Here is a 288358-nt window from a genome sequence, read left to right as displayed (position 1 = left end):
CACACGGGCCTACGACATTTCTGCCTCCATCGGAAATGCAGCCGCCGCAGCCGGGATTCGAACCCGCGCCCTGCGGGTCAGCAGCCGAGTACCTTAGCCACTAGACCACCGCGGCGGGGTGTGGCAATAAAATGTGAAAAGAAGTTTAAGAACATCTTAATTTCATATGAATCATTGACAACGGTGCCAAACTCTCAGTGCGTCATTGATGTAGCAGGGTCGGCATCGAGGAACACGGATTGTGGGCACGAAGGTCAAGTTCGCTATTTCGTCTATCGGTAAGCGTAATTCCTTTGTGAACCTTGGAGCCTCAGATCTCTGCCTTAAAATATGTGGTTATAACAAATGAGAAACGAGTCAGAGTTAGTGTTCACAGTAAACTGTCGTCGCTCTGGAGCACTCTACGCACTCTGCTATGAGAGAGCCATACACTGTTCCGATTATGGACGAAAACCAATAGTTGGCATATAACAAGGTTTAAAAAAACTCCGCAACGATTTAGACTACTAGGTATTCTAGTATGACAGCGCATGAAGGCGTCCCATGAGACGCTTAGGCCCCGTCTGTTCAAGTGAACGAGTATAAAAAAGTATATAACGATATAGAGGGCTTTGTACTCTACCATGGCAGAGTATAAAACTGTCCCCGTAACGAAGCTGCATCTGATATGTTTGAAGAAATTTATTCTCACGAACAGTGAACATCAATTACAATCCAACAAAACGTCGCGACAGAACACAATATCCACAGACACACCAAAAGTTGTTACAACAAGATGTGTTTACATATGTACACGCAACACAACATGCATAGATACACAAGAATTATTACAAAAAGATATGTCTACATATGCACAATACATGGTAAACGAAGAACACACAAATGAAATGTAAAGATCCATGTGTTAGTTATTTACATATTATTTACAAGTTATTTGTGCGAGCACTAAACAAAGATTAACCTACCAAAACCAGGCAGGCCTGAAAACAAGCTTTGCACGTCTCTAGCAGACGAACACAAAATGGCAGGACCAGTGTCCAAGGAATCCTCTTCACCGAGAAAGAAGAGTTCTTCTGACAAAACAGATAGTATTTCTTTGTACAGTCGCTCCAAAGCAGGAAAGAGAGCATGGCGGCGACGACCTGCTGCAACAGCCTCACAGCGATTACGTCAAAGACAGTATAGCACCAGCAACAATGAGAAGGTAGGCGAAGCGGCCTCGCAAACAACCTTCAAAAGAAACAAAGCGGTTTACTCCGAAGCCACGAAATCCTGCATGCACAGCCCTCCAGAAAACACGAGCAACGACGCATTGTCTTAAAACATGCTGATTTGTTTCTCGTAGGGAGCAGTTCGGACATGTTGCTGACTGGACTATTCTCCACCTTTCGACGTGGTCAAGGGTAGGAAGAGTGACTGGACTATTCTTCCCACCCCAGCCGCCACAGGAAGTCCCGGTGGTGGCCAGGCAGAAATGATGCTATCAGCATGCTCCAAGACGCACGACTAGAGCGGGTGTGGTTTGCCGGAGGAATTAATGGGGGCAACAAAGCGGCTGTTGTGTCAACGATAGGATTGTGTAACACATCTGCCTCAGGGCAAGTCGATTCGAAATGACGAAAAAACGCAACAGCTGTTGCATAAAATGAAGGAAGTACTACTGATTGTGGGCCCCGATTAAGGTGCACACTAGGCATTAAATACCGAAGGTGAGTGTCTAGAAAATAGTATGCCAGGGTTCGCGCGAGGCATTCCTGTCGTTGTGCGAGGCGCAACAGGAAGCGCAGGGCCAATAGCCGGCAGCGTATTTACACCGAAGGGAAAGCAAAACCTCCCTGGGAACGCTGCTGTCCTAACGCCACACGAGAAACCTACTCAGGGCCACCAGATCAAAAGAAAGAACACAAGGCAGATTGCAAGGAACTCACGATGCGTAAAGGCGGCTGCTCTACGTGAGAAAAAGGTACCGAATGCGACCGCAGAACACAGTCTGCGCAAGCTACCTCCGCTCAAGAAGCGGGAATTCGAAATCCCGGGCGTTCTCAATTTTTTCTTTTACTTCATCGAGGGCGTTTGACCAAACGGAGTTACAAACGCCGTAGTGGTTGTATAAAATTCCTCATATGCAAAGAGATGCAGCAGCTGAACAAAAGACGTGGAGCTAAGTCTGTAGTTTGGACAGCCGATGAACAAATACCGGGATTTAGAGAGGTTTAGTGCAGCACCTGAAATGTCACCATACTGAAAGAATAAACGCAGGCTATGTGAAAGACTATGTTCATCTGGAAGGTACAGGGTTATGTCGTCAGCAAAAGCTGTGACTTTCACTGCACTGCTGCCCAGAAGCGCAAAACCCCGGACATGCGAATCCGCTTCTAGAGCAAAAAAATGCATCTTCTCAACAAATGTCATCATCGTGTCAATTGATGGGAAATCATTACGGTCTGAAATGCACTAATTACCCTCTAAGCAAACCAATCTGTTCACATGAGGCTTTGGAAATTTCGTGCAGTGATGATATAAGTTGCTTCCAAAAGTATAGTGGACTCTGAAGGCTTTTCGTTAATGATAGTTTTTTCCTAATGTAAATACCAACCAGGTGACTAAAAGTGCTGTAACGGTGACAAAGTAAGGCGCGAAAGTTGATCACGGAGTCTAAAATCACGGAGTCATGTCTGGCACGCCAATGAATAGAAAAAAAATTCAGTACACTTCGCAAATCCCAACTGTGTTGCAAAGTAATGTTGAGTACTTGTGAATTGCCCATATGAACACGTACAGATAAAATCACGCTTGTCTAGAGCACTCAGCGGGCCGTTCCAGCTGCCGTTTTTTGCAGAAATATGCAAATACTGACTCTGTATTGGTACCTAACAAGATCATACTTTGTGCTAGGCCCTTGTGCTCCAATTTGAGCCTGATTGAATGCTTGTTTCTGACGTGAAGTATCAGGGGATCCTCTCCTTTCTAAGCTGTTGTACGAACGTACAAAAGCTGACGTCACAGCTTTGGCTCTGCATATTTGTATGGTCACGCATGTTAGCAAACACCCAGAGGGGCCTGTGGCGGCGCCTAAGCACCCTTTAGTGAAAAGGTCTATAAAAGCTGCTGTGAACAATAGCGTCGACATCAAGGCGGACACGTGCCCCGCTGCTCTAGACAAGTGTGACTCTATCTTTACATTTCGCCCCCGCGAGCAAAGTGAAAATGCTATGCAAGCTCGTTATCCTTAGCAGAATGACCACCGGAGTATTCAGACGGCTTTCTAGCGCTGGCTGTATCTTTACTACTCCCGTTACTAAGAGCGAATCTCTTAAAGCTCGAGGTGAAGCATTCGGCGTTCGCAAGAAAACCATCCGCGGCGTCGCATACCACTGACCAAGCCACAGCTGCACACTGCCTCCGTTTACCCTCGCTCAACCGCGAATGCGCCGAGGAGCAATAACCGCGAAGCCACGCCCATAGTAGGCCGTCTTGACTCGAGCCGAGTACCAGCGAAGAAAGGTCCGCTGCTCCTCCGAACTTCTACTGTATACGGTTTGCACGTAAGTTGGTTGCGCTGCAGTTCGGATGTGCTTAAAAGGTCTGCGACAGGCTGCAATCAGACTGTATTATTTCAACGCAAGGAAAAACCTAGCATAAGTCGAGAAGGCAACGTCAAGCCACTGAGATTGGCCTGCTTCAATGTTTCGTAAACTGTACACGGAGTGAAAACTTTTTCCTTTTTTTTTATCTTGAAAATGTTGCCAATCTAAAATTTCGCTATTGGAACCATATGCTAAGAGCTTGCACTTTGGAAAGTGAAAGCGAAATCACCACATTCCTAGCACTGGCGCTTTTGACGAAACGGCGGAGGACCAGCAACTATGCATTATACATGACGCTTTCAGCACTTCTGACAACCTGCTATTGTAGCGGGTGGGTTTTCAGATGTCACCGCTCATACCTCAGAATAAGAATCTTAGAAGATACGGATCGTATCTGTCAAGCCTACTTTCATTGCTTCAATTACGGTAGGAGATACACCACGAAAACAGAATACGCAAGCTACCCGTGCAACTATCACCAAATTCATCTGTTATCTAGGTATATGGATTGTCTGTTCAGATCTGTCATTCAACAGTGTTGTTTGCGGTGCTTCGCTTCATACACGCTGTGAGGCTCAACTGTGGTGGCCTTTGGCAATACACATGACCCTCACATGGGTTTATTTTTTCTTGTCAATATGCCTTCATTTCTGTGGCTTAGTGTGCAGTGCTCGCTGCTTCGATTACAATCGAGCTCATTTCCTTTGTAGAACAGAAAAGGTACTATAAAAAGGACAAAACAAACTTGTGTCTATGCGCGGATTACTTTCAGGATTTGAAGTTGCTCGGTGCGTTTGAAGTGGATTTGTTGAAAAAAGAAATTTGGCACCAACCAGTGGGGGAACAATATCAGCGCTATCGGTTTTTTTTTACATGCCAGAACACATTGAGTTTTAAACAGACTTAAGCATATGACAGTGGTTTGTACAGTTCTTGGTACAGTGTTTCTTGCTAGTTCCGGCATCACTCTCGTTCATCGTATTCGTCATGAGATGTCACTTTTTTCTTTCAGTGCAGGAGTGCCCTTTAAAAACACGCCAAAGAATTCCGTGCCTTACCGAAGTGTTATGTTTAATACTTCTTCGATCAACACAGCAGATCTTCTTGATTTACTACCTTAACAAAGTAGAAGTCAGCGCGTTTCATGATAAATAGTGTCTTCCCGCTTGGCGTCGATGTCACTGATACATTGAGGCTATAAAGCTCCCGAGTTCTCTCTGATCGCTCTGCGAATCACCAGTGCTTTTTTTTTCGCTTCATATCTTGCTGAAAACATTCAAAGCATTCAAATCACCAACTTGGTCGAGCAGAGAGAAAAAATTACAGTAGAACAATGACCTCGATTCATCGGACGCAGAGCGGTGATAGTGCGTTCGTTAGTTATAAAGTTTTCACCGTCACATTGTCACTGGTATATAAGTTTCTTCCTGCCGTGACAAATAAGTACGAATGAATGGCCGTATACCTCTTCGAAGTGGCGATTTACGAGAACAAGACCGACTGCACTTAAGGCCTCGGACCGTTGGTGTGTCTCAAGCAGAGGTTTAAGGAGGAGTTCCAATTCGGGCTCAAGCAACGGTGCGTAGTTGAAGCAGAGAGAAAACACGCCAGCCGGTTACGTAGAACAAAGAATCATGACTTGGTGGAAGGGGAGAAGGGACTACGTCTCTCGGGAAGTAACTGCGAACTTTTATGAAATAGGGTTGCCGCCTCACACGAGCTTTATCGCCAAGCGTCAGTTGATAGATCATACTCTTATACGCGCTGTGGTCCCAACACTGAATTTGAGTTGAAGCGATATACAGCATATGAAAACATATTCGATCTAGTGGCAGTGCTTCATTACGCCAAACCAGATCTAAAAGGAGCCAGTAGCTAGTTTTCTTTCGCATAGGTTTCTGGTTTGTTGTTATTGCACTAACTGATCTGCTCTTGCGGAGAAATTGTCTTTTTGCTGCACGAAATGGGCTGCCTTACCTGTCGTAAGATAAGGCAGCGCTCGTGCAAGGCAGTGGTAAGGCAGCGCTTGTGTCTTTCGTGTCCTTCTTGTTTCTGTGTCGTCGTTTTGTTCTCGCGCAATACCTGTCGTCATGTCGTAAGGTGTTGACTATTGAGAGATACTGTTATTGCGCGTAATGACACTAAAATGAACAAAAGATGTTATTTTAACAGTGGCATCACCTAGTAGATGACTTCTGCAGCTTGGTGGGCACTGTAGACTTCATTCTCACTTGAATGAACGAATGGATGAAAACCTTTTATGGATTCCTGCAGACTTCCAGCCACGTTGATGCTTGGGGAAAAAAAATGAGGGGACCCTAAATATTCGCTTTTAGGTGATATTCTGCTGCTAGTGCGTACTTCGGTCGTTTAGTAAATGGAACAACTTGCTTTGCGCCCATTACATGGCCTTAAGCAAATAGGGGCAGTAGCCTGTGTGCCTTTTGTAGAGAGTGACCACCTTTAAAGCACGAAGCCATTATGATAATCACAAGTTCTGACCCAAGGCCGCGTGGTAGAACGTACGCTTGCCACGCAAATGACCCGGGTTAGACCCCGACTTGGACCCAAACGACTCTGGTTCGGAGCCCGCTCTAATCCAGGATTTTTTATGATGTATTTTAATTGCATCGTTCTCGATTTTTTTTTCACGCATAAGATGATGATATTTCGCTCGCAACCAATACGCCGACACTGACGTCGGAATTTCTGCGAAACTAGCTTTTTAACGATATCGCGTTAAACGTAAGCAAAAATATATCGCACGCAGCAACACAGTGTGACGTGATGTGTAAAGAGATAAAGCAATCACCCCATGGCGCCAAGTTTTGTTCTAGACTTCACTAAGAAAAAGAAAGAAGTGGGTAAGCTAATTAATTGAACCAAATGTGTGTTGAATGTCCTGTCATGCAAAAAAAAAAAAACAAGCATGAAACACGCTGTCTTGATGAACATGACGTTTTTATCTTCCGCAAGAATTTTCTATAGCGGAGTAACAACAGCAGCAGGCGCAATAATTCTCGAATACCAATACAGCGTCTTCATGAGCTTACTAAGGCACCATTTTATATATATTGGCTCAAATAAGTACCATTTTCAGTAGAGACGTGGAATGCCAGTGAGAAGGTGCTGTAGTCATAGTATACCAGGTTTTGTGTGAAAGCCTTCTCGGAGGTATTTTTTAATAAAGCCGTAAATAATGATATATCACTTCATAAGAATGATTGTGTTGATAGACGGAAGCACGACGTGTGGACAAGATGTGCCACCACTGAAGTTGTTGTTATTATTTGATTTGAATAAACAGAGAACATGAAGAGGCAAAGGAAAAATACTGAAATCAAGAAAAATGCAGGAAGGCTACTGAGATGAAATATCCGATTGATTACCTTTGTTATGGTATACATGGTAAATGAAGCGTGAATGATAATGCAAACAAACCAAAGAAGGTATGAATTATTGTTACAAGATTCTATGGCCTTAGTCAGAGTCTATACATGTTTTTAAATACACGCATACACACATCACACGCACGCACACACAAAATTACTTTGTATACTTCTTCAGCTTTCTTAGATAGAGCGCACGATATATTGCGCATCCTTTTCTTGCCCTCTTTACACTCTGCCATTCAGCATGTCTCATAGTGTAAGGGAATCCTGTTCATTGCGAACTACATTTACGGGGTAATTTGCGAACGGACGTTGGTTTATGTAACCTATATTTTTCTATTATTTCTTTCTATTACGGTCATGTAAAATGCAAGAGTCATTATGGTTTAAAAGCTACTCGATATCTCTTTCCCGTTTCGGGTAAGTACAATTAAATAACCCAACACAAACGCTTCGTATCCGTACTTGTCTTCACCTATACGTATTTCACATGAAGCAGTGATCCACGAACTCGCTCAGCAGCAGGGGCCGTCCTTTAGGGCCACCCGGGCAGTATATCGGAAAGCTAATTTAGCGCCATAAAATACGGCTTGCGACGGAAAGCGTCTAATCTCGGTAGCGCTGCAGTGAGCCGAACGTGTTACGGCTCAAACACGACCAAGATGAGAACCGAACTGCAGTTGATAAGGGCTTCGGAACGAAACAAGAAAAAAAAGGGGGGGGGGGATATAAACCACGCCGTAGAGAGCCGCTGAGAGAACCACACGTATACGATGATCACTACTCGCAGTGCTACGCACTCCGGTTAAAACATGCCTCTCACTTTATTACGAACAATATATGCAGAGTAAAATCATTCCCGATAGTCGAGACTTAGTAAACCAGAATCGAACACGGCTATAAAAACAAGAGCGTAGGGAAGTGCACGTAAAGCGAAAACCTATACCACCAGGCAGTTCTGTGGAGACGAAGACGCGTAAAAGCAGCAGCGTGGCTCTCGATAACTAGCATATAAACGCAAGACCTTACGGAGCAGTGCCACAGCCATCAGCTTAATGGTGCGTACGCGACCGTCGTTTGGAAGCGCCGACACGAAGCTACCACAAAGCAATCTCTCTTCGAGAAAGTTGTCGCCTTTTTTATTATTTTATTACGTGCGTCCGCTTGTGGTACGTGTTTTAAATGTGAAGTATTTCTTAGTAGACTTCGGCGACTTTGAGCGTATCTATCTATCTATCTATCTATCTATCTATCTATCTATCTATCTATCTATCTATCTATCTATCTATCTATCTATCTATCTATCTATCTATCTATCTATCTATCTATCTATCTATCTATCTATCTATCTATCTATCTATCTATCTAGTAGCCTACCACATTTAGCTCTCCAGGCCGTTTCAATATTCGTATCAATACCAATCTTGGTATGGCATAACATGAATGTATGACGAGCATAAGTGACTAGACATAACGTGAACAGCATGAGATGTATTTCATGAATGTGATGATTTACATTTCAAGGTCTTGCTGCTCTTGCGGTGGTTTCGTTCACATGAGATGTTGCAAAACTGATATGGTGTGAAATGACTGCATGGTGAACACAAGTGACAGATCCTAACATGAAAATCATAACATGCGTGTCATGTAACAACATGACTACATGCCACACTTATGATACGCTCACGGCCGTTTCGCTAGCTTTGAATATACCAAATTTGGTATTGCGGGACGTGAATGGATGAAGAAGGTATGTGACTGATGCAAACATGATAAGCATAAGATGCATGTCAAGTAAAAACATGACTACATGCCACACTCATGATGAGCTCTTGGCCGTTTTGCTAGTTTCACATATACCAAGTTTGGTATTATGGGGCATGAATAGAGGGCAAAGGTATGTAGCTGATGCATACATAATAATTATGAGATGCGTTTCATGTAAGAACATGACTACATGCTACGCTCATAGCACGCTGGCGGCCGTTTTGCTAGCTCCACATAAACCAAATTTGCTATCAGGATACGTGAATAGATGGCGAAGGTAAATGACACGTCCGAACATGATAATCATGACACGGAAGTCATATACGGCATAATTAACCTCCGACTTGTAACGTTGTGCTGAATTTCAAGTGACATATCAACCTTCCTCATTCTCGCTTCGCATATCATCGATTCCCACCTTACGAGAGATCTGCCTTTTTTTTGGTAAGGGGGGGGGGGGTTGAAGCTCTCTATACCATGGCTCGTGCGTCCTCGATATATGTAGTAGTAGTAGTATACGTGGCCACTTCTACGGCCGGACTACAATCCTAATCTTGTTGCACAGAGGTTACAGATAAAGCAGTCGTTAACCGTAACAGACAGTGCTCTTATGTGTATCAGAGTGGTCTGGCAAGAGTTATCTGGAACAGCAGCGTTTTTTTTTGTAGTTCTTGTTTACCTAAGTGGAACCCCATATATGTCATCGAGCCGGGCGAATTTTTCCAGTTACCAAGTGGCGTGATTTTATAGTTGTTCCGGTTACGGTGGCAAAGCGACGCCGTATCTGCATCGCATATTCCAGATAGCCTAAAGAACCAGTTTTTACAGATTAGGCACGTCGGGGAGGAAGTCCCTCCCATGAATTCCTTCTTTATTTTAAAAATGTGCAAACAAAGAACGCACGCTAAAGGCGGGGCTAGCATTCTTGAACTAACGAGTGCAGAACCTCCGCGTCTATCGGCAGTGGATTTTCCTGGAAGCAGAAGAAAGCCCGTCCGTGCACTCGCACCAACACTCTCTTCATTGGCGAGCGTTGCTGTGGTTACGAAGTTGACAAGTGCTACATAAGCTTACAAGCAGCGTGCGCCATTTTGTTCACTCGTGAACGTGTGTGCTTTTCCGAGATTTTGTTCTGCATTTCCGATGGAGGCGGGAATGTTGTAGGCCCATGTGCTCAGATTTGGGTGCGCGTTAAAGAACTCCAGGTGGTCGAAATTTCCGGAGCCCTCCACTACGGCGTCTCTTATAATGATATGGTGGCTTTGGGACGTTAAATCCCACATATCAATCCGAAGCTTTGTTTATGTTTTCAGGTAATTCTGGACGCTCTGGTACCATCGTTCACGAGTTTGCTTTTGAAGCCTCAGACAATTGATTCTGCCTTCACTTCCCAGAGGTGAGTGACGAGCGTTTATACTGCTTATGAATTAGCGGTATGGTGGAGGCAGTTTCTGCGCAATTTTTATCGCTTGCTTTGAGTTCTTAGTTGTGTAGCTTGAACATTTATGCGACCACAACCGAACGAAGAGAGTTTGGGCGTGCATGAACTAACAAGATGAATGCGTAAGCGTCTGTCAGCAGCACAGTTAGTGTGCTTAATACTGCTGTTATGTAAATTCTACCAAGAAATCCTAGACGTCATGAAATGCTCGCAACGAAAATGGCACTGTACCAATTTGATGTGTTTAACTAAGGGTTGGTTCACTGAGGGTTTTGGGTAAATCACAGACTTTTATAGAAATATTAAGGCTCACTTACTCGAATTGCCCCCGTGAGTGTGTTGGAACAATTCACGATAACGTTTCAAAAGCGTTGTTTGCATGACTGGCTCGCTTCGACAGCCTTTCCAGTTTACGACGAACTAGTTTTCAGATAGCACCACGCGAAGTCACCTTATAATTCCGTATTTTAACGCCTGTGACAACAGGGTAGTGTTCAAAGTGGTGTTTGGTGCATTGTGGGGTATCTGTGTTGTGCGCAGTGCCGTGTGGTGTAATGTAAATTCTCCGAAAGACAATCGCACTAATTTATCTTATCACTTTAATATTGTGCCGTTTTCGAAACATTTAAATTTTATATGTCAAGCACTGAGCGTTCTTATGCGAATATGTGCTGCGTTTGAACTGTTAACGTAATAGTGAACAAGCAGTGATGGTACCGACTAGAGTTCTCAACTTTTTTTTTCGGTGATTGGCTTCGCTATTGACGACAAGCTTGTTATTGGACACCTCAATAATGGCCCGCATGCAGCGTGATCTTACCATAGAAAAAAAAAGGCCCTTTACCCTCCGTTTCTCCACGCACGTTGAAAAAGTCCCTCATTGATTTTTGAGAGGTTGATGATATGTGGGGTTTAACGTCCCAAAACCACCATAGGATTATGAGTGACGCCTTAGTGGAGGGCTCCGGAAATTTCGACCACCTATGGTTCTTTAACGTGCACCCAAGTTTGAGCACACGGGCCTACAACATTTCCGCCTCCATCGGAAATGCAGCCGCCGCAGCCGGGATTCGATCCCGCGACCTGCGGGTCAGCAGCCAAGTACCTTAGCCTCTAGACCACCGCGGCTGGGCAATTTTTGAAAGTAAGGGGAACGGTGTGGTTCCATTTATTTTCTACTTCAAAAATATTGTATAGCTTTACGTCAATTTAAGCGCGTGTGTCCGCATGTGCGTGCATGTGTGTATGTGGCTGGGTGGGGTGGGGCGCTTGTGGGTGGTGTGTGTGTGTGTGTGCCCATGTGTGTAGGTGGGGGTGTGGAATGTTTTATTCTGCATGCGTATTTAAACATATATTATGGGTTCTATTACGTTCCAGTTAATTCGAGCTGCAAAGGCACCAAAACTGCCACAACGGTATTTCAATTTATTGCTTTAAACACTCACTTACAAGCATGCATAAGTAAGCGCATTTTAGAATGAAATTACATTATATGAAGTTAAGGTCATTCTCGTTATCCTGTTTTAACACCTAATTGTTGAAACGTTTCTTTTTCAATTTTTGAGGATAAGTACAGAATCACCAGATATTGATGTCACCCATGCAAACAAGCCTTCCACCGTCAAAAGACTGTGGCGAATGCTCCTTAAACGGCCAAGTGAGCCCCATAGGCACACAGTTCTCGACCTAAGCTACGGCAACAGAACGAACTACTACTACAATGAGCTCCACAGGTCAGATAGCTATGCAAGCACTGACTTTTCGCAATATTAATTCCGTAGTTTTGCTAAGTATGTCAAAGGATAGCATACAGGTGGTATAATAGTACAACTGTACCAGTAGTATCATCTTGACGAACAGCTTACGTCAAGCGACAATTCCTCTTTCTTGCACATGTTTTTCTGAGTTAACAAATTACACTTCGCACGTGTGCGATATTTATACCTGATCGAACTCAATACTGCGTGTGAATACCTGTTTTACTTGTTACTTATTCGGTATGTTCAGTCTATTCCTAATGCATACATGTTGTCCATACGCAAATTTTATTCCGTATTGCTATGCACTATGGCTTATTCTTTCTGTGTTGTTTGGGATTGCCGTATATTATCTATATACACTGTACTTGTTTTCACCTAACCATGTGCGAGAAAGTGTTCTGTGAAATGAATTGTTGAAAATATATTTCTTATTTGTTTTACTGCTAGCTGAAATAGCAGGCGGCTATCTGAGCATTATTGCTTTTCTGGCATTTAGCCTTCAGATTATGCACACCATAAGCAATAGCAACAGCTGTAGCAGTTTTATCTTCACACTTGCATTGTAGGGTTAAGGTTTTGTATGATGTAGGATAATTTGGGTATGCACCTAAACCAAATTATAAGCACGAACAGGCAAATGCAAATGCTGTAACTTTACTGCGGCCATTTTAACAATTTTGTAGGTTATCGATTGGTGCTATTTTGCACTGCCTGAAAGCATGGTTGTTTGCAGATTCACCTAAAGAATCTAAATTGCCATTTAAAGTTCAATGAATATATCAATGGCTTACTTTTTTGTTATCTCGACGCATGCTTGTATACCTACATTTGTTACCGTAACCGATATCTGGCATACCTAAGCCGATATGACACTTAAAGAGGACAACTGAACATAAAATTTCTTATATATTTTGTCGTATACCTGAAATGACAACTGAGTTATTATTCAGTATAATATCATAAAAGCATTGGGAGACATGTTTTGATGCAGCATAAGTACCGGCGTGTTCGACGATCACATACCTGCGCAGCAATTCAGTAAAACAATTGTTTTCAATGTTATCATACTATACTGAGAAATGGCTCCCATTTCGTTCAATCAGGTATTTAGCAATTATATAAGAAAATTGTATGCTTACTTACCTCATTTAAGTATCAAACCTGTTTACTTATGCCAGAAATAATGGCGATGCTATTTTGGTGTGCATGAATTTCCTAGGATGCATGAATGCCCTAGGTACCGAATAAGTGCAACGCTGCAACATTCATGACCAAGGAACGAACGACTGGAACTGTTCCTCATACTCAAAGCGTTATCAGGGACGCATCTCCACTTAACTAAATGGAACGTTTTTGCAAAAATGTTCCGCTTACTAGCTGGAACATATGGGGAACCATATTAGGAGTGATATAGTGGAGCGGTATGTGCGCACTCTTTTCAACTGAGGAGGAAACGCGCGCATGTTAATCCTCAATATAAAAAGATAGTTGTTTCCGACGAAATACCTTACAGAGACGAGTTTCGGTGACTTAATCTACAATACAATTTGCCTTGGATTTGATGCTTACTAAAACACTAGTATCAGAAGGACGCACTTTGAGCACTATCTGACCAGAAAATGTTGCCATGTTAAACTCTCTGGGCGTAACCTCCTTGATTTTAGCAAGGTTAAGTTAGCAACTAGTATATACCCATGAACTAGAGGTGGTGAAAGGTTGGAAGTAGACAGAAAGCGCAGGCCATAATAATGTGCGTGAGTGCCACCTCTCGTTTAGTCCTTGGAAAGTCCGCTGGGTGGAGGAACTTCTATATGCTGAGTATATGATGAAAAGATGCGAGATGCCGGTTGTTGGAGTGTTAACTAGATGAACGGATGTATGAACGGACGGACAGACAGACATACATGCACGAACAGACGCACGGATGGACGCATGGATGGATGCATGGACGAAAGGGCGAACGCACGGACGTGTTCACATACGGATCTACTTTAGTTGGAAGTGCCGCTTGTGCTTGTCATTGTCTGTTCTTTTACATTGTGTTATTTACGGCCAAAGCGTATCTTTAAGCAAGTACCAACTAGGCCAACAATCAGTATTGTTACAAAGCCAAACACAAGACGCGCGTAGTGACACACTTTGCTGACTGAACTTCTTGCATAGCCTCCAAAGCGTTGCACCTGATGTATAAAACTGAGTGCTAAAGTCTTAGCACACACGCCTCTAGCGTTTCACCTCCATCGAAATGTAGCCACAGCGGCCGGTATTCGATCCCGCGACCTCATGGTCGGCAGTCGAGTACCAGAAACAGTAGCTAACCGCGACGGGTATAGTGCACGGATCGTTTATACAGGGTGTCCCACATAACTTGAGCCAAGAATTTGAAGATAAAAGACACTTCAGTGGTAAATTAAACCAAATGTGTACTACTCACACTAGCCTATAGGTACTCAGGCTATCATTTTTTTTATTTTTCCCCCATACTAAATATTCATTAGGTTCATTAAATTTTTTGTATGGGCTGGTAACTCAAAATATGAACACTGAGATGTAGAGCACTTTCAGAAACCACGGACTAAATTGTTTCCGGTACGATACGTCTAGCGCTGTTATTTCTTCCGCGTTGTAAAAAAAAGCCTATAGCAGTACTATATCAGTGCGCCGGCGGTCAGTCACCCGGCTTCTTTTCACATTTCGCGGGCTTTCTTTACAATGTGGAAAAATAGCAGCGCCAGACGTATCATACAGGAAACAGTTTATTCTGTGGTTTCAGAAAGTGCTATACATCTCAGTGTTCATATTTTAGATTTCCAGCCCATGTTTAAAAAAGGTATTTAAAAATTTCTAATTGATTAGTATGGGGAAAAATAAAAGTAGCCTGACTACCTACAGGCTAGTGCGAGTAGTATGCGTTTGGTTTGATTGGCCTCCTAAGTGCCTTTCACTTTCAAATTTTTTGCTCAAGTTACGTGGGACACCCTGAAAATTCTCGAAGACATGAACTGTTATAGTACAACCTCACTACGTCCTTAATCCAACGTCTCAGAATGAGAGTGCAGGCACTCACTCAGGACATTGTATTGGCAATTGGTATTATAGATCGGGGTGCATAACTGCCATCAGCATACCCATTAAGCGTCTAGAGATACAGCTTCGAACGGCGAACAAGACCTGGATAGCTCATCTCATAGTTGCAAAAGAAAAAAAAAACAAAGACATAAAGAGCATTCAGCTGGAGATACGAGGCACCATAAAAGTAAACGAAGGGCAGCAACAACGACATCGAGGTGCAGTGACTTCGCTCGAGTCTCATCTGGCGCGGATGTCTCCGTGGTTGGCGAGTGCCGCGCTCCAAGCCGTTTGTCGGGGGCAGCGATTGTAGTCTGTCACCATCTATCCTTGCTGTCAACCCCGAATCGTCAGGCCACTTATACGCCCCAGGCCAAATTACTACGGTCGCGTTCCCGCCCGTTTTCGTCTGCCGACCCTCTGTCTCCTGCACGTGGCCTCTTCGTCCAACTTGTCACCAAGTGAACGGTTCTAGGTCAACGCGTGATAAGAGATATACCACGTCACGCCGCTTCCAGAGCCATCCGTTTAGGCTGTCTCAGTTCTTTGTTGTTCCTTCACGTTCTTCTTACGACAAAACCGTGAGAGCTAATCAGGCAAGCTTGTAGCGTTACTTGCACTCTTAAAAAAGAGGAATAGCTGTGTTATCATTTAGTCAATACTACTTTAGCATGTATTCGTTCTTTCAAAGACAATGATTAACTCTCTTTCAACTCTCGCGGCTCTCCAAAGAGACTATAATGATCGCAAAGGGCGTAAACATGCCTCCATAAAGATGAGTCATGTGCGTTGCAAGATAGGACTCGCGAAATAGGAGTGGGAGAGGTCTGAATTTTTTAGAGTGTTTGAATAAAGTTTGCTTTTTTGTATTAGCACAATTATGATCGTGTGGACTCAGGCCTGTCACACCCAAGTATGCGTGAACAGAAACATAGAGGCTTTATTGTGCAGTGCCAATTCAATTATCATGAAAGAAAACACGGCAACGCCTGGCCTGCGTGCTCCGGCGGCTGCTGGCAGCGTGTTCAATCGGGAGCGAGAGCAACCACAGCATCGTTCACGTTATCTCGCGGCGAGCAAGACAACTAACCATTCGTTGCTGATATAGAACGGCAAGCTTCTGACCCCTCCTTCTTCAAGCCGATTACCAGCTCTTGCGTAATTTCCATGAAGGGGAGGGGGTCACAATCTTGCCGCTGGTTCCATATCAGCAACAAATGGTTGTTTTGCTCGCCGCGAGATGACGCGAAACAATACTGTGGTTGCTCTCGCACTCGATTCAACGCACTGCCAGCAGCCGCCGGAGCGCGCAGTCCACGCGTTGCCGTGTTTTCTTTCATGATAATTGACATTGTGCACTAACGTCACATGGCGGGATTGTACGTGACTTACAACATCCAAAGGTATACAGCACATGGAAGACGAGACAAGTGAAAGTGTATGTGGGTCATGTGATTGTCGGTTTGTCCCTCCTTGATGCACTATACCTTTGAATGCTATGAATTCCCAAGCCCGCCGCGAAACCTGGTGGACACGGGCGGAAATGACGAACACGTTACTCAAGCTGACACAAATGAAACGTGCTTTATGTATGTCGTTTAGTCCTGAGCGTCCATCGGCACATGAAGAGTACACTCATGGCACGTGAGGCCACACGACAATGCTCTATAGCGTTCGCTGCAGGTAGTAGTCGGGTGGAAGGCAAGGCATTAGTAGGGCAGGGGGTGTTTGCCAGCACAGGATATCCCAAGGACGCAGCTTGGCCACACTGGCAGTAGTGGTCACCAGGTCGACACTTGACCCAGGAACACGAGCATTTAGTAACCACACTGCAGGCGATCGGGAACTCTGGTCTTGCCAAAGCCGCTCAGGCTTGCAACAAGGCCAAATGGTTGGTTTGTTGGTTGTTCTTCAAAATCCTCGGGCAACCCACCACGTGGAATAATGATGGTGATGAGCCTTTAGATTTTCTGGCACTCGCCCACAAAGGGGTATTGGCCAAGAACCGGGCGGCAGGATCATCAAGTGAGTTAGTTATGAGTCAGGCATTCAGGTTGTCTCGTAGCCGGAAATAATAATAACAATAGACTAACAAGGTAATCTTTTTGTTGCCATTATGTACGCATACATGGCAGAGTAATCCTCCCTGTGGCTATAACCTAATGTAATCCCTCCGAAAGATAAAATTACTGCCACGTTTATTTTCAAATCTAGCTTCTCAATTGGTTCGACCAAGTATCTTTTCCTTTGATAAGAATATCGTTGACAGGATAAAAAGAAATGATCTATTGATTCTGATTCCTTGCAAAAAAGACATAACAGAGATGCTGTGAGTCCAGCTTTATGTAGGTACTAATTCAGGTGCGGAATTTCGCATCGTAATCTGGTGATTGTAATTTCTAACTGCCGTGAAACACACCACTGTTTGTTCCAGCAAAATCTTAGATGTACGAAGTCTCTGACTTTATGCAATATTAGTTTTTCTATTTCCTTGTGCAAACAAGCACTTCTTGAACTTATATCTGAGTGCTGTTACATAGGCGAAATCAGGTAAAATAGGCAAGAGTGGTCCGCTTAAATATGCTTTGGCTAATGAGTCTGCCATCTCATTTGGATAAATCCCGCGGAGGTCAGGTACCCATAGCAAGTGAAACTTTTTTCAGGTTTGCTGGTAACAAACTGCTAATCATACTCAATAATGTTAAATTTTCGCTGTAGATAGTGCAGCGTATACTGAGAGAGGATCAGTAAGTATGACTGCTTCTGATTCGCTTGCAGGAAGTTTACGAAGTGCTAGAATAATAGCAAATAATTCAGCGATAAATATAGGCGTGTAATTTGGTAGTCGAACTGAAAAAGACCAGTCGAGAGAAGTACAGAAGATACCTGCTCCAGCCTTTTCGTTTAATACGGATGCATCCGTCGCAATAATGTTGTTTATGGACAAGTGAGTCAAGTAATCTTGTAACTGATTATTTAAACATTGAAGGGGCAGTGGTTTCGCATTAGAGGGGAAATTATCATCAAATTTAATTTCAAGTTTTGAATTAGGTGTCTTCGTTATGCAAATCTGATAAATATTTACATTGAGAGGCTCTAGCAACGCTTGGACGAACCTAATCTGAGGGGAGTGTAGTCTAGACCATTGTGTTCCAAAGAATGCGGTTGGTTCTTGAATAAAAACCTAAGACGCTTGTCTCCGAGGCGAATTGTATAGTTTTAAGAAAGTTTGAACTGTAAGTATTCCAAACCGAGTTAACGAAGGCGTAAGACACGCTTCCACATACAGAACATTATTTGCCACAAATTTGGGGAGTCCAAGACACAAGCGCAAAGCTTCTTTTTTTAATAATATTAACTGTCTCATATTGTATGCCACGCTGCCAGAACGTAATACGCACCCGATTTCCATAATAGGCCGCAAATACATCTTGTAAATCATTATCAATGAAGTCCTTCGCAATCCTGTTTGTCTGTTTCCCAATTTTCGTAACCACCCCAAGGCACGTGACGCTTTACAGCCAACCTCGTATATATATGGCTTTTCCAATTCAGCATCCTATTATATATGATACCGAGGTATTTCAGGAAATCGACCAGGGGAATGAGCTTGTTACGATACATTAGGGAAATGTTGACACAATATTTAAAAGAGAACGGCAGAAGCGCACTTTTTTTGACGTCCAATGACATATGGATATTGCCAAGCCATGCTTCTAGTATGTTCATGTAAATCTGTAATGCCTTATACAATGAGTGCAGATCACAGTTTGTTGCAAAGAAAGCAAAATCATCTGCATACACGTAAATTTGGATATCCCGATGAGTTGGAATTGAACTTAGTAATATGTTGAATAAAACAGGGGATAATACTGAGCCCTGAGGTACACGTCGTGTCTGCTTATATCTTTTAGAAGAGCATCCACCCAAGAAGCAATAAAATTCTCTGTCTTTCACAAACTCTGTAATCCATGATGTTATATATTTTGGAAAGCGATAGTCCTGCATCTGCTGGATTAGTATAGAATACTCCACTTTATCGTACGCTTTAGGTAAGTCTAGAGTGACTAGTGCACAGTATTCGCACCGATGCTGAGCCAACTGTATGCGACTTTCCAAATCCACATGTGCACACCAAATGGAGCGTCCCGATCTAAAGCCAATTTGTCTGGGGTTTAATATTGTATGTTCATTGATATAGATCATTATACGGGCATTCAACACTCTCTCTACAAGCTTGACCAGGTTAGACGTAAATGAAATTGGCTTTATGTTGTCCGGAGTGAACACCATTCTCTGTTTCTTAAGTATCGGAATTATTTTGGAAAGTTTCCAATCTGCCGGAATCCAAGAATTTTTCAGTGAATAATTACCTATAATACGGATTTCATGTGGGGATATTTCGTATAGCACTTTTATCATTGTAAAGGTCACCCCATCAGGTACAGGAGCAGCGGGTGGTAAGCTCTTTATCACATCCGCCAGTTCAGCTAAAGATACCTCCTGAAAATCAAAATCCACCCTTAATTTCACCATGGGCTTTAACCTAATTGTCACAAACCTGGTTTGCAAGCCTTTAGCAAAAGTTTTCAAGGAATTAGAGAGTTCGCGACGAGACATAATGGCGGAATGAATGCTTTCTACCTGTGGAATCATTTTTCTCGCACGCAAAAACCTAAAAAGCACTTTCTTATTTTTTGACTTAGACAGAAAGTTAAATTTATTCACATCATAGTCTTTTTTTGCTTTGCGCACTATACGCTTAAAGTGAGCAGCCATGAATTTATAATCACTCTAATTTTTGGGGACATTGGTTAATTAACAGATTTTTCCAAGCCACTTTTCGCTTTCTATACCCCCTGATACATGTAGAGTTCACCACGGGCTAAAAGATACCACTGTGTTCGAGTTTCTAGTAAACATTGAATTTTTAATGATTGCTTTAATACCGCACATAAACTCATAGCCCTAAGGTCTTCCTGCATTTCGTCGCGAAAAGTGAACGTAGATTTTATGTCTTTTTTAATTTAGCATAATTTATGAATGAGCCAACTTTCCTGGCCAAACTAAACTTCGGCAACTTAATTTCCACACTAATGGGAAGGCGTCGCTGTTTGTAGCACAACCTAAGATATTCTACGAAAATATGCTTAAAGTGGAGCTGGATAATGTTAAATTAATAGTCGATTTAGAGTTACCTCTTACAAATGTAGCAACGTGTGAGTTCAGGCAGGAAAAGTTAATATCAAGCGTCCATTCCCACAAACGTCTTCCACATACATTACATCTGAAGCCCCAAGACACATGGTGTGAATTGAAATCATCGCACAGTAATATTTCTTTTCTGCATGAAGCTAACATAATATCAAGGCATCTCGTGTCCTGAACTCCTGCAGGAAAGTACACATTTGCAAAAGAAAAAAAGGCGACCAGTCTGGTAGTGTTATGTCTAACACATGAATTTCGTAATTCCTATCCATACACTGATACGATATTTTGGCTCTGTGAATAAATTTCGTTGATATTAGGAAAGCCAGACCACCACCTCTACTCGAACGGTCAAGCTGGATTAATCGATAATTGTTCATGTATATTTTTTTACCATTAGCAAGCCAGGTTTACTGAATGGCAATTATGTCTGGAGAAATTTGCGAAGAAATATATTGTAAATCTGCAGTTGCCGACCAAATAGACCGGCAATTCCACCACAGAGTTTTTAGTGAACCTATTTTGCTGCTATACCAGCAGTAAAAGCTGTCTGATCCAGAATATCTTTTTTCAAGAAATCATGTTTTGAAAGGTTCTCAAAGAAGTCCTTCTTTGACAGGTATTTCTTGGATTTTGGGTGCTGAGGAGACTTTTTAGAAGGGGGAGACCTGTTCCGTTTCGAAGTCTTTTGAAATTCTGTGTCCATATTTGTAAAGTCTCCTGAATCATCTGTCACAGGTTCTTACTCAGCCTGAACTATATTTTTAGAAGGTCTTGCTTTCGGAGAGATAGATCTATGACTAACTGTCAGATTTTCCTTCTCTGTACCCCTTGAAATCAACAGAGCCTGCGAGTCCCGATTTTGCACAGAATGTGTACCAATAATTTGTGTCAGCTGCTGTGTTAACATATCAGCCAAGGCTTGAAAAAAAAGTAGCTGCCAGACGCTGCATTGCCTTTTCAGTAGACTTTTCAATAGCCTCAGTTATCGACTTTGCGAGCGATGCATCCATTGCAGCTGTGTGCCGGGATGTTATGCCTGTGTATCCTTTTGATCTTTCATGCATTTCTGCTACCGCCTTCTTCCTAGAGCAACGCCTGCGTTCTATTGTTTCTAGAACACCCATTTCTCTTTCTTTTGCGCCACATTCTGCAGAGTCTGCAGGGTGCGCTCCATTACACAAGCAGCACTCCTGGTCATCAGATTTGCAATCTCTCTGCGCAGACGACATCTAGCCTGTGATCTGCATCATTTCATGCTGTGGCCAAATTGCCAACATTTCGAGCACTGCAAAGGTTTCGGGAACGTGGCTCTACTTTTTAGATTAGTGGTCATGCCTTAATTTATGTTGCTCTGACTTCCTGCAAAAGTTACTATAACCGATTCTGTAGGCGATTTTGTGTTATCAGTCATTCGGGTGCATCGATAAACTGAAAGTGCAACAGCTACAGCAAGTAAGTCCAGAATTTCTTGAGGTGCCAGACTCGTATTCACCCCACGGACTATGACCTTCGTACATGCAAGATGAGCTGGAATAAACGGGCTCACCGGCTGCGCAGCAAATTCACAGCAATTCAGAAGCAATCGGACGCAATCCTGGTCTGCAGAGCAGCGCAGGATACCCCCTCGGCCGAACTGGCGGACCTCAGTGATCTTCTGGAAAAGCGACGAGCATCTCCGAAGCTCCACTTGTATCACCTTCGCATACTTCATTGGAATGGAACTCCCATTTTTAGAAACCAGAGCCACAGCGACGTAGTTATCTCCACTGCGTAGCAAGGTATCAAGCGGCCAATCCTTGACCGGTAGCGAGGCCAGCCAAGGGGAGTGCCCTTTACCAGGTGATGAGAAAGACATCTGCATATTCTGACTTGCCTGACCTCCAAACGGCTGCAACAACGTTTCAGTTGAGAGAAACTAACAAGGAACACGAGGAATCAAAAGCAAACCAAATCTTAGCTCAAAGGGTCCTGCCGCTCGACCTTGAGCAAACCCGCTCGTGCCTTTCTGGTGCTCGAGAGCGGCTCATCGGCATCTTCTTTTTTCGTAAACCAACATTATACATGCGCTACAGGCCACTGATTTCAAATAGGCTAAACTCATAGCACAGACGATATTTGTTTGCACTTATTCCACTGAACAAGCGTGTCATTGTAGGCGTGTTCATATTCCATTGCAAGGTGTGAGTGTAGCACCACGTACAAAAAGGTCAAGAAAGATAGGCGACAGCAATGATGCACACTCGTAAATAATGCGTCGATTTCAAATGGAGAGCCACGAAAACGCCACGTGTTACCAATGCCAGATGACACAGCGGCACACTGCACCAATCGTCGAGACAGCCTATCTCACATGAGAATAGGTCAGGAGATGGCTTGCTGGTACATTTGCCCTCCAACTCTTTCCTAACCTTTTCGTACGATTCACTACACCCCCAACTTCTTCCACTTACATGTTGTATTCTGGAGTTGTTGTCTGACAACGCAGAGTTCCATCATGTCCACAAGTTTTGCATCATGCCGATTCAGATTGGTCCGTATGACTGCCTCAGTGGCCTAAAAAGCCGCCAGTGGGAAATTTGGTTGATATGGTCGAATATTACAGTGTCCAGAATAGCGTAATGAATATATTCTTTGGTGGAACATATAACACGATAACAAACGCGATGTATACCTTAACAACTCACCTTAGATAAACTCAGCACTCGTTTAGCATTCAGTAAAGTATTAGCCGTGCTGGTGTAATAATTACTGATGTCTGCTAATATTGGTTAGTTGTCCTGTTACAACAGTCGCATTACATTCGTTCATACTGAATTGAATGATTGTGTTGTCTGTGAACACTTATTTTGTGAGCTGGAAACAAAGCGGCATATTTCGACAACACAGGAAATTACGCATGCTTCGACTCTACGAGGCATCGAAAATGTTCAAAGGTCCCAATGCCGTTTTACTTTAATAAATTACAATCTTTTAAAGCAACAATGAAGCCAGCTGGTGTGAACTGCAGTACAAGTGATTTAAAAGGCGCATCATTTTCGAACCACACGTGCGTGAATAATCCTAATTTTCAGCAGCTGTATCAACGAAGCAAACAGCTGCGTGGATGAACCGACTTGCCTTGCCGACACGTAGTGGGCGTTTCTACGACTCGCAAAGTAAAGAATTGTGGCATTGCGGGGCTTTCGCAAGTGAACTTGCACAGGCATTTCTATAGGATAGTTCGAAATGGTCAATGTTACACGCATAGGCGTTCTTTCCCACGTGACATGGTGCTCACCGAGATACGAAACGAGACCATATCTAATGAGAAGGCGATGTGAACGGGACCTGATTATGCCATCGCGTCGTACATTTAAAGGCGAAGCTCTAGCTTCCTCCAAGTCTTTGCATAGCCTCCAGGACTGAAGGCTTGCAAGATTTCAGCAGCTCGCCTGGTTTCGCACTGCCTCTAAAATGTAACGCAATCCCACGACGATGTTTTGCGAAGACTTTATTATGTCAACTCACGTTATGCGATGTCACAGTGAATTTATGGCGATGATGTCACAGGTTTGAGTGATCTGTGATGTGATCGCGTGATGATCACTCTCACTTACTAATGATGGGAAGTCATCGATGTAACATTCATCTCGCGATGACGATGTGGCTTCACCGCGTAATGGTGGCCGTACATCAACCGTGTTCATGCCATGGACGATCAATTTGCACTTTTGATGAAGGCCTGAAGGGTTTAGCCTACAAAAAGAAGAACGCAGCTTTTCCATATTAGCTCATATTCGGTTATAGGAAAACACCTCAGAAATTACTTGTTTTATGGAAGATATTACACACCTTGTAGTATTTTAACACATACGAGAACACTATCAGACAATGCCACCTTACTGCATATTTAGCGCGAAAGGACACCACAGGAAAAAAAAAAAACAGGACAAGTGCTTTGTCCGGTCTTCTTCCTTGTAGTGTCATTTTGCACTAAAACTCCACGATAGATTCCCACCAACTAGTCTGCCAACGCATTTTGTGGAAATTATATCTTCCCGTACAGTTTGAAATGTATTCACCTGCCCTCGCAAGGCTTATACTCTAATACGCGAAACGTTGTTCAAAAGTTTGCTATCGTGTGACCCCGTACCTATTAATTAGGTGGTGCAGGGTAATCGTTGTAGCGTAGTGTGAAAGTGAATTTTTTTTCTGTTCGTCAGCCATTAAACTACGTACGTACGTATGTCGCGAACTTTTTTGATACCGCCCCTTCGACAATCCTATATCAAGGCTGTTGAAACAATAATGTACGAAACTGGAGGAAGTGCACCAAAAGCGTGAAAAAAGTTGGGAGGAACATGACGTACAGGAGAATGATTGATTGCTCTCCTTCAGGCAATGTGCCCGCCCACGGACGCAGACAAGTTTCCTGTAAAGTTTCTAATGAAGCAAAACACTTTTTTTTCTAAACTAGTGCCAGATACAAAGCCGTTTCTGAGAGTAATAATAAATATACCACACCTTTATAACTCTGTTCTGCTAAAGTATGCAATTTTTCGCATATTATATCTGTTTTGCTAGATTTGATGATCACACAAAGCTCTTATTCGCAGCAGGCTTGGAAATTTTTAAAGGGAACGCCCGGGAATCTGACGACGTTTCTCCTGTTTACTATTTGAGGTCCTCAGATTGGAACTTGCAGTGAAATGCTTCGAAACAATAATTATCTGCATGACTCGCGGTGGGTGTATAAAATCGTTCACCCAACTTCCGATTTACCTGCAATAATGACAGCCGACCGTTCGATATTTACCGTCTTTAATCACGTGGTGTCAAGCGACTTACCTGAATTTTCGTACCATACAAGTTTACTTGCAGACACGATTAGGATGTGCGCACTTTATATAGCGAAAATCTGGGTCACTAGGAGCATTATAATATTATTTGGCGTAAACATAGACTATATTTGGCGCAGGAATAAAATTGAGCTAGTTTTCGCGAGTATGGAGTAATAAGCACCATCGTCGCCGAGTTGAAAACCTAGTATTTTTCTATACAGGGTGTTATAACGACAACGTCTTTTGTCATTATGCGTAAGCAGCAACGCTGTAGGGGTAGGCAAGCGGGAAGATAATATTGCTACGTAGTGTAGGCACTCTTCAGCTGTCAATGTACACTTACCCCCTATCAACTGAATTACGAATGCTTGTACCATATTGTTACTACGTGTAGAACGAAAGCAATGATAATGTGATAACTCTTGGAAGGCATCTTATGTAAGTTGATTATGATTGAGTGAAGAGAACGTGGTATATTAACATTATTTTTGGTGTATTTGAATCCGCTATTATTTTCTCTTTCCTATTTTTATACTAGCTAAAATTTTTATCTTTTTATAAGAAATTATTTTTGTTATTCTGATTTTGGGAAACCTCATCTATTGTTTTTCATAATTTTTGCTGTTGTTGACGATTATTAAGGTTGAAAATAGAGCATTGCTCACGATTGCACCCCGTCACATCATGTTCTGTTAAGTGGCCTATGAGGACATCATCTGCACAAAGCCATCGAGGCGACCGGAAAATGGGAATTTATTGGCAACAATATAAAGAATGATGGGCCAGTGAATAAGCACATCAAGATATCATGCATACATGCCAGACAACAAACAAGGCAATAAATGGCGTATTATACTACCGTTTTTGCTTTCAGGGAAAGAAAGCGAAAGGCTGTAATGAAAAAAAAAGCTCCACCATATCCATGAAGAGAATGATGTCAGAGGAGCTTTCTCGGAGGTGCACCAGCCGTTTCTTGGCGAGACCATTTCTTTAGGAAGGCTTCTTAACGAGCTGGCACATGATGTGTAGATACTCCGAAAGCAGCGTTGTTGGTCATGTTCCGTGGTCGGCACGATACAGTGTTAGCCACATTGATCAGCACGTTAACTACCTGCCCCTTTGTGCCATACTGGCCGATGCCATGAGCTAAATGCATAACGCTCATAAATGTCAACCCCGAAGCTATCAGGCGTTCTTCGACTGGGTGGAGAGCTGGCAGGTGAGGTGGCTCGGGGGGATATCGGTACCCGTGCGTAACGCTCATCATAAGAACTTGTCACGTGCTGCCGTGCCTACGAAGCAACGAGAACGAAGTGAAAAGAGACGCAAGGAGGCGAGTGTGTGAGCCATCGAAAACCGACACCTTGCAGCAAGCCTTCATGGGCACGCCTCGCCGGCCTGAGTAGCGGCGCGCCATCTAGTGAGCATTGTTCTGCGGCTGGTGCATACGCCGGCTGCCTAGGCCATCTAACAAGGCGCTTGCCATTAGAAGCTTGCCGACCAAGCTCCTCATTCTGGAGACGTTAACCTGCCTATTCGCTTGACATGTTGCTCCATTGTTTGGGTAATGATTACAATTTATGCACTAATAAACAAGTAACAGCACATACAGCCACGTACACACGTACGCAGAATCACACTCTCAAAACGCACAAACGTTTGCACATACACACACGCGTACACATACCCGCCCACACATATTAAACACACTCGCAAACACATATACGCACGCACACATGTAGAAAGAACACTCACAAACACACACACCCACAAGCATGGCCACATACACTCATGTACTTACACACACGTACGCATATAGGTACACTCACGCACATCCACACGCGCACACAAGACATAACACAAACAAACGCACACACACATAGATTTCACTGTCTACCAAGTTTTCTTAAGCCTCATGGTCCGCAAGAAATTCAAGAGCGCTACGCTTGGGGCCGCGTCAGTAAAGTTATGGTGGGAAACTTTTACGACGTGGTGAGAACAACAGCGCAAGCTCAAGACAAAGGGATTGACAAGGACTGTTTCTGCAATACCTTTCGAATTTTCACTACTGTTCCTATATAATATGTAACCAGATAGCCCGCCAGCAGCTTTATTTTGAATCGCGATTGGCCATTGTGGTTATGTACACGTGACTGTACACAACCACACCTATAGCCCTCTCCGTTGGTTTGGCTATCTCATGGCTACGCCTTCCTGCTTTCTGTGCGTGCATACCTGCTTCACTTCCACAGCGGTGTCGTTTCGCACGCCATGGCCACCCCGCCCTCGTCGCGTGTGAACGGGAAATACCACGATTCTGTATCCCTTCGTTCTGACTCTGATTGAGGTGTTCTGAAATAGCCTCCCGCCAACCGGAGTCCATCGAAACACCATAAGCCCATACGCGTGCCATGAAACCCCGTGAACCTCGTTCTCGCTTGCCATCTGTTTTCATCATTGTCTCTGTGTCCCCTGTCTTCGTCGGCCCCGCCGCGGTGGTCTAGTGGCTAAGTTACTCGACTGCTGACCCGCTGGTCGTGGGATCGAATCCAGGCAGCGGCGGCTGCATTTCCGACGGAGGCGGAAATGTTGTAGGCCCGTGCGCTTAGATTTCGGTGCACGTTAAAGAACCCCAAGGTGATCAAAATTTCCGTAGCCCCCCTCCCCCCCCCACGGTGTTTTGGAACGTTAAACCCGACATATCAATCAAATCAATCAACCCTGTCTTCGTGTAAGCTGTGCTGAATCTCTCCAAGTAAAGCGTGACTAGCCCAGGTCGAAGTAGTATTGCTATGTGAGTACGAAAGCAAGAATCAGATGAGTATTATATCAATTCTGCCACGTATATTGGTATAGTAAATTAAGAATAATACAAGACGTAACAAGGGGTGACAATAGTTATCTAGATATGTATTTGCTAGAAGGTGTGTGTGTGTGTGTGTGTGTGTGTGTGTGTGTGTGTGTGTGTGTGTGTGTGTGTGTGTGTGTGTGTGTGTGTGTGTGTGTGTGTGTGTGTGTGTGTGTGTGTGTGTTTGGCACCTGAGCATGGGTCTCCGTTATTTGTGTTAAGCTGTTGAGTCCATGTAGTATAAATTCACGTACACAAACTAGGCAAGCAGTAAATGTATACGCCTACACAATATGGCCTACATTTTGTTGTATAGCGTACGAGCAAAAAAAACACATGATACGCCCATGTACGTCTATTTTGGTACCCCCCAGCACGCCATGGTGGGCTTCTTATATGCGGCGCATGTATTTTCTTTTAATCAGCAAAACCTAATATAAATGAATAAGGAGAGAGAGAAACGCTTTATGTCGTGAAGTTCGATACTTCACGGGGAGGTGACCTTCATCCTGGATTAGACAGCCACTTCTACAACTCCTTCTACTGTCCGTATATAGTTGGGCTTCCAGGCTGGCAGATCAGTGTATCTCGTTTTCCTAGGTGTCACGTGAGGGTGCGTTCAATAGATCGTTGTACGCGGGGAGCCATGATAAACTGGGGGCTGGCGACGGCGGCGTTCGTCTGATTACGTAATACGCACCCGGACTGAAATAATTGCACTGGATTGTGGTGTAAGATGTGCTATTTTTGAACGGCAACTACACTCAGAGCAACATGTTGCAGAATCATGGTACAAGGAGCGCCCATGTGATTTATACGAAGATCTAGAAGGCAAACAAGCGTGACAAGCTGCAGCCATGAGACTGAAGGAAGAACCGAGACAATTGGACATGTGGGTGCCCGGATATTGCTCTCGTGAAAGCTCACTTGTGCTCAAAGTCCAGTGAATAAAGGTTTCGCGTTGTTTGCTTGTATAAGGCTTGCTTTTACTTTAACGGAGTTTCGCTGTATTTTGTGCTTTCTTGGAGGGGCTAATAAATCTTCAAATATTGCATCAGATTCACTACGAAATAATTTGTTCGCTAAACTACTGATATAGTTTATTTTTCACCGGTTGTCGAGCATTTTCTCTTGAACGCGAAAGTATTTCATGCCGTGTTTCAGCAAGACATCACTAAAGACCTTTCCGGGACGGAAATGATGTCGGTAAAGTGCCCAGCCACAGCGAACAAAACGAAACGTGATAAGGGGATATTTTCTGGACACTGATGACAGTGATATCGAACGCACAACATCTCGATTCACGATGACAGGTGCCGGACGCTCTACTTACTGGCCTATCGATACACGTGATCAAGTGCTCAGAAACACACCTCACATCACTCACTCTCTCATGCCTTTCTCGTCTGGTGAATGAGTGCCGCCTTGTCTCCACCGTGGTGAAGCTTTCCCATGCGCTAACGGTATCTGTCCGCCATCAACTGCTTTGAGTGGGATCGATCCGACAAATAAAATTGCTGCAATACCCGCCGCATACAGGCAATGTCGTCAACGAGTGAATCTCATGCACCTAATGAGCGCCAACGAGAAGTGGAACGCCCATGAACCCTCTTTGTGATGCCCAGGGATGGCGACCTTAGTCGAAGCTCCGCGTCCGATCAGTGACGTTCTTCTGTCTGCCTCACCGCTCTCTAGCTCTCGCAGTTAACTACTACAGTTACTACAAAGGTTTCTTTACTTATTTATCATGGACGAGATAGTTGTCGAGACGCCGATGTGCTACCAAGCATAAATGTGGTTTCATTCATGTTAAACAGTGTTATTGTTGCCAAACATCATTAGCCATTGAAGCTATCCTATAATATTGCAGTAAGCATTCATCTGTTTCTCTAAGATTACGTGTTATTTTCGTATAGTACCGTTGATATAATAGCAGTAAACGTGCAGCTGTTTCATTAAGGTCATGTTTTATTTTCGTGTTATACTGATTCCTACGACGCAGGGATACACCATGTTTTTTTTTTCAATGTGCAGGGTATGACTTCGCAAGTCGAAACCCGAACGGAGCTTCCTCCTATGTGTTGAGCTGATACCTTCCAAATTCCTGTCGCACTTTAGCGATAAATGCCTCCTCAAGACACACGTACGTTTAGGAGCGTCCTAAAGCTCGCGTAAAAGGGTCGACATCTCTTGATCTTTTTCTGATCGAAATGCTCTTCCCAAGAGCTTTCACTCCCCGGATCTTTGCCTTGCTGGGAAAATAAACAGATATCCGACATGCTGTTCGCCTGAAAAGAGGTGACAGGAACTAGAAAACCTGTTTTCTTTCTTTCGTGACAAACCATTCGACTGGTTTTATTACTCCGCGAAGACGGCTGTGTCACCCGCACATCTACACTAGCGTACACATTAAGCGAACACGCATGACTCACTCATTTTCTTTTGCAGCTTTTTGATGCTTTTAAGGCACGGTTTGTTTACCCTGCACACTCGGTTTCATGGTTTCTTATTGGTGTGTGTCTATATGCCACGCTTATATTTGTTCTTTTCATTCCTGATCCCGCTGCCGAGCGATTCGCCATCGAGCCTTAAGACCAATGGGAGATACGGAAGTGTTACGATAAGACCCCGCGATGCTGGCTGAGAAAACAACTCTACTGCGCCGAAGGCAACGAAAGAGAGAGCGCTCCTTATCGAGTATGCCTCGCGAATGTCGTCCATTGGAATGCCGGTGTGCACCCATTAGGACGTGTCTAGACTGTCGTCACCCAACATCCAGAGATCAGCAAACTCTGTGAAGTGCGAGTGTTATTTTTGCTTACTTTTCGCGTTGGTTAGCCGCTGCTTCTTGGTCGGCACTGGACGTGTTTATATTCACTGTGGTTGTCCTTTGCTTCTAGCTTAGTACTGGAAGCATTTACATTTATCGCTGCTCTTCTGGTGGTTCGGCGAAAGACATCGTCCTGGCTTACTTTCCTTTTTCATCGCCTTGCAGGTTTGCAATAAGACGGCCTTGTTGCTTCAATTTATCTCGAAGTATTTATTAGTTTTCGATGCAGGTAATCTTCGCGGTTAAATTGGGAGTGTCTGCCGCAGTGTCTGCTGCAGTGTCTAAGAAACTGAATGCTCTTTCGGGAGCTTTCCGGCTGGATTCCCACTGTGGAGCTTCAAGGCGGGGTCTGTGGTATGACCAACTGGGAAGATAGCAGCCAATGGAAAACTTCAAAAATTATTTTTTCTGAAAACGAAAAATTGTAATAACCCAACTTGCCATATAAAAAGAACTGCTTATACGATTTTGATTTAGTGTGTAAAGGTGATCTTTATTTCGTCCGTCACATGGTGCAAACTGCGTCTCACTATGGACAATTCTCCACTTAGTGAAATTTATAAATTTTTCTCGTACAGCTTAATAGCTTGAGAGGTCTACAAATATGTTTTCCGCAAAATATACCGTCTCTGTAGTAACTATTCGTTACTTGGGTATTCATATAAAGTGCAGCATTGAAAAAATTGCGAACATAACACATTTTGGCTGAATTCCTGGGGGCATATGTGACAGAAAATTTTTACTAGTATTACTGAGCCTCAAACACATTACACAAGCACCTTTACTTACCATGTAGACCAAATGTAGTAGAGAGAAGAGAAGTCGTACTTTTGAAATGAAATTTTTCACAAAAAAATACAGACGACATTCTGGGAAGTTCAGAAGGCAGCCAATGACCAAAAGCCTTTCCTCTGAGAAAGATTTTCTCAGTTCACTGTTTCCAATCAGCAAAAGTTTTTATGAGTACATTTGAAACGGATGCCAAAATTAATCAGACGTGTTTGGCGTGAAATGTCCCTTCTCATATTCACACTAGGCAATGGAGCGGCACACCTCGAAAAGGTTTGGTATTGGCAGTAAGACTTCGCCAGGTCTTTTGTAGCGTGCGAAAATTCAGCACCTTTGCGTGTTGCTTTAACTTTCCAACCTGCAAATATGTAAATACAGTTGTGTAGTTATACGTAGAAATAAAGCGCATTTTTCCGCTGCTTCCTTTCCTAACACACTATATATTTATTTAAACGCTTCCTTTGTTGTGCCGATGCGTGGTGCTCTGGCCCTTATCTCTACTGTGGCCACTGCATTCATCTGCTCCTGCCGCAGGGACTATGTGCATGTGTAGAACTGTTCTAGTACGCCTTTAAGGTGAAAATTTTGGTGTCTGTGGTTACGAACGCACTCGATATGTAAGAGAGGTTATCAAAAGGACACAAGGCATGATGCGCTGCTGTGTGACAAGACAACTTATGAGGGAAAACCTCGGGGAAGTTTTCGATGCTTCCCAGCGGGCGGCAGGTAAGCACAGTTATCCAGTCATTACGAAAAATCAAGCGCTATTCTTAACAACAAAGCTATAGGGCAAACCAGGAAATTTTCCACTTGCGCTTTACAGTGATTCTTTTTTAAATGCGAAACATTTCTTAGTCACATGCTGTCACCCTGTCACCCTCCAACTGCGCATGCTTGCGTCTCACGTCTCGTGCCTCTTGCTTGCGTCTCGTGCCAGCCCAGGAAGACACCCGCAACACTTCCGCTCCAGAAGCTATAAATAATAAGACATCACTGCCTGTTCAGCAAGCCGAGCATGCGCAGTGGGGTGCAGACCTCACTTTCCCCGTATTTGTCTCCCTCGAAGGTGGGTGGCGTGTATTAAGTTAGTCGGACGCCTCCTAAACATATACAGTCGAAATCATTTTTTTTTTCTTGATGTGTGGCTTGAGATGTAGGGATGGCTATAATAATTGTTCGACCCAGTCCCCTTATATTGCTTCATTCCAAAGTAGAGGGTAGTGGCGGTCGACGTACTCCACTCTAGAGGGCATCACGTAAGCTCGCTTCAATGTAGCATGGTTTCCTTTCCATGTAACTTAACTGTGCTTATGGCTGTTGGTGGCAACACACATCTCTGTTCAGCTGCTCCTCGCTCCTCGGTAATAAAATACCGTGCGGAGAAAGCCAACGCAAGAAAAAAACATAGAAAAACACGCCATTCCATTCAAGCGGCTTTTCTGAATGACAGAAGGAAGCGAGAAAAAATTTCCTCCGGCCTTCAGGTAGCTGCGGCCCACCTTCCAGCAAGAGCGAAGAAATCAAGCGCGTCGGAATACTATAGTGAGATGGGAGATAGCGTAGCGACGCATCAGTGCTCGAAAACAAAGAGGCAAGCAAGGGTTGCACATTAAAGCCCCTTAAGGCTGGGCTTTGTCCATCCACGGTGTCCATCCCGGGAAGGTTCCTCGATTTGTAGATATGCTTACAGGCCCCAACGTAATAGCGAATGCGACTAAACTGTCTAGGCTTTAAACCAGCTTACTTTATTAAGGGTCAAGTTCATCGGCTGTGAAAGCAGCTTTGTAGAGCGCCGCAGTTACCACTGATAAAAAAACTGCGACTCATCACGTCACAAAGTGTCGCACTCTAACTCGCAGCGCCGTGAAGGAGCGAAGGAACCAATGCCCGTTGATTTATTGCTGAATACCTGGCGCGGCAGTTTCAGCGTCGAAAGTTCATGTTCGTTTATATTTTCGGATGTATGGTCAGCTTTAAAAAAAAAGCATTCTCATAATATATAAGTTTATTCTTTCGCAATGGCAGTTTGCATGCATTCTTTAGAGGCAGCTGCAGAAGATGGCTCTTTTATGTCACTGGCAAGTGAGAACTAAATAGATCAAAGCCAAAAAAGCAAAGCCAGTAAAAGGAAAAGAAAAAAAGAATGTTCACCGCCAGAACTAAGTTTGCGGTGTGGCAATGGCATCACTGAGCACCTGGGAATAACAAGTTGGCGTGGACAAATGGGGCTGATCGAGTAAGATGCTTTTTTTTTTATAGCCAAGCAAGCCTACTTTTTCTTACTTCTTTTTGTACTTCAGCTCTCTTTGTTGTTTTGAAATTTTCGCCCTTCCCGCACTTATTACCATTGTGGGTTGCGGAAAGTTTCGTAAAATACGCTAGGCATTACAGCGATGATATGCAACTCTAAATATTGTTACTGAAATTATGTTGTGTTATACAGTTATCATTATAGTAGCCCCTGCTCAAACCTAAAATGTTAGTTGAGAAATTCTAGGGTTTCTAGTGGTGTGGCCTGTTGCGAAGTCTTCCTAACGACAGCGGGCTAGCACGCATCGAGGTACCTAACGAGCTGAGCAAGTGAACACCCGCAGTCAAGAGTGCATTAAAGAAATGTTCGGCTGCAGCACACAGCTGACGCCAGGTTCTAGTGTTGAAGCATAGAGCATGAAAGATATATCGGCAACTAAACGAAGCTCGATTGTTCGTCTTAGATAGGATTTCACTGCTCGAAGCGGAAATATTATTGTCCTATGCCTGTACCACTTTCATTTTACGTATTCAAGGGAAAACAGAAAAAAAAGTTTAATGGTCTTACTGAAATGTTGACCAAAAATTAATTTGATAATTATATCTGCTGGAGATGACATGCATTGAGCGATGCTGAAAACTTAATAGTCTATTCTTTTATAGTGTACTTACTTGTGGCGTGGACACCAGTAACGAATGAAAAATATTATTCTTGTCATTCTCTGTTCCCGCTTATGCAATCTGATTCATTGTAAAATAAGAATTTATTCATGTTAGAATGCTTTTCTATAGGTTTTTTTGCAACAAGCTTGGCGCTAAATTTTTACTACATGGCTTAATTGGCTACTTTTTGCAAAATTCGACTCTTTTTTATTGCTACCCAGCGATGATACTGTAGAAGTATGTTTTATTTATTTTAATAATTTGTACATTTTCGGTGCTGTTGACTTAAATTTAGGAATCGTTTCAAAGGGCATATTACACACGATATGCTTTCGTAAAAAAGAAACAACATTGCTATTAACATACAAATTCACTTACACAATTTGTAAATAACAACTAAATACAAAAAAAAGAATGAATCAGTGAATTCAGTGACATATTGAGCGCTAAGAGACAGGGACATCAGAGAGAGGGCAACACAATGCGCTGTCATTGCACAGTGTGCAGTCCCTGTCTCTTAGCGCTCAACATGTCATCAAGTTTCTTTTACCAACACGCCCAAAAATGCCAATTAACTTATTTTACAATAAAAAACAGTAAGAAAATATTCGTATAAAAATTTGTTACAGGCAGTTACGAAAAAATTGAAGGTGGGGAGAACCCTAATCTTTGGCTTTTAAGAGTTGAATGTGATTGTGACATCCAGTCCGTATGGTGCGTACTTCAACCACCATGAACATACTTTCTATGGTATGATGTTACTCAGCAAGCTTCAATTAGGGATTACTGCAATGTAATCCATGAAGTATAAAGTGTCTTGTGTGAGTGAAGCTTTTGTATATGTCTGTATTCCTTTCAATAAATAGCATGCTTTGGGCCACAACTATGGCAGTTATGCGCATTACATGCTTCGGAACTTGCTATGCACCCATTACGTGGTTTTAAGGAATACAGCAATAACGTGTGTGCCTTTTGTAATGAGTGGCCGGAGTTGAACGATGCACTCATTGGGACAAACAAATGGTCTTACGCCCGAAAGCTTGTTCAACGCATTACTACTGCGATATTTCATGTTGTATTGTGAAACATGTATACACGACGAGTGTGTTTGTAGAGCATGAAAGTTACTTTCATTGCGTTTCAAAGCAGAGAAAGTTATTTTCTCTGTAATAATAGGCAGACGCATGGCTGTGTGGTAAAACTGCTTGCCAAGTGAATGACCTCGGTTCTATCCTCAATCGAACCAGGGTATTATTATTTTAGTTTTCTCGATTTTCGGTCACAGAAAATAGAGCGCTTCCAGCTCACAACCAACGACACCGACGCCTATACCAACGCCGACGCCGGCACCGGAATCACTTCGAGACGCATCTTCACAATCCGCACGGCCATAATTACAAACTGGTACGTCTTCCCGACTATCCCACCTTGTATTTGTGCAAGTGAAGCAAACTGAAACTGAACCAAAAATATTAACTCGAAAATATTTTTTGCACTCGTGAAATTGTGGATTCAAAGCCAAAACGATGGTAGCCAAACGAAAAAGAAAATGTTTGCAGTCTTGAGCCAGCGCCAATTACCGGTGTTTTATATTGTATATTGTTAGTGATCTTTAGCGTGACTATGCAAATGTATACATTTTTAATTTTAATGCCACAAAAGGCTGAACTATCAAGCTTATCTGGGGAGACCCCCGCCTAGGAGCCTCAGTCGCTCGTGGTGCTTTGAGTCCAGAAGCACTCAGTTCAGGACGCGTTCACTTGAAGAGAATTTTCACAGTCTATCTCACATCTGTACAACGTCTTTCACTGGCCGCTTTTCTGCGGAGCTCACCTTGCAGTTTGTTGGAAATACCCGCACATTTTTTCTACTTCACAATTTGATTTAATGTGTTGAAAAACAAAATGAACAGTGTCTACTGCGGGATCCTGCAAAATGTGCTTGCCACCAATTGTTTTCTTGTAATTTGGCGTGGTAAAAACTACTAGCTAGAAGCTATTTTGAATGTTAATCATAACGCAAGTAAAACACTCCTTCTATAAATACACTACATGTTTAGAAATCCAGGTAAGCAATATATATATATATATATATATATATATATATATATATATATATATATATATATATATATATATATATATATATATATGGATTTGTTTTAAAATGGCACGATTCAAGCATAATATGTTTTAGAGAATTACATCCCCAGACAAGCATATGAATATGAGAAACGGCGTAGTCGGGGGCTCTAGCACTTCGCCTTCATCGAAGAGCGGCCGCGATACATTCTCGCGAGTTCCAGCTCAGCAGTCGATCCCCATAATCTATAGACCACCACGGCGGCTTCACGAAGTAAGCAAAAACGTTATTAAAATTGACAATGGTTGATGGTGAGAGAAAACTATGGGGAATATGTGTTTTCGTTGAGAAACGCTATTCTTATGTTTGTCTCACCTATTGTTGAGCTAAAAGGGAAAGAAAAATGAAGGACTAATAAGGACACCCCAGCATAATTCCTGTTTTTCTAGAGTTTGTGATGACCGACACTATTTCTACATCTGCGATGTGTCTAGCGAAACAACGCCATTGATAAGCTTGACGTATGGTTATGACGATGACGAAACTGCGAACAAAGCGCCACTGTTGCAACGAACCCATTCAAGTTGCCTCGTTTCTGTCATTTTCGGGCCACAGCTGGGTGCATCTCTTACTCATGTGTGAGCCTCATTGATCTTTGATGAGGTACTGGGAGAGAAATAAATACCCGAACGCAATACGCGCTTGTAGAGTGTGCGTGAGCAACGAAGCTGCTATGCCAGCGAGAACCGGCGAACACTCGTAAAATTATGTCATCCTCTATTGTTGCAGCCGGTGCTTAAACAATCAAAGCTTACCGATAGACTCTGTCGTGACGGCAGGACTTGTCAGTGAACCCAATAAAACACGTAGCAATCTTCTTATTCTTGCTCGTCCTTCTTCATTGGCTTTTCTTGCAGTATCATTAATGAATACGTGTGGTTGTGTTCATTCATGGCCACCAGAAAACGAAGTTATAGTTGCACAATATACATTTATTGCTGCAACTTTCAGACTTTCTGGAAACCTTTTATGTAATTTGCAACTCGACTGAAGCAATGAAGGTTAGTGCTTCATTTGAAATAGGGGTGCCTGAGAAAATTTGAAAGACTTCAGACAGCGATAAGCGGGCACGTGGGTTAGCGTCGTATCTTTCAGGGTAGGTCATGGTACGGTACAATCTAAAAAAAGCCCTTTGGGTCTATTTTGTTTGTCCCGCCTTGGTACGTACATGACTGTCTTTAAAAACACATGTGAATGGCTTTATTTTGTTTGTACACATACGACTGTTTTAAAAACACATGCGAACTCTATATGTGCTATAACGGGGAAGTCGTGGGACCAATAGCGCGTTAACATGTCTCTTTATTAAAAGTAATATGGGGCTTTCTGAAAAGAGCAGCACCTACTGATTCTTTCATCTCAAGATTTCTATGAGTTAAAAATTCCGGTAGCAGTGGCTGCATAGTACATGAAAACCTCAGCGAACACACAGAAACGCTGCCCTTGAAAGTGTGCTGGTCACACGGAGATTTCTTTGCGCAGTTTGCCAATAATTTTCGCGCTCTTGTGAATGACCAGCTGTTTCTGATACGGCAATATTATCTTTTATTCAGGTGATCGAAGTAGCTCTTCAATTCACGTTGCCACGTTTCACAATTGTCTGTACATGAGGGCTTGAACATTGTCGTCGTATGGGGCAACTGAAGTATGGCGCTTCTAAGAGCGTGGGTTGCGATTCAATAGGTAGATAGCAAACACTGGCTCTCGCAAAGAACTCTGGGCTACGCCGCCCATCCCCATTGACATCCTATTGGAGTCGTCGTGCCATTGTACGGACATTCTTGCTTGCTGTCACTTTCTGCGTGTTATACCTAGCAGTCGCTGTCCCTTTATTTCACTAATTATGCCACATTACTTTGCAGTGTTGTGCAGCTTAATTGAAAAGCAAATGCAGTACGTGCGAGATACTTATTAAGGAGCGAAGGGTTTTTTTTTAATCAAGGGGCATGCACTTTGGTACAAATGAGTGTTTTTTTAAAGAAAAGGGTGTTTGTGCGCGCGTTTAGTGATATATGAATATTGGTTGCCCTTCATAGTGTCAATAAATATCCGTACAATTTGTTATTGTTGTTTTTTTGCAGCGAAAGCGTATAATTAATAAATTTCCATCTTTACTGCCAAAAGTTCACTTAGAGTTCGATATAGCGACTACTAGAGTGAAATATTTCTTACTAGATAATTGAAGAACATTCGCTATTTTCTGGTTTTTTATTTAGGCCTCTGAATCCCGCTTTACCTGAGACGTCACCCCACCGCGGTAATTTATAGTGGCTAACGCACTCGGCTGCTGAGCTGCAGGTCGCGGGATTGAATCCAGGCTGCCGCGGCTGCGTTTTCAATTGAGGAGAAAATGCTGTAGGCCCATGTGCTCCGATATGGTTGCACGTTGAAGAACCCCGGGTGGTCGAAATTTCCGGAGTCCACCACTACGGCGTCTCTCATAATCATGTGGTGGTTTTGGGACGTTAAACTCCACATATCATCTTTAACATTACCTGAAACGTCATCCTCTCGCATACTCGATTGTTGTATTTCAGTGCATGCGAAGTTCTGCACACTCGAGATACATTTTTTTTAAGATTTAATAAAAGGTATTGGCACTTCACGCGTGCAAGCCCCTGAAATACTAGAGGCTATTCCATACAATACATTGCATTTCAAAGCAACATCGATTGTTTTGCGTCCTACAATACGTATTCTGAGTGGCCGTTTGGATCCGATGACTGTTTACGCGCTCAGCATTTCTTTTTAATTTACCAGAATGTAGGCAACGCAATATATGCAATGGAAGTATGGCGTATCGATGTATTTCATCGGCCTAAATACACGTACTTTTGGCGGACCCTTAAGTGATGGGGGAGCATACGTAACTTGGCACTTTGGCACCATGGGCTCACATATGTGAGCTTCACAGATAGCCATCGTTTGTACTGACGAATACTAAAGCAAGCTAAATCAGTGAAATATTACTGCGTTATTTTTAAAGCATAGCTGTATATCTACATTCGCCTGCTGTGCTCAAGACCCACCTCTCACCGTTCTGTGTGTTGGCCCTTTTCGACTTCTCACTTCGTTATGTAGAACGCGATACATACTGTATCCAGAACACAATCCCTGAGCAACCGGCAGCAAGCGCGTCCCAGAAGAGCACACATTCCCTCATCTATTAACATGAACAGCACACACCTTCAAGCAGAAATGTGCTAGCCTTCTAACAGGAAATACCCTGTGCGAGATCACGTGCCGTTTTGCTGTTCACATATTCCCAGCGTGAAGGAAGCAACAAGTTTGGAGGTAGCACTGCGCAGGGCAAAATGAAAGAAAGAAGGAAAAGAAGAAGAACTGATGGAAGGAAGAAAAAATCAGAAAAAGAAGGAAGGAAAGAGAGAAGGAAAAGAAGGAAGAAAACCAGGAAGACAAGAAAAAAAGGAAAAAGGAAGAAAAGAAGAAAGAAGTAAAAAGAAGGCAGAAAGAAGAGAATACGTAGGGCCGAAAAGAAGAAATAAAGAAGGAAAAGGAAGAAAATAAGGAAGGAATCAAGGAAGAAAGAAGAAAGGAAGAATAAAGTGAAGATGGAAGTAAAGAAAAGAAAGAAAAAAAGGAAGGAGAGAAGAAAGAAAGAAAAGAAAGAAAGAAAAGAAAAGAAAAAGATGAGTTTCGCACGCGCAGGCATAGCTGCGCTAGCCCCTATAGATTCACGATGAGGAAAGGGCCGCTGAGTTTTTTGTCAGAGTGTATACGTCCACTAGATATAGTAAAAGGCCGCCATAATGGCTGTTCTGCAGAATTTCATTGGAGAGATGTGCTCCAGGAAACAGGCGACCCTCACAACAAAGTAGTAAAGAAAGAGAAAAACAAGAGGCGTGAAACCGGGCTCCGAACTGCCAGAAAAAAGGCTTCAAGGGTCTGACGTATTGCAGTTCTTAAAGAGGATGTATCGCTCGCGAATTCCCAAGCTGTGTCTTCGCCACAAAAACTGCGTCCCCTGCTCTACAGTGTGGTTGTGTATCGCAATTTTTTTTGTAATTTCTTCCTCTCTTCGCAACATTTCTTTTTAACATCTTTCATTCCCCTCACCCCTTTCCCCAGCACAGGTTAGCCAGCCGGTCTAAGAACTGGCTAACCTCTCTGTCTTTCCGCTTAAACTCTCTTCCTTCCTTCTTCCTTGTGTAAAGGCACCGATAAAGTACGCGCGGCAATATATTGCAAGCATTTCACATTCTTAGACTTTGGTGGCCGCTGCTACTAGGTTTCGATGTTGTCAGTCTTCATAAAAAAAGAAAGAAGAACGTATGGTTCGCCGATAAACCGAGCACCTAAGCGGGAATCTCAAAACGCGGTCAGTGTGTTGAAATCAGTAGTGCTTTGCGTTGCTTTGTTTGCTTGGTGGTTGGTTTATTCTAAAAAGTTCTATAGCACATATGTTGCTTGATGTGACGAAGGTTTTAAAATACGCGACATAAATTAAGGTATCTTGCTTGTATTGCAGCGCTTACCAGAAAACCCCTAGCAGCATTTTCTTTTCCACAAATGCATCGTTTCATAAAAAGGCGCCCAAATAGCGCATGAAGTGATTCACGGGTGATTCCACGACAGATCGACACGGGTCCAAAAGTTGATATTTGAGATTTCATTGAGTATTTTAAATTTCGTGCACCTCTCACCAGGTAGTCCGAAAGCTAACTTCGTTTTATGATTAACGGCATAACTTACGAGAAAAAAAAATATCAAACTTCACCAACACGCAGGCACCAATTCCATCACCTCTCATTTTCGAAAATCGCAGATGCTATAAAAAGACAAATATTTTTGTTTCAAGGAAGATATTTTTTTACCTGAAATGCATGTCTAATGACGAATGAATTCATATGGTTTCAAGTTTGTATACTAAGAAAATAGCTTTTAAAGATGTCTAATTTTTTGACAGTTTAAAATAAGTTACGTATTCCCCATTTTTTTTTCTCTGAAAGCACTGCAAGCAGCGTTTTCAAACTTGACACGTTTCAAGCATATAATGTGTTCATTAGGTACATAAATTATTGTTGCCGTAGGGCAAATGTAAATTTTTATATATTGCCTCAAATTCTCATATTGGCAAAAGTGTACTCCACTGAAATTTGAATAATAAAAAAACCCCATCTTCGATTTTTCTTAAAATCTCCTAAATAGACAACCGAAGGTCATCATACAGTAATATAGAAAAACATGTTGCATTATTTTGTTTTTAGTGACAATATTCGTAGTACAAATCAGAGCTTTTCGAGAATGCGCTGATAAGTTGAGAAATCTAGACATCAAAACGGAAAAGCGGCAATAAGCTTCAAACGCGAGTAAACGTGACCGCTTTTGGTGAAGAAAGGCTGTTTTAGCAGATAGGAGTAACTATTTTGAACACGGTATTCTACAGTATCGGAATTCACTCTTATACGTAGAGCACTGAGACTTCTAATATGTGGTGCCTCTCCATTACTGACACACAGATGGAGCTCCTGTGACGGCCATGTGTTTGCAACTCGTTCGGTAAGAGAATTGAATGTTGAATGAGTTCATAAACAATTCATAACAAATTTTTATCATTTGGGGCACGAAGACTGCCGCATTAGACTGAAGAACACGCTTTAGGGCAGGTTGTCATCCGTCGTCTGCTCTACAAATGAATTGCTGTGCGCCGCATCTCGGAGGCATTGCTTTAGATCATAAGGTTCAAAGTAGGGACAAAGATTACGTCTCCCGTAATTTTATCGACAAAAACATCGTGAAATTCATTTTAACGCACTATACTTTAGTTTTGCATTCGCACTGTGGATACTTGCGCACAAGGCAAATTATCAATCCTGGATGAATTCATACCTGCTTTACCCGTTTCATTATGTTCAATTGCGCCTCATTCGGTGAGCATCTGAACTCACATAAAATAACTTGATTTTTCGTTTATTAGATGGAGCTACCACCAAAAAAAACGCCTGTGAGATTTATGATTCATTGAAAATATTTAATTTGAAGCACTAGGCGGTCAAGTTAGTGAGCAAATATCGATACAAAACACAACATACATCTACTAATGTGCAATACTCGTTGGTAGTTAGCGTCTACAAGAAAAAAAAGCAAGTTTCTACGGAACTGGCCAGCAGAATACTGAGCTATATTCAATGTTGTCTTGTAGGTTTCCTAATAAAGATAAAATATATTCTCTTCATAGAATCACAGAAAGGGACCTGCTGCTTCATTATATAAGAGTTCCGAGTTTGAGCTTGTATAGTTTTGTCGCTTCATCGGTAATGCATGGCCTAGTGCAGCCATAAACTGCCCCATTGACACAATAATAATTAATCAAGTTTTCGTCAGAGCACTAAGCCAATTCACATGGAAAACAAGTCTAATGTAGTCTGCATAGCCAATAAAGAATATGGTTCTGCTATGTGAAGAAAAAAAAAGATATTCTTACACAAATCTTCATTGTTTTGCCCATTTTTATTGGAACGTAAATAAACTACTAGTTACTTTATGTCTAATATCTTTTCACAGAAACCTTGAATGGCACTTCGTCTAAAAACACAGTAAATTCTGCTTTGTTACGTTGAATAGTTTCGCCGTACTCGCGGTACAACGAAGGCTATAGTACAGCGAAAATGCTTTTGTTGCTCACACTATTTGTACTGCTACTAGGTGATTCTTCCGACTAGGCAATAAAATGAAATGCCATTTAAAAGAAGGAATAATGAGCTTTCTGAAGTAGCCCAATTCGGTCTTCTTTGTGAAGCGAAGCAAGCACAGTGCATCCGCAAACAATGCGGTGGAGTGGCTGCGGCCGGAGTGGGACCACCACCTTAAATTCAGTTTATGACTCATCGCTGTATCCTGTTTACGGCGTACTTCGAGTTGCTTCTACGACTCACCCCTTCCCCTCCTCCACTATCCCTTCAGTGACCTTATGTCATCCCTTGCCCTAATAAAAGAATTTATCAATCTATCTTCTACAATTGATCAGTTCCAGCAACACGCTCGCATCAGGGCATAACTTTCGGCCATGAACGCTGTCTACTTTTTTTATGCATTATGCAAGCCAGTTTTATGTTATGGCTGGGCTGGAGATTCATGGACGTATCCTTGTGTCTCTCCTGTTTCGTCCCTGGTCTGGTTTGTTTATGTGCAATCGAGTGGGTTGGAAGAGCAGTAGGTTTGTGCTGTATGACGAAATCGCTGCCTGCCCCGTGACGCTTGCAGCCATTTAACAGACGGCAGGACAATTAGGAGTGGCGGTTGAAAACAAATGGCGCAACCAGTTCTTTACGGTGTCAATTGCGTCAATACCTCAAATATGTAGCATCCCTTGTAGGTAAAAACCTCTCCATGCAAGTATCAGAATTCTTGAAATGTTATCTCAAATATTATGATTAAAGCGTATCAATTTTAAGATAAAAACAAGATGAAAGCGTGCGAAAGAAAAACAAATCAACTTACCACCGACCAGTTGATTTTTTACGCTAGGAATTAAAAAATGAAGTTTAATATGAATGGGTAATTGTACCAGTTGGAACAAGTTCACACTGCATGTGTAACTGCGTGAAGAGCAGATGGAGGTTTTGTTGATCTGGACCCTTCTCGCCATTTTGTTATCGATCCGTTCTCCGGTCTTGTATTTTTCTTGTCCTGTATCTTTACCTTGCTTTCCGTAATAAAGCTTTCGTTGATAGTGCATGCCTGTTTTTCATACCGTCATCTTTTGTGTACCGTCCAGTTTTTTTTCTTTGTTACGCAGTCAGACATACAAAAATGAGCGTTGCCTTTTACTAGATTTTACGCATGCTTACTTTACACATTTTCAAGTCTAATTAGATAGACAGTAACTCTCTTTGTATATGACACTATTTTCGGAGAGTCGTAGAAATCATCACACAGGAGGAGGGTTAATTTGTAGAATATAGATGGTGCAAAATGACACACGGGACAAAACGCAACATTTCAACTTTGACGGCCTTTGTAGCTAGTACAAAACTACCTTTCCTTGTTTCTCTTTTACATAAATAGGTGGGGGTCCTTTTATATCTTATAATGTATCTAAGTTGATCATTGCTCATAACGTTCGTGTGAGAAAAAATACGGGGTGGGGCGGGACCTGTCAGAAAGTAGCGAAATTCTGCTCAGCCAAATTTTCGGATCCGTGTATGAGGCTGCTCCTGCGCCAGTATACAGCAACGTAGATATCTGTTTTGTTACTTTAGACTACGGGCTACATAACACCAAAAGTTTAGTTCGTTTAGTGACAGGAAACAAACCGGGAATGATTTAGAATTCTGACTTGTGATAAGGGCAAAACGCGAGAAAAAGGCACCTATTTGACTTAGCGAGTATCTTATTAATTGAATCATGATTGCGTGCTAATTATATATTATATTTCCATGTATAGGAAGGGTCTAGCATACAGAAGATTATCATGAAAGGCTTCCTAGGAGAAAAACAGCATGAAAAAAAGCGCTGAACGCCGTTCAGGGCATGACTCTCCATTCGCGCTGCATTGAGGTTTTTCCGTGTTCCTAGGGATGTTGTCAAGAGATGAATAAAAAATGATGGATAATCCAAGTCAAATTGTTAGTAAACGCGACTTATAATTCCGTTTTAACAACGTTTATTCAATATTTTTTAAAAGGAGAAAACAAGAGCTAGCGCTAAAAAATAAAAGTCCGAGACACTTTTAAATTCATTGTCCGACATATCCCGGCACACGGAAATGAAAGCCATGAAGCGCCTGCGCAGTTCTGTTCAAAACAGCAAAAATATTATTAAGATACGTCTTAACATATCTATAGCCTCCAATTGTTGAAAGATTCAATGAGGTGCAAGCGTACAACAAAAGACAATAGCACAAATAAAAACTGGAGGTGTTTGATCTGCAAGAATTTTCGGTGTAAGACATGCGTTCTGTTCAGATTCCAGGCGTGGAGTCCACGAACTGGGCTCCTTAAGACTGCGCAAGAACCCACAAAGTGAATTTCATGTCTTTATGCTGCAAAAACAAAAGGAGTTATTTTTTTTCACAATGTCTCGTTTTGTCCTACTGGTTGGGAGAAGTGAGGCATCTGAAGCATTTTTTATTATTTCTAAAATATCTTTTTCAATGATTGCAACATGACAATATTTATGTAGCACACCCCTTCTACCGAAAGGAAAGTTCCTGCATTAATGTTTATTTTAAGTGGTATGGCACGAAGGACGTTATTTCAAAATTCTAAGGAGTGAAACCGAATGAATGTTTACTATATATGTTAAAATGCTTGCCGCATTTCTCACCACCATACCATATACTTTTAAAGGTGGTACAAGACAGTAGCAATATTATGGTCTCGACGCCGTTTATTCAACAGATCCGCCTGACTATAGTTGTTCTTATGAAAAAGATGCTCACAGTGACGACCATTATATGCTGGTGAAGAGGATGATAGATAAACGCAGTGAATATTGTGCTCATAGATTCTATATGATGTAAGTACGTGCTCATCCAAAAAACAGCTACAAAGATGTTTTGTTTTTGTTCTTTCATAGCACGTTGCCGTAGCACAAGTTCAGTGAAACCCCACGCGTTGTGCTAATATAATTGGGTTTGTTCCCCACCGAAGAAAGGGCTTATTAAAATTCAATTTCATTTCACCGTTATTTCAGGGACTACACTTCAGCAAATATATATAAGGTCAGTTATGCTTCCCTTGACTCCATTACTTGTTCATTATCTTTATTAACAATTCATTGACTGTGTGTGTCATGTGAAGCCACATGCCGCTGAAAGCTAAATATATTGTTGTGAACGTTTCCTTTCAATAATACTTGGCCATTTAATGTAAAGAAGTTAACTAGATTATCAAAATCGGCAACCGCTTCTTCGCACTAACAAGCTATAGCCTCTAAAAAGTTTCAACTGATCTTTTATGGAGCAAACTTTCTGAAATAACTGTCAAGCGCAAGATGGTCTGAGAAGGGGCATATCAGGCCAGGCTCAGAACTCAACGCAGGCCGGTATTTGTGCGAGCTAAGAAAATTCGGTTACAGTATTTGCACTGCGGTTCGCGAACAGAACTTCGTTTAATCACTCTAAGCATTAGAAGATTATGTGCAATTTCAAAGTGTATCGCACCGTGACTTTGTCCAAAAGACAGTATTTTCGCGCACGTGTACTTGTATTTTCTGTCAAGCAGCGCTCACAAGATTGAGGTTGCGGTAGCTGTTTAAAATGTGAGATACTTACTTGTCTGGGCCTCATTAGCCAATTCTCGTAGCAGACGCTATTATCGCTCAAGCAGCAATTATGCTTTGATTATGGTGTGTGCCCAAAGCGAGCGAGAAACTAATTACCACTATTCTATTTTTTGTCGATGTCGAATGAGTAAACTCAAAAGAATTTCAAATAATGTTGAGCAAAAAGATTTCTTTTGTCCGATGTTCATTATCGTACGCAGAAATCGCAACTTCTTCTTCTTTTCTTAGTAAGAGCTTTCCGGTTTTTGCATTTCATGGTGGCCGTGCATGGAAATGTCAGTATTCTATTGGTATTTGTTTCATGTGCAGCTGCGAAAGACAAATGTTGCAGTCTGCTAAGAACAGAACAAGAGAAGGAAATATGGAAAAAATTGGCAGATCCCAACTACTGTGGGAATTGATAATATGCGAAGCATGAAAGAGCAAGGCTGATGTATCACTTTAAAATTAGTGGAACGTTATGAGGCGGAATTAAATATTGCCACGCATGACTTCCATCTCATGATGATCATATTTCGAAGTGTCATTAACCTTAGTCGTATATTCATGTCACGTAATACCAAAATTGGTATACGTTGAGCTAGCAAAAAGGCCGCGAGCACACTATGAGCGTAGCATGTATTCATGCTTTACATAATACGCATATAATGATTATCATGTTTTGATGTGTCATATACATTCGTTATCTATTCACGTTCCGTAAGAGAAATTCGGTATGAGTGAAACTAGCGAAACGGCCGCGAGCGCATCATGAGTGTGGCATGTAGTAATGTTACATGACAGGCTTGTCATAATTTTCATGTTAGGTTCTGTCGCTGGTGTTCGCCATGCAGTTATGTTATACCATACCAGTTTTGCAATATGTCATGTGAAGAAAACCACCGAAAGAGCAGCAAGACCATGAAATGTAACTCTTGAGATTGATGACATCCATGTTATCATTTTCATGATATGACTAGTCACTTATGCACGTTATACGGTCATGTTATGTCATACATAATTTGGTATCGATACCATTATTGAAACGGCCAGGAGAGCTCAAATTCGTAGGCGGATAGATAGATAGACAGACAGATAGATAGATAGATAGATAGATAGATAGATAGATAGATAGATAGATAGATAGATAGATAGATAGATAGATAGATAGATAGATAGATAGATAGATGGATAGATAGATAGATAGATAGATAGATAGATAGATAGATAGATAGATAGATAGATAGATAGATAGATAGATAGATAGATAGATAGATAGATAGATAGATAGATAGATAGATAGATAGATAGATAGATAGATAGATAGATAGATAGATAGATAGATAGATAGATAGATAGATAGATAGATAGATAGATAGATAGATAGATAGATAGATAGATAGATAGATAGATAGATAGATAGATACCCTCGAAGTCATCGAAGTTCGCTAAGAAATGCTTCCCATTAAAAAAAAATGCTGTTGAGGGTTGTAGGCAGATCAGCCTTACAGGCAGTTGCCCCGCCTGCCTTTCTCTTTCGAGGTTGTCTTCCTTGAAAACATTTCCACTTTGTAAAAACAAATCACTGTCACATTATCAAGAAAGCAACAATGTACACGCCGATAGCGTAAGAACTATCCCTCGTACGGTGAATTGCCGGGCTCCCATATCACCTCACCAAACCGCAGTACAAATTCCACTCAGATAAGTGGTGCGTTTGGTGTCGGGATGAGCAGCTGTGCTGTAACCACAGCCAAGAAAACGTGCATTACGCGACTTGTACTCATGGATCATTATCACTGCTGGAGATAAAATTATAGCCAACTTTCACTAAGTCGCCCAAGCCAGAGTCAGAACAGAGCTACTGAGCACCTAGTTGTTCCCGCCTTAGTTGGACGTCACGCTATCACCCGTTTTATCATTTATAAGGGTATAGCGTACCACGACAAGTACACAAAAAAGAGAGACGCGCACACACACAGCGTGTGTGTGTGCGCGTCTCTCTTTTTTGTGTCCTTCTGGTGGTGCGCTATACCCTCATAAATGATGAACCCAAACCACCTAGCCCGACAACGTGTCCCAGCAAATCACCCGTTTCTTTCCTATCCCTTGCTATACCATATTATGCATGACTAAGCACTCTCTCTCCCATGACACGCATGTTCTACGGAAATCGGGTGAATCCCACTGCTTACCTCAAGGGACAACTGAAAAGTCACCGAAGTTCTCAATAGACCTCTGAAAAGTCACCAATACTGCCTCACGGGAATTCTGACTGCAGCTGTTAGGTCTTTTTATATTTTGGTAGGTTGAGGCAGGCGCTTCTGCTTCGGCGTTGCGCACTTTTGGATTCTCGCACCTCTGGCGGGTGGCGTAGAGCCTCTGCGCGATTAAGTCGTTTAGCGACGCTGGCAGACGACGCACTTGCACCGTTTCCTTAGCTCAGTGTTTAGAAAGATCTGGTCGGGACTATTTCGTATATACCATACGGTTTCGATCACGGAAGAAGAAGAAAGAGGAGCATCGACTCCACCCTTCTAGAAGGGACCCATTTTGCGATGTCGATTCAAGGTCCGCGGTGTGCTTGCCAGATGGCACTACGAATGGAGAAAAGCGGCGGAGGAGAGACGCTGTCTTCAAGTAGAGCCGTGGGCAGGGGTTCCGCTTGTCGTGACTATAGCAACGGCACGCACGCATGCTTGGTTGCATATGCTGGTCTGCTCGCCTATCTGTTTTGCCATCTGCTCAGCCAACACCTCCTCTATTTTATAAAATAGAGGAGAAGTTGGCTCAGCTCATGCTTTACGTCTGCTACCAATTCTTTTTTGTAGAGAGCGTAACTACTGCAGTTTGCGAATTGACTTTACGGTAAGAAATAGCCCAACGTGTCGTTTTACTTCATTTATACAAAACAGGCCAAACGCCTGAAATGTTTAACGTGAACCACACAAAAGTATGCAACGCTACTCAACGTACATAAACATATACATAAACTTAGTACAGTAATGACGGATTGAAACAGACCATCGGAGTGTGTGGCCGACGATACACGTGCCGCCGCTCGTGGGTGCACGTAGAACCAATCTGTTGCATTGTGATATGGAAGTGAGGGAAAGAACACCTATGGAGCAGAATTACTCCTTCCCGTAGCCAAAGTGTCGGTGTATTTCACCATGTGTACACTGCCAGCGTGGCGCTGCAAGGCTCACGCCTATTCGAATGTCGACCACACTAGTACGCCGCTGCTCACCACTTTATTGCGGTGCCAGCAGGTGACCCTCTCATTCTGCGTGCTTAGGGGATGCGGTACGCATTCTGTGCAAGTAAGACAAAAGTTTCAGTAAGGAGATTGCGTTTTGCGTGCGTTCGTATGCTTTTTAAACATCTGCATAAAAAATTGAAAGTTTTTTTTCATGCTTTCTGCCTTGACAAGAACAAAAGAAACTAGGAGGAAAAGAATGGAAGGGAGGTTAACGAGCCTATAGGCAGCCGGTTTACTACCCTGCGCATGGGAGGGTGTTGGGGGAGAAAATATAGAGAACAGAGAGGGAAGATAGATAAACACAGCTCATCCTGCAGCACACGCGCGCACACTCAGTCATAGTACATTCTTGTCTTCAGCGGTGTATGACATTGCTGTTACAGCCGCTTGTTCAAGTCCGTGTCACGTAAGAATTTCAACAGAGCTCTTGTCGCCTTCTGTTGCAATGTCTTCTCTCGGGCACTTCAAAGAATAGTGTCCACGGACATTTGGCTGTTGTCGATGCGCTCAAAAACGGACGCCAGTGACTGTCTCTAAATGTCATACAACGGACAGTCGCACAGAATGTGGTGTAGCGTCTCTTCGCAATGACAGACATAGCAGAGAGCGTTGTCAGCCATTCCTACGACAAAGGATTAAGATTTTGTAAATGCCACTCCTAGCCATAAACGATGAAGAAGGGTGGCTTCTATTCTGTCGAGCCCAGTGGGAATGCAGAGAGCTATCAAAGAGGACAGGCGGTGTTGACGATTCGTCTCGTTGCTTGGTAGCAACCATAATGAAACGTGACTTCACGCGCAAGTCGTCGAAGATTACTGGCTGCATCGGTCCACAAAAGTGGTATGGCTTCTTCTCGTGCTCCTTCAAGATCTGCCCGCGCGGCAGTATCGGCCTCTTCGTTTCCTATGACGCCGCAGTGACTTGGTAGCCACTGAAACGTCGCATGATGCCCTTTCTAATGTGAAGTGTGTAGAAGGCATCGAATTTAGAAAACAAGCTGTTCGTACGGCCCGCGACGCAGTGCTGAGGGCATAGATTGTAGGCCAGCCCTTGAGTCGCTGCAAATTGACCATTGTTGTGGTGGTTCCCGATTGACCACACAAAGTGCAGCGCGAAGCAGCTAGTTCCGCTGCTGCAGATGTTTTGGAGTCATCATCATCATCAGCCTGACTACGTCCACTGCAGGACAAAGGCCTCTCTCATGTTCCGCCAGTTAACCCTGTCCTGTGCTTGCTGCTTCCAATTTATACCCGCAAACTTCTTAATCTCATCTGCCCACCTAACCTTCTGTCTCCCCCTAACCCGCTTGCCTTCTCTTGGAATCCAGTTAGTTACCCTTAACGACCAGCGGTTATCTTGTCTACGCGCTACATGCCCGGCCCATGTCCATTTCTTTTTCTTGATTTCAGCTATGATATCCTTAACCCCCGTTTGTTCCCTAATCCACTCTGTTCTCTTCTTGTCTCTTAAGGTTACGCCTACCATTTTTCTTTCCATTGCTCGCTGCGTCGTCCTCAATTTAAGCTGAACCCTCTTTGTAAGTCTCTAGGTTTCTGGGGTCTCCAGAAACCTGGAGATGTTTTGGAGTGGTCAGTCCTAAAGCTGATGGTAACACCTTCTGCTAGGACAACTACTGCACCTGACGAACTCTGGCGGTTCGTGGAGCCATCAGTATATATATATATATATATATATATATATATATATATATATATATATATATATATATATATATATATATATATGTGTGTGTGTGTGTGTGTGTGTGTGTGTGTGTGTGTGTGTGTGTGTGTGTGTGTGTGTGTGTACACTGTCTGAATATTTCTCGTGCGAAAGAAGAAGAGACAGTTGTTTCAGCACGGGCGAAGAAAGCTCAGATTTCCTCCGGATCCCTGGTACACAAAGATGCAATGTGGGTCGAATAAGACACCCAGGGGGCATTGATGGTTTAGATGCAGGAGTGAAGCCAGAGGGAAGTTTCTCGTTGTACTTCACAATCACTTTAGCGAACGATGCTTGGCGCCTCTATGAAGGCAACAGTGCAAGGTGATGACAGGGAGCACGTGCGAAGCGTCTGACGTGCGTTCACAGGACTTCTACAACAATGTGAGTTTGTATCGAATAGTCATCAGCAATTGCAATTGTCGCCTCTGTTGACGTATAGTGGTGAGCACTGTTAGGGTGAACTCGCGAGCGCGTGGCCGACGGCACTATCAGCGCCACTTAACAGCCATCGTTATAAACATTGCACATGCGCAGCATGTGCTTTGCGAAACACTCGTTCCACCATGCGCATCACGTCATCGATACACTTGTTCGTCGTCTGCTAGCCGCATTTTTTGTTCGCTGAGCTGATACCTTCTGCATTTCAAGGTCCATCTGGATTGAAGATTGGCAGGTGAAGGAAAAGGGAGTGTAAAAGTAATAAATTATAAACTTTTTATTCAAGATAATTGCACTTTTGCAATTCAAGTTCAACAAGACCATGAGAACAAGTATAAAAACATGAGAAAATCTAATTGCGAGTCATGTGACCACTTACAGCCACGACTGCAGCTGTTCTGGACGGTAACGAGTCGTAAAGTGATCGAACATATTCCCGCTTGGCTTTCAGCCTTTCCTACTCGTTGCTGACTTGCGCCCACAACTGGTCCGAAGTCGCGGAATAAAGGGGCTTCCTTGCCAAAGAAGCTTTCAGATGGCCCCACACGTTTTCTGTCACATTCAGGTCTACTCCTTTCGGAGGCCATTCCAGTAGCTGCATCTGCTTTGGCTGGAACTCCTTGACAGCCCATGCCGCGTGTGACAGTGACTGGTCCTGTTGGAACAGGTAATCACCGTCTGCGAATAAACTGCTTGCATATGGCAACAGCACATTGTTCAAAATGTTGCAGTATTGTTCCGACAATAAGTGTTCACGTATACGTTGCAGGGGCCCTAAACCATATCTTGAAACAGCACCCCACACGCTCACACTCGATCTCCCACTGGCAGAAACACCTTGCACGTTGTGTGGGTTGTTGCTGCGTGGCGTTTTGACGTTAACTAAAACAATTGCTTTTCAAAGCAGGAAGTTTGCCTCACCGTGTGCCTGGTTGTCTACAAACACGCAATCTTTAGTCTTGTCCCGTCGAAAACGTCGACTCAGCTGAAAAGACGACGCGACCCCACTCTTCTGATGTCCATGCTTCGTGCAACTCAGCGAAATGCCGTCGTGCGTCCTTGTGTGCCGCCGTTAGTAGTGGCTTCTGCGCAGCGACGCGACTGCGAAGGCCCGCAGTACGCAGGCGACGTTGAACAGTGGTGTCCGAAACATCCAAATCCAAGTCCTCGCGTATTTCTGGGGCTGGCAAGAAAGGGTTACAAACAGCATCTGCAACTATGAGGGCGTCTTCATCGTCTGTGGTAGCTTTAGGGTGGGGCGCGCGGGGTACATCCTAAATGCGACCTTCATACTTGTAGGTTTGAAATATCCTGTTCACAGTCTTCAAGAACTATTAACTAAAGCGCCAATATACCGCTGGTAATAACCATTCAGGGAAACATTGACAATTGAGCGCTGTTCATCATCAGGAACCCTAGCCATAATACGATCTGGCGACAGAATGAACGGCTGCAAAACATGTTTGGTCGTTTTATAAATGGCGTTGCATGCACAACAACTTTGAAGAGAACGAATAGACACGCCCCCATAGATATACAAGTTTTTTTGTCTTGTTCTGTTCAAACACAGTTGTTTAAAGAAGTCTCAAAATGCAGGATGCATGGCCTTAGAAAACAAAAATGCGGCTAGCACACGACGAACAAGTGCATTCATGATGTCATGCGCATGGTGGAACAATTATTTCGCGGAAGGCGTCATGCGCATGCGCAATGTTTCCAGTGATGACCGTAACGGGGCGCTGACAGTGCCGTCAGCCACGCACTCGCATGTTCATCCTCACAGTGCTCACCGCTGTACATCTGGGCAGACCAAGGCACACTCTCAGTGCTTGGGCATGTACTGCCTGTAGTACACGAACATTGGTCTTGCAGGTATTGCTAAGCACTGGCAAGCTATATCTCAGAAAACCGAGAAACAGGGCTCTGTAGAGTTCCATCATAGCGTCTACTGATATCCCCTACGTATTTCCTGCCAGAAACTTGAACAATTGGGAAATATCGGTCAGGCGCTTCTTCATATAGGCCACATGCGGACTGTAACAGAGTTCCCTATCAATAATGATGCCCAGAAACCGTTGGGATCTGGTGTAAGAAGTTTGTCGCCCACAGACTGAGATAACATAAGGGGTCATTGCTTTGCGAGTGAAGGCCTCCAGCGCGCATTTTTCTGGTGATATGCTGAAACCTTGTTTTAACAAGTAGTTGGCAATCATAGTTGCTGTTCTTTGAAGCCGGGAACGTATCTGAGGACGTGTGACTGCCGAAGTTCAGACACAAATGTCGTCTGCGTATATTGAGATTTAATGGTACTTGGCAAGTGTTCAGTACGGCCAATCAGTGCAAGATTCAATAGCGTCGGGCTAAGAACTCCACCTTGAGGAACACCCCTAGAAGTATAGCGTCACGTAGTAGGGCCATCTTCTGTTAACACAAAGAACGATCTTGCAGCCAGGTAACTCGAAATCCACCGAAAGACTCGACCACCAAGGCTAACCACAGCAAGAACACCCAAAATGGCTTCATGTAGTACATTATCATACGCGCCTTTCACATCCAGAAACAAAGCTGTAGATAGTCGCTGAGGGGATCTTTCGTGCTGAACGTGCGAAACTAGATTGACATTGTCATTGGAAGAGCGGTCGCGTCGAAAACCAGCCGTGGAATTCAAATAAATCTTGTAGTATTCAAGATACCCCTCCAGGCGGCATAGTACCATTCGTTCCATTATCTTCCCTACGCAGCTGGCCAGTGCTATTGGGTGGTATGAGGCGAGTTCAAGTGGGGATTTGCCGTGCTTCAAGATGAGTAACAAGCGGCTTACTTTCCAGTCATCAGGAACATTGCCATCCTGCTGCGAGATGCTGTAAAGGCTCAACAATTCTCTCCTTGCACCTTTTCCAAGGTTGCACAAGGCTCGGTACGGAATACCATCTGGGCCCGGAAAAGTTGAACGCCTGCAGAGAGCTAGTGCCGCCTCGAGCTTTTCCGTTGTTAAAGAGAGATCCATGTGGTAGTCACGGAAACGGGGGACGTCACCTTTCACTGGAGAATCTCGACGAGTGGCTTGGCTGGCGATCTGCGCACAGAAATGTTCTGCGACATCGATGTCTTGCCTCCTTTGAAATAGCGCGAGCGCTTTGAATGGAAACCGCAAGTTCGTAGGGTGAGACAGACCTTGCACCGTTATCCAAATGTGTGAGAGTGACTTGCAAGTGTCTACTGACTGGTAAAACGTTGTCCATCGTTCCGACACTAATATCTCCATGCGACGCCGAATCTTCTTTTGCATTCTCTCGGCTGCCCTAAGATCGTGAATTGATTTTGAACGCCGTTACCGACGCTCCACCCGGCGTCGAAGTTCTCGGAGTCAATCCAACTCTATGTCAAAGTCATTTCGCGTGGAAGATATTGTCACCGTGCGAGTGGCGTTTTGCATTGTGCTCCTAATTGTTTGCTCTAACCCTGATCATAGGCCATCGCTGCAAGCATCTTCCGTGTCAAATTTTAAGTTGGTCCATTAGACTGCTTGAATGGTCGTCCATGGACCACAACTAGACGAGCCTTTGATGTTAAGGTAGATTGGAATGGGATCACTTCCTCGTGTCTTAACATCTGGATACCACTTGACGTATCTCGCGAGGAAGTTAGAGGTAAAATGACGGTCGAGACAGCTGCCGTATTTCACCCTCGAAGGAAAGTGGTGCTATCATCGTTGAGGAGAGTAATGCCATAGTTGTAGGTGGTGTTTGCTAACCTGCGTCCTCTTGCATTTGTCCGCGTACTTTTCCATGCATGATGGTGCGCATTAAAATCACCTATGATGAAACATGGGGCAGAACACACTCTCAAGATATCCACTAATCTCCTGAAATCGAGATTATCCGACGGCGATATATAAACGTCTATGAGAGTAAACATGAGTTTGTTCTTTTTCACCGTGATGCAGACATGCTGATTGTCATCGTGAGGCGCAATTGGTTGCACAACATACGTCAGTTCACGACGAACAGACACGATGATTTTGCTGCATGCACTGTTTGTTTAAGACTTGACAGCTTCATACCCCGAAAGTCTTATTGGTTTTGACAAATTGGGTCACAAATCACGATGAGTGGAAACACGTTGGTTTACACAAACTGACGAAAATCAGAAAGGCGTGATTTTAGTACTCTGGCGTTCCTTTGGATGACGGATTCAGAATATACTTTACAAAATGATGAGGTGTGAGTAGCCATCTTCCTAGTTGAGATATTCGAGCACTGGGCTTAGGCCATTCAATACTCCAAGTTCGCTTCGAGCAGATGCTGTCTTCATGTCGACTAATATCGCTCGGGTGGCTTCCATGAGGAAATGCCGCACCGAGATCACTTAGCGATCTGTTTTAGGCATATATTCTACGGCTGGAGACGGCTCTGGTGTGGCCGCAACCTGCTGAGATTCCTTGACAAAAGAGCAGGTCGGGAGCGTGGGCCATTCCTCCAGAAAATAAACTTATCCGCTTCCTTCGAAGAAGCGGTCGCTCCTTTCGCGGCACTACTGAGTGAAACCGCTAAAGAGTGAGAACTAGCATTTCGGGAATGTGCCTTCTTTGAAGACTTTCGATGATGCCAACGTCGACGCCGACGCCGGACGATTTCGGCTGCCTCCCTGTCTCTCGAGTTGTCTCGGGCCTGTTGTTTGATAACCGCGCGCTCTTTTTGGATTCGAGGACACTCTTTCGACGAGGCAGCGTGAGGACCACTGCAGTTGGCGCACTTCAGTGTAGTCGCCCGACAGGTGTCTTCGGCATGAGCTTCAGCGCAACGGGGACTCAGTCGTGAGTCGGGGCATACGCCCTTCACGTGCCTGAAGCACTGATGACATTCAAGTGGCTTTTGGATGAATGGTCAAACCGGATGTCGAAAATGTCCACCTTGAACCTGGGACGGTATGCGATCTCCCTTGAAAAACACTTTTACGCAGCGCGTATTTTCATGGCACCGCACTTGCGTAATGACAGTTCCCTTGTTTGCAGGCTTGATGAGGGTAGGTGAAATAACGTTCGGAATGACAATGTCGATGTCATAAATTACACCGGCAATTGATTTATCATCTATCGGGATAAAGGGGTGCATTTTAAGGCCGCCTAGCTCAGTCATTTGCTGCAGCTGTCCTAGCGTAATTACATCGTACATGTCTAAGGCGAGAATATTCTTCCTTGGGCTTACTCTTACGTCCTTAATTTTATCTGGCACCACACATTTCAGAGCAACGGAAAGGGCTTGCCTGTTCAGAAGTCGTAGGTTGCTTGAAGGATCTCCCGGCATGAAGATGACGCGCGGCCAGCACGCAGGCCTTGACTGTACAGTCGCTGTACTTGCAGGAGCTGATGCTGATGTATTCACAGTCCTTCTCTTCACCTTCTCACCCCGGACAGGTGTAGAGCTGTCATCAGATGTGTCGTCTTCCGACATCGAATACAAATCAGTCTCTTCAGTTTGACTGGGGGAGCCAGCTCGCTTCCTTGTGGTTGGCGGGTGTGAGGACCTCTGACCAGGCGGGCCTCTGGCATGCTCCGTAGCCATCAACGCAAGACGGGGAGGCGAGGCACCTCGAAAAACCGATGGTTTCACTAAAAAGTACAAAGCGCAGAAATAAGCGTTTTTCTAAAGAGACACTTCTTTCAAAAAGAAAGAAAATGAGTGGCAGGCTTGCCTTCATGTAACATGGAAATATTATCATGTATTAGTGTCTCTAAGGCAAACTGTGGCCTATATTGTTGAATAGAAATGCGAGAAGCTCGCTCATTCTTCCATTGCCGACAGCTCTACAAATACTTGCCACGCAGAATAGCCGCTCTATTGACTGCTCGGGGCGAAACAACAAAATACTAAGTCGTTGTTTCCATGCTGCACGGAAACAGGCTTGTCGCTGCAGCTTCTCTTCTTAGTCCTGACAAAAAGTTTGAGAATTTTTATATGCTTTTGTGCAGCTATTTATCATCTCTACAAGCGCATTTCAGGCGCGACATCTCAGCGGTGTCCAATTTCTTACATGCGCAGCCTACGTGCCCCATCGTCGAAGGTCGCCGATCGAGAGCGTCGTCTGCTTGCGCCCCAATATAAATGCTTCGCACCATCCGCTCAATTCACGCTGCATCCATGAAAAAGCGCGCAAGCCTTGCAGCGTCACGCTGCAAGTGTGCACTTTGTGAACTAAATGCCAACTCTTTGGCGACCGGAAAGAGTAAGCCTGCACCGTAGCTGTTCTCGCCCTCACTCTATACCACAATGCAACAACTGGTTCCGCGAGTACCCACGAGCAGCGGCACATGCACCGGCAGCCACGCGCTACGAGTGTCCTGTTTAAATCCGTGAGTACTGTACATGAGATAACACGGCAAAAACATTCTACGTAAAGCAACGGAATGAAATTTTTGAACGTTGACAAACATTGGTTGTTAGTACACAAGTTAATATGGCAAGAAAAACTAAGAAAGCAGACTGTTATATAATACAAAAAAAATAATGACAGCATATCCACAGGGCGAATGATGGAAAGTGGGGCGTAGCATCCGTACGTCCAATCGTTCTTGCTTCCGTCCGTCCATGCATCTGTCTGTGTCACCGTCCGTGCGTCCATCCGCCCGTCCATGCGTGCGTCCATCCACCCGTCCGTGCGTGCGTCTGTTCATGCGTCCGCACGTCCATCCGTGCGTCCGTCCCGGCTTTCGTTCATGCATCCGCCCCTGCGTCCGTCCATGCGTCCGTCTGTCCGTGCAGTCATCTGTGCGTCCGTCCATGAATGTCTGTGTGTCCGTTCGTCCATCTAGTCAACACTACAAGTACCACCATCTCGCATCTTTTCATCATATATTCCGCATGTAGAAGCACCGCCATCCAGCGGACATTTCAAGGACTAAACGAGAAGTGGCACACGCACACTTTCTTACGGCTTGCGCTTCGGGTCTACTTTCCACCTTTACCCACCTCGAGTTCATGGTATATACTAGTTCGCTATATTCATTGCACTGCGACCCAATGCTCCCTAAACCTTTCTAAAACTAAGGAGGTTACACCCAGCGAGTATAACATAGCAACCCTTTCTTGTCAGATAGCGCTCGATGTACATGCCAATGGCTGCTAATGGAGAATAAGAGAGAGGAGAGTTCGGATTTTAGTAAACGCGCACTCAGCAAATTTTTTACTGTTGAACAACGCACAGGAGAAATCTTCCACTGGAACCACCTTGCAGATCAAAGCGTATGACATGTTACGTACTACGACGAGGGACGAACGTGTGCTGCTTTAAGGAGCTTCACCCTTAAAAAAAACAAGCTTGTAATGAAGAGGTGGTGTTTGTCACTTCTTTCTTTAGCGTTCATCAAGTGCGAAGATGCTTCGCTTACTTCTGTTCATTATGGCGGCATCATCCTTAGTCTGGGGTAAAATATTTTCACATTCACAAAGCGAACGAAGCGTGTTGGAGGGCTAGTTATTTGGACAAATTTTGAAACCTGCTCTAGGGGTGAGACACACATCAAATATAAGGTTCATCTCGAATTGTCGAGCACATATTAGTTGTTCTTGGACTTCAGGGGTCACTTACTCACGTGTACTTTTCGAGGCCACTGATCCAGTAGCTGTGGATGAGATGGGGCTGCGATGAGCGGAATCTTCTCCCACGCTTAGCTATAAGCGGATTTGCAGCCGGGAACATGACACTTCATTGCACCCTGTCCAGTTGCCTCACGTCATCACACACAAGTGCCAAGATACCTTGGCCGTTCGTGAGTAAATAAGTGCACTGTAGACACATTAAACTAGAATTGTAACACGAAAATGTCCGACCAACATTGCCGCACAGGTGTCTAGGCGTGGAAAACAAGTTCACGTTGGCTCTGCAGTTATTTTTGATTATAGTTTTTCGTCTGCTTTCTCTAAAGTTATGTGAGAGTGTCTCGCATATGTTTAAATAAAGTCTTCCGACGTTTTTATTTTTTATTTCATTATCAGTATGCGTATATGCGTTTTGTTTACTTGTCATAGTGAGAAGCCGAGCAAACGCTTTTCTAGCAGACGACACGTTCCGCGCACGTAAATGTCTGCTGCCACCACCACCGCCGCCACCATCTACCGCCAGTTGGCTCATGCGCTCATGAGTGCAGACATTGAGTGGTTTCTGTGTGCCTCGACAGATAGCGCTTCGCGTTATGATACACGCCGAGAGAGGAGGAAGCATTTGCGAAAACGGGAATGGCAGCGGAGGAGCAGAGCAAAGGAATGAGTTGTGCACGCAACCATGCACAAACCGTGCAACGTGTCCGCGTTGCACAGTTTATGCCGTGTAATAGCGTAGGGCCGCGGCAGAGTCAGCGCCCCACGCATTTCCCATCAACCTCTGCAGACGGAGAGTAGCACGACTCCCTAACCGGGAGATTGCGGAAGGCAGCGCGTGGATACGTTCCACAACAGTCGACGCACGACGGCCGCTACTACTAAGTGGTTCTAAGAGAGAGAAAGGAAAAGAAAAGTAAGCCCCGGAACTGTCTGCTTCAGGGAGGGACACCTCAACAGTAGCTCACAAGGGATGGTGGTGAGGAGGGATTAAAAAGATAGAATTAAAGGTGTAGAGAGAGAAAGAGGAACAGTATGCCAGAGAGAGCGACGACATATCGAGGGGATAGGAGAGATAGAAAAGATGGAAACATAGTCGCAGGAGCCCGGGGACGGGGAACCACTTGCGAAAGCTCTTGTCGGCGTCAGTAGATGGCGTAGAGCAAGTCCAGTTGGTCAGAGCTACACTGTCGTCGAAGGTCGTCGGCGTGAGGAGATGACGTCGGGCGAGCCCATGGTGTGATTCGGCATCCGATGCGGCGCGCGACGCCGCACGCCGCGCACGACGATTCATGGCATATGGGGCGAATAGCCATCGGCGCTCAGGCTCCGCCCACATACGGCCCCTCAGCTTGCACGCTTGGAAGCTATCGTATCCTCTTTATTAAGCGCAAAATAAAGACATTCACGCAGCCATGCTTTGTTGTCTAATAACATCGCCAGCAAAGTTACGCCTTCGCAAGCGACGAGCATCGACACAGCCACTCGCATTCATTATCGACTCCGAGCGTCGGCCTAGCAAGGCTGGCGTTCTCGGTAGCGCCGTTCATTTTCCAACGTGAGCTCATTGTCAAGCGCTTCTTTTTACCAACACGATAAAAACTTGTTCACTTATATGACGCTTTCACAAGTGCAACTGGTTTATTCGACGGTCTCGATGTAAAAAGCAAAGGTGGGAATAGAGCAGGCCGGTTCACCGAGACCACCGGTCCACTGTTTGTTTACCTGTGAAATGGGTGGTCATCATGGATCTACACGGCGTCGTTTGTTCGAAAACAGGCGTTTCCTTGCAGAAATAGCACACACACTTCAAGCATTACTTTATTCAATCACGAGTTATTTCACGTCAGAAATTGTTTATGCAATGTTTTTGATGTCACGGGCAACGGCGATATCCAAAACTACAAGGGCGATTGGGGCTATCTGAGCGGCGAGGCAGAAACTTGCGTCGGCACTCACCTGTGGCACTCCTTGTCGCACTCCCGTGCTGACATTGGCTGTGTCCACCAGACCGGCGCGGTTTCCGTGCGGATACATTCAGCAAGTTGGATGCACGCGCGGCGTGCGGATCGTTGCCGCACGCTGGTGGATTCTGTTGGATGTCTATCATATGCAGATGCTGGCACGAACAGCCGTACGGCAAACCACATCCGAATTTGCACCATGTGTCTCCCGCTTTACTCCGACGATCATGCGGTGGCGCGTGATCTAATCTTCCACGTGTACTTTCCTCCCTTAGAGTTGAGGCAGGGACGCTCATTCGCGCACCCTTATTTCCCGGTGGGGAGGAGGGGAGGATCGTACATCTTGGCCCGGCTTCGGGCTTTACCTGGAACGATTCTGCTGTATATTCCGGGCGCACAAAGGTGACTACAGTAATGACCCTTTAAATTTGTGACAAGCGCGCGCTTTTCAGACACAGCGAAGTAACAACTTAGACGCTTATTCGCGTGCATCTGTACCTGTGAGTATGTTTCGTGCGTCATTCGTGCGTGAGAAAGGCGGGGCACGTTTCGATCTGCTTTCCATTCTGCGCGAGACTTTTCAATTTGTTGCTATAACGTTCATTGCTTCGCCTTTGCGGCAATTGAAGCTGCGACTTTTTTTCCCGGTTCAAGTACCATTGTTTAGTATGCCTCCCATGAGCCGCAAAGTAATGGCGTTCTTCGCTGCACAGCCTCGGGGTTCGATGCTAACAAATTCCAGACAAATACCTTTTTTATGCGCACTTTTTTTTCGTAACATACGAGTGGTTGCTCTCGGGAAATTCCCGTGTGTTGTGCAATCCCCGCAAACTTCTGCCGCTGTAGACAACTAAGGCCTTTATAACGCCCGCGGCGGTTAGTAAAAGAGCTCCCTGTCTATGCACTCTCGGTACACATCGTTTAATGCAGCAACGCAACAACGTGTGCACGCTTGCGAAAACTGAGTGCTTGCTCTGAGAGCTTTTCGTAAATGCGGGTGAAGTTTCGTTGGAACTTTATCCAGCTCCGCTCGTTCTTTTTCTTTTTTTCTTTGCTAGCAGCATGCTAGCGATGAAGTGAAAAGTTTTCGATGCGTCGGTTGCCTAAGCTCGAAGACTGGTGTAATATGCCCTGTTACATTTTTACCGCTTGTAAGTGTTACGGCAGAGGACCCAACTCTTCAGCTCTTTCATTAGAGAGATGAGCATGTTCAGCTCGTTACGATGTTCTGGCAGATAAGGCGCTAAACTTCTGACCCCAAAGTGGTAGGTTCGAATCCCTGTCATGGCGGCCACAATCCAAGTGAGGTGAAATTCTTGAGGCCCGTGCATCTATATTTAGCCAGATGTTAATAAGCTTCAGAAGTGAAAAAGTCAGGAACTCCCTACTACGGTGTCCCTCATATTCATATCTTGTTTATGGGGCATAAAATTCTGACTGTTATTGCTAAGAAAAGCCTACCTGAATCTGCAAAGAGTGAAAAGTATTACGAAAATCAGCATTAATAGGAGGCATTAGTGCTGACTTTCGTAAAAATATTCGCCTCCTGCGCATCTTTTAGGATTTTTCATTTCAAAGAGCGAAGCGTAATGTGCTGTTCTAATGCTAAGATGAAAGTAAACGATATCAATGACACATGCGTCAAAGGCCTGTGTAGCAGAGCGAATCATATTTATGTGGTTAGTGTCGAAAAACAAGACTGAAGTAAACTTTGTAGCATAATATAAATGGTTAAATGCAAAAAGAAACAGCATCTATGAATAAGTAACTATTGCAACCAATAAAAAAATGACGCCTTAGTTGGGAAACAAGCGTGATGCGCTTTAGACGGAGCTGAAATTTTGTATATGTCGTAACGACTACTGCTAGCTGCAGACAAGGTGATATGGACGGGTACAGTGGCGAGCGTAGTGTTAGAGATTTCATACAGAATGGGCGAGCCTCAACCAGAATCCGGGTGCTGCATTTTTGAGGCCATTGAACAATGTCGGATATTACGCATGCCATCTGAAAAACAGTGGCAGGAAGCCCAAAAGATAGACGATTCATGCACAGTAGCGAATGTTCAAATGCTGCAAAATTATACCGTTTTAAGGCTCGTCAAAAGGATTGTAAGACTGGCTCGTAAAACGTGTTAATAAAAAAGTGCTGTTACCAATAAAGGACTCCAAAAACATATGGTGCCATTCTATAAGCAATATTAATGCAATATGTCAACATAATGTAGTATAGTTGGGGCTACCCTGCATGAACTTTATATAAAACCTAACTTCAGACAAAACTAACTAGCAAAAAAAACTACTGACAAGTTGAAGGCAACGGGCAGGATAGAGCACATTACGGTACGGACTCAGGCGTAGAGAATATGGTGCCGTCTGTTGTCTTCGCCTTGTCCGTTGTTTTCATGAACGCTAATTGTTTATCTCTGCAGTTAATACGCACCAAAAAGCCCAAACCACTTCTCTATATTAAAAAAAAACTAAAATGGAAGGAGCCTGAGATTGCATTCGAGGACATACGTTATGTCTTGTTGTAGGAGGGTACACACATGCGCATTTACGGTGGTCGCACACCGGACTGACCTCAGCCATGACCTGCTTCGCATCTAAAACAACAATTAAAAGACGCCGCGCGCGCACCTCCTCTCCCCCCTCGAAACGGCCGCCGCTAGCCGACAAAAGTGTCGGTTCAAACGCCGAGCGAATTCTAGAACTCTAGAATTCTGGTAGGAAAGTGTGAATCACTGCCGAGTTTCGTCATGGGGCGCGCAAACTACGAGAATGATCCACCCTTTCGCCAACTTTGGCTGTCCAGCACGCCGTGAGAAAGCCAGGAAGCTTTGAGAACCCAGTGGCGGGCGGATATAAGGAATAATCGGAGGGAGTAAGAGCTAGTGTGTGATTTCGCCAGTGTGCGAAGGTGTGTCTTACAGTGAAAGTGCGTGAGCAGCCTGTCCTGATGTCATCGAAGCTTTGTTGTTGAAGAGTGGTCAGTCGATCTGAAAGGATAGAGTAGTGACGCCGGGAGGGGCCATGAGAGCTGCGAAAGTTTTGAAGAGCGTTTCCTGGAAGAGAAACCTTGAAAGAAACGGGACGACAACAAGCACTGGACTTTTTGTGAGTGTTTCCTGGAAGGGAAGCATTCAAGATTAGTTCCACTACTATGGAACTCAATACGTTTGATGAACAGTTTGGTCTCTATGTGTTCTTGGGTAGTTATTGCATGAGATTCAATTTAACGAGAGAGTTGTTGTTTGTGCCCGTTGTTTTGAATGTATCGAAGTAACTTGTGAGTTGTGTGGCGTCAGGTATTGATATCTGCTGAGTGTACACGTTTGGTTGTTGTTTGTACTGCCCGAGCTCTGACACGATCTTCGGACCACGATCGGTGCTTGCTGACGCGCCAAAGGGACCGACATTAAATTGTCCATGATTTCGTGGTTCTTTTCGGGAGGCCGATATGTCATCCCTTGGAATCCTCCCGGTGACTGTCTGAAAGTGAGCCGTAACGGTAGGGTTGCGCTATGAATGACGGCAAAAAACCATCATCTTCATGAACAGGTATACGTGGCAAAAAAAAGGGAGGGGGGGGGCAAACCACCCTACTAATCACTAGAGTATTAAATAATGAACAAGGTAACAGTAACAGTGAGCGCAAAAAATCATTGCGAAGCAACGGCGATGAGCTGAAAACTTTGACTATGTACGAGAGAATACTAGGAAACGGGACATGCAACTACGGCTGCGAAAAGACCCCGTAGCGATGTGTACAATGTGACGATGTTGACGTGCGAGTAGATTTCTTAGGAGTGCGAACTCTTGGTTTAAGCGCCAGTTTCCTGCTCTGAAAATTTGACGTGCGTGTCGTGTCTGTGGCTATCTGTGGCTTAACTAGAAACTCTATGCGCTGAGAATTAGCTTTAAAAAACTTGGCTACCCTATCTAAAGCATAAAAACTTCGAAGCAGCCTACAAGAACCTGTAATCGCATATCTAAAACATATAGCAACAACCTAGAAGGAACGAGGTTATTCTTCAGAATCGTTCAAATTCAGATTTGGTGCCTTGCGTGACCTCATTAAAGCGTCACTGTTTTCTTGATAGGACAGAATGTTATCACACAGTATTGCTGGGCGTGTAGATCGAAAATCGAGATCAGTAGTCAGACATCCGTCTGATTGTCAGATGTGCTCTAACAAAATATCGCCATGACGTCAGATATATATACGGTGCGGTGTGCTTCAGGACATGAACGGCATAATCGATGAAGAAAAGAGAAAAACGTCAGGTGGTTGAGGAAAAAGTATTTTCATCGAGACAATATCGATGGAAATGCTCGGTCGAAAGCGGGCCAATCGAAATAAAGTGGCCGAAAAGACTCTTCCGCTAAATAATCAAGGTTGCTTACTTTCTTATGGCAAAAGAAAAGGGGACAAGGGGGTCGCTATGAAGACATTACCTTAATATTGCATAGGGAGCTCTTCCGACTGAATGACAGTGACCGAGGCCTATACCCCATCGGGCTTTCTTTCGATTGCCTCATAGATGGGAACACAACTCGTGGAGTTGCGCTGGCGAAACATTGATTGGAAAACATTACGTGACTTTCATGGAATAAAGCTAATCATTACTGAGAGTCCGGCTACCAAAACGACATGAAATGAATTATGCCCAGAATCTCCGCCAAACCAAAAATTTTCAACTTGCAGCTGTACAAACGAGCAGCCACAGAGGGATGCAGAAATGAGAATGTATGCTTTGTTGAGCCATGCAGGTATATAAGAAGTCTTACAGGGTTTCGTATGAATCCGCCTAAGACGACTCGAAGGCAGGCACCATCTTCATTTTATCCTCAGTCAATGTACTGATTCTCGACCGCCTCCCCCCAAAAGCTCTCGGGGAATAGTGTGTTACACTGCTTCCTTCAGTGTCGGAGGCATTGAGAGCTTTCGGCTCTTCACCTGGTTTCTCACTGCCTGCGTGGCTGTGGTGAGTGGGCTTACGAGCGGTCAACAACTATATGTAAACCGTTATTCGACGCGAGGTGCGGCTGAGATGCGTGCTCAAGACGCACGCCCACGCGCGGTCTAGAAGCGTGCGTGTGGTGCGGCCTTTACGTGCGACCCAAGAAGAATAGGTTCAAAAATAGCGTACGCAAAGTTTCGCACTCGCGTTTGTCGTCACGCGTGCGTCTCGTATACTATCCTCTTGCGAACTTCCGTTAAGTAATGGATATAGCGGGTCGTATCTATGAACGCTATCCTTGCGTACGCTGTTATAAAATCACCTGATGAATAAATATGCTCCGTGTTAAGAAAAACGCCTCCATTGACCAATCGTCATGAAAAAAAAAATATTTCGACCAGTATTTCCGGCCGCTTTACAATTGCCTACGCAAAGCTTTGTGATTGTATTTGTGAGAACTTAGTGACGGAGATAGGGAATTTTAGTTTAGTGTACGTGAAGCTGTACGTGTGCAACCAGCAGCAAGCTGCGCACGCCACGTTTGAGGCTACCTCCTACAGCTTTAGCTTACCGTGCGCTGCTTGCGGAACGTGGACTCTACTTGAGCATCAAGAGCCTTGCCTTTGAGTGTTGCTTCAAGTCATTTAGTGGCGAAGCAATGCCCTGTAATAAATAATAACTGATATCGGTTGGCGCAACAAGCAAGTCAAGGCACCAGACAACCCGAGCTTTTCCGACGATCTGTTGAGGGTTTGGGTGTCTGAAATGAAATCAAATCAAATCTTTATTTCCAGAATGTACAATATTCCTGAAGGATGAAAACTAAAAAAAAAAGAGCTGATGAAAGGCGGCTTGACTAGTGCGTAGCCCAAGGTAATCTTTGGCGTGTGGACAACAGCAAGTAAAAACAGTTAGCACACGAAAACAATGATAATGCAGAATAAAAGAGTATATAATAGCCTGCAAAAAAGGCGTACAAGAATACATTAGGAGGATCAATAAAATTAGTTTTCTTATACAAACATAGATCTAAGTGTAGCTGAGGAACAGCTAAACAAATCAAAATCAATGAGCTGAATATGGCTCAACAATGATCGTAACGAATTACACAAATGTCCCATGCAAGTATTCAAATGGGGTGTGACTGATTTCTAAAACTCTTTATGCCTCGTTTTATAGTAGTGGTCATTTATTTCCAAATGAGATAGGGTGTCTAACTGATTAATGTTATGTCGTACTTCATATTTATATCGAGAAATCAGACGCTGATAGTGTAATTTGTGCGCAGTTATAATACCAATTTTAAGAAAGAAGCCCATGGTTATCGCATATTATACCCAGCATGGTAAACATTGCGTAGATATCATTTCTGCATAACGTAAACTTTTGTAGATTAGAGAATGAAGTCGTATTCCAGACAAGTTCACAATAATTAAGATTTGAATAGAAAAGAAAATGGTAAACTAGTATTTTAAGTTTTGGACAGAGAATGTATTTTAACCGACGAACTGTTTCAGTTATTTCAGCTAATTTTGTTGGCACTAAGTTCATGTGACATTTCCAGGACACGTGAGCGCTAAACACAACACCACGGCACTTATAGTCATCGATAATATCAACTGGGCGGGAATTTAAAAAGATGTCTGCACAAGGAGGGATTTGTGTTATTTCATTATTCTTCATTGAGTTGAATGAAGACCATTAGTGCAGTTTAACTAAGGCATCATTGCAATTTGAGATAAGGTAGTTGATTGTGTTTACAGAGAATAATATGGTTGTGTCATCTACATAAATATAAACATGGAAATTATAATGTGAGCGATGTTATTATAGTAAAGGTTGACGAGCGAAGGACCCAGAATGCTGCCCTGTGGAGCACCACAAAGCAGTGGCAGAATTTGGGATCGCAAGTTATTTATTTGAAAGACTTAAGATGTGCCTCGAACTATGTGTCCCTGGCAGCCTAGCCCCGGGCACAGCAACAACCGTTGGGCAAATAAAGTTTATTCAGCTCAACTTAACTCCCCGATAAGACAGGTATGACAGCCTTAAACTTAACCCACAACCACGAATACCGTAAGTATCTAATTTACTTGACAAGACCTTACGATTCACCAAGCCAAGAGCCTTGATAAAATCAACAAAGAAACCAATAACTCATTTCACGCTTTCAAAATCCTTCGAAATATGTTCTTTCTGGCGAACCAACGCTATATAATTCTGTTAGTCTGCTCTTCCGGAACCCAAATTGATGTGGTGTCAATATATTCGAGCTTTCAAAAATTGGTGAGCCTACAACGGATGAGTTTCTCAAGAATTTTGGATAAATAAATGGGTAGTAGAGACAGAGGGAGATAATTTTCTAATTATTTCCGATTTCCCCTTTTGAAGAGCACTGTTACTTTGGCCATTTGCATCTTTACTGGGAAAGCTGATGTAGTTAGACGGGTATTCAATATGTGTGCAAGAACTGGCGTTAATATGTCTACAAACATTTCACGGGTTTTATTTTGATTTCATATCTATCTCTACTCTTGTGTTTTTTTATTTGTAATTGTGGAAATCACTTGCTGCACTGTTAGTGGTGGCATAAATAAAGCTTTATCAATTTTCATATTCATGTATAGCGCACACAACAACAAAAAAAAGGGAGCAAGACTGCGCAAGCAGTCTCGCTCTCTCTCCCCTGTTGCATGCGCTAGCCCGTTGCCCACACAAAACAAAGTTGTCTGACAGCGTGCTTACGCAACCAACACTATGTTTGCGTGCAGTACTCTAAAAGAGCCTAATTTTGATGCGGAAAGTACGATTACCGAAAACGTAGAGCGAATGGCGAAAACAGATATGCATGAGAAGTTCGCTTAGTTGGACGCCGACAATAAACTGAATGAGAGCACTTCTTATAAATCATGGATTACATCAGCATGAAAGTGCAGCCGTCGCTCAAGAGGGAAAAAAACAAGATATCAAGCCAATGCAGTGAAAAGTAGTGCTGCTTCAGAAAAGCAATGCTAATAAAAAACAAACGTATTGTTGCGCGAAAGGGTTGTTGCATATAACAAAGCAAAATATGTTATCGAGAAGCGTTTCTCTTTAGCTCTGACAGGTAAAAAAAATGAAAGAAATGAAAGCTGATCGAGTTTTAGACACAAACAAAAGCAGAGGCAAAGTGAAGGGAAAGTAGGCGGACAAAGCAGAAAAGAAAACTGCTCCAGCGAATAGCTTTGAGGAAGCGAAGACCTGTGGCCCTGACCAATGGTCTGACCGTGTGCAGCTAGCGTACATAATGGCTCGAAAAGATTGAAGCGCCCTCCGTTCCTTCCTTCTTTCCTGTGTGGCTGCTGAGCGAGAAATTCAACAGGATCCTTTGGAAAAGAGCTTTGCGTGCAATTGACTCCGCATCCTGTGGCACCGTCCTGTACGCTTCCATCGCAAACATATATACTTGGTCAACTGGGCAGATTATGGGCAGATTAAGAAATACCGCAAGGAGCGCTGTAACCTGCATAGTCGCTCAGAAACTTGTCATCAAGTTTTCGTAATGAGCAGCATATGCCATCGCATTAATATATTGTGAGAACAGTTATTTCGGTTGTGATCCGAAAGAGAGCACAGGAAATGTCCAGTTTTATTTTGCGCTGAAACTTCTTTAGCTTTCCTCGAAAACTAGTGCTGTTGATGCCAGATGCAAGAACAGTTTTTTGGCTGGGTAGTGTGACATTGACGTTAATACCGGTGCCTGGAATAGACGAGTCAGCTTACGTGACTCCGACTGTCGCAGTGGTTGCTTCTAAATTTGCCTCCGTGAACTTTCTGTCAAATGCACTGGCATTGCGCTTCACTGGTCGTCTATATTAGGAAATGATTTTGCTATGTCGGTATGCTCATATATTAGTCTCAGGCTTTCTTCCCAAATTTCTGTATTATAATTCTTCATTTATTAATAGATTGTTTCACCTTCCACTGCAGTGACCAATCGAAGGTTGTTTTTCTGTCATTAAGGTAAGAAAGTACGTAAATTTATGAGGAATAATAAGTGACAGAAGATAGTTCGTGCAGATCCTTAGTTTTTCTTTATATGGAAGCATGCAACATGACTGAGAAGGGAGGTGACAGCGAACTGGGATATTCATATTCACATTTACAGGTGAAGGAAATATCCACAGACAGTGACATAAGGGATGTCATGTCCATTACCTCTCCAGCTTGTGTCTGTTTCGTGAACTTCAACGGAAACGGACTAGCCTTGTGGCTGTTAGAGAATAAACACAATATAAGTAAGGAAAACCATGACGCATATAGCCCGCAGGCTATAAGAATTATCGAAAAGTGCTCGTGGCAGGCCTATGCCTTTAAAGGTCCAAGCTTTTTGCTGAGTGGAAAAGGCCGACCATCGGTGATGTTCAACTTATTACGCAGTCAAACGCGTTGTCTATAATATAGGGGTGTCTGATTGTTGCCCAACATAGTTTCATGCAGCGGTGAGACAACGAACCGAAGACGAAACAAAGCTGAAACGAAAAACGTTGAAAACGCTGGGTGTTCGAAGAGGACTTGTTTTTGGGCGAGTCGGTGCTTATATTGCTCACGGCTGCTACCGTATACCATGCTTTGTGCCAGTGCTGATTCTCGGCAAAAGAAGCAAACAAACCGGATGAGAGCTTTCTATATCAAGTCCCGCCGTGGCGGTCTAGTGGCTAAGAACCTCGGCTGCTGATCCGCAGGTAGCGGGATCGAATCCCGGCTGTGGCGTTTGCATTTTCCATGAAGGCGCAAATGCTATAGGCTCGTGTGCTCGGATTTAGGCGCACGTTAAACGGGCCCTCCAACACTTTTTGAGCATGGTCCGAAAACGCTGCCAATCGGTAATAGAGGTTCCTGACAACACGGGAGCCAAATATTATAGCACAGCACGCGGCCTGGAATACACAATGAAATATCAAAGTAAGCTAAAAATTGCTTTCTCTTCTCTCGATAAATCACGGAATAAGCCCAAAAATCACTCGTAGTAAGCCCATCTATCAGCCATTGGCTGATTTGAACGTGACGCGTTTTGTCTTTACAGAGATCGCCACAGGAGGCCGCTACTTGTTCACGCATGCACGCGTGATCACACTGAAAAATGCGTGCATACGACGTTTTTCGTTTGCCCTTCCCATCCCTCCCTGCTTCTCTTCCAGCACTTTCGTCGGGCGAGAGAAGAGAGATTACGATTGCAGTGTGTGACAAATTTTTGTAACTCCACTCGTACTGGACAGATTCTTCAAAATTTCGCGGCGTGTTTTTTTGGGGCAATACGCTTTTCCCGTGAAATACTTTTACGGTTGCTCAAAAAGTGTTACAGAGTCTTTTTAATAACTTTAGGTGGTCGAAATTTCCGGAGTCCTCCACTACGGCGTCTTTCATAATCACATGATGGTGTTAGGACGTAAATCCCACATATCATCATAAGCCTTCTATATCAAAAACAAAACGTCTGTTTGTGTCAGTGGCACATAGTATTTCATAGTATTCCAAAGATGTTTCCGGAGCCCTCCACTACGGCGTCTCTCATAATCATATAGTGGTTTTGGGACGTTAAACCCCACATATCAATCAATCAAGTATTCCAAAGATGTGCACTTTCTCGATAGGATATTATCTTGACCATGTCGCTACGCGTCATACGTTGGCCCTTCACGCAAGCGCAGAAAGTGTCTTTTTTTCTCTACGTTTATCAGAGAGCCATCAAACAATCGGTAGTAGGTGCGCCCCTTTTTTCTCTCTTTCGTTGCTCATTTTTTTTTTACGAAATGTATTTGGCGCCACTGTCAAGTGTACCCAAGCTGAATGTTCGGAGGCGTGTTCAGAAGTGTCAAGAACAGAGCTGATGGGTAGGCTTACACACGAGTTCGTGCTGTCGACATCGCACAGAAGCTGCCCTCTTGCGTCAAAGGCCTTCGCTTTCCCTTCGCGTGTGTTCACTGGTGCAAGGAAGGGGCGTGCCCTTTACTGAGTGCAATTCGTTCGGCTGAATTAAGCGCTGCAGGTTGCGCAACCATTCTGTGTGCTTTGTCTGCATTCAAGTTTATCAATGACCGCAGTATATGCCATCTCGCCTGACCCCGGATCGTCTGCAGAACTGTGCAACGAATGCACAGGGCCCAGCAACAGGACCCATTATAGGGTATTTACCAAAAAAATAATACTTCATTGCTTTCTTCTATAATTTAGGGATCTTAATTTTCTGTCATCCAACTTCTCGCCATGCCAGTTTCATGTAAGAGCGTGCCGTAGGCTAGTTGGTGATGCGTGATTAGGAATAGTGATTGTAATAACACACGAGATCATTTTCTGTTCTGATTTTTTCTGTCCTAGGTATTTAGCGGTTGCTTTTTCTACGCAATGCATGAATGGACAAAAATTCGTCATAATTATTTTCCACAGGCATTTCGATTTCATGCTATAAAATATAAAACAATGAAATTAGTGGAACACACGTTTTTCGCAAGTTATGCAAGGTATCGCATGATCATCGCCCAATTAGTTCGTTTTTCGAATCTCAGTTAAGGCAGTAAATGCATGTAACCTTTCATCTGTTTGCAAGGCATTCTTCCGCGGAAAAGGAAACGCTTCGTGAACGCAGCAGCACATATGGAAGGCGTGTTTGCTGTTGATATATATTTTTCTGAATACAAATAGGAAGTGCAATATGTGGCCTACGCTTGATTTGCCATTTGCATTGCAACCTATAGCTTGCGAGTGGCGTGTATTTTATTAGCGTAAAGGCAGCTTAACAATACAGTTTGGCACATCGTGTTTATCAGGGAAAGACCAGCCTTACATTACACGTTGTAAATAGGATGAAAAAAAATAATGGCATATCCCACGTAAAGTGGGAATCGATGATATGCGAAGCACGAATGAGAAAGGTTGACATGTCACTTGAAAATCAGCCCAACGTTGATTGATCTGTGCGGTTTAACGTCCAAAAACCACCATATGATTATGAGAGACGCCGTAATGGAGGGCTCCGGAAATTTCGACCACCTGGGGTTCTTTAACGTGCACCTAAATCTGAGCACACGGGCCTACAACATTTCCGCCTCCATCGGAAATGCAGCCGGGCGCCGCGGCCGGGATTCAATCCCGCGACCGGCGCGTCAGCAGCCGAGTACCTTAGCCACTAGACCACCACAGCGGGGCAATCAGCAAAACGTTACGAGGTGGACGTAAATTAGGCCGTACATGGCTTCCATCTCATAATTAATATGTCGAGCCTGGCATTGGTGCTCGTGGTCAATTGGCGTCAAGTAATACAAAGTTCGGGTATATGTGAAGCGACCGCAACGGCCGTGAGCGCACTATGAGCGTGGCATGTATTCATTATTTACATGACACGCATGTCGTGATTATTATGTCTGGACGAGTCATTCACCTTCGTAGTCTATTCACGCCACGTAATACCGGATTCGGTATATGTTAAGCTACTGAAACTCCCGCGAGCACATCATGAGCGTGGCATGTAGTCATGTTCTCACATGACACGCATGTCATCATTATCATGTTTGGACGTGTCATCTACCTTCTCCGTTCACTCACGTCACGAAATAGCAAATTTAGTACATGTATTGCTAGCAAAACGCATTCTCACACCCAGATTTTTTTATAGAGAACCACTCTTATAGATAGTAGAGGGTCTGACAAATTGTCGCTCGACAGGGAACGAACACTCGAAGAACTCCATAATAAAGCTCCTAACTTTGGCGATCTCCTAATATTTTTACAACTACTGTCGATGTGCAACAGGTCCAAACGTTCATTGCACCGTTGCTTCAAGGGAACTCCATAGGGTGAGTTACAGCGCTAACATAGGGACTGTGCGAGGGGATTTATATTCTCTGCCAGCTACACTGTAAGATAATATATATATATATATATATATATATATATATATATATATATATATATATATATATATATATATATATATATATATATATATATATATATATATATATATATATATATATATATATTCTGCAGCAGCTTGTAGGGGGTGAGAAAAGGGTTACTTTATCCTATCCATGTTTTTTTTTACTTTTGCGAGTGTATATAGCCACAACTGCTTTTGTACACGCACGGAAATAAGCAACGGATGACCAGACAAAACACAAGAAAGGGTTTAAAACCATGGCCCCCCTGCCCTCGAAAAATTTTTTCACTGCACCTCTGGTATCTTCACCCCGGTTTTGTTTTTGGTTGCTCTCGACGTCACAAATAATTCTCTTTAAAAAGCCCTTGAACCACACGATATATATATATATATATATATATATATATATATATATTGTAAGATGGCGTCGAGTACACTCAAGACTCTCCTTTATTGACTCGAGTACGTGCCCCACAACCTAAACTTGACTGGTGATGATGAGTATGCACAGATGAAAAGATGGGACGCGTAAATAATGCTCACACCTATTTTCCCCGCGCACTTCCGCGGCCGGCCCGGCCGAGACTTAGGCGCGAAAGGTACGGCGAACAAAGGGTTTAAGACGTGGAACGCGGACTATCTCGGAGGCACGGTAACGACGGTCCGAGGAACCCTCGACGGGAGTGACAAGGTAACTGACAGGAAATGTTCGTTCACAAACAACGTAAGGTCCTAGAAAGCGTGACTGAAACTTTTCACACAATCCGTGTGTGCGAACAGGCGTCCAAAGTAGTACTTCATCTCTAGGACCGAAGGTGACGTCTCGACGAAAGCTGTCATAGCGTTGCTTGTGGTCTTGTTGACCGGCCTCCGTGTTGAGTTGAGCACGTTGCCGTGCCTCAACGAGCCTGGAGACGAAATGTTCTGGCGTAGTCGTCGACGTTTTTGTCATTACATTGAAGAAAGAGGCTCAATGGTAAATGTCGGCGCACGACGATAGACGAGGAAGAAAGGTGAATACCCGGTGGTTCGTTGAACAGCGGTGTTGTGTGCAAACGTCACGAGCGGCAAGATTTTGTCCCAATTATCGTGGTTCGGTCTGATGTACATGGTTATCATGTCGATTAGAGTCCGGTGGAATCGCTCTGTCAGCCCGTTTGTCTGCGGGTGGTAAACGGAAGTGGTCTTATGAACTGTGCCACAAGTCTTCAGGATTTCGTCGAGAATAGTTGACAGGAAAGCCTTGCCTTGGTCACTCAACAACGCGCGAGGTGCACCATGACGCAACACAATGGCTTCTAAAAAGAAGGCGGCAACGTCTGAGGCAGAGCTAGTGCGTAGAGGAGCGGTCTCCGGGTATCGTGTGAGGTGGTCGACGGCTGGGATGAACCAGCGGTGGCCCGCTGGCGTTACGGGAAGTGGCCCGACGAGGTCTATTCCGACAACGACAAAAGGTGTATCGGAACATGGAATGGGTTGTAATAAGCCAGCAGGAGCTGCAGTTGGTCGTTTCCGACGTTGACGAAGTGCGCAAGAAGCGACATAATTAGCCACAATGGTAGAAAGACCAGGCCAGAAGAAACGGCTCCTAACGTGGTTGTAGGTTTTTTGAAATCCTAAGTGTCCAGCTAATGGGTCGCCGTGCAATGCTTCGAGAACTTGTTTTCGCAGTGAACGGGGAAGTACTGGCACCCACCGATGCCTATCCGCATTGTAAGTATAGTGCTGCAGGACATTGTTCTCTAGCTTGAACAGCCGTAGCTGACGACGTAGTCTGGTATTAGGTGGAAAAGGCGAGCCATTCAAGTATCCGATGATGCGGTTTCAGTAGGGGTCGTCACGTCGGTACGCGGCAAACTTGGCGCTTCTGTTTAAAGATAGTGACCCAGCAACTGCCAGGGGTGATAATGTGAGTGAAAAGGAAGCCGCTTGATCACCTGAGGGGCAATGAGGATGCGTGGTTGGAGATGAAAGTGGCAGATAGCAGCGAGAAAGAGCGTCGGCATCCTGATGCTGTTAGCCAGACTTGTACACAACGTCAAAAGTGTACTCTTGCTAATGCAGTATCCAGCGACCGAGGCGACCAGACAAATTCTTCAGTGAGGACAACCAGCATAGGGCATGGTGGTCGGTAACCACAGTGAAGTGGCGTCAATACAGATAAGGTCGACATTTCTGGACGGCCCAAACGACAGCGAGACATTCCTGCTCTGTTATCGAGTAGTTCTGCCTCGCAGCTGTTAGTGGGCGGCTGTCATACGCAACTACTTTCTCACGTGAAGTGTCGTCGCGCTGGAGGAGGACAGCACCGATTCCGTGGCCGCTGGCATCTGTGTGCAGGAAAGTGGGTGCACTCTCATCGAAGTGACGGAGGACGCGGTCTGATGTCAAAGCACGCTTAAGGGCTTGGAAAGCACACTCGCACTCGTCAGTCCACACGAAATCCGTTCCTGACGTCAGAAGCTTGTGTAACGGCCCCGCAATGGCAGGAAAGTGACGGATGAAGCGGCGGAAGTAAGACGCCAGGCCCACGAAACGTCGCAATTGTTTTTGGTTGCCCGGACGTGGAAAACTAATTACGGCAGCAACCTTGTCGGGGTCGGGTCGAACGCCGTCTTTGCTGACAAGGTGACCCAATATTTTGATGCTTGTGCTGGCGAAGTGGCACTTTTTTGTATTGAGCTGTATGCCAGCGTTAGGAATGCACGTTAGGACTTCGCCCAAACGCTTAAGGTGCTGAGGAAAAGTAGAAGAATAAATGACGATGTCGTCTAAATAACATAAACAGGTTTTCCATTTGAGACAACGTAAGACAGTATCTATCATGCGCTCGAATGTTGCTGGAGCGTTGCATAAGCCAAAAGGCATGACGTTAAATTCGTAAAGCCCGTCAGGCGTCGCAAACGCTGTTTTCTTCTTGTCTGCTTCGCGCATAGGTATTTGCCCATACCCGGATCGGAGGTAGAGGCTGGAGAATTATTCTTCGCCTTGTAGGGAGTCCAGGGCATCATCTATGCGTGGCAACGGATATACGTCTTTTTTCGTGATCTTATTGAGCGCTCTGTAATCAATACAAAAACGGACAGAGCCATTTTTTTCCTGACCAACACCACAGGAGACGACCAGGAGCTGGATGAAGGTCGAATAATATCCCGTTTGAGCATGTCGGCTCAATGATTTGCCGTTCTGCCGAAGACAGACGGTATGGGCGGCGGCGTATAATGGAGCTGCCTTCGTTTTCGATGCTCTACTCTGCAATGGAGGTGCGGCCCAGAACTTTGCTATGTACATCAAACGAAAGGCTGTGCTTTTGGAGAAAGTCTCAGAGGTCTCTCTTTTGCTCGGCAGGGAGGTGAGGACTTATGATGTCATTTAAAGTAACAGTGGTAGGGTTGATGTCAGTAGCAGCAGACAAAGTCGGTGATTCTGCGTGAAGGGGAACCAGCGAAAAGGGCTCACTGTCAGCGAAGCAGCTCACAGCAGTGCCCTGGGGCAGCATCACTGGCGAAGAAGTTGGGTTCAAGGCGGTGACCAATGCTTTACCGTCATTATACCGCACATGGCCAGGTGCTATGGTAAGCCCCGCAGGTTTGGAGCGAACTGATGGAGCTATGAACACGTCACCGTTAACTATAGTATCCGAAGCGATCGTCTGAAGTTGTTCATCTCCTGGCGAAATGAAACAATCAGTGGCAGCAACGAAACGGAAGCAGTATGTATCGACATCGAATGAACTCTCAGTAGCTGACATTTGAATGACTCGCTGACGACACGATATGAAAGCTGATGCCGAAGAAAGGAAGTCCCATCCTAAAATTACTGTGTGAGTGCACAAAGGAAGTACAAGAAACTGGATGTGGTGAAGGATGCCATCTATGAAAACGCGGACTGGGCAAACACTTGAAGGCTGAATAGGGACTCCATGTGCGCAACGAAGGGGAGGATCATCGTAGGGCGTCCTAACTTTTTTCAAGCGGGCACAAAAGTCTGCACAATTTACGGAAAATGATGCGCCTGTGTCCACCAGTGCCTCTGTCTGTATACCTTCAACATACACCAATAAAACATTCGATGGGCGGTCCGGAGGAGTTTGACGCAGTTCGAAAGATGCAGCTTTCCCTCCCGAAGCTGCACTGTTTAGTTTTCCAGTTGGCGGTCGGGAATCGAAGAAGGAGGTCGGAGAGGAGAAGAGGAACGCCGCATCGGTGAAGGTCAGCGACGACGTGAGAACCGGGAACTGCCGACTGGAACAAAGTTCTGCGGAGACGGCGACCAACGTGTGCTGTTCGGATACAGCCGGCGATAGGATGGTCCAGTGGCGTAGAAGTCGTCCCGTTCAAAGTTATCGTAGCTTCGTCATTCGGCTTGCTGACGGCGTCGGCAAAGCATAAAATATGACCACAGATGCCGCAATAGAAGCAAGTCGGCCGCGAACTGTGCCAGGCGTTGTAAGGCTGGGTCACGGTGCGAGTGAGTTGAGCGAACCATGCACTTCAGGCGCTGGTAGCTACATTAGGCTTTGCTGGTGTGCAGGTGTCCTAGCAGCAACCTGAGCATACGTTGGCATGGCCACAGGATATGAGCTCGGGACAGGTGTGACAGTCATCGGGGCCAGGCTTTGGTGGGGCGTAGGTGTCGTTGCAGCAACGTGAGCATAACTTGGAATGGACATGGGATGTGAGCTCGGAACTGGTGTACCAGCCATCAAGGCCAGTTCCTCCCTCATGACGTCGCGTAAACTAGTATCGGGTGGCATCATTCGGATATCGAGGTGGCGAGGTGAAGCCTGTGCATGAAGTTCCTCGCGGGTGATAGAGCGGATCAATGCACGCAGCTCTGTTGTATCATGACTTGAGCTCAGATCAGACATTTCAGGTTGTACCCGAGTGGTCGGAAGCTCCTCAAGGCGCTGACAGGTAGCGACAACATCGGCTACGGTTTGGAGATTTTGCACCAGAAGCGCAATAAAAGCGACGGTCGCAATTCCTTTTAGCAGGTGGCCCACACGGTCGTTTTCCGCCTTATAGTCTTCAATGCGGCGGCAAAGGGCGAGAACATCTTCGATGTAAGAAGTGTAAGACTCTCCGGGGCGTTGAACACGTGCGCCATGAATCTGTTTGGCGATATCCGAGCGCACTGACGGGTTGGAAAAAATCTGGCGGAGCGGACGTGTAAAGGCGGGCCATGTCAGAAAATCTGTGACGTGGTTGAAAAACCACGTTTTTGCGACTCTGCTCAAGTAGAATGCAACGTGGTTGAGTTTCGCAGGCTCATCCCAGTTGTTGATAGCACTCACGCGGTCATACTCCTCGAGCCAGTCTTCAACGCCTTCACCCGGAAGCCCTGCGAACAGCGGAGGACCCTTTTGAGGGCTGGTGACTAGGTGAGAAGGGTTTCTTGGCGGTGGGCGCGGTGGCAAAGGTGGCACGCTGGGCTGGGCGGGTTGCGACATTACCGAACCCAGGTCGTTTAAGCGGCGGCCTGAACGGAGCTCCAGGGATGTGTTCTAGAAGACGCTGGGGTGTCCGAGAACGCGAGAGGATGCAGGAACCCGGCAGCACTCTCCACCACTTGTAAGATGGCGTCGAGTACACTCAAGACTCTCCTTTATTGACTCGAGTACGTGCCCCCCACAACCTAAACTTGACTGGTGATGATGAGTATGTACAGACGAAAAGATGGGACGCATAATTAATGCTCACAATATATATATATATATATATATATATATATATATGTATGAAAACAAGTTTATATCTAAGGCCTCGTTGTTGCGGGTTTTGACACAAAAATAATGAGATCTAACAGACAATAATGCCTGCTCACGGCAGGTTATTTTTTCACCCACTTTTCTTGTTTCTTATGTACTTTACATTGGTTTTAATAGGTTCCCCTATACATTCATTGGCATTATTGTCTGTTAGACCTCATAATATATATAATTATTATATATATATATATATATATATATATATATATATATATATATATATATATATATATATATATATATATATATATATTAAAGGGGAAAAAGGAGGTACTTTTTGTCTGGCAATGTGGCGACACGCCTGAGGTTCTTGTAGACCACCGCGGTGGGGCAAGGTCCTTGTAGATGAGTGGAGGATGGGGATAAAAAGAAGAGCAGAATAAAGCAAAAAGAGAGAACTCGCCACACGGGAGTGACAAAAGAAAGAAAAGAGATAGGAAGAATGGGTGAAATGGTCTAAGAAGTGAGAGAACTGGACACCAATCGGCGAGAGCTACAGGACACCAAAAGATGGCGGACAGCGGGATAATCGAAGAAAGTTACGCTGTCACTGGAAATCGCGTACGACATAACCATTCCATTTGAAATTCACCCAGCCAGTCGCCGAGTTCACCGGCGACACAGTAGTTTCCTTCTCGCCCTCACTAGCTTTCCCGCTAGTGCTCATTTTGTTCGGCACTTATTTCTTCGTAAAACACACAGAATATCAGCATGTCAGCAATGCGCCTTCAGACAGTTATGATTTCGCGTTCGTTGACTATTAGCTGCTATTTGCGCTTGCGCGTGCAGTCGCAAATGTAGCGAATGAAGAGAAATTGGTTTATCACAGGCGATAGTCATGCGTGACAAGGAAGAACAGGTACGTGCGTGGAAAAGCAGAACACGGCACAATTCACTACAAATATTTCTCTTATATAGACCAATCGATAGCTTAGATCATTATGCCGTCATGTGAGCAATCTGCTGACGCCAATAATTGCACCGAAAAGACAATAAACGCCATCTGCGTATAACACGCTTGTTGTTTTGTACTTTAGAGGTTCTTTAGGGGCCCTTTAAATATGCACGTTAACTTTTATTGGTGACTATTACGCTCTCATCGGAGAGTTGCGGGAGGCACGTGTCTCAAAAGAGAGTTTAAGTGTATCCTTGAAAAGAGTCGGGTATGAGACAAGTCGGGAATCACCAGAAAAAGTAGCACGTCCATTCTTTTTTTTTTAAGATTGCAAGTGAACCTGGTCGAAGAATTAAGGATATACCTACACGTTACTTCAATCGTTATTTTCTTGCTCTTGATCGTCACTTACGTATTTAGATGCCCATAAAATGTTTTGTAACGACTCTAATTTATGCAGCTTCCATTGGCTGGTGCCCTCACAAAAACACTATAATCACTCTGGACCAGCGCAATCGGCACAATGCTCTCGTATTCTTGGTGCAAAATGGCAAATTGCGTAACAACCTTGAGTCACAGTACCACCTCCCTCCCCATTATGACAATGTATCAGGCTGACTTTGCGGCGTCCCTTCTTAGAAGACTAAGAAAATGCCCCTTCCCCCCGTGCGTACGCCTGTGAACCTGACCACAGATAAAGGTAGCTGTAAATGAAATATGTTGCAGTCTAGTTTACCTACATATAACTGCTTAATAAGGGTTCAAAGCATTCATTCTACAATTTCATGGAGCGCATAGTTAATTACGTGGCCTGTAATAAAATATAAGAAAACCTACCAGGCCCAAGCAATGGCTTTTAAACACACTCCGTCAAAAAAATTTTAACACGGAAGTCTTTTTATAACTAAATGCATGTAAAGAGAGGTTGGTACCAATGCGTGGCGCCGGCTACTCCTCTTGCACAAAAGTCGTCATTGCACATTTTGTGGCAAACACAAGGCTACACATATGTACTTAGAACAACACTTACACAATGAGTTCACGTTTTTCAACACTGTGTCCGCACCATACAGAAGTGTGTCTTTAATGCCGGGGTCAACCACGGCTCCGCTAACGTATTTCTATCACATATATGACGTTTTAAATCATATACGAACAGATGAAAAAGAAGAAAAAAAAACGAGCAGGAAATATTCGGTTGAGGGGCGTTCAACAAGCAACCCCTCGATTCCGAGCGTGCGCCGCTAACCACTATGCCATGGAGCGTACGTTGTCGATGACGCTCACGGCAAGCCATTCATATACACCATAAACCCTTTGGTGGTCCTTAGAGCTCTGAAACTTGAGCGCATTTTCATTATCGGTAGCTAGATAGCGCGAAAGGCGTGCGTTGTGCGGGCTCTGAAGGTCGTTGCCTCCACGGAGCGTGGTGTCTCCTGCTGGCGCGCGCTGATCAGACTCGCGATTCGGGAGAGAATTAAGGTCACTTTACTCGCTGCCACGGCCGCGTTTACAAAAGGAGCGCGCTGCTGGTGCACGACTAAGTAAGAGTAGTGACAGTTGTTTGTGCTTGTCCTGTGTTTACTTAAGCGCTCGTTTTGTGCGCCTTTCTTTCTGTTTGAACAGCGCGCTTTTAATTGTCAAGCGGTGACACTGGTTCTGTGAGTACTAATTTCATGCTTAATTTCTGCTTGAGGTATGCGCTCCAAGTTTCGAGCTGCTTGCTGTTCTTCACGTGACTTTACAGTTTGTTGCTGTTGCTGAAATAATTCACATTCAACGCTCAACTGCCTTTTTGAAGACGTTTCACCTTCGTGTTATACCAGTTCCTAGATTTGTTTACTTTGCTTACCTGAATGCTAAACAGTTATTGTTGTTTTATGTACATAAACGTAGCAAATTAACTTACATGTTGGTTTTTCGTATATAGGTGAAATATTTACACTGTCAGTTTTCTACGGTATTAGTCGAAGGGTTCCTTTCAATCGTGGAACAGGTAAAGTTTTCATGTATTTGTAAGGGCACGTGAGACACAATGCAGTGCTGTTTCTTTGCAAGGGCCAACGCCATGGCGTGAATTCACTTCCTCCATGGAGTTTCCTATAAATATACAAGAGGGACGTCCAGCGCAAGTGTCTAAGCAAGCTAGCAACGCATGGTGCTTCAGCGAGCGTGGTAGTGGTGGGAAGTGCATGAATTTATCTAATCTTCGTACTTTCTGCTCCGCTTGGCTTCGCATGTCCTGAAGTTGCTTTTTCGTGAAACTACAATAAGCAATAAGTTACCAGTTGCGCTTCACCACAGCAATATATTAGGGGCACCAGATCGTGTCGGGTCACGAAGTTCATGACGGTTTGTTCTTTTGTTCGGAAGAAAACCAAAACACTAGAAGGAAGGAAGGAAGCCACAACTGCGTTTGAAGTCCGCAAGCACAAATATTAGGCAGTTATATGTACCATATCCACGAGTCCCATGGTCGGTGAACAATCGCAGCGCCATAGACCCCTCTTGTTAATGTTATGAAACTCTGTGGCTTCCGCTGCTTAAATTAAAATTCACGTCTTCTTATGTTTTCTTTGTCTACACGTATGATATTGTAATGATGAATAATGATGTTCCAATGCTGTATGATACGATCTTTTGTTTTTCTTGGTCTTCCCAATTTTCCTTACCTCACGGAATACTTGATGGTGTTCTTTAATTGTATGGTTGCAATTGCATGTACGAATGGTTAACTGATGTCAGGCCAGGTGACGTTATCTGTATTAGCATCAGTTTCAATTCCTCATGCACGTCTCTGCGTGCACGTCAATATTTTGAATGTAGGTGCGAAAAGAAAAAAGTATACGTCTGCATTTGCGTGGGCTAGGCTAAATCGATTCCGGTTGTCTGCTATCTGTTGGCTCTGGGCTCCAAAGCCAATCTGGCTTTGACAGGCGAATTTTTATTGCGTTGTAGCTGTCTAAAAATTTTATTAAACTAAAATATATTATTATTATTATTATTATTATTATTATTATTATTATTATTATTATTATTTCGTGATCAGCAGTCCAGCTGGGCCACATAAAGAACAACGCGGAAATAACATAATTAATGTTGCCATGTGGGAGCCTTTCAGTTTATATAGGCTTGCAAAACTGACAAGGACAACGTTTCATAAGTGAAGTGCTAAATACAGATCCATAAATGACCGTTTGATTAATGATTTACTGAAACGCTGACGATAACGACGCATGTCCCGAGGAGTATCAATATCGTCGCATGCATCGGCTTCACTATAGGACCGAAGTCTACACCTACTCTGCCCCGATTGATCTCGGTAATGCGAGTGCCTTAAATTCGCGCGTTGCCTCATTCTCGAGAACTTAGTTTATATACGAAGCCTGCGCGTCGGTGCGTTTTCGATTTCGGGAAGCGGTGCACACGCGATCCTACACGATTCTGTACACGCCACAGTTCGTTGCGTGTACCCGGACGTGACAGGCGGGCGTATTGATCGACGTCTGTTGAACGATGGCAAGGTTTTCGGGAGCAAATAAGAACGCGTTCCGAAGGCCCGTGCAAGGCACATGGTTTCTACGGTTGCCTATTTTTGAGATACCGATTGGGGTGTCGAATATAGACGATGAGAGTGTTCTACACCTGTACTTGCCGATCACGCGACGAAAAAGCTGCACTTCGTGAGACTGGTGTTTGCGAGTGCATCTTAATGTCCTCAAATGTGGGGCAATATTTTATATTGAATAAACTTGGTATTCCATTTTATTAAGCTACTGGCATTATTTTTACAACTGGACGCCTATCAATATCTGTCAAAATATCACAACTATCTGGGAGTGCACGTTTATAAGTTTTCATGTTAACTTCATGAAAAGGTGGGCTTCGTTTGCTCAGCAAACCGAAACTCCATCATGTACAAAAATGCCCCGCCGCGATGGTCTAGTGGCTAAGGTACTCGGCTGCTGACCCGCAGGTCAAGGGATTGAAAGTAGTGAAAATAGTGATAGTTGATGGTGATGTCGCAATTCACGACAGTCTGATGAATCCTTACTTACTAGGTGCTTGTGCACGTGCTGTTTGATGTGCTATCTTTCTGTCTCTCTCCTCTCTTTCCTCTCCTTCTTTCAATCTCCCCCATACTGTTTCGACGTGTCGAGTAGCAAACCCGTTACCTTCGACTGGTTTACCTGCCCACCTTTCCTTCAATATCATTCTCTCCCTAGCAGAATACCGAGCTCATGCTTCATTTTTTCAGACAGTCCTGTCCAGACACTCCAGATGCACGCCTACCAACAGGATACGCATCTCTTGCGAGTGCTTCAACATAGTGTACTCGTATGACTCATCCACCGGTCATCCACCGGTTCAAGTCACAGTTCTTAGTGTACGTCGTGAGCGCTCAAAAAGCTTTCACTTCTATTTATTTGAGAAGCACGGTGAGCCCAGTTATTGGTATACTGATGCATCAACCACTGTGGGAAGGTTGGTGTGGTCGGTAGAACAGCCACCGAAAAGATTAGGCAACCTCACCAGACGACATCGACCACTGTGGGACTTGCTGTTTTACGTAGCACTCTTACAGTAGTGCAACATCAAAATTGGGGTGTGTTCGCGTACTCTAAGGTAGCTTGATGTTCGCCTTACGCTAGTGACCTCAAGAGCACTTAGTACTAGAAGGTGAAACTCCGCTCCATCAACTCTTCATAGAAGGACATGACATTAAATTTCGGTGACTTCCAAGTCACTACGGCGTATTGGGCAATGGACAGGCTGATACAGCTGCTCGATCTTCAGATGAAGGCCATGTAAAATAATTTATTCCGTTGTCATGCACTGAATCTTGATAAGAGAACGATGAAAATGCAAGAGAATGCTAACAAAGACACAGTATCTTTGTAGAATACACCAAGGACACAGCACACACAACTGCGTAGAAGATGCCCGTCTCGTCTACTTTGGTCTCCTTCCGGACTCTCGCGACTCCAGAAAACTGTGTTCTACTGAATGGGCCTTGGCGTCGCTTTCGCTAAATCTCCTGCTTCCCGATTCAGCGTGTAATAGAGCGCTGCTTGCGATCATTGTGGTAGCGATGAAACTATGAGATCGCGTTTTTTGTCACTTCCCTTGACACAGCGCTCACAGCCAAACGTTATATTCTTTTTCGGCCCGTGCTGATGGCAGAGCCTTGAAGAAAAGTGAGAGCTCGAATGCCCAACGCAAGCTGTCTTTCCACCGCAAATTAATCATAGCTTATAGCACATTTCTTGTGGCAGTAGCCTATTGAATAGGCCCGCTCAACATTTTCCTCTTGTTAACTTGTTTGTTTTCTATCACCTACTGTTCTCTTCATTTTCCTTTCAATATTTGTTTCTTTTCCTTCCATTAGTGGAAGGAAGCGAACCAGATGCCACCAATATGGTGGACATCCCTACCTTTCTCTCATTTTATTCTCTCACTAGAACACGAAATCCTCTCGGTCATTAAACATAAGCGTAGTTATCACCTTGATACCGATAGACAAAGTGTGGGTGGAAATCACGAGTACCGATAAAAGCGTGGACGTGCACTAATTCTAAATGCAACAGCTGCACCCGGTATTGTGAGCTTAATGAATCGAAATGCAGTCAGCTTAGCAACCGCTACATTTCACCGCAGCGGTCGGAGAACCGCGTGAGCGTAGAGCGCATAAATCAATTGCGACTCGGCATCAGGGCAGATTGTTTAATTGAGGTGCCCTTATTTATTCAGCCTCTCTAGGGCGAGTGATTGCTAGAGTCATTAACAGATGTTCGTCAGAGCATAGCTTCGCGGATGTAAATAAGCAATCAAATCAGGCCGTATGTATCTACGGTCAATGCCTAAATACCAGCCGGGAGACCACCATCGAATATTGTTGTAATGTGTGAAAGGAAAATTTAATCCTCTAATATTGATAGGTCATCGCATTTACAGCCTACTAAGTCTTAGATGAAAAAAAAGCATTGTGTTTCTCTTCGACGCGTTTCCACGCTTCCGGGCTGCCGGTGCGTTGAGATGGCCTCACGTGGATGTATTTGTTTTGAACGACTACCATTACATATAGAAACTATAATTATTAAAGATTTTGTTCAGTAAACCATATTAGGCATTTTCCAGGCGGTTACACTGTTAGTTATGTAGTTCAATTGCAAAAAAACCACACCATCTCCCGCTAAAGGGAACCTTGTGTAGATTCGAAGCAGCGGGCGCTAACCTTACAGTGGCGGCGGCAATGACGCATGCACTCATATCAGCATTTTGCAGGAGAAAAAACTCCCAAGCATTTTCCCGAGGGTGAACATGGTTAAGTGCGAATACACGTGGTGATGCTATGAGGGGTATTTATTAATTCGCACTATTATATTTATTAATCACACTATGGTGCATTTATGGTGTAATGGTTCCTGGGAATCGCAAGTCGATCACACGGGGGAGATTACGTTAACTCACTGGCGAATGCCAACGGATTTTAACTTTACTCCCCCTCACGACCCGCTCTCGACGGGAGACTGAGAGAGAAGGCGGGCGCGCGAGATAGACGGGTGCGCGCGCAGCTGCAGCGAGCGAGGAGAGCGGAGGAGCGAGCGAAGGGGGAGGGGGTATAAGGCGCGTTACTGACACCGATATCAGCGTCGCGTCCGTGGCTTATTCGGTAGAGCGTCGCGCAGCGGCCCGCTAAGTCCTCTTTCTTTTAAAGATAGAGAGAAGACTGCGGATGCCGCCGACGGCAGTGGATGGTTTGGGGTCGCTTATAAAGTGTATTCACACTTAAAACCTGGGGAGGCCCAAAGTACCAGTTGTAGACCGGTGTTTCCTAATGAAACTTGCCAATGGCTGCTAATAGGCAGTGAAAGACAGAAAACTCGAATTGTACAAAAAGACCCACCGCCAGCTTTTAGTTAACGCGTATGCTGTGAATTGTTATTGTTCAACAGCACACAGGAGAAATCTCCCACCGACACTACGTAGGAAGTCAAAATCCAGTGCCTATATATGTCCAGTGAACAACCGGGCGTGCAGCGGGAGCATTCGGGTTTTAGATGTGAAGTGCTTCTTTTACTGGAATGTGTAATTCACCGGTTGCTTCTTAGTTGCGCGTTGACGCAACTCTATCTCTCACCCGCAGCAGCTGCTGGCCTCTCTGCCCGCTCGCAACACACTTCTCTTTCGCTTCACCCTCTCGACCACACGCAATACTCGACCGCACGTCAAGTGGAAACACTTTTTTCGGCTTATCTGTGATGAAACTCACAGGAAGCTAAACCCGCCATCTATGTTTTTGCGTTTCAAACAAACGTTAACTCGAGTAAATTCTACACCGAGTTTCGTTTCAAACCATTTTTTCCAGCACCCGCATCGACGCACGTTTTCACCGGGTTAACGCCGTGCGAACCACTGCTGGTTCTCATGCCATCATGGTTCCCTTCGGGGAGATGGTTCATAACATTGTTTCAATAAAATAAACTCACTAGCAGACACTGCCTGCGCAGGAGCTGGGAGGCGAGAGAGGGAAAGCGTAAGATTGTAAAGAAAGGGGACGCGCATGCGCAAGGGGGGTGTCGCCGCCAGTGTGAAGGATGCCTGGAGCAGAGAGGAGGAAGTGAGCGTGCCTAAAGCCCCTAAGACTTCGCAAAGTAGCGACGTACGAGCAAAGTAGTGACGTTTATTCACGCGCATCAACTCTTCCTTCTCTTCGACCTTTGCGAGGCCGGCCCCGCGTCGGTATTTACCACAAGCCTTACGTGGGACCGCTCGCAGTGTACGTTTGTTTACAGTCACTCGCGGCAACCATCTTTGCTCTCGAGGAGGGGCACAGGGCATCTGTTATGACGGGTACGAACTTGTCTTTCCGTGCGCGCTCTCCTGTCAAATACTTTTCACCCGAGAATGACGTCACTGCTCGTTGTCGTGAGTGTTTGTTGCGCCTTCTGATACGATGATGATGATTATTAAAACCCTATTACTCCCCAAAGAGGTGTACCGACTCAGAGGTCAGTTAGGCTGCTTTGGGGACGTCAGCGGGGATCCATTGGGGCACCGTGGCCTCCAATGTACGTGTGATTACCTTTCATCAATTAAACAGACATTCTGCAGCACTACAGACTAGGCTGTCTCCACTATCCTCCAGCTCATAATGACCTCCCTCGATGTGATGCCATCCTGTGGCGCAAGCTTCAGACGTGTGTCTTTACCAACCCCTGGTTTATAGCAAGGTACACCCACACCTTGTGACACTATACTGCAAATACTGCTCACAATCAGCCACCCTCATACACAAGGCATGAACGTGCCCACAGTACGCTGACGCTTCTCACACAGAAGATACGTGGGAGTCCCGTCTTATACGAGAACAAGTCTAGTGACGGCCGAAAGCCACCCATCAGGTGCAATGAGTTGTGACAAAAGACATAGTTGCATAGAACCAGAAGTGAGAACTTCAGGCCGACATTTTCCAATCCACTTTGCGAAGTAAGTTGTGCGTCTCTCCCTATGAGTATGGTTCGATGTTTGCTCAATTCATGGCTTGCTCTAACGTCGTAGGCAAGTCACATTTAATTGGGCTGCATGCCACGATCTCTGACTCAAGTTTTATTAATGCGTCAGGGGGGGGGGGGGGGGAGGGCTATTTTTTGTCAGAAATACATGCTTACGTGTTCAGCTTGTCGTTACACGCTGACTGGTTTGAGTTCACGGTACTGCGTTATTGGTTTGAGCGCTAGGCATGTAAGCGGTAATACGCTCGACATCGTGAGGGTGAAACTTTAGATATTTTGAGCTGCTGTTATGAGTAAAAAAAAACTAGAGTGAAGCAACTCACATTAAGATTGGTACTCACTGTTAGTTTTTGTGGCGTGCTTTTATATATTGGAGATGACATTGCTCTCTGTAGCACTTCGGCCTTCACCGTTCAGCCGGGGGACTCGCGATGCGAGGGAGCTATGCAAAGCGTGCATGGGTTCGAGTCATTGGGTGCGTGCATCGTCTAGGAACCTCACCCATACGTGCCAGTTCGCTTGGTCTTTTTTTTTTTGCTATTTCGTGTGAGGGTTCATATCAACGACTGGATTTCTCCCGAAGTAATCACGTAAGATGGCACGCTACTTCATTCATACGCTAGCTCATTCTTTCAACGATACAGTTCGTATGTGAGATACGCCCACAAGGCGCACTTCCGAAATATGATTGATGCGTGTAACCACTTCACGAAACACCCACAGCTGTTCGAATGTATCAACTCTAAATGATGTACGCCTTCTGTGACAAATTTAAGACCTTATATGCCTCCCCAAACGCTAAAGTTAACCGTCGGCGGCATCGCCGTGCCACTTCGACCACGTAAACATGAGTTGTTCTTTCCAGTACATGAGCCACCGTGGATTCTCTCTGCACATATTGTGCACCCTATATGCAGTGAAGCTTGCGCCACCTATGCGCTGTGTAAGAAAGGACAGTCACACTGTGCCTTCAGGTGCTATCGCGCCAGCTAATATAAAGGTAGGCCCCGCCGTGGTGGTCTAGTGGCTATGGTACTCGGCTGCTGACCAGCAGGTTGCGGGTTAGTATCCCGGCTGCAGCGGCTGCATTTCCAATGGAGGCGGAAATGTTGTAGGCCCATGTGCTCAGATTTGGGTGCATGTTAAAGAACACCAAAATTTCCGGAGCCCACCACTACGGCGTCTCTCATAATCATATGGTGGTTTTGAGACGTTACACCCCACATATCAATCAATCAATTTAAAGTTAGGCCGTGAGAGCTGCCCATGATAGTTTGAGCGAAATCATTTAAAGTGTGGAACTTATTTGGAGACGCGCTAAATGATGGTCTAAGAAAAACGGGCGTTCCCTACTGTTGCGAGCGGGGTTTGCAGGCGCCGGAAGTCCGGGATGAAGTTGTCGAGGCAGGAGGAAAAGAGACTTGAAGAGGGTTTATTTACATTATATACAAAGTGACCTTTCGTACATGACGAGCTCTTTCTTACACGGCGAGCTTTCGAATCTGTGTTCCTCTACATGGCACTCCTCGAATGAGCTGGGTGGCTCATTATAAAGGGTATGTTCTCCCCAGATCCCTAGATCAGGGAATACGAGCATAGGTTACTGTCCCATCACAGATCACACACAACTTGTGAGGGGGAAGAGCATGCACGGTCCACGTGAACGTCCAATATTGAGCCGTGATCACTGCAATCCAAAATGGCGCCAGTGGGGCTCTTCCTCATCGTGTGTGTGCCGCTGGTCGTGGGGTCCAAAGCTCATGACGGCATACTTCAAAGGGTCCGCCGAACTGCTCGCTTAATTAGCGGGGCGATTTGTGGTGGCCGCCGCGGTCTCTTCAAAGGAAGATGCTGTATTTGCTGTCCTCTCTCGAATGGCTTACGGCGTCGTGGCGAAACAACGTCTCACCCTCCGTCTAGGAGGGACAATGCCTGGCGGACACTGGCAGCCAGCCGGTCGGCTACTTGTTTGAAGATCCAAAAAGCGCCGCTCCCTCGTCAGCTCGGGCGCCAGTCACAACACTACTAACAATCACATTTTCATGCTTAAGAACATACATACCAAGGTTTTAACGAAGTTAACATCGGGTCACTGCGACGCCGAGTGATCCGATGTTACAATGTAGGGTTTAATCACACGTATGCCTGTCACGTGGCACAAGACAGAGCTGTCAAAGACCAACGTTACACAGTTAGAGATAATTTTATGTTGAGTTATACGGCTGGCGCGAACGCCCTCAGCGCGCTGCCTGCCGAGAAAGCGCTCTCTTCGCGAAAGGGCGTCTGCCACGCAGGAGCAATGCAGGTGGCGCCACGTTTCAAACGAGAGTGCGAAGTAGAGGACAGCGAGGAAAAACGAGAGTGGAAGAGGAGAATGTGGCTACTTTGCGAAGTTTTGGGGGTTTTAAGCGTGCCTGCGTCAGCGTTGCAAGACGAGAGAGGGGAGAATAAAAGAGGAAAAAGAGAGGGAGAGGAGGTGCATTGTCACGCCGCACTTCAGGTTTAACTTAAGTTTTTTTATAGACGATAGTCTTTCTTGGGGACCTTCGCCGAAAATATTTTGGTCTGTCTGTCTGTCTGTTTAAAAAAGTTTATTCTCTCATGGGACGCAACAAAGCTAAGGAACAAGCGTCTGTATAACAGGCACAATAACTAACAAAAGACAAAGCACAACATACATTACACATTTAAACAAAAGTGTCTAAGTCCGTAGGATGTCCATAGTTCATAGTACTAATAACTATACATACACTACATAAATGCACTAATCACAATATAGACAATGTACATGATGATATATGTGCAGAATTTACAAGACTTGGTGAAGATGTTAGAAAATATGTACAACAAGTATCAATATTCATAAAAGTTAGATAACTTACAGCATTAGAATGAAGTGCATATATAGAAGAGCTCACACCAATATGGGACATACACAAACACATAAAAATAGTAAACACATACTGATTCTGTCGGTCTGTCTGCACATTGGTGTGTTTGTCTGCCCTAACGCTACCTCAAACGGCACCAAACGGTCAACCCCATTTGCAGCGCCCTCCCAAATTGCTCGAGGTTTAGCATTTATAGTCGTGCGATTATCAATTAAAAAAGCAAATGTTGAGCATATCTGGGGCGCTATAATACCATCTCGATGTTTTGTATGTCTGCCTTTATACTAGAAGAGGCGCACAGAAGTGCGACTGTAGCGTTTATCGCGCTGTGCTGACAGTGGAACTCAATGCTCAAGAAGGTGTTTCCAACGCTTTGCTACGACGACACGGTGGTGGCACCTGCTTGTCGCTTTGCATTTTACACCCTATCACCACCGAGACTGGCGCGCATCTTTCTCCGCAGTCGCGCACGCCTTCGTTTTCGAAGATAACTGCCACATTGTGCTCATGTCTAACGTGCCTAGATGCGCTTGTTTGCCTCCGCTACACGGTCGAGGCACTCTAACGCAGCGCCTTCAGAATACCATTCACCGATTTTCCCGCGCAGAACATCAAATAAACGTTTTGTTCACTTTCTCCAGACGCAAGGCTATCGTCTTTCGACGACATTTACAGTGTAACATGTGAATTTGGGCCAATTGTTTTTCTCTCTCTCTACCCCCTCTTTCTTGCCCCTATTTCTCCCCCGTCCCAGTGCTGGGTAGCAAACCGGGAGCCAATATATGGTTAACCTCCCGGCCTTCCTTTCTCTCTCTCTCTCTCTTGGGAACTTGTACAACAAGCCATCAACGCGACTGGCGGCAAGGGAAAGGTAATGTTAACAATAATTTGGAGAGTTTTCACGCCAAAACTGCGATATGATGGTGAGGCACGTCGTAATAGATGGCTCCCGAAATTCAGGCAATCTGGTGTTCATGAACGCCCACAAACATCGCACAGCACATTGTCAATGTTGCCTTTTCCCCTCGACTTTAACGCCCTCACCGCAGTCGTGATTTAACGGACTCCTTTCGAGTCAGCGACAGAATATAATACCAACAACGGCTATCGTATTGAATGTGACAGTCTTGTATACTATGTACTATTACGAAAGTCTGCTCTTTTTGTCCAGAAGATAACATTCGTGTCGTATGCGGCAGTGTCATTCTCTGGACGTGTTATCACTTCAGTGAGGCACGAAATCAGAGAAAACGAGTATAGATCAGATCATATCAAACAAACTTGCACACAGTGACGCGAAGCGTCGATTGCGTAATCGAGGTTGTGCAGTGTTTCTCTGCAATGCTTTCAAATAACGAAAATTCCATAACAACAAGGTAAAAACTTAGCGCTGTGCTCCTTTTTGTTTCATTGTACATTTTGCTTTCAACAGGATGTTATTATTTATTTGATTGATAAGTGATGTTTAAAGTCCCAAAACCACCATATGATTAGGACAGACGCTGTAGTGAAGGGCTCCGGGAATTTCCACCACCTGGGGTTTCTTTTAACGTGCACCCAAATCTGAGCACACGGGCCTATACATACTTTCCGCCTTCATCAAAAATGCAGCCTCCGCAGGCAGGATTCAATCACGCAACCTGCGGGTCAGCAGCCGAGTACCTTAGCCACTAAACCACCACGGTGCCTTGCCATGTTAAAAAAATGTAATAGCAACTGCACGACCATTACCTTTCCAAAAATATAAGCTCTTCATACATGATATGGGGTACGCTATGCCTCAAAGTAATGTAGAACCGGGTTCGTCATACTGGGTACACATACTCTCAAAGATATGGCGAATCGTGTCGCTTTCAGACTGAGTGTGCCATGATAACATCCAAGTATATGAAGTGACATACGTTTATCCAGACAAGAGTGCAAATGCTTTGAGATGGTACCTCATTATTCAAACGGTTCAGTATATCTACAGAAGAGCACTGTCAGAGATGAAAAAAATTGCGTTTTAAAAAAAATAACAGAAGAAAAAGATGAGGAAAGCGAGAAATAGAAGAAATTTGGAAAACAACGAAAAAGTGTAGAGCGCGTGAGCATGCGGGATCGAAAGGTGAGCGCGTGCAAAAAAAAATCGCAGCATACCAACGGAGTCACTCATGATGGGTGGGGCGTAGCTTCCGTCCGTCTGTCCATGCCTCTGTCCATGCCTCTGTCCATGCGTCCATCCATCTGTGCGTGCGTCGGGATGAACATTAGGGAGTAGGCACGACTGCACGAAAGGACGGACGGAAGCACGGATGAATGGATGGACGCATGAGCTGACGGACGGACGGGCGGATAGATGGACAGACGCATGAACTCGCGGACAGACGCACGCACCCACGGATAGACGGACAGAAGTATGGACGAACAGGGGGACGGCTGGATGGCCGCCCGGGTGGACGGATGCATAGACTAACCGATGCACGAACCGACAGATGCACAGAAGCACGGATGGACTCATGGACAGAGACGTACGAACTCTCGGACGGATGTCTGATCGACGGATGCTTGCGTGGATGGAAGCATGGACAGACGGACGCTAGGACGGACTGATGGATCGACACATACATGGACTCGTGGACGGACGGACGGACGGAAGCACGAACGAACTAATGGATGGATGGACGTACGCACAGACAGACTGATGGACAGACAGAAGGATGAACGCATGAATGGACTTATGAATGAACGGATGGATGGATGGACAGAAACACGGACAGGTGGACGAAAGCACGAATGGATGGATGGATGGACCAATTTTATTTATTTATTTTCAATACTGCCAGTCTCATTCCGAGACCATAACAGATGGGCGTACAGACTGTACATGCAGGTGGTACATTAACAGCGCAGAAAACAGAAACAGGAATGTAGTGAAATGACAGTCATCACAAAGTATAAGAGCGAAAAATATACAAATTGTTTACAAAGAAACCATCACCATCCCCAAAGACAAAGAAACCATCACCAAAAAGAAGTGAAATTTTGCATGAAATGCAGTGGTACACAGGCAGACAAATAGCAAACTTCCAAACACTCCAGTTAACACTTGTACACTCCACTAATACGCTTTCACTGGTGGCGCAATGCTTCTGGTAATGCGAGTATTGCCGCATTAAGAGAACATATTTTCTAATTTTAGTGCAAAGTCGCATACCGATTTCGCACTAGTTATGAAGGAATCTAAACAATTCCATTCCCTTATAGCAAGTGGAAAAAAGGAGTGCTTGAACGTGTCATTGCGGTAAGAGTACTCTTTCAGTGTGTGTGAATGTTTGTGCCTAATAACGCGGGAGTCTGACGGACGGATGTACAATGATGGGTCAATTTTATGATGGTTGTGAAGTAGCTGAAAAAAAAATTTAAGGCGCGCTTGTTTTGCTCGAATCGCAAGTGTTTGGAGGCCAGAGCTTGCTAACACATTTGTAGGAGAATCAGTGCGCTTATATTTGTTGCAGATAAATCTTGCTGCCTTCCTCTGTACATTTTCTAGCTTTTGAATGTTAGTGACTGTATAAGGAAACCATACTGTGTTAGCATATTCTAATACCGGTCTTACGTAAGTAGTATAGGCTAAAAGCTTGGTTAAGTGAGGGGCCAACCGAAGGCATCTGCGAAGATAAAAGAGCTTGCGCAGAGCAACTGAAGTAATGTTAGAAATGTGCGCATCCCATCTGAGGCTTTACGTTATCGTGACGCCTAAATATTTGTGCGCATTCACTTTTTCAAGCCTGGTGCCATTAATGCTGTAGTCATACTGGATAGCTTCTTTTTTCAGGTTATCGTTATGCACACTGTTTTTTGGGGTTAATCGGCATTTGCCACATGTCGCACCAGTTGGAAAGATGGTGTAAAGAATCGCTTAGTGCAAGGTGATCTGAATGACTGTTAATTTCTTTGTAAATACTGCAGTCGTCGGCGAAAAGCCTAATGGTGCAAGAGATACTGTCTGTGATATCGGTAATAAAAACAAGAAATAACAAAGGCCCCAAAACGGAGCCTTGTGGTACTCCGGACGTAACAGGCAAGTTTTCTGATGGTACTTGGTCATACAGGACATATTGTGAACGATTAGTTAAGAAGTCCTTAACCCAATTTGTTAATATTCCATCTCCAATAATACTTCGAAGTTTTGCAATTAATTTGTTGTGACATACGGAATCAAACGCTTTCGCAAAGTCTAATAGTATGATATGCGTTTGCGTTCAGTTGTTAATAGATAATGCTAAATCATGAACAACTTCTGTTAGTTGCGTGGTAGTCGATAATCCGCTGCGAAACCCGTGCTGGCAAGATTACAAAACGCCATTACCTTCTAAAAAAACGGTTAAGTGTTTCAAAATTATATGTTCTAATATTTTGCATGACGTGCTGTTTAAAGATATTGGCCTAAAGTTTGAAGGATTATCGCTATTTCCTGCTTTGGGAATCGGTGCTATTTTAGCTTTTTTCCAGTCGTATGGAAGTTTTGCTACGGCGAGAAATTTGCGGAAAACCATACCAAGGTATTTGCTGCACCATTCGGCATATCGCTTAAGAAAGGGATTGGGGATGTCATCTGGTCCCGAAGATTTTTTGGGGTCTAGGTCGAGCAAAAGAGAAAATATTCCTTCATCAACTACATCTATAGGGCTGATTCCAATATTATTCATGTGTGCAAGCTCTGGAATTTTCCCGTCATCTTTTGTAAAAACAGAGTGGAAATATTTGTTGTACATATTAGATTTTGCCGTTTTTTGTTGCAACGAAAGTTCAAGACTGCTGTTTTTTCTAGGGCTGAAATGCTTCCAGAACCTTTGTGGGTTACCAGTAATGAATGACGGTAGCGTTACTTCAAAGTAATGTTGTTTTGCTTGCTTTGTTTTGGCCTTAAAGTGTGAAATAGCTGTTTTTAATTTTGATGTATTCGCACTGCAGCACTGTTTTTTTTACTGCTTTCCGAAGTCGTTTGACTTTCCGCTTTGCGTGTAGAATTTCTCTTGTGATCCAGGGGTTATGTCTTTGCGGCCGTGTACGCCGCCGTGGTATAAATTCATTCATACAGTGCAGAACAATGTGCTTGAACCTTAGCCAAAGGTCATTTACAGTTGTGGCGGGATCACAGTTCAATTCCACAAACTCGTAAAACTCATGGGCCAGATAAGTTAGTACGCTGGCGTCATCTGCTTTACTGAAGTCTGGTACATGGTTTACTGTTGATTGTTGGTGTAATCTGTTATCAAGTGTTAACCGGCAAACAGGCACTCTGTGGTCTGAAATGCCCTCTACAACATCAACTTGAGTGTCCACATGGCTAAGGTGACTACAAATAAGTATTAAATCTAGTACACTTGTGGCTGTTCCTTGAACACGAGTTGGGCATGAAACAATTTGTTGGAGGTTGAAATTTAACAATAAATCAAATAAATCCTCTGATCCCTGTGAGGTGTGGTGCATGGTACTCCAGTTTATGTCAGCAAGGTTAAAATCACCCATTATCACGACTGCAGAGCTACGGACATGCTGCTGAAGAAAATTGTGGAAGGAAACTATGCATTCCGAACCAGAGGATGGGCTACGATAAACGCAACCCGCCACTATGCTTGTGCTATTGCACAAAATTTTGCAGAAAACCGCTTCTGTGTCCGGAACGTCTGGCAGTAGTGCGTATGAAATGAAACGTCGAATTAACAACGAACGGATGTCTGGCAGTAGTGTGTATGAAATGGAACGTCGAATTAACAACGAACGGACGGATGCATGTACGGCTTGACTTGCGGAAGGACGGGCGGATACCTCGCCCCACTCATCATTATGAAATCCGTGGACATATTGGGAAAACCACTAACGCCATTTAGTTACATTATTCCAGAGGATGGATGGATGGATGGATGTGGTTGTACCCTATAGATCGGGCGGCGGCTAACGCCACCTAGCCGTAATACTTAATGAATAACCACTAGAAGGAAATAGACACACAACGCCATCTATTGAACAACTCATAAACCAGAGGTGGCTACATGCTGCTGCTACTACCGAGGAGGGAGCGACCCACGGCCTAAAGAGCTTCGCCCTTGAAATAACGTTGGCAAGGACGATAGAGAAGACGGCGGATGGTCAAGGCAGCCTGCATTCTGCCCTAGGACTGCAACGTGTTAAAAGCCGCCGGAGTCCTCACCTCCACGAGCTACCGTGTTCGTGGCTCCAGTCGTCCAGCTGGCGGACTGTGCAGCGAGAGGCCGGGATGGCTGAGCGTCATGCCGCCGACCTTGAACTAGCCCGGGCTCGTGGAGATCCGTCGACTACGTAAACGGTGCATGGGCCATAGGGACTGAGATGAGCCCGGAGTATCTGCCGGCACCATTCCAACAACGGGTGGTAGCAGCATTCGTATGCCTTGCCGCGCTTGCGGAGCATCCTTTTGCACCAGCGAGGATGCCAGGACCGATGGACGTGGTGAGTAACTAGAGATGCACGTGGAATCTGACCGTGCTAGGACGTGTTAGTTTTTTTTGTGTGTGATCAAACTGCATGTAAAGATTGTTCTTCTTTGGTATGCCCTTATTTATGTCTCCGTGTGTGTGATGAAGTGTGTTTTTATGCCACAACGTGTGCACATCATGCTTCAATCCTGCTTGCTCAAACAGGACGCGCTGGGCGATAATATCGACATCCTGACAACATTGGCGAGCCTGCTAGGACTTCGTGACAAGCACCACCTTTCTGCATTCACCGCTGCAATGCGAAAAGCTAATATATTCGTATACTTTAAAAGTATATTTTAAAGGCAGTGGCTGACTTCGGAAAAATTCTGTATTTTTCGTGCGTTACTCAAGAACGATGTTTATTTACAGTGCTATTGAGCATACTATGACAACTTATCAAAGATCTTTAGGTTGCTGCTGCATCAGCCGGATTCGTACACAACGCTACCCATCAAGCTTGATAAGTTAGAAGACCAAAATTAATATGTATCGCAACTTTCGAAGAAAGAACGATGGCGAGTGTTTACATAATAAGAAGACTACGAAGCGATGGTTAATTTTTATAAGTTCTAGCATTTTTATAATTCCGTGAAGACCGACAGTTCGGTCATAACTAAAAAAAAACAAGCAAATCAGTACTGTATTTTCTTGACAACTTGCAGTGGAGTGATAAATGCCGGTACGTTACGATGGTGGGTTCAATGATAATGCAAGTATTTCAGCACTTGGTAGAGTTTATTATTCCTCTGGAATGCCATCTACGGCTTATGTTGTCTAACCTGCAGTAAATAAATGCAAGCAAGCAAGCAATGAAAAGCAGAGCTAACGGACAAACTAACTAAACTATACTATACTAAACTAAACTAACTAACATGGTGGGTCAAGTTTTCGCGTGCTGAGTACGTACTGTAGAAGGCCATTTATATTTAACAAAATTTGAGCAGCTTTACGACACAAGTGAGAGCCATATTCTTTTTAAAAAAGTTATAGAGAAAGGAAAGAAAGAAGGCTCAGGCCACTGTGTATGACACCACCAGAATCAAAACGCCATGGTTCTCGATAGCGAACTTAGTAGCACATACAGGGCGGGAAGCTCGACTTGCTGCAGAAGAAAATGGTGCGTGTCAGCACTTTTCGTGGCTCACGAAAAAGACGCATAGATTTCTTATACACCCCTGACACAGTGAACATGAGCCACAAGACATCAACAAGAACAAGAACACCCCTGGAAGGCGCTGTCAAGTTTTTGAAAGCCGCTCCCGCGCGCATTTGTACGAGCGAGCGACGACGCCCGACGACATCTGTCGTCGATGAGAGATGTAGTCGACTGCGCTTGGTGCGATGGAATTTTCGGCAATCTCAGGAAACAGTGATGGCAGGTTTCTCTGAAGAGTTTGAAGTCAGTGAAAGCTAAACATTGAGCGTTGTTGGCATGTGACAAAAAGTTGCACCGGCTGCTTTTCCGAATAAGTGCGATGTCATCTTCCGGCTTTTCCTTAACTCTTCGTAAACTTCTCCCGACATTAAACCTATCGAGGCCACAACACCTCCTATATGAAGACACAGTACATCTGTTAGCGGTGTTTTTTTTAAGATAATGACATTATTGTGGTCGTACTTTAGCTTGTCATCCATCTTTCCAGTGTTTTTTTTTCAACAGCGAGTGCTTCTTTCGGAAAGCACTGTCAACCTGCCGTAGCAGTAGTTGCTTTGTCGCTTTCGCTGTTATGTTATCGCGCTCTTTTATAATTGTACGGTGAATCAGTGATTGAAGCCTTGCTGGCTGTTGCCAAGTAAGATTGGGGACGCGAATGCGGCAGGGACACTCTGGTCTCCTATGGCGAAAACACGTGCAGCAGATAAGTTGAAAAAAATAAAAGGAAAATTTTTTTAGTATAAATGTCACCTCATTTGGGTTTGAACGATCAAAAAAGGTCATTTTTGTTACGTATTATCACAGCTTTTATGCAGAAACAAGCAAGCGTTGTGTTCGATATGCACACGGGCACTGTACGTCCGCAAAACGCTTTGTTTTTAGGTAGAACAGGGTATATCTGTTGTAAAGAAAAAGCGGATGATCACGTTTCGGGCCGAAGCGGCCATTTATAGGGGAGAATGTAGGCATAATTTCTCGATGCAGAAACTTGACTTTCGAGCTCTAAGGAGTGCAAGTCGAAAATGTTCCGAGTTTCGTAGAAAGCCTCCGTTGGTGTTCTGTTTTGAATGGCTCAACTCTGTGTAGTGAACAAATTGCCAAGCTACTGCACGCAATAAAACTGATATAAAAAGAGTTTTTACGTATGATATTTTAATATGATAAAAATGTATCATGAGTGTTTAATTTGTCATCTCCAGCAACAACAGCATGTCTAATGCAGCACTAAGGCATCTCAAAATCTTGCTTTGGCTGATTTCATTGTTTGCCATCGTATATATTTCACCAGCCCACCTAACCTTGGGCCACCCTTTGCTCTGTTTTTCATCTGTTGGTATCTTTTCTATTGCTCAATTAACAACACACATTTACTTTTGGCTTCAGAGAAAATTTATCACATCTTATAGCGCAGAAGTTACTAAAATTGTAAGCAGTACTATAACAGTTCAAATGCGAATCAAGGTGTTCTAAAACACCTTGATTAAGCAGTCTCCTAACGCACTTTGTGAAAGCAATCATCTTAAATGCGAAGCATTGCTTTCCGTACTGCGGACACTTTGAGCATCTATCTGTCTAGCCGGTTACATCTAAGTGTTCTATAGTAATCCCGTTTAAAACTTGAGTGGGGGTACCAGAATGAATACGGAAGGGTAGAAGCGTTTGACGATTATCACTGTCCGGTCATGACATGAATAAGGGGGAAATCCCGTCAATGTGCGACGTCGAACTCTTTGTTCCAGACGCGAGTGGCTCATACTCATTCACCACGAGCGGCGGTATTCGAGTATTCGGGCCTAAGGTGTTTGGCTATTTCTACCGAGAAAAGGTGAGAACCGGCATAGCTAATTTAAATGCGAAAGCGTTAAGAGAAACCCACGTTGGCAGATCTGACCTGACGAATGCAAATAATATATGTTAGGGTTCCAGCAGGAATAGAACTTAAGAATTCAGCGTGGCCATCAAGTATTCCACCAAAGAACCATGCCAGGCCTCGGAACTGCTTTTGAGATAGCCCAGAACGCTTGTGAAATGTCGTTTGAGGTTTCAGAGCTGGCTATTCAATGTTATGAATTTTACACATGTACTCCTATGATACAGCCATCACGTGGGCTTTACGTCACTTGTATACCTAAGCGCCATCCACTAAAGCTGATTTGCGTAGTTATGGCCCAAGGCTACCATGCTTGTGCACACTAGCATTACATATCAACTTACCGTTTCTCGGGCTGCTAATAGTCGTGTTGCTAGATAGATATGTGGGGTGTAACGTCCCAAAACCACCATATTTATTTATTTATTTATTTGTGAAATACTGCAGGCCAAAAAGGCCCAAGCAGGAGGGGCACAAACACAAACACAATATCAGTACATAAGTGACACAGCTTCACTAAAATACATCTGTGTAAGAGGAGAGCGAGTAGAAGATAAACATCAAAACAAAAAAAGCACGCGATCAGTACATGAGTAACACAGCTTGACTAAAATACATCTGTGTAGGAGAAGAGCGAGTAGAAGAGAAACATCAAAAAAAATCAAGCGATATTGGGAGGGGGGGGGGGGGTCAAGATTCACAGAATTAAACATTGGGTTCATCAAGATCGAAGGTTTGGAGGAAATCAGAAGGCAAGTTATTCCATTCTGTTACAGTTCTCGGAAAAAAGGAAAACTTAAATAAATCTGTCCGCGCAAAATACGGAGTTAAAGATCGGACATGAGAATGACGAGTTTGCCTGGTCGAAACGGGGGTAACATAATGTGATGGGTCTAGCCCAAGTTTATTGTTAATTAGTGAGTCCAAGAATTTTAGACGGAGAAGCTGGCGCCGCGATTGTAGCGTCTGGAATTCGTTATCTCGCATTAGTTCCGTAACTGATGTACCACGACCATACTTTGAGTAAATAAAACGCACTGCTCGTCTTTGAATCTTTTCGAGGGAATATATGTTAGACTTAGTATGCGGATCCCATACAATACAAGCGTATTCAAGCTTTGGACGTATTAAAGTGTTATAAGCTAATAGTTTCACTTGCGACGGGGCCTCTCTGAGTTTGTGCCTTAAAAGACACAGTTTACGGAAAGCCGATGACGAAACATCGGCAATGTGTGCATTCCAGGACAACTTATTCGTTATCGTTATACCTAGGTATTTGTATTGACTGACTTCTTTTAAGGGTTGGCTTTTGGAGGAATAGGAAAACTGAAGGGGATTTTTCTTGTTAGTAATTCGAAGGCAAACAGATTTATCGAAATTGAGCACCATGCCCCATTTGTTACACCACGAAAGAATATTGTTAAGGGCAGTGTCGAGAGCAACCTGGTCATCTGGCGATTGTACATCTGTGAAAATAATGCATATGATAATGAGAGACGCCGTAGTGGATGGCTCCGGAAATTTAGACCACCTGGAGTTCTTTAACGTCCACCCAAATCTGAGCACACGGGCGTACAACATTTCCGCCTCGATCGGAAATGCAGCCGCCGCAGCCGGGAATCGATCCCGCGACCTACAGGTCAGCAGCCGAGTACCTTAGCCACTAGACCACCGCAACGGGGCTAGTTGTGTTGCTGTTGGCATCGTTGCGCAGCTGTAAACGCGTGGTTATGTGAAACATACGCCTGTACAACATTTGTAGATATCTTTAGCGTGAATGTGTAATGTTTTTCTCAATAAAAATTACAACGCAGTCAGGTTTCCTCTGAGTGGTTCGCTTAACATGAATTCTCAAGGTACGTGAAATCTGCCAATACATTTTTTTTTTTCATTTTTCATGCTCCTCCTTGTCTTCCTTGTATTCAGCTTTTGAGGCCACAAAATATTATTCATGTGCGTTCCTGTTAAGAAAGACAACCTGGATCTCATGTAGATATGTGACCTTTGACAAAATTCGGCGAGTGTTACGTGCTATACGAATCGATGTCATGCGAAGAACGCCGGGACAAAGTGACAGTGGTGTAATGTTCTTAGTGACAAAAAAAATTTGGCAGATCCCACGCACCGGAGAATCGACGTTATGCGAAACATGCGGAGGTAAGGTGACCGTGTTGCAATTTTATTGCGTGACACGTCATAAAATGACGCTAAATATATGTGCAAACGTTGCACGCACAGACATATGTTGAAGAGTCGCAGATGTTTAAATAACGAGTTATTTGCACTTGCGCAATCATGCCAACTGGAACATACGTATTAGCAACACCAGAAGCTGATATGAAACACTGATGCCCGCGAGGATGCTGGCCCTGAACACTGCCACATAAATAAACTTCAGTGCATGGCAACTAACTACAATTGACGTTAACCCGATGTGACGGATGTATGAAAGCAGCACATGTGTAATGTTTATAAAATTGGGTAGGCAGCACTGCAACCACTATTGACGTTTCACGAAGATTAACATCTATTTGCAAGTTTTCCGAGAACTGGTGAAGCTCTGTGGTAAAATGCTTCATTGCCACGTAGAATGCTTGGGTTCAATTCCAGCTGGGACCCTGACATTTATTTTTTGCATTCGTGGGGTCAACGCTACAAGTTTTAGGTATTTATTGATGCTCGCACGTTAAAATTGCCCATGTGTGTTCTCGTCGTTCCTTGGTAGATACTAAGTGTCAATCACATGTGGCACATACCCACATTCCAGCGGCGCATACCCACCCTTAAGTATGTGCCACTGTGTGGCGGGCCGTGTTCGACGACGTACGTGATGGGATTGTGATATTATTGAGGGCTTGAGCTGCGTGTCTTATTCGTCAAACCATTATACACTCTCATGCCAATTTTGGTTCACGTCAATTTAAGGGGTTGACCACGAGAGCACCTAAACGTAAGCGGCTAGATAGATAGATAGATAGATAGATAGATAGATAGATAGATAGATAGATAGATAGATCGATAGATAGATAGATAGATAGATAGATAGATAGATAGATAGATAGATAGATAGATAGATAGATAGATAGATAGATAGATAGATAGATAGATAGATAGATAGATAGATAGATCAAAGTGCTTGTAGTACGCAAAGAGAAGCGTTTTGTCATCTGATACCACGGAAAGATGGATGCAATATCACAGTAGAGCTTAAGAGTACTAACAAGTGCCTTCAGTCCGCTAAGTAATACTTCGCATTTGAGAACGCTGGCACGCTTTATGGTCTGGACACTTAAATTTAAGAGTGACGGTAGCTATACGTGTGACATTTCAATATATTCTCTCTTGTGCACTACATATTTGAGGCAGGGGGAATGCGAGAAAGTGGCAGGAACGAAAATAGGTGATTCATTAAGGCAAAATATCAAGAACAAACTGCGTTTTGTTGTATATATATCTGCTTATATTTTGTAGTCCCTTCACAAGATATAACAAGAAGCATAGAAGCACTTTCGAGGCTTTTAAATTATATAACTCCATACGAATAAGTTGAACCGAAAACTTAGCATTATGTTATTACTTGTATCATAAACGCAACTAGCCTGCCATCTCTTACTTCAGAAATATTTTAGAGCTTTCTTGTCTGTGAAAGATTCAAGTAGATATAAATAAGCTTTACCGAACAGTGATAGTTCTAATATTACAAGTTTATATAAATGCATAGAGTTTAACGTCCTATTGCATCAATGCCACGTGAAGTGTGACGCTACCGTTTGTACAGTGCGTCATTACAGATACATCGAGACACTGCATGGTACGTGGTCATTGTTTTAAGCATGTACAGTTCTCAGCTCTCATGTCTTTAATGACGAAGCGTCGTGCGCAGAACAGCATGAGCGACATCTGCATTTCCAAATACGCCACATCTGAGCACGCGCGGCGCTAGTTATGTGCCTGCTTTGCAATACTGATTCTTAGTTATCACCGCGGATGCAACAACCGCTTTGGCCTTTGAAAGCGCTTTCAACGATTTAACGAAAAAAGAAATAGCAAGCAAAAAAAACAAACGAAGCTGACTATTTTTGTTGTAATATGATATCACGAAGCGATAATACGTTCCGAGTGTAAAAAATACCTATCTGGGAAATTGCTGGTCTATTTTTTTCTTTGTTTTCAGTTTTTTATTGTTGACAGTGCTTCGACGGATAAACCATGCAGTCATCACGGCTGCAGAGATAAAGAAAGGTAAAAAAAGCTGCAAGGCAGGCACATCAATGGCGCCGCGCATGCTGAAATGTGGCGCATTCGCGACCTCAGTGGTCGTTCGTGCTGATCTGCGAGCGACGCTCCGTTGTTATAGTCATGATAGTTGGCACTGTACTTGTGATGCGTTGTTCTCTAAAGCAGACAACTTTGGGAACAGTGGTTAGGCTTTGCTGGTCCCAGTTTGCTGAGCCGTGCAGAGTGATACGGCGGCCAACTACACTGGAAGACCCCAGTATATTTGGAGCAATGAGTTCTTTCATTCGGCGGCTTGTAATTGAAGCTGATTTTATTACGCCTAACCAATCCTATGCTCTAACTGGAATGACAGCATGCAGACACAGTTTCTGGCTTGCTCTCCATCACAGTGTATGGTGTCCGAGAGTTCACAGGTGCTTCAGTTTGCCACCGTGCTGCTTAACCTCTCACCTGCAGATGTCGTTTGCTTTGTTCCCGCTGTTCTTTCACTTCACTGTTCCGCCTCTGTGTAAGGATCTGTTTTGGGAAAATCTACAACGTCTTCAATAGAGAGATGCTTCACAAGGACATACAAAGTTACTAGCAATGACTAACCCCCGTCTTCTAGAACGTCTCTTCACTCAACGCTTCACCTTCACGTGAGAAAGCCGATGGGAGCGCCGTCTCTAGGCACGGAAAGTCACTGCATATCAGCGATAATCTGCTGCAATTCTTGAGCATCGCAGCGTCATTTTGAGCAGAGCGGTGGCGCAGTGCTCAACTCTGTCAAGTGAAGGGTGAAAGTCGAACCGAGGAGCGTTTGTGAATACGGAAGTCATAGTGTGGCATGCGATGTTTTCGGCACCGAAGGAAACTTCGAACACTTGTTTTACCATTGTGCTTGATTTGCAGCGACGAGAAGAGTACAACAGCGAGAAGAGCACTGGTACCACTGAAAGATCGGCCTCTTTGCATGCAGAGGCTGCTAGGACACCGTGGTCGTTTCATCGACCCACAAATACGTTAGAGGCAACTTTTAGGTTTTTTGTGTATGACAGACTTGGGCAAACGCTTCTGTTTTGAGGTGCAGTACCTTAAATTTCAGTGAATTTACTGCTTTTTTTATTTCGTTCATATCTTTCTCTCATTTATTTTTCTGTTCTATACTTCTTCAACCTTCCCGCGTAGGGTAACCAACCACAAGATTCTCGTTACTTTACCTGCCATCTGCCTTTCTGCCTCCTTTCACCCAACACCATTGTCGTATGATCGAAAGTAATTTGTGACTCTCGGGCTTGCGAAGCTCTAAATGAACACTTCGTTTTCGCCCAGGCTGTGAAAGATCAATCATTTTCTCAACTCCAATAAAAGAGCACGGACATAAAAAGTTTTACCTTTTTCTTGTTGTTGCAAGGGGTAGTTTATAACCTTCTTGTCATGGCTGAAAACCTCGTTTGCACGAGTGCACAGCAGTTATTTATTTAGCGGCGTTTTTAAAGCGCCAAGTCGCAGTTTCGGTTTATAAAAGCACCGAACTAGGCAGAAGGATTTATGGCAGCCAGGTAAACACTGCTGCTCACGTGACAACACAAAAATGGGACGTGCGCACGTGAGCGGGTGCTGCACTCACAACCAGTACAGCCAACATACGCAAAGCCATAGACACGGAGGAAGAAATCACGTAGCGCAGGCGTAAGCAACCAGCTAACACAAACTCGTGACCTAGGTATTTTACATCACCACCGAGTTTATGCAGGCGTCACGAGGGCCTTCGTATCTCGCTCAGTCACGCGGCGGTCACTTTCGCATTGATTTTAAATATGTTCTAGAGGATATTAGGGGCGAAGCTCCTTAAAGCGGCATCCGTTCGTCCCTCGTCGTAGTACGTAACTTGTCTTACTCTTTGACCTGCAAGGTGGTGCTCGTGGAAGATTTCTCCTGTGCGTTGTTGAACAATAAAAAATTCGCATCGTGCGCGTTAATTAAAATTAAAATGTTTCCTTCTCTCATTTTCCATTAGCACCCATTGGTATGTACATTAAGCAATATCTGACAAGAGGGTTGCTACGTTATACTCGCTGGGCGTAACTTCCATGGTTTTAGAAAGGTTTAGCGAGCGTTGGGCCGCAGTGCCTTCAATACAGATAACTAGTATATACCATGAACTCGAGATGGTTAAAGGTGGGAAATAGACACGAGGCGTAAGCCGCAAGAAAGTGTGTGTGCCACCTCTCGTTTAGTCCTTGCGATGTCTGCTGGATGGTGGTGCTTCTATATGCGTAATATATGATCAAAAGATGCAAGATGGTGGTACTTGGAGTGTTGACTATATGGACGAACGGACACACAGACAAATGCATGGACAGATGCACGGATGCTTGCACGGACGAATGGACACATGTACGGACGCAAGGCGGATGCATGGACGAACGCAGGGACGGACGCATGGATGGACGTGCGGACGCATAGACAGACGCACACATGGACGGGTGGATGGACACACGAATGGTCACACAGGCGGACGCATGGACGGACGGAAGCAAGAACGAATCGACGGACGGATGCTTCGCCCCACTCTCCATCATTCATCCCGTGAATATGCTGCCATTCTGTCTCTCTCATATTTTGTGAATGTTACGTATATCTTCCAAGAAATCTATTTGACTAATTATCTCACTTTTGAAATTATGAGTCAATTCTCCTTTGAACTGGCTCGGAAGAATTTGCGTAAACCAACGTTCTTACTTAAATTGGACCATTCCCTCAAGCTTCCACGATTTACAAAGTTAATACGGTTTCTGCAGTGCGAATTCAGAAAGCATGTCGGTTCATTGTTTTCGAAGTGGCAAAGATGAAATCTTACTCTGGGATGTGCTTCCAGGAGCTCTTAGGAAGGACTGTCCGCAACCCACATGCCGTGCACGTGACATCTGTTGCCCTATAGTTAAAGTGTTGTGCTATAGGAATGCACGGCCTGTGGTTGATGCCATGATGCATAAAACGCAAGAGCTAATAATTTTCTGAACCAGCCACTTCATCAGAGTGGCCGGTGAGCAAGTCAACTTCGTGAAGACGTGAAAATTTAGAAACAGTGGTATTTTGTAATTGTGGCTTGCTTATAAGCGATGCCATTTTCGTTACCTAATAATCTCTTGAGAGAGGATTATGAAATACTTAGTGCCATTTGTGTGTTCTCGTGTCGCCATGGACTATTTTCTGGCGAGGTGAACTTCATTCATCAGGCAGACGTCATGTTCTGCATTCAAAAGCTCTGAGCATTCAATTGAAAGCATTCTGAGTTGGTAAAGCTTATAAGAGCGTAACAAATGCAACAATAAATCAATATATAGGCCTGTTATTTTTCTAAAGTAGCTTTATAAAACATAAAGCTACTTTAACAAAAGAACGTGTTTAGAGTGGGATTTTGCATTTCTAAAAGCTTTACCATTGCTGCCTCTCGCATATTTAAATATATAAACTGAAGTCTAGCGAAGTTTATTCCGATGGTGCCATTTTTAAATTTGGATTGGTAAGAGCCTGTCCTGGTGATGCTTCATTCCTGCAAGAAAAGTGAAACAGAAACAGTTTCGGGCAAAGTAGCGGAAATAAACCCCTTCGAAGTTCATTCTAGTGCAGGAAGTTTCACAGCACCACTTTTTTCGAATCGTTTCAAATCGGCACCTACTTCATTTGATTTACTGCCTCAGCAAGCTGCAGCCAGACGTCGAGTGTGTAAGGATCAACAGAGCCGATGCACTTCTACGAGCTGAATGACGGCAGCCCTTGATATCTTTTCCAGGCAGTGCTTGTGACTTTTCGGTGTTGTTTTGTAACACCACAGTTGAGAGACCCGAGAAATATATACGATTGCTGGATCCAGGACGAGAAATGTCTGCAACAGCTGCAGCAAGCAGCAGCAACAGAACAAATGCGCAGTGCAGAGTAATAAGCGATGTGCCGCTGATATTCGTACAACATAAAACAGAAGACGACGATAGCTGTTGTGCAATTTCGCGCTGATAAGTATGGGCGAAAGGGTCGCTTCTTGACAGTGAGAAAGATGTTCCAACGAGAAACTATTAATCTTGTCACCGCTGTTGTCCGTGATATCTTCCTTTCTTGTGTGTTTGGTGTTCTTCTTTCGTGTATCTTTTGTTGATTCCTCGAAGAAAATCCCGTACTTACAATGATTTCCCATTCGTCAGAGCTGTATGATTTCCATTTTGACCGCTGCTTTGTTGAAGTGTTAGAAAAAATTGAAGGAAACTAAGAAGAAAGTCCCTTTCTGGTGTTCTGCTTTTGCTGCTATGTTATATAGCAGGAGTGTAATCAAAAGCTTTAAAGTATTCTTCACTGCTTCACTCTGACAATTTATTTTTTATTTGTACATCAACGAATAAAACGATCTACAATACGGCAACGTGGACGAATAAGGTCGGAAATTTAGCTGTCGCGTGATGATATTTATTGATTAACAACTATGTATGATAAGCTCGTTCAGTTTTCTAGCTTTTTTTGCCAGTTTTCGATTCTAGTATTATAGCTCTGCTGTAGCCTTTACGGTAGTTTTAAACTAGGGCTGGCTACTCAGTATGACTGAGTAGTCAGCTCAGTCATACTGCTGACTACTCATACTGACTACTCATACTGAGTAGTCATACTGACTACTCAGTATGAGGTCTGATGAGTCAACAAAGACACAGTGCGTATTCAAAGTAATCACCATATCGAATTCTGCAATGCAAAGTTTGGGAGCATGTTTGACTAAAGGGAGTGCGTTGCAGGTGGTGTAATTGGGTCAACTTGTGATTTCAGCCCTCGAACAGAAAGTTTTATTCAAGGTGCATTTATAAGTGCTTTTCTAAAACAGATAGAACAAAAAACAACAACAAAAGAACGCCTGGTTCGCGCAGAACGCACAGCCCAGTCACAGTGAAAGCTAGAACAGCGGCCTTTCAGAGCCTTTTCTAAACAATTTTTGGGTAACTGCTACAAACACACTGCTGGGTACCCACTATGGCATAACTATTTCTAATTTTTGCGCAGTAGGCCAGCATTCACAATACTATCCTTCGTCATTGTTCGGAGAAGCTTGGTATCCGCTACACACTTGTTAGGAAGTTTGTGCAATTGTTTTATGTAGAGATTGACGACGATCAAGAATTATTACTGAAATGGGTATACGCCACAGTTTATAGGTGATCAAGAAGAGGTTTTTAATGAATTGGAGCATCGGACGACCAACTCGTTTTGTAATCCGCATTGGGTGACACCTGCCTGTTCCCTTGATGTTCTAAAACGCTTTCACACTGATATTAACGCAGTTCCTTTCCAAACATCAAGACTGTGTAAGGCCAGTTTAAAAACGAGTTCCAAGCACTGGCGTAGGTGAGTGGCAAAATACTGGGCTGGCACGCAGTGGACCTGGGTCTGTATACCACTGTGTAATTTGTGCTTTGTGCTTCCTGAGTTTTTTTTTCTTTCGATACTGGTTACGAACACTGGCGGTGGCGGACAACTACCACGCCGCGCGTGACTCATGTTTCGATCTGCTAACAGCTTTCACTGTAAAAAAAGCCTACAGCAAAAGCATGAGACGCAGAATATTTAGCATGTGTTTACGACCAATGTACGACTTATTAGAGTACGATGCACTCTACTGTGGGCGAGCAATGAAAGGTCCCAAAGCCAACTGCAGCAAGTGCAGTGTACAGGGGGGGGGGGGGGGTAGAAAAGTGGTTAAGGAATAACGATGATACTCTTCTATGGGAGATCATCAAGCCATCCCGTGGGCCTAACACTTCTTGAGGAAGAGCTGTGCGTATAGAAAAAAATACTCCCAAGCGTTTCCCCGAGGTTGAACATGGTTAGGTGCGAATGCACGGTATGACGCTATGAGGGGGAGTAAAGTTAAAATCCGTTGGCATTCGCCAGTGAGTTAACGTAAACTCCCCTGTGTGATCACATTGCAATTCCCGGGAACCATTAGACCCTCACAGGAAATCTTGGTCAGTTTACGCGTATATATGTGAGAGTAAATTCGCACTATAATGATGTTTATGTCAGCGGCCCGCTTCGCCCGCTTGCGCTCGGCATCACGGGCCCTTCGCCGCGCTTCCTTGTCTTCAACCGGCGCGACATGTTCAACTACGCGTGCAATGTTCACATTCGATTGCGTTGTACTCGTTGTTGGAGGTATCGCAGTCGCGGTCGATGCCTGCGATGGATCTATACCTATGGCGACTTGCCGATCTCGAGCAAGTCGGGGCTGCACGGGCTCGCGCAATCACGTGGTGTGTGACGCCGCTGCGCCGTTGCTACAGACACTTCTCTCCGCTCCTGGTGCCGTTGCTAGGAGAAGGCGGACCGCTACGTGGACGGCGGATTCAGGGTCGCTTGTAAAGTGCATTCGCACTTACAAGTGGTTAACGATTTTGAGTACTAGGTACTCTTCTACTATGGGAGAGCAGAACACCGTCCCTTGCGCAGAGAGAGGAGTGAACAAAAGCGCAGGCCAGGGGGCCGGGGGGGGGGGGGGGGGTGTAGAGAAAGTGGGTAACGATTTAGAGTATAGGATACTCTACTATGGGAGAGCTTAAAGCCGTCCCGTGAAGCAAAAAGTCAGACTTGCTGCATGGCTTTCCAAGAAAAGTCAAACAGTTACGTCGTATGGTGTGCACTGCTAAAAAACTCTGTCAAGATCTCGCTTTAACGAACCACTTGAATGACTCAGCTAGAGAACACCATTGGTGTTAACTTGATAGATGACTTACGGAACGTTAACCATGTTGTGTGTGGTACGCAGAAAGCGTTTATTACACTTCAAAAAACATTTATTGGATGTACACTCTTAGGCGTAAGAACAGAAGTTTAAAACAGAAAATGTAGAGTATTTTTGCGAATTGAGTTGGTATTTCAGTCAGTTCACAGTTATTAACCTAGACTGTGGCGCAGCAAAAAGGTCACATCATCTCCGGCCATTGGTTTCATATGCGAAGCATTTCTTAGCAAACTTCGGCGACCTTGAGCGTATCTATCTATCTATCTATCTATCTATCTATCTATCTATCTATCTATCTATCTATGTATCTATGTATCTATCTATCTATCTAGCCGCCTATGACATTTAGCTCTCCTGGCCGTTTCGATAATTGTATCGATACCAAACTTGTCCTGCCATAACATGACTGCATGAAGAACACATTTCACTTGTCATAACATGAAAATCATCACATATGTCATGAATAACATGGCTTACACTCCATGGACTTGCAGCTTTTGCCGTGGTTTCGTTCACACGGCAAGTTGCAAAACTGGTATGGTATGACATGATTACATGGCAAATACAAGCGATAGACCATACCATGAAAATCATGACATGCGTGTCATCTAACAACATGACTATATGCCACACTCATGATGCGCTCGCGGCCGTTTGGCTAGCTTCACTTATACCAAATTTGGTAGTACGGGACGTGATTGGATGACGAAGGTATGACACTGGTGAAAACATGTTTGATTGATATGTGGGGTTTAAACGTTCCAAAACCACCATATGATTATGAGAGACGCCGTAGTGGAGGGCTCCAGAATTTTCGACCACCTGGGGATCTTTAACGTGCACCCAAATCTGAGCACACGGGTCTACAACATTTCCGCCTCCATCAGAAATGCAGCCGCCGCAGCCGGGATTTGATCGCGCGACCTGCGGGTCAGCAGCCGAGTACCTTAGCCACTAGACCACCGCGGCGGGGCTGGTGCAAACATGATAAACATAAGATGAGTGTTATGTAACGGCATGACTACATACTACGCTCATGATGCGCTTGCAACCGTTTCGCCAGCTTAACATGTACTAAACCCGGTATTATGCGACGCAAACGGACGACATAGGTAAATGACACATTCAAACATGATAATCACGACATGCGTGTCTTGTAACAACATGACTGCATGGCACACTCATGATGCGCTCGCGGCCGTTTCGCTAGCTTCACGTATGCCAAATTTGGTACCACGTGACGCCAATGGATGCCGAAAGTATGTGACCGGTGCAAACATGATTATCATGAGATGCGTGCCATATGAGAACGTGACTACACGCCACGGCCAAGGAGTCAAAACATTTCGACGTGACGGGGTGTGCGTGCTCACCGGCGTTCATTTTGGCGTGTCACTCCGGCGTTGCCACGACATGCGCCGGTCCTGCCATATACCCGCATGCAGGCGTGCGCCGCGCTGCGTTGCTTTGACGCATGCGTGTTTCAGAACGTCCGGTGTCCCTTCGTCACGAAAAGAGGGAGATGCACTGTTGTCTTGGTAATGAATTGTCGCAAAACGCAGCATGTCGCATTTTGTGCCGCTTGCCGTCTGGCCGCGCCGACGCACGCTGGTCACGGCTGGCGTCAGACTATAGGGTGCTCGCGTTTTGCTAACGTAGCGTCGCTGTGCCCAGCGTACGCATGCGTCAACGCTACTTTAGATTATATTGGGCCCTTCATGATGCGCTCGTGGCCGTTTTGCTAGCCCCACATATACCAAATTTGGTGTTACTTGACGTTGTGTGTTTACTTGACGCGGTGTGTGTTTCCAGCTCTAGTAGCTAGCGTGCACGGTCAAAAAAAGATCAGTAGATCCCACGTACCCGGGAATCGACGTAATGCGAAGCATGCGGAGGGAAGGTGACTGTGTTGCTATGTTTTTTATGAGCGACATGACATGAAACGATGCTAAAAATATGTACAAATATTGCACGCACGGACATGTTGAAGACTTGCAGATGTTTATATAACCAGTTCTTTGCACTCGCGCAATGATGCCAACTGCAAAATGCGTATTAGCAACATCAGAAGCTGATATTAAGCGTTGATACTTGCGAGGATGCTGGCCCAATGCTACATAAGTCAACTTTAGCGCATGGCGAGTACCACAATTGCTGTCAACCCGACGTGACGGCTGTATTAAAAAAGTACATATGTAATGTTTATCGAATTGGATAGGAAGCACTGCAGCCCCTATAGACCCACTCCATGTTTGTAAACACAGGTAGGCCGATGTCGACATTATGGGTAAAATTATAGCGACGTCAAGACGTAACTTCCGCGATAAGCTCTGAGAGCTGGGATGTGCGCCAACAAACAAAACCAAGTTGTGAGGCGCGACTCACATCCAACCGTGACGCAGCTCGTCGGCATACCGTTTTTGTTTTTCTTTCGTTTCTTCACTGCATAGACTTTCATAAAATAATACCTAGAGCGGAAACTGGCGCTAGTGTCTACGCGGGCTCCTTTAGCCATAGAGTTTCCTGATATACACTAGAGGGAACTCTGGCGCTTGTGTCTACGGGAGCTGCAACGCACGGCGCTTCAGCGAGCATGGGAATGATGGGTAGTACATAACTTTGTCTAATGTTCGTACTTCTGGCCTGCTTTTGGCTCCGCGTGTGTTCGTGTGGCTTGGAGCTGTCTTCTGACGAAACAAAAAATCAGCAAATATTCAGCGGTTGTGCTTCACCACCTTATTTTTTTTAAAGCTTATCTCTTCAAATCAGGTTACGAAGTTGAAAAGGGTTCGTTCTTTTCTTTAAAACTAAACCGTAACCAGCAGGAAACAAAGCCGCAAGTACAATTCGCTGCCCGCAAGTACGAACACTAGGCAAATGTGTGCATCACCCATAATTCCCATGGTCGCTGAAGGATGGCCACGCCAGAGTCCCCTGTAGTTAATTTTAGGAAACTCTATGCTTTTAGCGGTGCTTGTACCCGCATGGGAATAATGGGAAGTACAGGCTTCGGAACTGCTTCGGATTGATCACGTTCTTGAGATTCGCGACGCTTATTTTCTGAATGTGATACAAAGTAGTATGAGGTTATATAAAATTGAAACTTGCTTCATTTTTTCGTACGCAAACTTTATTGCAAACGGTTTTTGTGACTAGGCAGTAGAAATGAAGCCTGGACAAATTTGCACGTACTGACCGTAAATTTGCACGTACTGACCATGCGATGCTTGCACGAAAAGGCAAGTGTTTCCAACGCTTTGCTAAAAGGCACGGTGGTGGCACCTACCCGTCAACTTGCGTTCTACACCTTATCACCTCCGAGACGGGCACGCAGGCCACCGCACTTCGTTTTTCAAGATAACTGCCAGATTGCGCTCATGTCTCACGTGTGACGTTACTTGATGCGCTCATTCATCTTCGCTGCACGCTCGATGCACTCTAACACAGCGCCTCCTGAATACCGCTCACCAATTTTAATTCCGAAGAACATCAAATAAACGTTTTGTTCGCTCTCTGCAGACGCAAGACTATCGTACGACATTGGCGGTGTAACATGCAGATACGGGCCCAATTTTTTTACCCTACAATGGATGAAAAAGGGTACAGTATCACAAAGGTAAAGAAAAGAAACTGACAGGGTTTATTACTCATTCGCACAATGCATCTCGAAGGTAAAAGTTGCCTTTTTTTCTCAATTAACCGGTCTATCGATCCTCCAGTACCCCTCCCCCTGCGAAAGGTTTCTGCGCCTAACCAGGTTCAGCACTGCTTACAGGATCCGAGGCATTTCAACCTTTCTCCACATCACCTAGTTTCGCACTGCCTCCATGATCGGTCTCTTTTCTGTGAAGTAATGGTATCATATGATAATGTGACTGTGCGTTAGTTGATATCATGGTGACACCATGGTGACGTCACAAATTCTGCGAATTCTGTACACCCGAAGGATGGCATGTGGAAATGTCTTCACGTGATTATTGTATGTTTTTTTTTTGCATCACTCTTGTTCACGGTGACACAACCATTCTTGGATTGGATAAACTTATATTGGGTCCTTCAAAACGACAACTGTTCTTGGCATTCACTTTTTGTACTTGATGAGGCATTTAAGGTTTCGCTTTAAAGAGAAGAAGAAAGCGGCAGTTAGGGTAAAACTTGCTGATATGTTCACTTCACGCATACAGCAAATTTCTAATATAAGTTAGTGCCGGCGTCGTTCATCACTGCACTTTTATTAAAACCTTATAGCTGTCACCGTAACAATAAATATAAAAGTGAACTAATCTTATAGTGTGCATACTTGCACAGCTGCTTTTATACAAAAATTCCCGAATATAGAAGCAGATCAAATAAAGGGTGCTGTCACGCGTGGCCGGCGCTATATTATTTCGGCCTCAAGCACGAAAAAGTATATACACTGTTGAGAAATAACTGCTTTGACATGTTTAAGAAAGAAGCACATAATGCGTTGCCTACCTTTTGTACTCTCTGCGCATTATATAGGTTGTCGGCATCTCCTAGTATCTGTGACACTTCAGGGCTATTCTATAAGCTCTTTACTCTATTTCGTGATTGTTGGCTGTTCTCGGTTGGGCGCCATAAAAGGGCGTATGGCCAGTACTAAAATGCGAACTTTTGTGCGCGCGTGCCAAAGCAACGTTCCAGAACGATGATCCATACAATAAAAAAATAGGTTATTCGATGCAGGAACTACCCTTTGACAACAGCACAAAAGCGAAGGACCGCGAGCCAGTGTTCCCTGAAAGACGGTTCATGGAGGCCATGTCGGTTTTATATTACGATGGGAACGATGGCATAAAGGTCTTCTAGGAAAAGAATGTAACATGTTGCAAATAAAATTTTTCACAATAGACTTCGCTTTTTTTTATTGGTATATGCTTTTTGCAATCTTTCTCGTTGCACTGAATCTGACGTATTTGTAGGCATCACGCTCGCAAGAAAGGTAGTTTACGTTAAGCATCGAAATTAAACGATATGATCTCATTTATCAAAAATGTAGTGAAAAGGTTTTGTCATAAAGTGAACAAAATGAAAGTAGGACGAATATTCATAAATAAAAGAAAATGAGAGTAAAGATGTCGATTTGGTGTTGGCGGCAATTAAACAAAGATTACGAAATTCAACGTTGATCTTTTGCATAAATGTAACTTTGAACAGCTCGATTGCTATTGCGTTATACAAGAACAGTACAAGTACAGGTAAATCTAACTCAGCGGTTTCATTATTGCCTTTTTCGACCTAACCAGACAGTAGTTGATGGGTTTTATTGTTTTTCTTTACATTTTTATTATGACAGTGGATGGGGCGTTTTGAGTCACTTTAAAAGGTTCATTTGTAAGTGTTACGACCACTTTGCTGTTCATATTTGCTCATTGAGTACGATTTGCACTGTGTCTCTTAATATGCACACTGCAGTTAGTGTCTGCTTTCTAAGGGAGACTGTTGGATAAACGAAGGCGAGAATTTGCAATGATCACTAAATTTCAAAGGAACCGAAAATACTAGTTAACATTTCTTGTCGATATATAGCGTATATATTATTTTTATTATCCAGCTTTGCGTTTCTTCATCACCACAACCACTGCTTGTAAGTGTGTAAATAAAACGTGCGAAAAGGGATTTGAAGCATGTATCTCACACTATGTGCTGATTATTGATTACTCATCAAGCTGAATTCACACCAATTGCTTTATAGCGCTGATTAGGGTGAACTAAAGAAATACCGTCATTTAGCAGCAATTTAACGCACATGATTCAGCGGTGTAAGCGATACTCGTCGAAGTAACTTACAACTCGATTTTAAGCCTTTAAATCAAAATCAAAGTAGTTGACATTTCATTTAAAGACGAGAACGTGGTAGAAAATTGCGAATTACACAAGGGCTGTGTACGCTGTAAAATGCTTTGGTTGCACATATTAAAACTTCATAACAGTGTTTCACTGTGGAATAAGTAGCAAAAATTCCCGAGCAAGGTTATTCTATATTTACAGTGTCACTGTCCTTTATTGTCGCCATTATGTAACGGGCATAGAGCAACATGGAACTCGGCTACTCTCGCCGAAACTTGGATACCACTAACAAGCTAACAACTAAAAATAAAGACGTGTGTTTATTTTTTGAAAAAAAAACACCGACAAATACAATACTGCCCAAGGTGAAGTCTGAACGCTGCCTCGTGTTGCAGCATGGCCAACTCTATTTGAAGTTTTTTTATCCGCAAGTAATCGGCTACGCCGTAAATTAATTTTTGTGTGAAATAGGAGAGCACCAAATATGCCATTATTGATCTTTCTGCGGATAAGTGACGTACCCGCTATATATCTGTAAGCTAATATGGGCGCTTTGTTGATGCTGCGCGTGGCTGACGATGATGAAGAATTATGGATGAGCATTTTGCAGAAGGTGGGAAGCAATAAACTACAAGCTTCATGCGCAATTATCATGCTGCGATCATTGATTGTTATTTTAGCCATTAACTCTGCTATATTGCATAAGCTAACGTTATTCCTAGCCAGAAATGACAGCTGTACGGCGTATTTTTTCTATGAGTTTCAAGTGCCAGATTCACTCGCAGCAGTCGAAGTGGTGCTTGAAACTACTTAGCATAAATGGTCTATATAAGTGACAAGTAAGGCAAATTACTTTAAATTTCTACAGCATACGTTATCTCGCCACCCAAATGCAAGCCCTGCGACGGTGGTCTAGTGGCTAAGGTACTCGGCTGCTGACCCGCAGGTCGCAGGATCGAATCCCGGTGGCGGCTGCATTTTCGATAGAAGCGGAAATGCTGTAGGTCTGTGTGCTCAGATTTTGGTGCACGTTAGATTGAAATTTCCGTAGTCCTTCACTATAAAGTTTCTCATATTCATATGATGGTTTAGGGACGTTAAACCCCACATATCAATCGAACCACCCAAGTGCAACTCAATGCCTCTGCTAGTCTTAGGGGCCTGCATCAAAATGGTGTAGAAGATTATCGACCCTTTTGCGCGAGAGTAATTTCGTTAAGCCTTTGACGCAGACTTGTTCACATGAACTGTTGTTTGTTTGATACGCTTATGCTGATCAACCTACCATCTCTTCGGTACCTGATCGCAAACTGCCGCTAAAAGAATCATTCTTTTCTACGAAATAGAGGTTAAATTCATTCATGCATGTTGACCTATTTTTATGAACGAGTATGCAGAGTTTATATAGATAAGCATGCTGAACTCATTGAACCATCGCGATTGCATTTTATACAAATGGCTGTACAGCTAAAAAACCTTCAGCAGCTCCAGGTACAGCTGGGCGGTCATCCACGGAGTGTTCGCGAAATGCACTGCTCTGATTCTCGCTTGGATGGCATTGTTATTTGAACGTTTTTTTCTGTGAAATGCTTATTGTACGCTTGTAGAGGCATTTATAAGTGTTTGTTTCGCTTCGTTGCACATTACCACATTTTCAGTAATTACCATGCGCAACAAACAGCTTGGCTCTATCGTGGAATAGTGGACTGCTATAAAGAGGGCCAAAGTTCAATTGCGTCTTTACCTTGCGCATTTCTCACTTATATAATTTTTCATGTCTATAAGTTACACCGCCGACGGTGACGCCAACAGTAATGGCGACGCTGCTTGGTGCATAAACGGGTGCCTATGTGCTGTGCTCCAAGTAGAATATTGTTTTTTGCTAATAATATACTTGCATCAATATTCATCGCTCATCAATGATTAAAACACATTCCGCACATTATCTGCGAACGTCAGAAACCGAACCACGTATCTATCGTACAGAAAGCCTACCTTGCCTTCAAAATTCCGCAGTCACACACACAAGCCTTCTTCCACTTTCAAATTTGAGTGTCTTGCTCCCACGACACCATATACAACCATCTAGATGGCGCCTTTAACGATATAAATGCGTAAACAAAAACGTCTTTTTACAAGGCCCGTATTGAAAAGCAGGAAGCATGGCTTAAAATACAACATTTAACTTACTAACCTACTAGGAGTATTCAATGTTACTCCACCGTACAAATGTAACACGCAAGTCAACGGAAATTCAATAGAGCATTTATTGCAGTCTGTAGAAACTCATCGAAAATGTTTTTAGAATATCTATGGTAACTCTTTTTTTTACGAAAGGAACGCAAGAGCACACGAAATACCATAACAATATTGTAAATTTCACCTAAATAACTTGGAATAATTTTTTATACCACCGTACTGAGAAAATCTTGTGAGGCGCAATGAAAAAGTTAACAGATGACAAGGCGTAAGCATGAAGGTCACTTCAAGGAAACGAAATATTTCGAGACTTTATTACATTCTTGTGCAAAACGAAATGACATTCCATTCCCCGTGTTTTGAAAACTGTCCTATGCACAGCATACCACATCACTCACGCAAGACGTGTGACGCGTATAGATTACCGACAGAAGGTCTTCATACACACACGCAGCAACTTCTTCACTCTGTATCTCGGATATGAAACGCCACCTGCTTCACTGAAACAGGCGGCACCCATTTAGGTATTTACATTTTAATACCAAAAATATCACACTTGTCTTCTCGACGTGTTTGAAACTAAGTGTGCAGCGTTGCTCATTCGTTTTTGAGAGTAACACCATTTATACGTGCACGCAGAAAATTCCTGTCAGAAATAATCGATATCTCCAATTGTACCTACTTATGTAGTTATATATTAAACGAGAGCATTGTGTGTTTCGAGTAATTTTTCAACGTATAAATGTAATTCAAGCATTGCCGTTTTTTTTTTCGACTGCAACGTGAGACTGCCTGCAGGAATAAAATGTGGCGCACAGGAGTAGGAGGAAGGTCAAAAGAGTGAACCCTCAATAGCTGAGAATTCTCTCCGCACGATGCTGGTAGCACTGTTTCAGCTGATATGAATTTTCATCTCTGTTTTGATGAATAAACTTTTAAGTGTAGTAAACGCGAACCGCTTTTAGGACGCACATTTCAGAAATGTGCGTGTTCACTATTATAATGTCTGTTATTGATCTCTCCTAGATATTTTACTGATTGTCGGCGTAATAGCCCTACGACTTTGTGAAGGTGTTGCGAGGTTAGCTAAATTTAATATGGAAGTTTTTTCGTTCATATACTAAAAAATTTAAATGAATATAAACCAACAAATGAATACACGTATGTATGAAATGTATGCTGAGTACCAATAAATTGCAAATGTAAACGCTTTCTTACTCGAATATTCACTTGACGAAATATGACGTGGTGCAATAATAGAAGCAGTGAACTAAACGTTAAACAGAACTTATTGAGAATGATGACACCAAAATAACTTCGTCCACGTAATAATTATAGACGTTTGCGAAACCACGGCCGGACTCGACGCTCCTTCCGCACGCTCCTAAGGGGAGCGCCGGAGAAGGAGTCGAGTCCGGCCGTGGCGAAACTTTTGGATACTTGTTTGCCTTGAAATTTCTGTGTGGTGTATTTCATCTGTAGTGTGGCAACCCAGTCGTTCTAAAGGTGTTAACCTCAATGCCTCTCCTTCTGTACTATTTCTCTTGCAGTAAATTCGCGTCGGACGAAGCTGTAATAGATACCGTACCGTAGCTCTGCATTCTAGTAGGAAAATGAAATAGAACTCGAATGCACTGTCAAAAGCGTAGCAAGAACTAAAATACACTTCGAACACACAGATATTACTTTTTCATCTTCTTTCTAGTGTGAACATGTTTACAAGAGCACTGTCACGAAATTGCCAATATAAATTAGGATCAATATTGCAGACTGTTAGTCGTTGGCGATTTCATTCAACACTGCAATTGTGTTTAGATGGTTTTGATTGTCATGTTCAAAGAATTCCAAATTTATCCAACAGTCTTAAGTAATAACATAGATAGCAACATTAACCTAATACGTATGGCTAAAATATAAATATTCTCAGTGAAACAACACCTTTTGATTCAAACGTTGACCACTAAATATATTGATGGACAAAATTTAACGTATTGGTGTTGAATGTGCCAAAAAGTGGCATATCTTTTGATTGGTTGGTTGACCCCTTTTTTTTAAACTTGACCAACCTATGGGGATAAGCTATGAAACGGAGGATGCCTCGGTATAAAATGAAATTGTTCGTAATATAGGAATGTTTAGCAATAGATCGCTTTGAAATAACACATGTTTGTCTATCATCACAGGCTGTCCGCGCATTATTTTTTCTATCGGTTGCTCAATTCGATATCAGACACCACTGTTAGAGAACAATAAAAAAAACACTACTAGAAGTCATTTTGTTCAATAAGAATTCGCTCTTTTTTGCTCAAGAAATCAGCCATTCTGCATGCCAAGAATTCGTACACAGAACACTAAGAAAATTGTCCTGTTGCTTTAGTATGGTGATGTAAAGCAATTGTTGTTAATTTAAAGGCAACGAACCAACTGACAAAATGAATAATGTTACCCTAAGAAGCACGATTGGGCTCTTTGATACACGTGAATAAATGTTAACTCAGTTAAAGGTAACATTGAATTACGAAAATTATTTGGGGTATGCAGTAGGCAGCCATAATTTAGACTTCTCAAAGAGAACACGAAGCATCACTTCTGTTCAAACTTTTCTGCTAAAACATGACAACATAAATGTACAAACTCTGTCTGGTTTAATTTCTTGCTATTCTTCATATTTAATTTAGTAATTTCATTGACGCGTTTTTACCTCCTATACTTTCTCGCCTGTATGGTATGGCAGATCAACCACTGTTTATTTTTCAAGCTCCACAACTCCCACACTTTTGTTTTGTCCGTGTGTGCTGCACGAAAAAAAAAGTGTTTTATCTAAGACGTTTTGCGGTCTCTGTGTTTACTTTAGCATAAAATATGTTTGTGTGACAAAACGGTTTGCTTCAAACCGTAAAACAGCGATCACTTCTTACACTCCCACAATAGAAACACCACACGACACATTTGGCAGTAAGAAAAGCTTCCGTACAACACAAGAATATTCCACTGCTTCATAAATGCGTTAAGAATGTCTTGGAAATCACAGTCACGTACAAAAAGAAAGAATCACTCGGCAGTTCACTTGAGGCACGCAATTGCAGACTTCGGACACTCCATGAGGCTTCCAGAAGACTGCTGGTATTCAATACATGTCCACATTGTATACACGGCACATTGTGTAGGCACGGTGATGATGGACAGCGCTATAACGTCTGCACGATTGCGCCATTTCAGCCGGCGTCCAAAGACCGCTGTGACGTCACACGCAAGTCTCTTTCATGTTCGTTTGATGGTGGGAGTGCAGTAGACCTCAGGTTATGCTGTAGCCGGGACTGACGTGAACTCCAAGTGCTTCCAAGCGTTTTGCGGCTGATCGACAAAAAAAAAAAAAGAAGTACGAATGATGATATTAGTATAAGCTTCTTATTTGACCCCACTCGTTCCAAATGGCAGAACTCAAACTTTCCAGCCTTGATGCTGTCGTATAGCAAATAGAAGTTTATGGTTAGTCGCCACTTTGCAGTGACGTGAGAGCTGGTTTAAATTCTACTGCCCAACGTAACACACCAACACAAGCAACCGAAGTAACGAGCGGGTGAAGGGTTGTCACGTGGACTTATTGGGTAAAAAAGTACTTAAGAAATATGGGTGCACAGCCTTTTTATCTGCCTCTTATTATTTTTATCATGTGAATTTCACATTTCACTAAAAGCTAATTTTCTGCATGCATGCCTACGTTTGGACTATTGCTAGTTACCTTAATGATAAGGCCAGCGCTTAGCCAGTCAGAATCGCTCCTAAGATAGCGGGCTGTGTGCCGTGTAATGAAATGTAGATAGTTTTAGTACTTCTTCGCTGGTATCTACGTATAAGTGCAGAATGCAGAGTTGCCGCTGTACTCACCTCTCGCGTGTTGTTCCCGGTCGCACTCCGCCTCCGAGATCTCCGTGTGATCTCCGTAGCTTCCTACCTTTGTTCGATGGAATGTGTACGATGCGCCTTCACTGTCGCTGTCATCAGCAGAATGACTTTAGGCATAAATAAAGAAGAAAGCAATAAATGACATGTGTATAAATAAAACCAATATGTTGATATGGCTTAGCATTAAAACGATCGAAAAGTTTTTAGGGAAGTGCAGTACAGATTTATACATACAAAGCACAACGCACACACTCCTCACCAGATTGACAACCCAATGAGCTCGCAGAGAACTGCAGGATACCACACTTAAAACTGTTGTTGCAAGCCCTCTTTAACATTATCATTTGCAGTGCAAGTCATCTAGGAGAGTGGAAGTCTATCCGTACTCTGTGACTATGCTGCTGTGCGTTGGACACATGTGCAGGACACGTGCTGCTGTGCACGCTATCCTATAGCTATGCCTTTTCTTTATTTTCTTTATATTCGTTTTTCCCATTTCCCACTAACCCCGTGTAGGGTAACAAACCGGGAGCAACCTGTTTAACCTCTTGGTCTTTTCTATGCTTTCTCTCTCTCTCTCTCTCTCTCTCTCTCTCTCTCTCTCTCTCTCTCTGTGCACACAGAAGCTACCACTTGGTAATAAGTTGCCCGTAAATGAATATCTTTTTTTTTGCTTGTCAGACTTTTGAATGATAAATTGCGGAAAAAACAAGCAAGAGGACAATATTTTGTACTTGAGATGTTAAAAATACTACCTCTCCGTCGGTGTAAAACGCCAATATCAGCCTTAACAATTCAGGCTGAGCAGTAAGTTGCTATTTAAATGGTATAATCGCTGCTCGATTAATTATAGCATTGTCTTCATCGACAAGGGCCCCCATCTTTCTTGTTCAAGTGAAGCGCTCACCCATCTGAGGCGAGACTCGATGACTTGAACGCTGTTCTGTGGCTCCTTTCTCTGTCTCTGAGTATCCTTCTTTCATCGATTGTCATATGCGCAGGGGTGCGTGAGTTCATATTTGACGTCATTGCTGTTATTTGAGAAAAGAAAAGCTTAGTGCAAGTGACATTATTTTCTCCAAGAGCAACTGATGATGATGATGATTATATGTGTGGTTTAACGTTACAAAGCCACCATATGATTATGAGAGACGCCGTAGTGGCGGGCACCAGAAATTTCGACCACCTGGAGTTTTTTAACGTGCACCCAAATCTGAGCCCACGGACCTACAGCTTGTTCGCCTCAATCGAAAATACAGCATCTGCAGACGGGAATGAAAGCCGCAACATGCGGGTCAGCAGCCGAGTGCCCCACGAGCAACTAGAAGGCAACTAGCATGCAGAACAAAAATGTAAAAAAGACATGTAACCGGTGCAACGCAATCGGCTTGAGTCTTGAAATTACATGCCTGATTTTTTAGGGGCCTGGTATATATTCGGCACGTGTTCATTTGGACCATCCGCCACGTAAGGGTAGCCCTCCTCTTCAATCTGTGAGTTTGACAGGACATACACCAAGTAAGACGTAACCAATTTTTCGCAATGATATGTAGGAAGAAATGTTGCTCGTCAAAATAATGCAACAATCATCTTGCACCGAATTAGTGTTTACAATTTATACGTCGAGAACCTGTGCGTCGTGCTATAAAATACGTCCGCGTTCGAGCACATATGACACAAAACGTTCAGTTCAGATAGTGGGGCAAATATATTTGAAGGGTTACCATTTGCTGGCACATACATTCTATTGGTGGTTCAGCCTCTGCTTTCATTTCTGAGTTGCACTATTGCTATTTATCCAAATACTTCCGATGAAGGACTTCCTTCCGCTTTTTTTTTTTTTTGAAGATTGAGAAAAAGTAGTCTAACAATAAACTTGCATGAAAGTGACGGTTCTTCAAGTTCTGATTCATTTGGACGCCTATACTATAGAACAGTAAGTTTATTGGCGATAAGGGTCAGTGAACTGTCCGGCTAACAATCAAAATTAATTCCATCAATTCATTAAAAGTGCAGAAGGTTTTCTGGCAAGCTGGTTGCATTGCGGTGGCAACTGGGGGAGCAGACTTCAGCCAGGCACTTTTCTTCATGGGCTCTTTGATCCTCTTGGGTAGCGCGATGACATACGAAATTACCTCACGAAGTACATAAGGACACCCTTACGTTGACGAGCGAGAGCACCTACCAGACACCCCAGGAAAATATTAGGGCCACCTTGAATATTTGATGTCTTATAATAATAAATTATAGATTACATTTTATAAGACACACATACGTTCATCTCGACGCTAGGCATACGGTGACACATCGGCAGATTATAAAAGTGAACAGTGTGATTGGATGTAAGTGAGAACGCACCCATTTCGGGTAAGGTACCTCGTAGATGTGCTCTCTTCTCGCCCTCTTCAGTGTTTGCACAGCTGCTGCTGCAGCGTCGGTGTCTGAGGGACCGACACCTTGCTTACTCAATGTCTGCACTCGGCCCATTGCGTAAGGGGATGGATAGTAGAGCTGCTCCTTTCCAGGGCTCGCCGTTTCCATGCGCTCTCCTGGCTTTTTCAGTATGGAAAGGCTAAGAGCCTCCATATTCTTGTCGTCAGAACATGGATCTGCACAGATACGCGAAGTGATTCCTAATATAGGGAACAAGGTCATTACTTTCAAGCATGCTGTTGGACCATACAGGGGCTTCAACTTCGGATGTTGCCCGCGTGATGCATATGACAGCGTAACAAATAAACACGAACAGTTACTCGACGTTATGTCTCCCTATGCGCAGCGTAACGAGACACATTTAGAAAAAGCATGTCTCAAGTGTATTTTCATTATCCAGCCTATTTAATGGCAAAACTGAGTCAGCGTGAGCATTGAAAAAACGTTCTAGCCGAGTGAAGAAACACAGGAGCGGCATATCTTCTGTTTCGACGTGACCCAATTGAATAATATTTTATCGGTTTACTTACCCGTCACAACAGGCTTTAGTTTGAGGAAATAATTTTAAGTATCTATAACTACCTGCATTCGCTATTATACTCCTTTGCATGATCGGGTCATTCGAGGTTCACAGTGCGGTGAAGATGTTTTGCTGTGCACCTCACCATTCTCTCAGGTGGCATAACACATCTGCCGCGTCTAAGGCACGTGCGCTGGGCCATTCGTAGTCATATTTACCTCTGTAATGATGAGGCGTCGCCTGTCTTCGTCTCCGAGGTATAATAAAAGCGAGCACGGCCACGATCAGAACGAGCATCGCCACCACGCACACTAAGGGCACCATGATGCTGACGCTTTTGTAGAACGCCGGTCTTCGGCTTTCGAGGCTGTTCAGTGGTGGAATGCTGGCTGCAGCAAAAAACAACGGTGGAAAAGAAATGTGTATGGTATTTTGCCCTTTAGTGGTACCATATAGTACGCAATATACGACGTAGAAACAGCGGCGTGACGCTAATTACTGCCAAAGCTAAGTGCCTAACGCTTCTTTTAGCTCGGGAAATTGAGAAGGTTCAAGTTCGAATGGAACTGTTAGTAATTTGCATGACAGAGCAATTTTTTTCCTAGGTCATTTGTAAGGAGGTGTGCGTTCGTACTTGTCATGTAAAATTCGCAGAGAGAACAAAACAGCCCTACACACACTACATTCCCCATTCAATGGATTGAAAGCCAATCGAGAATTGTATTGCCAAATGTTCTTACTTTGGACTTTATCAGTTGCGCCATTTCAATCAAATGCCTTTTTGTAATGACACTAGTCATGCTCGAAATGGAGGCCACTGCTAAGTGTGGTCGTATTCATATAATGGTTGTGTATTGTTGTAGAAGTGCGTTAGCGTGGCGCACATTTTCTCTTCGTAGGACTTCATGCATGCTAACCACTTTATCGTGGCCCTGAAAGTTCTGACATTCCGAAGAAGTCTGTTAAAGTGATTGTGTCATATATTAACGATGCATCGTAATTTTCAGCTGCCTCGAACCATGGGGAGCTTCAAGAGCATATTACTGAAATCTATCCTAATGTAAGGCTTCCCGTAGACGTCAGCTTTACTCTATAGCAGGGTAAGAACAAACGAGCGAGCAGTACCTCCCGTTTTCGTGAGCGTGCTGAAGGTGTATTCCTGTTCCGATGTACCGGCTTCGCTGTGACCTGCCACCCGCAGTAGGTACCACTTTCCCGGAAGTAGGCCCGAAATGACAAGCACTTTCTGCTCGGCCGGTATATCGTCGGACACTAGGACCCAGTCGTAGTCATCCTCCTCTATCCGGTAGTGAACCGTGAACGACTGGATCGGACATCCCGCACTGCTCCAGCTGCTCAGGTGCACTGTCAGCATCGTCCCGTTGACGGTTATCAAGGCGTCACGCTTTGGAGTCACTGGCGCTGAGTACCGAGGATGATTCAGTGCAAGTCATCATAAATTCATTGTAACATAGGACAGGGTGCAGTGCATATCATTGTAAAATCAGTGTGGGCATAGCCGAAATTTTTTGTTAGTCAGCTTCGTTTCGTTGACGCTTATCACGGCGTCACACTCAGAAGTCACAGGCGTTGAGAAGAGAGACAGGTGTCATGTGCATCATTGCGAATACACGACAGCATAGGACTGATGCAGTGCACATCATTATGAATTCAGTGGTGACAAAGCAGCAAATGTTCATTAGTCAGTGTCGTCCCGTTGACGCTTATCACGGCGTCACACATGGGAGTCACCAGCCCTGAGGATAAAAAAAAACGCTACACATAGTTATAAAGTCAATGCCAAAGTAGTGGTACAGGCGTCGAAAATTCATTAGCATCAATCACATCTATTTACATTCGACTGCCTTCATATCTAACTGATTTAAAAAGCAAGCACTATCATTACCGCTGGTCAAGTTAAGGTGTTTTGCAAATACAACTGGCGCCAAACCGCACGATTGAGGAAAAACTATCAATCAATTCTTTGGTGTTCAGCACAAACAAAATAAAGGTATAGACTTCTAGAGAAGATGGTCTTCGTCATCTTGTTTTTCATTTTATTTCAGCCAATGTTATTCATTGTATCTCCGAAATTATGTGAAGGGAGGAGACAAAGGAAGAAATCGCTTTCAAAAACTAGAAAACGTTTGTCCACTTTGAACTGACTAATGCTAACACACTTACAAAGAAAAGGAATGTGCGAAAAATAACGCAACTTATGGCATGCGTACTACTGTACCTGACACAGTAGTCACAAACGGCTTCCACAGTTTTTCTGCTTCTAATAAAAAATGAACAGTAAGGAAGTAATGACAATTACTTCCAGGCTGTTCAGTAATCCCAGCACGTAACCTCGATTTAGAAGCCATACGAAGAATTTGCACTCAAAACCATGAAGAGTTTTGTACATTTTGCCGCGCCTAATGCTAACATTTTTACCAAGAAACCGCAGTAGTATAGTGCATAGCTATTATTATTATTAGGATTATTATTATTATTATTATTATTATTATTATTATTATTATTATTATTATTCTTTTAACCTCGGGGTTTACCGCATCGTAGAGGGGAGAGGCAAAACAAACAGAAATGGGCAAAAGCATAACGGTCAAAAAGCAAAACATGCAGGTAACAGGCCAGCTAACGCACAAAAGGTACAAAAGCATAAATAATAAAAAGACTACAAAAGAATGTGGTATGAAATACAAGTCACGAAAAAAATAAGGTTCTATCGCGTGCGCAACATGTAATGCTTGTTACATGGAAGATGTCAATGCCTTTCGAATGAATTTACCATGTGTATTTGTGACACAATAGTCACATACTGTTTCTACTGTTTCCCTGATTCTGAATTAAAAAATAATTATAAACAATCTCCCTGGTGGGACGCGAAGCAGCAGCGGTGCGCATGGCGTTCACACGGTTGAAATGGGCGTTGACGTGGGTGCAGGAAGAACGCGGTGTAGCGTTTACTCGAGTAAACGTTTGTTTGAAACGCAGACATGGGAGGTGCGAGTGTTTGTATCTTGCACCATGGTTTCGCGTAAAGGCCTTTTCACATGACACGAAAAGTAGCAATTTTCAGACCAGGAATTTGCTCGCAGCTAAAAAAAAATGCCAGTTTGCTACCGCTGCAGCAGTCCGCGGCGAGCTTCCATCATGTTAGAAATTTTTGCTCTGGTCGCAGGAGCGGGAGCGATTTTTGGTCGGGACCCGTCTAAATAGAGCCGGGCCGGCCAAACCACCCAAATAGCATTGACATGTTTGTTTTAGTGATGGCCGATGCTGTACATTTTAGAATTATTTAGATTCGAAAGTGTTCTTAGATGATCAAAAACAATTGCTATTCGTTGCCGTTTATGGAAACTTAATATCATAACGCACAGATTGTTACACCATATTTGAAAAATTCTACAGCGTCTGCCACAATGAACTGCGGCAAGAAACATTTCTCGCCGCTGCAGTCACAGAGCGAAAATCGCGGACTGTTCGCGGTCCATGTGAAACTAATCCGCCATTAGCGGCGGTTGCGAACAGAGCAGTTGGAGCGAACAGAAAAATTTTTTTCGCTGCAATCGTGGCATATGGAACCGTCTCAAGTTTCATCGCAGATAAGCGAGCCGAAAGAGTTTTTTCGCTCGACGTGCGGTCCAGCGTTCTGGGCGATGGGGAGGGTGAAGCGAGAGAGAAGTGTGTTGCTAGTGGGCGGAGAAGGCGGCAGCTGCGGCCGCTGCAGCGAGGGGACGCGTTGCAGCCTGTTCGTACGGACACACGTACGTACGGCATTACATAGTGTTCGCTAAATATACACGAGAGAGCTTTGGCACTAGTGCCTATGGGAGCCGCAACGCACGGCACTTCAGCGAGCATGGAAATGGTGGGTAGTATATGGATTTGTCTAATCATCGAACTTCTGGCTTTGTGTGGGTTCGCGTGGCTTGAGGCTCTTCTGTCGCGCAAAAAAAAAAATTCAAGTGTTCAGCAGTTGCGCTTCACCACCTTATGTTTACGCTTACCATTTCAAATCTGGTGCCGAAGTTTGAAAAGGCTCATTCTTTTCTTCGAAACAAAACTGGAACACAGCAATAAACGAAGCCACAAATGAAATTCGCCGCTCGCAAGTACGAAGACTAGGCAAATCTGAGTACCACCCATCATTCCCATCATAATGCACATGGTCGCTGAACGATCGTGACATCAAAGTCCCCTCTTGTTAATTTTAGCAAGCTCTATGCGGCGTTACACACGTGAGTAAACCGCTGCTTCGCATCAAGAAATGACTCCGTATCTGCATGTTTCACTACAAAGGACGTCAGAAAATTGCCGCCCACATTTTCCCACGGGGGAACTCGAGGAAACGCGTCGCAGAATGGAAGGAGTATTGCTTGAATGCTACGTAATTTGGTACGATTTGGGAATGCTTAATAGCTATATTGTCTTTATCATTTCTATTTATTGAATGAAATAAATTCGTTACCTTCAAAGTCAAGCCAAAGCCAAGTTAAGTCGCCCTCGACTTAATTCCAAACGTGCGATCTAGCGCCTACATATACGGGTAGGCCAGTGCACGGTTGTGCAGCGTGAGCAGTCGTTTTTAATGCGACAGCAATCATACATACAGTCTCGGTTGCTTTTTTGCCGTCGGCGCCCCCACCGCCGTCTTGCACCGTATACGTATACACATCTATATATATGAAAACACAAGAAACAAAAAAACTTGGCCCCGTATCTGCATGTTACACTGCAAATGTCGTCGAAAGGCGATAGTGTTGCGTCTGGAGAGATTGAACAAAACGTTTATTTGATGTTCTGCGCAAGAAAATTGGTGAATGGTATTCTGGAGGCGCTGCGTTAGAGTGCCTCAAGCGTGCAGCGGAGGCGAACGAGCACATCAAGTCATGTCACACGTGAGACATGAGCGCTATCTGGCAGTTATCTTGGAAAACGAAGCGTGGTGGCGTGCGCACCCGTATCGGAGGCGATAAGGTGTAGAACGCAAGACGATGGGTAGGTGCCACCAGCGTGTCGTCTTAGCAAAGCGTTGGAAACTCTTGCTTTTTGTGCAAGCTTTGCATAGACAGCGCAGCGTGAGAAACGCTATGGTCTTTAGAATTGCTTATGTATGCCTTTTCCAGTAAAGAGAAACATACACACATACAGACTATTGACGCGTTGTTATAGTGCCTCAGATATGCGCAATAATTGCTTTTTTATTGACAAGTACAAACGCTAAATCTTGAGCAATATTGGTGGGTGCTGCGGATGGGTTCGGCACTTTGGGGTATCGTTAAGGGAGGACAAATAGACAAATGGACAGACAGACAGACAGACAGTCAGACAGACAGACAGACAGACAGACAGACAGACAGACAGACAGACAGACAGACAGACAGACCAAAATTTTTCTGTCGAAGGTCCCCAAAAAAGCCTATCATCTTTAAAAAAGCTGCCGATGCTTCGCGCCCAGTTAGGACGCGCCAATGGTGGTGGTAGTGGTTAGAATGAAGAGGAAAAAGGCACCTAATTTCTGTCTGCCTTCAGGCGACACGGCGCAGTGCCTTATAGGGGTGGGGGGGAAGGAGGGATAAAAAGAATAGAAGGAAAATAGGCGAAGAAGTAGACAGGCAAGCGACGGAAAAAAGAAGGAGATAGGAAAGTGGGGATCCGGTCGAAGCAGTCCAACGGCGGGGCGCCACAATGCGAGAGCTGCACGGCGTCAGGAGACCGCGGAGGGCGTACCAGTCGGCGGGAGCTACGCTGGCGTCGGAGATCGCGAGGGCACAACCGTCCAGCTTGAAATCCTGCGAGCGAATCGTCGCGCTTATCTCTTACGCGAACTTTGGCCCACAGATGGGGGCAGGGGGAGGTAGTTAGGTGCTTGTGCGCGTGCGCTTATCCTTCGGTGAGGAGAACCGTGCGCCTTTGCCTTTAACCGGTACGATTGCGTTAGTTTCTTGAGCCACAAAGGTCACTTCGCTCGCTGGGCAGGCACCGTTTGTGAAAAGAGCGCGCTTTTGAAACACAGCGAAGTAACAAATGGGACACTCGTTACTTCGCAGTCATATCTGTAGCCTTGATTACGTTTCGTACATCGTTTTTGTTTAAACAGCGCGTGAAGTGGCGAGCCGAAAACATTGTTAGTTAGCTCTCGTCCTGTGTGTGTTGTTTCCGTGCGTCATTCAGAAGCAGCGCATTGTATGTTTCAATTTGCTAGCTGCTCTCAGCGTTACATTCCAAGTTCTTGCTATCGCATTCATCGCTTCGCTATTGCGCCGAAACTGTGACTTTTTTTACTGCCAGACGCTACCTGCGTTGGCCTTGCCAGTAGAGAGAGGGGAGGGGAGAGGTAGTTTTGCGGGTGTCTTCCTGGGCTGGCACGAGACGCGAGATACGAGCATGCGCAGGGATGGGGGAGGGCACAGTGGGGGCGACTAAAAAATGTTCTGCAAAAAAAAAGCGGTCATTTTCTGTCGGGAGGCACTGAGCGAGATATTGACGCCACCTGTCTGTAATGTATGCAAATAAAAGTTTAGAACGTAGAGTGACTGGTAAGTAGCAGCACCATGTCGTTTTAGTGGAGCGTAGGTAACACCCGCTTTTTCGTTCATAACGTCAAATTTTCCGCGCAGCATAATAAACACTGTGGCATTTATATTTACTTATCCATGCTTCCTATAAATAAAGACACACGCTACCTAATACTAACGCATTCATGTTGCGTCTGAATATGTGCAATGTTTGCTTTTCGGTTGACAATTTTCACTAGTAGAAACACAGCCAGGTGATCGAGATAGATGGGCGTTCAGCAAGGGGTTGAGCTTCCGCTCAGATGCCTGGGCCAACGCCTCCCAAAAAAAACTGTCGCGTGTTGCGACCGTTCGCCGCGTGGGACCGCTCACCTCCGTACCACTTAGTCACACGACATTACTGTACCGTTTTGTCACATGACATCACAGCTGCTCGGAGGCAACTCTAAGAGTATTGCTGTGTTCTCAGGGGATATACGTCTTCGTACAAGAGGGGAAGGGTAAAATCCGAGCCTACGGCGGCACGTTCGCGGCTCACGTTCCAGGCATAATTTTTCTAGGAGGCATTGCCTGAACTAATTGACAGGCAGACAGACAGACGAAGGGACGGAATGACGGACAGACAGATAAACGGACAAAAGTTTGTGCGTGTAAATATCCCAAAGAATATCGTCTTTAAAACAAAAGGAAGTAGTGACAAAAGAGGTTTAAAATTTCTTGTGAAAGCTGTATGAAACAACGCAACAAGCATTGAAACAAGCAGCCCTTTACTCATGGTTCTCATTTTTTTTTTTTGCCACCACTCATCATTTGACGGAAAAATTAATCTTTTCTGATCGACAACTGGACTTTTATGTTGAAACAAGCGGTCTGACCTTCGTTGTAAGCGGATAAGAAGTATTTTTCGTCAGTAGCTGACCCACCTCTAATGAATTTGCGCTAAATGATTGATTGATTGATATGTGGGGTTTAACGTCCCCAAACCACCATATGATTATGAGAGACGCCGTAGTAGAAAGCTCTGGAAATTTAGACCACCTGGGGTTCTTTACCGTGCGCCCAAATTTGAGCACACGGCCCTACAACATTTCCGCCTCCATCGGAAATGCAACCACCGCACATTCACGCTAAATGATAACAAGCATTTACGTTTACTGCGTACGCTGTGCTACATTCTACTACCGTAAAAGGAAATTCTGCAGTGCAATGTTTAACGTTGATAGGAAGTTGTTCACTGCGTGAATGATAAAAAGAGTATGTGCCATGAGTTATCTCGAAAAATTGGTACTGTGCATCAATAAGCTATTGCTAACGTATTCTATTCCATGAACACCAGTTCACTAGCAACACTGCAAGCAACTAATTATGCTCCTTACACAATCACGCTCATGTTTTCCTTTATCTAAAACTCCAAATATTTGTTTTTGGTACACATATATCTTGATTAGGAAAAAGGCGGCTTCACGCGAGAGAAATATTTATGTTTAGCTCACGTGCTCCTTGAGTTTTTGCCGAGATCACTTCGCTGGGATCGCTTTTGCCCATCTTGTTGTAGGAGGCGACGTAGAACTGGTAGTTAGTTCCACACAGAAGGTCTTGGAAAGTGTGGGTCGTCTGGTGAGCGGAAACCTGATGCTCCTCCCAGGTTCCGTGCTCAGCCTTAACGTAGATGTAGTAACCTGAAAGTACGAAGTAACAGTTTTGGCAAAAACCATACAAGATAAATTTTAATTTCGTCCGTTCGTTCTTACTACAGATATGCCGAAAAAAGAGCTTTCGGTGTCTTCAACTTCTATTCGTAAAATCTCCAAGCAAAAAAAAAAAACTTTTTGCCTTAAGGTATGCCTTTCAAATGCCAGCTATATGCAGTGTCTTGAACAGTTTTTAGAAGAGGAAAAAAAGAAAAATAACCCTGGTGAATCAAAGACTGTGGTTGGTACAGGTGTTACATTCATGCATATTCAAAATATTAGTGAGATCTGAGATTCAGCAGATGTTTAAGCAAAGGTTCCTGCTCCCACACTCACAAAGACACACTCACGCACACACACTCTCACGCGGTCTGGCAAGCTATCTCGAAAGGATGGTATCTAGATCAATGTAATACGTAAGTACTTATGACACACCAATTATAGATGTGTCTTCGCCATCGTTTGGGCTCCACTGCAACTGAATCGACGTTGAACTCGTGCTGAAGACGCTTAACGTAGGCGGTGGTGGTGGATCTGCAAAACATCAATGGACACTCATCAATATCCATCTAGTCTCAATATGTGTAGCAATAGGTGTTTCCCTACTGGGAAAGTCCGTGACACCGGTACCGACAGAAAAAACTAATTGCGTCCCCACTGAATATTTCTTTGCGCAGAGTAGCTCCATGTAGGATTGGCTGACAACTTTATCTGTTCATTCACGTTGCTCTTGCTTTCGGTTGTCACACTGTTTCGTACGATGTGGTATGTTTGTCAGCATGCTATTCTGGTTTTTGTGGCAGTACAGATGCTATGTCCATGTATTGAAATGAGACATTTTGCGGCAGCCGTAGTCGCGCATGCTTTTCTTTTCTGCAATACTAATTCTTAGATCGTATAGTACACTCTGCGCTTCTACAACTATAATAATAATAATAATAATAATAATAATAATAATAATAATAATAATAATAATAATAATAATAATAATAATAATAATAATAATAATAATAATAATAATAATAATAATAATAATAATAATAATAATAATTTTAAAAATAATGCATTACTAAAGCAACACCTTCACAGCGGTAGCGTATCTGCCTTCGCATAACGTAAACACCGTAGTTAAATGTCATTTTACGAGATGTCTGTGGTGGTCGTTCTGAACTAAACAGTTGATTGACGTAGTTTGATTAGAGTGAGGGTATATACAGTGACAGAAGTATATGACTGATTTTCTTTTGACAGCTTCCTTATTCATACATCGCTATGTTTCACCTGTTTCAGTTTTATTTTTGCTATATCTTATACTGTTCTGTCTACAGCGTGGTCATCAAGCTTTCAGCGTGCATGAAAGCCCCTCTGTCGGATAGCGCACGTGAAGCTTTCACCCATCATAAAAAGAAAGCCCATTTTTTGAGCCTTATTTACCGTATGTATTATATCCCTGTGCAAAGGGTACGCGGGCAGAAACTGCATTTTACGGCGAATGCTGTTATGAGATCACCACTCGAGTCACGCGCGGCGCCGTAGTTGTCCGCAGCCGCCACCGCCACTGGTGTCCGTAACCACTTCGCACGAAACAAGGAAAAAAAAGCCTAGTACCAAGCACACAGTGGTGCTCGAACCCAGGTCCGCCGCATGCTATCCCCGTATTCTACCACTCAGCCACGCCGGTGCTTGTGACTTGTTCGGAAACTGCCTTAGGCAGGCTTGATGTCCGAAAAAGAATCACGTCAATATGAATAATAATGCGTTTTAGAACATCAAAAGCACAACCAGGCGTCACACAATGCGAATAGTGTAACAAGTAAGTCGTCAAGTGCTCCAACCCATTACAAAAGCTTGTTCTTAATCGCCTATTAACTGTGCCACCTACCCACTTCAGGCATAATTTCTCATCGTGGTCAGCCACTGCATGAATAATTGTCATAAAATTCTTCACGAGTGTTTAGTGGATACCACACTTCTCAGAAGAATGACGAAAGATAGCATAGCGAGTGCCGGCCTATACTACCCAGAAATGATTATTATCAATGCCGTAGTGGGTACACAGCAAGTGTGCTTGCAGAAGTTACCCAATGAGTATTCAGAAAAGGCTCTGAAAGGCCGCTCTTCTGGCTTTCGCTGTGACTGCGCTGCGCCTTCCGAATTGGCCTGGCATTTTTTTTTTCGAAGTTTAGGTTAGCTGTCCGGATGTCTTATTGGGCTGCTCAACGGTAGCCCGATGACCATGTTTAAACCCGCAGAAAGCTTCTCGCTTTTCGCTCAAGCTCGCATGAATGTCACTGATAAAGGGAACTAAAACATATTTACCTAAATAACTCTATCATAGTATCAAGTGAATGCAAGTTACCATTCTCGAAGGTTTCAAGATGAATTTCCTCGCACGGTGGACCCGTTCCTTTTTCGTTGAATGCTTGCACGAGCACGGCGTACTTCGTGGACCGCTGGAGAGAAGTAAGCACCACCTCTTCCCTGGTGCTTCCCGTTGTGTCGACTGTCTTGTAAGTATACGTGTCCGAAGTGCCGTGCTTCTTGTAACCGACGTAGTAGCCCTTCAGCAGGCCGTTCTGGTACTCCCTTTTAGGTGGCTGCAGTGCAATAGTTTCTTCCTATTTAAGGCTGATGGCTTCATTTTTATTGTTAATTGCTTCAAGCTTGCAAGTCAATTTCCAATGCTTTCGGTAGCTTCAAAACACATTCGCATATTTGTTTTTAGAAGGCCCGGAAAGAATATTTATTATACCTAGCGAGATTAAGCTCTCGGCAAAATACACAAACATATTCAGATTTACTATATCTTAAGAACAAACAGAAACAAAGAATACTAAAAGAAAAATGTGTTCTTCTGGCACTATATTACCGACACAAATTTACTTGTTAACAATGAACAAAAATTTATTCTATGTAAAATGTTTGCGATTAATGTTCCAGTGATTGCTGTGTAGGAGCTGATACAGTTTTAAGTCTCCCACCTCATGCAACTCCTCTACTATTAAACCTGAGAAAGTACGAAGCATGGGTAACGCACTGGTTTTATTGAAAACCGTGTGTCTGCCGTGGCGGTGACACCCACCCTCCCGCGGCGCGCTCGCATCAGTCGAGTGTTTGAAAAGTGTTTACTTTTCATGATTACTTCAGAATTGATATTTAATAAATATTTTTACATTTTACAGTATTTTTGACCTTGGATACTTATGCATTGGTTGTAAGTATTGTCAGCGTAATATTAAGCCTATGACTGTGTGACTGTGAAACATGCGATGGTTGGAGCGCGAGCTGTGCCTCTAAAGTACTCTATGTTAAATAAAAGTCACGTTCTATATCTTACCTGCCAGGATACCTTCAAGGATGTTGATGACGCTGCAGAAGCTTGTACATTCAGTGGTGGACCTTCGGGTGCTTAAATAATGAAACAATAAACAATTTTTGGACTCTCGTCTACGCAAGCACCGTTCGACACTTCTAAAAGAACTAATCCAGTAAGTGCTGTGAAAGCATTTCGTGCTAAATTGAGTGCTTTTTTTGTCACTGCGGATCTTGTAAATGTTTCCATAACCAAAGGTGAAGTGGAGTTTACTGCAAAACTAAATTGTTAAAAAAATGAACTATGTGCAGTTTCAACTATATAGGCTAGAAAATATCGTAAGAACCGAAAAAAAGTGAGCGTAGCCGAAATAGGATTTGCACAACGTGGACAACTTTTTTTATTATTATTTCAAAGCCTAAATATTTTGGCTACTTTGTACGACTCGTTTTTAGTGTTACAGAAAACTGTTATCGGCAACTACACCTTGTTTAATAAATGATTGTAACTGATAAAGTCTTGTAGAAACCTTGACGTCTCGTCACTAAGCAATTCTTCGAGGTGACTTTGCACATTCACATCGCAGTGTTATGACGTGACCGCCTGCTTCATGGTTGTGCACGACGCTTCTACTTTTGTTTTCCCAAAGTATATTCCAATCAAAACCATCAGTAACAAAGAACAAGTATAATGCAGAATCCAAGAAGTGATTACTAAAGCCATTCGCCGTTAAAGTATCTTTAATAAATTATTATTGAAATAAAATCACGTCGCCATGGCTGCTGAGTCTGCCGAGGGCTACATGTATTTCTATCCCTTCTTGTTTGAGATTCACTATTACCTGGCAGCGAGCAGGCAATAGTGAATACCGTCCCCTGTTAACTCACTAACAGGTAACGGTTTTGTGAGATCACTCTAACTGTACGGGTGCACTTGCAATTGAGTTGCTTGTGAAGTACGGCTTCGTATTAGTGCTATGCTGCCTTACATATTTTCGAAATTATCCTCACCTTCTTCATCGGTTGTGACTTGTATTTCTTGACTGAACTCTCCAGCACCCAAGGAGTTCTCTGCTTGAATCCTTACAAGGTACGTGGTGAGTGGACGCAGATCCCTGAGAGTAAGCGTGGTCACTCTTCCTTGAAGTTTACTTTCCATGATATCTCCACTCCATTTGGCTGAAAAAAAATGAATGTGTCGCTATTCGTAGCTTGGCGATGAGCGATGAGTGATTAGACCTTTGGAAGTTCATACTCGTTTATTGTGTGCCTAACCGATAATATCTCACATGCGATGTTCTTGCACATGAATTCTACTTTGTCATTGGTTAATTGGTGGAGCAAAAGGTTTTCGTCCTCAGGATACACCCTATCGAAAAATTGGGAGCCAATTTTATAAACTAAGGGTAAACTGTATGGTCCTGCACGTTGAACATATTTTGCGCATGCGTAATTTCTAAAAAGCTTCCAAGTTGTTCTAGAAATTTAGAAGTTTCAAAAGAACTTTTTTTAAAGAACTTCTGTAGGAAGTTCGGTGGTAATTTAGAAGTTTTTCAAGAACTTAATACGCATTTAAATGATGTTCGTCATAAGAGTGAGGGGTAATTCTGGAACACCATTAAGGAGCTGCCCGAACATTAAGTGATCAACTCGGTAAAGAGAAATGGTTTGACCGTGAAAAGCCTTTATAATAAAGGAGTCAAAGCAAAGCAAACAGCGTACTCCCTGAAGTCTTGCTCTGCACTCGATAAGCAGAGATGGGACTGTTCCCCGTGTAAGGCTGGTCCCAGGAAACTGTCATCGACCGGCTTGTGACTTCAGACGTTCCCACGTTGAACGGGGCCCCAGGAGCTTCTGCGAAATTCAGAGACGCATGTTCCTTGTTTTTTACTTTCGGTTGTCATTCGAATGCGGCCATTCCTGTCGATAATTGTCCATCCCTAAAGATATTGTTTAGTGATGGACGATTATCGACATAACAAAAAAAAAATTGCGATAGACGGGAAAGGTGAGAGCACATCATGAAACGAAGTAAAGGAACAAATGGAATGCTGCGTAAAAGGCCAGAAGCATACGTGTAGATTAACGTGAATATTCACCATTGGTTTTTAAAATAGAGACAGTGCTAATCACCAATCTTAAACTTCAACGTTGGTTACTATTGTCTTCTAGTAGTCTCTGCAATCTGTTTTCTTAGACAAACTCGGTATTTCAATAACGAAGCACAAGAGGTGAAAATTTCCGGAGTCCTCCAGTACTATGGCAATGCCACATAATCCTATCTCGGCTTTGGTGAACACCCACCTACATTTTCGAATATTCCTGCTGTGAACGTTGTTATCCTATCACAGTAAAAATTTTTACACCCAAAAGGGTGTAAAAGGGTGCTTTCACGTGAAAGCACCCTTTGCAACACCCTTTAACACCCATAAATGGTCGATTGAAAAAAAAGCACCCATTTGTTTGGGTGCTTGCCTCGATAGCACCCTAAAATAGGCTCTAAGGGTGCTTTTGTGCCTGAGAAGGGTGTAGGTGACGATTCATCAGATGGAATATGCAGCATAAGAAGAACACATAATTATAATATTTGGTATTTTACGTCTCAAAAACCTCGATATGGTTATGAGGGTCGTCGTAGTGGAAAGCTCTAGAAATTTTGACCATTTGGTGTTCTTTAATGGGCGCTGATATCGCGCAGTGCACAGGCTTCTACCTTTTCGCCTCCATCTGAATTCAACCGCCACGGCCGGCATCGAACCCGTGACCTTCGGATTGGCGGCCGAGCAGCGTAGCCACTGCACGAATATGTGGACCTTGCGTTAAATGACGGCCTAGACTTAGAATGTGTGAAGGTGCTCTCCGAAACAGCAGAATGTCAGCAGAAGCAAATCGCGTTTCATCTATAATGGCAATTAACTGCAATCCACGTTACGAAAGCTCACCTTAGCGTTGGTTATAAGCTACATGTTTGCTGTGGATTATACACAGGAACATAATGTTCGCCCGAGTATGGGTGTGTGTGCGTGAGCCTGCGCATGTGTTCGCGTGTAAGCGCGATTGTGTGTACACCCGTGCATGTGTGCGTGCGCGTGTATGTGCGAGTCCGTGCTTGTGTTAAGCTGCCTGTGCACATGTGTACGCCCATGCATGCGTGCGTTTACGGTCGCGTGTGTGTGTTGCCGTATGTGTGTATACGTGTATGTGTGTGCGCCTGTGAATAAGTATGCGTGTGCATCAGCCCGTGCGCCCTCAAATTTCGTGTGTGTGTGCGAGGGGGGGGGGCACTGCTTCTTAGTGTTTAAGGTCCCACACCTGTTCAGACTGGGAGTCTATATGGGAGGTGGCTTAAGAAATGGCGGTGGTCAAGGCACTGTACACTAACTATTCAATAGTACATGGAAAACAGCTGCACATTTTCGTACCTCATCGTTGCTTACGAACTTGCTGTGGTAACTGATTAGCTCCGTTGAGGCGCTTCTACGCTCGAAAACGTGGGTTATGACCAATTCACACGGAAAGCTATCACTGCACTTATGCACAACCATCGTTTGTATTAACAACCTTTAACAAGAACGTGCACTGCCTTTGCTACAGGTGCTTAGCTAGCTCATTGGGCAACCATATGCAATCATGTGCTGATCATGTGGTCAGAAAAAGTTTGTTATAACAACCTCGGCACGTTTCGTAGTGCATGACAAGCCTTCTAAACATCCGCTACTGTGGATTAATTTGTTCCAGCTTCGACTACGCATTCAGTGTTCGCGGCACCATACGCGGAATCGCCTGACACAGACAATGCAAAAAGAAATTTCTCTGGAAAAAGGTGTAGCGATGCTCTCCCGCTAATGCCACCGAGGACGAAATAATTATTGTTTCTGGCCATTCCGTGGTGCACTTTGTTTTGCGCAAGTTTTGCTTCACTATTTTTCGCCCACTGCAATCGCATTCCGTCAAAATACTCAAAGAACCCAAGGCTGGTAAATAACCTGCGTCGCTTTGCGACTGGCTGGAGGGAGAGTGGCCGTTTACAAGGAGTCATTCCGCGTTGAACGGCCGTCCGCCGTATGCGCCATAGCGTTTGCCTTTCGGCGCCGTCTTGGCGGGTTTGCCGCTCCTCCCCCCCCCCCCCGGCTCAACCCGGCCAGCGTTGCTCCCACAACGGCGGCGTAGATAAGCGAAGAGTTGCGTCACCGAACACCTGCGTCGACAGCTGCGGCGCCGCCACGCCGCCGCCAGTGCCTCCTCCTTCTCTCTCTCAGTGTTGCCCTCTCTGTCTCATCAGTCTTTCAAACGCGTTGCGTTGGTCGGGGGTCTTGGTCGCTGTGTGTGTTCTAGCGAACAGGCGCATATTCAATGGTGGTCACGCATGACACCGTGTTTGAAGTGACGCTCGGATTAAGGAATATTCATGGAGTGGCGGACACGGACAACGTGGGCCTGTTAACGGTGAGTGTACTGTTTTCGTAGGTAGTAATCATACAGCGCTAGCTGGGCGCCTGCAGCAGCTCTGCCGAAGTAGGCTGCCAGCCATTTACAACAGCATGCGTTCGCGGGCCTGTTGCAGATGCCCGATTAAACGTGGGACTTAACGAGTTCACACTGCTATGCGCGATGTTGTGTAAGTGCCTGCATCACTCATACAGTGAGTGACGTGATCACTTAACAAGGGCGGGATTAGTTGCTGATCGCACATTGTCTCTACACTGCACAAAGTGATTGATATTGTTTTAAGATGTGCTTTGGGCTACATCGTAATAACATTTCTATTAATACTCAAATGTGCAACGTGCTTCTGTAGGTGTAAGCGCAAAAAAAGAAAGAAAAAGCAAAAATTACGTACAGAGGCGCACTGTACGAAATGGCTTTTTTTTTTTTTTCTTAAAGACGGTATAGTTGGAGGTGCTGATATGCCGCAATGCTCCCAGCACGTGCGCCTCGGTCTTTTAAGCTATTTAGGACAAGTGCCACCAGCAACATGGAAAGATCAAGCAGACTTCCAAGGGCGCGTTGTTGTGGCCATCGCCGTGCGTTGTTTTCCCTCGTTTCTGTTTGCTGTTTTCGTGCTTCGCTTTCATCTGCGATAATGTTCGGCGTTATAACAGAATCGAGAGAGTATACGTGACTGTTGGAGCTATGTGCGGTTGCTCCAGCATAAGCCATGGCTGCTGCAACGTAGTCGACGTCCGCGCGCGTTGGTGTCGTTCGAGCGCTCTAACTTGCGTGATTGTGTTTAACTGAGTATTTAGGCAAGGGTTACGTTTGTAAATCTCGTTGTCAATAATCGCTAATAGCGTGCCCCTGATTGCCATCAGAGGATGGGCTTGGTTGTCGAAATATGCCAGACGCTTTTTCTGAAAGCAAGCTTTAAATTTTTTTTTAAAGAAGTACTTTCATACGTGCAAGGCAGTGCCTATCGCAGGCCCGCAACTCTTTAAAAACTGGACGAGCTATCACATCTTTTATCAAATTACAATGAATTAAGATGATTGAATTATAGATGACGAATTTCTGTGCTAGATTATGTGCACAAAACACATGTTCGCAGCCCTACGTCTAGAAAGCAGGCAAATAGGAAGCACAGCGTCAAATTTGGATTAGATTCCATTGTGAGAGTAGAAAGAACGAGAAAATTGTTCATTTTTGATGCCCTTATAGAGGCAGTCAGAATTGCACTGATTGGTGACTTGTAACAATTCCTCAGATTGTTAGAGGCGTGATTTAAGTAAGTAAATCTTTTAATTTTTTTTTGCAGACCTCTTCGCTAGTGCCACGCCCAAGATCATTTGTTCTCATGTAAAAGAGAAAGCAGAGATGTCTTCACTGTTTGTACATGAAGAGGTAAGTTTCTTGTGCGTTTTGATTAATGCTACATGCTCTAAACGTTGTACTTTAAGAATTGTTTTTCACACTGGCTCACTACCCTAGAAGGAATTTGATTCTTAAGTGAGTTCAGGCTTTCGTAAATGCCATTTTTGATCTGTAGTCTTACACTTCACCTCATTTCGGGAATTTGCTGTATGCTGGAAAACTCTTATCTTTATCATACGAAATTATTGGAATGTATGGGTTGTAAGCTTCGAGTTCAGTGTAATGTCACTTACACGCCATTTCAAAGGATACACACTACACGTTCTTCATATATGGTGCTGCCAGAACAGCACGAACAACCCTTTATGAGAAGTCATATTTGCTCTTATTACAGGATGAGAGGGTGCCGCTGACGTCCTGCGTAGTCTACCCTGGACCCAGCCTAGAGCAAGCCTACTTCCTGAACCTCCACATGGATAACCCAAAAATCTTCCGTGTCAGTAATGACGAAGAAGGAAGGAGCGACAGCACTGATGAGTTGATTTTTTTTTTATTTTCAACATTGTCTACGGCCGCAAGGCCTTTAACAACCACCGTGATTGAGCGGCTTTTTCTCGGCGTGAGTTCGGAGTTTATCAAAGAAGTTGTTCAGGCAGTACGACACTGAAAATTTTAGTGTCACAATGCCTGAACAACTTTTTCTAGTGTGGTCGTGGTAGATGAACAAATATTGTTATTTGTGTAAGTTATTTTGCTTAAATATAGCTGGACCATTCCATGCCAAACGTCCCAGCCACTTTGGCGACCATCTGAATTGTATTTGAAAAAAAAAATTGCTGACTTACTGCATTGAAAACAGTGAACTGCTAGAATACTTCAGCGAGAAAAAAGTTTTGTTCATGTGGCTGGCTTATAACTTCCTGGCATAATGCCGTCTGTGTGCTGTTTGTGGAAAATTTTGTTTTAAAACTACCGCTTATTTTTTCTAAAGCAAATTCGGTTTACCTGTTAAGTAAATGTGCTTCTGTAAGGTATTTGAAGCTCAATAATAATAGTGCAATTTTTTTGCCACATTCGCTTCCAAGAATAAAGCCAAAATGTGTTATGTTTGCATTTTTTATTGCAATATTGCACTTTGTATGAATATCTGAGCAGTGAATACTTACTCCACAGAAGGTATATTCTGAGGAAAAAATATCTTTATATCTCTCAAGCTGCTGAAATATACGAGAAAATATCACGAATTTCACAAAATCGTGATTTTTGTCCGTATTGAGATGCAATTTCCTCCATGTTGTGATACAATGAAAACTCATCATTATACCTAAACTGTAAGGAAATAAAATTCTTTTCTGTAATAAAAATCTTATCGCAAAAAGGACAGGAAAGAGTGCTGTCAACTGAATTTTATTGAAGGTGCTACGAGCGTTTTTATACTGAGCACAAGACCAGGGCTCATCTGCAACAGCACATGCGTGACCATGACAAAATAATTTTAACCGAGAAAAGAATACTCTTTTTCGGAAAAGATAAGTGAAGGTGTACTGACGCATTGATCCTTGGCCTTCCTGATAAAGAGTTCTAAAATCTCTCATTTTTCTGCTTGCTTTTTTTTTCAAAAACCGTGTTTTATGAAACCTAGGACTATACTTACATTCTTTACGGTGTCCGGCCATGAGACTACTATAGCCCTTCTTAACATTTGAAGCATGCTGTCTTGCTTGATCATTGAAGCATTGCCCAGTTTGTCCTATGTTTACTTTTCCACGTGTTAGCGGTATCTTATACACATTAGATTGGCATTCAGTAAACCTATTCTAGTGACGAATGGTGCAAGATTGACTATTCCTGTTGCTGTAAGTACATGCACTTTTGAAAGCTTGCAAGGGGTGGAAAACAACAATGTCATATCTGCTGGCTCTTTTCCTAAAATTGTGAGACACCTTATGTACGTAGTACCATGTGACATGCAAAGGTGATTGGTCATTCTCTTTTTCTTTTGGTCCTGTTTCCTTTAACTTTACTTTCTGCAGGAGGGTTTCGCAAACAAGTGTGATGATGCTGTTGGGGTATTGGCTGGTGCTATCAGCCCAGGAGTGCTAAGAATGTTCTGCCTTTTGATAGTGGGCATTCAAAATTAATAGAAAGAGGAATTGATACCACATGTATTCAGGCCACCCTTCAGAAGTCATGTTAGCAGAAGGGTGAGGTCAGACTTAAAAACCAGATTAAAAGACTAAAAGATGCTGGGTATCCCAACAGAATCATCACACCCGTTTGCAAAACCCTCCTGCAGAAAGTAAAGTTAAAGAAGACAGGACCAACAAAAAACAATGACCAAAACCTTTGCATGTTATACCACATGATATTAGCGTGTTGTTTTCCACCCCTTGCAAGCTTTCAAAAGTGTGTGTACTAAACAGCAACAGGAATAGTCAATCTTGCCCCATTCGTCACGAGAATAGGTTTACTTAATGCCAATTTAACGTTTGTAGAAATATTTTTTATCAGGTAAACCAATGATCAGTGCATCACTACACGCTCACTTATCCTTTCCGAGAGGGAGTATTCTTTTCACAGTTAAAATTATTTTGTAGTGCTCACACGTGTCGTCGCTCATGAACACGGTTCTTGTACTCCGTATAAAAGCACTCGTAGTACATTCATTAAATTCAGTTGACAGTCTGTGCTCTTTGCTGTCCTTTCTGTCTCTTCCTAAAGTTGTCGCGCTGTGACTAGCACACAACCACGATGAACCAACTCTCCCAAATTAAGCTCTTGTTACGTAACACGTAGACCGAGTTTCGTATGGAAAGAAGGAGCATTGCTTTTAAAATAAAATTTTTCACATACAACACCTAGACGGCATTCCAGAAAGTTCAGAAGGCAGCCACGTGACCAAATATTTTTTCTCTCCTAAATATTCCAGAAGTTCACTATTTTCAATGCAGCATGAGTTTTTCGAATACATTTGAGATGGTTGCCAATATGGCCGGGACATTTGGCATAAAGTGACCCAGCTGTGTCATTAGCCATAATTATGCATTACCTCTTTTGTTTTTTGTGTCTCCTGACTCAGTTTTGTGTTCGTTTTTAGCATATTGTGTTTCTGATCATTGTATTGGTTTCTTAAGTATTCGCTAAAGTTATATGTGCGAAATGTGCGAAAACCCGTATATGTTTGCATGTACATCATTTCTCATAACCAATTGTTATACATCCAGGAATACAAAGCTTAAACCACTTTGACTGTATACATTTGAAAACACTATCCATATATATTTTTGTGTGCATCACTTCTTGGGAACGATTGTGTACATGAAGGCGTATATAGTGAAATCATGGTGATTGTATATATTTGAAAGAATCATAAGTATATATTTGCCTGTATTTCATTCCTATTAACCGATTGTGTACACGAAGGAGTATTAAACTGGAAACCACTGGGATTGTAGATACTTGAAAGAATTATAGGGATATATTAGCGTGTATTTCATTTGTAGTCTCTACGTACTTGAAGCAGTATACTAAACTGAAACCAGTGTAATTGTATGCTGCAAAGAATTGTCAATAAAGTGAAACTGAAAAAATATAATATACATTTGAGGTGTTGCATGTGTAGTGTACGTATACATGAACGTATATCTGGTGAAAAAGTTGTGCGGCAGAAGAAAAGTTTATGTTTTATTTGCCTATTAAATAAACGCAATATGCAAGGGCAGCAAGGCTTCATTTTCTGTAACACGCATTATGCATTGTTGCGAAAGACGGCGACGCCAACACGGCACCGAAGGCGCCACTGCTTTCAACTCCGCCGGGAAGGTCACCAGCCGTTTGGTAGCGTATGTTTCTCAGCTCGCGACTGCTTCTGCGCAGAGCTGATAAGACGAGCGGACGAGACGACGGTGAGTGAAACAAGGTTTATGTACAGCATATATACAGAGGCGTTACAATTTCGGCACTGGGGCCGACAGAGACTCGAAGAGCCGAGCTCTCCTCTCTAATACATAGGTCAACTTTTCGCCTAAGACCGCCGACTCACACACATGTCGGCTCTCCGACATGGGGACTCCTCTCTCGTAGGACCGCCGATCGCGATGCGCCGCAGGGCTTCTTTTATTTACACCGGGTCCAACCAAAATGTCCAATCAGAAGCGCCGCTGGTCGTCAGGGCAGATTCCTCCAATGGGGTCGCCGCGCCATGCGTCAGACCACCAGACACGAGGACGCCGGCTCGCTGTCACGTGCGCAGCTGACTCAATGCACGTGGGCCAGAGAGGCGTCGCGCGTGTTCACGCCGTCGAGTTGATCGCGCCAGGTGGACTGCGGGCTGGCCTTGACCCAGATTGCCTTTTTCAGAGGCACGGACGTTTGACGAGGACTCGCTGGCATAACAGCACCCCCGCCGCCAGACAATGCACCGGAAAGACGAGCTGCTTCCACGGGGCTCGGATGTCAGGTGCGCTCGTTCGCCAGGTCCCTCCAGGTTCGCCTCCAGGGCCATGGGGAGACTACAGCTCCAGACTGTTCCGGGAACACATCCCATTTTTGATGACGGATCCCAGCTCCACTGGCTTGTCGCCACAACTTGCTGGCCAACTTCGCTCGTCTCTTCTGACTATCTTCGGTTTCAGCACTTGTCGATGGTTCTGCAACTTGCTAAGAACGGTTCGACAACAGACAACACACGACACAAGCAAGTGCCCTCGGTCACCCGACAGAACACCAGACAGAGTATAGTATAACATATACCTATCTACGTGTCTATCGGAATTTTGTTCCCTCTACATCAAGAGGCACATGTGGGACACAAGACTCCTAAAGTAAGAACTTGAATTTTTCACAATTACAACAACGCAACGAATTAGAATACCACATAAAGTTGGCCCCTTGAGATCACTCTGAACGAGAGCGCTCAGCCCAGGTCGTGATGAGGTCAAAATTTTGCCCCGAATCGCCAGCGAGAAACCGAAAGGTTGAGAAGTTACTAGCTGGAACGCACTGCTCAATGCACCTGCATTAGCGTTTACCTTTTCTTTTTTTCGTTAGCGAACGTCAAAGTTGCGCTGTGGAGCAACATGCTCCACTTCAATAACCGGCCACTTTTAAGCGACGATACCTATGCGGCACCAAGAGCGGCTCACACTTTCGACGTTGCACAGGGGAACAACGATACGGCTTGCTACGGATTGACTCCTCACCGCTTAGCTCGATATCGTGTTCGATCACCCTCATGTTTCCGGGGCAGTCCGAAAACACGTCTTCAAACTCGGAACCAATCTTTCTCAGGTCCTCTTTCTCAGGTCCTCCTTCACTTAAGCTAGGCACTAGGTTTATCTGCTCCCGGATTACTTTCGATCCTCCTTCGATTACCTCACTAGAACTCAAACTTTCTGCTTCCTCTTCCTCTGAAGCATTCAACAACAGATTTACGACCGCTTGATGTTGAACGTATGGTTTCATCAAGTTGTAAATTTTGTCCGGCCGCCTTCCTAATTTCACTTCATAATTTGAATCGCAAGGCTTCGATAATACTGTGGCGGGCCCTTCCCAATCCACCTCAAGCTTGTTCTTTTTGAACGGCTGCAGCAGCATTACCTGACTCCCTACTTCAAAAGCACGCTTCTTCACCGATTCCCCGTAGTGCTCCTTCGACAGCACTTTTGCCGCGTTTTTCTGGCTTTCCACTAGCGCTTCAATTTGGCTTTCCACTAGCGCTTCAATTTGGCTTTCCACTAGCGCTTCAATTTGGCTTTCCACTAGCGCTTCAATTTGGCTTTCCACTAGCGCTTCAATCGAGAGATCCTCACGCTGCTCTCGAATGAGCGTCTCTCGATCAACTCTCGGCAGCTCGCTCCAACTTTCCGCTACAGGCGAGAGCGTTGCAACCCTCTCGCTCTGACTCAATGGCGCCATGTCGTCTCCCCTTTCTACGGAAACTGCGCCGATCGGTTCGACGACGGGCCGCTCGCGTGACTGCTCACATGACTCATGCGGAAACTTTCCTTTCTGGGGTTCCGTCGACCCGCCGACAAGGTCACTTGAGAGTTCACCGCATTGAACCAGATCAAGCTGCCGCGATAGCTTCCGCGCTTGCGATCGCGTGAGAGCCATGCACGCTAAGTTGGGGAAGAACGATTTGCCCTGCTCTTTGAGAAGCTGCTCCGAGTTGTTGGAGAAAAGATAAGGAAAACGATCGTTCAGCGCGGCACAGCCGCTTCGGTGCGAAGCTTACCGAACGGGCCTTCAATGACAACGGTTGCGATTGGTAAGCGAACACTCTGCTCCTCGGCGACCTGCCTGATCCACGCGCATTCTCCTGTGAAGTCATCCGGAGACACCAATGAAGGATGGACAACGTCCATGGTTGCCGCTGAGTCTCTAAGTGTTCGGCACGTTTTCTCATTGACCCTAATTTCTTGGAGATACGGCTCCAACAACCGAATGTTTTTTTCTGATTCTCGGATCGTTGCGAAGGCAAACTTTTCCTGACAGTTTCTCGCGATGTGCCCTTCCTTTTTACAGTTGTAGCAGATTAGCGGCTTCCGTTTGTTTTCCGATTCAAATGCCTGTGTGGTAGAAGTGCGTTGTTTAGAAACCTCACTCGATTTTTCCGCTTCTGTTTTCCCTTCCTCTATAGTGTCCTTCGTAAGAGACGGGTCCTTTTTGAAATTACGGTGCGGAGCGGGTTTCCGTTGATCAGGTTTCTTTGAAAAGCCCTCTTTTCTTTCATCCTTTTCAACGCGCACTGCCCTGCTATGCAACTTTCGGCGAGTATAATACTCCTCAGCTAATTCAGCTGCCTTGTTTAACCGTACTTCCCCAAGTCTGTCCTGCAGCCAAAGTTTAACATCCTCCTCGATGCAGCGGTAGAATTGCTCCAATGCAACGCATTCCACCACTTTATCGCGGTCGTCATACACACCTTCGCCCTTGAGCCATTCAATCAAATCGGCTTTAAGACGAAACGCGAAGTCAACGTGTGACTCATTCCCCTTTTTAGCATACCAGAACCTTTGCCTGAAAGCCTCGGGTGACAACTTATAACGTCTCAAGAGCACTTCCTTAACCTCGTCATAGCTCTCAAACGCTTCCCTCGACAAGCAAGTTATCGCGTCGGACACTTCGCCGGGAAGAAGAGCTAGCAGGTTCCGCGCCCAAAGAGGCCGCTCCAAAGCGTTTCGCTCACAGACGTGTTCAAACTTGACGAGATACTTCGCCATGTCCTCGCCTACTACGAACGGTGGCAGTTGGTCACGAATTCTAAAACCGCTGACCTGAACTGTTGGAGAAGCTACGCTAGGCGCCTGCGAACACTGTAGGATTGCCAATTCTAGTCGTTTCAACTCGAGACGCTCCTGTCTCTCGGCCTCCTCGCGACGTTCGCGCCTTTCAGCTTCTTCACGTTCGCGAGCTTCGCGCCTTTCAGCTTCTTCGCGAGCTTCGCGCCTTTCAGCTTCTTCACGTTCGCGAGCTTCGCGCCTTTCAGCTTCTTCGCGAGCTTCTACTTCTCGCCTTTCAGCCTCCTCACGGCGTGCTTTAATATCTACCCAGGCCTCATCGACTTCCTCAGCCGACACTCCCTCATCCTTCATGATCTCAAGGATCGCTTGCTTTCGTTTCGCACGGCCCAAAGTAATGCCGAGTTCCTCACAAATTTCGATGAGTTCCTTCACTTTAAGGTTCTCCATCGTTCACACTAGCCTTTTGCTGTTTGCCCCTGTTAACAATTTACTTGCCGTACCCACTATAAGTCAACTAGCAAGACGCGCAAGCAATTTTCACTCCCGTGTTTACCCCCTCCGCATTAACTCTGGTTTCAAAGCACTTCGACTTTGCTTGAAACGATCAAAGCTCACTCTAATGCTTCACACAGCCCTTCTCTAAACTACTACAACCTGAGCTAGAGTAGTCTGGTGAACTGAGGGGAAAACATCAGGCACTCACCGCATCAATGTCGCTGACGCCGGCCGATCCCGCAGCTGCCAACCACTGTTGCGCACGACGGACCGATCCCACCGAAGCCACCACTGTTGCGAAAGACGGCGACGCCAACACGGCCCCGAAGGCGCCACTGCTTTCAACTCCGCCGGGAAGGTCACCAGCCGTTTGGTAGCGTATGTTTCTCAGCTCGCGACTGCTTCTGCGCAGAGCTGATAAGACGAGCGGACGAGACGACGGTGAGTTAAACAAGGTTTATGTACAGCATATATACAGAGGCGTTACAATTTCGGCACTGGGGCCGACAGAGACTCGAAGAGCCGAGCTCTCCTCTCTAATACATAGGTCAACTTTTCGCCTAAGACCGCCGACTCACACACATGTCGGCTCTCCGACATGGGGACTCCTCTCTCGTAGGACCGCCGATCGCGACGCGCCGCAGGGCTTCTTTTATTTACACCGGGTCCAACCAAAATGTCCAATCAGAAGCGCCGCTGGTCGTCAGGGCAGATTCCTCCAATGGGGTCGCCGCGCCATGCGTCAGACCACCAGACACGAGGACGCCGGCTCGCTGTCACGTGCGCAGCTGACTCAATGCACGTGGGCCAGAGAGGCGTCGCGCGTGTTCACGCCGTCGAGTTGATCGCGCCAGGCGGACTGCGGGCTGGCCTTGACCCAGATTGCCTTTTTCAGAGGCACGGACGTTTGACGAGGACTCGCTGGCATAACAGCATATACACTGAAGTATATATAGATCCAGCACAAGTTCATACACGATTGTACGCGTTTATATTTTTGCCCACACGCAATGAATGGAGCTCGACAGGTGGTGCACCATCGATAATCAGGACCACTTTCTTCAAGTAGTGTTTAATCAGTGCATGCTGATATCTATTGGTGGCAGTATTCGCCACCCCTGCCATGGGCACTCAACACCCTTGTGCACGCTTCTCGCACCCTCCTCAGAGGGTGCTAAAAAAGTGATGGACATCGAAGGCACCCTTCCTTAAGGGTGTTTTTTTAACACCCTACAGTTTTTTTACATGTACACCCTATTCTAGGGGTGCATGGTAAAGCACCCTTTTTGGAAGGTGCTGAATTAACACCCTTAGGGTGTCGTCCACGGGACAAGCTCATTTACACCCTTCTGGGAGTAAAAATTTTTACTGTGATACGGACGCTTACCTTGCACAATCAGCTGCGTCCTAGTTTCATCTTTGCCATGCTTGTTGCTGCCATGACACGCGAACAGTGCCGAATCTCTCCGGTCGACGGCATGAATCTCCAGTTGTGATTGGACGCTGTCTTCAGTCTCGCTGGTTTTTATTTCAAACCTAAAACGGCGCGATGCTGCAGTTAGAATAACTGTTTCGGTGCACTAAATGAATTATATTATTATCAATACCACTCGTGAGACGCCTATTCGGCGACATCGCTTTATTCAACAAATAAAACTAAATTCTAGGACCACAACGTACTAAATATATTCACAGACACCATGCAAGGTATACTGACGTATTTCAACAAGTGCTCGGCAGTGTGCTTCTAACTAGAGGTCATGCAGCCTGTCATTGAGCAAATGAGCTTCCTGTGAGCACTCCAGTTTTTTATACAACACTAATATATGCCGCAAGACCGCCTATATTATATTCCTAGCTTTTCGAAATTACTAACAGCGGTGTACCTTTTTTTCAGCTTGACGTTCTTCAAATCTGTTCTCGCTCTTAACCTAATTTTTTCATGAGTGTGTGAAAACCTACTACAATCTTCAAAAAAAAAACGTATGCGTATAGTCGTTCAGAAAACACGTGCTGTTATGCGCCTGTGATCATCCTGTTTTTCTAAGCAGTACTTTCGGTGCAAACCAGTTTTGTACTGTAGTGGTAATGCACTTGGGGAGATCTGCGTGAAACTCCCAACTCGGTTTCCATACGAGCATTAAGCATTCTTCGTATTAAATTAAAACAATCAGAAGTGATTTTTTTTTCCCGGCTTGCATTGGTCACTGTATAGAGCCCCATCTGCGACAACAGAAATCGCCTTTGGTGAAACTGGTTTATTTCGCTCTGCAAGTTTACCACAAACTTACCGTTGATCTTGCTTCGCCGATATCGATTGGCCGTTCTTGCTCCATGAGATGGACAATGGCTTCTCGCCGAAAACTTCACATTTGATGCGGGCAGTGTTGCCTTTGCGAAGAGTTTTCGAGTTGAATGCGTTTTTGAAGTGGGCTGACACTGCAAGTGTACAACAAAAGAAAAGAAATAGGAAAAAAAATCTTAATACAACAGGTCAGCGCTTCGCCGAGGAATATGCACCGCCGTTTCGCATGCAGTGGCACTTGGCTAACATTCTTGGAGCTAAAACTTTGGTACAGATACAATACACTAATTCTTAGGGAGTCAACATAAATGTAACATTTATTTCATTGTGCCACCTGGTGCCGTTACTCTCACATATCGAACAGGCCTGAACTGAGGTCATCGGCATTTTCGGCTTCTTTAATTGAATAACATCTTTTACGTGCAGTTATGTGATATGCTACTAATCATAATTCGCGAACTTCGCGTGAGAGATAAACTTTGTGTATACTCGTGCAATCGTTACAAGAAAATTTGGGAAGAAAAATAACCAACTCAAATCTCGCGTGTCGATATTGCTCTGCATTTATGTGTATGCTAATGATTCGAACGAAATATTTATGCTCGACACTCACCATGTACTTTCAGTTCGATGACCTTACTGATACCGGATCCAACGCCGTTGCTGGCCTGGCAGAGGTAAAAGCCGGTGTCGTTGCGTTCAGCCTCGCGTACCATGAGCGAGCCGTTTTCAAGCGTGTGTATGTGAGAGTTGCTGATGATCACTTTGTACTCGGTTGGTCTTGCGGCTGGAACCAGAAGATCACCTTTTCGGACAGCGGCATCACGCTTTTGTCGAAGGCTGCCGACACTAAACATTTTAGTTTTAGTTTCTTAGCGTGGTTCCCAATTAACAGTTTAAGCTTCTTGGGACTACCAACTATATTCTCATATTTTAATGAACTGCTTCATCTGTGCCTTTATTCCTCATTCTACAGCGTTAACTGCGAAATCACATCTTTAGGCTGATGTCGGAGCTCTTGTCATTATAAATACCCTTCTATCTATCTACCTATCTATCTATCTATCTATCTATCTATCTATCTATCTACGTTTACCGCGATATTTAGTACGTGTGGCATGCGGCATTTGTGGCACTGCCATTGATGCAGATTTCAGTTCACAGGTTCCGCTGCTTTCGGTTGCCCATCAGCTATAAAAACACGCCATGACCCACCTGATGATTTTTCCCACCATATCCTGGGCGGAGGGAAGCCTTCAGCTTGGCAGTCGATCACGACGTTTTCTCCAACCACCGCTGCCTTCTCTCTTGGAGCCACTTTCCATCTTGGAGGCACTGAAATCACCACGTCACAAAAGCAACAACAACAGCGGATTCATTTTTCAATTATTAAAGTGTCCCTTGAGCAACGTTATATCACTATTATCAGAATAGCAGAATGCAAGAATAGCAGAATGGCGAATATGCCTGTTCCTGTTTTTTGTTTCGAATGAAGAAAGAGGATATCATAAGGACTCGTTCTTTGTTTTAAACAACCTTCCTAAAACCAGCTTATATAAATGCCAAGTAAGACATAGGGCACGTTAATTGTATTGTTGAAAGTCTATTGTAGTAATTGAGATATAGATGTGAAGAAAGCAATATGGACGATGGGACGACTTGCCGTTGGCAGGGATCGAAGCAGGAAACTTCGAATTACCTGCCCGACGCTTTTACCAATTTAGCTGCCGTGATGGTCGTCTCCTCGTTCAACTATCGGGTAATTATGCGCATGAGACCAGAGAAACACTGGCACTCACCGTTTACGACCATGTTCGAAGAATAGTTCGCGGACGCCGCCAAGTTCGATGCCACGCACGTGTACTCGCCACGATGCCGGTAGCCGACCTGACCCGGAGAGACACAAACGAGGAAACCATTTTTGCTGGTTTGCTTCGGCTGAAGCATATGGAAGGCGAAATGGGCCAGATAAGTAGCTCGAGCACTTTGAAATCCACCCAAGCTGAGACTTAGCAATATATCAAACGGGACGCCAATGTTTGGTCAACTTCTCAGCCTTCCTAATCATCTCTCTTTTTTTTTTCCTCTATACCTACGACGTATGAAAAAAAAAGCAAAAGCGTCTTACACAAATACAATGCTGCTGAAATTGGGATTTTCGAACACCCAAAGAGGGCACTATACGGCAGGATGAGGCAAGGGTGTTCGGCTCCATTTGGAGTACTACGTTTTTCAATATTTTATATGAGAGCATGTACAATACAAAATAGGCAGGAAGCAGACGAAAAGGGCACAACACCGGCATAGCTGTGAAGACGGATGGACAGATGTATTGAAAAGATAACTTTGATATAGTTCGTCAGAACGTGCTGTAGCACTTTTCGCAGCACTTCTACACCAGAACACAAAGACTAAGTCACTATGCTGGGTCGCGGGTTCATTGGACTGCCCTTAACTGTTGTTCGAGTCCGGAGCAGGGAATAGCAGCCTTCCATTGGACAGCGTGATGCCTCTATCGTTGCGGAACGCGCGGCACCACCAAAATGAATTATAAGCTAAGTGCGAAGTTTATTAAAAACAGGAAGCATAATAAGAAAATATTCTCTTAAGACCCGCAAATGCTTTCTAGAATGACAACAAAACAGTTTGGCAAAATCGACAAAAATGAGAGAAAATAAGGAAAGAATAATGAAGAAAGAAAATTCGCGGAAACACACACACAAAAAAAAACTTGGGGTGGTTTTGTAAATTACTTCAATTGATTAAGAAGGCTCTCGCCTGTTTGATGAAGAGCGTGGAAGAATATTCGTTGCTCGATTCGACCTTGACGTTCCTGCCGTCCGGCGCTACGGGCGCACCATCCTTGAGCCATCGGATGCGCACTGGGCTGTCCCCTTCGAGCACGGAGCAGGTGACGATGGCCCGCATGCCTTCTTTCAAGTTCGCCGGAAACGCGAAGGGACCCACAACGGGTGCCACTGGACACGAAAGAATAAATAAAGCGAGAATGAAACCGGTGTAAAACAAGCACCACTCGACTGGTGGCACTCACCCATGACGCTAACGTAGAGTTCCCTGGAGGCAGACCTCCCGGAGGGACCTGTGGCCGTGCATCTGTAGAAACCTTCGTCGGCATTCCGCTCTACACGATGCACGGCGAGCGTGCCGTTTCGGAACATGCTCTGGCGCTTGCTCTGCGGGAGCCGGGCGTCCCCTGTAGCTCGTAAATGTAGACGCATGAAGAAATAAGAAGAGTGGGGATGCTATAGCTTATACATTAGGCCACTACTATGCTGAAGTTACAACCGGATGGAGGTTACTTGTCCGCTTCTGTGTAACAGCTCTTATATATATATATATATATATATATATATATATATATATATATATATATATATATATATATATATATATATATATATATATATATATATATATATATATGTGTGTGTGTGTGTGTGTGTGTGTGTGTGTGTGTGTGTGTGTGTGTGTGTGTGTGTGTGCGTGTGTGTGTGCGTGTGTGTGTGGTTATAACAGAAGAAAAGAAAAGTGCTGACCCGTGACTGTCTCTCCTTACAAAGACACCTCGACAGGTCAGCACAAAAATGGGGTATGAGGAATAAAAGATATAGAGAGGGTAAGATTGGAAAAGAAAAAAAAAAGAAAATGAAGGCGAATTGCTAGAGGCTCGTTCGTTGCGCGATTGATTGATATGTGGTGCTTAACGTCCCAAAACCACCATTTGATTATGAGAGATGCCGTAGTGGAGGGCTGCGGAAATTTCGACCACCTGGGGTTCTTTAACGTGCACCCAAATCTGAGCACACGGGCCTACAACATTTCCGCCTCCATCGGAAATGCAGCCGCCGCAGCCGGGATTTGAACCCGCGACCTGCGGGTCAGCAGCTGAGTACCTTAGCCACTAGACCACCGTGGCGGGGCTTGTGCGGTGTCAAACGCACGACAGATATACATTTGAGGAGTTCTTCCTCCCGGCGCGCCTCATACCAATATCGGGGTTTCATCACGTAATGCCCAAATCCTTATTGTAATTCTTAGTAAAGTAGTTGTTTTCACTCTATTACTATTCTTACTTCTTGCCCTCGTCAAATGTTGCGCTACAATCTTATGAGTAACAATGTATCACCAATTACCTCCTTGACGGCTTTTTAGCCCCTATTCTTTGTCTTCCCGTTATTAGTATTGTTAATATTACTATCAATATTGTAGTGGTAGTAGTAATAGTAGTAGTAGTAGGGGGAGGATGAGGAGGAGGAGGAGTACTAGTAGCAGTAGCAGTAGTATTTTTGTTGTTTTACACTGCTTAGTTTGGTAGAGTATTTCTGCTAAATCATTGAGTTACTGCTTTTCTTGGCACTCACCTTTGTGCCAGAATATCTGGGTGAGCGGGTATCCGGCGGCCGGACAGTGGACGATCAGCGTGCGTCCTGCCAGAACGGACACGTTGCGCATGACACGAACGAACGGATGACCCCTGACGTTCATGCGCGCTCCGTGGGACACAGTTTCCACGTCGTTGCTCGCGTGGCACTGGTATCGGCCGCCGTCCTCGGTTGTCGCAGCCGTTACGTTCACGAAGCTGTTCACCTGCGATGGTTGTACGCCAGATGTCCCCTGCTTGTTCGTGAGGGCAGCAAAGCAAAAGAAAATGCTGGAGGTGACCCTAGTCCCACAGGTCGGCAGAACTCATGGAGCTCACACAGACTTGCGGAATATTTCTCGTGCATTGAACTCACTCGAACTCACACTCGACGGTTTTTTTTTCGCAGCTGGACTTACTCGAACTCACACTCATAAAAATGTTCTTCAGCCGGACTCACTCGGACTCTATAAAATATTACGCACCCGAACTCACCTTGACTCAGGGTTACGGCTCAATCTGAGTCTGAGTGAGTCCGAGTCGACTAGCGAGTCCGTTAACCTAGAATTACGTTGTTCAACCATGATGTAAATGCTCTATAGCATCAATATCCCAAGTAATGGGTTCTCTTTTTGGCGCCTTTTGATACACTGCCTTCAAATAAAAGTTATGAACGGTCGTAAACCAATGTGAGGTCACATTTCTTGAAAAAGATGACAGCGTATGATATATTTAATAAAAACAGCCTAGGAAGAGTTTGTGGGGGGGGGGGAAGTGAAGGCTTGCCCTTACGCAATTTACGCCTCTGATCAATAAATATTGAAATGGTGTATGAAAGACTCTGCTTTCATATACGTGCAAGAATACGCGAGTAAAAACGTGAATCCAGGTAATGGTGATAGTAATCTGAAGATGAGTATTTATGACGATAATTTAAAAAAGTAAAGTGAAACTCACTCAGAGTCATTGAAGAAATATATCTCACGCTTTGGATTCAGTCGAACTCAGACTCAACAAAATTTTCCTGAGCCAACTGACTCGGACTCACACTGAAGAAAATTTTCTTCAACTGGGGTCAATGGGACTCAAACTCACAAAAATACTACTCACTTGGACTCACCCAGACTCAGACTCGCAGCTCGATCTGAGTATGAGTGAGTCCGGGTGAGTTCACCGACCTATGCCTAGTCCTCGACTTAGGTACCTGGTGGCACCACTCAAGCGTCGTCGTTCGTGTGCTCTGGTGTATTCTTGGGGATGATTTCTCGTTTACTTTACTGACGAAGCGGATTCCACAGGCCACGAAGAAAAAAACCGCGTGGTTGAGATCTCTTCCGCCAGGTGCCGCAACGATACCAGCTGCTCACGAAATTTCAAAGAACTTAATCACCTTTCATTATTATTCTGAATGTCAATGAACCTCTATCCGAAGTTACCTTAGGTTCCGATACAGCACGAATCTAATATATCTTTCAATTTGAACCGGAACCACATGTTTCTATTTTTCAAAATACGTTTAGGCTTATTCTTACAACCGGAAGTGCATGGCGGGATATCTTTGAATGAGAAACAAGAGTATCCTTCGTTAATAGCGTCTCTAAACACTGCGTCGCTGGAACCAGGAAAAAAGGAAACGGAGAGGTAGAAGACAAGTTGCTTAGCGAGCATCTAGCCGGCTACTCTGTGCTGGGAATTGAGAAAAGGAATAAAAAAAATTCGAACGCTGTGTAAGACAGGCGCATCAGCCAGGCCAGTGTTCTTCTGCCTCAAGTAATCTATGGTGAACAACGCACCTGTCCCTCGTTAGTGACGAAATCCCCAATGCGCACTCGCATGCTCTCGATGACAGGCTCTCCGTCGAGACTCCACGTGATTTGAGGCAAGGGTGCACCCGTCGCTGCGCACTTGAGTGACACCGGTGAGCCTGGTTCCACGGTCTGCTCCGAAAATCGGTGAACGAGTACAGGAGGATCGTCTGTACGAGAAGAAAAGTTGCACCGTTCAAACGACGTGCTAACATGTCCCTTGTCTTAGCATGGAATGAGAGAGAAAAACTAATTTGAACGTTTTTATGAGTTCGCATTTCCTACTTATGCGACTCTCTTTGAAGGGACGCTAAAGTCAAACAGTGAATCGGTTTAGGTTGATTAATTCTGCTATAAGAACTGTTATGTCAAAAGCTACATCAACGTAAGTTCATTATTAGAGGAGAAAATCAAGGTAGAAGTTGCATTTTAAAATTTCAGGCCATGATTTTCGCGCGTGAAGTCATGAATTTCGGGATGTATTTTTCGCGTTTTCGCAACATTGGCCTCATGAGAGTTTCTTAAACTTTGTATGTAAGGTCTATGGCTCATACAAAGGGCACCGTGCTTTATTATTGCCGATTAAGCACTACGTAAAACCTGGTAGATGCCCTCGAAATATACATCGTGGTGTGGTAATCTTTACACTTTAAAAGGTTTTCTTGGGGAACTGTGCAATTACCCAAAAAAGAGCTCTTTGCTTCTCCAAAAGGCGAAATGCGGCCAAAAGATTGCGCACGGCACGACAAGTAGGGGCACACTCCCCTTGTGGGGTAAAGCACCCATTTTCTGGAGTAACTGCAGGAATGTTCGCACCGTGTGCAAAATACCCATCGGTGCCCACACAAGCCAGTTTCCTGTTACACGGTACCGTAGCGTGGTGTGGTGTAGTGGTTAGTATACGCGCGTGCGGAACTATATGCCGCAAATAACAGAGGTTTTTAGGCTGTTCGGCACGCCGGTATACGTGAAATACTTTGCGTGCGCAGAAATACCGGTTGTGAACTGCGCATGCGCGAGCTCAGTAAACATAACCGCACCACTGAGAGCGGTTGCCTTCTCCTCGATTCTATCAAGGGGCTGTCAGGTTGTCTGTGTATACAGCTCCGTACCTTCGTATAGTTGCATTTGTTTACTTCCAACTTTTGTTGTTAAGCTTTGAAAGCAAAGTACTTGTGTGCATTCGGCACCACTTTTGAGACACTTATTCAAAGCAATGCTGTAGGCTCAGTGAGTGGCGCTCACGAAATCTCGGAGGTCATAGATTAAAAGTCTTAATTATTTGTGCTGTATTTTTCATAGATGGCGCCACTTGACGTGTTAGTAGCCAGGGCACACGCAATTCTGTAAAGCGCCGCGCTTTGCGTTACCCGAATACCGGACAGATCAAAAACCTCCATCATGCCATGGCTTTCGGTGCTCACCACCCAGCGTGATTTCGGCCGTTCCCTGCGCCCAGTCGTAATCGTTGAGCGCGAAGCACTGGTACATTCCCTTGTCGTCCCGCAGCACGTTCGGTATGTGCAGTCTCTCCCGCGTGAGCATCTTGACGCGCGAGGCAACCACGGGCTGACCGTTCTTCAGCCACACCACAGAAGACACGGGGTGACCGGAGGTGGTGCAATTCAGCGTCGCCGGAGCACCCTCGGTGGCCACTATTCGCCTCGGACGAACCGTCGCCGTCAGTGGTGCTGCGAATGCATTGTAGTGCGCACCTTAAGGTATCGCTATGTTTGCACCAAAGTCGCAAACAGTATGTAATTTATTTGTAATTAATCAGTGCGCTTGGTGAGATATATGAAGGTTCACATGGAAACGCAAGAGAGATGTGTTTCTAATGATAGTTTCAATATATATATTGTATGCACGGGTCTCTTTGAGTGCACGGTAAACTCCCGGTGTTTAGGTACTGCTCGCGCATAACAAATGTAGCAAAAGAAAAGCCATTGTACATCAGTCGTCAATTTGTCACGTGATGGGCAGCATAGAATCTGATCAGAAAGGTCGCTTCAAATTTCATATTCGTTTCTGGTAGAAGCCCCGGTGGCAGAGTCATAACCAGAAAATTTATTCATCGGAATTTTGATGTGTACAACGGCTAACTTTAGCCACCAGTGGTCGATGTGGAAGTATGTAAATAGATTAGTGTCCCCCGAAAACTTAAAGCATGAAGAAACTTTGCGGAATGTCAGAACCCCCTAAACTCTGCCCTAGTGGTACAATCACTGGCTGACGTGTTAGGTTCATTGCTATTTAATAAACGACGAAGGCAAATCACTGAAGTGGACTGTGGAATTTCAAGCTATATCTGATGTCGCCATCTGGGTGAATAGTTCGACATTAACTAACTAGCTTCACCATCATAAAAATCATATACACAGAACAAAGAATGAAAGTCGGTGGTGGTAGAACTTCATAGGGATGAAGAAACAGGCGCTAATTTATGCATCTCAATAGTAAGCACAGCTAAGCGCTGGTGGTAGTTTACCTGTGATCGTGAGTTGCGTCTCCATCCGGTCCTCACCGATAGAATTGTTGACGACGCACACGTACTTGCCACCGTCGCCAACCACGGCGCGTCGGAATAGGAGCGTTCCGTCGGCCTGAGACACTCGACCTGCCGAGTCGAGAGAGACCTTCCAGCCGCCTTCCAGTCGGTGCCAGGAGTACGTGGGAATGGGGTAACCCTGCGCCGCGCACGGTATCTTCACGTTGTCTCCTTGGCGTGCCCGCACCACGGGCCTGCGATCGGTCAGTCTCGGCGCTGTGTTCACGTGCGTGTCTGTGCAGAAAACACAAGAACGGTCCAAGTCCAACGGTCCCTTGTGCGTTTGCCCAAACACGACTCAAATGCGCAAGACATGTTCATCTTCTTTTAACAGCGAAGCAATTCTGAATCAACCCTTGACCTTATAGCTTCATTGTCTCGCTCAGCGGAGCTCGGCAGTTTCACAATTGTTCTGGAAAAGTGGAGAAACAACGTGGAGGTGCGCCGAGTGTGGATGAGAAAAAAAAAGTGTATAGGTGTGAACTGAGAGAAGGGGTGTGTGGTTTGTTCAGGAGTGAGGGTTGAGGGTGCAGCTCGGAGGAAAGACCAAGTTTATCTGAAGACCCATTGAAGGGAAAAGAGGGGATATCTAAGGGCACCGGGAGGCTTGGTAAAAAGCGCACGCCAGACATTGCCTGGTGAAGTATAGAGGAGGTTGGTGGTTGTTTCTGGGGGGGGGGGGGGGGGGGGGCATTCTTTCAGAATGGCCAAGGCTTTCCGCAGTCCCGAGAAAGAGGGCACCTGACGTAACCACCCGCGAGAAGTGAAGCTTGAAGCGGTAAACGCCATCGCCAAGCATTAATGACGAAAGATGGCGTCAGCTTTGCTGTTTCACTATCCCATGGGGCTTCACAGTTCCGGTTGGATTGGCTCACATTTGAACAAGCAACGTTATGATGTGATAACGTCACCATGAGACGTAACCTCATGTAAGATAATAGTGACTGCATGATGACGTCATGTGGTCAGATCATAACGTCATGTTGATTTTTGCATCACTTGTGTTTGCTGGGACGGCGACACATCGGGTTCAACGAGGCACCGGAAGGAGGAGATACCTTGGGAAGAGAGTTGCTGGAAGCTTTCCATATCAAAAGCAAGAACATAGAGTGTGTAAGTGACCCGTTTACTCCATTGTTTGGCAATGAGTTCAAATATTTCAGATCGATGCTTGATTAGCTCTGCTACTGCTGCGCACATGCACTTTAGGTGGTCTCTTTCGTGTTTTTCCCCTAATAAAACCAGCTGATGTTTAGCGCTTGCCCTGTGCACTGCCTTATTTTCTTCTCAGATATTTCCTTATTTTCTTCCTCTTTGAGTTAAAATATGGCGTCTGATAGGTACCTAATGCTTTCGACGTATTATACCAATTCAACCAAAGACAATGTTAGTACCACGTAGCAATGACATTCCTATGGTACAAACTTGTACAGTGAATTGTTGAAAGCGGGGAAATCAGCTCTCCTTCACGCACTGCAGTGTTAAATTCTGAAATGCTTCCACTTATCAGAGTTTATCGTATGCCGACTTTGTTGTATGAATCCCTGAAATTCTGCTTCAAGCTTGCAAATATTTTAAAAAGGTTACATTATGACTTCTGATGAACAGAACAAAGATTTGAGTCATGAATAAGCACCTAAATAAGTACTGCCATGATTTGTTCGAGCAAATACCGATTACGCGGGTACGTGGATTTATACGGATGTATGCATGTACTATCGGCGTCAAATGAAACCCGAACAGCGGAGCGCGTGTTTCAAGCATTAGAAACAGTATAGTGTTGGCCGTCCAGTCGTCACCATTGACAGGCGGGCACATTCGGTTTGGCAGCACTGCGCGATGCCCCTACAGTGCGTTATCTCCGTTTCTGCTGTAGTTTTCGTATGGTGGTATTGGTGGCCATGTCGTGGGCGTGCCTAGCGCTTTTGATGGCATCACTCGAAATTCCTTGCTTTTACTTCGACATCGCAGTGCAATCGGTGATTTGGCAGGATAAAACGAAAAGAGAAATATAATTGGTTTGCGGTTGATTTTCAAACGATCGTCGTATGTCGTTCGCCAGTGCTGCTTCACCTGCACCCTTCTTTCAGAGGCCGACCCGAAAACGCATCACTTTAACTCTAAATGCCGAGCGTTTATTCGGAAGAGAGAGCGCGAAACGTTTCGCTTTACCGGAACAAAGTGAAACAGTGTGAAATCGCAAGCATTATGAACTTACATTTGTCTAATATAAATAGAATTAGCCAGGAATTCCGTGATGATGGACTCCGTGATGACGAACCATGCTACAATACTCGCGTTCGGCTGCAATAGCTTAACCTCTGTTTTTTTTATTTTGTTTCTTTCAAATCCCATACCTGAGAACAAGCAGAAATATTGCACTATAGAGGGATTGCGCAGTGCTGCTACACCGGATGTGCACGCCTGTCTGTGCCGATGACTGGTCGACGGCACGCACTATGCATTGATAAGGCTTGTGCTACGCACTCCGCTGTTCGCGTTTCATTTGATGCCGATAGTACACGAACTTGTACTCATCTCAGCGAAAAATAAGATGAACAGGCTGAAGTAGGGAATGTTTCAAATTTGCCGGATTTACATGTTGCCCGAATAAGTTAGCCCGGGTGTGCGTTTTCAATGGAAGCACCAACGGCACCTCTTAATGCGATGCGAAAACGGGAAATGCTTCTTGCAAGGACTTGCACAAGTACTATCCCATATAATGAAGGAGTACGCAAGAGCTCAGCAAATTACAGCAATGAAAAGTTCAGTGTTTTTTATCTACACGAGGCATGTGTCAATCTACTGAGTATTGCAATCTCATGTTCTCACATGCGCACTGTATCACCAACGCCTATTTGCGGACTGAGAACCATTTAACATAAGCGTTCAGCTTCTCCGTATTCTTCTTTGTGTTACCGTGTTATTGGATACCAGGTAGAATCTGCGCGTGCACGGGTTTTCACAGAACGTAAACCTTTGCGTACCGTAAAGTACCCGCTGTATAGGCTTCACGTTTGCGGCCCTATCTCCCATATCTCATTCGTTCGTAGACCCGCAGGTCGCGGGTTCAAATCCCGGCTGCATTTCCTATAGAGGCGGAAATGTTGTAGGCCCGTGTGCTCAGATTTGGGTGCACGTTAAAGAACCCCAGGTGGTCGGAATTTCCGGAGCCCTCCACTACGGCGTCTCTCATAATGATATAGTGGTTTTGGGACGTTAAACCCCACATATCAATCAATCAATCAATAAATCATTCGTTCGTAGGAACTCTCGGTATGTGCTGTACAGAGATTCAAGTTGTCGAGTGAAAATAAGACGAAGTACCAGCGCTAATGGCGATTACATTCTTTCAGCCGCGCCATCTAGTGGGACCATACTGAACCAGGTAATCAAAGAATTGTTTTTGCAGGAGCAACATACATTGTACCTCTGGCGTAAAAACGGCGCACCGGGGTTATTACGAATGCGTTACTCTTTAAATCATTTAATCACTTTCGCCTCAAAAATATTACGCGTAAATCAACGTGTTTATGACTGTGGTTGTACGAAGTGCCATAAGATGTTAACACCATCGTTGCAGTAACATTGTATTTTCTGCATATGAGGATACTGTACACAGTAAAAAAGAAGTCTCGTGATTTTACCGCAGCCATGATTCAACTCTACCTAAGTTAAATAGCGTTTAAATGCGGCTAGCCTCACCATTATTAGTTTGCGGAAACGTAAATGTGAACGTGTTAACGTACGCACGCAGATGATTACGTATACATATATTGCAGCTAAAACATTGAAAAACATAACTTCCGGTAAGACAGCAAACGCAAATCGGTATCCGGTAACACGTTAGCGGAAGGAAGTTTATGGAGAAGCTTAAAAAAGCCTCTATTGGCTCTTTAAAGCGTCGTCTACAGTGCTTCCTAATACATTTTGATTAGTTTTCTTGAACATTACTTTTACTGGTGGCAGGTACCAAGTTACGAGAGGTCACATCTTTGTTTTCGCTCTATGGAAGCTGCATAACGCTGCCCTCATGCATTTTCACTGCTGTTAAGTATTGCCATACGTGTTTAGTGCTATCTTTTAACTTCACCAGGTTTTACCCGCAAAGAGACTGCTAGCAACGCTCAGAACCCAACGCACCACAATGTTTTAGAAGTTTTGCGATCGTCTGAGCACATTCTCTTAAAATTACTCGCAGGACACGAGTAGTCGAGTTAATGCGAGAGAGTACCAGCGATTAAGGCTTGAATGCTCGATGCCTCACGTTTAAATGCCAACGCACCTCACAGCATATCAGATTATCGACGGCCGACACGCTGTTGGCGGTTATCAGCGTACAGACGAGAGCACGTCTATCTCGCACCCAAGCGCCTTCGGCAGAATATACTCTCGCTCCCAGAGACGCCATAATTTTTTTGTTTATCGCCAGCATGGTAAGCAGTGGCTCTTGGAGTTAAAAACGCGATAAAGCACCTGTTCACGCTGCGCCCCCTTACAAGAAGTAATCCGCGTGCCACTACGCCGTCTTCGGATGCGACAACCACCAGCACAAGAGGAAGATATTGCTGAGCACTGCCTCTGAATTTCACAGCGCACCACGGGAATCGTGTTGGTGCGGGGTTTTCACCTTTCATCGATTTCCACGAGCAACAAAAAGCGCTGAGCTGCGTCGCCAGTGGTGGATATAGTCGCAATCAGCAGGAAAAACTACGAGCCCAGAAAAGTATACGAGTAAGTATACTTATCGTGTTTAATCAATTGCGACGCCAACTTTTCCGCTTCACAGCAGCGAATTGCGTGCCGCATGTCTTTAGTAAGCGGCACGAAATCATTGCCGTAGTGTTTCGCAGGCCGCATGCCAATAATAGGATATATATTGCGACCCAGGCGTGGATGCACGCCGCGCACGTTTAGTACAAGTGTAACTGCGTACTATTGCGATGCAAAGAGACGCGAACGGCGCGGAAAGCATGGCTTGCGACTCAGTCGAGCTGCGACATGCCTTGAGCTGTCACTAGGCGAATCTGCGCTTTTGGTCGACGTTATCGTAGCATTTTAAAATCTTGTTCTCGCTGGCACTTCCGCACCGCGTGTGTATTCCGAGTGCTCGACATGACTGGCAATCGATAAACACATGCAGTGCATGAGCGCAAATTGGAGCGAGATTCTAGCGCTGCTTTGAGGCCGCCTTACTGCACAAATTCTGCCTAGCCGCAGCCAAGGCACGGCGCAGTTTGACAGGGTTGAAAGCAACGCCTTCCATTGTTCGCGTTTCTTTCAATCGCGATAGTACGTACCTGATGAAGCTGCTTCCGCGCTCTGCAATGCACGTGCTGTAGACATTTCAGACTGTCGACGAAGGTCTTGTCAATGTTTCACACGAAATCAGCCCAAAATTTCAGGAGGGGAAGAGCGTGAAACAGGCTTACAGCCGGACTCGGGCTGTAAGGTTTTGCGTTTGATTGGCGGAGCGTCTGCTCGCGTGGCAGTGCAGGGGGTTGCTTCTCCGCGCTGGCAACAGATGGCGCGACGCGCTTTTCAATATGGCAACACGCACTGAGCTGGCTGTGTTCTGGTATGTAGCTTGTAGTCTGACTTTTTGTTTGGCGCGCACAGGTTCGCCCAGTTTCGTCTTGAACACGCCGACTGCTTCCTTCATGAACGTCATGATCGTGTGACAGTATTTCTATAGGGACATTCAGGAAAAAACTTCGGTGCGTGCATTTGCTTTAATTTTCAACATAAACTCGCTACTGTCACAGGAAAGACTATGAAAATGCTGATTAATACGCAGGCAGTGAGAAGAAAAATGAAAGTTATTTTGGGGCTTTCTCACAGGAATGCTTCAAAAAAAGTATTAGGTCACACTGGAGAAAACTAGATTGTGGTCCGTAGTTTTAATGTCCATGTCACTGCATAGGACTTACCATCCACCCGCGTCTGGCTGAGAGTGTATTACCGCGAATCACGGCATGCGTATAATCTGGTCGCGTTATGCTCTTCCTCTCTCTCTCTCACTTTTCCTATTAATGTGAGATCAAATTTCTCGGAAGGAGCATTAGGCTAAGCTGACCTGCTCGAAAGGATGTACTAATGCGATTACGGCGAGGAACGATAAAGAGTAAGGGAGGTAGCTAAGCAATAAGTTCAACCATGGGACGTAAGAAAGACGACAGACACAAGTATGGTTGCTGATCTGTTTGCTTCCCTTCGTTAACCCATCGAGCGACTCGTTAAGGCACTCTCGTAAGATTTTGACAATAAGATGACGTAAGATATTGAGCCACGGTAAAACCTGTCATCAAACAATGATAAAGCAGTCCACAATTATCAATCTATTCTTCGCACTTTACTTTCCAACCATATAAGATACCAATAAGAGCGTCTGCCTTATTTGAATACTAATCACGTGTACGCCGTGCTTGGCTACCATTTGTGTCGCTACAGTTGGCCCATCTGCATACCGGGTAAAAGGCGAAAATGCTCTTGAGTTATACTCTTAAGAGGATACTAAGTCAACGTTTGCAGCAGGAACATGTCTAGTTACTATAGCTGTTACGTGATGTTACGCGATTTCAGTTCAGTGATAACATGTTAAGTAATTTTACGTAATGTTCGGACACGGAACAGGCTGCCCCATCATAGCTTTTGTATTCCATGCCGGACAAATCGGCGCGCATGTTGTAGAAGCAACGCAAAAGTTGAAGATGGAGCAAGCCGGTACCAGTTCATGAATAAGATGATCACTACCCGGGACAGTAGTGGAATGCGGAAAGCACACCGCTCTTAAAATGCGAAGCTCACTCGAAAATGAAATCAAGAGGAAGTCTTTTATTGTGTGACCTACTTTCATCAAGAAAAATAGTAACAGGATATTAGAAAGCCGAAGCACACATGTTGGGCTGTTTCAAGATGCGTCAAGAACCTAACTTCGGGAGAAAAGCTGTTGCGGAACTGCCTATGATTTATGAATCCCGTATGCGCTGCTAGACGTATTTTCTTTTTTTTTCTCACCACCCCCTCGTTCATTTACGATTGCAAGCCGATAAAATTTTCTCACTCCGCAGTGTTTTTGTAAGCGAAAAATGTCCTAAAGGCTGTAACATTTGAAGAACATAAAATGAAAGACGAAAATTGTCAGAGCATGAATGACAGCAAGAAAGATTTTGTGAGAGCATAGTTAAGGAGGTCAATTTGAATAAACAGTCGCTGAAAATGCGACAGGTCGAAGCGCATGCGCATTGTATTCTTCGTGCACCAAATTGTAACAGGCAAATGCGTATATATATATATATATATATATATACGCATTTGGCTGTTACAAACATATATATATATATATATATATATATATATATGTGTGTGTGTGTGTGTGTCACTGTTCCTTTGGGCATAATGTAAGAGAGAAACCAAGGAGCACAACGTCCGAGCAAAAACAATGTGGTAATTTGCATAGTTCTGCTGCAGAAATTTGCATACATTGAACGAGGCAAATCAACAGCTACTGACAGGGGCAAGTGAACCAAAACAAAATTGTCTTGCAGTACCGGTGTCACTTTTTTTTTACAAACAATAATATGATTATTTTTTTTTCGTTGCGAATGCATGTTCCCCGAACGATCTTGCTTTTCGTATGGCCTACACACCATGTCTCCCTTTTTGGCAGCAATTTTGACAGCAGAGTGGGAACATCACCTGCACGCGATGCTCGCTGCGCTAGTTTCGAGCTACATGGCAAAATGACGTATATAAGCTAGAAGAGCTTTACACAAACCGACTAGATTAAAATAAGTTTTTAAAGCGAGATTTTGTTAGACATGCTCTCGATAACTATTTGCGTTACTAAGTGGTCAGTCACCTTCTTCACTTTCTTTTTAATTTAGCTGTGACCTCTCTCTCTCTCTTTCTCTTCTCTTTCCTCTCTCTCATCTTTATGTCCCCTTCCTATTCCCCCAGCGTAGGGTAGCAAACCGGGCATGTGTCTGGTTAACCTCCCTGCCTTCCCTCTTGTTGTTTACCCCCCCCCCCTTAGCTGTGATGATGTGGAGCGATTAACCTGGTGTGGCATGAAAACAACTGGGATACATTAAAAAATACAAAAGACAGAGATCAGGATCTTAACTGTACCGCATTGTCAAAACAAGCACTAAAGTGCTTGTTTTGAAATCATTTTTGCGTTGGTTCTAAAGCACCTGGAAGTTATTATTACTCCAGGACTAGTGTGCGCGATAATAAATGGTGGTTAAACCTGTTCCTGCGGCTAGTTTCTGCGCTGTTTGGAATAAAGATAACAAACGGGGCTCCAACTCGTCTGCACGTAAACAAGAGTGCCGCAAAGCGGCTCCGCAACGTAAAGTTTGGTGAACAACAAGAACGGCTGAGCCTGGCGCTTTGATAGCGAGTATAGCTGGCAAACAACGATCTATCGAGGCGTGGACGAGTTCGTCCTTTTTCGGTAGAAGCTCAAACGGTACACATCCAGCCCAACTTTGCGAGAACGAGTATCTTAAGCAGATTACTCGCCAACGCTAATCGAAGCTTCAGTTTGGTGTCTGCAGATTGATTTGGGGCCACTTTGCAGCGATATTCAATCCTATCATCGTAACTCATTCGTCAGTGCCAGCATCACAGATATACCACTCTATGGCCACAATTGACCATTTTGCTGCAGAAACCAACTAATCAATATCACCATCGCACTGTCGCTTTACAACATAATTACGACACAAACGACACTGCTTTCACTGCATGGTTCTGTAGCCCCAACGCGGTGTTCTAGTGGTTATGGCACTGGAGTGCCACCCTGAAGGTCGCGCGATCGAATCCCGGCGGCGGCGGCGGCGGCATTTTCGATGGAGCCGAAAATGTTTGTGGACCGTGTATTTAGATTCAAGTGCGCTATAGAGAAGACCAAGTAATCTAAACGTCCGGAGCCCACGACTATACGGCATCTCTCATAGTCGTATCGTGGCTCAAAGAGGTTAAAGCCTCCCATATTATTGTACGAAGTTGTAGTTCTCGTTCGGTTTTTCAAAGATGGTAATAAGAACACATTGAAATATACACTACCATGTGTGTTTATGTGGAGTCCCTGTTTATATAGCATTTTATGTGCTTAATAAACTAACTCTATTTTCTTCTTCAATATATACCGCGATGCAAAGCGCCAGCGCGAGGAAACTTCAGTTGTTTGATTATTTGGTTCATTATTTAGGTGATTATAATGGCACACCCTTTTATACAGCTGTTGAGCAACCAACTATCGAGCCGCGTTCAGTAAAGGAGGCGGGCTTAAAGCCCTTTCTGTTATTTTTCAATGTTGCTTGCGCGTACACATGCAAATACATACAAACGCACGCATAATATACATAAAATATGGTTTCACCCCAAACCCCTTTCCCACCTTTCTGCAAAAAACACTCTCGCTACTTCCATACGGGCAAGTATTGATATGAGTGTCATGCTGATTATGATGAGTAGCCGTTGTTCTAGAAGTCATCTAAACACTGATTACACTGTTTAGGATGTGACAAAAACGGTAGTTATACTACTAAGCACTTAAAGATGAATATTGAACATGCGGAAGTGGGGTTTGAGAGGGGGGGGGGCATTCATTTGCAATCTCGTTCCCCCAATGTCTACAGGTCGTTAGCTTGCCTAAGGACCTTGCTTTTGCGTACGTCTACATTCTTACCGCCAATTTTTGAACTGTTCGCTGCCTGAGTGCATGTAATATCCGTATATTATTTAAGCCCGTGCAACACAGACCATCGGAGGGTAAAATTAGGCGCCAGTTCGGCAGCGGAAAAATAATGGTGCACAAAAAATATTCGCTACTAAATTTCATTCGGTTAGATAGTTAGGATAAGCAGGGTTAATTTTCTCGCTTAAGAATTTCAATATTTTAGTATGAGAGTTAGGAATCCCTTTCTTGCAAGCCTTCTTATGCATATATTTGAATCACTGCCTCTTCTACGCTCTGAAACATTGATTACAGATAGTAAGACTATACTGTGAGAAAGATTGTATTCTTTTAATTTGCAGGTTTCGTTCATGTACCAGCTGGTTTGTCATACAATGAACCCCGTATTTACATGACACAAAAAAGGTCATGGTTACACATTTTTTCATCAGTTAGTGAAGCAAGAACACAAAACAGGTTACGTACCAATGATGATCAGTCTGGCAACTGTAGAGCTCCTAAAGACTTTTCCCGTGAGTCTGTGCTTGGCCTGACAATAGTACTTGCGGTGGCTGTCCATGCTCGTGTCCACTTGGCGGACGTGTAGCTCACCAGATGGAAACACAGTGTAGCGACCACCTGCGTCACCGGTTATGTACAGTACAATCTAAGAAGACCGAAAAAGTCCTTTCATTCTTTTTAGAGACTCCTGAATTGCCGTGTGTATGACTCTCTTTAAATAGACACGTCAACTCCAACTCTCTTCTGTAATCATTGCAATGTTTTCTGAGAGTCGCGCGACCCACATAAGAGCTAACGCGCCTCCTCAAAAAAAGTTATTACGAGGCGATTTAGGACTATCCGAAAGCAATTAAACATAACTTCTTTTTTTTTCGGGAACAGTGCAAGTCAAGTGAAAATATATCTCCTAGACAGTTCAGAATTATGCTCAAAACGTTCACCAAAATATTTGTGAACGCACTCACTACTCTTCGTTTGGCCGCATAATTCAGGACTTAGCAAAGAAACTTTGTAATCATTATAATGGGCTCATCAGCGTAGTTGAGAGAATCATCTCACTTGAATCTGTGTCGGCGTGTATGACGAGTCCATCGTCCCGCACCCATGACGTCACCGAGACGTATTCCTTGACGAAGCTCGGTATCTGGCAGCGTAAGACGCCCGTGTTGCCTTTGATAACGAACTCGTCGTACACTTGTACATCGAACTCCTGGTTCACTGCTGCGTGCATAAAGAGATAAAGAAAGAAACACACACGTGAATTGTAGTGAAGTCTATTTTGCGTTCATTTTGCGTTTACGCCCGACTTCGCGTTCGAGTTACAGTAGGCAAACGCATGTCTATCATTTTCATCTGAAGGGAGCGCTGGGCTGAGAAATGGTCTTTTCGCGCTATGTATGGCATCGCAAACAAAAATAGGGGGGGGGGGGATTTGTGAGTATGATTGTATTCAGATGACAATGGCTCGGTGGAAAAGGAGAAAATTGTGTTACACACCATGAGCCCTGTGTAGGAATAGTTGAGAAACAAGCAGTTCAAAAATGTTGTGAATAAACTATTGCAACATCTTCATCAGTTCTCAGTCAGCTTTGCTGTAAGCTCTGAGAGAACTGATTGAGCTTTGCTGCTGTGATAGCCAAGTAAATTCACGACCAAAGAAAAAAAAACAGGCGCCTGCTAGCATTGGATTAGTATAAAGATTATGTCTGAAAAAGTTTTTATAACAGTTTGACGAACCTGGACCAGTGTTAGCTTCGTTCAGAATAAAGAGTCCGTGTAACAGCTGCCTTATAACTTGGCTTCAGAATATCTCTCACAAGACCAAAAGACAAATTTGTCTCTCTGCATATACGACATAGACAATCTACATATGTATACACAGTATACACATGCACACACGCAATATACACACGTGCACAGGCTCTTAAGGCACTTTGTTCGGTTTGAATATACACAAAAATAAAAACGACCCTTTAGGGCGTCTTTTGCCGAGCAACAATTGTAGTGATTTCTTCTGCGTACTTGCGTTTCTTTGCTTAAAAGCTACGTGCTTGTTATCTTTCTCTCGAGAATGATACTGCCCCTTTAGCGCACGCCGTGCTCCACCTAAAGGTATCGGGTGCGAGGCAACGAAGCAAAAAAAGCCCTTCAGACAGATGACGGTTATTGCTGTTGTGTTGCAGAAACCACAGCATAGAGGCAAATTGAACCATCAAATATTGAAGGAGGAGGATTGAAAGAGAAAGGAAGCATCAAAATCGGGAATGATGTGGTGGTACCATAGCAAAAGTGTTCAAGAATTTTCATGTAAAGCCACTACTTTCGAAAATTGATCCTTTTCTCGAACAGGACGTAGAACGCGCTGGCCGATAAAGCTGCATTATCTTCAACTATCTTTTTAATTCATGAAAGTGATAGCGAATCGGCCAGCCATCGTCTGATTTATTTGTTCTTGTTATTATTGTTATTATTATTCGCACTGCATCTAATTTCTTCTGTGTGTCTGAGTTGTATTGCTTTGCTATGTTAAGCGCTAGCTCGTTTGTATAGAACTTTGTGGGCACATTTTATTCTGTTTATTGTGTCACTTTGTCACTTCGCTCTTTTTTTGCTTATTGTTTCGGTGTAGCAGTCACTCGTGCGTCTTTTTTTAGGAACAATTTGCTCATACTGTGCAAAAATGATAAAAAGTCTTATACTGACTTGTGTTTTCAATGTTTCTAAGTTACAACTCTTCTATAATTTTTCCTTGACGCAGTGTTTTTGTTATAAGTACTTTCTGTCATTTTATTGCATTGTAAAGTGTAATATTAACAAATGTGTATATATGTAACCACTCTTGCCGACGACTTGGAATAAAAATCGGCAGTGTTAGCTACATGAATAAATAAAACTTAGCCCAACGTCAAGCATGTTTTTAAAGGACGATGATTTTTCGTAAGATACTTGCAGGCAGAAATTTTTGTCTCTGTCTTTCTATCTGTCGGTCTGTCACATCATCCAGCTACCATCCATGGTTAAAAGCATCTGCTGAAAGTCCAGAAGTCCAGCATATATATATATATATATATATATATATATATATATATATATATATATATATATATATATATATATATATATATATATATATATATATATATATATATATATATATATATATATATATATATATTACCTTTTGATGTTTTTATGGATTGTCAAAGGCTTCACTTAGATCGTGCATCACACGTATACACCCATTTCCAAAATACAAAACTACATTTCCTATAGACAGAAGCTCCCTGTGATCGATGAGTGTGGCTGCGTGTCAGGGCCCAACGCAGCACTCGTCGGTAGACAGTAGCTTTCAAGCTGAAGTGTTGTTTATATAAGCTTTTGTTGTATGTCTATCACCCAGTGTGGCACTATGCATAATAGTGTAGTGGAAATATCTGTCGCAGTTGTGGATAAGTTATTTTTTCTCCTAAATTTTCTGTTTTTTTTTCTCTGGCTTCTACCACTTTACTGCTAGGGCATTCACTCCCAGCACATGTAAGAGGGCACATTTTGGCTTTTCAAACTCCGCTCCGCTGATAGGATTGTTGTCATAGCACACTTTTACAGTCTTTCCTTCAGGACACAAATGTTAAGTTTTGCAGTTAAATATAGCGCATCATCGTTAATATAATGGCACATCTGTTAATCGTAACTAGTTGCCAAATATATTTCAGTTGGTCATTTCGGCGTCATGTGTGATAATAACAGCAGTTCACAGGTCTTTTCATAAGTCCAGATCATGTACTAAGAAATATTGATAATATTGAAGTATAAACTCGGAAAAAGAAATTCAAAACAAAATGCAGTCAGATAAACCATGATCATTACCGCTTTATTATTCCCAGCTAAGTGAAGGCAGTAAAGGTGGGAGAGATAATGGAAAACGTATGAAGATAAAAAAAAGTGCTTGCTGAGTGTATTATATGGCAACAAACGCTACGCGGAGAGAATTCTCCTGTAAAGAAGGGGCGACATGCAATGTGCGTCACTGCTACAAATAAAGGAAGTCCTAAAATTATTACAACGCTTTCGGAACGTAACAACTGAGGCATTCTCGAATGAGAGAAGATGATGAAACATCTGTAAATGTCGGCGGTCTTGAAAACCGTCATTATGATACATTAACCAAAGCCTTCCGGATGCAAAACGGGCTGCGAGACTTGCATAAATTGAGGCAACGTTGAATAACGCTGCGAAAGACTGAATGCGGACTACGCGGTACGAAAAATTCAAGCAGCCGGAACGGCAACCAAACGATCTCGGCGAACCTGCCTGCACGAACTACAGGTACAGTGAACTAAAGCAATTTCCGAGAGTGTCTGTACGGAGAGGATTTGTACAGTGCGGGTCAGCGAATGCCTAATTCGTCTCGGAAACCAATTACGAGCACCATTATGGTGGCCTCGCACGACTGCCGCCTTTTTTGGATGTAAACGAGTATTCAAATGAGGTGCTCGTGAGTGTTACGCGAATGACGCAGCGAGAGTCGTCAGCCTGCGAAGTATTCTGGCGCAAGCCGTGACATTCGTTGAACAGTGATCAGCATTCAAGATGGGCTTTGTGTGCAGCACCCTGTGCTGCCACGATGAAAATAAAGCGCCTATAGATTGGCTTATGGTTAATAACTGTTAGTGTTTTAGCCTAAATACTACGCTGCGAGTTTGAGTAATGCCGTGATGGAGGCCTCCGCAAATTTTGGCCATCTGGTGTTGTTTAACTTGCTTTTAAATTATTTCACACTAACGGGTCGCTAGCATTTCTCCCCAATCGAAACGGAGTCACTGCCTCTGGTATTGATTCCCGAGTCCTTAGGGTTTGCATTCGAGCACCATAACTGGCACACCAAAGAGGCTTGGCTTTTTGTTGTCAACAGAGCTGCGTATATTATGATAGAGCCTACATGCAGTACTAGAAAAGGATTTGCACGCTGACCTCTGCATTTGTAGAAACTGTATATCAAGAGCAATAAGATGTAGAAGAGAACTAAGGGAAAATGTAGCACCAGGAAAATGACTCTGTGCTGCCGCAAAGTGTCCTTTGAGAAAAAAAGCTGGGTTGTAACAGGAGGGGCTCACAGGGATATGACACAGAGCAGTTTCCGGGAATTAAGCATGTCTTTGTTTGGGGGCATTGAAGCCCAGATCATATTATATTATTATTACATAATTTATTATTTCCTGGAATTTCGGTTTCGCTTGCTGTACTTTTAATTCACGGTTCACTTATCTTAAGAAGCCTCCCTGATCGGCTATTTGATTTTCCTTTACACTGGCTTCAAGGAAGTGAAGGAGCAGGCCCACTATTTTCAACTACATGGACGAGAGGGTCATACACCAAGACTTTAATCAAGTTTTGTTTCTAAAACCAAAGAATACACGAAAGCGCCAACAGTGCTTCGTTAATTGAAGATGTCGTATTGTCGTCCACTCGCTCACTGCACGCTTTTGGTATGGTCGCGGGGTCGGGACAGAGAAGGCGGATGCAGACTGTAGGTTCAAGACGAAACTATTTATTAGGCTAACTTGTGGCTGGTTAATGGAAAGCCAGATTACAGTGATACACACTGGCACTGATAGCGGCAGACAGAGCGTTGGTTATCAATTAAGTGACAGGTGCTAATCTGTGTCGGCATTTATAAAAGTCTCGTTGAATACTTTAGCTTTATGACTAGTCGTCGCGCAAGCCCTGACATAGTATCAAGTGTTCCGTCTTGAACCCAATTTTAACACACTGATCTACAATAATCGCGAACCTTCTAAAACAATGAAGCGCGTTGTTTTGCGCTGAGCATTTCTGACAGGGTTTAGGTGCAAAAACCGATTTAAACCAAAAGGGAAAATAAAAAAAACGTGCTTTATTAATCGGGCTCACCTAAGACGTGTAGCGAGTGCAGTCTAGTTGCCAGAGCATGCCGTTACTGCGGAACATGCGAAATGATTCTGCGTACAACGCTTTGTGAAGATCAGGGTCTCGATTCACTCCATTGTATGGAAATATATATTTTTTCTTACTTTTGTTAAATCCTCCCTTTTGCTGAAGTACGATATTCATCAACAATACGAAAGTTTTTTTTTATTTGGAGCTGCTGATCAAAAGCTCAAGTAGTGTTAATGGATAGCCGAGGATGCTCAGATGCCCAACATATGCGTTTATGACGCTGTTATAACGCAGCTGGCAGAGATACGGCAAGGTTTGGGTACACGGTAAAGAACCCCTAGGTGGTCGAAATTTCTGGAGCCCTCCACTACGGCATCTCTCATAATATTATGATGATATTGAGATATTAAACCGCACATATCAGTCAGAGATACTGAAAATTGGCTTGTACCTGCTGGATACGCAAGCCAGCCATTCTCATACCCTGCCACCGTAGCGCAGTGGCTATGATTTGCAGCTGCTGACGCGAAACAAGCGCGTTCAATTCGTACCGCCGTGGTCACGCATTGGGGAAGGCAGAGAGAGCGAAATAGGTAAAAATAAAACGCTGGGAGGTTAACCTGCTAAAAAAAAATCGTTTGCTAACAGCGTAACGGTGGGTAAATATGGGTTGTACAGAAGACATAGAGAGAGGGAATACTGGAGGCTCGTGTACTCTTCGATGTCATGACTCAATAAGGAAACCAAGGTGGTCTAAACTATGCGTAGTGGTGCACTAAAACGCCTCCGATAGCTTGCGTATACTGCTTTGGCGTTATGACCCCCGAACTAACTAAACCTGTCAATCAAGCCTGCATGGTGCCTTTCATTAAGGCACCGTCCAACTGTACGACTTCCTTTCGCTTCCTACTTTTGCGATGTTTGTGCGGTACTATGTATAAATGGCCACAGCGTGTGAACCTAAGCGTGACTACAATGGCTCGTCAGTGCCCGCCTTTAATGGAGGTCTACAATACCTTCCGCGACACTGCTAAAGGCGTCAATGAAAGCTCGCAACACCACCATTATCGCCTCTGCTACTTACCTGCCTTTTGACGCCTCTCGTAGAGGGATGAAATACTGGCCTGCTTCTTCGTACCTCTCGCAATCAGCTTGATTGATGTTTAAGATTTGAAACCTAAGCTACCTGCAGTATAGTCAGCTGGCGCAAAATCGCAAGTATTAAATGCAGCGTGGCTACAGGATCTAACACATCAAACAGACATAATCTCTGATTAACGGGTGTCATCCGCGATGGTGATGATGATGATGATGATGATGCCTTAAGTATGGCTCATACCTACTCAGGAGGACTGACCAAGAACTGATTACATTATTGTTCTCATAAATATTCAATGATGAAAACTTCTAACTCTTACAATAATCCGTCATTTTATTCAAACTTCTCCTTTACTTTCCCTTATTCCACTTCTTCTCCTTTTTTCATGCAATTAGTGAAGATTGCATTGGATAAACATTTATTTGATCCTCCAAAACACAGATCACTGCGTTGCGGCCACTCCCACGTGTTTATACTGAAAAAAACGTCTGGTCCTGCTGTGCCATTGTCCTCGATTTGCCTCAGATAGACAAGTACTTGCCAACGCAATGCAGCGACTGGATGATCGGCCTCTTTCTGTGCAGGTGCTATTACAGCAACGTCCACATGCCTCGACAGCCCACAAGGCAGTGAAAGCCCCGCTGTGTTTCCTGAGAAAGACAGGCTTGTATGAACGGCTCTGACATGCGGTAGAGTTCTACACGCTGCAGTGAAATTACTGTCAGTCTCTTCCTCACCCTTTTTTTTTCTTTTCCCTCTCTCCCCTCTTTCTCGTCTTTCTGGTGGAGTAGCCAACCGGATGTCTTTCTGGTTAACCTCCCTGCCTTCTCCCTTTTGTTGCTTCCTCCTCCTTCTAGCGAGCGTTGGGCCGCCGTGACATGAATACAGTGAACTAGTACATACCATGCACTCGAGGTGGTTGAAGGTGGGAAGTAGACACGAAGCGCAAGCCGTAAAAAAGTGTGCGTGTGCGACCTCTCGTTTAGTCCTTGGAATGTCTGCTGAATGGCGGTGCATATGCGGAATATATGATAAAAAGATGTGAAATGGTGGTACTTGGAGTGTTGAATAGATGAACGAACGGACACACAGACAGATGCATGGACGGACTCACGGATGGCTGCACCGACGGATTGACGCAGGGGCGGATGCATGGACGAACGCTGGGATGGACGCACAGATGGACGTGCGGACGCACGAACAGACGTACACACGGACGGGCGAATGGACGCACGGACGGTCACACAGACGGACGCATGGACGGACGGAAGCAAGAACGAATGGACGGACGGATGCTTCACCCCACTCTCCATCATTCACTCCGTGGATACGCTGCCATTTTTTTCTCGACTTGTGCCGGGCAAATGAAAATATTTTGTCCAACTTTCAGTTAAGAAGAAGGCGCTTGAAGCTAAACAGTAACTCTTGCGATGTTATGCGTAGCTTCAATGAAAATATCTTTTAAATATTTAGCCAGGAAGAAGAAATAAACTCCTGTAATTGAACGGGCTACTCGCTAAGGCTTTTCTTCCCCACCCATCCTAAAATCGCTACGTCAGTGCACAAAACCGGAAGCAGTCTTGTACAGTGAGAAAGCCTATATGTTGAAGTACTGTGGAAGCATAGAGTAACATAGTAAACTATGTTACTCTATGGTGGAAATCCGCCGAACGATATATGCACACGAAGCGAATAAAGATTGTTGATTAAGGAACTTTGCTCGAGTGACGTTTCGTTAAGTAGTGCTGCCTTCGTCGAGGCAGCAACGAAGACAGTGCACACGTTGAAACGATGGCTTCCAGCGGCATTCCCTGCACAACAATTTTTCCCTACCGCAGTAATATATATGCTGTGCTTTATTAAAGGATTATTTGCACAGCTTTCCACTGTTGATTGTAAATTATGAAACTTTCTCTTTATCACACATGCTCTAGGCTCACGAGGTTATTTCCTCTGCCATTTGTGCATGTATCAAGGTGCGTTTCTTCCTGTAAAAGACGAAACATGATAATATGTGACTGCATTGCGATAAAACATGCGGCAGAACTATGGTATTGTTACAGGCCATGATTAGCAATAAAAAATGCCCCAACAAGGCGATGAAGATGACGATTCAAAATAGCATTTGTGTTGTTGTTGCTGCTCTGCCATCTCGGAAGAAACCAAGAGGCGGCTGCTGCAGAGCTCCGTAATACCGCCTTTGGTACCCGCACCTCCACAGAATCCACATGAAGGGAGAATGACAAAACGTAAGAAAGAAATATATTTGCGGTATGCACACGGAGTACACAGAATGCTTCTGCTAAATTGGAACAATAGCAACAGCAGGAGTGCTATTTTGAATCGTCATCTTCATCGCCTTGATAGAGCATTCCTTGTCGTTCATCATGGCTTGTAACATGTGAAAATTTCGTAAAAAAAATAGATTTTGTTACTTTGGGAAAATAGCGAATTTCTGAGCTACACTTGACTGTTGAGCAAAATACATTTTGTGAAAAAATAAAAGAAGGGGGGGGGTATAAAACAAAAAAAAGTAAAGCGCCATTCGGCGCTCAAGAAAGTAAATGTACTTTCTTTTTTTGCCCCCGCCCCCTTTTCTTTTTCACTAAATGTTTTTTTTTTGCGTCGCAGTGAAGTGTTCCTCAGCAATGCAAGCACCGACTCGCCCAAAAAGTCATTTAGATATTTTATAACCATAGAGAATGTCCTTGTCTTTTAAAGTACTTATTGTTCTTGAGTATGCCTGTGGTTTGAAAAATATTTTCTGTGCTTTTCTCTTCGAAACGTTGACACGGAAAGTGGGTTTGAATTGGAAATATAAGACAAAAGCAAAGAGAAATTCTGACATGTGTTAATTAGTGAAATTGAGATGACTGGTTCTTGAGTGAGTAGCCTAGGTCTACTTGCATTTTAACACAAAAATGTTTTAAGCCAGGGTCGTCGAAAACTCCAGTGACGTATTTCCGCCACGCTAGTTTTTGTCGCGCACAATTCATTACGTACGATTTCCGTCGCGCACAATCGGGAGACAAGAAAAGTTCCGTCAACGGGACTCGAACCGACACATTTGGGTCCACGACTGCAGATGCAGGGTACGCTATTCATTGCGCCACGGTCACTTATTTTGTACGCTTTCCGAAATACGTCTTTTATATTTACCACTGTACTCTCACAGCGCTCTTGTCAATTTCAGTTGTGCATTAATGACCGTGGCATCTGTAATTGGTTCCCTCAACACACAGTTTTTGAGCGTCTGCCCCATTCGGCATGTTTTCAACATCAAAAGCTCAATCTTGTCAACGCCTTAACGCACCCCTCAGCACTGAGCTTACCACCAGTGTCAGCGTTGCTCATGGCATCCATCCATACCAAACATAGCTCTACAGCCTCTGGAACGTGCACCTGTTTCTTCTGGATGTAGCTATGCATTAGCCACTTATGCTCGCCCAGCGAATAATCGTGACCGGCCTAAGGGATGGCATGACACGTGTTGTGTTTCTCTATGGCAGTGGTGTTCAAGAAATCAAACATCATGCGAGCGGGTAACCTTGGCACAAGTTCGGCGTTCAATCAGTCACACTTTTCATGCTGTCACATCCCTTTCTCTGGTTCCGATCTCACCATTAACTACTACAGCTACTACAAGCATTTATGACCTCAAGTGTTTGTTCAATTATTAATTATGGACATTAGTAGTCATGATGTGGATGTATGGTTAAGCGTTAGCGTGAATGCTTCAGCGTTAAGCGGTTCTGTAGCTGTAGCTCTCTTATATCACTGTGCATTAAACTACTTCTGTAAGGAGATGTTTTCTTGTCGTGTATTTTCGATTCCTATGGTGAAGGGAGCGACCATGTTTTTTTAGCATTCTTAAATACCCACTTTTACAGCAGCCTATCACGTTAAAATGTGTCAAATCTTTCTTTATAGTGAGTTCAGACGTTTAGTTGTACTTGTGTAAAGCTACAGTTGTACAAAATCGTAATACTCCACAATCTGTAGTTTCTATCGAAAAAGTATAAATGGAGAAAAACTAGGAAAAGCAAAATAAAAACAATGAACTCTATAAAGCAATGATTTTTAGTACTAATAAAATCTTTCTACTTGGCTTGGGAATTACATCGAATTTTTTTAGCCACATCTTTTGTTACGGCAGCTATACAACTAAGTTTTGTTGAAACTGAGTTTAAAAGTCTCACGCCCTCCTAAATACTTTGTTAAGCAGGGTGTAATACTCTCTGCACTGATAGTTGAGTGGAGCCCTATAGTGAAATGATACTATCGGTGACGTGCAAGTTCTGCAGTAAAATACAGCCTGCAATTTATTTAACCGCGATTCTATCTGTCTCATTCACATCTTCTTTTGTTGTACTGGCGTACTGCTAACCCAAGCTAATGTGAGATTACTTGTTGCGAAAATACTCAAGTATCAGGTTTCGGCTGCTGCTGACAAAAAGCACAGACTTCGAAAAAGCGGTACGTGGGATTCTGTTATAAAAACCTTTCTAAATGCAGTATTGTTGAAAATTTTGAAGTGATGTCTCGATGAAAAATAATGAACAAAATACCCGCATGCTCAGGTGGTATATAGGCAGCAGTGAAAGAGGTTAGTCTCGCTCAATTATATACGCTAACCAGATTACTTTACAAGCGCCATGTGCTTCATTACGAATACCATAAGAATTGTTCTCCGAGCCATTACTACCACTGAAGAGTCTGTGCTCACACGTTTTATGTCGAAAAAACTTGCGTGTGGCGTAATATTTCAAACGAGGAAAGGTACCACGTCAAAGTCAAGGCCCCGGGACAGGGCGAAAATGTTTTCAGAATCTTCACAGACATTTAATGTTCGCGGTTACACAACAATGACCATCATTTGCACACTAGGCATGGTTAGGTCACCATGACATATATGTACTCTATATGCCTGTACTCTATATGTGGTGTAGAAAGGGAAATCGGAATGACACAGTTGATGGGACCTTGCGTCTGTTGAAGCCAGTTTAAGCGAATGTCTAAAAAAGGCGTGGCTTTTCGTCTAAACCCATTGAACGCATTCCACGTTGCCGACTCGTTGTAGCTTACAGACCCCTGAGAACACATGAAAGTCTACGTGTTCAGCTGTTCTCCCTCCTTGTTTCCATCCATCACTTTGTACGTAAAGCCTTCTGTGAAATAATGAACCTGCAACACGCCCCGCTAACCGGATAAGTGTCCGAGGCGTGGTTGCTTGACACATATCGTGATATAAAGCCGAAAGTTGCTTCTATCTGTTGGAATTGACTATAGGCAAGAAACCACCTGTGCATCCCGAAGGTGGCCATTGCTTCTGCGATGGGCAGAGCCTGATATCTTCTCTCATAAAGCCGGGGCTACGGTACTCGGCACTCGTTTCGCTGTGCATTTGTTTGAGGCATGCATCTATGAGGCGTATAAATGACCGCCATACTCTTAGCTGATGGGCCCCGTCAGTGGTCGTTCTTTCCCCATGTTCCTTGGCAGATTGTGTGCTGCGGTTATTTATCGAATAGTCGTCGTTTCGATTAAGGGAGCCTCTTTACAAACACCAAACTCTGCTCTATGTTCTCTATATGCGAAACGGGGGCCCGTTCGAGACGTATATCAAGCAATTCCCTAAATATCAGCGCGTAAATGACACCATAAAAGTGTGTAGATGCAGCAGCTGCTCATTCTTCTCGCGTTCATGCGTCAATATTCGTCACTGTTTATTCTTCGAAAAAAAAACGCTGTACGAATGTCATATATTGCAAGAAAATAAACAATAATGAAATGAACTTCTGTTCACGTGAAACTTTAACCCAGGTTGCAGTGTCTGCGTGGCAGTTCTCATCCTACCACAGAACCATGGTACTTCTTAGTTTATTTCATAGTGTATTTATTAGAAATGAGGTTTTGTTTATGCATAGCGTACGACGTAACTAAGGCCACCTTCGTAAACGCACAATAGGTGTTACAAAACAAACTTCAGACAACACTGCGTTCTAAAAGGCTATATGAGCAGTACTTCACACGAACTGGCTACACCAATTTGGCTGAAACTATAGCTGTTCATAAGTCTTTTAGCTGTACAGTCTTCGTATCAGACAATGATTACATCATTGGTTTTGCGTGCCTTTCTAACAGACGAGTTTTCCGTAACTCTGCATGTCCACTTCTCAGAGCATGAACAAGGCCTACCAATGCTTTAGGGTGGTAACAGATAATTTGCGCTGTGAGAATTAAAATCTAGGTTCTTTTGAAAAACCAGGTGCACGTTAAAGAACCCCAGGTGGTCAAAATTTCCGGAGCCCTCCACTACGGCGTCTCTCATAATCATATGGTGGTTTTGGGACGTTAAACCCCACAAATCAATCAATCAATCAATCTTTTGAAAAACCATTCATAGGACGCTCCAAAAGAGGATGGTGTCCTTACAACTAATCAAGCAATGTTCTATAGTTTCTGGTACTTCACAGAGGTGAAATTTGTGGACACCTTTGGTGCTCAACAAGGCTTTTGCAGCTAGTGTTTCTGTATACAGTTTGTATAGAAAAATGTTTTGGATGAGAACAAATGTTTTGGACGAGAACAAAATCTATACACACAGTAAACAATGCCGTCAAGTCGAATCAGTTTGAGTACGTGCCCATTATCCTACGACCCGGACGAGCAATCACGGATGAGCGCTTACCCAGACAGGGCCACGGATGTAGTGCTTACGCAGTTGTCACCAAAGTTTGAGCGTTTGTTCCACTTTTATTATCTCACGGATTAGCTGCGACATGTGCCGTGCCTACACCACACTGATGAAAAATGCCGGGTTTACCGAGTTATACGGCAATCTTGGCCACGTGCCTAAGGTGACTTCACTGTATACGTCCGGATCAGGATTGTACTGATCGTTTTCTGTAGACAAATATATTTGTCTCTTCTGCAAAATAAATAGTAGGTGGATGACAGCGCTGTGTTTGTGCTCTGATCTTTCTACTTATACGCTGAATGTGATGAAGGAAAATTAACTAGCTGAAGCTTTTATTCTTGCATAAAACAGTATTGTTTATCGGTTATTGTGCCGCACTTGCAGTGATCAACGTTTGGCGTGAGCTACAGGCATCGCCATAGCAGCCAGACGATATGTTTTGAGGTTTGTGTTTCGCAGGAAATTCGGAGTGGCCGCAGATCAATGTCTAAGCACCCGCGTAGTGGTGCCGGTAACTGAACACGCCACCCAGTAGAACGCACCAGACACTTAGTTACGGCAGATTGCGTTTCGCACCAACCCGGAGCATGTCAATTGTCGGTTCCTGTATGTCCCTGGCTAATTCTAGATCAACCGACTTACTAGACCCAAACTTACTAGACCCATACTTTCCCTTCTCAGTTTGCATTCACGTAAAAGAAACAGTCGTATACCGTGTGTGTAAACTTGCGTGAATAGCTTACTTAGGCAATCCCAACAAATATCCGTTCTTTTAGCGAAGTAATATGTTTGTGACAAGTTTTACAATTAGCTTTGGCAAAGCTGATTGAGGGGTTACCTATTTCCCAATAGGAATAAGTGAATCACCATCTAGGCAACTGAAGAATAATATCTGGGGACATACATCACAAGACCTCTTGATTATGAGCGACGCCGTAGCGGGAGGCTCCGGAAATTTCACCCACTTGTTGTTATTTAACGTGCACTGGGATCGCTCAGCGAACGAGCCTTGGCCATTTCCCCTCCATCGATATGCGACCCCCCCCCCCAACCGTGATCAAACCCGAAACCTCCAGGTCAGCAGCCGAGCACCTTAACTACTGCTCCATAACGGCGGACGGTCTGGGCAACAAAGAGCCTAAAACTGTACCGAGTGTGATATGAATGTGTGAGACGGAAAATGCGGCGCATTCTTTATTTCTGCCGGAAGCATTATATTACAAGTCACTCAGGCTGTCGCCCGGCCACGGTTGTTTAGTCGTTATGGCACTCGACTGCTAACCCGAAGGCCACTGTATCAAATTCCGGCTGCAGCGATTGTAGTTTCGATGGAAGCGAAAATGTTTGAGGCCCGTGATTTCAATTTAGGTGGACGTTATAGAGCCCAAGTGGGTATTAATTTCCGGAGTCCGCCACTATACAGCGTCTTTCATAATGATATTGAGATTTGGGAATGTTAGACGCCAGATATTATTGTTATTGAACTACGCTGCAAGCAACAGTTTTAATAAGTTTTAGAAAGTGTTGAAATCACTAGTTTTCCCAAAGCGTTGGAAATCTTCTGTAAAGTCTCCGAACTTCCTAATGCCAAACTACTTGTGCGACTGTCAATTCGAAAACGACCAGAAGGGCCAGATAGTAGTTTGCGCTGACGAAATCCGTAAACAGAGATGGTGTGTTCGAGGCGACGTTTCGACAACTAAGTTTGTCTTGCTCAAAGCTGGAACTGGTATTACTTCTACAAAGACTAGAACTGGTAGTTTAAGCCTTGAAGAAAACAAGTTCACTATCCTCTGTTTCGAGATTCTTTTATGGTGTACGTGCGAAAGCATCAACATTGGAAAACTTCTTTGTTCTTTTTCGTCTTTTTTCCTTGTAGGGTAGCAAACCGGGTAAAACCTGGTTGACCTCCCTGCCTTTCATGTGCCTATCTCTTTCTCATTCTCTCTATTTTTTTTTTGGTTCAGAAAGTGAGGTATTGTCATGCTTGTATGCATTATTAAATCTCATTTTCCGGATAGTTGCTCGTTACGATGTCATTACTGTTGTGTGCTTTTTATTATTGCATTGCATTACCTTGTTTGTATTGTTTTACACTGCTTTATTAACGTTCAAGAAGAAAGAAAAGTAGTCTGCAAATGAGTACATGAACAAAAGTACAGCCTCATATTACTGAAACCATTGGAACACGGCAGCTTTACGCGAGAGCTATAAGTCAAAGAACAAATACTACTCCTTCTTACTCAACACACGTTTTTTGCAAAGTGGTTGACAAACAGCCGTTATTAGTTTTTTAGCACAAACCACCACATCGGCAAGTGCATTATCAGAAAATAGAGAATATCTGGTGTTCACGACTCAAAACCACGATGTGATTTTGAGAGACGTCGTAGGGGAGGGCTCCGGAAACTTCGACCATGTGGCATCCACAAATGTAACACAACACAAAGGCCTTGCTTGGCTTCTGTGCTCCTCCGCGGTGTTTACTCAAGGTGCATGGAAAAAAGACGTGAACAACCCGCTCATAAACTGAGGACACGTCAGCCCGGACTCGCCAGCTGCGATATGCAGTAACTGTATCATCAGCGAAAACCTCGGGCAATTTTCCGGGATATGTGTACAATTTTTTATTTGTGGCCCTGACAGACCTCAGAGACGCTGGCATCAACCTGGTTGAGCTTTAACACCAGACTTGCGGCGCCAACTTTCTTTTCGCTTTTATGAAGCAGCAGGGCTGTCACCCAAGAAACGTGAAGTGGACCGTCTACCGCTTAAACTGACATGCATGTTAAGGAACCCAGGAGGTCACAATTTGCTTGCAGTCATCCTAATTAACCATGCTACATATTCATATTCATATATCAGTGCTTCAAACACATGCACTACGCTTTCTTTAAACAGCTCCTGTGAGCAATAGACTTGTACCTCGCAAATAATAAACGCATTTACCTGCTGCCTGAAGAGGCCACATATTATTAAAGATTTACAACTCTGTGTTGCAACGGAGTCGGATCCTTAAGCTCAGACAGTGCACGCGGATAACCTGAAACTTTGAACGGCATGGCTGAAACAGTACAGGATGCCTTATGGCACACAAATCTCGAACACGGTGTGTTAGCGTTACGGAAACAAAAAAAAGTACACAGTAGAAAGATGTGGAGGTAGAATAATTTTTTTTGAAGTTTTCACAACACAATAAATTGATAGTCCTTCGTAAAACTTACAGCAAGTAATTAGTCGTGCATTGGGAAAGCTAGCGCCTATGTAAGTAAGGAAGTACTCTTTAAAGAAAACATTTGCCTACGTTCAACTCCCTCCTCTAACTTAGAGATGCCCTTACTCAAATGTTCGTTATAATTTCGTTGTCCGTATTCTCTAAACACACAACGCTGGACAGAAAGCTCAGGTTGCTACTCCAGCGCAGCAATATCCACGAACGTTGCTGGCGGCAGGGTCAACTTCCGTGTCTGCGAAAGCAGTGTGCCGACGGCCATATTTAGCTTCCTGCTCCATATAAAAAGTTCTGATCTTCACCCTCGGAAAGCGAGCTTCGTGCACGGTGTTCATTACACTGATTGCTGGCACTGCAGCGCACTCCTAACGTAGTTTTTTGACGTTCTCGGTTGTATAAGCACTTCGTTTTCTCTTCTTCAATTCTTTTTTTCAAGGAAGGCACCTTGGATATCATGCACCGATTTAAATTAAATTGCCTCGCGCACATGGAATGGTGAGGTTAGCGGTTCCCTTGCGAGACGGGCACAAAAAGGCACGAGCGGCCATATTTACACTTAATCACCTTTTCGCGAGGACTGGGTTCTCGCCCGAGTCATGCGAAACGAATTATTGAAACCTCGCTCGAGTTTCTAATTTCAAATGAAGAGATTAAAAAAAATTGACCTGCAAATTGCAACAGAAGCTGGAGCGAGACCAACCTGATGATTATGACTTAAGTATGTCGGGTGCACGTTTGTGGTTTTTGAAGGCTTTCGCATTAGTGCTTGCTTACGGTTCATATACGACACCAGAGTAATTAAATACGCAAGACATTAACTACAATGCTGACAAAACTTCCCTCAAGCATTTGTGTCTTTAATTTTGTGTTTGAATTGGCACAAAAAAAAAACGCTGCTACGAAGAAAGGATACCGGAATGACTAAGGCACGGAACTTTTTGTGCAAAGAATAAGAACATAAACGAATGTGCAATTCAGCATATGGACGTCAGAACCACCTTGGTGTTTTTATGATACACATACTCTTTCTTTATTTTTGACAAGTAATGTAAAAGTTTGCATAGTTAGTATTCGCTGGTGTCAAATTTTTTATATTATGTCTAAACAAAGGTAGATTAGCTTGTATTGAATGTCCTTAGTTTTCATGAAATTCACTCGTGAACGGTCAATATGACTCATAAAACATTGATGTATAGAAAGAGGACAAGTTAGATGAACTGAATACTGTAAGAAAAGACTTCGCAGCACAAAAAAAAAAAAAAAGACCACACGCTGTAGGAGCCTGTCCTGTCAATCGAACATTCCTTACAAACTCCGAATGGTCGGGGGAGCGTAGTTTATTCTGAAAAGCTTGCTCCAGTTTCACCTAATATGGCATACTTGGCAATATGAACATCAAGTCTAATGATAACCGGGAACTTTCTCTGCTCCTTTTTGGTGGGAACACCATTCGCGTTGGGATTAGTAAGCTCCCCACATTGCACGATGGAGAGAGCGTGATAAGAAAAAAATATTTTTTTTCGGCTAAAACATTTCGTTCACTCATGCACACGTAACAACATTTCGTTTTGTCGAGTGCTATAGAATTGCGTGCTGTTCACATACTGAAACGCTTGCGAACGAAATGGAGTAACGGAGAGTGACATCAACACACTGGCATAAAGCTTATGGTATTGACACTCGTATTTTATTGAAGCCATGGTATTATCGTTAGCTGCAAGTGTGTCTGTAGAGTACACCATGTAGACACCTTGCAGCTTAGGTACAATGAAAAAGAAGATATTCTCAGTGCTTCCTCGACTGTAAGGAGTGGCAGTCAAAGGAAGGAAGGAAAATAGAAGACAAAAAACAGCAGGGAGGTTAATCAGCCTGTAGGCAGCCGGCTTGCTACAATGTGAGGTGCCATCCAAGGTAGAGTGATTCGCCTGCCATGTCCATAACGATCATTGCCTCTTTTGGCTCCCATAAAAGCTTGACATCGTACTTGTTGATATTTTTTTATTCATTATTGTCTTTTTTTAAATTTTACGTTGAACGAGTCATCATAGCTTCCCCGTGATCCTAAACGATTTCAGCCTTTCGTGATAAGATGGCGTTTCACCAACTTGCAGGTGTGTGCTAGGGTGGAAGACATTTACACAACCTTCAGTCTTTTCCTTTAACAATTTTTATTTTTTCTGGAATGTGAGTACACCGGTTGAGCACGAGCGAGCTCAAAGTCGAACTATACGGATTCTCTACACTCTACGTTCCAACGCAGAAGCAGTCGGTGTGAAAAAACACCTGCCACAACGTCAGTTTGAGCTGAGTGATTGCGGCATTTCGTAAATTGTCATTCAAAAAAAAAAAGGGCACACATGCCCCATGTGAGTAGAGAAGGAAATTGAAGACATTTTTTCAGCACCCCGTTTGGCACATCATCTCAGTCCGTCTTTAGGCAACGATCTTCTCCCCATAACTTAGCTTGTTGCCAGCAGTAGTTCCATTCTCTGCCTTTCCCCAACTTCTCTCTCAGCCCTGGCGTTCTGGTGTAAGCGTTTCGGAGTCTTTAGTGCTCAGCGGCACTTGGCTCCGGCTAGCGAACTATAAATCTGAGCTCTCGAGTGCGAACGACTAATCGTGGTCGTTTCGCGTAACGGCTCTCTCCTCGCTCGGCGCGGTGAAGCGAAGCGTGCTGGTTCGTGGTCTGGAGGAGCTGCATAATGCTGTTGGGAGCGCTCGGCCAGAAAAATGTGCACAACGCGAGCTCCTTTCGCTGGCGCTGTGCGTGCACATTGTTTAGAAAGCGCGGTGGTCACAATCGACTGTGTTGCGTCTGTCACAGCTTTCCAGCTTCCGCGATTCAGAGCGCGCAATGCGGAGTGGTGCAGTTAGGCCATTACGACACAAACTTGCGGAAATTCAAGTCTCGTTGACGCTTTTAGGTTAAGAATTTTTCAGCCAATATAGCGGGTGATGAAGGCGGGGTAGGGCTTTTGTAACTTTGGCAGAGCTGGGACAGTAAAGGATTAAATTAGAGTGCATGTAACATTACTCTAGGAAACATGATGAAAAGAACGGAAACGTTTAACTGTGATGATGTAGAAAAGAAATGCCCATATGCAGGTCATCTAGTGGTGGCAACAGGAAAGCCCATTGGTCTGGTTAAGGGGGGGTGGGGGGGTAGGAGTGTTTATTACTGCAGTGGTAAATACAACTGATGTTTTGGCCTCAAACCGAGTGCCTAAAGTAACAGGGTAACGATTTAATGATTTGTCGCTGATCTCTTTGTGTGCTATCAGTAAACATACTTCGCTCATTCTGTCACTAACACGGGACACATTAAAGATACTCTTGTTGTTGTTTCTGGTTGCAATCCAATGTGATTGCAACTATATGAGCTGGTAACGTGTGCATAATGCCTCGGTAATGCGACGTCTAGACAGAATTGCTGAACTTAACGTGTGGTTTCGGTCTTGTTAGCGAGATGTGTTGAACTTCATCTTTGGTTAAACGCTGAAACCAATATTTGCCTGAAGTATTTAGGGTAAATGTAACGACCAGTATTTCAATACACAGCCAAAACAAGGAGCAGGAACAACTACGTGATTATTGAAATTTGAATGTTCCACAAGTTGACCACTTGCCATCACTGCAGTGAACAAATTGTTCATTCTAGCTGCCTTCAACATAGATGGCTGGAGGTGCCCGCGACCTGTAATAGTGAAGCGCGTTTAGTGAAACCAAAACCTGCAAAGCACTAAATTTTCACACTCACTTGTGATGTCAAGTATATTTACAGTAAAACATTTCTGGCTTACTTCAAACCGCAGGATAAATATGGGCTTTGCCGAAACCCTAACTAACGAGCATAGCTATAAATGACTAAGAACAAAGAAATGAAAGAGGGAACAAAGGGGTCTTTCATATTAAGCTTGTCATTACAATGCGTTCAATGAAGATTGTCTAGATTGTTAATATGAGTCATAATGGTCTTTGTTTCATGTTTTATGATGTATCAAATCGTACCTACTTTCACCATGTTTTACAATATATATCGCCTAATCGCCCATAGTTATGAAACGGAATGTATTTACTGCTAATTACGGCTCATCAATACTTACTTCAGTAAAGTACGCAACTAAGTTCGTTTTATTTGGCACGCTATACTAATTACTTTCACAAGACAAAGGTGCGTGGTAGATTTTTACTTAGTGCATATGCTTTTAATCACATGAGTGATCATAAGTTAGGGAAAGTACATCAAGGTTCTCGAGGAGCACTGGTGTTGCTGCATAACCTGTTTAAAACACCGTTTGAGATAAGAACCAAGAACATGTTCTCTCGCGATCTCAGCCATGATGGTAGCATTTAGATGAAGGTGAAAATGCTAGAGGCTTATGTACTGTGCGATGTCAGTGCATGGTAAAGAACACCACATGGTCAAAAGTTTTAGATCCTTCCACTACAGCATCTCTCATAATTATATCGTGGTTTTGGGATGTGAAATCCCGGGTTCTAAGACTACTGCCTTGTATCTTCTTTTTGTCAGTCAACTTACGTTTTAATGCAGGTGCCAACGTCCCCGTTATTACTAATTGACGGCCAGTATCTGGCACGAACCTTAAAGCAAGCTGCTCTCCAAACAGCCGCGTTTAACGCAGCGGCGGCTTGTTTGAAAAATAACCTCGCCTTCACGGTGTAAACGGAAACATCGGGCGATAACTTATCCGCAACGAAGCGGCAAGGGGACGCGAGGCACAGAGTCCGTGCGCTCGTTTCATGCTGCTACGCAGTGTATAGTAGCTAAGTGATTAATATCCACGTACGAAGCGTTGAGTGCAAATAGATTAGGTTACATAAAAAACGCAAATGAGAAAAGAAGGGATTGATTGAAGGGTTATAAGCATAGACGTTAACGAGCATGCTGTTTTTGATTAGAGTGAAGCTCACTGAAATACAAAGCTTGTTACCAAGATGCGCCCAACGCTGCAGCGCATGGTTTAATTCCGCGCTACGCAGAGTTAGTACAACAAAGCTGTTTTACTCGAGCTTTGTCATGTGTCGCAGATTAAAAAAAACAGTCCTGGGGAAAGAACACATTCTCGGTCCCCGCCCGAGCACTATGTATAGTAGGTAACAAGAGAAGCTGGAACGGGTCCTCCTTAGCAGCCATGATTAGTAGCGAGGGGCGGGAAAGGGAGAGGCTACGGAATAAAAGATTTTCTATACTAAGACCAACTGAATTCTCGCTACGTCTGCTGCGACGCTGCTTCGTGGAACTTAGTTCAAGCTTCAAGTTGCAATTTCTCTTGTGTTATTAATTTATTGAAAACAAAAATGAAGTGTGATGCACTTTTTATTTTTTATTTTTTATTTGATTTTCATGCATGTATATACAAGGACACAGAGAAAAGAAGGAAAGAGCAAGCCAGATGACAACTGCCACTTGGAGGAGCACAACGCCTGCCTATTTCTGTGGGATGAGGTAAGAGACAAAGCAGATAAACGTAGAAGTACAGAAAGAGGAAAGAAGAGAGAAAAGTAAAGACTGAGACGAGCATGAGTAAACAAACAAAAAAACGCCTATAAACGGGTGGCCAGATCCACTCGTTGCGCAAAAGTCAGTGAAGCTCAGTTGGCCTGGTCACGTCGTGAACTACAGCGTCCAAGGAAAAGGTAACCATGTATGGTCGCGCATTTGAACCCCACGAGTTTGTATGCCATAATAAGCAAAGCGTGCTGAGTATCAATGCGGGACAGTGCACTACAACATGCTCAAGTGTTTCGCACGAGACAGAAATGCGCAGAACGGACTGTCAACACACACTGTTCTATTTATTTATTTATTTATTTATAATTTACTACAATCCTTGTTTAGGATTTCTGTAGGGTGAGAAGTTAAACAATACATAATATGGTACAATGAAATACATGACGGTATTAGCATTCGCACACCTACACAACAGCCGACTCTCAGTTTATGCAACAGTGCTCTGGAATGAGGCAAGCCATGACCATGAATAGTGTGAAAGTAATGCACTGGTATGGAGCTGATCTCACCTTGATAAGTAATAATGTGACAATCCATGAATTGCCAAGTCCACTTGGCATTGTTATAATAAGCATGCTGCTGTGGCAGTTGAACAACAGAAGTTATGACGTTGGGGCTAAAGCCCATAGGCTCGGAGAAGCTCATGTTCCGCAAGGGATCAACAAAAAATGCTGACGATATAAATAGCAAGCTGGTCTATGGTATGCGTTTAGGATTGACGGTAGTCAGCCGCACTGTTCAAATATAAAGTGGACCCACGAAGTTTCTGATTGATAAGGGAATAGCCTCCCTGTAAGTGCATGATGCTTCACAAATTACATGCCACAAACATTTTTAGAATTCGTCAAGGGTGTATAAGTGGAGTTGCAGGAACTTCTTTCACGCTTCAATTATTCTTTCTCTCCTTTCATACCGGTTATTACCGTGCTAAAAGCTACCGAGGGTGGGCGTTGACAACAGGGCAAGACCATGGATCCCTTTGTCTGTGCGCTTCAAGGTCATGCCTAATTTATTTTATGTTTTCTTTCAAATGCGAATCATTTCTTAGCGAACTTCGGCGACATTGAGCGTATCTATCTATCTATCTATCTATCTATCTATCTATCTATCTATCTATCTATCTATCTATCTATCTATCTATCTATCTATCTATCTATCTATCTATCTATCTATCTATCTAGCCGCTTACGCTTAGGTGCTCTTGTGGTTCCCTATTTACTTGGCGTGAACGAAAATCGACATGAGAGGGTAAGATGGTTTGACGAATACGACGCGTATGTCAAGACATGAATATTGTCACAATTCCGTCGCGTACGTCGTCAAACACTTCCAGTCAGACAGTGGCACATACCCACGGGTGGGTATGTGCCGTTGGTATGCGGGTATGTGCTACGGGTGATAAACACTTCGTATCTACCCAGGAACGACGAGGACACACATGGGCAATTTTAACGCGTGAGTGTTAAGAAATATGAGACGTCGGTAGCGTTGACTCGATGAGTCCCAGCTGGAATCGAACCCAAGCATTCTGGGTGTCAATGAAGCATTTTACCACAGAGCTAAGCCAGGTCTCAGAACTACTTTTCAAATACACGCTAATTTTCGTGAAACATTTATAGTGGTTCCAGTGCTGCCTATTATAAGCTACAAATATGTACTATTTTGCTATTTTGATACAGCCGTCACGTCGGGTTAACGTCAGATGTGGTTAGTTGCCATGCGCTGAAGTTCATTTATGTAGCAGTGTCCGTGGGCAGCATCTCCTCGAGCATCAACGCTTCATATCAGCCTCTTGTGTTGCTAATGCGCATGTTCCAGTTGACATCATTGTGCAAATGCAAACAACTGGTTATATAAACATCTGCAACTCTTCAACATATGTCTGCGCGTGAAACATTTGTACATATATTTAGCGTCATCACGTGTCGCTCACTAAAAAAATTGCTACATGGTCACCTTTCCTCCGCATGCTTCGCATAACTTGGATTCCCAGGAACGTGGAATCTGCCAATTTTTTTTTTCTTCGAGCGCATTCACATCATTTATAAGGAGAAAAATCGAGTGTTTTCTAGCTGAATCTGAGAGTTAGTTATAAGTTCCTGACTGTGTGCTGCGTTATGGTGTTTGGCTTGTGTGTTTTCGGGAGTCTGTGTTTCTGACTGTTCAGCTGTGTTTCCTGACCGTTCTCAAAAAGGGTTCAAAGGCGGCGTTTTTTAAACGCGGTTGTGATTGCTCCGGCCAAATGACCTATCATCTTTGAAAATATTAAGAGAGCATAATATTCAGTTTGTCAAAGCCCTATATACAAAAGATTTTGGGACTGATAACACAGGTTATAACTAAGAAGTATACTAAGTACTATGAACTGCATTTGTCAAGCAAACTTTATTCGGCATCCTAAAATGCTCACGTGTGTATGTTAATAAGACAGCCTAGTATTTTATGTCCAAGCCGAAGAAGCAATAATAGTGATTGAGTGACGTAGTAATCGCAGCGAAAACTCCAGATTGACATTTTTCGAAGCTGACGTGTCCAATCCAGAGGTCTTGATGTTACATAAGGAGGCTTGGCCAAGACAAATCATGGTGACGTATTAGTCTAGCAACTCGTCATACAATCCTAATACGTGCTTTTGGGGCATACAAAATTGACTTGTAGTTTGGTCACTCTAACAAAATCAAAATGAGCCCTATGACTTTTTTGTGAGTTCTGACTTGCTTTATTTGGGACTCTCTTTAAAGAGACAAGGGAACTCTCTTTAGGATTCGTTACACTTTTAAGATTTAACGTGCCCCGTAAAAGAAAATTGTTTACGTGGCAACACAGGATTAACCAAAATTAGAAACACACAACTCCTTAAATAGACAGAATGGCGCCTCCTACAACGCCTTCGCACCAATACAAGGTTGTGCCCAAAAGCTCCATGTCCGCATGATGATGCGGTGTTTTCTGACACCTATCACATGCCGTGGGCCTACCCCTCCAAGCCGCCTTGCCCTTCTTCACCATGCTAACTCAGGGAGAGATTGTAAGGGCGCCCTGCTCGGCTGGTACGACTTACACGTCCAAACACCCTAGTTTGGTGTACCTGGGTGGCGGTCACTATCATTTAAGTCCGAAACTATGGTCTCTACTTTGTGCTTATTCATTCTCTTTCGCGCTGGTCGCAGCATACCTGCTGACTCTCTTCAAGCGCAATACATTTTTTCCCCACCATCCCACTATATTTTGTTTTAGAGCGATAGCGCGTGGACAGCGATGCAGTTTTGCAAATAATTCCTTGTGAGTTGACCACAGAAAACTATCATTTTAAAGGGTATGGCAACAGAAATCTGGTGAATACCTAAGACTAGGAATGCCAACGCTGGTTCACTAAAAATGAAGAAAACACTTAGCACAACAAACAGCTCTGAAGTGACGGTGGTGAGCCAAAGACCACGTGTACATTCAACGAGACAATACTAGAGAACAAGAAAGGCGATTGCGGTTGTGAGAAAGCCCCGAAAGAATGGGCGGCTTGTGGTAATCACGACGTGCCTGTAAATTCAAGGGAAGTGCAAACGCTTGCTTTCAGGGCGTGTTTCTGTCTGTGGAGTTCGGACGACCGTGTCGTGTTTGTGACTGTGTTTCGTTTAACTAAGAATCAAGCAGAGACAACCGCTAAGAATCAAAGCAGAGACAACCTTGCATCACGTTGCTAAAGCCTAGGAAGGACCTATAAGCAAACTATAAACAGCCTGCATCATTTACCTAATGCCTAGGAACAACCAAGAACAAACCAGGTTAGTCTTCAAAATTCTCCAGTTTTGCTGTTTCACGCTTCCACTCGATAGTGCAAGGCACCACCGCGGTGGTCTAGTGGCTGAGGTACTCGGCTGCAGACCCGCAGGTCGCGGGTTCGAATCCCAGCTGCGGCGGCTGCATTTCCGGCGGAGGCGGAAATGCTGTAGGCCCGTGTCCTCACATTTGGGTGCACGGTAAAGAACTCCAGGTGGTCGAAATTTCCGGAGCCCTCCACTACGGCGTCTCTCATAATCATATGGTGGTTTTGTGGCGTTAAACCCCACATATCAATCAATCAATCGATAGTGCAAGCTTCTACAATATTTTTTCCCGCTGTGGGGCTAAGCCAAGTGAAGTTAGGTCCACTCACATTTTTTGTGGGTCGAATGAAGTTCACTCACTCACTCACTCGTTCCGTATACAGCCTACAACACACAAGCACATCAGACACGAATATGTCTTTTCCTTATCAACCATGGAGTACTTTGAAATCACATGGTATCGCCCGACCTCCGCGAAAGCTTTCAGCAAGTGGATACACTTACCTGCCCTTACGTGGACGTCGCCGCTGACGACGGAGCCGACGGAGTTTCGGGCGCCACAGCGGTACACTGCAGCGTGAATATCCTGTCGGAAATCCTCGGCGCGAAAGGACGAGAACACAAGAGCTCCGTCGTGCGTTCGCACGTGACGTAGACCGGGAATGTCTGGTGCGGGACCATCGGAGCCCACGCGCCACCACCACACTTCGGGACGAGGCACACCCTGGGCTTCGCACGGCACCACTGCTTGGGACGAGTTGAGGAACTCCACCCGCTCGGGAGGTGCACGCGTGAAGACCGGACCACGTCGTTCTTCCCGGGCAGCCTGCACTGCATTCACGAGGCAAAAGTACAAAAATTAGACAAAGAGTACACGCTTTTGGGTCACTTAGTTTGTTACCTTCAGTGAGGTCATGGCGTTAAGGCATAACAACACAGAAAGAGGACAAGATGTGCGCTACTAAGTAGCCAGCAGTGCAAGTCTTCTCCTCTTGCGTGGTCCCTCTGTTTTCTGTTGTATGGCATCATGAAAAAAGATGAATAGTTTATGCCTCCAGCAGCACATTTAAGAGGACGATTTCGCAGAGTGTGTTGTGTCTGGTTAACCTCTCTACCTTCTATCTTGTATTTTTTTTACTTACTGTACTGCCTTTTCCTCTGGGGCCGTTTGTCTTTTGCATAGCTTACGAGGGATTGTCGTCGAGCGTAAATATTAGGAATAAACTAGGGTCAATTCGGGAATTAATCGTAGTCTGGTGGAAGCGCTAACCTGATATATATTCAATAAAAAAACAATGCATTAGGCTTTATCTGTTCTCCACGGAACGCTATAGTTCTGTGTAATTTTACAGAAAAAGAAAAGTTTATTGCGTGAGTAGTTAGGATTGCATGAAAAGTATAAAAGAGCCCGTTACACATATCACAAAATAAAATACATCACAATCATACATCATCAAATACATCATCAAATACATCATACACATCATAAATGAACCACGGTGCTGTGCTTGCCACTTCATGTTTTGGCTTATGCGCTAAACCCTGTCTCATATTTTTTATACAAGTTTATTGGCACGAAAGACCACAAATTAAAATTATACGAGTATGAAAGTGGCAGGTTCGTGAAAAAGAAAATATTATATGGAATATTGTTCACTGAAAGTTATAAAATATATGGAACATGAGGGGAATATTCCCCACCGTCTTTGTAAATATGGCAATGTCGAATGCTGTTTTAAGTAATTGCTTTAGGATAACGTATAGCTAGCACGTATACGCTGTCGCCTTCTCGCCACGCTCCGTTTAGCAAGTTGCGCGTATCCGAAAAGTTCCGGCGTTCTGAAGGTGATTAGATCATGTGCTAAGTGCTCACTCGCAACATTAGATAATGAAGGAAAAGCAATGCACGCTGGCAGAGGTACAAACCACAGCTGGGGATGCGACGCGCTTCGTCGGTCATACATACTGCGTAGAGACCGTGGCCGCTACAAGAGCGTACACCGAAAACTTTGTTTACGCTCTGGTGCGGCGTGCGGGCTGCAGAACTCATTGCTTTAGGATGTAGCATGTCACCACGCACGCGAATAAAGACATTCGCGGGGAACAAGCGCTAAAAAAGGCAAACTGTCTGTATGTATACGAGCGTGTGGGCGTACATACTACAGTAACCTCATGCTCGGGTGCATCAAAATGAAACAAACGGATCTCGTAAATAAAGAAACGGGCCAATGTATGCTCGGTTTTGGATATGACCCTGGCATCTTTTGAGGCATGATAGAACTTGCAGGACGAGGACGCTGCTCACCCAGGGACCATTTGCGATTTTTAAAATACAATTGACGGTTAAATGTTATGTAATTTTGCTAGTAAAACGTATCGCGAGCTTGTTAATGCTTTCAAATTTGTTTCCCCGTGCTCGCACCTATTCATTTATTTTTTTAAAGTGCACTACTGCCTTTGAGTAGGGCTTGACTGTAAGCGTCTGGGGGAGCATCAAAATTATTACAATCACTCTCTACTAAGAGAAAATTATTCAAATTATATCACAAAAAATAACGACACATATTTTACAGTTTTTTTTTGCAGTCTGATAATGTCTCCGAACAAGTTATTGCTGCGTTCACTGTTACGCATACACGCAAAGAGTCACTTCCTTATGTAACTATGTAATCTAGTAGCGGCGTTGTCTTAATAAGGAGTCTCAAGGCTTTAAGCTATGTGTCTCTAGATTTGGGTGCACGTTAAAGAACCCCAGGTGGTCTAAATTTCCGGAGCCCTCCACTACGGCGTCTCTCATAATCATATAGTGGTTTTGGGACGTTAAACCCCACATATCAATCAATCAAGCTATGTGTCTCTAAAGCGACATTGTGTCAAAGCTGATCATTATAAACCCAATATAACCATTTTTATAGAGTGCGAACTAGACTACTGCATTCCCACACAAACTAACACTTTTGAAAGCAAGCAGTTTGAAACTATTTCGTATTGATTCAAAATTCTGCGCAAAGACATTTCTTCTGGGAATCCAGGTTTACAACCATCGTCAATGTCTTCGTTGTCATCGCCATTTATTGACCTTCAAGGGCACTTAACAGGGCATTGGATTTGGGAGTTAAGCATACTGTAATTATGGCAAAACAATGTCGTCCAAAAACGAAGAGCACTTACATAATCAAAAATTAAGAGACCCACTTTAGAAGTTGAACGCGATAGCAACATTTTGTTTCTAGTGCGCACTTAGTTAAGTGAGAGATCAATCCGGACACCATACAAACAGCAGGAAAATACAGTTTAATGGTGAATATAAATAAATTCAAAGTCGTTAAAAGGACTGGGAAGCCTTGTTCTCTTTTTTTGGAAGACTCTTCAAGACATCACTGTCATACTGATGTGTTTCACCGCAGTTCTTTTGTTATTAACGTGTAGATTTACTTTAAAAAGATTAATTAGGAATTAGTTTAATTTTGCGGTCCGCGAACAAAGAAATCTTTGAACAGCCCAACAAAATCAATGGACACTGAAAAGGCGATCTTGCCACCAATGCAATGTATTTTTTTTTCAGCACGTGAGCCATCGATTGATGAGAGGAACGCAGGTATATTTCTGTCAACAGTTATTTCAGGGTTATTTATATGGTGGTTTTGGGACGTTAAACCCCACATACCAATCAGTTATTTCAGAGAACTCGAAGACATTCTCGCTGCACTGCAATCAACCACGCACATGTAAGCTTCAATGGCGAGCCACCCAGCTATAAGGTGACTCGATGTGCTCCTCCGGAACAAGGTGGAGGGACTGCTTTGTGAACACCATATTAGTTCAAACGTTCGCGTTCAATGGCATTGCCTGCCATGCAGAGGGATCGCTTTCAGTCAAGTTCGCGGCAATTTGCCTTCGTTTATGGCTTCTTGTGGTAGCGCTTGCACATATAATGTTGGTAACAAATAGATTATGCACTAATTATTGCACACGAGGCATTTGATGGCGAAATAAAGGTTTTTGGAGTGAAGCTACCGGTTTATCCCACTGGCTGCATAGGTCCTCGTGCTGTCGCAGCCGATTAAGTTGACGAGTACCAAAATTGACATGAGATGACAACACCATGTGAAAAACACAAATGACTGCTCATTCCATATAAATCATGACATGCCAAAAATGCACGCCTTGTCGTAGGTGATATGATCAAGGAGATACAAGTAGCGTTTGGTATATTTATACTAAAATCGACGTAGTATGGTAAAAGCACGAGGAAAATATACATGACTGCTCATGACCTTGTCATGCATATCATATAGACCATGACATAGATGACCTGGTCATAGAGCTCTTAAGATCGCGCTATTAACTTGATATGTACGAAAACCGACGACGTAGTAGGAACGTATGGCTAGCATATATGACTGGTCATGACACGGAACCCATGTCATGCATTTCATGTGCGTCATGACACACGTGACCCAGCCTAAATGTTCTACCAGCCGTTTCATATTCCATTAATGCATATCAAAATTGACAAGACATCATAACAGCATAAGTTGGAAAATATGGCTGGTCAAGACAGCAAAAAATATGTCATGAATGTCATGCACGCAGTGACATATGTGATGCGATTGGACATAAAACTGGCTAGACAATCTAAAAAAAATCACTTGAAGTCCACTCACTCGGTACTAGCACAATTTCAAATAGCGTAGCCGGCTTAATCCATATTCTCCCATTGTGATCATACTGTACAAATGACTATGCAATTTCAACTTTAGGATAAAATACTTGTTAAAAAATACCTTAATTTGAATGAGCTTTGTCTGACCTAATCTGGACGAATCTAACAGGACCATGCTTCAGCATCAAACAGTCCAGACAATCGTACTCCAAATTGACTTGCTCGTGATTAGCTTAATGTAGATTAGCCCAATCCAGTTTAATCCACATGGCCTTATTATGGTCATACTCTATCATCCAACTGGCAATCTCAACTTACTGAAAATTAGATGGTTCAAGATTCTGCTTACCTTAGTCCAGCTTAATTGAACTCATTCACATCGGCCTAATGTGACAAGATGCAGTCACCCAAACGGCTAATCATTCTCAATTCACTCAACATTGACTGGTTCAAGATTATTTTAACCAGGATTTATTTAGTCATGCCTAATCTGAAAGAACAAAGCCTAGTGGCGTCTAATCTACCTCATGGCTATGCCATTTCATGTTAGACCAGATTAGCGAGATGCGACACTATCTCCACTAATCTTGCCTAATTCCACGTGATGGGGATGCATCAGTAGAGATTGATATCGACAAGCGTTAGATTGGCTTGCCTAACCACAACTAGGCTGCGATATACTTTATAACTAGGCTTTCCTAAGCATACCCGGATTTATCAACGCGATAGCGTTAAAGAGCTCGTTTCGCGGAAATGCCACTGTTGGTGTCGGCATCGATGGTTGTGAGCGAAAAATTATCACTTTTTGCGTAATAGAAAAATTGAGAATGATGCAAATTAAATAAATAAATAATAAAAACTCCTCGAGCAGAGTGGGGATCAAACCAGGGTTGTTTTGGTTCAAGTGAAGATAGAACCCGGGTCGGTTGTGGGGCAAGTGAATGTTCCACCACATGGCCACGCCTCTGCTTATGAAAACAGTGAAAAGAACTTTCTCTGCTTGTAAATGCAGTGAAAGTAGCTATCATGTTGCACAAACACACGTGTCCTGTATAGATGCTTCACAATGCAACAAGAAATATTGCAGTGATAATGCATGGTACAAGCGTCCATTGCCAAAGGCCGTCAGAGTATATGATTATCAAATGACTCCGTGATTAAAAGCTGGTACTCCACTGCAAAAGGCACACACGCTATGGCACCTAGGTCTTTAGGCCACGTAGTACATGCATAGCAATTTCAAAAACGTTTCATGCACTAAATGTCCTCACAGGGGATGATACTGAATCGACAGCCTGGTGCCAGCCGTATGTAATTCCGTACGCCCCGCAAGTACCCAATACCATGACCTATTTTCTGCGTTCCAACATCAGCGTTAGTGGGTAGCAGTGCGATTTCGGACAATGCACTGAAAAGCTAGTTGGTGCTTCCATGGTAAAGTTCAGGTCAACAAATTATAGTCGACAGGACACAGCGTTACTCCTGACTTATATCTCATTTAAAGGTGGCGCTGTGTCTTGTGATCTATGTTGTATTTTTTGAAATTTATTATGGAGCAATACGCTACCGTTTCAGCACTGCCATCCTCTCCTCCCTCGCCATTCGGTCCTTACAACACACGTTTCAGAACGGCCCTTTTGAATTTGCTAGCGTGCTATACTGGCGGATATTAGAGGTGGACAGTGTTGACAAGTGTTTGATATGTATTTCTGTGATATGACTAAATTAGCGCACTTTTTGCTTGCTTTGGCTAAATGGGTGGTTAATGGTTGGTACTCTCCAAGATGATAAATGTTGGCCTACTTGTATAGGCTGCCCGCGACTGCCAGATTCATCTTACCTTCAATCATAGATCGACAAAACCTGTGTAGCTCATTCAGACTCACTCATGACATGCACTTTCCGCCTTGGAATAATTCGAACTCACACTAAAAAATTTTCCTGAGCCGGACTCGCTAAGACTCACATTCACGAAAAGTTTCCTCAACAGAACTCAATCGGACTCAAAGCCACCAAAATATTATTCACCCGCACTCTCTGACACTTGACCTCATGGCTCGATCTGAGTTTGAGGGAGTCCGAGTGAGCCGAATCATAAGTCCGTTAGCCTAGGCTTTAGCCTAGGCGTTAGGCTTTCTCGGCAAAGGTATCATTACTCTTTAACACACATATTTCACGTATTCGGTGCTCTCCTTGGCGTCGGTTGATGTGACACCCTCTTATGCAGGTTATGAATACTTGCAAACTAGTTAGGTTATTTTTCTTTCAAGATTTAACTGCATAAGACATGTTTATCAACAACTTCTCTGGAAAAATTCATGGGTAGGGGGGGACTTAAGGCACCCCCTTACGTAATCCACTTCTCTGACGAATATTGAAATGTTATATGCATGACACTCCTGTGCAATACGTATAAATAGACGTGAGTATAAACGTTAATTCAGGTAAAGGTGATTGTGACGTTGGAGATAAGAAGATAGGAGCACAGGTCGGCAAGATAGAAGTAACTAACTCTAACTCTATCAAGAAATATATTTTGCGCTTTGGACTCTCACGGACTCCTACTCACCAAAACTTTCCTTGGCCGAGCTCGCTCGGGTTCACACTCACGAACATTTTCTTCAACCGGTCTCACTCAGGATCACCAAAATATCACTCAGCCGGGCTCACTCGGACTTAGACTCACGACTTCGCCTGAGTCTACGTAAGTCCGAGTGAATCGGATCATGGGTGACTTCACCGACCCATGCCTTCAATTTAAATTTTACATTATACTCGCATATGAAAAGGAATCAACCTTCTTGATTAACTTTGTATAACGTTTATTTGCCAATTTGTAGCTCCATAACTTAGCCATGACTGCGAAATTAAAATTCCGTTTTGCTTTTGTCAGTGCCTTCAATGAGTGGCTGGATGCTTGCTTATGACCTATCTATTCCTGTCCTGCATGACACTCTATTTATGCAACAATTTAACAAGTTTTCTCACTAGTGTGCATGACTATGCAACCCTTCTATGTGCACCAGTCTGCAAAATAAGTCGGGACACGCATGTGACAACCACAATCTCATAGAACTGCATCGCCGCGCCAACTGACGTGGTAGTGCGTATGCGGATTCTTTCATTTTCGCATGGCTACCTTTTTACTCGCTTCCAGTGAACTAGGTGATCACATGCAGCGTTTTGCGCCAGGCGTCACTTTCTTTCTTGAATCCCTAACGCGCTCGATACGACGGCGTTACAGTGGCGGTAATGTGTAAGCGGCTCACTACACAGACAATGCAAGTCAGCCTTTAACGTGCTAATGTTGAAAGCTTTTTCGCACAAATTTCGGTGTCGGTGTTACGAAATCGTCGTAGGTGGAGCGCCCAGAATCCGCGTTGTCCGCTAGTGAGAACACGGGTAGCCGTAAATAAATAACTTAGAAAGAATATTGGTCATTGTTTGTGGGGATCAAATCAACGTGTTTCGTGTGGCAAGAAAGTGTTCAATGTTACGTGCACAATCGTTCTTTTAAATGCGAAGCATTTCTTAGCGAGGCACTGTCTAAGCGAACTTTGGTGACTTTGAGCGCATCTATCTATCTATCTATCTATCTATCTATCTATCTATCTATCTATCTATCTATCTATCTATCTATCTATCTATCTATCTATCTATCTATCTATCTATCTATCTATCTATCTATCTATCGAGCCCGCTTACGTTTAGGTGCTCTCATAAAACCTGCCTTAACTTGACTTGAACCAAAATTAGCATGGGAGGCTGAGATGATTTGACGAATATGACGCGCTGGTCCAGACATCAATAATGTCACAATCCCATCACGTACGTTGTCAAACACTTCCCACCAGACAGTGACTTATACCCACGAGCAGTTATCGGCCGCTGGTATGCGGGTGTGTGCCACAGGTGAATGACACTTAGTATCTATCCAGGAACGACGAGAACTCACATGGACAAATTTAACGTGTGAGCGTTAAGAAATGACGGACATCGGTAGCGTCTACCTGACGAATGCAAATAATAAATGTCAAGGTCACAGCTGGCATCGAACCCAAATATTCTGCGCGGCAATGAAGCACTTTACCACAGAACTACGCCAGGTCTCGGATCTACTTTTCAAATAGATGCTAATCTTCGTGAAACGAGAAACGTGGCAGTGCTGGCAATTTTATCAATATTACATGTGTACTCTTTTGATACAGCCATTAGGCTGGGTTAACGTCAATTGTGGTTAGTTGCCATGCGCTGAAGCTTTTTTTTTTTTATCTAGCAGTGTCCAGGACCACCATCCTAGCAAGCATCAGCGCTTCATATCAGCTTTTGGTGTTTATAATACGCATGTTCCAGTTGCTATCGTTGCGCAAGTGCCAACAACTGGTTATATTAACATCTGCAACTCTTCAACCTATGTCTGTGCGTGCAACATTTGTACAAATATTTAACGTCATTCGATGGCATGTCACTCAATAAAAAAATACAACGGGGTCACCTTCGCTCCGCATGCTTCACATAACGTCGATTCTCAGGCTCCAAAATACAGCGAGAATAACGTCGACGTACCTCCATGCTCGAGGCTTCACGATTTCCACCAAAAAGTGCGCCTTAGTCCCTTTTACCCGCAAGCCCACGATCTGTTATCCTGTTTCCATCGACAACGTGAACCTTTCATATACGAGACGTCAACGATTCCTGGGCGTCATTATCGACAGAGATCTCTCGTGGAGTGCTCACATCTCGCACTTGAAGAAGAGGCTCAGCTCTATCACACACGTGATGAGATTTCTCGCTGGTAAAACATGGGGCACATCAGTGTCATCTATGCTTCAGCTGTACAGAGCGCTCTTCTTGGGATATTTGCGGTATAGCACGCCCGTGCTTTCCAACGCCGGAAAAACTTACATCAGGGTCCTGCAAAGCATTTAAGGCCAAGTCCTCCGCACATGCTTGGGGCGGCCTTGATGCGCTAATACGTTAGCAACCATTGGTATTGCTAAAGACCATCCGATCACGACATATATAACTGTCGACGCACTCCGAACACATATCCGTCATATATCCAGAGTGCCTAACCACCTTGCTAGCTTGCCGCTAGAAAGACCACAGGCAGCGTTTTCCAAAGATGTTGCGGCTAACCTGAATTCCATTTCGTGGAGATTCTCGCCCGCAGCAATACCACTATCTCCAGAGGGGTGCGTGAAAAGACCGACTGTGCACTTTGAAGTGCCGGGGATATCTAAAAAGGCAAGCCTGTCATCTGCAGCCCTCAAGCAGATCTCACTGGACCTTTTGCATTTGTCGTATGCTAACCGAATTCATTTCATTTCATTTCATTTCATTTATTTATACTGTTAGCCCAGAAGTGGGCCGTTACAGGGTGGAAGTACAAACAATTATTTGCAAAAAAGAAGTACCGTACAGGTCTCGAGATAATTTCTCGGTACTATTGTGACCAGCAACTCGAAGTTATACATAACATACATAAATGGAACACACATGCGATGCAATACATACGCGCAGAACAGCACATGACGCATTTGAGGCGGCACTTTTGCGCCGCGCTGAAGATTTGAAAGACAACTACTGCAGGATCATGCAACCAACAAAAAGTACACACACACGCAAAAAAAACATATGTCACTGTTATTCGGAAAATAAACGTTTTAGATTCTGTTCAAATGATGTAAGCGAGGAACAACCAATTATAGACTCTGGCAGCATATTCCAATCTTCAATAGCACGTGGAAAGTAACTGAACTTAAAGCAATCGTTACGTGGGACTAGGGGTGGTATATACATATTATGGCGATGTCTGGAGTGTTCTTGTGTGTTGACCTGGAAGTAATCTGAATAGTTTAGTTTAAATTGATTATGAATTAACTGGAAGAGGAATTTCAGACGCTCAATCCTCGTCCTAAGTTCAGGACTATCCAGTCCAGCTTTTTTACAGAGTTCAGTAGGAGAATGATGTCGGCTATATTTATTAAAAATAAATCTCGCACCAAGTCGCTGTATTTTTGTTATTTTATTGCAGTTTGTCTTTGTGTAAGGGTCCCAGACAATTTTAGAATATTCGATAATGGGTCTGACAAGAGTTTTGTAAGCAAGACACTTTATATCAGATGGGGCGGTATAAAGGTTACGTCTAAGGCTATACAATGCCTTGGTAGCCCTGGAGCATACATTATCAATATGAGTGTTCCACCGGAGGTCGGTGGAACACTCATATTCATGTTTACATGGACGGTTCGGTCTCGGGAAGTTCGACAGGTGCCTTTGTCATAACATCTCGATCAATCACCGTCAAATTCAAGACATCACACGTCGCGACATATACGGGATTCGAGCTCGCCGCTCTTCGAGCCGCTGTGGAGTTTGTTACGCAAGAATCCCCTGGTAGATGGGCCATTTTCTGCGACTCCAGGGCAGCCCTTCAATGCGTGCGAAGTCTACGACGTGGAAACTACCACCAGACGGTGTATCGTAATAATAAAATTTGTCATCGCGCCGCTGATCAAAGACACGATATTGTTTTACAATGGTTGCCGGGCCACTGTGGCATCAGTGGTAACCACCTCGCCGACGAGGCTGCCCGATGTGCCCACAATGGAGCGCCCACACTGTTAATACCCTTGTCAAGAGTAGACGCAGCTAGAGAACTTCGTCACATCGCGCATAATGCCAAGCTCGCGCACTGGAATTCTCCACTTAACTCCAATCATCGCCCTAAGAATCTTAAGTCATTACTCCAGAAACAACTGCCATCTAAGATTTCATGACGTGACGCTACAATGCTCTGCCGGCTGTGGACTGGGGTAGCGTTTACTAAGTCATTCAGTCATCGCGTTGGCATGGCAGATTCTTCCATGTGTGAAAGCTGTTACTGTATAGAGACTATTGAACATCTCTTGTGCCACTGTGCCCAATTTGATGAAGATCGCCGGACTCTCCAGTGTGCCTTGAATAGACTCAATGACCAGCCATTTAATGAAGAAAACATCTTAGGGGCCTGGTCACGCAGCACATCAGCACAAAAAGCCACACGAGCCCTGCTGAGATACTTGACAGCAACTTCATTGAGGAACCGCCTGTGAAACTCGGCATTGTGTGTGTGATGTGACATGTCTATTCATCTCTCTCTTCTTTACTCTCCTCTCCTCCTCCCCACGTGTTGGGTAGCGAACTGGACGCATAGTCTAGTTAACGTCTTTACCTTTCCTACCTTCCCTCTCTCTCTCTCTCAGGTACGTGGGATCTGCCAAATCCTTTCTCACTACAAGTTCAAAGACAAGAGTAATGATGTGTCGTATCGGTTCGCCAGTGAGACAGGAGATTATTTCTAAGGGCATGGCGAGTCGCATGCCCATCACCTCCACCGTGCCCCCATCGAATTGAGCGCATCACTCCGGATCCAAGAGTGAAAGCGACGCCTAGTGCGAAACGCTACATATAATCACTTGGTCCGCGTCAAGCGAGTAAGAAGATATCGATGTGAAACTCGAAAGACGCGCATGCACACTCAGCACGTCAGATGGCGTGGCGATGTAGATTTATCAGATTGTGGTTGTCGCTCGCTTGATTGATCGGTTGATTGATTGATCGATTGATTTATATGGGGGGTTTAACGTTCCAAAACCTTCATAAGAATGAAAAACGCCGTAGTGGAGGGCTCCGGAAATTTCTACCCTCTAGCGTTCTTTAACGTGCACCCAAATCTGAGCACACGGGCCTACAGCATTTCCGCCTCCATCGGAAATGCAGCCGCCGCAGTCGGGAATAGATCCCGCGACCTGCGGGTCAGCAGCCGAGTACCTTAGCCACAAGACCACAGTGGCGGGGCGTGGTTGTCGCTCGCACGTCCCGACCTCTTTTGCAGACGGGTGCATATATTCTTTATTATATTCCAGAAACGAAAATAAACTAAAACGTAAACTCAGTTATTACCTCTTACATTCGTGTATTATCAGATTGGTTGGTCTCCGGACTTTGACTGCTTCTTGGCGTCTAAGAAGACATCAAGACAGGTTATCACATCCACACACGTGGACAAAAAAAGAAAACCCACAGCACACATGGCTGATCAACAGGTAATTGTACCATTCGTGTACACAAAAAAAATATGCAAATCACATATCACCGCTCTTTCTTCGTGCTCTTTCTTCGTCCCCGTTTGGTGAGCACCATAATCTTTCATGATGCAATGTCAACTGGCCAACCGAGGCATCTTCGTAAAAAGACATCTTTTATATTTACAATAAGCGTGATTTGCAGTAGAAAGGCAGCAGCTCCACCAATTGCTTCGTGGTCGTATCGGCGAGCGTTGTTTTTTCCCACTACTCGTCCATCTGCAGCATGCCTAGAGTACACACGCACTTGGTGAGTGCCCTCGTGAGGCGGAGGAAAACCAATAATACCGCGGCCGAATGCCGCTCTTTGACCCCGTTTCCTTGGGATGCTGGGCATCGTTACTTCTCGTATACTCTCGACGTGCGTGTTTCGATCGCGAATGCCCTTCACTGCGAAAAGACGGCACTTCATCCACATAAGAAATTGTTTTTGTTTGCCTTACCTATAGTTTCGGTGAAGCCGCCCTTTATTGGCCGTCCCCTTATTTACGAACGTAAATAAGCGAGTGGTCTTTTGCGTCGGGATGCGGTTGTAAGATGGTCGGAAGGCTCAAGTGATGGAGGCCATTTCGTCTAGCTGAGATCTTTCTGTTCGTCACCCTGTATTCAGTGAAGATTAGTTGATATCAGCCACGTGGCCAGAAATTTTTCCCAGGGGAGAGGGTGGGGGGGCATCTCCTTGAATTCGGAGAGGGCGCCCCTTTAAATAGTCATTTTCTGCTGTCTGTGCCATGGCGAAAACTAATTTTGAGTGTAGGGAAAAGGGCCACGGGCCTGGTGTGTCACCCTCTGGCATCGCCCTTGGTTGATATTGCCTGCCCGCAGGTGGTGGGATCGAATTCCGGCTGTGGCGGCTGCATCTCTCTTGTAGGCGGGAATGTTGTAGGCCCGTGTGCTCTGATTTGGGCGCGCGTTAAAGAACCCCAGGTGGTCGAAATTTCCGGAGCCCTTCACTACGGCGTTTCTCATAATCACATGGTGCTTTTGGGGGCAGTTTAGCAGAAAAATCAGCTTAGGCGTAGGCGTCAGCCTCGTTTTTTCGTGTGGGGAAGGGAAGATCACCCCCATCCCCTTTTACTCTTCGGAACCCCCTCCCACTGAGGCCCTAAACGTCAAGACATTGTGCGGAGACTGGACGTCAAGAGGCGCAAGACCCCCGTCAACCTACCTTTCCCCTCCTGTTGGCGCGCCCATGCGCAGAAACAGCTTGCATCTTCCGATGTCTTATACTGGCCTGTGCCTCTTCGTGAAGCCCGTCAAATTTTACTTTCTTAGTTGAACGTAATGTTCCTGTTCAATAGATGCTTCAACGTACATGTTTAGGTTTATCAAACAGAATAGACTACAGCAAAAAAAATAGTTATATTGGGATAACGTCATGTTTTATTTGTGGTAGTTGACTGTGCCCATCCTTCGTTGCTACTTGTTTAACGTTTTTTTTTTTGCTTGTGCATGAAATACGTGCATCATATGTTGTAATGCTGCACTGAAACTTTCATAAACGGATGATGTGCACATCGTCGACTGCGCATCATTAGTGTACACTGAAAACATTCGCACTGTCTTTACAAAAAAAGGTGTTTTTATTTATCACGAGATTTTAAAAATTGCTGCAGATCCACGAAGTGAATCTTCATGTTCGAGCGAAGCTAGGTTCTTAAGTCCGTAATATCTATGTTGAAGTCGTCGACTATTATAATAGGACGAACAGATGGACGAATGAATGGATGGATGGACGTATGAAAGGAAGTACGCACCGTGCACGGGCGTGTAGATGCACGGACGGTCGGATGGATGGACAGATGCAAGGACAGAGTACGGTCTATTTTTAAACCGTATACGCCCTATGTACGCTCTGTGGACGGTATTGCTCACAGTTTTTTCGCACCTGCGCTACGGCTGTATGGACGACGGCGAGCCTCGACGACAACGGTCTGACATCGTGACGTTCCAAGAGCTTCGCTTCTAAAAATTTGCTAACTTTTGGTATCACTTCTTTAGTTTCTTTGCTGATACATCAATTCTTTCACTCAATTTCTCATTGTGTAAAAATGAAACGTTTGCGTCACTTGAACTACGTTTTTTATATATAATTTTTGACACAATCTGCACATCCTTTTGTTGAAGAGTCTTCTAATTAAAATCCTTGAGAATGGGCACTGCACGATTACAAATTCAATTATATCAGGTAACCAATCATGCACCTTTTCTTGTGCAACTGCGCCAGAACTTTACGACTATGAAATATAAAATATAAATGGCCCAAGCCTGACTACAAAGGTAAAACAGCTTGTGCTAAATCGTAAACTTTAACAAACGGCTGCGAAAATAGGCTAAACGATAAAACCTCGACAATGAAATCAATCAATTATCAGTCGTGCAATAAGCACCTGCTTTAGTGGTAGAAAATAGGCCGAATCCTCGGCAATAATGTTTTCAGAAGCTTCGGAAAAGCAATCACACTCGAATCGCAATTATAACACTCAACATTAGTAGCTGCTCCTGGCCTCTTCTATATGCAAAGAAGCTATCATTTTTGCAGAATTGGCGCCTCTATTTCATTCCGAGGAATGAGAATTTGCCTCAATTTCACCCCTTTCAATTCCTCGGAATGAAAAATCTTAGCCGACCGCCCTGGCAATGGCTGGGCAGCTCAATTCCATTAATGTAATTTCTTAATGTAGGAAAGGCATCCTGACAAATTTGTCGAGTTAAAAATGAACGCCCTGTTAAGCTGGTGTTAAACTATACATGAAAAACTGCAGAAGGACGCCTATCACGTTACAAAGGTCGAGGCTTAGTAGCTTGGTGTAATATCTCACGGAGTTCGGGGCAAAGGCACCTATCTAGGGCCAGAATTGCAGAGGGGGGGGGGGGGGGCAATCGTATAGTATGAGGTGCGACGGTGCGCAAGCTTGTATAAAAATGCTCGTCGTGAAGGCAAACATTGTGACATTGTCAATAGCCATGACAACTTAGAAAAGCGCTCTTATGCGTCCAAGACACTGACGGCGAGAGAAGCAACAGCAAATTGAGAAGTGGGGAGACCGCAGGCAGCTGGTGTTCCACTACTTGAGGAGAAAAAAAAACAAGTAGGGGCTTAGCTCAGCTACGGGAGGATATATGCAGCTTGAGCTTCGGGTGGGCGGACTGGACACTTGCACGCACGTACGGACGGGTGGACGAATGGATGGATAGATGGATGGATAGATGGATGGATGGATGGATGGATGGATGGATGGATGGATGGATGGACTAGCGAGGGTGCATGCTCATGCCAGCCCAGCGACAGCCCACTAGCGACACGTAGGAGCTTCCAGGCCTCTGGCGTGCCGGATGCGTGCCGGATGCGTGCCATATGACGTTACTGCTCCTCATACATGCACAGCACGGCTCTCGAAAATCCATACATAAATGCTAAACTTCAGTAAGCGTATCTTAAATTGCAAAAAAAATGCAAGGAGTAAAAAGGGGGCATTCCGCAGTCATAGTCATGCACGCCGGATACCAACGGCAAAGAATGGTGGTTACGCTTGGAATAGAGACAAAGTGCGGAACAGCATAGATTATTTTTCGTAGTGTACCACGCTTATATTTAGACAAGTCATTTATGAAAACTAGAAGATTTTAAAACTTCTTTTTAAGGAGTTGATCACGGTAGCGACATCCTGTTCCTAGAGCGTACTTCAAACAGTTAGTGCATGAAATTTTTTTGAATTTGCTATGCACCCAATACTTGTACTTCAGGAAATAGGCGCAGCAGCGTGTGTGCCCTTTAGTAGATGGATACCGGATTTCAACCATGGAGCTATTATGACTATCACATACTCCGGCGCCCGTTGGCAATGAACGCTTGTACCACGCATAATACATGCAGTTGTTTATGTTGCATTTTGAAACATGTATACAGGACGCATGTGTTTGAGAAGCATGAAAGCTACTTTTACTGCATTTTCAATGCAGAGGAAGTTCTTTTCACTGCTTCAAGAAGAAGAGGCATGGCCTCGCGGTAGAAGGTCCGCTTGTCATGCCAACGTCCCGGATTCGATCCCGACTTGGATCCAAAAAACTCTAGTTTGGTCCCCAATCTGCTGCAAGATTTTTTATCATTTACTTATTTTTATTTGTATTGTTCTCAGTTTTTGGTCACGCATAAGATCATTTCTCGCTCACAAGCAATGACGCCGACACCGACGTCAGATTCTGCAAAAGGAACTCTCTAACGCTATCGCGTAAAAAAAATAATGAGAAGCACTATGCACATACATACCATAGAGCATATAACGCACAAACGCAGTCTATGGACAAATAGTAAGCTGTTGTTGGACAAATAGTAAGCTGTTGTTCTGGCAGGGAACGCTTGCAAAAGGCTTGTTTATGTATATCGGCATGACGCAGTGCGCAATACTACCAACGGATGAAAACAAGAGAGAACGTAGTAAAAGTTGCGCACTAAGAGAGGGAGCGGTCAGAGATGGCGTTGGCGTGAGCTTTGTGTCCATTATTAGGCCTCCAATATCACTAAATGCCATAGCACAACAGCGTAATGTATTGAGAGGAAACCTTCACTGAAAGCGGTGGTCGTTTACTTATTCATGCAGCCATGGCATATACGCGTTCTATGCAGTCCATTACAATATTGTCGAACCACACGACAGCGCCAAGCACTGTTCCGCGAATATGTGTATGCTCTCCCTTTTGTGTATGCGCTCCTCCAGAGACGAGGTGTCATGCGGAATCGATCTGAATTTGACAGCGCCCTGTCAGTTTGTGCGAGATGTGAGCAGAAAGGTGCATCTGTCATAGTTGTCTCACCGGCATTTTCTTAAACATCATCCGCTCCTGATGTATGTGTGTTCGCAAGCCGCATGACGTGGTTACAGGCGCACATATGTGAGTTTATACACGCAAATGTCAACAAAGAGGAAACGAAACGTATCAGGCAACCCGCAGTAAAGTAGGTATTGCGATGTCACGTGCTGTAACAATTTGATGGACAGTTTGCTCAGAACAATGGCAGAAGTGAAAATTAGGCTCATTTGTGACCTATGTTATGTTCCATGTTACTGTGTGTATATATTCTGTTTCCCTCTGTGACATTTTTTGTGCCCCTTTATTTTTTTGTACTAGTTTGCACTTCACGCGCTAAGCAGGATGGAAGCCAGTGCCGCCATAACGGAACCACACTCTCCGTTCAGAAAAAAAGACCTTCAACAGCAGCTCTATAACCAGCCAAAGTTATTGCAGATATGTTTATGCAGCCTTTTCATGCAGCCTTTTCTGCATGTTTCTCTTAGGTAATTCCCAAATGCATTTTGTATAAATTTATGAATGAAAAAAATTTGGGCTTCGCACTATGCTTGGCGGTAACTAATAATTCTATAGCAAAAGTTAATTTAAATTATCTTGGGTCAACAATATCTTCCCAGCCTTTCTTGGTCGGATATTTCTTCGTAAGGAGCAATAACGAGTCAGGATAAGGCAGGTAGCTCGTGATGCCCATACTATTCATTAAACCTCAGAAAGATTCAAATAGCCTGGCCCAAAATAGGGCTGACAATCACTAAAAAAAAACATTTGAGAAATCAACTACGAAAGCAGTAATAGCAACACATGTAAAAATGGCATCAAACTTTAAACTCACTGACAGAAGCATTTCACGTTATTCATGCTGTCCTGCAAATACAGCATGAATACTTTATCTTACCTCATGCCCTCTTATGCCCATTTTGGTATATACCTAGTTAGGTAGGCGACCATGATAGCACCAAGATGCAGCCCAATAGATAGATAGATAGATAGATAGATAGATAGATAGATAGATGGATGGATGGATGGATGGATGGATGGATGGATGGATGGATGGATGGATGGATGGATGGATGGATGGATGGATGGATGGATGGATGGATGGATGGATGGATGGATGGATGGATGGATGGATGGATGGATGGATGGATGGATGGATGGATGGATGGATGGATGGATGGATGGATGGATGGATGGATGGATGGATGGATGGATGGATGGATGGATGGATGGATGGATGGATGGATGGATGGATGGATGGATGGATGGATGGATGGATGGATGGATGGATGGATGGACGGACGGACGGACGGACGGACGGACGGACGGACGGACGGACGGACGGACGGACGGACGGACGGACGGACGGACGGACGGACGGACGGACGGACGGACACACGGACGGACACACGGATAGATTGATGGTAAAGCACAGTGCCTTTGTTTCACTAAGAAAGGCTTCTTATTAAAAAAAAAGACCAGAAAGTGGTTGCAGGCAATGCTCTTCGTGCTTCGGGTTATTACGAACGCATTATGTCACGTCAGCGCCGGCTTGCGACGATCTCGAGTAATGACAGAGTGAGAATAAACACTTCAGAGTGTTGCTTTTCCCAGATTGTCTGAAACGCATGAATGCAATTAGGGAGCAATGGCCTCTTTCTTGTAGTGGGAAAACTGCCCAAGTGGCTCGCAATTTTTTTTTTATTTTTTCGTGCTATATGGACCATCAGTCGGTAACTGATCTTCATATGATTTTTAGAGTTATACACTCGCCATGATTTTATTCTTATAAGCACATTGTTTTCTCGAGCTGTGATATGTACCTTGGTATAGTTCTGGAAAACTCCCCTGTACTCAACTCATAGCATCTGGCTACCTTATTTTCGGCGTTGGCCTATGTTTACTAGCGTATTAATCTGATCTGTTCCTTCAGTGCTCACGACAACCTGAACTTTTAGCCAGTTGGCAGTTCTGTTCTTTCTGTCCCTACTAGTGTAGTTATTTTCAATAAAAGCACCACCCACAAAAAGCGGTGAACGTCCCGGAGTTCTTATGACATGGACGTCCCACTTGATTTTTCCGTTGTTCTGTGTGTCATGTCTATAAAATAGAGTAACTAATCTAACTCCCCGGCACTTTCTCTGGCCATCTCTCATATCTGCAAAGGCTCTCTCGATCAAACAACGTCGGTAATATTCTCTCTAACGGCGTGAGTATAAGCCCACCCGCTTATGGTGAGTTCCCTTTCTCCACGCGTCATAGATAACGTGTAAAAAGAAGCAGCACCGCTTTGTAAGCCCCCCTGCGCAAATAACTCCTCCACCTAGCACAAACCATCGCTGCCCAGGCGGCAAAACAAAGCTGTCTTTGGCGACGCTCTTTAAAAATAAGATGATGAAACAAAACAGACTGGGTTTCCTTCTTCTCTTGTCGAGGCAGTAATTGGCGAGTAAGCGCCAATTGGGGGATTACGAGCATTTCCTGCTTTCGCAACGAACGTCACCGACAAAGCGCCTCGAACTTGTCCTTCGGCGGGCAACAACCAAACTATTGGGGAACGGCTTTCACGGGCATCTTCCTCTCCCACTCCACCATTCGTTCGTCTTCTGCACTCTATAGAAGCCCCTCTTTCCTGCTTCCACTCGGCGTACCCAACCGTCGTAGTTCGGGGGCTTTGATCCCTTGGCAAACAACTCAATGAAGCGTCCCCTTTCTTCTCCACCTTTCCCATACCACCGGACGTGGTTGAGAGAGCCGTCTTGGTGTGGAACGAGAGTCGAGAGACCCAAAATGGCCTGACTAGACCTTGTCTCTTCTAGCTATGTTCGACCGCTCCACTCTGCCATTGCAATATTTTAGTTTTATTGTTAGCTGTTACGTTGATCATCACATCAAAATTCCGGTACCACTACACCGTTGTTTTTGCTGTTCTTTTTCATCATTTGGGAAACGTACGCGTATACCTTCCAAACTTTCATTGTGACACCAAGCCTAAGATGAAACTATCCGTTTCGTATGAAAAGAACCAAGACATCTGTATCGTTATTTTTAGAAGTATTGGGGCTCGTAACGAAGTCTTCCGACATAATATTGCTTGTCTACTGAACACTGTATCATCTCTAGCATGTATGATATTCGTGGATTTACGGAAAAAAAGAAAGACTTTCAGTTTACACCTGATAAGCAGAAAATATTATTGCCGCATCAACGTATCGACGAAGGGTCTTAGTAATACCCGTACTGCACACTGTATAATGTGCAATTTCTCATACGATAATGTCCTTCAGATCATTTGTTTAACTCAAATTTCGACACGGTGTGCATAAATGCGCTTTCCTGAATATTAAATACTCGTTGAAACATATAAAGTAAAGAATGAAAAAAATGAAAGAAAAAAAGTCACAGTGTCCTCCCAAGGGAGAAGAAATAAATGTGATTGCATGAAACTGGATTGATACGAGCGGAATATTACCAACTGAGGTTTTGCGCCTCAAAATCAAGAAATTAACATGAGAAACACCGCAATGGAGGGATCAAGAATTTTGATCATCTGGTGTCCTTTAAAATTCAGTCACGTCCTACAGTGCACGGACCTCTGACTTTTCTCCTTTATCGAAATATGATCGTCACGGCCGGGATCGGACCCATCACTTCGAGTTACGCAGAGGACGACAAGGAGCTCGAAACTTGCAGCCTGCCCTTGAAACACAAAGGACGCAGGACAAAATAAAAACAGGTTTTGGGCGAGCTCGAACGAATGCCACCACTCAACACTTTGAGTACACTTTTCAAACACAAATAAGGACGCACGAAACGAACGTGCTGATGTACAGAAGACGAGTGCAAATGAGCAACTGTCACAGCTGTTGCTTCTGTGTGTTTTAGAACGACGCTACTCTCGCCACCATGGCAACTACAGCGAGCCAAGTGACCTTCGCACGCTCGGTAACTTCACCGTACACTTTGCAGGAAAAGCACTACACTTTCAAACAACCCCCATCACGATATAAGCGCGTGTGCACTGGACACCGTGCCCTGTAGGGAAATGTACAAGTGGTAGTGTTTGGAGCCGCGCACGCATCGCAGCGATCAGGGTGATATTCAAAGCGCACCCTTCTAGTCATCACCTTGGGGAGAAAAGAACACGCTCAAGTGCTTCCCAGCTCTTTGTACATATTTTTTAGAAATATTTAACGAATCATTTCAAATCTATTCATTACTTACCATTCGGAAATTGTAATACATTTTTTATGTAGCAAGGCACCGCTCGTTGCATGGCCGATCTCGCATTGTGGGTTGCACCAGAATAAAGGGCCAATAAACCAAACACACAGCGGTGAATTATGTGTGTACATACTTCTCCATTAAACGGCTTAGAATAAATTGTGAATGATGTAGAGCATGACGCACTTTACTATGAGAGAACATTGATTTGCTACATCAAGGTATGCTCCGTGATTGAGCCGTTTATTGCCAAGCGTTGCAGATTGAGAGGTCGCGGGTTTCGAACCCCGGTCGCATGCTGCCATCTTCCCTTGATAAGCGGTTATTCTGAAAGTAGGTAATGACCATCAATACGACAAATTATTCTGGTTTAAATTAGCATACGTGTCTATGTGAACTCATGTTTAACTCAATCTGCTCCTTCCTTCATGCGCCTAAAAGAACGCGGATGCTTGTCTTAACATTACTGCACATGTAGTGGATTCAATGAAGCACTTTTTAATTAAAAAGTCACACTGTGAAGCAACATCCTATGGGCAATCCAACAAGATATCGCGGTTTCTAAAAGTGATTTGCACTGAGGAAAAAGAGGCTACTTAAATAGTCACCTTACATTGTGGTGTAAAGCATTTTTGTAAAAACATCTCGTTTACAGAGTGAATGAACGCATTGAAACGAATGTGGATGCGTCGATCAAGGAATGGTATACTTCACGCTTGATATTTTGATTTTTGGAGAAAAAGAGTCATGCTAGGAATATTGAAAATGGTGTTGCGATCATCGTGATGGTAGTTTTTTTTTTTTTTCAGTGTACCTCTTTTGCTCGCACACGTCATATGAACCTTGGTATAGAAGGGCCAAGTGTCCTATAAGGACAAACTGCAAGGCTATTCTTGGAACAGTAATGATTTTAGGGCAACATAGGAGATTTATCTCATGAGAGACCCTTGAAAGGTACCAAACAGCATGTCTGAAATACTGTCCCAATATTTTTATTGGAATTAGAGGTACTAGGGATTATTATCGAGGATTGTCCTCTCGATTACTAGTACTTGCCGGTGTTCATGAAAGAAAGAACAGATACAATATAATATCGTGTAAACAATGTTCCACAGCGAAAGAATGCCCTTGTCAAAAGGTTACACCAGTTCACGAAATTATACAACAAGGAAACCACTCTGTTCCCGTTCTCCTGACGTCCATATTTCAATATTCTTTCCACTTACACCCCAGAGCCATCACCATTTGCAAATTTGCACAGCCTGTCGACCGGTGCAAGCGAGTCTTGCACGTCCGAAGCAAATTGACCCCAAGTGCGTCGATAAAAGCAAGCACCGAGACGGGAAGCTCATCGCGCGTGAAACCATTTGTTCAGCCTTAAGAAAGTTGCACATGGATCAGCTCTCAGGTCACTCGCGCTTATATATGGCTACACGGATGAACAACACCCTTAAAGGGAAATTCCGGTGCCTTTTCAACATACTGAGATAATGCTGTTCTCTAATAGTATTGACAGTCCTGAAAAAGCTAGGGTGGTTCATTTTGCCCAGGCACTGGTAAATAATATCAATTAAGCAAAAAACGACGAGTCAAGACAGACTCCAAAACAGAGAGCGGCTCCGTCATCTATGGTGGGTATCTAATCACGTCACAAGAATCCATCGCCGATTACGTCACGAGATCCGCAACACCCCGCCATGGCAGGCCAGTGTGTAAACATATATAGCTCACGTGCCTCGATCTTCTAATGCGTGAGAAGCAAGTTGGCAATGTCATCCGACGCGGAATGAAGTTGTGCCGCTCGTTGAAACCTCGTAGAACAAATCGTGCGCTGCATCCGTCTGCTGGGAAAGGCGGGGTTTTTGAAAAAAGGGTAGGCCCTGACGTCATTACTCGGGGTGGCCCGTGTTGACAAGTGTGATTCCAGAATCGGCTACAGATTTCAGAATTTGTTTTCTAAAAAACTAAATGATTTATGGTTGTATAATTTGGCACATATCAACACGGTACCAACGCAAACGCATGTTTAATGTTTTATTCAAATCGGTGAACATAAATAAAAAACGCCGGAGTTATCCTGTAAAGCTTAGTGCGGCATGCGTTCTTGAGCCAACAAGTGGACTTCTCTGTATGCAGACGGGCGTAGGAGGTAAAACGATGAAGTAATAGGAAGGCTACGGCTGCCCAAGCACGTCTTCATTCATACAGACAGTGAAAAGATGGAGCCTTGGCTGTTCCTTCAGTCTTGTCAAAAATAACGAAAGAAAGAAAGAAGAAGGAAAAAATGCCAGTAAGCTTGGCTCACAGTCCTTTCATTTAGAAGGTGAGTAATGAAGCTGCTACTTTTATGATTCACAGACTTTTCCTCATTCGTTAGTGTGACAAATAGATCGCATACGTTTCACAATTATCAGCCGGTTAGCATCAGAACGGAACCTCAATGTAAGCAATATTGGAATATTTTCAGCTCTTCTTATGGTCAGCTATGCTTGCCTTGTTGACTTGCAGGGTCTAATTGAAAACAATCACCACTATATTTCGCTCTTTTTATATCAAGCCTTCCGTTACACAAAAATAAACAGCAGTCTTTAAAGTAGCCTCTCGGTTCAAATGAAACTCATCATTTCCCGAGCTTAATTGCGAGTACTAACCATAAGTATTTCTTGAAGAACATGAAAACTATCCCTATGTTTTACTTCCTACTCTGCGCTACGCTATAGCTCTGATTTTTTTGTGATCATGAACTAACTGTATAGACGGTTTCGGTGTTAGTAAACAAACGCGCTCACGCCGAACGGCCTACCCCGATAGACTTCCGTTGCGGCACTTCCGGCAATGCTTTTTCAAAGGTTCCGGTGGTGTCTTCGTGGTGTGTTTGAATTTGCTGCTCTATTATTTCTGGCACATTCCTTAGGATGTATTTGGAGCAACATCTAGTGGCTACATGAAGGGGCTCGACGAAGCACACGGCAGGCACAGGCGCGGCCTCCGCTGCAGGTAACGTGGCTCACGTGTCCGACGGGCGCCGTGCAAGATATCGATGAGTGCGGCCCCCTGCTTCATTTTATACTTTGATAGTGGTCGTGCCTATACAAACGGAAAATGCATAGATTGCAGGACAAGTTTGTCAGCGAACTTAATTGAGCCGGTGGGTTCTACATGTCGACGATGTGAATGCGCTTTGAAGACGCGGACCGGGAATTGACAGCGCGTGCACGCCTGTATTTTTCCTGTCCACGTCTTCAAAGCGCACACACATCGTCGATCTGCAGGAGAAAAGTGAAGTTGATCAATTCAGCTTTTCGACTAGAACTTAAAACGTTCCTCTTGTTGAACCCCGAACATATTTGTCTAAGCACACAAACTGAGGATAAAACGCTTATTTCTGTGCCTGTGTCTCATCGGGCACTTTTTAAAGAGATCAGTGGCGATCGGCATCACTCGCGATTCGAAGTGTTCGTGTGACTGAGAAATTATAAAATTTACTGATGTGATGACGTAAACTGCGGCTGCAGGGTCACGCGAACTATTATGTTTTACGCACGAGTAAGCTATTCATGAACAAAACTTTCAAGTTGGACACACCCAATAGATAAATGAGCTTGAATGCGGCGATGTTTACTAGAGGCAAAAAGACATACGATGATTCATTTGCTCGCACAGATGAGAGCCGACTTGCCGATGTCGCTTTCGAAAAAATCAAATGCACCGACAATGAAACCTGGACATCATGACGTGCACTGTGAGGTGATTAATGTTAAGCGCGGCTACTTAAAGTCCCGTGTTGTTTCGAACAGAACGCATCATCGATATAGCTCAAACTATCAAATACACACCTTTGCGATGGATTTTGAGTGTTAGCTTCCACGTTTTGCTACCAATTTCCCGCGTCAGTACACTTATCTGCCATGGGTGGAAGACGAGAGTGACTGATGTGTTCCTGGTAACGGGGGCCTTCGACTAATCGAACGTCTGAGTATTGCCTCTGTGCCATTAGTCTGCGCTGAGCTTTACATTACCTTTGATGCAATCGGTATAAAAAACCTACAAGCTCTTGGTGGGAATCAAGCATTCTCGTGTGATCGCTGCAATGCAGGCACTCTTTCTATCGTCATCTGTCAGAAAACGTAACGTTTTGACTAGCATATAAAAATAATTCAGGCAAGTAGACTGTATCCTGGCTTGACACAGCTGTGCTCGAGTTGCCAGCGCTTCATCGAAATCATTTTATTCGCATAAAACACCAGAACACAAGCAGCCGTGGCCAGCAACAAATGCTAAAACCACGCAAAAACAAGCCAAACCGGAAGTTTCTAGGGGTGGTTTCCCGGTGAACGCACAGTGTTACCAGAGACCGGCAGGCTCTGGCGAAACGGTCTATAGGCAACTCCCGTACAGTCGATGCCTTCAATCAGTTTGATAGGGAGACAGTAAGATAAAAGGTCCCCTGTGGAGCCTAGCGACGGCAGCATCGATCTTCAGGCAGGAACTTTATATGCGTGAAATTGATTGCGCTCCCTTGATCCTCGAGCAACAAATTCGGTTCAGTGGTAGCGTAATTAAAGATAAACAACCGGGTGCTATGACACAATTAATTTTCCAGAGCTCTATCCCCCGATGCGATTAGGTGTAGCAGTGATTCCATCAACTTTATAGATCGACTTCGCTGTCGGTACCCCTTCCTTTACAAATTTCATTTAAGGTTTCGCTTAGTTTTCAAGATAAAAAACAAAAGAAGAAATGTCGTCTTTGAAGTGTGTTTATTACCTATTTTCTTGTCCTCCCGTCGATATAGCTTTGGGAAATGAATCAAAACAGACCTTCATGCCACGTCAGCGGCTCCTGAATGTGATATTGATTTTCGAAAGCGTGGCTCGTAACTTAGGCCAACGCAACACTACGTAGTCCCACCCGTACTGAGTTTCCTTTTATGGAATGGCTGACCCACAGTCCATCGCACTGATAAATTGGGACGCCTGTACAATCTTATGTGTAATATTGTTGCCTTAGTAGATAAAAGTGGAGTTAACATTGCCGAAGATGTTTGTTTAAGCAATATCTCGGTTTTTTTTTTATTCGCATGTCGACACTATGGTGACTGTGTTAGGATATCCACGGTTGATATACACCTTAGCTTGACAGCTTGAAAGGAATCACAGTTATCTTGGCACAAGGTTTAGCCCAGCATTCTTTCCCTCTTTCTTTCTTTCTTTCTTTCTTTCTTTCTTTCTTTCTTTCTTTCTTTCTTTCTTTCTTTCTTTCTTTTTTTCTTTCTTTTTTTCTTTCTTTTTTTCTTTCTTCCTTTCTTTCTTTCTTTCTTTCTCCTTTTATTTCTTCCTTCTTTCTTTCCTTCTTTCTTTCTTTCTTTCTTTCTTTCTTTGTGTATTTGACTAGAAAAAGTCCTCGTATACGTATGAGCTTGTTTTTACTGACGGGTATAATTAATCCTTCACTGCAGTGACTGTTAAAGTAATTCAAGGTTCGCTCTTGAAGGCACTAATTTTTCTCATAGATGTCTGTGTAAGTGACCAAAGGTGATGCCGTCCTGTGGCGCAAGCTTCAGACAGGTGTCTTTCCCAACCCCTGGTTCTATAGCAAAGTATACCCCCACCTCGTGACACCCCACTGTAAATACTGTTCACAATCGGCCACTCTCATACACATGACATGAAAGTGCCCACAGGACGCTGACGCTTCTCACACAGAAGATACATGGGAGTCCCTTCTGCGTATCACTGACTCGGCACAGCAACGCCGGGTAATCTCTCGCGCATTGGAGGCCGCGGTGTCCCAAGGGATCCCCGCTGACCTCCTCTAAGCAGCGTAACCAACCTGTCGGCCGGTGCCCTCTTTTGGGAGTAATAAAGTTTCATTTTCATCATCATCATCGCATAGACATTTTAATAACATTATAAACAACAAAAACCTCGATACCACTATTTTTGGTCGTTGCTGTCTAATTTATTGCGTTATTAGTAATTGTCTCATCCGTTCATTAGAAATTGATAACTATGCCACCATCGTACCCGTCATAGTGGTAGTGTTCGACTGCTGATATGAAGGCCACAAGATCGAATATTGGCCGCGGCTGTCGCATTTTCATATTTTCACTGTAGAGAAAAATGGTCCAGCGTCGTGTACTTACATTTAAATGCACGTTAATGAACTCTAAGTGCTCGGAATTTCTAAATCCCTACACTACGGCATCCCGCCTAGTTAGGTCGTGTTTTTTTTTTTACATTAAGTCGCAACGATTCTTTCTCCGAATGGTGCGAAAACAATAACCTCCCTCAGAATACCTCAAGAACAAGTTCATTAGTATGTCTCTCAAATCATTCTTCGTGTCATTTCCATACTCTGTCGATATCATGTTGTTATGTAAGGTGTGTCAGTTTAGTGATCATGGTGTTCTTTTTCATAGCATGCTAAATTTTCTTTCTCACACAAAGTGTGCTGCCATGCGTTGCCTTCATTCTCTCAGCAGTCTATATTCTCGCGAGTATTCAGTACTCCTGTAGCATTTCACAAATTGTAGACTAAAATATATCTTTCTAAACTTGAATATTCGTCTGTGGTCTGGAATGGCATAGCTAAATCTGGCAGTGACGCTAAGAATGAGTCCAGAAAAAATTCATAAGCATTCGCAACCAATGTTTCCCTAGAATTGCATCTGGATCTCGTTCCAACACTGCCAGATTATCATCATTGCCATCACTTCCCTGCCGACGAAATCGCGCTGACCTTTGATTTTTTTACAAACTAGTTTACGGTATAGTAGGCTGCCCTCTACTTCTCACTTGAAAAATTTCCGGATTCCGCGAAAGTTAACCAGAGAGAACCCACCATTTCATGTACCTACTGACTTCTTTCAACAATCCATCGCTCACAGAATACTAAGTCTCTATAATGTGAACTTTCATGTTCTCGGTGTGTTTCACAATCTACTGTCATTGTTTTTATTTCAACTCAGAACTGCTTTATTATAATTTTTTCACAATGTACATATTTTTCCCTTTTCCGTCTTTAAGGAAGGCTTCTAAAAAGCTGTGTATATTCTCCTTTATTTTTTGCTGCCATTTCATAATTCTCCTGTCTTTTTTATTTTTCCCAATTTGCACTGATTTCTTTTTGTATGTGTGTTTTCCCTCTTTTTATTTATTTTATTGTAAATTTTCTGAATATTGTCTGCATTGTAATGCTTATTTTTATTGTTTTATTTTTGTGTGTGCCTACACTAAAACTTCATGGTTGTTTAGAGCACGTTAAATAAATCATTGATAGATTTATAGTCATAAATTCCTGTAATATATTATTATTAGTATTATAATTGCTGCTTGCGTTGTTGTTGTTGTTGTTGTTGTTGTTGTTGTTGTTGTCGTTACGCCGAGTTGCTGGTGGTATGACTCTTAAGAGGGACAAGTGCGGATCTATATTAGTTTGACGCCTTGACTCAAGTACAACCTTATATTCTGGCAACCTGAATGGTAAGCCAGTTGTCTTCGGTTCCATCCTGCAAGCACTTCCGCGTTCCTGCTGCAAGCAAGCAGTCCTAGGACATGTGCGTCAGCAGCACTACTGGCAATCTGGTCATACTTTGCTTTGTCTGAGTTTTAACAGATCTTGTATGCTGCGGTCACTGTAAAACAACAGCGTGAATTTCTTTTTCGTCAACCTTACGTGTTAAAGAGCAAAAATTTCCACACAGTATCGACTCTATATAAAGGGCTTCATTTCTTTTTCTCTTAACAGCTATCAAGTATAAAAATCTTACCACCCTCATCACGGCGATATATGATGCTACATGTTTGAAGGAAGCGGTGGCAGTTCTCTTTCCTCTGTATAATGACATTGAGCCTTAAAGATGTGAAAGTTCTTTAATTATTTATTTTTATTTTTTCATTTTAAGTAAAGTGATTGTGTACGTAAAAATGAAGCTTGAATAAAACAATATTCTCTGGTGTCTGATCTTCGTAAGTATAAACTTTGTGTATTGATTCGTGGAGTATAATATAAAGGCACCTAGAAGTAGTTCTTTTAATAGTGCAATGCCACATTATGCAAAAAGCGCTGGTTTTGTATAACTTTTCACATCAGCATTCATGTTACATTGTTTCGAATACAAGCTCAGTGAATGGAGACATGAACGAAAGTGGGAGACGGTAGACTGAAGGTAGGAGGTGTGTATTGTACACGAAATGATCTGTGCAGTAACCCAACTTTCATTTGCTTTATTCTGCTTCAAGAGCCATTAGCTTGAGTAATATGGCCTAGCGCCGTGCACGTGGCGAAGGCATCCACTTTTCACTCTGCAAGGTTGCTCATTCTATCTCGCTCCGTGACATAAATAAACGACCCGAGGTGTGCTCGCGAAATTTGCGAAGCCGGGGCTCTTCAAAAGTTCGTTTGTGAAACGGAGCGGCTGACAGCTTGTTGAGCACGAATAGGCGGCGTGGCTGATACGGCGCTGTTGCGACGTTTTCTTCTTTCTTTTGATTTTCCAAATGAAGACACACATGATGGCTGCCATGAGAGCGCTGCAAAGTCGGGCTCAGCGTTCACCTTGTTTGGTGAACGTCGAGAACCGTGTACGTGTCACGTGCGACCAGTGCAGCGTGTATAAGAGCATGTAAAAGCAGTCCAGCATGTATAAAAGATCACCGTATTCGCGCCTCCAGCCGGGCGTGGAGCCGACTCAGCTTTCTATAGGTTGATGACCATTTATGTAATCAGAGCTTTTGCAATACTGCAGGAATTACACACACACACACACACATACACACACACACACACACACACACATACATACATATGCATACATACATACATACATACATACATATGCATACATACACACACATACACATACATACATACACACACATGCATACATACATGCATATATATATATATATATATATATATATATATGTTGTGTGTGTGTGTTATATTAATAAATATCTTTTGGGGAAGCACCGAGCACCCGTTCTTGCTGGCTTTTCAGGGGCTACGCCCCTAAATGTCTCGCCTTTTCGGCGTGTACTGTCATCATGGTCACAGGTATGCGCTACGAAAATTCGGTAAAACTGCACTACTTGCCACCCCTCCATGCTACATGCTCATTATCAATTGAACTTTCATCATTACTGCGTAAATAATCAGGTTTGGCATAGCAATTCTGTCACTATCCTCGACAAAATTTATCAAGGCTCTCAAGCTTCCTGTACACCTAAAACCACAGACATAAACGTGCCCCGCTGCGAGAAGTCATGTACTTTCAAAGACCACTTCTAGAAACGTGTCTGCAAAGTCACTGTGTCTCAGTGTAACAGTGGCCAGCAAGGTAGTTCAGTCCATACTATGCACGTTGTAAAGCAAACGTTCGTCATTACTACTTAAAACATCGTCTTTAGGTTTGCAGGAGTATCGGATCCCCACCGAAATTTATCAAGTTGCGAAAGTTGTTTATCTAAAACCAGAGAGAAAAACATGCATATCCACTTCAAGTCCATCTATTTAAAACACCACTTTCTGAAACCTACCAGTAAATTGAAGGTACGCTTGTGGAGTAAAGCATTAAAAAGTAAGCATGTTGCTGTGGGATACACAAGTGCGCACTGCATGCTTCGCCAGCCCCCCCCCCCCCCCACCCACATCACGTTAGTGAAGCTGTTCACGGTCAGTAGAGAGTTTGTAAAAGTAGCTCTAAATAACCCTGTCAAAGTTTTAGCTTTCCTTTTCTTCAGGGGTGAAGCTCCTTATGGTCTAGGCCAGTCTATCCCTCCAGTGTACCTAGCACAGCATATCCACAGACAGACAGACAGACAGACAGACAGACAGACAGACAGACAGACAGACAGACAGACAGACAGACAGACAGACAGACAGACAGACAGACGGACGGACGGACGGACGGACGGACGGACGGACGGACGGACGGACGGACGCTTCGCCCCACTCATCATAATTTGCTCCGTGAATATGCTGTAACTTTTCGTAGCAGCGAGAGAGAGAGAGAGAGAGAGATGGTATGAAGAAAGGCAGAAAAGTTAACCGAAAGCAAGTATCTGGTTTGGTACCCTGCATCGGGGAAGGGGGAATAGGAGACAGAAAAGTAAGAAAAAGTGAATGAGATAGAGAGAGCGGGAAGGAGGCGAAAACACACACTAGAATGTCACAATTGTTGGGCGAGGCGGGTCGATCGCAGAAACTTCAGGAGGGCGTTCGTCGCTTTTCGGCGTGAAGCTCGATCTTTCCGACATTGCAAAATCCATTTTACGGAAACCGGCTGGTGGTCGAGGTGTGTAAACACTGCTGACAGGGACCGTCTCTGACTTTTGTACAGAGGGCACCGACACAAAATACGTTCGATGGTTTCATCAGCGCCGCAATGGTCACACGCAGCACTGTCTGGCCATCCAATGCGGCAAGCAAAAGCGTTCGTAAAAGACACCCAAGCCACATGCGACAGACAACGGTTGTCTCCGATCTGGATAAACCAGATTGAATGGTAAGTCGTAGGTGTGAATCTAAGCGGTGAAGACGGGCGTGGAGGAACCCGAGCGTGTTCCACAGAGACCTAGCGGTGGTTTAAGCTACCCGTAACTTGTGCCACTAGTCAAAAATTGGTTGGTTCCGGAGCCTATAAAAGAGGGGAATATTTTGTTTCAGCGCGAATTCTTTTCTCTATAGTTGGGAAATCTGTATCGTGCGTGTTACTGTCTGTGATTCTTAGTTAAACTCGAACCTCTATACGGTGAGAATCAGCGAAGAATCACCTATCTAAAGTCTATTGTAACGACAGATAAGTAACATAAAAAGAAGCTGTTTTACGTAACTAATGTCGACAGACAACGTATAAGCAACCAGATTTGTCGTCAGAGTCATCCAGTTTTGCTGTTTCAAGTGTTCGATGCTTTGATGCAAAATTCTATTGTCCTGTGGTAACACTTTGCAGCAAAAAAGACGGCTAGAATCAGCTTCGATCACTTTTATTTGCTGACGCCAACCTTCAGATAATTTTGACCATTATTCTTATGTGTTTTCGTTCGTTCACTTTCTTTGCTTTCAAAAAACTTTTTGTTGACAAGCAACTGAACAGAATGATCAAATTTTGTAATTAAAAGACCCCTGAAAAACACGTTACAATTCTTTTGCGAGTGAATCACTGAGTTTTCACATCAATCGTGAAGCATATACTTGTTTTCCTTCAAAAACAATTCGCTTACACGTTGAGAGAAGAGAAACATTGTTACTAACAAAACAGTGTAGCGCAAATCAGGACTTTTACGGGGGCTCCCATGTAATGACGACCACTTCATTGGTGCAAAAAAGCCCTGCAGAAGCATCACAGGAATTTTGCTCTTTAGTGTGTGTTTTTTTTTTTCACAGTAATGCTAGTATTAAAGATCGGATTACGGCTAACAGCTACGATGGGCACAGGAGAAAACAAGACAAGCTTAAACTGGTTTACATACTGCATTTTGCGTTTGTGTTTGGCCCCATTGACCCGCTCTATGCTGTAGTAGGATATATAGAAGATCGGGCTCATACAAACGACAAAAAAAAAAAAAACATGTTTGGTCCTTCTGTCATAGTGATTGGTATATCGCGAAAGTAAGACCTGTTCTTACAGAAGTAGTGAAATGTACTGTAAATTAACGTAATAAAGCTTTCGAAACGTCTATCGGTGTACAACCAAGTTCACATTTGGTGGTTCTTCATCCCGACGAATACCGACAATTATCAATGACTAAAAAAGCTCTAGTGAGAGCTGTAGTAATTAATGACAGCGCAAACAGAAAAAAGTGTTGTGTCAGTCAGGAGAGCGTCGTTGATTCGGCGCAGATCTTAGGCTCGAGTCACCATCCCGCGGCATGCGGAAGAAAGAACAGAATCCCACGGCTGAGCTAGAGGAAAATAAACACGCAGGGTGCCGCCCTGCAGCCCTGCCGCAATTTTTCTCGAGGTGAGTGTAACCGGCAAACACAAAGTTAACCAGGCGAGGCAAGCGCCCGTCGCAGCGCTATTTTTGGTATTGGTGGATGTTATGAGCGATGACGAGGCTTGGGCTAGAGTCACCATCTTACAGTGCGTCAAGGCGTCGACAAAATTGCACTTCTTGACACTATTCCACTACGAAACGCGCCGTATGAAATGGACTCGTAGCAATGAAGTGTTTTAGAAGCTAATCACGGAGGCCATCACTACGATGAAATAATTCACTATATTTCTCCCAGATGGTGACAGCACGCCACCACCCTAGAGGAAAGGATGAGATTCAAAAGAAACGTTTTTAGGGCCTCCAGTGTAGTGGACCGTGACGCTGTGAATAGCGTGCCCGCCATATGTGGTAGCCCTTCATGATGTTTTGGGTTGGGTTCGGCTCCCGGTGGCGGAACTTTTTTTTTCTTTTCTATCTCATTGTGTTGATTTTTCGACGTCATTGCTGTGACTGAAATACGTCACCGAAGTCTTGGTGGATCCCGGCATGAAACACTTGCGTGTAAAAGAAAGCAATTTAAAAAAGCTACTTAGTGCACCCGAATAAACCACAGTACATGCGAACACGCCACTTGCTAGAAAAAATCTCTATGTACCCTGTGTTGTTGCTCTCTTTTCCCGATTATAGGCTGCTTACCGCTCTTTCGACGAACAGGGTGCAAATAGACCTTTAGCAGGCGGGCATGAAAGGGTGAACAAACTGTGCATGTCGTCTGGCGGAGTGAAAGTAACAAAGCAGCAGATAGCGCAGATTGAAGCGAGTCCGGTGTGTACTCGTGAGGCGGCAGGATGTGGTGGTCTAGCTGTAAATGCGAACCGAGACGAGAAAGAAGAAGAAAGTTGTCGTGGCCAGAAGCTAAGCGAAATTCGATCAAGGACCGAGCCTCTTCACCTTCTCAATAAGCCAGCGTCTTACTAGCCCTTCCACTTCAGCCGAGCCAAGAGTGGTCGGTTGATCGTTCTTATACGGTGATTTTGTGGAGAAACATTCTTTCTCAGTGCAGGCACTCGTGCGAATGCGAGAAGCGGTTCGGTAAGATTGAAGTTAGGGGAGTTCACTTTGGCAACGCATCATTGTTTTCTCGCCCTGACACGGCATTACTTTGTGTTAACTAATGTATATTTCTTCTTGTTGCTACACAGATTCTTTCTCTGATCCTTGAGATTGACAGAATAAACAGGAAAGAACGAAGGCGGTTCTTCGTGGAAATTCGGAACCTGGCAGTTCACTGTAAGTTAATGCGTTTTTACGTGAGTCTGGAGAAACCCTGCCGTGTAAGCATCGGAGTTCCTTCTATAAATGTTTTCGGTGACGTACACAATCGAAGAATTGTTTTTTTTTGGTCTGTGGAATAAGAAACTACAAATTCAGCATCTTCAATGAGACTTATAACGTACGCGGGCCGAAAACACTGTCAGGTAAGAAAGCGTTTGTTGGCATCTGGCATGAGAAGCTGTACAGCGCTTACAAGGATATATAGCAACGAAAAGTAGGTATAGAGAAGAAGGATGAGTGAAGAATACGATAAGGATTCAAAAGCGTAGCGCATGAAGACAAAATATTCAGACGTAGGTTGATATGTATACCCGCGAATGTGTGCATATACACAAACGCGTACTCAGAGATTCAGCGCGACCACAAAAACCTAAATGAAGTGAACCTTGTTAAAGTAAGTTGCTAGAAAACGTTTAATGGACTGCACGATTAGTCTCCTTGCTTGTAGCTGTAGCTCGGTATGTTAGCAAGATCACAATCCGCGTTTGTTTTGTTACTCCTGACTCGGTATGTGCAAAGCCTTGTTCACAGCATTACCTATAGCTTGGTGCTTGCTATATGGTGGGCCGCTTTTGCATTAGCCCTAATGTATATACCTTTACGAACCACTAAAGGGCATGGACTAATGTCAGGATGTACTGCTTCTCATTTAGGGATAATGGTTGTTATAATAAATAAAAATGGGTCTCTATCTGTACCATTTGCGACACTACTTGCCATTTACGCTTTCATGAGGAGGATAGTTTTCTCATAAGCTGCACAGTTTTCTGTGGCACTTAGCTGTACTTACTACTGCTTTCGATTTTATTGAGCCATTGAGAAGTATCAGGATTTACACAATGCCTTTGGCGCATACCAGTTTATATTTCCCATGGATCCCGGACGCGAAAGACTGTGCCTATAACGGCTATGCTGTTAATAAATTTTGCTCACAAGGGATGCACTAACGCTAGCAATGTGGGGCCTGGGAACTTGAACTCCAACGATCGCTTAAGGGTCTTGCGGCCTTTGTCGGGGTGCACTTGTTCTTACTCAGGCGTCAGACCTAGCATGCGTAGTACTTTTCACCCGTCGATGGTATTTCTCATTTCCTGAGGACGAGGGTGCTGTGTTTCAGTGAAGCCAACTTAGTCATTGAAAATGAAGTTTCTAAGCCAACAGGTATGCCCTTTGGCCACTAGTCACCAGACTGCTGCCACGAGACAGAATTAGAATGCTGCATTCATTCAGCATTACTGGGTATTATTTTCTTGCAGTACATCATACTCGAAACTGCCCATGCTTTATTGAATTAGCAACATCACAAATTAAGATATCTTGGAATTGGCTTGCCTCCGAATTAGTTGCTAATTTTTTCCGGAGTGGTTCTACTAAACTGATTTGCAGTGCCGCAAGGAGAAGAAAGAACTGAACAAAATATTCAGCTTGATAAACAACGCGAGAGCCATCGAACACTGAAGGTCTAAGCACACGAGTACATGTCATCGGCCAGCAAGATGACGTGTAATCACCAACTTACAGCTAGAATTAATGTTTGCGCCTGGAACCTCACTGGGCAAAATGAAACCGCAGGACCTGTGGGTGCAGTCACGGGTGCTTCAGCTAGAGCCTCGCGATTCGCACTTCCCCTTAGAATATTACAATACTGAAATTTTAAGTAATTTAGCAATGAAATTACAACGTTGCTTCAGTTCACTACACCTTACTTAAGTATCTAAACACCGCAATGAAGCAACGTGCGAATTGCTTTCCTAGCATGGTGTACTGAAAGTCATCATCATCGTCATCTGTTCTAGTGCCATCATGTCTTCGTTTCATTTATTCATTTTTTCAATCAATTGGCACTAGCCGTGACCTCTACTACTACTACTACTACTACTTCTACTACTACTACCACTACTACTACTACTTGCCTTAAAACACGAGGGCCTGTATTTTCTTTCTAGGCACATCCCAGATATTACGAAACACGGACGTTTATAAAGATATTTTCGATAAACTGAAGCTAAACTTCCAAGGATTTATGTCGGAAAGAAATTGAGTTCCACTTGCTTTTTCCGTAATCCCCAACCAAAGGGCTCAAATCCCCACTCAATTTTGCGTTGGCAGCTCTGGTAATCCCCTCGTCACTCTATTTGTTGACGCGCTCGTTTTAGTGGATATCATCATTTCTGATGTACTTCACATTGCCTTCGTTCGAAGCCAATTTTGTGGAGACGCGCCTTTGAGCAAATGCACGCCAACGGCAAAAGAGACCGGAAAGAGTTGCACATTGAGATGAACGCCGGCAGACATAATTACAGCACGCGAATTGAAATGCACTTTATGTCAGCAACACTAAAGAATAGTAATAAAGGAACTAAAAAAGCGTCAAAGTCGGGTGGGTGCGATGTGAATGAACAACAGCAACAAAATCTCCAAAAAACCTTGTCAGTTTTACAGCGAAAGCTGTCATGAGATCAAAGCTCGGGTGACGCAGGGCGCCGTAGGTGCCCGCCGCGGCCGCCTGTGTGCGTAACCACCTTCGCGAAATAAGAAAAAAAAAACCTAGAACCAAGGACACAGGGGCCCCAACCCGGATCTGCTGCGTGTCAGCCCAATATTTTAACACTGAGCCACGCCTCTGCTTGGAACTTGTTCGCAAACATGCGTTACGTAGGCTTGATGGTAGCAAAGAAATTGCGTTATTATCAGTAATAAAAGCGTTTTAGAACAGCAAACGAACAACGAGCCCTCCTACAGTGAGCATAGCGTGACGAGTGCGTTGTCAAATACACAAACCCACTACAAAAGCTTGTTTTTGATCACCTGTTAATTGTGGCGTATGCCCCTTTAGGCATGATTCCTCGTCGTCGTCAGCCACTGCATGAACAATTGGCACAAAACTTCTTGCAAGTGTTTAGCGGATACCACGCTTCTCAGAAGAGTGACAGAATATAGCACAGCAAATGCTGGTCTACTATCCACAAATTAATAATAATGCCATAGTGGGTACGCAGCAAGTGTGCTTGCAGCAGTTACCCAGTGAGTGTTTAAAAAAGGCTCTGAAAGGCCGCTCTTCTAGCTTTTGCTTTGACGCTGCAGCGCCTTCCACGCAGACCTCTCGTTTTTTTGTTTAGTTTTGTCTTGTGAAAACAAACAGAACGGTATTCGCATTTTGCTTAAGACTATAGCCTGGGGCCCAGAGCGTTCCAACTCTTTCGCAGAGATGAAAATGTGGCCAATACAAGACTAAAAGAACAAATCCTGAGTGAAAGTCGGGATTTCAACAGCTTCCGGAACGGTTCCGATGAGCCTTAAGGTGAACTAAATCGAATATTACGTTTCGTGTTCTTGTGCGTCGAGAAGTTAGTGGCTTGCTAATGGCACACGTGCCTGAGCAATATGTGTCTAGATTTAGAGGTCTCCGTTGCTTAAGCTTCATCCAGTCAGTATGGGTGGGCGGAAATTAATTTCGCTTGATTTAACGAATTTCAAGAATAATAGTCTGATGGCAACTATCCTTAAAGTGTGCCCATTCGCTGACCAAGGGCGTAGTATATAAGGAAATACAAGGTATGCATTGGTCTCCCAAGAAATGACGTCTCTTAACGCTTCGCATTTTTACTGTTTTAAACAAGTAGAACTCTAATTTGAAAGTACAGAAACATACCTTGTATAAAACTTATTCGAGAGAGATTTGAACTAAGGTAGCTTCTAAAGCCGTGAAAAGGGACGAGATAACTAACAAGGTTACCGCGCTTGCTTGCGGGAGAGAAATCGTGCGCATTATGTAGGTCAGAGGGAAAGAAAAGCTTACTGCAAAACTGATATGCCTAAAATGCCGAAAGGATAGAACCGTTGCATAAGCCGTGTGATGATTAGCGAACGTGTAACTAAGCTAGTAGGTCGATACATTGTTAAATATTCATTTATTCATTCATTCATTCATTCTAATGGGTGCTCATTATTTAATGAAAATACACAACACTGGTTAAACTAATTGCCACTGGTTAGTAGGGGATCTCCACAAATACGCATTGAAAAGAACAGGTTGCTTTAAAAAGCAGATATAAATACGAACATCAATTATGAGAACAAAAGAAAAATTGGGACCAATTTTTAAAAAATGAAAACATTTTTATAGAACCATTGCATTATCGTTCAACATATTTGAATGCAACTGATTGCATGTATGCTATACATCAAATATCAATACAGAGAAGTAAGTACGTAAACCATGTCAAATTAGCTATTGTGTAGGCGTACAATAAAGATGCAATAAATCGGAGATCGCAGCGAAGTTTTGTGGCATTGCAGCCGTCACCTTTTGTGAAGTATTTTTTGAGTGCACAGGCATGCTTCGGCTTTCTTTTATTTGATAGGATATGTTAATAAAGATGCAAACTCCTGCAAATTTTAGTAATCATTTACCTTGTTAGTAGGTGAAACATTGAAATTTGGTAGTGTTGCAAGCATGGCGAGGTGAGAAGAGGATGAAAATATTTAGATATGTTAAGGCAGGTTGTAATAAATCACGTTATTTTCTGCCGTCGTAAACGATCGAATTGCATTATTTTTATTTTAAGAAACAATGGCGTGCTGCTTTGATCATATGAAGCATTGTTTAGTATTCAAAGTCCTCGCCTTTGTGGCTTACAATTGTGCGCCTTCTGAATGTGTCAATGCTTCGACTCCAACATGGATCATTGTGTGTATTGTGTGTGAATAATCTCTATTCGTGCGTTTTTTTAGGCACGGCGTACTTTGGTGGCCCGGCCTGTCATGCATCCACAATGGACCTCTTGTGGCGTGATGGCGCTCATAGGGAAGCGGTCAATATAAGCCGAAACAAGGCTAACAATGTTCAATATCACCATGCTAAAATGAACAATCTGTGCTTAAATATACACAAGAGAAATAACTTAAAATTAATCGCAATAATTAATTTGAAATCGCCAAAAGCGCCCACAAAACGCGTCTGACTCCGGTGCCTCACTTGACAGGACACCACCGCTTCGCCGGGTGTGCCAATTGATTTATCTCCCACTGTTTTTCATCTGTCCTATATGCCGCTATACTTAAAGGGCCTGATTCAACTCGTTCATGTAGACGCTTGTCTAAACTGCCGTAAGAAGCAGAAATTCGATAAAGCACAAGAAAAAGTATGCTTCAAAAGCCACGAAGCCAGTTTGTGAATCTCGCTGAAAAGATTTTACTCGTGCCGGGAAAACCCTACCTGCTCACTTCAAACATTATAAATACTTTGGTAAACAGAGCAGTAAGGAACTACGCAATCAGGAATCACTGGTTGTACGTCCTATGCAATTATTCAGTTTGCTGGAGCTGTCATATGTTTGAATATGTAAAATTTAGTCTTATGATGCGACTATAGGATGACTTTTTTCATATTTAGCTTTCCTGTATTGGAATGTAGTTTATGCTTTCAATATTTTCACGGTTTGACTGCTTTGTACGAGCTCACTCTATGTGCGGCATTGTGTAGATTTATGTTGCTTTTTTTACATGTGTGCCCTCTGAATCAATGGTATTTACTGCAATATTAATGTTATTTACTGCGTGTGTAGTTGGGGCTATATACAGTTTAATAAAAAAATAATGAGCCTCCTTACAGGTATTCCTGACTTACCACATATATGACTCTTTTGTGGCCTTTTTCTCACCCTCCGTCCTTTCCTATGACTCCTATTTGCCGCAGTGTCACAATCCCACGAAATTGAGACAGAAGATCAGTCAATGCTTTGTGTGAAATTTGTTTTACAGCAACCACCTCGTGTCTTTGCGTTAGCCTCTCTTTCGCGAATTACGAGCGTTGAGTAAGACTAATGAACATTCTCGCCACTGAAGGCGTCATCCACACAACGCCAATGCCCTCTTCATCTTTTCCGCGACCACCAGGGATTGTCTTCCTCCCAACCCTATACTTATATAGAGTGACGTACGTCTCCGAAACACTCTTTTCGACGCTGAAAGAAGATGCAGCATTCCCGATGTCTCTCGTCTCTCTTTCATTGCATTCTCCGCTGTCACATAGTGCATTTGCTGGAGCGTGCTTCTGCCGCTCGGCAACAGCACGTGCGAGCGTCCGTCAGGGCGGCAGGCTTAATAGGGAAATATTGGCGCTTTTGCTCACCGAGATCTCCCAGTGACAGCTAGTGGTCGCCCAGCTCGTATTGCTCGGCCTGCCTCGGTTTGTTGCGTTTCGCTGGCGCTTGTTTATATGTGCGCATGAAATGAACTTTGTCTCATCCGCCTGCTGCTCATTGTTCTCCCTGTTCGCGAAGCGTATTGCCGAGAGCATCCGCGCTGGCAGCCACCTTCTTGGTATCCTTTTCTTGCAGCATTGCTCGATCATTTATGGGTTCTTTTTCTGAATGTCTTTTCACGGGAAACTAGTTCGTCTGAAATTTAACGCTTCACGAATGGTCAACCACAAAAGAAGCACAGCTGAAGCTTTCAACGCGATAGCGGTAAAGAGCTCGTTTCGCGTAAATTCCGGCGTAGGAGTCGGCGTCATTGGTTGTGAGCGAAAAATCGTCATCTTGTGCGTGACAGAAAAATTGAGAAAGATGCAAATAAAATAAATATTAGAAAATTCTGCGTCCGAGTGGGAATGAAAGCTGGGTTGTTTACGTGACAGGTGGGACATCTGCCACACAGCCACGCGTCTGTTTGACAATACAGTGAAAATAACTTCCTCCGCTTCGAAATGCACTACAAGTAACTTTCATGCTTTACAAACACACGCGTCTTGTATACACATGCTTCATAATACATGTAATAGTGCAGCAATAATGTGTGGTACAAGCGTGAATTGCCATCGGGAGTCATAACATGCGTTAATCATAATGGCTTCATGGCTTAAAGCCGGTAACCCGCTACACAAGGTACACACGTTACTGCGCCTATTCCCCTAAGACCACGCATTGGGTGCATAGCAAGTTCAAAAATAATTTATGCACTTTGGTTGGAGTACGTACTATAGGGACAAGATGTCGCCATCATGTTCAACTCTTAAAAGCATAGCTTTATGGTCCCCAGATTTTTTTTTCCTAGTAAGCTGAACACATATTGCACTGTCACGGCCTGAGCTATCGAGACGTCAAGTTGATCGAAAGCTATTAACGAGAGAAGCACTTACGCGTATGATGTCTGTTCCAAGATATTGTGCATAATCCCCCAAACTATTTGTCTTGATTTTTTTATCACATGCATCGTAACCAGTATTGAGGTTTAAAGCGTTCTTTCGACCATAAATGAGTAAAAACGAAAAGCAAATTGTGTGTCTGTCGTAGACAACTAGTATTGTGTCAAAAACAACGTGTGGCAAACACCCGCATTCTTCTGAGACAAACGGAAGTAAATTATTGGCGAATAAAATGCAAATTATTGTCAACTAAATGTGCATCACATAGGAACTAAAGTTGCATTAAGTCTCTCTTAAAAGAGCAGTAAAGAGAAACAATTCCTTGGTTTAGATTCATAAACTGTGCTCTGAGAACTCTAATGAAACATGTTTCACTGTCATAACTTCATTATTAGCAGAAAAAAAAAACATGACTGATCCCTCTTTTTAGGAATCCGTATACCACGAAAAGGAAACAAGTCTTCACCGAGGTAGTTGAGCGTTTATTTTTCATTGTCACCACAAGGGCATGAAGGAGTGAATTCTACAGCAAGAAACTGTAACTTAATTCACGCGAAGAACGGTTAGCAGCCCGAAACGTCCAGAGCGCACATCATGCAGAAAGCACTCACGAAATGAGCATACACAGCATGAGCGGAGACAAACAACTCTCTAAGCTCGACACTTCATGCACGGTGCTGAAAAAGCAAGAGAGACCAGCGAAACGAACGAACAAGCATACACAGGACAAGTGCAAACAACTGTTATATTCTTACTTTATCGTGAGGAAGCCTTCATGTGCGCACAGACTCCATTTTTGGAGGTGCGCACATCAAGGTGCGCTATTTATCGTGTGTGAGCAGCCGTGCTTCCGTGGCAGCGAGCGACGTGACATTCGTGCTCTCCTGAATCCCAAGGCTGGTCTGATGAGCGCGCGCGCAGGAGAGACAATGCCCTGTAGAGGCGGGCGCTCGAAGAAACGTGAGAGGCGGCACTCAACCCTAAAAAACGCTAGGGTAACTGTATATGCTACCTTTAGGTAGCAGAGTTATGCATTGGTTCGCCATCTTGCCTACTGAAACGTCCACGTCATGCAGGAAAGCCAACCCTTCCGAATGTAGAAACCGACGCAGCCCAGCGGCTCCATGCGCTTTCCCGCCCATTCATAACCCGTCGCTAGCGCAATGACTTCCGCTTCGAAGAAAAAAAAAAGAAAACTCGCAAGAATAATGGTCTTGATACTACAGGTGCTATAGCATGTTCGATGACAGTCACCATATGAAGATTATTTGTTTTGTTTTAAACAGCAAACAAAAAAGCCTTGGTTTGATTTGTCGAAAATCGTATACCCAATACCACACGCATATAGGTTCCGCAAAACTCTCGTTTCACGTTTTTTTTTAGCCGCTTTATACTAATAAGTACCTGCTTCAATAAAACAATTGCCAGTTCTTCCGTGTTTTACAAATAACGCAAGCAAGCGAGGATTGTCAGCATATCTATACATATCTGAGGCGTGAAGTAAACAATCGGTGAGGTTTCGAAGGTAATGCCGCACATTGTCCGAGCTGAATTCATTGTTTTCATAAAGCTTTAAGGTGCAATTCAAACATTGACTCGAGCACAATGGTATCATTCCGTCCCGTTTCATGTAGGCTAATGAGCGCACACAAAAGAATACATGCCCTGTTTGTTACTTTCTCTCTATATAGTCGCAAGAATATCGTCATGAATTTTATAAGGACACTTCATAAGCATATGACAGTCAGGAAAGGCGTCTCTGGTGATGTGCAGCCTTTCTGTTTTCTAGTCAAGTCGTGCAGTGGGGAGCGTAGCATTCTGTCATCGTCATAACTTCGCAGCATTGAGTTACGGCGCTGCACCGCACAGACACCACTAACACTGACCCTCACTGTAAATAGAGAACACAAGACACAGCCACAACACCAACGAAGTGATACACAGCAAGATGGCCTCGCCGGACTCGCGGAACTGCTTTGGCAGCGGTGGCGGTGGCGCCAATGGCGCGGTGGTCGCCAGCACCTGCCCGGCCGTTAAGTTGACTTTCTTTAAAATGGACGTTTTTGCGCACGTCAGCGCGCTTGTGAGAGCAGCGACTTTAATCAGTAGCGCAACTCCGCTACCTAATGATAGTATGTACAGTAACTCCAAACAACGTGAGCCCGTTGCACCATCTCGTGAATGATAACGAAAATGCCATGAAGTTGGGGACCATATGTGGCCCTCGATAGATAGATCACATATGGTGATCTATCTATCTATCTATCTATCTATCTATCTATCTATCTATCTATCTATCTATCTATCTATCTATCTATCTATCTATCTATCTATCTATTTATCTATCTATCTATCTATCTATCTATCTATCTATTTATCTATCTATCTATCTATCTACCTATCTATCTATCTATCTATCTATCTATCTATAAATCTATCGATCTTTCGATCTATCTATCTATCTATCTATCTATCTATCTATCTATCTATCTATCTATCTATCTATCTATCTATCTATCTATCTATCTATCTATCTATCTATCTATCGATCTTTCGATCTATCTATCTATCTATCTATCTATCTATCTATCTATCTATCTATCTATCTATCTATCTATCTATCTATCTGTCTGTCTGTCTATCTATCCGCCTACGACTTTTAGCTCTCCGGGCCGTTTCGGTGATGATATCGATACCAAACTTGGTATAGCATAACATGACTGTATGAAGAACATGTTTGACTAGTCACAACATAAAAATCATGATATGCATGTCATGAATGTCATGATTTACATGTCATGGTTCTGTTCACATGGCAAGTTGCAAAACTGGTACGGTATAACATGATTGCATGGCGCACAAAAGCTACAGACTCTAACATGAAAATCATGACATGAGTGTCATGTTACAACATGACTACATGCCACGCTCATGATGCGCTCGCGGCTGTTTCGCTAGTGTCACATATGGCAAATGTGGTATTACAGTACGTGAATTGATGACGAAGGTATGTGACTGGTGCAAACATGATAATCATGAGATGCGTGTCATGTAACAACATGACTACGTGCCATGCTCATGATGCGCTGTCGGCCGTTTCGCTAGCTTCACTTATACCAAATTTGGTACTACGGGACCTGAATTGATGACGAAGGTACGATACTGGTGCAAACATGATAAACATGATATGCGTGTCATGTACCAACATGACTACATGCTACGCTCATGATGCGGTCGCGGCCGTTTCGCTAGCTTCACATATGCCAACTTTGGTATTATGTGACGCGAACGAATGACGAAGGTATGGGACTGGTGCAAACAAGATAATTTTAGATGCATGTCATGTGAGAACTTGACTACATGCCACAGTCAAGTCGCCAATACATCTCGACTTGACGTGGTGCGCGTGCTCACCGGCGTTAATTTCATCGAATCACGTCGGCATTGCCATGCCAGGCGCCGGTCCTGCCATATACTCGAAGGCGCACTCCGCGCTGCGTTGCTCCGACGCATGCGCGTTTCAGCACATCAGGCGTCCTTCCGTCAAGAAAAGAGAGAAAGGCAGTGTTGCATGGGTAACGCATCGGCGCGAAACGCAGCATGCCGCATTTCGCACCGGTTGCCGTCGGACCGCGCTAACGGACGCTGGTCGCGCCTGGCGTCAGACTATAGTGTGCTCACGTTTTGCTAACGCAGCATCGCTGTGTCCAGCGTGCTCGAGCGTCAACGCTACATAGGAGTATATTGGGCCCTTCATGATGTGGTCACGGTCATTTTGCTAGCTCTGCATATACAAAATTTGGTGTCGCGTGACGTCCATGGATGACGAAATATATGACTGGTGCAGACATGATAATCCTGATACGCCTGCCATGTAAGAACATGACAACATACCAAGCTCATAGCGTGCTGCGGCCGTTTCGCTAGCTCCACCTATACTAAATTTGGTATCACGTGACGTGAATAGATGACGAGGGTAACCGACACATCTAAACATGATAATCATGACACAGAAGTCATGTACGGCATCATTTACCCCTTCCTCGCAACGTTGTGCTGATCTTAGTGACATATCAACATTTCTCATTCGTGCTTCGCATGTCATCGATTCCCACTGTACGTGGGATCTGCCAATTTTTTCTTTGAGTTTTTTTCTTGCACCTTTTAGTATATACTTTAATACGTCGTATCCTTGACGCAAATGTCACAGAGGAGCCATGGTGGACTCCAGCATGAAACATTTTTGTGTTCAAAATCGACATTAAAGTTTCATTTTTGCTATCGCGTGGAAATATTTGCGTTTCACACACACCAAATTTCACAATGTATATTTATATTTTGGCAACAATGGCCCAAATAAATTTTCTTGAACTCTGTATGCTAGGCTGTGGAATCCACGTATGACGATGTACTTTATTGCTAATAATTAAAGGCTGTGTATGATCCACTAGACGTCTTCAAAATTTATGACGTCATAGTGTTTGGTGCGGAAATCTCAAGGTGGTGTCTCCTCCTGCATTTGCTTTACGCGCATTTTCTCCCTTACCAAGCGTCATGTCGTTGTAAGAATGGCGTTTTCGGGATAATTAACGTGTATTTTACGATACGAAAAATAAGTGGGATATTTGGTGTCTCTGACGCCTGATCAAGTAAATTACACTGAAAGAAGTATTCAAAGTAGCGCTTATAGATGGGTAGATAGATGGATAAAAATAGATAGATAGATAAATAGATAGATAGATAGATAGATAGATAGATATATAGACCTCGCAAATGTTAGCCTGGTTCATCTTCTGGCTTGCTACTTTAGGTGACAGTCGTTCATATATATGATTACTGTATATCACTTATATATATATATATATATATATATATATATATATATATATATATATATATATATATATATATATATATTGTTAAGGTGAGTGTAACTAAGACTATATCTAGTGAGAGAGTATAGGCCGTCGATTGTGTTCTGTTTAATGTTGGCTGAAGGAAAGGTTAATTTGTAGTGAAGAAGCAGTACTTGAAATGCAGAAAACTACTTTAAGAAGATTCCCGGTAGGCCACCATTGGTCTAGCAGTCTAGTGGCTAAGGTACTCGACTGCTGACTCGCCTGTCGCGGGATTTAATCCCGGTTGCGGCGGCTGCTTTTCCGATGAAGGCGAAAATGCTGTAGGCCTGTGTGCTCAGATTTGCGTGCATGTTAAAGAACCTCAGGTGGTCGAAATTTCCGGATCCCTGCACTACGTCTCTCGGTACCATGTGAAGGTTTTGAGGCGTTAAACCCCACTTATCAATCGAAAAAAAGGGAGGAATGGAAACAGAAAATATTACCGTTGGCTGAGTCTGTAATGTATTCCCTAATACTCGTTAAAGTGAAAGCAGTGATGATTATGAAAACACTTACCATGAAGAGGATAATTTCTATCTTTGCGTTCTCCTCTTGCTTTCGATCACGCAAGGATTGCCTGCTGTACGAGTAACACTTAGGTAAACCATGGGCGATAATATATTAGTTTTCGTAAGGAATACTGAGTTAGTGACAGAAGGAGTCTTGAAGAATTATTTTTTTACAATCGTTTTGTATTTCGCATTAGTCAGGCAGACAATAAAAACTGCTTCGAGTGAGTGAGTGACATACTTAAGAATCAATTCTTTAATGTGGTGGAATAAAGCACCTCTTTTCGAGCCTTCAGCGGCAAGCCTACGGGCTGATTTGTGACTGCTAATTATGAGTGTGGTAGCAAAGCAACCTCTCACATTGCTTGTAGATTTATGTCATTTCATTGAAAATTGTTAAAGCGCTTCTTCATAGCCATGCTTCTTATTGTGTCAAACATGTACGTTCGATCTCAATAAATGTGGTCATTTTTTTACCAAATTCGAAGGCCAACGCTGAAATCGGCAGTAATCTTTCCTTGTCTTGTTTTACGGCTTGCTATGAATTGCCGCTTCATTCAAATGATTGTTGGAAGTTAAGAAAGTGCACGAAATATCTCGCATGCCGTAGTGGGCTGAAAAAAATATTTCACGACTGTAGTTTTCGGTTGACCTTGATCAAAGTTGAGCCCGTCAGGCCTGTTACAGTCAGCGGAATGCCTGCGAATTCAAAAAAAGTAGTCACTACCACCGTTTGACTTTCTATGCTTGCGAAACGCTTCACGTAAGAATGTGTATGACCTGAGTAAGGTGGCTGTAATTTTCAGTGAAATTCTTGACAAAAAAAAAACAGCATTTCGGCTTTGCAACAATTGCCGAGCCCGACACCACCACGTCACAAATTTTGAAGCGGAGAGCTAAAAAATTCATAATAATGAAAAAAAGTATTGAAGAGACAGAAAAGAAGTTATTACACGGGCGCATTTTTCTGAAATTGCGTCATTCCCGTGAGCATCGATCGGAGCCATCCGACGCGACCAGAGAGCGTGCCAAGCCACGAACATCAAAGTAGTATAACGAAGAAGATATTCAAATAAAAAATTGGAAATAGGAAGGCAAAAAATTTGGCCTCCTTTTTTACAGTGCTCATTTGCGAACATGACATAATGAGAAGATACCGTCATGATGCTCTGCAAACAAAAAAGAAAATATAAAGTAACTATATCATATAGGAGAGCTATAGACGGGTTTTAATTCGTACCTACGTTGCGAGGCAAACAGTGCGGCGAAACTCACGAAAAAAAGTAAGTATACGCGTATTAAAAGCAGGCGAAAGAAAGAGCTAAAAATAACCTCGTGTTTTGTTTGTTTTCGCAAATGACCCCGACATTTTTGTTCTGGCGATTCTGGAAATTCGCTACATCATTTTGTTGAAACAAAATTACGCCGTGCATTTCGGGAGTTTATTTCATCGCTAAAAAAATAACAAGGCCCATAGAAACACCACATATAAACAGGAGATTAAGAGTGAATGGCTCGTCGAATACGCGAACAAAAAAATCCGCAAAACATAATTGGAAAGTCCTGCCCTATAGAAAAAATAATAACGAAAGCGGAGGGCTAATACGTGCTTTTTATTACGTTCCACGCTTTTTAGAGGCGGAAAAAAATTAGGCTAGTCGAACGTTCTTGTATCACACTGTCATCAGGGTGCGGGTCTTTGATGCCAGTCTCGTGGTTACTGTTGCCACATTTTTCTTTCATATTTTTTCATTTTGGTACGCGCAATTTCCAACTCCTAGGCATCAAAGGAGCGTAAAGAAGCGAAAGCTTTCGCTAATAATTTTGAACACCTGTGTTTGTTAGTTTGCTATCGCACCAAATGATTTCTGGTAGTCTGAAACAAAAATTCTTTTTTTCAGCTTTTCAAAGAGGAGTTGTCGAAGCCGCTTGTAATCGAAAATAGACTACATTTTTGTGATTACAGCATATTTCGCGAAAGTTGGCTATTTTTTTGTTTGTTTTGCTTTCTTTCTTTCTTTGTCACTTTATCACTGCTTTCAATATGCATATGATCCCACCAGCTGGATCCCTAACGTTATCGCGGCGTCTTCACTCGTTATGATGGGATCTATCGAGTAATCAGAGGCGACTTATCTGAATACATGATAAAAAAAAAACTACGCCATATATAAATGGTATTCATAGAGAACTTGAGGTATTGTCATTGCCATTGCGAAAAGAAACACAATGTGCAATATTCTTTTACCCGTCACGATTCTTCACTGGCAGGCGATATTGCAACTTTTCAAGGAAGATCGAACATTGGCTTGAAGAGTAGAACGTGATAGCGTAATCGTGCTCCTTTCACATCTTCTCCTCTATAGCTAGCAGGAATGCTGCTTGGTAGATAACAACTGTAGGCGAACTTCAAGCTAAAAGCCAATTTGGCGCAAAGTAGCCACTGTAGCGGCAACCTTGATCGCCTCCCTGGCTTCGTTTTTCGAGGAACACTTAAGCCGTGGCGCAAGTAAAGGAAGGTTTGGGCCCCTGTAAATTGGTCCTTATAAACTATCACATAATGTCTACTGAAAGTGCAGTTGCAATGAGCGCACTGTTGTTAATTTTTTTTTTGGGGGGGGGGGGGGGAGGGGGAATCATCAAAGCACCCTGAACGCGTTCCTATGGCAACACACGGATTCAGACAGCTCCTCCCTTTGTGATCATTATCACCTTTTGCTGATGATGGTTTTTAAATGTGCCATAGCGTGTTGTATTGAGTGGGTCTTTACGCCAACAGCTCGTTCTGCAGTTTACATGTCTTCTTGTCTAGCACAATTCCACTCTTCTGTCACACAACATTAAATCCTTCGAGGAGGCTCCTACAACTATAAATGACGTCCGTCCATATGAGGATTTTCCTTCCCTTTTTTTCAGATATAGTCCAACAAAGGACTGGACCTGCTTGCCACGCAGAAAGCCTTTGTTGGATTCTCACTCAAAGTAAACAGTTATATCATTCGTTTATTAACCTCTACCTGAAATTTGCCTCTCGGCCATTTTTTTTTACGCGATAGCGTTAAAGAGCTCGATTTGCAGAAATATCGAAGTCGGCATTATCATTTGTGAGCGAAAAATCATGTCATGCGTGACCTAAAAATTAAGGCAGATGCCAATACAGTAAGTAATGAAAATTTTTGTGTCCGAATAAGGATTGAACCCGGGTCATTTTCGTAGCAAGCAAGTCTTCTACCACAGAGCAACGCGCCTGCTTGGCAATGTAGAGAAAGTTACTGCCTCGGTTTGGAAATGCACTGAAAGTAACTTGCATGCTTTACAACCACTTGCGTAGTGTATACAAGCTTCACAACTCAACATGTGAGACCGCAATTGCTGATGGCAAAAGTGCGTGGTACAAGCGTATACATTGCGTTCAGACGTCAGAAGATGCGATTATCATGAATGTGCGGTTTAAAGCGCGCCACCCTCAACTAGGTTGCAGCAACTTCTCTTTTGAGGCCACGTAGTGGGTGCATATCAAGTTGAACAAACATTTTTCGCGCAAATGGCTTTAAAGCATGCTACCCATTACTCAGAATGCAGCCGTATGCGTAAGTTTTACTGATACAAGCCATTTTTAACTCCCTCTGCACTAAAGACATACCGCACTCTCGTTCAACTTTAAGGACATTGAGAATCCCCAAATTCTTTTTCTCACGACACGGGAGTTTTCGGCGAAACAAGTCATTTAACGTTATGGTGTGCTTTAGAATATCACAGCCCTTGCGGTGTGGTCGCTGCCACTGCGCATGCGTCGTAACGCGAGCCGCGTTCGCGTTCGCAGGCCTACCGCAGAAAATCCGAAATAGCGGGTGGCGTGTGCGGCCCGCAAACGCTGGTGTCGAGGCTACGTGTAGTTTCCGTGCATTTGAGTTTTCAGGACACCCAAAGTCCCTAGTTGGTTCCCAGGAGGCGCGAACGTTATTCTAAAACTCATATGGTGCCCGCAGCACCCGCAGAGCCTGCAAACATTATTCTGAAACTCCCTAATATTACTTCTTTTTCTGCGTCTGCGCAAAGCGCTAAGCTTCTCTTACCGCCTTAGATGTTACAAAATATATTTCCCGTCTCTAACAAGGAGCGGTTCGCGTTAAACATCCTAGAAACAACGATGTGATTTAAATAATCCGTTGGTGGGGAGCTCGAGAATTTTAGATCACGTGGGGTTCGTTACCTTGGGCGCAAATCTAAGTACACGGGTCCAAATCAGTTCTGTATATCGAAAACGAAGCCGCCAAGACCGGGATTGAATCCGACCACCTTCCAGTAAGTAATCGGTTATTATTATTATTATTATTAATATTATCATTATTATTATTATTATTATTATTATTATTATTATTATTATTATTATTATTATTATTATTATTATTATTATTATTATTATTATTATTATTATTATTATTATTATTATTATTATTATTACCACTAAACCACCAGACCGGGCTTGCGAATCCCTCCCTTGGACATTGTTTGTCAAATATTGAATCAGTCGGGACCCTGGTAATTTCTTGAAACTGTCCTAATAGTTTTCTGATCTGCTGCCAAACCATGCACCTACGTTTTGTATCGGAACGTAATGGTGCTATTCTAACTTCAAATAAGTTATTCAGGACACTCGCACTCGCCACCTACGTGGCCTTCACCACCACCCCGGCCGACCACCTGACTTGACAAGCTGGACGCAGGGTCCACTGCATCGACCACTCCTGGCCTTTGTACAGGAAACAGAACTTTTTCTTTTCATTTAACTGATGCCGTAGGGCATACTGGCACCAATAAAAAATATTCAGGACACACTCGTGTATTCCCGAGCGCCCATTAACCTGCCACAGTGTGTCTAAAACTTGAGTATATGCAATTTTTACTGCGACGCAATGATACACTTCAAGCTGATTGTGCATGACAGAGATAATTACAGCACTCGGAGACAGGTTTCTAGTTATTATTCGAGCTTACCTGTTGCAACAATTCTCGTTCTTCAAAAAAAAAAAAAAGAAGAAAGATGCGATTACGGAACCCTATTAGAAATAGAGCAACAGACGGTATTACGCTTTACGAGTGCGCAGTATGTGGTTGATATCTACTGAAGGTGAAACAATGACGATAGCAGGATATCAACAAAAACTATTCGATGTGTGTGTGATTTTCTACAATAATTTCTTCTTCATAAAATAAAACAATCAAAGCAAAGCACGCATTCAAAAGGACATCACAGTTGAAGTATTTGAAAAAAAATAAAGTATAGAATCATGAATCGCGCTATAATTGCACGTATTGTAAAAGCTAAGACGGACTCGCAAACTGCGAAGACTATAGCTACTGAACATGAAGAATAGCAAGTACACATCACCTCAATCCTTTTCAATTTAAATGTCAGAGAACCAGAAACAAAAAATATATTTTGGCGTATTGCTTCTCAACTCTATTTCGACAAAGACGTCGTTTTGCCTTCCGAGCAAGTAAACATTTGGTAATTAGGAAGGGGCCTCGTACGCACCATCCGACTTCATCTTTTGTTTTTTCATAATCTCATAATCTCTCTTCTGGCGTTCAGTGTTTTACTGGAAACAAAATGTTCTCGTCTGGTCTGAAAATTGAACAACGTACATCTCTTTCGACTTACTGGATTTGTGTCGACCCTCGACTGCATCATGTCTTGGACCGTAAAGTGAGATCTACAAACTCAAACAGGAAGAATACAGGTACACATACTTTTCTTGATAGCATGACAGATAGCTCAGCAATCACTGTCAAGACCGGCAAATGGAGAAATCCAGTTCTCGATAAGTTATCGTTATAGTAACTAAGCTCAAAACTGATGACGAAGAAAAAATAGTGATATAATTCGAAAGTTTTATAACCGAGAAAAAATTGAATAGTAGAGAACAAGATAATAATCGGAAAGCAAAAGTAGCGAGGTTGGACAAAAACTTTACGGCTCATAACTTGCTTTAGCGTGATGAGTGGTACATGTCGAAATACTGAACAGACTACAGAAGTCACCATAAGATGAAGTGCGAGCTGCCTACTACGTTTTCGAACAACATAATAAAGGAAAATAACATTAACACATTTCGTATATCCCCAAAAGGACTGCGACTAGTTTCGGTGTAATATGAGACATGACACAACGTTTTCCCAAGTCTTTGATGTAGTTGTTTTTTTTCCTACATTCTGAAACTTATCAATATTTGTTTCATCATCCGCACGCTTCTTTGATAGTTTGTGTAAGAAGGGCCAGGGCTCCTCAACCTGTTCTAACAGCTTTTACCTGACCTCCTCTAACTTACTATTCTATTCCATCTTTTATTACAATAAGTCGAAATGGACATGCTTTGTTATCCAGGCAGTGTACGCCCAAAGCACTTTCGGTGCTACAAAAATGCCCGTGAGCACCAGTGTTTAGTGGTCGTGACATTGAAACAAAAAATCACACCTTCGTTTCAAGGATGAAAAAATACGTGCGATAGCAACGAATTGGAATGTCATACAAAGGAACGTTAGAAGCTAACTACTTTAGAATCTGATCTCTCGTAACTTTAGGAAACAGTGACCTAAATGAATGTGGCCGCTCCGTGGAAGAAGCCAGTCCTCATCCCGTTTGTAGCTTCGACGCGAAGCAAAATTGGTGAGAGCACATAGCACGTGCAAAGATATGAGCCGTCTACTGATCTCTGTAGAGATAGTACTCACCAGCGCCCTTTCAATCAATGTTTGCATTTGCTGCCCGTGGGAAGCAGTTACCACCACCCTCGAAAGGACTTCATGCTGCTTCGGCTTACCGATCTGGTCGACCGATGCGTTTAACCTCAGCATGAGCCACGCCCATCTGTAGCCTTTGCAGGCTTTCGCACACACATGCAACATACGATGAGGAGAGGGGCTGTTACTACTTTCAACTTGATACGGAACATGACGTCGACAGCATGAATGGCTCTTCATTGTTCTATAGAATAGCGGTGGCAATATTTATTATGACAGGTGGCAATACTTATTATGACAGGTGAAAAACAAGAAGAGACCAAGGGGTTGCCGCAAGGAACATGAAATCTCTGGGCTAAATCACTGGATCATTTCCACCTTGGTGTCTGACAAGCCTGCTCTTGTAAATGCAATGTAATAACCTGCTTTTTTTTAAAAGACGATAATCTTTCTTGGGGACCTTCCACGCCAAATTTTTGGTCTGTCTGTCTGTCTGTCTGTCTGTCTGTCTGTCTGTCTGCTGTCTGTCTGTCTGTCTGTCTGTCTGTCTGTCTGTCTGTCTGTCTGTCTGTCTGTCTGTCTGTACATTTGTCTGTTTGTCCACTGTTAACGGCAATGGGTACTTGGAATGGCTGACCCCAGCCGCAGCACCCACCAATGTTGCTGAAGGTTGCTAAAAGCGCATGTATACCGAAAACTTTGCACAAGATTAGCTACAGGCTGAACTGAGGTCGAATTTTATAGCCTTAAAAGCGCATTTAATTCATAGTTTCCAGCCCCACAAAATGTTCTCAAGTATGTTCTGTTATTAAAGTTCTGAAATGGACCGGCTGGTATTACGGTACATCGAGACAAAAGAAAGTGCAATCGATGATAGGTGAAATAGCGGACATTCAGAAGTGATGAGAGGGGAACAGACCTGATAATATTATAATCAAACGAAAATGTTTACTTAACTCTCCAGTATTTTCAATGATAAAAACGTTAAGAATGTTCATTTCATGATCTCTGTACAGACAACAAACACTTAGTGCACCGGACGATGCGTTGTTTTGTCCGCTGTTCTCACTCTTCGAGGTTCAAGTCAGGACACTAAATATACACGCTTGAATGAAAACGGTTCATTTCATTCGGCCTTGTTACAACACGCACACCTCACATGGTGCTCGAATTTTGATCGCTATTGCGTAAACCTTACGTTAATTTCTCGTTGCAACGTAGGATATACAATCTACAAAAAAAAGCAGTCATTTCACTCCTTCTTGGCAATCCTGACTTGCCCGGTAATAACGCTTTTAAAGGTATAGATGTTAACTCTTTTTTTTTGCGTGTAGATCACCATACTCTCTTCGGTGAATCGTGGGAGGAGTTAGTCTTCAAAAAGAAATCAACATGTATCATTTGAAAGAGCTATATATGGGGCAAGTAAGATGCAACTAAAAGAAGTAAGAGGTGCCTTCTTTTTTTTTTCTTAGAGCGTGCGACACTGTAGAGTATACCAAACCTCAAATAAAGGAAACGTGCGAGAAATACCAAGATTTCTATTTGCTGTATTTCTTTTGCTTTGAATCACAAATGCACTACCCTTACCATTAATGAAAACGAGCAATCGACGTGCAAGATATGCACCAAGGACACATATTACTTGAAAAAGTTATTGCCAAAACGTTAGGCAAGATTCACAATTCCCTTTGTTTTTGTAATGTGTCGTTTGCTTTTGGTACAGGTAGCTTTTGCTCGCTAATATGTACATAGTATTGACTGTGTGGCTTTTCCTTTTAAATTCAGCGTCACAAAGAGGGAGGCAAGCGACACTTGGCGTGTGCACGCCAGACGTAGAACTTTTCTTTCTTTTTTTTCTCTCTCTCTCTTTCTTCCTCCTTTTTTTCTTTTTGCTCTTTTCTCCTTTTTGTTGTCTTTTCTCACTTACATTTTGTTTTTTTATCACGTTGCGCTTTCTTTGTTCCTTTTGTCCATGCCACAAATTTGATCTTCAACTACGTGCTGCGCAACACTTTAGTTGCTACCAGCAACCGCAATGGTTGCGCCTTCATGTCAATACAATGAAACGTGGCAACGTAGAATCACTAATAGCTTCTTTAAAGGATCAAGTAGTCGTATCAGATATGGCTGACTGCTGATAAGCTCACGATGAACACAGCGAAGGTTATTGGAAAACAGCACGTATAAACGGTAATGTGACCAGCGCATCTACTACGGGCGCATTTCAATGAATTCGCAAACTGTCGCATATCATACCACCACAATTCCAATCAGCCGTCTCGCACGTCAGTTGCCGTTTTGTAAGGGTGGCTCACGCATCAAGTGTTAGGCCCACGGGACGGCTTTAAGCTCTCTCATAGTAGAATACCTTGTACTCTAAATCGTTATCCACTTTTTAGGGGCGAAGCTCCTTATATAGCGGGACTCATTCATCCCTCGTAGTCATCGTCGTAGTGTGTAACCAGTCTTACATTTTGTCCTGCAAGGTGGTGCGGGCGGGAGATTTCTCCTTTGCGTTGTTGAACAATAAAAAATTAATAGCGTGCGCGTTAACTAAAAGCCGAATTCTCTAGTCTCTCATTCCCCATTAGCAGCCATTAATTGGCATGTTCATCGAAAAACATCTAACAAGAAAGGGTTGCTACGTTATACTCGCCGGGCGTAACCTCCTCCGTTTTAGAAAGGTTAAGCGATCGTTGGGCTACGGTTACATTAATACAGTGAAGTAGAATATACCATGAAGTCGCGGTGGCTAAAGGTAAAAAGTAGACACGAAGCGCAGGCCGTAAGAAAGTATGCGTGTGCCACCTCTCGTTTAGTCCTTGGTATGTCCGCTGGATGGCGGTGCTTCTATATCGGGAATATATGATAGATGATAGAAAGATGCGAGATAGTGGTACTTGGAGGGTTAAATAGATGGACTAGCAGACACACAGACAGATGCATGGACGGACTCACGGATGGCTGCACCAACGAATGGACGCATGGACGGGCGCAGGGGCGGATGCATGGACGAACGCAGGGATGGACGCACAGATGGACGTTCGGACGCACGAACAGACGCACGCACGGACAGGCAAATGGATGCACGGACGGTCACACAGACGGACGCATGGACGGACGGAAGCAAGAACGAATGGACGGACGGATGCTTCGCCGCACTCTCCATAATTCACTCCGTGGATATGCTGCCATTTTTTTTCTAACCTTCCCCCCGCTCAGTTGACCGCACCAGGAGCTCCCATAGTAGAGTGCCGAGTACTCTAAATCGTTTTAGTGGGACGGCTCAGTGCTCTCCCATAGTTGAATACGAAGTACTCGAAATCGTTAAACGTTTTTTTCTAAACACAAGGTTAGCAAGACTTCTTGCAATGAATGCGCTCGCACTTAATAATAGTACAATGTTTTTTTTTTTTCATCCGAGACATGATTTCTTTCCCTCTTTGGGCTTAGTAAAACTTGAAGATTCTTTGCGTGTCGGAAATAAAGAGGCCTCTATATTCGGCTGTCTGTAAATTGTTCTGAATCAGTTAGCCCCTCCTTGTTTTCATTTGTTGATGTTTTATTTGTAGCCTTTCGCGACGCTGTTCGTGTACGTTCATGCTCATCTCGCACAAGCGTTTACAACGATGAAAGCCGAGTGTGAGACCCACTTAGTCATATATATTGCTCACCGAACTCCTTGCATAGGTTACAAAGCGTTGCACCTGATGTATGAAACGGAGTACAGGAATGTAATGCCCGCTGTCACACAGGCAAGTACATGATATTTGAAATCGTCAAACATTTCTTTGAACAATCGTTTTAAACTTTTTCTTCCCGTCTCACTCGACATAGTGTCGCAGGTAAAACTTCTCCCATAGTAGAGTACATAGTGTTCTTAAACGTCGAACATTTGTTCTCAACCCAACTTCTGTGAGTATAGTGGTACAGAAGACGGGTTTAGTAACTATTCATTATTAAAAAAGAAGCCTCTCACACTACGCCGCTCATCTTGAAGTTCTATATCGTGTGCCAAACAACTTCGGCCATGTGAATGTAAACTCACCGTTCGTAAGCAAGCCGAGAAGCACGTGAAGCACAACGGTAAGCATTCCTACAGGCGCCATTAGTGACGCCGGTGAGCAGTCGAACGTAGCAGTAATCCGCAAATGATGATTACTCCACGCCGGTGATCGACGAACGTGTGCACAACCTGATGCTGAAGCACGGTTTCACCGATGCGCCGTCGCGCTGACCTACTACGAGGAGCAGCTTCACCGTGGTCATCGGGCGACGTTGTTAACCTATACACAGGTTCGTGTAGTCACTGTTATCCACCCTTTTGCCCAAGATCAATGTAAATCTGGGGCACTGTGATTCGAAACTATTCCAAAGGTAAGTCGTAGTCTGTATAACACTGCGCATCGACAAACGTACACTGCACGTTTCACGCAATCCGAGACACGTGGAAAGCCTTTTCGGGCAGTGGAACTTCGGCCTGATGCGAGAATAAAAAAACTGGAGCACAAGAAACAGTAGCGTGTGGAATGACTCCGGCGAGCCGTTGATGATGAAGGATGAGTTTGTTTAACAGTATTATAGTGAGCGCAGATGGAATAAAACACTTAGCCGTAAACAGCCGAGAAAGTTGGCTTGGAAGAACCCGCTGCCGATGACACTCCGCACTGACAAAATGTGTCCCGGCGGGCGTCAATAACGAAATCGCCCAGTGCCTCCAGAAAAAAAAAATGAAGCGAAAATTGTGAGATAGAGGGTTGTCGCAGCAGATACACCCTGTTACACAAGGGACCCAGAAGCAAAGGGTTGCACGTGACTTCTCTGCCAAACGCCGCCACCCGACGACCTCTTGGGGCTCACGTGAACCGCGGCTGAATGAGGGCGCCCGCCACGGCCGCAGCAGCAGGGCCTTGTGTGCTTCGACGCTTGGAGCGCGTGTGAGCCCCCGTGGCTCGAGACCTCCTCTCCATCCCTACAGCGCAGCAACTCGGCCTGGTGGCGCGCTCCGCAGATTGGGCGCAGCCATCATCCTCCCCCTTCACCTCACTCGGGATTCCGGAGCCCCCGCATCGACGGCTGAAGCCCAGAAAACGATCGCAGCGACCCACAGCCGGCTTCTTCGCTCATCTCGCACCACCAGATGGGTTGGAATTCAAATCACCGCTCGGCGGTTTTGCGGCAACCGTAATGCCGGCCGCAGGCTTTCTGCCTGTCGCCCACTAATTTATACTCACTTATTCGTGGGGTGTGGCATTCCTCTAAAATATGAGCACAAAGGGAGACTGCATCTCGCACGCAGTTTGAGTTTCGAAGTGACTAAATGTGCGGTCGGCAGTAGGCTTGGCCATCAACTTAAGCTTGTAGATAGGCGGATCTTACAGGCATTGCGAATATGCGTTTGTGATTTGGGACGTTAAACCCCACATATCAATCAATATGCGTTTGTGCTTAAAAGTCAATATACTTAGAGCAAGGAAATGAGTGAGTGAGTGAGTGAGGGAGTGAGTGAGTGAGTGGGACCCCACACAAACAACCTCGCAGTCTTTGACTACATTATTGTATAGGGCAACACTTTCACTATACAGCTGCTCGTGTCTTCGTTCCTTTTCCGTTTAAACTACACTGCCAAACATTTTACACCCTAAGAAGTTTAAAACACGTGTTTTCCTCAAAAGCATCCTTAGGAACACTGTTGTTATTCTTTGTTTTGGAAATTAGGGTGTTTTTGGAAATAAATCACCCTTGTAACACCTGATTGCCACCCTTATCGGTTGTTATGAACAAGGTTACGAATACACATTTTCGGGCAGTTTTGCTTATATTTTAAGTATACATTGACCATACTGATATCAGTAAGGCCCCTTCTACTAACTGCTTGCGGTTGTAGTAATGAATGGAAACATGAAGTACAGTAATGTAACCAAAACGCAGTGTTCAACGATAAAGCGCGCAAACTACAAAGACGGAAGACAACAAGAATGCCGATTATCCAATGAAGTAAGGACCAACCCTCTTCTATCTATTCCTCTCAGCCATGTCGTTTGCGTGATTACTGAAGACTCACAAAGTGCACTATTTTACCTGAATCAAGGTAATGTTGCGCACAATGGTGTAGCCATGGAACACCTCCCAATAAGATTGAAGCTCTTAAAGCTGGAGGTAAAACAAACTGTAAGTTATGAAAGACAACTTCACCTACAGTATGTTCCAACTATAGCTTTCCTGAATGTAAAGCGTCTGCCACCTGCAAACAAACATGCGCACAGTTGACTAGCCACAACCTTCACGCTAATGGGCCATCAGGTTCCTTACAAAAGTGGACATTGACGTAATGTGTTTTGAGCCGACACGTTTTATTAAATTACTTTTGCGCGAATATTCCTCTTCCTGTGTCCTGAAAAGCGCATCATGAAAATTGAAAAAAGAGGACACCGGCCATAAAGAAGAATGTGCAAAAGAGACGTTTCGGTGACCTTGACGGAGCCTTGCTCGCAATGATGGGAGCTTTGTTGACACATTGCGAACAAAGCTCTCCTCAGGGGAAATTTCTTTGTGTGGATCCCCTTCTTTCAATTTCATGTTAATTCCCGAGCAGACGTGCTTCGGTGAAAACTTCGACTTCGTAGACAGCGATAAATCAGCATTACTGATATATTTTCAGCCGTGGTCTTGTTCGAAGGACTGAATGCTAAGTACAAGTACAAGTTCGCATCAAATAGTGTGACGGCCGTTGCATGCAATGCTGCGTGGAGCAGTATCTTTCTCGAAGTGAAGGCGCTGATGAAATATCGCTGGCGTGAACATGAATACGCAGTCTCTAAAGACCAACGGAGCTAAGCAGAAGCCATCAGCCTCGCTTTTTGATCAGTCTTCATGACGTTAGGTCGATGAAGGTGCGCCAAATTTTGCTCTTGACTAATACAAATGCGCGCTCTGAAGAGCAGCTCGCACTGGCCACGCTGCATCGTCGCAATGCTCATTGCGATTCAAATACACTGTTAAAGAAAGAGTATAACACAAAAGATCACTGTCACAAAAAGAAAGCTTCGCCCGCGCAACCAGTCAAGGGCTGGAGCTAGCGTTGAACCGGATCAAGTCGGAGTGAAAGCCTCACAGTCTCGTCGCTGAGGCAACCTCGGCTGCCCGGACCACCACGCGGGCGCGGTGGACACAGAGCGCGGAAGAGTGAACAGCTTCATGTTACATGTCACTGCGTGTGCTGGCGCCATGCCTGAAATTCGCAATTCCAGAAAGCGCTGCGTCTGCTGGCAACAATGATCGAAAAAACAAAGATGGCTACGCTCAACCGGGTACACGCAGCACGTTCGCTCGCCCGTGCTTTGGCTGTGCCGAAGTTTGTTGATTCTGGTGTCGGATCGCAATGGATCGTCGAAGCCGAAAAGGCGCTGGCTGCGCACCGCAGGATTCTCATCGGCACAAAGGATTTCACTGGCGGAACAGCGCAAAAAGTTGCGCTGTGCGCGCAAACATCGAGCCGTTTCGGCGAAGCACGTCAGATTTACCTCATTTTTAAGAACATGTCTAGCAAACCCGAGGTTGAAGACGGCAAATGTTCATGCATAACGGGCCTCTCCAGAAGTTGGCTTGCGTTGCTAAACTTTTGCATTGCGTTGCTAAACTGCAAGAGACAAGGTCTTGGTAGTTTTTGAGGTAACTACGCTGCAACTAGTGCTGCGGATTGCAAGCAAGTATCCCATTGAGTTCCATCCCGGCAAAAGCTGAATACGCGTCTTTTTCTTCATTTAGAACGGAGCTATGCCTGGGCTATTGTATCTTGAGATAAGGCAAATTGTAGTTTCGATTGTAATGGGAGTTTCTGTTTCTTTTCCTTCGCCGATCCATGTTATCAGATTTCTAAAGGATAATGTCGTGTGCTTCCTAACATTCACTTGTTTTTGTAGGAAGTAGCTTATATTCAAAGACTACATATGCAGGCACGCTACCCACGCTAAGAATTCACGGACGTTATATATATATCCGCAGCTTGCTTTTAGAAAAGTCAACACTACGACTTCCGCAGAAAACGATCCTATGCGAAAAATACACTCCCACGCCTAACGCAAGAACTTTCCCAAAGAGCTTTCTTAGGTAAACAAACTATGCTCCGTGCTTGATGAGCCTGAATATTGATAAGAATGTACGTACACTACGTAATAGTGTGCTCACCTATGAGAATTATGTTATCGTGAGCGAATAGATTAGAACAAACTACCGTAATTTCTATCACCTTTTTTTTCCAATGTGTAAGTTTCTGATTTGCGCCATTCTCCGTCGCGCATCGTCTACAACTTTCGGGAAGTGATAGAATGATAGGCTGCCATCTTTGCACCACGATGTCACCCATTGCGACAGTGTTCAATGGTCTTTGAACATCGATTTCTTCTTCTTCGGGCTTACGCGTGTGGCATGACGAAAATAAAGGAACTTTACGGCCGCTTCTCAACGCTTGCAACGTGATAACATTGCTCCTTTCAAGGTTGACTCTATTGGCGCCGTTTCCAGGTGTAACCGCCAGGTGGCGAGCGTTTAGTTGGAGTCGCAAATACCCTCCCATTTTGTGTGCGTGTGGTGCGCATCGCTTCTCGATCGGTCGAGTGTATTTGTCGGTTATTGTTTGAAATGCACTTGTGCACTGTGCTCGTCCTGTGTGTTCTGCCAGTGCTGCTTGTTGCGAAAACGCACCATACTGAAAGCGGGACCTGCGGATTCACATCGTGAAGCATTGGAAGTCATAAAGTAAGTACCACTCTCACGTTTTTTGTGGTCACCGCTTTTTTAACTGCGTTAGGGCAATAATAACGCCTTCAAACGTTTTTTCTTTCAACCAGTTGATGATAAATGAGCATTTGTTCACCTAGCGAGCTTATTTTTGTGAACTGTCTCAGCGGGATGATGGAAAAGTGTGAGTTCAGGTGGGTTTTTTTTTTGTTTAAATTGCTTGTAGTAGAAAGGAGAGTGCGGCTGTGGTTCAGTGAGGAAGTTCAACAGAATTGTAGCGGCGCCCTGTGATGGCAGTGGTGCTTGGCGCCCCGCTCGCGATGAACATATATATTGGCTTAGTAATACTTGCATGGGGACGGCGCCTGTTAGCTCTAAGCGTCAACCGTGTCTAAGACGCATATGCTTGGCCGTGTTGGCAGTTTTTTTGCTCTTTTTTTATTGCAGAAAATAACCAAGGACGAAAAACGAAGGCGTAGTGTCCATGTCGTTCTTTTCATGGGTTTTTCGTTTTGTGCGCTAAAACTACCTGATAACTCGAGTTGATGCATGGGGTGACAGCACAGCATATTCCTTTGTGTTAGGTGCGCCTCGGAAAGTTCGCCTACGTGCTAACACGTTTTATTGCATCCAACTCGTCCTTACTATGTTTTTGTTGACCCGCAACGTAGGTTGCGTATAGGTTGCGTGACACTGCCGGTAGCCGTGCATGTGTAGCAAATCGTTAAGCTGGACTTGTACCTGAATGGACCATTCATCTGTGTGTGAGTGACCAAATCGCTGTACTTGAACTGTGCGAACGCTAGTTTGAGCATAGCTGCTGGCGTTTCAATACAATTTATTTTATTGCGGTGATATTTATCATGTGTACTTTTCATAATACTCCTGTTATTCAGAGTTACACTGACCTCGCCCCGCTTTGGCGTTTGACTTCGCTAAGTACTGTAGATGTTAAAGTATTTTTTGCTATGTGAAGCATATCAATATTTTCTGTCTTGGAAAACAAAAACACTGTAATGTTATACGTACTGCATGGTATTGATGCGTGTGTTGCTGCAAAATTGTCAGATTTGCAGCAAATTTATTTGAGAAGACAACAAATATAGAATGCTTTTTCCAGTGTCTTGACATTAAAACTAATACCTTCAGGAATCAGTTTCACCGAATGATTACTGTGTATTACAAAATTGCGATTGAAATCTTTCAGGATTCTTGCTGCTGTGTGGATTGTTCGACAAGCTTACATATTGTGATGGCATGGAATTCATCAGCAGTGCTTTGTAAGTCTCGGCATTTACACTTTTGTTTTTTAACGCCCTGCCACCAAATAGTCTATGCTGCATCAGTAAGAAGTTCTGCTTTCTTAGCTGACCAACACCATTGAAAGCAATGGCCATAATTTAGCAACATGATAGCGTCATTGAGTGAAAACGATGTTTATTTTGCCAAACTTTCCAGCCACTTTGGCGACCATGTCAAATGTATCTGACAAAAAAAAAGGGCTGATTTAATTCATTTAAAACAGTGAACTACTAGAATATATCAGAAAGAAATTTTTAGTCATGTGACTGCCTTCTGAACTTTCCAGAATGTTGTCTGGGTGTTGTTTGTGAAAAAAATGTTTTAAAAGTACCATTTCTTCTTTCTATACCAGGCTTGGTCCATATGCTATGTAAAGGGGCTTGGATACGGTGTTTGGAGCTCGGTAATGCAAATACAAGTTTTCGGCCACATATGCCTCCAAGAATTTAGCCAAAATGTGTAATGTTTGCATTTTTGTTGCAATACTGCACTTTGAATGAATGTCAGAGTTGGGAATACCTACTTCGCAACGGGTATATTTCAATGAAAAATTATTTTAAACATTTTAAGCAGTTAAACTATACGAGAAAAGATCCCGAATTTCGCCTAATTACCATTTTTGTCCATTTTGAGACGCAATTCCCACGACGTGGTGGTTAACTTAAAAATCACCTTTATACCTAGAATAAAGAAATAAACATTTCTTTCTATATGACAAGTTTTATCATTACAATTTTTGTTTTAACGAAGGAAATATTATTTGAACTTTCCCATTGATGGAAATAGGGAATTTCAAGGAGACAGCTGTCGTATGACCAAACGGTAAGATAGCCGCCAGTGCGGAACTTTAAAAATCTTTTAGGGACGAAGCTCCTTAAACCATGGGTCGTTTCCTTCCCTGTTGTTGTAGTAGTCTACCTCTAGTTTATGACTTCTTCAATTGATAGCGTTGTGTGTATATGTCCTTTAGAGTAACTGTATACGCTTCCTACGGAAGCAGACTAGAGCCTAAATCCGCCATCTTACCTGGTTAGCAACCTTAGTTACGCGGTGAAGCCACGCTCTCTTTTTGCAGGCGACTTGCTTAATCCTGTCGCCGATTGACGAACCGTGTCGCCGATCGCCAGTTGACGTGCCTGGTGAGTCAACGTCCGGCAAAGAAAAAAAAACACACCTGCTATCGAAACTGCGCCATGCGAGTTGAAAAGCAGTTTTTTAGCCTTTCCGGTAATGCAAAACCCAAAGGCGTAGCGTATATAGTGCAGAATAATATGCACCGCCACTGCATCATGGCCAAGTGGCGCCAGCTATGGAAGATAAGCGACGACTCTCAAACATAAAAATATATGTTTTTCGAGATTCAAGTGGCGCCCCACTAAGCCTACAGCATTGATGATTTCAGTAGGTTGTTCGAAAATTGTGTTGAATCAACGCAAATTATTTTTTGTCAAAGCTTAAGGACATTATATCAAGTAAATAAAAGGACCAGTCCGTAGCTAATGAGCTACAAAGTGCCCGACGGTCACTTGACAGATTCCATGTGGACAGCCACCACTTTTGGTGGGGCTGCCGGTGCGTGAGCTTCTCCGCAGTGCATGATCGCTAGTGGTGTTCGAAAACAAATGCGCTACTCTGCTACCTCAAGATAGCATATGCAGTTGCTCAAATGTCCTCGGGAATAGTATAACTTGATGCTGTTAGTAGTTTTTACAGCATATCCAAAAAGCAAATGAGGATGAGTGGGCGAAGCGTTCATCCGTCCGTCCATGTGTCCATCCGTCCGTGCTTCCGTCCGTCCGTCTGTGGATCCGCCCGTTTGTCTGTCAATCCATGCATCCATCCATCCGTGATTCTGTCCGTTCATCCGTGAGTCCGCCCGTGCATCAGTGCTGCTGTCAGTCCATCCGTCGTTCCATTCGTGCCTCCGTCGATCCGTATTGAGTCTGGACAGACGGACGCTTCACCCCACTAATCATCATTCACTCCGTTGATATGCTGGGATTTTTGTTCTTGAAACAAAAATTGTAGTGATAAAATTTCCCACATAAAATGAACAGAAAATTGCTATTGTAGAAATATTGTGAGCATTATTCATGCGCGTCATTTTATCATATGTACATACTCATTATCATCAGCCTCACCTGTGTTGTGGGGCAGAGGCTCAGCAAAAAAAAAAGAAGTGTCTTGCAGCCAAAACGTTGCCTTACAAGTTGTGAAGAGTGCTTTCCGGTCCCCTGGTCCTCTCCCTGCAGCGCTTTTTCGTTATCTTCGACTACCAACCATCCCTGGGGCTCCGGTCGCGTCGCCGTCGGCGCAGTCAGCCCACGGTCATGTCGCAAGATGAGCACAACAACACGGTCCCATCCACCCCGCCTACACCCCTGGGCATGCCTTCATGGACTGTCACCGCCCCACAAAAAGACCCCCGATGTTCGCCAGCCTTTGCGGTGAAGACGTTGAAGACTGGTTGGATGAGTACGACCGTGTGAGTGCGCTTAACTATTGGCATGATTCTGTGAAGCTCTCCCGCGTCCCATTCTATCTGACGGGGGTCGCTAAGACATGGTTTCTCAACCATGAACTGGATTTCCCGGACTGGCATACCTTTAAGCAGCAGCTCCATTAGATATTTGCCAACCCTTCTGTCCATGCAGACATAGCCAAACGGAAGCTTGCTGAACGTGTTCAGCCCTCCGGCAAGTTTTATACTTCGTACATTGAGGATGTCCTCGCCCTATGCCGTCGCATCGACAGCTCGATGGCGGAACATGACCGCGTTCGCCACCTGCTCAAGGAAATAGGTGCCGTCGCATTTAACACTTTAGCGGCAAAGAACCCCACCACGGTCGCGGATATCATCAGTACGTGTCAACGACTCGATGACCTTCAACTTATACGTTTACAACTGGACACAGGAGATCTCAGGCCAACGCATGACAATGAGCTCCGGTCGTTAATACAGTCCATTATCCGCGAGGAGCTGCAACTCCAGGCCACCTCTTCGTCTTATGAGCTCCGCATAACGCCTTCTGCAGGCAGCCTCCGCCACATCGTCAGGGAGGAACTGGCATCCATGACGTAAGAGCAAGTCCCGAACTCGCATACCACTCCAAAGCCGACATACGCTCAGGTGGTTGCAGCGTCACCTTCTCAGCAATCACTGCAGTATGTGTCAACTACGCAGCCCTCACTGAATGCCCTTGCCCCAAGGGCACCGCCTCCTTCTTTCCATGCCTGGCGTCCAACTCGACCGATTTGCTAATATTGCGGAATACGTGGCCACATCTCACGGTTCTGTCGTCGACATCAACAAGACGAAAAGCGGGGCTATGGTGACTTCGAGAGGGATGAGTATGCCCCCTCTCCACAACATCGTCACCCATACCAACTTTACCAACGCCACTCACCCTCTCCACAGCTCTTCGATGCAGCCAGTACCTTCCGCTCCTCGAGCCGTCGCTCCCCGCCACCTATGTGCCGTTCCTCGTCACCACTTCGTCCGGCTACCACGGCGTCAGATCATCGCCCGGAAAACTAAACAGTGCCGCTTCAGGAGGGAAAGCTGCATTTGGCGGACTGCATCGAACTCCTCCGGAACGCCCTTCAAATGTACTTTCAGTGTGTGTTGAGGGTATATGGACTGAAGCCTTCGTGGACACAGGTGCATCGCTCTCAGTTATTAGTGTGGACTTGTGTTCCCGTTTGCGCAATGTGAAGACACCGTATGATGGCCCTCCCCTTCACTCTGCTAATGCGGTTTTTGTTCAGCCTTCTGGTGCTTGCGCAGCACAAGTTTTTATTGTACTAATGCGCTCATTTTAGGGCGGGACTTTCTCTCCTCAGCTTCAGCCGTGATATCTTGCCGTCAGAGGGTCATTCGTATGTCAGATACTGCGCTTTCGTCCAATAAAGGTGCTCATAGCCAGCGCTTCGTCACCGCTGATGACTGTTTTGTTCCTCCAGGCAATCAGCATATTCTGACTCTGACATCAGATAAGATCAGTACTGGTGATGTGTTCCTAGCACCGTGTGAACGCTACATCTCTGGTGGGCTTACCATCGCTCCTAGCCTGGTTGCCTTACAATACAAAACGTTGCCTTACAATTTAAATGTATTGTAGTTTGCTGCTGGTTTGCTTTCGCTATACTGATATTTTAGACACCTTTGCAAACAGCAAACACCACAATGTTGTGCATGCTAAAATTCTCAAACACACATAATTTAGACGCACGAGCGAGCATAGCCGAAGCATGCGTGCCCGGCTCCTCCTCAGAACATATTCATTTCGGAATAGCTGTCGCAAAAATTATTCGCGAGGTCACTAATCTTGGTGATTGCAGATTATATAATGTCGTTTTCTACACTATTGTCTCCACTTTTGGTTTTGTTGATGGCGATGCTACTGACAAGGCATGACTGAACGTGTGTTCCTAGTTGACGAAATGTTACCTTGAGCAGCTGAGACTCACGTCACTTCTTTTTGTGGACATCTAATCAGCTGTAAAAAAGCTTGACATGCGTAAAGTGATGCAAGTGCTCTTTTAAGAAAGCGGTGCTACATGAAGGCACGAAAAATGATGTAACCAATGAGCACAAGCGTCTGGAGGTGCCCTCAAGAAAGCGCTCAGCGGTATAAAAGGGCGGGCTTGCCAGCCGCATTGAATCTTGCTAGATGCTCGCGATGTAAATCACCAAAACGGACAGTTATTCATTCCTAGGTTGAATTTTCGGTCGTTAATCGCTACTAGAGGGTGGATAACTACTCGTGGATAAAAAAATCTTGGCATGCTAAAACTAATGTAAGTGCATCTTTAAAATAACAGTGCGGTATTACGACACTAAGCTTGATGTAACACAAAAGCACAAGCGTCTGGCAGTGACCGCGAAAAAGCACTGCCAGTAGCTAAAAACGACAAACATTATACTTGTGATGTAAATCTATAAAACGGATAGTTACCTGTCCCTAAGTTGAATTTTTGGTCGTGATTCGCTACTCGATAACCATACTTGTGTGTTAACAAAACTGATGTAAATGCTCTTTTAAGATAACGATGTCACATGAAGACACAAAAATTATGTACATATGAGCACAAGCGAATACTCACAAGTGAAGATTCATTCAAAACCGAGTTCAAATACATACACGTACAGGGCAACACGCCACAAAAAAAAAACTAAGCTAAAAACACCAAAATTAAGCAACTCGCCGCATATTCGCGGAGTGAATGATCATGAGTGGGTCGTAGCATCCATCTGTCTGTCTGTCCATCCATCTGTCTGGGACGGACAGACGCTTCGCCCCACTCACCCATGATTCACTCCGTGGATATGCTTTGAATTTCTATACGAAAACCAGAAACACCATCTAGCATTATTAATTCAAAAGAGGTGTACCATAATGCCATATAGTGAGAAATCATTAAAACAAACTAGAAGTGACTATTACTACAACATACTGCTACGGGAGAATGGCCCACATTCCAAGGAGCTTCACCCCTAAGTGACATTACGCCATGAGATGCAATACTTTTTAACACGAAAGTGTTTTATACCGGGTTTCGCCACGGCTCCTTGATGTATTTTCGCCACGGCTATGATGTTGTAAAATATTTACTAAAATACTGCAAAGGAAAACACGCGAAGGAACAGTTCCAAGGTGGGGCATCGAACCAACGACCCGACGCTCAATAGCGAACGACGCTAACCACTACGCCACAGAGCGACCCTTCTTCAAAATGTAAACGGCGAGCCCTTGATATACACCATCTATCGCTGGCGGTCCTCAGAGCTGCGACGCTTCAGTGCGTTTTATTAATCAGCCGCAAGAAGGCACTGGAGGTGGTCTTGCCACGACACCCTACGCGTCGCTGTGCGTGCGCACCTCCACATGACGTAGTTAAAGCGCGTATAGATGTTCTCAAGCGTGGTAGCTCACTTGCACGCGCGCTTAACTCGGGATCCGGGTACTATGTACATGTTGTGCTTCCCCGCAAGTTTGGTATGAAGTTACAGTAGTTAAAAAATCGGCCCCGTATCTGCATGTTTCACTGCAAATGTCGTTGAAAGACAATAATCTTGCGTACGGAGAGAGTGAACAAAACGTTTATTTGATGTTCCGCGCGTGAAAATTGGTGACATGTATTTTGGAAGCGCTGCGTCAGTCTCAATCTTTGCAGCGAAGGCTAGCGAGTGCATCGAGGCACGTTAGACACGAGTGCCATCTGGCAGTTATCTTCAAATTTAAGGAAGGCGTGTGCACCCGCGGAGAATGATGCGTGCCTGCCTCGGAGGCGCTAAGAAGTAGAACGCAGAGCGACGGCCAGGTGACACCACCATGTCGTCTTACCAAAGTGTTGGAAACACTTGCCTTTTTTAGCATCGCGTTGCACTGTCAGTGCAGCGTGATAAACGCTATGGTCCTTAGAATTGCTTGTGTGATCTTTCTCTAGTATAAAGACACACATACAAAACTATTAGTTTTGTTATAGTGCCTGAAATATGCTTTTGCTTGTTTTTTACTGACAATCGCACAAGTATGAAAGCTGAAACTTGAGCAATATTGGTGGTCGCTGCGGCTGGGGTTGGCCGTGTGAGGTATCGTTTGGTCACTTTGGTGCCATAAGGGGATTGTTACCGCTGACAAACAGACAGATATACAGACAGACAAAAAGACAAAATGACAGACAGAAATTTTTGGCATCGTAGGTTCTCAAGAAAGACTACCATCTTTTAAAGAGCACGAACGTCACTCTGCTCACTTCCACGGTCGCGTTCTCAAAAGGAGCACGCTTCTCACACACGAAGAATGCAGACAGTTGCTTGTCCGCGCTCGTTCAGTGTATGCTCATTTCGTGCGTGCTTTGTGCTTGAGGTGCGCGCTGCCAGTTTTGGGCTGCTTGCCATTCTACGCAAGACATTTCAACTTGTTACTGCCCTTGTGGCAAAATAATGCACGATAAATGCTCAACTACCTGCGTGGACACGTTTCACTTTCGTGTTACACCTATACCGAAAAAGAAACGTGGTTCAACCACATTTTGTATGTGTCAATGTGAGCGATGAAATACTGGCACATGAACGCTATTTTAGGGACGAAGCTCTTCTTATATTAACCTTGCTCTGTGTGAGGTGTTAGCGGTAGTATCTGACAGAATGAGACACAGGCAGACGGACAGACGAATGCATGGATGAACGGACGAACGAAAGCATGGACGGGAGCACGGATGGACGGACAACAGAGAGACGCACGGACGGACGGACGCTTCGCCCCACTCCCCCTCATTCACTCCGTAGGTTTGCTGCGATATTTTCCTGAATATTTCATGCCCCAAAACGACAAGTAATTTGCTTCATAAGTGATTCGCTGTAAAACGAATCTCTTACTGTATTTCCACTCCCAGAACAAAAATAACTTAATTGGATTGGTGACTAGACAAAAGCAGAAATGAAATATGTTCGAAATTCAAGGTGATGGGTTGTTCCTAATGAACTGACGATGCTGGACGACCACTGCGGATGACAACAAGGAGTTCACACATTGCGAACCTTTTTTCAACAAATCTCGTTTTCGTATACGTATAGCTGGCAATGTACTCGCAGAAGAATATTTTAGAGTGAGCACGGCGTTATTTCATTTGACTGATTCTACTTTGGGTTTAAAAGCACGTGCGTGCTTTTTTTCTTCAAGAGTCTTTATTTTTACTTTCTCTCTGTCTTTCTTCATTTCCTAACTTCTCTATTCCCCACCACCCATTCCCCAGTGCAGGTTTGCAAACAAGATGTTCTTCTGGCTGAAATACCTGCCTTTTCCTTAAAGAGGCCCTGAAACACTTTTTTGAGTAACCGTGGAATTAATTCACTGAGAGAGTGTGTTGCCTCACAACATCAACTCCGCAAAAGTTTTAAAAATCTGTCAAGTATGAGCGGAGTTACAAGGATTTGTCACACGCTGCAATCACATTCTCTTCTCTCGTCCCGACGAAAGCACTCGAAGCTAAGCAATGAAGGATGGGAAGAGCAAACGAAAAACGTCATGCGTGCCTCGTGACTTTCAGCACTTTTTTTCTGAATACGCGGCTTTTTCAGTGTGATCGCGCTCACACGACTGGACAAGTGGCGGCCTCTCATGACGATCTCTGTAACAACAGAGCGCACCATGTTCAAATCAGCCAATGGCTGATAGATAGGCAATCTACGTGTGATTTTTGAGCGTGTTTCGTCATTTGTTGAAGGAAGAGAAAGCAATTTTTAGCAGACTGATAATTTCCTGTGAATTTTAGACCACGTGTGGCGCTATAACGTTTACCTTGCGTTTCCTCGGGAGTAAAGACATTTTGTAATAATTAGCAAGAAACGCCCTCCAATGTGTACTCTGTATGATTATCGCTCTATATGCACCTGATATGGGTTGCTCGAAATATTTGCCGATCTATATATATCACAGATTCGTCAAAGGGGCGGTCACTTGATAATTGAATGTAGGACGCATTGTTTTTCTCACGCGTATAATTAAGTTGAAAATTTCTTTCTACTTAATCAGCCAACCGGCATTTATTGAGTAGCCCCAACGTTTCGCTAAATCAATGACATTAAAGCTAGCGACGGAGTGAAAGCAACAGTTGATTATTCAGTTTATTAGTATGCACACGCGTGCTTTCAATTTCCCCGGAAATTCCGCAGGCACGTTTAAATGCTAAACGTGGGTGAGAACAGTCTGCTACGTCAAAATGGAAAGAAAAAAAATCAGAATACAAAAATTCCACCACATTAATCTTAAGCGCAGTGGAAGAGTGTAAAACCTAAAATAAAAATAGCGTGGTGTTTAGGTAGCAAGGGTTGAATAAAGAAGCATTGGATTCATTTCGTCGCGCATGCTTCGGATCTTCTTTTGTGTGAATTTCACGCCTGTCTTCAGCGTTGTAGCACGTCCTAAATAAATATATATAGAAGCGGAAATTTAGTTTTTTGAGTAGCGCCTTTTCTTCCGGCTTGCGTGGTGCCACGTCCGGTGTGGTGGCGGAGCTTCCGGTTCCAGAAAGTTTGTCGAAGGGGGTCAGCCGTGTACGCTATCGTGTTTCCGGTCTGAGAAAACAGCTTTGGTCGTTTCCAGTCCACGTTTAAAGGCGTCAATGAAATTACGTTTCGAAGGCACCCCTGTTTTTGGATATACTTTTCTGTAGAATATTGATCTCTTGTCAATTTGCTGCACTTGTGTTAAAAAAAAGCATTAAAATGCACCTTTTAGAACTTCGTGGAAGAGCAGTTCTGGCAACATAAAATTTTACATTCTTCTGATCTGTTTTGTTTTGCTTTTTCTCTTAACGCGCTTGTGGCACAAAGTGCTTCTCGGCTTTTGTAGAGAACGGGGCCTCTTTATAGTCAACAAAAAGGATAAACAACCGGTTAGCATAATACTGCGGTGTCAATTCTTAGCGCGAGAGTATCTTCACTTTTCCTAAGAAGTTTGACGTCCGTCGTGAGTGCTCTGGTCAAAGACTATACAATGTAGATATACCTGGTAGTGAATGCACCATAGAAGCCCATACTTCCAGAAAATAGCGGCTAGTAAAGTGCTCATGGGGTTTAGCGCCATCTCTGTGAAGAAGGAACAGTTCCGGCGGAACAAAAAAATAATAAAGCGAATGTGACGCAAAAGCTGGTGAACGAGTGACAACGTTTTGGGGTCACAAAGCGCAAACTTCTATCTCAAATTACTTCGCATTGGCCCCGGATTGCTAAAGACTCGTGCTTTGAAGAATGCCGGCAAGTCCTCCACGTGTGCGTATCAAGTCAACCCCAGCTTATCTAATATCTATGCATGAAAATAAATAGTGCTCCTTAAGTATACTACCGTGCAGTTTGCTGCAGTATTGCTAGAAAACTTATTCTTCGAACAATTCTTTGGCGTTCGTGGCATATTACGCAGATGTATTAAAGCAACTAACAGCGTATACTTGTCATATATGTAGCGTAGCTCATTCGTTTCACACATACGCAGGTTCTTGAGCATGCACAATGCTTGTGTTGTTCAGAAGAGAACACAAGACTCAGATGGAGAGGAAAGGCAGGGACGGTAACCAGTCTAGAACAACCGGTATGCTACCCTACACTGGAGATAGGAATGGGAAAGCTTGAAAGATGGAGCAAGAAATTGCGCCTAATCACGCCGAAATTACGACATTCAGTTTTATTCAATGGTCACAATAACTAAAATTTACTACACTGCACACAAAGGTAATACGCACAAAAGTCTGATGACACTACATTCCTACTTTGTCCATTATGCTTCGATAAATTACCGTTACGTATGCGAATGCAGGCATGTGAATTCTAGTGCGTAGATAGCTTGCGGATCTGCTCACCGATAACACAAATAATAGTAGGCACTGCGTGTTCAAAAGAAAACCAACTGACAGGAATACTGATGCACGGGAAGTCCAGCGAGCACAGTATTTGGAACCGTTGTCCTTGTTTTTTATCTAGAAGACATGGGTCTCCAGGCATACGTCTGTCGCTACTGCAACCTTGCACAGCACATAGTTTCTGCTGGTACTGACGCAAGCACTCGGCGTTAAATGTCATTCACATCGTTCTGCGGCTGGTTGGAAACTGCACTCAATACGTTCACCAACGATAAAACGCACCTGAGAACTTCACACACAGCAGAGAACGCAAGCGAGTGCGGAACACTAAAACACTCGAGGGGGTGTGTCACCGCAGATTTATTGTATGAGGGGGCCTTTCCATGCAATACAGGAGCTCCATTAGAAATACTGGCATGGGCAGAGGGTGCCAACCGTTTTTTTTCGTAATAATAAAGACTGTCATAGATTCTGTGCTCATTACGCCTACATCATATTGGAGGGGGGAAGAAGAAATGTCATTTGTAAAAGATTGCGTTTTCTCTGACTATTTATAAAACTTGATTTTTTTTCCTATTAGTGTTTGCTGCCTCCAAACATATTCGCGCTTGAATCGCAGCATCCAAAACTGCCCATGCTGATGTCGCTGGCATTGACTTCTAAACCGCGTTTCGCCCGAACTATCGCGACCTATTTGAATAGACCTTGAACTATATTTATCGGATGGGCGCCACAATCTCTTACAATCGCTCCTTCGCCGATGTTGCATGCTGGCGCCAAGAGCGAAGGAACGTATGTGCGTCTGCTATGTCTCTTGCGGCATGTCGTGTGCGTGTATATAAGCGCATGTGCGTGCGTGTGTGTGCGTGTGTGTGCGTTCATGAGAGGGGGAGTGGATACAGGTACAATGGTAACGAGAGACACGAATAGCATCGGTTTGATAGCAACATCGATGAATAGAAGGGAGAAATTTATTCATGCCTGCTGTGGTTTCAACTAGCACGTGTTAGGTCGTTGAGAATATTCAAATGCGCGTCACATTAGAAGCATTCCTCAGCACGATTCAGTCTGCCAACACATATACGCAACCGCGCGTGCATTCACGTACTCATGCCTCATGCACACAAGAACACGTGTATGAACGCACACTCACATGTGACCACACTGACACATGTACACGCACGCGCACACACATGCGCACGCACGCACGAACACACGCCTTTGATTACGAGCACATTGAAAAAATAGGAGGGAAGCCGGGGGTCATGTTGCCACAGAAAATGAGCTCGAGTGTTGTTGCGACTCGTGGGATATGAAGCTTCAAGGGACAACTGATGCTCATGGTATCTGTATCCATATCCATTCTTTTCCAGTCAATTAAACACATTGCACTATTACGGCCTGAGCCATCGAGAGGTCAAGTTGATCAAAAGCTAACATCGTCGGACGCCCTTACGCGTTATCATGTTTGTTTCAGGACATTGCACCTGTGTCACACACTCGCTCAATATTAGCCCTACACGGTGAATTACGTGTATAGATTAGACACAAGCATTTGGTATTCACAGCCAAAGTATTCGTGTTCTGGCCTTTTAGTTATTTACAAGATCGAACGAAAAGCTTAGATATTGCAGTGCCGAATTTTGTCCTTCTCCATGATTACCGTTCTATACAATTATGAATTCACGCTGACTTTTCTCCTACGAAGCAGGGAACAAACTAAATAAGCAACAACAACAAAAAATTAACCGAGAACTGAATCGAACGGCTTCTCGTCGGGAATCAACCATTCCCCCTAAACAGAGCAAGAAGGCTTTCGGCGAACTCGCAACATACGTCGTTCGTGCTTGCGCGCAGTTGGAATTCGGAAGGCCACGTGACTGATTGCACTCCAACGCACCACATGCGCTGCTCGCCTGCCCGCCTTGCAAGTCGCACACACAGTAGTGCACGCTTGCTCGAGAAGGTGGAAGGGAGGAGGCGAGCGTGACGGTGGCCGCCAACTTCTCTGGACACGCCAGATTGGAAATGCCCATCGATCGGCTTAGGTTGGCGACTGCTGCCGCGTTGGCAGCGGATGACGAGATTGGTTCGCCTATATAGGTAAGTACGCGTTGGCAGCTCGATCGGGAGCCACGAGGGGAACAGCGGCACAAGTTCGGTTCGCGAATGCAACGCATTCAATTTCTTCTCCGCCGGACGGGGCATCGGGCCGCACGAGTGCCCGGTAAAACTACGTGTCACACGCGCGCGTGCTCGGGCGGTTTCTTTCAACGCCGGAAGACGGACGGAAATGGCCGGTCGTTCCGCCTGCTTTCCGCTTTTTGAGGAGAAAACAATAGAGCGCGCTAGCAGAGTTGTTTCAGCGGGTATTAAGCTTCCAAAACACGTCTTTCGTTGACCCCGGCTGCCAAAGACAGGAAATCATGCTAGTGTGACCGTTTTTATTCGAGGCATTTTATCGGTGACTGTTGTCGAATGGAAATAGTTTTCAACCAGTACTTTCCGGCAGGTTCGTTCGTACTTGGAGAGAAACAGCGCCAGCGAAAACAACGTACCAGACGAAGTGAAAAAACATGTACACATTGGCTCTGGTCTGGTCTCTAGATTTCACTGATATTGTTTTACGACATTGCTTTGTTCTCTTTACAACGCTTACAGAAACTCATGAAACGAATATTTTAAGAAAGCCTACGTCACTGCCGGCAATTTTCAATCTTGTTGCTCGATTTGAACACTAAGGTCGCTTTCTCTTGCTTGTGATACGTGCGCCGAAAAAAAAAAGAACTAACGGAGTGATCTCCGAGTTTTAGGATTGTGAGATTGACTTTTGATGAACCCGCGTGAACTTTTTTCTGATGCTGCTGTGGGGAGAAAATGCTTCGCTGGAGCATTGCCCTCCATGCGGCGTATTCGCCATGTATTACCCAACTATTTCTGCCATAGAAAACGGCGAGGTACGTCTGTGATTCCTTGTGAACAAATAGTATTTCCCTCTGCCTCTCTAGTCTTGAAAGAGTACTGGCACGAATATTTATTATTTTCAGGTTGTTTTAAATTGAAACAAGCGTCTAGATACATCAAAAAGTAGTCCGCGGTGCTAGAAAGGTCATTGAATATATCTTCAATACCACCACCTTGAAACAATGATTTCGGTTTTGGTATTAAGAAGGTGGCTTTGCAGTGACGTTTCATGAGGGGACTGACGTCACGGGAAGACTGCAACTCGCGATAAACTAGCACAATTTATTTGGTGTCAGTCGCACGTGTGGCTCACACAAACAACAATGAGTGAATTGCATGTCCAGAAACTCTGACAGCGATTTCTGCTATTTAGGCTGCACGCAGAACGAACATTTCTCAAACCCCGTGAAGCGTGTTGACTTGTCGGAATAATGTTCATTGCGGTGGGGCTGGCTGGACAATGACGGGCGACGAACTTTCAAATCGGAGTAAAATATTTTCAGCGTGTTGTCTGGCTCTCTTCTGCGGAGAAAGCTTAGAGTGGACATCATAGAAACGAAAGATGTCACTTTCGGGGCGCCCCAAACACACGCCAACACTCCTTAAAAGAGGCCGTGATTAACCCCTGGGGCCTGGTGAGGAGACACATCCCGCGGAAGACAGACATTGCTGTGAATAGCTCGGCCTAATCTTGCGGTCTTGCGTGGCCTGAAGAATTCGGAAGCGGTGTGCGAAGTTGCCGTCTTCTCGGGCGCCTTCTTTTCATACAGGGGCCAGTTTTCTCTCTATTCAAAGCAGCCGGCACCTGCTGTTTGACGTAGAACAACATTTCGAATTCAATCCAATTTTTATTTCTCTTCCCTCTTGAAAGAAAAAGGATAGGACTAAAATCTACTACAGCTTGACAGAGGTCCTGCCATTTTACAAATGACAGCAACACATTGCAGAGAAAAAATAAATGCAACACATTCAAAGCAAAGTAATATGCGATAACAATACAGTTGCAATAAAAACAGAACGTTTGTATGCATCAATATATATTTATATATGTACACATAAGAAAATGTGCCTATGAATGGAGATGCGGATTTCACGGATTTACATTTTCATACACGATACACAAGTATATATAAGCCGGTCTATATACGCACGTGTACACGCGTTTTGGTAACATGTTTACACCACTTAAACACGAGGGTAAGGAAAGAAAGAAAAAGAAAAAAAAAGATGTATTATGCACAATGTTAGAAATCTCTGTGGCACGACTAGCAAAAAAAAGTCTTATTTCTTGATTAGAGTTGCACAGAGGACCAGAATCAGCCTTTGTAAGCTTATTAAGTATGACTGGCGCACTATGTTTTAATGATTGTTCGTCACATTTGTTTCGAGGTGTAGGGACATGCAGTTTTTTTATGCCTATAGTATGACGAATACTGTGGTTGACATTGAAATCAGCCAGCGATAATGTAATAGAATTATTGGACTTTAGGTACGTTTAGGTATGTTAAAATTAAGCGATAATCGTATAAAAAATACGGGCAAAATATCAAACTTTACGTACACATCTTTCATGAAAATAAGCGTGCAACATTGTCAATAGAGCGCACAGCTCTTTTTTTTTACAGTAACTGCCATCGTGTTAGGTTTTACTTTGTTGTCGCGCGACAAAAAGGATGCAGCATTGTAAAATTGAAAGCACTAGAGCATTGCAACGGGAAAATTTATTGTTATCTGGAAGTAGATATTTTAGGCGAGCAGAAGAAAGCTTTTTACTGAGATGTTTGACGTGATAGTCCCTACTTGGGCCTTTCGAAAACGTTACACCTAATATGGAAACTGTGTTGACAACTTCAAAATCATCTGCACCTATCTTAATTTTTATTGAACTTTGCAATTGTTTGCCTTTTGGCATATAAACCATGAACTTTGTCTTGCTGGCGTTTATTCGTAAACAGTTCGCTTCAGCCCAATTTTTAAATTATGTGAGCGTTATGTTCCCTTGATGCTCAAGTTCGGTCTCAGATGTAGCGGTAATAAATATTGCTGTGTAATCCGCATTGAAGATATATTTTCCTTGATTTGAAATGTTTGGCATTTCGTTTTCATAAATTATAAATACGAATGGCCCAAGGATACTCCTTTGCGGAACTCACTCCTACAGCCTGAAAACTAAGTCTTTCTTTTCCTAGCTGTACATATTTTGCTCTATGCGATAGGTAAGATGCGAAGAGCATGGATATCATAAGCGTGTAACTTGGTCAGTAATATTTTATGATTCACAAGATCAAATGCTTTAGAAAAATTATTGTAGATTCGCATAAATAACATTTTATCATTAAAAACGTGTAATATTGTTTCTTTTTGAGCTAAAAGAGCAGTCGCGGTGAAACGGTGCTTTCTAAAGCCTTGTTGATAATTAGGTAATAAATTATTTTTGTCTAGATATGAAAATATTTTAGCACAACTGATCTTCTCAATGCCTTTAGAGAATATCGGCAAAATTGAAATTGAGTGATAATTGCCAAAAACATTTTTATTGCCATTTTATTAAAGACCGGCTGTACTCGAGCTATTTGCATGCCTTTCAGAAATTGGCCAGACGATATAATCAGGTTGAAAATGTGAGTAAATCAGGAGAAGTAAGGTCGAGTACATGCTTTCTACGTCCTATTCGAACACCATCAATGTCATGCGACTTATTACTTTTGACTGAATTTATCGAAGAAAAATTCAGAAAAATTCAGTCATGCTATTGAATAATAATTCAATAAAGTTACCAACCAAACAGGCTAATCATTCAATAACATGCTATTCAGCCATGACGTTTTAAAAATTCAATATCATGCTCTTGGCTTATAGCCGACAAAAATCAAGAGTGGTGTTTGGGTCAGATTTCATACAGCGTGCTGCCAGAAGCCGGTGCAATGCTCCATGGCGCTAAGTTTACACAGTGAGCCACACTTGCGCACTGGAATTCCAACGGTAGAGAGTGATCGCGTTTCACCATATGCGGTCAAGATCACGACACCCACCGACGTCTTTTGCCAATATGCCATTTCTCCCTGCTTAGCGCCACCCACGCTCTTCGGACGATAGAGCGCGGTAACAGAACGACGACGCAGAGACAAGGACACGAATGAAACGAGCGCTCGTGTCCTTCGTGTACTTCGTGTTCTTGTTGCCTTTGCGTCGTCAATCTGTTCTCGCGCTATAACTATCGTCATGTTATACCAACAAGCCCAAGCTGCCGTGCTCTTTGGGACAAGAAAACGGAGAAAGCGCTGAAAGTGCGTGAAGAACTACATAAATCTAATTATGCTAACTTCAACGTTGGCAAGTATCGGATGAACGCCATTAAGTGAAAGCTACGTATTCTCGGCAATGAACGACCAAAGAGTGTTAAAAACTGCTACAAAGGTTGTTATAGACTTTATCAAAAACACTGGACTAGACAGTAGACTCGCGGGTACTATGCTAAGTGGCTACTGCATACTGTTATGCCAGCGAGTCCTCGTCAAACGTCCGTGCCTCGGAAAAAGGCAATCTGGGTCAAGGCCAGCCCGCAGTCTGCCTGGCGCGATCACCTCGACGGCGTGAACACGCGCGGCGCCCCTCTGGCCCAGGTGCAGTGAGTCAGCGGCGCACGTGACAGCGAGCCGGCGGCCGCGTGTCGGGTGGTCTGACGCATGGCGCGGCGACCCCCATTGGCGGAATCTGCCCGGACGACCAGCGGCGCTTCTGATTGGACATTTTGGTTGGACCCGGTGTAAATAAAAGAAGCCCTGCGGCGCGTCGCGATCGGCGGTCCTATGTGAGAGGCGTCCCCGTGTCGGAGTGCCGACATGTGTGTGAGTCAGCTGTCTTAGGCGAAAGACTGACCTATGTGTTAGAGAGAAGAGCTCGGCTCTTCGAGTCTCTGTCGGCCCCAGTGCCGAAATTGTAACGCCTCTGTAAATATGCTGTACATAAACCTTGTTTAACTCACCGTCGTCTCGTCCGCTCGTCTTATCAGCTCTGCGCAGAAGCAGTCGCGAGCTGATAAACATACGCTACCAAACGGCTGGTGACCTTCCCGGCGGAGTTGAAAGCAGTGGCGCCTCCGGGGCCGTGTTGGCGTCGCCGTCTTTCGCAACAGTGGTGGCTTCGGCGGGATCGGTCCGTCGTTCGCAACAGTGGTGGCAGCGGTGGGATCGGCCGGCGTCAGCGACATCGATGCGGTGAGTGCCTGATGTTTTCCCCTCAGTTCACCAGACTACTCTAGCTCAGGTTGTAGTAGTTTAGAGAAGGGCTGTGTGAAGCATTGAAGTGAGCTTTGATAGTTTCAAGCCAAGTCGAAGCGCTTTGAAACCAAAGTTAATGCGGAGGGGGTAAACACGGGAGTGTGAAAAATTGCTTGCGTGTCTTGCTAGTAGGCTTATAGTGGGTACGGCAAGTAGATTCTTAACAGGGGCAAACAGCAAGAGGCTAGTGTGAACGATGGAGAACCTTAAAGTGAAGGAACTCATCGAAATTTGTGAGGAACTCGGCATTACTTTGGGCCGTGCGAAACGAAAGCAAGCGATCCTTGAGATCATGAAGGATGAGGGAGTGTCGGCTGAGGAAGTCGATGAGGCCTGGGTGGATATCAAAGCACGCCGTGAGGAGGCTGAAAGGCGAGAAGTAGAAGCTCGCGAACGTGAGGAGGCTGAAAGGCGCGAAGCTCGCGAACGTGAAGAAAGGCGCGAAGCTCGCGAACGTGAAGAGGCTGAAAGGCGAGAAGCTCGCGAACGTGAAGAAGCTGAAAGGCGCGAACGTCGCGAGCGCGAGGAGGCCGAGAGACAAGAGCGCCTAGAGTTGAAACGACTAGAATTGGCAATCCTACAGTGTTCGCAGGCGCCTAGCGCAGCTTCTCCGGCGATGCAGGTCAGCGGTATTAGAATTCGGGATCAACTGCCACCGTTCGTAGTAGGCGAGGACATGGCGAAGTATCTCGTCAAGTTTGAACACGTCTGTGAGCGAAATGCTTTGGAGCAGTCTCTTTGGGCGCGGAACCTGCTAGCTCTTCTTCCCGGCGAAGTGTCCGACGCGATAACTTGCTTGTCGAGGGAAGCGTTTGAGAGCTATGACGAGGTTAAGGAAGTGCTCTTGAGACGTTATAAGTTGTCACCCGAGGCTTTCAGGCAAAGGTTCCGGTATGCTAAAAAGGGGAATGAGTCACACGTTGACTTCGCGTTTCGTCTTAAAGCCGATTTGATTGAATGGCTCAAGGGCGAAGGTGTTTATGACGACCGCGATAAAGTGGTGGAATGCGTTGCATTGGAGCAATTCTACCGCTGCATCGAGGAGGATGTCAAACTTTGGCTGCAGGACAAACTTGGTGAAGTACAGCTAAACAAGGCAGCAGAGTTAGCTGAGGAGTATTATACTCGCCGAAAGTTGCATAGCAGGGCAGTGCGCGTTGAAAAGGATGAAAGAAAAGAGGGCTTTTCAAAGAAACCTGATCAACGGAAACCCGCTCCGCACCGTAATTTCAAGAAGGACCCGTCTCTTACGAAGGACAGTGTAGGGGAAGGGCAAACAGAAGCGGAGAAATCGAGTGAGGTTTCTACCACACAGGCATTAGAACCGGAAAACAAACGGAAGCCGCTAATCTGCTACAACTGTAAAAAGGAAGGGCACATCGCGAGAAACTGTCAGGAAAAGTTTGCCTTCGCAACGATCCGAGAATCAGAAAAAAACATGCGGTTGTTGGAGCCGTATCTCCAAGAAATTAGGGTCAATGAGAAAACGTGCCGAGCACTTAGAGACTCAGCGGCAACCATGGACGTTGTCCATCCTTCATTGGTGTCTCCGGATGACTTCACAGGAGAATGCGCGTGGATCAGGCAAGTCGCCGAGGAGCAGAGTGTTCGCTTACCAATCGCCACCGTTGTCATTGAAGGCCCGTTCGGTAAGCTTTGCACCGAAGCGGCTGTGTCTGCCGCGCTGAACGACCGTTTTCCTTATCTATTCTCCAACAACTCAGAGCAGCTTCTCAAAGAGCAGGGCAAATCGTTCTTCCCCAACTTAGCGTGCATGGCTCTCACGCGATCGCAAGCGCGAAAGCTTTCGCCGGAGCTTGATCTGGTTCAATGCGGTGAACGCTCAAGTGACCTTGTCGGCGGGTCGACGGAACCTCAGAGAGGAAATTTTCCGCGTGAGTCATGTGAGCAGTCACGCGAGCGGCCCGTCGCGGAAGCGGCCGGCGCGGTATGCGTTGGGGGAGACGACATGGCGCCATTGAATCAGAGCGAAAGGGCTGCAACGCTCTCGCCTGTAGCGGAAAGTTGGAGCGAGCTGCCGAGAGTTGATCGAGAGACGCTCATTCGAGAGCAGCGTGAGGATCTCTCGATTGAAGCGCTAGTGGATAGCCAAATTGAAGCGCGAGTGGAAAGCCAGAAAAACGTGGCAAAAGTGCTGTCGAAGGAGCACTACGAGAAATCGGGGAAGAAGCGCGCTTTTGAAGTTGATAATCAGGTAATGCGGCTGCAGCCATCTAAAAGGAACAAGCTTGAGGTTGATTGGGAAGGGCCCGCCAAAGTATTATCGAAGCCTTGCGATACAACTTATGAGGTGCAAGTAGGAAGGCGGCAGAACAAAATTTACAACTTGATGAAACCCAATGTTCAACATCAAGCGGTCGTAAATCAGCTGTTGAAGGCTTCAGAGGAAGAGGAAGCAGAAAATTTGAGTTCTAGTGAGGTGATCGAAGGGGGATCGAAAGTAATCTGGGAACAGTTGAACCTAGAGCCTAGCTTAAGTGAAGGAGGACCTGAGAAAGAGGACCTGAGAAAGATTGGTTCCGAGTTTGAAGACGTGTTTTCGGACCGCCCCGGAGACACGACGGTGATCGAACACGATATCGAGCTAAGCGGTGAGGAGTCAATCAGTAGCAAGCCGTATCGTTGTTCCCCTGTGCAACGTCGAAAGTGTGAGCCGCTCTTGGTGCCGCATAGGTATCGTCGCCTAAAAGTGGCCGGTTACTGAAGTGGAGCATGTTGCTCCACAGCGCAACTTTGACGTTCGCTAAAGAAAAAAAAAGGAAAGGTAAACGTTAATGCAGGTGCATTGAGCAGTGCGTTTAGTTAGTACCTTCTCAACCTTTCGGTTTCTGGCTGGCGATTCGGGGCAAAATTTTGACCTCATCACGACCTGGCCTGAGCGCTCTCGTTCAGAGTGATCTCAAGGGGCCAACTTTATGTGGTATTCTAATCCGTTACGTTGTTGTACGTGAAAAAAAAAATTGAGTTGTCATTTTAGGGGTCTTTTGTCCCACATGTGCCTCTTGATGTAGAGGGAACAAAATTCCGATAGACACGTAGATAGGTATATGTTGTACTATACTTTGTCTGGTGTTCTGTCGGGTGACCGAGGGCACTTGCTTGTGTCGTGTGTTGTCTGTTGTCGAACCGTTCTTAGCAAGTTGCAGAACCATCGACAAGTGCTGAAACCGAAGGTGGTCAGAAGAGACGAGTGAAGCTGGTCGACAAGTTGTGGCGACAAGCCAGTGGAGCTGGGATCCGTCGTCAAAATTGGGATGTGTTCCCGGAACAGTCTGGAGCTGTATTCTCCCCATGGCCCTGGAGGCGAACCTGGAGGGACCTGGCGAACGAGCGCACCTGACATCCGAGCCCCGTGGAAGCAGCTCGTCTTTCCGGTGCATTGTCTGGCGGCGGGGGTGCTGTTATGCCAGCGAGTCCTCGTCAAACGTCCGTGCCTCGGAAAAAGGCAATCTGGGTCAAGGCCAGCCCGCAGTCTGCCTGGCGCGATCACCTCGACGGCGTGAACACGCGCGGCGCCCCTCTGGCCCAGGTGCAGTGAGTCAGCGGCGCACGTGACAGCGAGCCGGCGGCCGCGTGTCGGGTGGTCTGACGCATGGCGCGGCGACCCCCATTGGCGGAATCTGCCCGGACGACCAGCGGCGCTTCTGATTGGACATTTTGGTTGGACCCGGTGTAAATAAAAGAAGCCCTGCGGCGCGTCGCGATCGGCGGTCCTATGTGAGAGGCGTCCCCGTGTCGGAGTGCCGACATGTGTGTGAGTCAGCTGTCTTAGGCGAAAGACTGACCTATGTGTTAGAGAGAAGAGCTCGGCTCTTCGAGTCTCTGTCGGCCCCAGTGCCGAAATTGTAACGCCTCTGTAAATATGCTGTACATAAACCTTGTTTAACTCACCGTCGTCTCGTCCGCTCGTCTTATCAGCTCTGCGCAGAAGCAGTCGCGAGCTGATAAACATACGCTACCAAACGGCTGGTGACCTTCCCGGCGGAGTTGAAAGCAGTGGCGCCTCCGGGGCCGTGTTGGCGTCGCCGTCTTTCGCAACAGTGGTGGCTTCGGCGGGATCGGTCCGTCGTTCGCAACAATACATACGCATCTCCTCTTCCTGTCCTCATCATCATCCTTCATCTCTCTTTTCTTCCTCCTTCCTTTATCCCCCGTGTAGAGTAGCAGGCTAGAGCGAACTAGCTCAGAATGACCTCTCTGCATTTTAATAAATTCTTACTCAATATCATTATTTACGGATTTAGCAAATATTATAGCGGCAATCGATTCGAAATGTGATAAATTAGGTTCCGAAGGTCATTCGATGGCTACTTGCAAATCTGATTCATGACCCTTCTAAGCAACCATCGAAAGAGGCCCTCTAGCAAGTCTTTTTCGGTTATTGAGACATCTGGAACAACTTTCACGCCGTTGGCATTTTTATGGTGTTGCATGTAGTTTTTATGTAATATAGCATCCGCACGAGGCGTACGCTATATTACGAGGTAAAGAGAGCCAGTGTTAGACAATTTCATGACCTTCGTCTTTTTGCACCCTCAGTAGAAGCAGTGAAGGGTAAATGAGAGGAAAAATGTGTTAATGATTGGAGATGCTGATAGCGAGTGAGAGTGATGAAGCGTAAGGACGAAACAAGTTAGTTATGCTTACGGAAAATGACTTTCCACTATCTCTGTACCTACAATGATATTGGTTGATAAATGTATAAACGTAAAATCAGCCAGTGCTCTTTACTTTTATTAACTCTTACCTCATTGCAGACATGTCTGCATGGTATCAGCGATCAAGTAAGTAGAAGACCCAATAACTCACGGACGGAATCACTGTAGTTCATAAGACGTACTTTTTGTCATAAAAGTTCATAGATTACATTTAACGCGAAAGTGCTTTATGCCGAGGCTCACCAAGACTTCACCAACGTATTTTCTTTACGCATATGACGTTGTGAAGTATACAATAACAGATGACAAAGTAACAAACCAGAAGAAACGAAATTTCGTCGCTGGGAATAGAACCCATCAACCTTCGCTCGTCAGAGAGCATCGTGTAACAATTTGGCCAACGTGTATACGTTCTGTAGCATACTAACAGTGGGCTATTTATACGCACTATTTACCATTGGCAGCACTCAGAGCTCGGTGGCACTTTAGCATGTTCTCTTCATCACAGGCGGGATGGCGTTAAGGTTCGTCGCTCCAGTTGTGGGTGATCCGTGTGCGCTTTCTATGTATACCATCTGTACTTTGACCTACAGCTTATCCCGTGATGGAGGTGGTTTATACGTTTCGTATTTTGTCTGCAAATTTATGCTGAAGATACAGAGCACATGAAAGTGACTTCTCTTGCAGAAACGCCCACGTTTGCGAAAGGAGTGCACTGCTCAAATTTGAAGAGGTGTCCCAATAGCTGTGGCATTTGTTAGTTTGTCCTCGTCCTCATTTGTTAGTTTGTGCTCGGTGCTTTCGTTTCATGCGTCCTTCTTTGTGTTTCAACAGCCAACTTTAAATTTTGAGCTGTGTCAATTGTTTGTTCACTCTCGTCCTGGGTGTGTTTTTTTTTGTGTGTGCCCTTAGCGATTTCGGAGCGTGCTGCAAGCATTGAGCTTCTTGACCCTTTTTTGGTGGCAGCAACTTCATTTGTAGCTATCACATTCATTCATCGCTAACGTAGCATCGCAATTATAGCTATCGCCCTTGTGCAAAAACCGATACTTTTTTATGTGCTTTTGATGTCACCTTTGCGTGGCGTTCACAATGTGCTGAGTCCAGATATGTGCTAATAACTTCAGCTACCTCTACATTTACCAAAACCATGATCATGGACGCTAGTGGCGGAGATGTACCACTATAGGCGTCAGTGTAGGTACATTCACGTTAAACCATGCTATTGCGACCAAGGACAAGTAGACAATGCATAAGCTCATATACCAATGCACAGAACACTCAACTACCTCTGTGAGGATGCATTTCAGTTTCGTTTTCTACCGACTCTTATAAGGATGAGACCAGCCATGTTTTTCGTTTTTTTTTATGAAA

General features: G+C 44.1%; 1 protein-coding gene and 2 long non-coding RNA genes across 6 annotated transcripts; 2 read left to right on the top strand and 1 right to left on the bottom strand.

Moving 5' to 3' along the window:
- Nucleotides 1-121312: 121312 nt before the first annotated feature.
- On the bottom strand, nt 121313-259577 carry LOC119169629 (cell adhesion molecule Dscam1-like). Its single transcript, XM_075887178.1, has 28 exons — nt 258707-259577; nt 200758-201084; nt 175009-175170; nt 174415-174567; nt 164184-164477; nt 163120-163386; nt 161684-161865; nt 159892-160117; nt 158562-158723; nt 158288-158487; nt 157309-157396; nt 156725-156844; nt 156123-156296; nt 155496-155643; nt 154592-154740; nt 141380-141511; nt 140669-140836; nt 139683-139753; nt 138705-138942; nt 136781-136879; nt 136148-136333; nt 129253-129549; nt 128346-128516; nt 127533-127783; nt 126584-126665; nt 126082-126205; nt 125157-125281; nt 121313-124622 (listed from the first exon to the last, which is right to left on the bottom strand). The coding sequence occupies exons 1-28, from the start codon at nt 258765-258767 to the stop codon at nt 124564-124566; spliced, it is 4716 nt and encodes a 1571-aa protein (XP_075743293.1). The 5' UTR covers nt 258768-259577; the 3' UTR covers nt 121313-124563.
- LOC142796469 (uncharacterized) lies at nt 143839-145966 on the top strand. The gene is made up of 3 exons (XR_012893857.1): nt 143839-144103; nt 145410-145495; nt 145860-145966. It is a non-coding gene; the product is annotated as an uncharacterized LOC142796469 (long non-coding RNA).
- LOC142796470 (uncharacterized) lies at nt 168670-240990 on the top strand. Of its 4 annotated transcripts, none has more exons than XR_012893860.1 (4): nt 168670-168977; nt 181549-181631; nt 196279-196363; nt 240092-240990. It is a non-coding gene; the product is annotated as an uncharacterized LOC142796470 (long non-coding RNA). The 4 variants fall into 4 exon arrangements; XR_012893858.1 differs by lacking the exon at nt 240092-240990 and adding an exon at nt 229831-230046; XR_012893861.1 differs by lacking the exon at nt 181549-181631.
- Nucleotides 259578-288358: the final 28781 nt, after the last annotated feature.

Source organism: Rhipicephalus microplus, chromosome 2, assembly GCF_043290135.1.
Source record: "Rhipicephalus microplus isolate Deutch F79 chromosome 2, USDA_Rmic, whole genome shotgun sequence".
In the NCBI taxonomy this organism is placed as follows: Eukaryota; Metazoa; Arthropoda; class Arachnida; order Ixodida; family Ixodidae; genus Rhipicephalus; species Rhipicephalus microplus.
This window is presented reverse-complemented; position numbering and strand designations above follow the sequence as displayed.

Bases quoted from the DNA above. Each gene is read 5' to 3' on its own strand.
- LOC119169629 (XM_075887178.1), bottom strand. From the start codon at position 258,767: ATGGCGCCTGTAGGAATGCTTACCGTTGTGCTTCACGTGCTTCTCGGC. The intron at 174,568-175,008 runs GTGAGATGATTC...CCGGTGACGCAG, and splicing joins ACACGCCGACACAGATTCAA to GTGGTCGCTACACTGTGTTT. The intron at 160,118-161,683 runs GTGCGTTGTTCA...CAACCATCGCAG, and splicing joins TCGTCACTAACGAGGGACAG to GTGAACAGCTTCGTGAACGT.